We start from the raw sequence: 288,358 nt of genomic DNA, 5'->3' as shown, positions 1-288,358 counted from the left end.
GATGATATTTACAAATGCTTTAACTGTATAGATATCTAGAGTTTATTTGCCCTTCCGTAGCAAACAGCATTGTGCCCGGTATTCTCTTTTTCCAAATCAGTCTTTTTCCTTGTTAGGGTTGTATCCTATTTCCAGGGGCCCTGTTCGTTTTCCCACAATAATGCCTAGGTGATTGCCTCAGCTCGCACCTAGAGTCAGTCCGATGACAACCTAGCAAACGATTCCGGTCCTGATGAGAACTCTATCACCAACATTGAGTTCGAAACGCGTAGACTATTAGAGCCAGAAGTTATATGAAACTGGGGGTGCCGCTCGTGTCAGGAGTTTGGACTGTTGCCTGCTTTCCTTGCCACAGGAGTGGTTGGGTGCTCGGACAAAGCTGGGGGATTGCTGTTTACTGGACCGGCCGCAGCGGAGGTGAGAGGCGGAGGCGAGCGGGACTGCGAGGACCAGCAGTCCATCTGGCAGCGCCAGCTGGTTCCTCTTCCCGCCGCGCCTCGCGCCCCCTCCCAGTGCCACGCCCCCCTGCCTGGTAGTGTATTTCACTCATCGCGGCCCCCGCTCCGCGGGTGCCGCTCGTGTCAGGAGTTTGGACTGTTGCCTGCTTTCCTTGCCACAGGAGTGGTTGGGTGCTCGGACAAAGCTGGGGGATTGCTGTTTACTGGACCGGCCGCAGCGGAGGTGAGAGGCGGAGGCGAGCGGGACTGCGAGGACCAGCAGTCCATCTGGCAGCGCCAGCTGGTTCCTCTTCCCGCCGCGCTTCGCGCCCCCTCCCAGTGCCACGCCCCCTTGCTACACTTAAGAGAATCTCCTCACGCGCGCAGCGGGACGCGCGCGGGGCGGTCACCGGGGCGAAGACCGGGCAAAGAGCGGGCCGTTCTAGGCCGTTAGAGGCCGGAAGAGACCGGACCGGGCCACCCCTCTAACGCCCCCGCTAAATTGTTCCACATTCACCTCATCATGGCATCCAGAGCTTTAAGGAGTAAGTCAGTACAACATGGCACAAGCACTTTGGAAAAATTTTTCCCCAAGGCGAGCTCCCAAATCAGCAAGTGTCACTCATCCACGGACTCTCACCTTGAGATGGGACCTGAAAGTGTGTTCTTGGACCTTGGGGAATCTGCCTCAAATGATGCTAGTACACCCATCACCACGGACGTTACCCACATGTCTCTGCTGGACAGCATCGACCAGACTATTGAGTCGGTACTCCGGCAGCTAAGAACTCCGGTTACGCAGAGGGATCGAGATTCCCCACGGCCAACAGGGATTTCCGACCACTCTGCTGTCCTGGATAACATGGGTCTAAACACGTTGGAAGCGGGCCAAGCGGCCTTGCCAACAGTCCCTGTAGATAGTGGGGTGACTCAGCCCTTAAAAAGGAAAAGGCCTGCTGAAATAAAGAGGGCAAAAAGGGCAAAATTTGTTGCATCTGAATCAACCCTCGAAGACAGTACAGATATTTCGGTCTCCCCTGAGCTCATTCTATCTGGGTCTGGGTCGGATCTTGGGGCCTCGCCAACTCCTGTGTTATCATCAGTGGCGGCGGGCCCATTTATCTTTGGTGGGCTATCTTCTAATAGTTCAGATGCAGTAATTAATTCCCTCACAGTTATTATCAAGAACTTGCTAACCCCCATCTCAGTTAGATTAGAGGCTATAGAGAATCTACTTCAGTCCCGGGAAAATATCCTTATTAGGAGAAGCCCTGGCGTAGCTTCAAACGTTCCTGTAGCCACCGGGGAATCACCTGGGAATAGTTTACCTCCTTCCACATTACCCCAGGCTTCCAGTAGGGCATTGCCTAGTGCAAATGGTGCGTCTATTTCTCAGACGCGCACTTTGCTACCTCCAGTGTCTGGGCCCCCTGTTCCGGCCCCCAGGAGATCTAAGTTACCCCCTGTGCCGCGGCTTGTGCCGCAGACAAGGGCGTCAGTGGGTCCTAAAAACGCCCCAAGTGATGGTTGTGTCCCTCCCCTAGATAGACGCAGGGAGGTCAATTTGCCCCCAGAAGCTGTTCCATACACGGCAATCATGGTGGGAGTTCCTGAGCTAGCTGTTGGTGTTAGGGAGTCTCAAGACTCCCTACGCAATAAGGTCATAAGCTGGCTCAGTATCAATAGACCGTTGCCTCCAAACTTGAAGGGTGAGGTTCTGATGGTAAGGAGGATCCCGTGGATTGGCCCTACCAAAAAGAACAGGTCAGGGGATTGCATCGTTTTAAGTTTTAGGAGCCCACACGTTGCAAATTACATCTGCAACTGGCTTGTAAGGCCTGATAAGTCCACAATAGAACTTGTACCCCTTTCTTATTTCTATCCTAGTGGTAGCAACACGGTGGGAGGGAGTGAGAAGGGATGGACCAGGGTGGGCTTTGCTGTAGATGGCTCCCGTTACAGACCAAGGCCCTCCTTACCAATTGCTCAGGCAAACTTCACACATCACAATAGGTTTTCCTGTCTGGACCAGGTCGATTGACCACAAACTAGGCCAATCTTGTCTGGTCCTGAGAATAGGGTGGATGAGGTGCAAGGCCCTGTGGGTTTGGGTGTGATCCCTATGTTGGAACCAACCCGGCTCCAGGCTGCTAATGAGCGAGGGGCTGACACGATTGACAATCCGTGCCAACCGAGTCCCCCACTTAACACCGGGCTAGCCCATATTCCGCAAACAGGGGCAGCAGAGCGGGCTGGTCGTGCTGCCACCGCTGTCGGCGGAACCGGCGCCCTAGACGTCGGTTTACCTATGGCTACCCCGCAACCTCATGCTGGAGCTCAGGGCAGCCTGCCACTTGACCCAGGACTGAGAATTCTCTCCTGGAATGTGGCAGGAATTGCGAACAAGGAGGGCTCTCCTGAATGGGACTCCCTGGTAGGTGGATGTGATATCCTTCTCCTTCAGGAGACTTGGGCGAGGGCCGCTCAGACCAAGAGAGGGTTTGAAGTATTTGAAATCCCTGCCAAATGGGCTGGGAGGGGGAGGCCATCTGGTGGTTTGGCAATCTGGATTGCGAGCCACACTGGGTGTCAAGCGGAGCGGGTACGTACGTGTTCGCAGGACATCCAGTGTGTGCGGCTCACTTGGCCTGGCAAAACTCTGTGGGCCATTGTCAACGTCTACTCGCGCCCGGTTGCCTCGCCAAGTGAATCACCTACCTTAAATGATCTGGCTTCCTTCCTGGGTCAACTTCCGGGTGACTACAAGGTGGTACTTGGAGGAGACTTCAATTGCCACTTTGAACCCCTGGAAGGTTTACTCGATGGTGCCCTTACGGCCGAGGACGACCATTGGGGGGTTCCACCCTCTTCTTCTCCTCACCCTAAAGCCTGGTCCCCTCTAGCCTTACAACTCATGTCCCTTACCTTGAATAGCGCGCTGAGGGCGTGTAATGGTCGTACTCCTTCCGATACCCCCTCGGTGTGTACCTTCAATAGGAGGGGCCATGAGTCGAGGCTAGACTATATTATGGTGGACATTTCACTTTGGCCCAAAGTGTTGGACTTTAGGGTTATTAAGAGGACAGACAGCGACCATAACGCTCTCTGCTTAAATATTGTGTGCCCTTTGCCCTTGACGGACCCATCCCCAGCTGGCCAAGGGGTTGATATGGGGGATTTGCTCCTGACCACAAACAGGCGCCGAGTTAAGTGGGGAAAGCTTGTAAGGTCGGAAGAGTCCATCAAGAAACTATATGAGCTGGCGCTCCCAAGCCTCATGGAGGTGGAGGCCCTCTTGAACGAACCAAGAACCGCTGATTACTGCGAGAAATTGGGAAACATTCACCAGGTTTTAGTGAGGGACTTGGCCGAGGTATTTCATCCGGAGGTCCCAATTCGAAAGAAAAGGACCCCTCTCCCCACCTGGTACACCCCAGACTGCAGGGCAGCAAAATCTGACCTTATTGCAGCCATAAAAGAGGGGTCAGACAAGGCCAAAGTGCGTGACCTAAGGAACCACCATAAATCAGTGTTGGCGGCTGCAAGGACCGAGTGGGACTGGAAGTATTGGCAGGACCTCTACGATGCCCTCAAATCCAGGGACTCCCGGCAATTTTGGGCCCTTGTAAATAATGGGTCAGGGGAACTCAGTAAAGCGACTGAGCCTAATATAGCCCCTGCGGTATGGGAGTCCCATTTTGGGGCTCTCTACCTAGATACCAGTCCCTGCCCGGCCGCGGAGCTGCAACTGCCCTTGGGTACCGAGGAGTTCGGAATGGAATTATCCCTGGGGGAAGTGGAGCTTGCCCTAGAACGTCTAGCAGTGGGGAAGGCGCCAGGCCTGGATAGGCTACCCGGGGATCTATTTAGGCACCACCCGGATATCTGGGGCCCATACCTTCTCGTTCTATTCAATGCCATTCTCGGAGGTATGGCGATCCCTGGGTCGTGGTTGGGGGCAGAGATTGTGCCCATCCACAAGAAGGGCTCTACTCTGCTCCCTTCCAACTACAGGCCTATAAGCCTCATAGATGTGCCCCAAAAGATCTTCGCGCGCCTCATCTTGGACCATCTCCTAGACTGGGTCGAGGTCAATGACATCTTGAGCCCTTTACAGGCTGGCTTCAGAAAGAACACGTCGACCATGGACCAAATCTTTCGCCTCCTTCTTCTGTACTGGAAGACGGTTACGCTAGAGGGAGGTCGACTGTACATGGTCTTCGTGGACCTGAGGTCAGCCTTTGACCTCGTCCCGAGGGGGAAGTTATGGGAGGTTCTGCAGAAGCTAGGAGTTCCCCCCCACCTCCTTAGAATCATCATTAGACTGCATGGGAACAACTTTGCGGTAGTGAGGTGTGGGAGGGATGGCAGGCCCTCGGGTAGATTCCCGGTCCGCCGAGGTGTCAGACAGGGCTGTGTTCTGGCTCCGACACTGTTCTGTCTGTACATCAACAGCGTCATTCAACACCTTGACGCTGTCGGGGATAATGACGCCCCGGTTTTGGCAGGAAGGAGGGTTCCGGCAATTATGTTTGCCGATGACACCCTCCTTCTTTCCAAATCCCCCATGGGGATCCAGAGGATCGTGGATGGTTTTGGTCACTTTTGTAGACAACATGGGTTGGAGGTGAACACGGAAAAAACTAAGTTCATGATCTTCAACCCTCCGACCAAGACCAGACCCAATCCAAAACTGGGGGGAACCAGTCTGGAAAGGGTTTCTACCTTTACATACTTGGGGGTCTCACTCCAAGAAAATCTGACTTGGGATTCCCAGGTGGCAAGATCTAGGCTGAAACTCTCCCAGCTATCGGGCGCACTCCTGAGGGTATCCAACAAGTCCACCTTCAAGCCTGTCAGTCCGGCCCTGGAAATGTACAGGACTCAGGCGAAGGCGGCTGCCTCGTATGGCAGTGAGCTGTGGGGCCATAAAGCTGGGAAGGTCATGGCAGGGGTGGAAAATTGTTTCCTCAGACGTCTTCTTGCTCTTCCGCAAGGCACACCACTCCTCCCCTTAAGACTTGACCTGGGCCTCCCGTCAATCGCAGAGGACTTGCGGTCGAAACCGGTGAAGTACTGGCATCGGTTATGGTCCACTGAGGAGCTGCATCACTATAGGCAGGACCTCATACATGTCTTGAGGCTGGATGTTAATGGTAAGATCCCTTGGCTGGCACTCATCAAATCGGAATGTTCCAGCCTGAACTTGCCAGACCTATGGGATGACCCAGCTCAGGGCTGTAGAAGGACTTCGCGCAAAACCCTGGCACAGCTCTATAAGAACAAAACCCTTGCTGATATGGACAGTGCATATGACAGTGGCACCCTGACGGGTCGTTTTATTGTATCCAAAAATTCTTATGTTTTTGAACCTTTTATGGATTTTATTTACCCTCTTCTGGCGAGGAAATTGTTCCTGCAATGGAGGTTTGGCACGCTCCCTACTAAAGTTTTTACCCATAAGTGGTCGTTAGGGGGCGACAAGCTTTGCCCATGCTGTAAAGTTAAGGAAGAAGATGACTTGCACATAATGTTCTGTTGCCATGTTTACTGGAGCCCGAGGAGGCGCTGGCTAGCCCCTCTATGTCGGAATCTGGGCTTCAGTAACTACCTACAAGCCTACAGGGTGCTGAAAACTAATACCCTGGGCCACATTGTGTTTGCGGTTTCTAAATTCTTAATGGCAGCATGGATAATAAGGAAGAAAATGTCTGGTTAATCTATCCTACCACGCTTTTCTAAACACTGCAGGTCCAGTTGGTTTTTACTGTATATATTGTCTTTTATCTGTATGTATTTTATTGCTTCTTTTATGGCCTATGTGGCCGAAATAAAGAATTTTTGGATTGGATTGGATTGGATTGCCTCAGTGAAAATGTAATGTCTGAGTGATTGGAGGAGTGCATGGGTACGGTATGAGTGATTGAAGAAGTATATGGGTTGTGCCATCATGATTACATGAGTACATGGGTAGTCTTTGGTGATTGGACCAAATTGTGTGTGACCAATTGAAAACGGCCATGGATAGTGGCTGGTTGACTGCATGAGTGCAGGGGTAACGTTTGGATGATTGGAAGACTGCATGTTTACTGCCTGCATGATTTTATAAGTATATGGTAAGTGGCTGAGTGATTCCATGAGTGTATAGGTCTTGCCTGGGGGTTTGGACATTGCATGGGTTGTGCCTGGGTGATTGCAGTAGTGCAAGAGTAGTGCATGGTTATTTTATAAGTGCATAGATAGTGGCTGGGTGATGGGATGAGTGTATGGCTATTGGCTGGATAATTGTAGGAGGGAATGAGTAGTGTCTGGGTGATTACAGGAGTGTGTTAGTAGTGCATGGATGATTGCAGAAGTGCAAGGATAACATCTGAGTTATTGCATGAGTGGATGAGTAGTGCCTGAGTGATTTTACAAGTGCATCAGTAGTCACTGGGGATGATTACAGGAAAGCATTGGGAGTGCATGGGTGATTGCATAAGTGCAGGGGCAAAGAATATGCAGGAACACAGACTGGGTGATTTGAGGAGTGCATGGATAGTTTCTGAGTAACTACATGAGCCGACGGGTAATTTCTGGGTGCTTAGATCAGTGCATAGGTAGTGCCTGAGTAAAAGGATGAATGCAAGAGTAATACCTGGGTCATTGGATGAGGGTGTGGGTAGTGCCTAAGTGAATGGTGGAGTGCAATAGTAGTGTCTGGGTGATTGCATAAGTGCATGGGTAATGCCTGAGTGATTGGAGAACTGCATGGCTACTGCCTGGGTAATAGAAAGAGTGAATAAGTAGTGTCTGTGTGATTGTATAAGTTCATGGTTAATGCCTGAGTGATTGTATGAGTGTAGAGGTAATGTATGGGTGATTGGAAAAATTCATGGGTAATGCTTGAGTATTTGCATGAGTGTATGGGTAATGCTTTGGTGATTGCATGAGTGTGTGTGTGTAGTGCCTGGGTGAATGCAGAAGTGCATGGCTACTGGCTGGGTAATTGAAGGAGTGAATGAGTAGTGTCTGGATGATTAGAGGAGTGCACAGGTAGTGCATGGGTGATTGGAGCAGTGCTTGGGTAGTGCCTGAGTGATAGCAGGAGTACATGTGTAGTGCCTGCATGATTTTCTAAGTGCATGGGTATTGCTTGGTTGATTTTACAAGTGCATGCTTAATGCCTGGGTAATGACATGAGTTTATAAGTAATGTTTGGATGATTGATTGAATACATGGTTAGTGTGTGGTTCATTGCATTAGTACATGGTTACTGCCTGGATGATTAGAGAACTGCAAGGATAGTGCATGGCGAATTTATAAGTGCTTGGGTATTGGTGGAGTGATTGGATAAGTATATCCGTCTTGGTGATTGGAGGAGTATATAGGTAGTGACACGGTGATTGCTGGAGTGCATGGGTGGTTCCTGTGTAATTGAAGGTGAGAATGAGTAGTGTTTAACTAATTAGAGGACTGCATGGGTAGTGCACAGGTGATTGTAGCACTGCATGGTTAGTGCCGGGCTCATTGCATGAGTACATGGGTACTGACTGGATGATTAGAGTACTGCAAGGATAGTTCATGGTGAATTTACAAGTGCTTAGGTATTGGTGGAGTGATTGGATAAGTACATGGTACTGGCCGGGTGATTGGAGGAGTGCATGGGTAGTGCATGGGTGATTGGGGCAGTGCATGGCTAGTTCCTGAGTAATTGAAGGAGTGAATGAGTAGTGTCTAGGTGATTAGAGGAGTGCATGGGTACTGCACATGTAATTGTAGCACTGCATGGTTAGTGCCTGGGTCATTGCATGAGTACATGGCCTCTGACTGGAAGATTAGAGTACTGCAGGGATGTTGCATGGTGAATTTATAAGTGCTTGGGTATTGAAGGAGTGTTTTGATAAGTACATGGTACTGGCTGGGTGAGTGGAGGAGTGCATGGGTAGCGACTGGGTGATTGCTGGAGTACATGGGTAGTTTCTGCGTAATTGGAGGATTGCATGAGTAGTGTCTAGGTGATTAGAGGACTGCATGGATAGTGCACATGTGATTGTAGCAGAGTATGGTTAGTGCCTGGATCATTGTATGAGTACATGGGTACTGACTGGATGATTAGAGGACTGCAAGGATAGTGCATGGTGAATGTATAAGTGCCTGGGTATTGGTGAAGTAATTGGATATGTACATGGTACTGGCTGGGTGATTGGAGGAGTGCAAGGGCAGTGACAGGGTGATTGCTGGAGTGCATGGGTAGTTCATGGGTAATTTACGGAGTGTATGAGTAGTGTCTAGGTGATTAGAGGACTGCATGGGTAGTGCACAGGTGATTGTAGCAGTGCATGGTTAGTGCCTGGGTCATTGTATGAGTACATAGGTACTGACTGGATGATTAGAGTACTGCAAGGATAGTGAATGGTTAATGTATAAGTGCTTGGGTGTTGGTGGATGGATGGGATAAGTACACAGTACTGGCTGGGTGATTGGAGAAGTGCATGGGTAGTGACAGGGTGATTGCTTGAGTGCATGGGTAGTACCTGGGTAATTGAAGGAGTGAATGAGTAGTGTCTAGGTGATTAGAAAACTGCATGGGTAGTGTATATGTGATTGTAGCAATGCATGGTTATTGCCTGGGTCATTGCATTAGTACATGGGTACTGCCTGGATGATTAGAGTACTGCAAGGAAGGTGCATGGTGAATTTATAAGTACTTGGGTATTGGTGTAGTGGTTGGATAAGTACATGGTACTGGCTGGGTGATTGAAGGAGTGCATAGGTAGTGACAGGGTGATTGCTGGAGTGCATGGGTACTACCTTGGTAATGGAAGGAGTGAATGAGTAGTATCTAGGTGATTAGAAGACTGCATGGGTAGTGCACAGGTGATTGTAGCAGTGCATGGTTAGTGCCTGGGTCATTGCATGAATACATGGGTACTGACTGGATGATTAGAGGACTGCAAGGATAGTGCATGGTGAATTTATAATTGCCTGGGTATTGGTGGAGTGATTGGATAAGTACATGGTACTGGCTGGGTGATTGGAGGAGTGCATGGGTAATGCGCGGGTGATTGGGGCAGTGCATGGGTTGTTCCTGGGTAATTGAAGGAGTGAATGAGTAGTGTCTAGGTGATTAGAGGAGTGCATGGGTACTGCACATGTAACTGTAGCACTACATGGCTAGTGCCTGGGTCATTGCATGAGTACATGGCTACTGACTGGATGATTAGAGTACTGGAGGGATAGTGCATGGTAAATTTATAACTGATTGGATATTGGAGGAGTGATTTGATAAGTACATGGTACTGGCTGGGTGATTGGAGGAGTGCATGGGTAGTGCATGGGTGATTGGGACAGTGCATGGGTAGTTCCTGGGTAATTGAAGGAGTGAATGAGTGGTGTCTAGGTGATTAGAGGACGTCATGGGTAGTATGCAGGTGATTGTAGCACTGCATGGTTAGTGCCTGGGTCACTGCAAGAGTTCATGGGTACTGACTGGATGATTAGAGAAATGCAAGGATACTGCATGGTGAATTTATAAGTGCATGGGTATTGGTGTAGTAATTGGATGAGTACATGGTACTGGCTGGGTGATTGGAGGAGAGCATGGGCAGTGACAGGGTGATTGCTGGGGTGCATGGGTAGTTCCTAGGTAATTTAAGGAGTGAATGAGTAGTGTCTAGGTGATTACTGCTTGGGTAGAGCACAAGTGATTGTAGCAGTGCATGGTTAGTGCCTGGGTCATTGTATGAGTACATGGGTACTGACTGGATGATTAGAGTACTGCAAGGATAGTGGATGGTGAATTTATAAGTGCTTGGGCATTGGTGGAGTGATTGGATTAGTACATAATACTGGCTGGGTGATTGGAGGAGTGCATGGGTAGTGACAGGGTGATTAGAAGACTGCATGGGTAGTGCACAGGTGATTGTAGCAGCATATGGTTAGTGGGTACTGACTGGATGATTAGAGTACTGCAAGGATAGCGAATGGTGAATTTATAAGTGCTTGGGTATTGGTGAAGTGATGGGATAAGTACATAGTACTGGCTGGGTGATTGGAGGAGTGCATGGGTCGTGGCAGGGTGAATGCTGGAATGCATGGGTACTACCTGAATAATTGAATGAGTGAATGAGAAGTGTGTAGGTGATTGTAGCAGTGCATGGTTAGTTGCTGGGTCATTGTATGAGTACATGGATACTGCCTGGATGATTAAAGTACTGCAAGGATAGTGCATGGTGAATTTATAAGTGCTTGGGTATTGGTGTAGTGATTGGATAAGTACATGGTACTGGCTGGGTGATTGAAGGAGTGCATAGATAGTGGCAGGGTGTATGCTGGAATGCATGGGTACTACCTGGATAATTGAATGAGTGAATGAGAAGTGTGTAGGTGATTAGAGTTTTTCATGGGTAGTGCAGAGGTGATTGTAGCAGTGCATGGGTAGTGCTCGGCTTACTTATTCTTACCTGTTTTGAAGTCAATATGAAACTCATTGAAACAATTTTTTCAATTTAGTATAATCTAAATTTAAAATATTTTCAAACTTTAGAACTAGTTTCTGTAAAAGAGAAGACAAAATACTGTTATTGTATTTAATATTATAGTTTTAAAAACACAACATAATTTTAAAATTACATATCATATTCAGTTTGCCTTTTTTGCTGTTTTCAGATTCAATTGAATTTCAACATACACAGTGATATCAATGTGGATCATCATGTAACAGCAGGCAAAAAATACAACCAATAAGATTGTTAAAAAAAACAAATCTGTCTTCAAAATATGTACAACAAACTCAACTATCTGTTTACATTTTCAAAAATAAACACCGTCAATAACATTGCATATAATACAAAGATCAAATATATGAACTACTACTTTCAAAACAATTTTCTAAATACAATATCAATGAACCAAAACGAAAATACAAACAGAAATGTTTGACATCTTCACAATAGGCTGAATGATGTTTCTGAAATCATTTGCATTGAAAGTATCTAAAGTAAACTCGGTAATTGAACTTTACATCTTCTCAATAGGCCGAATGATGTTTCCAAAACTTTGGCACCAAAAAGATCAGATATGAATTGGGTAATTCATTAGGCAACTGACACTTGATTTCCCAGTGGGCATCAGTACAATGTGCCCATCCTTTATCTGCACTTTAAATACACAATATAGTGTCCAGAGGTTGTAGAAGGTGCATCGTGGAAAATAATTGCCACTACTTTGAAAGTTCTTCCTGAAATTGACAGTTGACTTGCCACAACATTTTTAATTTTAGTTTCCAATTTTCTTCCTGCTCTACAACGTTGTAGCATTAAAATTACATATTGTCCAAATCTTTCTATAAATTATGTTGATAACATTTCAGATTTGCACTGAGTACATTCCATATTTTGATTAGCTGTTTTGACTAATTTGTTAACAGACACTGTTTTGCAATCTGGTATTGTCAAGTATATGAATCGTTCAGTGTCTATTTAATTGATAGAAGAAAAAGAACAGCTATCAAATGTATGAGCCCATCTGTAACGTAGTCCAAACAGATTTTCAATTTATATTCCTTAGTCTTCTAATAATGCAAGCATAAACATAAGAAATTCTTGAGCATCTTGTTGTATATTAAGCTTAAATTGTAAAGAACCAGTACATATATCCAAAAGATGCCGAATGCCAGAAGCAGTTTGGATTTTAGTTTTATCTTTTGTCAGTTTTTCACAAATATTATGCAACAAAGAACAAAATCTTTTTTCTTGATCCTCCATGATTTGATGATATAGAATTTCTAGAAAAAACAATACGTTCACAAGTGCATTAGCATAGCAGTTGAAGCCTGAACTATTTTCTAACTGGTATCCTACTATATCATCAACAGTGTCCATTTTCATTTTCTTTGCACCCTCAACATTCTCTTGAATTTTTTTTCTTCTTTCCAACCTCACTACAGTGTTTCTCATATGTTTGTTTTGGACAAACTACATGCTTTTCATATATGGGATATTCACCTAAGTTTGGAGCATACAGTCTTCTTAACCGATTATACCCTCTAACACAATTTGTATCTGCACTAATTTTTCTCTCATCAAAATCATTCAAATACAATCCAGATAATGTTCTTATGCTAGCTAATGCAACATATGCAATACCCTCTTTAAACACTGTACTTCCAATATTTACCAAAGCACTGTCTACACTGAAACCTTGCGATTTATGAATGGTCACTGCTTATGCTAAAAAAAGAGGAAACTGATTTCTAAGAACATATAAGTCTTTTACAAGCAAGAAACGAACACTACAATGCCCAATCTGTTTTAGCTTTTCAATATGATCAAATTTAATCTTCAAAAGTTAAATTCCTTCTCCGTTCTGAAAATGTGCATAATCAACAACGTTTACCACTGCTCCATTCACTTCCATTTTCATTATTGGTTGTTTCTTCAGTTTTAACAGTTCTTCATTGATTGTAGAGCATGCTTTCAGTGTTGGCATAAGGCAAACTATAGACTTCTTTTCTACAACTTCTTTGTACATTATTTCAGGTGTAATATTTTCATGTGGAAACAAGTTTGTTAGTAGCCGACTTTGTAAAGTTTCTTTGCCATCTTCTGTCAACACACCAATTCTAATATCTCGAAGAATGTTTCCATAATGTTCATTACTTGCTTGTTGCATATTCTTAAAAGTTCTTTATATTCAAAATGAGACCAAATGTTAACATTTCCAATACTTCCCAAAGATTTCCTGGTGTCTTCTTACACAAGTATTTTAAAAACGGGTTGCCCTTTTACAGGAGTAGGTTGCAGTAGGTTGCCGAAAACAATCACATGTTTTCCTCCAAATAAGACATCATAATCAGTTTTTTTTATTTGCTGCATTCTTAAATGTACAAAGGCAATCATTAAGTTTGGAACCATGCTCACCTCATCAATTAATAGAAGTTTCATTTTTTAGTACTCTTGAAACTTCATAACAAGCTTCTCCAGATTGCTTGTGAGATTCCAACTTGTTTTCATGTTCAACTGGTAGCATCAGTAAACAATGCAACTTAATCCCTTTAATGTTGTGTGCTGCTAACCCAGTTGGAGCAATTACAACAGAAGATAAATGTGATTCAGTGGTTTTCTGTAGATAACTGGTCAATATGTTAATTAAGAAACGTTTTCCTGTACCAGCTTGACCACTGCAATACATCTGAATAGCTTTAAATGATGTGCAGCTGCATTCTTTATTTTCATGGTCTATCTGTTGTGTAACTTGGTGATATATTTATTACTGTTTAATAATTAGTTGTTCTTCTTCTAGGTTTCTCAACTCCATAATATCCTGTTGAACTTGGTGAATTGTTGTTTCTATTTCACTCATAGCTATTGCTGCTTCATTTTTAAGAATTGGTTCTCCTAGTGGATCTTGACTCAGTGGAGCAGAACTTTGACTATCTTGAGAACTGTCCTTAGCCGTCTCAGCTGCGATAGTAGCTTCTTGTTCAATTTCTTCATTCAACATTTGTAGATAATTTGGAAAACTGTACATTGAATGTTATCTTTACATGCATTACAAGAATCTTCATAGCACTGAAAATCTCCAAGTAATTCCATTTCAGTACGCCAAGGCTTGAAGAGTTGCAGAAGTGCTAAATAGAAAAATTCCCTTTTATCTGCAGTATTGCTACTGTGTTTCCTGTGATTAATGGGATTTCCTTCAGTATGTTTCACAAAACATCCATCAGAACCAATCACTGCATATTATTCTTCAATTATATTTTCTATAATATTTATCTTAAAGCTGCAATATTGCAGTACTTCATAGAGACATATGTTTTCAAGATAGGGACTTCTTTTAAACATGTTTATTTTAACAATATCTGTGCTTTCCGGTTCATTTAATGCTAAATATTCAATTTCCTGAACAGATTTCAATACTCGATTTTGTATTGCAGCAACACCTAGACTAACCCAAATGATTCCTCTTGACTTTGAACATTAGCTTGCAGAGGTCAACCGATCCGAACATTCGTAGGATTCAATCTCTCGATGGGACAGCATCTTCAAACTAAAGCTGTACAATTTGTTACTAAGAGTCTTCTCTTGTGAAATTTCTTCCCACATTTCTTTCAACTGCGTTTTTTCAGATTTTGTTATGTACGACGTAACAGCGAGCAACAGCAATGGAATTATCTGCAACATACTGGATATCCATATTTACCTTCCACATCGACAAAATCCCTAGATTGTAATCATTTATATACTTTGAATGTTCACTTAATTGTAAGTATTTTTGGGAGATTTTTGCATCATAATATGCCTCACTGCTGACATGAAACCATTGACTCTTCCTTTGGAAATTACTGGATGTGGGAATTCAAAACAACATTTTGTATAAAACTTTTCCTTTGACTTGTATTTCCGTCGACAGTATTTGCCAAAATAATGAGTTTGAAACCGTAAAACTTGTTGTCTTAATGTATTTTCTTCTCCTGTTTTTGGAATACCACATGTAACAGTCTTCAATGAAAGATAAAACCGTCTCATCAGAGTCAGTTCCAAATGTAAGTGCATCTTTGATCCATAAAAGCATATCTATATGAGGAGCACCTCTAGCTTGGTACTCCTTTCTACAAAAGAAATCAATAACTTTTTCAAGAGGTGGGTTGTTTTTATTGCAGATAAAATACATCAAAGCTTGAAACCTATGATTAAAATATCGGCACACATTTACAGGATCCAAGGAACAAAGTTCTCCTGTGGTCTTGCATTGAATGTTTTTAATATTTGTATTTGCTTCTCGAAGAAATTCAAGTAAACTGTCTCATGAGTATTCAGCACAGCTTAGTGTAACAAACCATGTAGGGATCCTAAGTTCCTAAACATACATTTAAGTTCTCCATGACAAAGATACCAATACTCGTTAGTACCACGTTGACACACCATCAAATTAATCAATTGAGATTCTAAATGATCACCGCTCTGTTGTACTTTGTCCACGAAATCCTTTGCAAAAACATGTTGAAGATGAACTCCTGTTTTTAATATGTGGTCCACTGTATATGAAAGTCCAGACAAGTCACTTTCAAAGAGAAGATGGAATGTATATGGAATACATTGTAGAAATCTTGGATCTTCTGAGTACAATCTTGGTGTACAATATTCTGATGCGGGAATCTGCATGGGTCGTTCATCATATCATCCACCTTGTACAGTGGGGAACAGCTGTGGAAAACAACCAGCTTCTAAACTTCTTTCCCAAACTCTCATAGGAGTTCCCTTCACTTTCTTCATTTGGAATAATCCAATAGTATTTCCAACCACTTCCTTTGAATGTAAAGGATGTACATTACAATGTTCATACATTTCTTCACTATTGGAGATGTCCATTTTTTCAGTTTGGCCACTTGAAATTTCGCTATCATCTCCTAAAACTATTACTTCTTCTTCCAGATACACATTTTGTAATAAATATTGTTTTTATGAGATATAACCAAGCCTTTTGCACTTTGGTGACATCTACTAATTCTTGCCATATTTTCCGACTCTTCCTAGGAACACCATTAACTTGAATAACTACAGGTACAGTTTCCTCTTTCTCTACACCAATAGTTTCAATATTTTTCTTTAAATCTAAAGGTAAATACACAGCTCTTCCCTTTAATCCTTTTTGCAAATCTGTGGTAGGCAACTTACCTGTGTTAGGCTCCATACGAACAATAGCTTGCAATGAGTGCACAGATTGAATCAGAATGGACTCATACGTATTTAAATCTACCAGTTCTAGAGGAATAGCTACCAACTCTAGGTTATTACGTACAGCACTAGCTGGCATTTTTTGTTCCTCTAATTTGCTATAACAATGCTTACAAATGCGTTTATCACTACCCAACTCAAAGCAATCTTCCACCAACAAATAAGCTCCAAAGTCCTTCCACTTATCGTTGTTTTCTTTTTCACTTTTTAAATACACATCAACATTACTAGTTTGATTTCAATAGTGAGTACGTCAATAACAAATGCAAACATTGTTTGGTGTTTCAAAACAAATGACCTTAAACTTCATAATTTCTTCTACAAACTAAGGAGCGGAAGAGGAGCGGCGGACATGGCGCGGGGAGGAGTGGTGACGAATGGCGGTGAGGACCGGCGGACAGGCAGGAGGAGCGGTAAGCGGCGAGGAGCGGCGGAGCGGTGAAATGAGGAGCGTAGGGAGGAGCGGCTGAAGGACTGGACTTTTAACAGTACCAGCGGTGCCAGGGAACAACACCTATAACCTTCATGGGATACCTGTTTCGGCGCACAAACTACAGAGACACGGGACACTTCCTTCGGCGTCAAGGATTCAAGGTTTATTTACTGCAGGGAACACAGAAGTCACAACAAGTACAACACGTGTAACTTGGGGAGACTGCTTCAAATTGGTTCTGTGGAGCGCTCCTTTTATACAGAATTTACTCATAGGACAACATGGTACACAAAAGTTTACAACCTGGTTCCCATAATTATCCCTCAGAGGGGTCGCTTTGGTCACTTTGGTACACATAAGGTCCGGAACATAAGTGCGGAAACATTTGGCGGTTCCCAACTGTAAAAACCCATCTTCCCAACATTAGTGAATTCCAATCGGCAGTAAAACAGATCGAAATAGGGACAAAGACAGGTGCAGAGGAAGATGGAGACAGTGGGGAGATCGAAAAGGGTGTAAAAGGGGAGGTATCGGGAAACACGAGATACAGGCATCAAAGGGACGTGCCTAATGAGATGCACGGCTGAGACAATAAACCGGCACGGCAAGATGAGCCTCAAGCGGGGCCATCTGCCTTACAGTATCATCCCCCCTCATCGTAAAAGATATTTATAAAGAACATGTGTCTTCCACAAATATCTTGAGAGTCCCAGGGTAACGAAGCGGACAGTGTCCGTTCGCTGGCTACTTGAGGGCAAGAGACAAAAATGGATGCCGTATCTAAGATGGAACCCGTGGGTACAGATGAAAAACCCACATATTAAACGAACGGTTTAAGTTAGCACAGCGAAACTGCGCACACTTACTAAACTCGTCATTTGCGGTTCTTAGATACCAGACTCGACCATATTCGTGCGAGTCGAAAACATCACTTACAATTGTCACGGAACCTCAGACGCTCCTTTTGCCCTCATGTAGGCAAGCACTAGTCGGAATCATATTCGATATTCATCAGACCCTCGAGATGTTGCTGTAGCATAGCTATGTCCAACCGAGACCTCTTGGTAACAGGTGGCTGTCTCATACACGTTGTAGCACAGAGGCCACATAAGGCAGGACCACACTGCACGCAAAGGCAACACGTGAACAGGAACGCTACAACGACTCCAATGATCATCAGAATCTTCCAACCCCAAGTCGACATCAGGCCCCAAATCCATCCAAGTAGCGTCCAATCCCCTACATCCACGTGTATGGATTCGGAGATCTTATGCAACTTCGAGATGGCTTGATAGACAGTCGGAGCGTTATCAGGAATGAAAATACAGCAGCTCGAATGGATCACCTTACATACCCCACCTCGATCTGCTAAGATCACGTCTAAAACCATACGGTTTTGTAACGTCATAAGTCTATCCGCCTGAAGTTCTGTGGTGATATTACCAAGGGCACTGGCAGTAATATTAGCTGTCGATTCTACCACTCGAGTCAACTGTCTCAGGTTCCTACTATTAACCATAGGTCCCCAAAATGGGAGGAAACCCTTGAAAAAGTCTCCTGCCTCTTGACCGGCAGTATCCTCTTCGCTAATTACGCCTCTCACAACTCTAGTTTTGTGATAATCTGCATCTACAGTAAACGTCGGAGGCAACAAGTTTGCGATAAAACATGAGCCCATGAAGTCAGAGGGCAACCATGCATACGCACGATCATGACAAATAAAGTATGTACCCTTGGCAGCCAAAAACACAGGGGACGAGACAATTGGCAAAATATAATTTTCAGTGCAAGCACTCTCTCCAAGTCGGGCTTTCGATCTACGGCCGCGACCTATTAAACAAAAATTGCCAATGTGGGGTACGACCCATATCGGAGGCGAGCTTTTAAGCTGTTTTTCACCAGTGAACACACTATATTCGCCTCTACTTAGGACCCTATAGGCTTGTACCTCTTCTTCAGGGATAAGTGAGGGATTATAGATATCACTATCTAAATCCTCTATTGCTATAGACAAAGATTTTTGGTACGAGGTAGGACCAGAGTAGGGGGAACGTGGTTCTCGAATGGGGTGGAAACTCAGTGCGCTTCGAAACATTGTTTGAAATGCTCGAGCAGACCCATGGGAGCTATACGGTAACACCAGATATGGAATTCCCTTATCTGTAGTATGCGGCATCAACCCACACACCCAACAATTAGTAGTGTTAACCACTAACTGATGCTGATGAAGGAGCTGAATAAAGGAATTGTTGCGGAATTCTGCACGTCTAGCCTGCTCGTGTTCAGGTAAAATGTGAAAAGAATGAGGAGAAACAGTGGAGGTGAGTTTAAGGTCAGGGGTAGGAGTAGGTATGGTAGAAGGCAAGAAGTAAGACATCGTGTAATATACTCCACCCGCCAATAACGCAGAAACAGTCACAAACAGTACGAATATTTGGAACACAAAACATTTGGTACGACTGAGTTGCTGCAGCTTGAATCTTTGTGCTTGAGCTTTTTCCAAGTCCATCAGCTTCGAAAATGCCATTCCCTATGACCGTCCGCAACGTTTCTTGACGCACTTCGTTCTGTGTAGCAATAGTCAATTCCTAGGAGTTCCCAGGAATCGACGGTCTTTAACCTAGCGTCAAGACCTACTAACCAGAAGGAAGTACGCGCGCGGCCCTACGGCCTTTATTTCACAAATATATATATATGCGAAATCAATGTCTCTCAGCTGTGGAAATAAAAAGTGTAAGGAACGAAGCTCAATGAATATGTACAAAATAATTACAATAGTATGAGTGTTCAAACTGATCATGGAAAACGGGATAATGCACTTGTCAAGGGACAGAACGGGGTTTTTTATTAGTCTTTAGTGCTGGATCGCAAAAAATATCGGGTTTTCCCAGGACGTGTCTGTTCGTTAAACAAAAGATCCGTTGAAAGGACAACGCCCTGTTGATCAGCTGAATGTTCTGGTCTTGAGTCTTCTGATGACAAGTGTTCAACAATGCCTTTTTGCTGCACTGAGGATTCTCCGACAGGTTGTGCGTCGCTGAAAGGTACAAACGTCGGCAATCCTTCGGTTTCAGTTGATGCAATGCCTTTCCTCACCCACGAGTCTGCTGGCAACGGGATGGGGACTTTCTTGGTATGGGTGGCATGCACCCAATTCTTCCGCCCCTCGAGACGAACTGCAGTTCTCGTGGCAAGGAGGACCTGATAGGGTCCAGTGAACCTGGGATCCAAATTGTTCTTGCGCGAAAAATTTTGCGTTACCACCCAATCTCCGGGCTGGAGCTGGTGGCCTGGACCCTCCGTCTGTGTCGGCAATGCTTCGTGAACCTGTTGGTGAATTAACCTCAGTTTAGCAGTCAAGTCATGAAGATAATCGATCAACATTGGATACTCAAGATCACAAAAGGCACCCGGTCTAGGGACCCCCCAAACATTGGCAGGACGACCGAACACTATTTCATAGGGACTGAGCCCTACTCGGGAGTGTACAGTTGCCCTTGTTGACAGCAATGCTAAGGGTAAAGCGTCAGGCCACGAAAGACCTGTCATAGCCTGAATCTTTGCTAGTTTTAGTTTAAGGGTGCCGTTGTACTTTTCAACCAAACCAGCTGACTGAGGATGATTGGCACTATGGAATTTCTGATTAATTCCAAGGCCCTTGCACACACTCTTCATCACACTCCCCACAAACTCACTTCCGTTATCTGACCACACAATTCTAGGCATTCCATACCGAGGAAAGTATTCCTTCAGTAGGATTTTCGCAGTGGACAAAGCAGTATTGTCTTTGAGAGGATAGGCCTCAATCCATCGGGAGAATGCGCAAACAACAACTAAAACGTATTTCAGGTTATTGCATCGCTCCATATGGATGAAGTCCAATTGGATCACCTCAAAGGGATATGAAGGGGGAGCAAAACTACCAGAAGGAGTTGGGGTTCCCTTACCAGGATTGTACAACATACATATCATACAATTCTTAACCAAGCGTTCAGCACATTTCGTAATACCATCATTCTTCCACACAGGAAACAGCAATTTACAGATACCTTTCGCGCTAATATGTGCTAACCCATGTGCCATAGTCACAACAGCCAGCACATACGCATCAGGCAACATCCATCTTTTCTGTTCCGATAAGTCAATCCAACAACCATTCGCATCCAACTTTCCCGTACTTTCTTTCCACTTCGTCTTTTCAGTCTCGGTAGCCTCATTCTGAATTGCTTTCACACTCTCGATAGTGTTTTCACACATACTTGATTCTGCAGGCCACCTAACCGAACTCGTCACATACATTCGAGTGCTAAGGTTCCGGGCAGTCTCCTTAGCAGTCTCATCCGCAAACGCATTACCACGACCAACATCATCCGTCACCTTACGATGCGCACTACATTTAACAATCGCCACTTGCTTAGGCAACGTAAGTGCATCCAAAAGATCATTCACGAGCTGGCCATGCTGAATCTTCGTACCATGTGACGTAAGGAATCCTCTCTCTCTCCACAGTCGTCCAAAACTATGTGCCACACCAAACGCATACTGACTATCCGTAAACACATTCACCCGTTTATCTTTAGACAACACACACGCTCTCGTCAAAGCAATTAACTCAGCAGCCTGAGCCGAATTCTGACTTAACCTTGCGTTTTCCACAATCGTTCTCAATGTAACTACAGCATACGCAGTTGTCACATCACCGTTCGGCAACTTGAAACAAGAACCATCCACATACAAAGTACCATCGGGGTCTGTCAATGGAGTATCTTTTAGGTCAATGCGACCCTTAGTTTCCTCTTCAGTTTTGAGATAGCAGTCATGTACTGCTTCATCACTTGATTCTGTGTCGATCGGCAGCAATGTTGCTGGATTCAACACATTACATCGTTTTATCCGTATGTGACTGGCCAGCAACGTCAACTCATATCCAGACAATCTTGCACTTGTCAGATGTTGAGTTTTCGTTCGGTTCAATAGAGTGTCGACTGCATGCGGAACCATTACCGTGAGCATATTATCCATGACTAGACCTGCGGACTGTCGAATGGACGCCGCAGCTGCCGCTGTTGCCCTTAAACAACTCGGCAAGGCTCTAGCTACTGGGTCTAAAGTCGAAGAAAAGTAGGCACATGGGCGTTGCTTACCACCAAAAGGTTGTGTCAAAACACTCAATGCGCAACCATCCCTCTCGTGAACGTATATTGTAAACGGCTTACTGTAGTCAGGGGTACCCAACACAGGAGCCGAACACAGCGCATCACGTAATTCCGAAAAACTTTTCTGACATTCTTCAGACCAAGGTACTGGGGATGAAACATCCTTGCACGTAAGGGCTATCAATGGTTTCGCCAACAATGAAAAATTTGGAATCCATTGTCTGCAGTAGGACGTAATACCTAAAAAGGCGCGAACATCTCTCTGAGTTTTTGGCACAGTCATTCGGGAAATCGTTGCAATTCCCTCTGGGGTCAACCTTCTCCCTTCTCTTGACAATAAGTGACCTAGATAGGTAACTTCTTGACAACAATACTGTAGCTTTGAAGGCGACACCTTGTGGTGTAAGTCATGTAGATAGCGTAACAGTGATACTGTAGCCGTTTTGCAAATAGCTTCTGTATCAGCTGCCACTAAAAGATCATCCACGTATTGAATCAAAGCTGCACCCATTGGTAATACAAAGGCATCAAGTTGACCTTTAAGTGCTTGGCTGTAGATTGACGGACTCTCACAGTAGCCCTGTGGAGCGCGTTTTAGCCTAAAACTGCGACCACCTAATGAAAATCCGAATAGGTCTCTGCTTTCCTCTGCAATTGGGATGCTAAAGAAAGCATTCTTTAGATCGATCACTGTGAACCAGGAGGCAGTTGCCGGAATCATTGTTAGTAAGGCCGTAATGTCGGGAACCACAGGAAATTGCGGAACCACTATTTTGTTTACCTCTCTCAAATCTATAACAAAGCGATACACAGGAGGTTTGGTTGGGTCAGTTCGTTTCAGAATCGGCAATACAGGGCTATTACATACATTTCCACGAGTTTCTTCAACAACACCTTTTCCAATGAGATCATGAACGATTGCTAACAGCGCTCGTTCGCCCTCAAGAGAAATACGATATTGAGGTAAACGCGGTAATCGCGCATTTGGTTTCAATTGAATCACATAGGGTGGAATGTCTAACAGGCCCACGTCATTGGGACCTGTGGCCCATAGAGACGCAGGGAGGGAACTCAATTCCGGTGGGAATTTATCGACTGACAAATACATGGGAGAGATCACTCTCCGTCCTAATGTAAGCTCCACTCCTTCGGGGGAACAATACAATGTTGCATATAATCGTTTCAACAAATCCAGGCCCAAAAGATTTTCACCACAGCCTGTAGATAGAATCAGTGGAGCCGTTAGCTCATGAGGTCCAATCATAAGAGGCAAAGGGTTAGAGACTGGGTTACTAACAGGGGCGCCAGAGAATCCAACGGAAACGTTCATTAAGCCAGACAAAGGTGCGCCAGGGAGTTTTGAATGCATGATGGAACTTTTCGTCGCACCAGTGTCTAACAGAAAAGGCTCAACTACACCCGATGTAGTCACTGCAACGTAAGGCCCACTCTGATCGACCGGAACTGACACTACTCCCTCTCTTTGTCGTTGGCTGTCCTAGTAGTGGTCATTTACAACAGTCTCATGCTCTGCATAATAATCATCCACATTATACTGTGCAGATCGAACTGACCCCGCATTGCGCTGGTCAAAACAATTATTTGCGTCTGATTGATTTTGATAACGATCACTCTGATTGTGTGATGAACCACGACCTCTACCACGTGGTGCTTGTTGGGGACCACCGCCACGATTTCCTCGTGCTGACACACCATTTAGACGGTCTCGTAAAGCAAGACAATCATATTTTAGGTGTCCCTCTTTCCTACAATATGCGCACTGATTATACCCAAGTGAAGATCTGTAATCAAAGTTGTCAGAGCGCGGCTGTATTCTATCGAGCTGTGCTCGTGGTCGATACTGCTGTTGTGAATCATTTTGGTTTGATCGTGGAGGGTATGCTTGCTGCAACAAAACCTTCGTTTTGAGTTCTTTCGTTTTCTTTTCTACACGATCACTTTCTTCCTTTTCCCTATTCTCATAATACTGGGCCGTTGCTAGTATTTGTGCAGGGGTTGAAACTGCCCACGCACTCTCTGAATTCTTTAGTTTGTTGCTTAGCTCAGGCAGCAAATTTGACACGAATTTGTCAACGAATAATCGCTGGCCTCCCTCAGCGCCCATGTCCTGGCCGCTGTGGTCGACAAATGCTTCCTCAAACCTTGTAAAGAAATCCGAGACACTCTCGTCTTTCTTCTGCTTACAAGCTGATAACTTATCCCAGTTCACCTTCATCGCTGGCATGAGAGTTTTCATGAGCGTAATTATTTTCTGAGGCAAATCCAAGATCAACTGTTCAGGCTTGGCCCCACCGACTTGTAATGCATCAGCTGCTAGCAGTGCAGCCCAATCACCCCCTAATTCAACTGCGTGATTGGCTTGACGAATTTTAGTCCAAACTGGTTGCGGTACAACGTTGCCAAACAACATGTCGATGTCGGCAAGGTTCATAATAGAAGCTTCTATCAGTTGTGATAACTCCTTATAATAACCAGCCGGATTTTTACGTGGATCGGGCAAGGATTGCTTCACTTGCAAAACTTCTGATCGTTTCCATGGAAGATGTATCCACACTCTTCGAAAATGCGGTAGAACCGGAGGGTTAGCAGCAGGGTCACCAGGCACCCACAGTGGCGGAACCTCTCTCATGGGATACTGACCAGGAACGGCTTTCCAGTTCTCAGTGGTATCATCTAATGACACCCGGGAATGTGCTGTGGGTCTGAATGCTAATAAGCGTTCCACGGCACGTCGTACATCGTCTCCTATAATCATACCATTTGAAAAGTGACTCTGAAGTTCAATTATGTCGGACGGTACATTATCTACATCATCATTATACCATTCTTCTCTCAAAAAGTTACACATCTCCTCAAATACAAATCTCTGCGTAGGCTCATTAAACTGAGAAAACGTATCAAAGACTACACGTGGAGTGTAATTAGCAGGATGTCTTATCCACCTATGTGCCATTGTTACTAACGTCTCTTTCTCCCTACCACTAGGGATCTGACTCCGTCTCTGAGGAGTTTCAGATGAATCAGACGAAAATAACGGACCAGAAAGAGGTGAATAAAGGGTAGCAACAGAGTTAGGAACACGCTTACGAACAGAAGGGGAAAGAAAAACAGGGGCAACAACACTGGAAGTAAAAGAAGGCATAGTAGGAACAGACAGGGTAGTCGGAGTAGCAGAAACAACAGTCTGCGAAGGTACAGGTACAGGAGCAGTAGGAACGAGAATAGGTGGTGAAACAAACGTAGTGTTAACAGCGGGCTGACCCGCAGCCGCTGGAGCAACAAGAGGTACAACAGGTGGTACTACAGGAGCAACTACAGGAGCAGTAGCACCCTGTACATAAGGAGGTGGTGATTTCATCAAATATGATAACAAGGAATCCTCCTTCGAATCTTCTTCTTTCTTTTCTGATTTATTCGGTAAAACTGGGTAACATTTATCTATTTTCATGTGATGCAATCTAGTAGAGATTTCCATGTCTTTTTCTTCTTTGTCTTGTCTACATTCTCGTATAGCTTGCATTACAGGAACGAACTCTTGCTTTTGATCCTTTTTAAGTTGTTTGATTTCTTTCTGCTTGGCCTCTTTACGCCATATCCGAAAGGAATCAAACATAGCTGGCCTAGCTTTCTTTAAAAATAGTTTAGCCTCAAGATTATCTAAAATCGAAAGTTCAAAAGTTCCATGTGGTGGCCATCTAAGGTCACCGTCTTTCTTTGTATAACGGATCCAGTAATCATTATATATTATAGGACCCACCCCATGTCGACTATAAAGATCATGTATCGGAGTTCCAACTGGAGGTATCGGACATGAGTCCTCCAACCGGGAATCCATTGCGCAACATTTGAAAATACGAAACAAATCACTATGGCTAGGCATCGTGCACACTAACCTAGTATCAAACTTCAAGGATTACCGAAGCAATGAAACCTCGTGTAAGTCAAAACCCTCGGTTTTTGGCAATTGCAACTGTCAAATAATACTAAGAACCAATACTAAGAACCACAAATGCAATGAACCATGCAATACAACAAAGCCTTAAGGCTATTACAAAGCTCGGAGAGCTAACCACAAAGCCTGAGGAGGCTATTACAAAGCTCAGGAGCTATTACAACAAAAACCTTAAAGGTTAACAACAAAGCTTTCAAAAAGCTAGAACAACCACCAAGGACTGGGAGCGACCCACAAATACTTAACTCAGAACTTCAATGGCGTCACCAGGAAGGCCCGTCTATCGTCTCGCTTGTACATAAGGTCTACGCCGGGCGTCGAAGACAGGTCGACAGTCAGGGCATCGGTCCGTCGCAGCCGTCAGGAGGCGGGAATCTTCGCAGGGAAAAACTTCGGGCCACTTATTTCGACAACAGGATCGATGAAGCGGGGTGCACCTTCCCTCGGAGATTTCACACGAAGTTCCTCACGATCATCAGGCTTTGGACCGGTACCGCTGAAGTCGCCCCACGTTGGGCGCCAACTGAAGGACTGGACTTTTAACAGTACCAGCGGTGCCAGGGAACAACACCTATAACCTTCATGGGATACCTGTTTCGGCGCACAAACTACAGAGACACAGGACACTTCCTTCGGCGTCAAAGATTCAAGGTTTATTTACTGCAGGGAACACAGAAGTCACAACAAGTACAACACGTGTAACTTGGGGAGACTGCTTCAAATTGGTTCTGTGGAGCGCTCCTTTTATACAGAATTTACTCATAGGACAACATGGTACACAAAAGTTTACAACCTGGTTCCCATAATTATCCCTCAGAGGGGTCGCTTTGGTCACTTTGGTACACATAAGGTCCGGAACATAAGTGCGGAAACATTTGGCGGTTCCCAACTGTAAAAACCCATCTTCCCAACATTAGTGAATTCCAATCGGCAGTAAAACAGATCGAAATAGGGACAAAGACAGGTGCAGAGGAAGATGGAGACAGTGGGGAGATCGAAAAGGGTGTAAAAGGGGAGGTATCGGGAAACACGAGATACAGGCATCAAAGGGACGTGCCTAATGAGATGCACGGCTGAGACAATAAACCGGCACGGCAAGATGAGCCTCAAGCGGGGCCATCTGCCTTACAGTATCATCCCCCCTTATCGTAAAAGATATTTATAAAGAACATGTGTCTTCCACAAATATCTTGAGAGTCCCAGGGTAACGAAGCGGACAGTGTCCGTTCGCTGGCTACTTGAGGGCAAGAGACAAAAATGGATGCCGTATCTAAGATGGAACCCGTGGGTACAGATGAAAAACCCACATATTAAACGAACGGTTTAAGTTAGCACAGCGAAACTGCGCACACTTACTAAACTCGTCATTTGCGGTTCTTAGATACCAGACTCGACCATATTCGTGCGAGTCGAAAACATCACTTACAATTGTCACGGAACCTCACGGCGGCTGAGGTAAGGCTCCGGGCAGGCGGGGGTCAGGGCAGGCAGGGGTCGGGGCAGGCGGGGGACGGGGCGGGCGAGGGACGGGACGGGCAGGGGCCTGAACTGCTTCACAATGTCGGGGTGGGTGGGGGCCGGGCTGCTGCACAATGTCGGGGCGGGCGGGGGTCAGGGAAGCCTGATTGCTCCCGGACAAGGTCGGGACAGGCTGCTAGTTGTCTATATAAAGTTTTCATTTTTACTGATGGGCTTTCTGTCTTTTTTTACTTTTATTATCAGCCAGCGAGTTGGAGCCTCCAAATCTTGAAAAGTGCTTTCTTCTTATTTTACGAGTTAAAGCATGTACTGAAGAGGTGAAATATACCGGCTTCAGGTACATGTCCCAAATTTTCGCACCAGCCAAGTCAATAAAATACTGGTTATGCCAGTACGAAAACAGCCAGGTAGTAACCCTATTGGTAAGTGGCCACTTCCGGAGGACATAAATGTGAATTGGTGTAGCTAGTAATGGCACTAATCCAAAGAGGCCACTCCAGCCCTGGTCAGACTCAGCTTCTTATTATTGGGCAGAGTGAGAATGGGATTCCTAACAAGCATCTGCTGCAGCGTTTGGGCCAGCCTAGGCCTGGCTGGAGTTTCTTCTTATTGTGGTGGGGAAGTGATATTTGTGTCTGTGTTCAGCTCAGAATGTCACAAAGCACCAAGGACTTTAACGTGGTAAGATCCCCAGCTACTTCCTATTGTGCACTTCCCGTCAATTGTAACACTGTGTAATCTTGATTTTTTAATCCTAAACGCTTTGCATGTTGGGATTATTAGTTTTCTCATTTCCTATCACACGGTATGGGCATTCAAATTCCAGCATGGAAAGTACATCGGTTTACAAAAAAGCAAACAAAACTTGTGATTAACACTGACCTTCCATTTAAGTTGGGTGCAATAGTTTGAAGAACTTTTTGGAACTCCTCATTGCTTAAAATGACGTAAGTTTTCAAATTTGAACATTTGCCATGGACTTCCTTGCTTGGTTTACTCGCGATTAAGTGTCACTCTAAGGGGCATATTCTCAAGGAGCTACTGCCGAATTAATGGCACTTTATCACAGCCAAAGTCATGATAAAGTTATCGCCCCATTCACAAGCTGGTGCTAACAGCCCGTAGCACAAGTTTATCTGCGATAGCAGACACAAAAAGATCACCAGAGACGACCCCGGCAACTATCGCTAAAGAGATGCGGAGTAGGTGTTCCTGTGCAAAAAGTCGCAACAACACCACTCTGCAACATTCTCAACGACCAGCCAAATCAGCAAAAAGATCCCAAAACAGGCGATAAGGCGCGTTAGCAGCAGGAAATTAACACCTGCTCTGACCTGGTGCAAAGTCAGACGACAGCCTGCACCACAAAAGGGAGGCTAGCCCAGAGCCACACCTGAATAACAACAGATGCCATGGAGCCACTGAGCATGCAGGCCGGACACCCAAGAGGTCCACAGCCCCCACCGCCACCAATCCTAGGACCCCCACCGCCCCCCCAGACCAACACTGAGGCAGCGCAGACAAAGACAGCGACCCTCAGAAAATGCACCAACCTCACAGACCCAGCACCAGAGAATGTCATTGCACACTACATGCTCAAAGGGACAACCATCCTCTGCATCCTGAACATCATTGGCCACAGGGTGACGGTACCAACACAGCGGACAGCCAACATCCCACCACAGACCAAGCTGCTGGCCGTGATGCACCTGTTGGCCTCTGGTACCCTCCAACCAACATCCGTACGAGTCAGAGGAGTCACACAGCGAGGCCAATCCAAGTCCCTCACAACAGTCATGGATGACACCATCAGCTTGGTACCCCACTATCTATACTTCCCCCACACTGCACAGAGACAACTGGAGACCAAGCAAGACATCTACGCCATAGCTGGCGTCCCGCACGTTTTGGGGGCATTTCACTGCACACATGTCCTACTTGTGCCCCTTCCGACACTGTACACAGTAAGCGCAACAGAAAGTGCATGTATCCCACCAATGTGCAGGCACTAGTGGACCACCGGGGGAAACTCCGCCAATGTCACCGCCAATCACCCAGACGGTGTGCATGATTCATACACCTCCGCCAGTCCATTATCAACCAGCACTTCAAGGATTTCACCCATGGAAATGCACTGCCCGTTGGCCAATCCCAAATGTACACACCACACACCTCAACTCAACAATCATGCAATTCACAACACAGGAGATGCACACGTCACAAGCTCACATACAACATGCACACCCACCAGACACGACAGCACAACTCACAGTGGGAACGTGGCCCAGCCATAGACATTAGCCATCAAAGGCATGGCACCTCAGCCACACATCAGCAGAATGTCGGAAACGGTGGGGACCAGGCATATGTGAAGGAGGCAAGTGACCGATCAATGAGAATGTACACAATGCCAAGTGTGGCGTGGATGTGATGGCCAGACTGCAGTATGCAGACCAAACAGACATATCCATGTCGACAAACACCGCTGGTGTTTGGAGTGTAGTGGACAGTGGACACAACCATGTCGCCCCAGCCAGTTGGGAAGATCATGGGACTGTAGCTTGTTACATTCCCCCGTAAGCGCGAGCGGAGTGGGCTGGCCCGGTATACGTCAGGCTAGCGTAGGGGTGTGAATACAAGGAACGTAACTCTGGGCGTGGTCCTCTTCCAGAATGCCCAACATCTCTCCCAAGGCAGCACCTCTAGCCCCGCGATGAGGCAATGCTGCACCCCAGGCTGCTGGTCCCTAAACCTGTGTTACCCGCCCCTGCACACCTAGGCCTCAATGCCCACCTGCAGACATCGGCATGTGTCGAAGAGGGCCAACCACGTGCCAGTGCAACCTCCAACGCCGAGGCCCGCAACCCTGGCAACCTGCTACGGCCGTCATGGCCTCTGCGAGCAAGGCGGCTGACGCAGCGTACTAGTAGGTCACACATTTGGAACTGAGTCTTGATTACACCATGGCTGAGCACATTAATTATGGCTGAGTGTATGTCACTATACACCCTTCAACGTGGTGCCACCAGGTCTTAGTCGTACATCACAGTCATAGGATTCTGTCGGCTGTGCTCGAGTAGGTCACACAATTAGAACTGAGCATCGATTTTCCAAAGGCAGAGTACATAATTGCACGCAAGGAGAGGCATAAGAGGACGACGGGTTGCATTTGGGAGGAAAAAAGGGTCATCCTTATGGAGGTGATCGAACACTACCGACAACTATCCTTGTGTCACTAACTCTGTGCATCGCGAGCCTACAACACGTGGCTGTGGGCCACTGCTGACCTCTGCCTGTGGCCTACACTGCGGTCCAGTAGGTCACACATTTGGGACTGAGACTTAGCAATGGTGGAGTACATATCAGTGTATCGGCATCATCGCAGATTACATCCCCTATTAGCCCTGGTGCCACTAAGTCTGTTCCCTGACATTCATGGACACTCTCTGGTCGTACATTGGTGGTGTCTGAGTCTATGGACTAGGGGGTAGTTTTCATCCTCATGTACCTGATACCGGTTTGTGGTGACAATGAGGCTGTCTCTTTCCACTCCCCCATTTGCAGCTTCTGGATAACATCAGACCTCTGCACCATGACCTGGAGGACACCTTCCACTGTCCCCAGCAACCAGCAACCACATTCAATTTATTGTCGTCAATGTGGTTGTGCTGTTATTGATTTGTGTATGTGCTGCAGTGTGCCATGGGGATTAGATACCTGATCTAGTGTCATGGTGTGTGTGCAGTGTGCTACACCTCATAGTGCATATGTGCCATTGTGCCCATCTCCCCCCGTACCACCAATCCCTGGTCGTTACTCACCCTGGTGATCTTGTGGCAGGTCCTCTCGAGCTGTGTCCGTACTCCTTACTCCTTGCACCATCTCCACACTGATTACTGTTGCCTCGGTTTCCTCCGGCTCCTCCTGTGGTGTGGGATTCCCACTTTCTGTCGCCGTTGCTGCCTTCCTTTTTGCAGTGGGTTTGGGTCTGGTTTAGGTTATCACATCATACCAGCACCTCTTGGCCTCCTCGACACTCCGACTGCTTTCCCGGTGGGATACTTGTGGGTCAGTTGATGGAAGTGTTCTGTCACCTCCGTGACACTGATCTGGTTTTGCTGCGGACTGCACCCCGTCTTCATCTCCCTCTTCTCCTTGGCCGTCTCTGTCCCAGGTGTATCTTGCTGCTGGTCTGTGGGGGTTGTGGGGTTCACGTTGGCCGCTGCACTCAGTCAGGGTGCATCCATGTTGCTACGCGCATTGGATTGTTTCTGGTGTGTTGTTTCTGTAGTGTTTATAGTGCATTGTCCCACCAGACGTGTGGGATTTGCTGGATTGTCACTGGTTTTGACTGCTTTTTGTACCGCGATTGGCCTCATCGCAAAAAGATTTACGTTCGTGTTTCACATTTTTGCCGCGTGGCGTTGATTTTAACGCAGCCATTTGATGTGTTATCTGGAGGCTATCACATGGTACCACCGTGTTGAGAAAACACTGCGTAATTTTCCCGCGATAGACTGCGATATTGGAAGTTGCATTAAGTTACTTATGCAATGGTTATCACACGTTATTTAGAATATGCCCCTAAGTGTCACACATTTGGTCGTTGAATGATAAGTACACTAAACCAATGAAAATTTCAGAGATAAGGCATCTGAAAACTTGGCAGCCATGCTCCTCACCTCTGTTCACCATTTCTCAAGTTGTGCCCCTGTACTCTCTCTACCCATCATATTCTAATAAGCACCTAGAGCAGTACCGTTCTGTATTAATTTAAAAAATGTGGCACACCAGAAGTTACCTTGATGGAATCAGAACTTTAAAACCTAAAGCATTTCCTTTAGAAAATATTACTTTTTTTCTCATATATATTAGTATTAGTGCTCTAGAAAGCTAAACTGTGGACATATTTTCTGAGTTCTCAAATAGGGACAAAGGGCTTTTAAACTACTTGCAATTTTTTATGTTTTTATTGGATTGAACATTTGTTTCCGGCACCAGTTACTTGAGCATTTTGCATACTACCATGAATGTGCCATGTTTGGGCTGTTGTTTCTTAGTCAGCCTTCTAGAGAGACTTTTTTGTTATCAAGGTTCATCATTTTATGCTTTCAGTTCTATAACTTTGATTCCACCAAGGTGAGGTTTAGGTATGCCAAACTTTTGTCATAAATGTAGAATATTAGCACTCTAGTTGCTCAGTAGAAATCTGTGGTAAAGCTACAAGTGATCATCAGTGGATTAGCTGGTACGCTGCTTCTGGTAGTTAAAATAATTGTTTCATTCTGCATGTCAGAATGTTTAACTGAAATTAATGAGCAGAAATGTGTGTACTCTGACAAAATGTGTCATAATTTTATTTTACCAGGTACTAATCATATTTTCCATGAAAACATGTACCCCCACATTTTGTTAATTTCTAAAGGAAATGTTTTACGTTTTACAGCTTTGATTCAAATAAGATGGCTTTGTCATAAATCAGAATATTGGCGAGTTAGCTGTTCATTAGACTACTGTGGGAGACTGCAGTAGAAAACTAAGGAATCAACTGGAAGGCTGCCGTTGGAAGTATATGTTTTTCTCAGTAAATCATACTGTATTTTCACATTGCTGAGGTAGGAAGGTAGTGTGAATTTGCTAAAAATATGTTCTCATTGTAGCGTCTAGACGATCTTCCATAACCTATGTGAAAAAAATCATAAGATAAAATAGTTTTCTCTCATACATGGTTCATCAAATCCCAGAAGAGAATCAGCATTTATGCATCTTAGTAAACCACAGTTCCAAAACCTTGCATGCACTACCAACAATTTATTTATATTGTGACTAAAATGTGTTATTACCCTTTCTATGTATTCCATTTTATGGCCCTCAAAAACAGGTTTTCACTACAATGCATTTCAATACTGACCCTTGCACCCTCTATATTTTGGCTAAATCTGGGCCCCTTGGATGGGTACTAGCGCATCCCACTTTTAAAAAATAAAACAAAAATGAGCAGCTCCATCCACAGTGGTGGCTGTGGACCAGGCTGAGCCCACAGGGGACCTGGGGCTCCTCCCTCAACCGCCAACATTTTGATATGTTGTGAGTGTGCAAGGTAGTCACTACATAAAAAGAATAATAAATGTGTGGCAGAGCCGCTCATTTATTATTCATTGCTCTGTGTAAGGAGTGCCCCAACAATGACTTACGGGTTCTTTCACATTTGTGTTCCTGGTGTACCCCTAGTAGTGGCAGGGGCTCCAGCAACACTTCTGTTTCCTGCCAGGAAGAGTGCAGGAAGGAAATACACATTTAAATCCCGCCCCACACTCTACTTGACTGGGAATATAACTTTGCTCCTGCACGGTTGGAGCAAAAAAATAAGCTGCTTCCACCAGGGAGGGAGCAAAGTAAGGGAGCCAGTTCCCACTGACCCCAAGTATGGGTGCTGGTTGGAGAGCCAGCAGGGGCTGTGGGGTCCTTGGGGCTTCCCCAACAGCCCCCGCCCTTTGGAAAATTGAGGGTGCCAGGTTGGGCATGGGGCATCCACTTTAAAATAATTGCTGGCTTCCACAACACTCAATATGGGTGCTGCCTGGGGAGCAGACAGGGGCCATAGGGAATTTGGGGCTCCCCTGAGGCCCCAGAGTTATTACAAAGTGTGGGTGCGCCAGGTGGGACCAGGACACCCATAAAAGAAATTATGAAAAAAAGGAATAGTAAATGATTGTCAGGAGACGCTCATTTAATATTCACAGCTCTAAACAAAGAGAGGCCCCAAATGCAACGTGAGGGCTTTTTGTTTATATTTTTGGATTCTGCTGGTGCCCCAAGAAGGGGAAAGGGCAACACCAACCATTGTGTTTAATGCTGGGGAAGACAGCAAAGTGTGCAGCAGCTCCTCAGCAACATTGAAAAAAAACACAGTAAGTCTCCTGAGTCATTGAATTTATGACCATGGGAGAGAGTACCATATTTGTAAGCATGCCAAGCTTAAGTTGTATGCTGTTCAGCTGGAGCACATTGCCTCTTTGTGGTTGGTTCTATGGCTGCACTTTGTGGCTTCAGAAAGTCTCAAGGACTAGTTTCATATAATTTTTTTTAAAGTGTATTACTTGAAATATTTTGTGACAATCACTATTATTAAACATTGCAAGGAGTGAATTTGTAAAATATACTTTTGATTATAGTTATTAGTGACTTTTTGACAAAGCCAATAGGTCTGCTTTATATATGTTGATGCAATGGCCCCTAGACTAAGCCAATAGGGCCGCTGCTTTTATATTTTGATGTTCTTACCCTTTGACAAAGCCAGTAGATCTGCCTTGCTTAAAATGATACCACACTCTTTAAATTGTTAGATGGCATTCTCAGCCTAATTCACCCACCCCACACTGTGCATGGCCGTAGGTCATGTGCAGTGGAGAGGTCACAGGCAGCGGGTTAGGTGCAGGCCTTGCACTCAACCCAGCATCACACATGGTGGGAAGGCCATGCTCCCAACCCCAACCCACACACAGTGGAAGGGTTTGGCATGGCTGGGGGTTGGGCACCCAGCCCTTGGCCACACACCAATGGATATCTTATTTTCTATTTAAAAAAATATCTTATTTTACATAAATAATTCACTGACAAACTGAAAGAATAAAGTGATGTTATAGTTAGGAATTGTAATATCTTATTTTACATTTTTAAAAACCTTAGATATTCACTGACATAGCCACAGGTTTAAGGAACGTTATTGTCAGATGAAAATATCAGTTAAAACATGCAATTTTAAACCAACAAAATCACTGAAATTCACCAGTTGCAGTTATAACTCATGCCCTGAAGTAACTATAACTCTCTTCTTCACCATAAACTGCTATTCATCTCACATATCACATCACTCATGACATGTACTATTACTGCAACATCTGAAATGACATTGTTCAAATAGTTTTATTGTTAATTGAGCTGAAATGCAAGAGCGGGCCCCACGCTGCACTCATGGAGTGTGGAGGGCTAAGCTTCGGTGCAAATGGCGCTCGGGTCTGGGGCTTCTCGTACCCCAATGCACAACTGTGAGGTTACCTCGGTAGTCGAGCTGTTAGCAAAATGCAGGATGTCAAGGGTGTCCGGTCCTACGTCTCTCTTGTCTGCCACGGCCGGGTCTCAGCTTTTCTGTGGATGTGGGTCGGAGTCAGAGAAGTCTGGAAGTCCAGTTCCTGTGTCGCTGAGTCTTCGGGTTCCGGCGGGAGCGTCGACAAAGCAGACTGGCAAGTTACTGGTGGTGCCTGTTTGCACAGGGTGGTCACTCCTTGACCACAAGGGAGATGTCTTCAGTCTTCTAGTCGAAATAGAATGTCGAAGGTCCAAGAGTTCTGTATCAAAGTTTCGTTCCAGGATAATCTAAAGTCCTGGGGACACAGCTCCTATCTTTATACTGATTTTAGGGGCTGGATTACCTGCTAGGTCCCTTCTATGGTTGGACCTGGGAAGGGGGTGGTTACACCCCTTTCCCTTTGCCAAGTTTCACGCCAGAGCAGGGCTGGAGTGCCCCAGCAACTGGTTTGAACCGGGCTATGCATGGAGCACCTTGTGTGCCCCAGGTAGTGTCTCAAAAAGCATCTGCTGATGCAGCCGTCCCTGTCCCAATACACATCTGCCTGTCTGGGGAGGTGCTGGCACCTCCCTGGACAGGGAACCTATTGTCCAGGCCTCCCCTGACGGAGTTTCGTCCAGCAGCAGGGGGTCAGACTTGTGTCTGTGGCAGCAGCATTCATTTTGTGATGCTGGGGCTCTGTTTAACTTCAACCGGGTAAAGCAGGAACTTACATGTCTTTTCCCTCAAGAAGGGTGGAATGCTACCCCCGCCACCAGAATTGGCGGGGGGTAGTATTCCAAAGTGTTTGACACCTTACACGACACGTTTTGATAAAGCCAAACCAAAGTTAGCATTAACTGCTCATGCTAGGGCACCCTCTCACATAAAACTAAGCACTCTGCCTCCAGGATTGTCGAGGACTACCATAGGAGTGACTTACAGGTGCATATGTGTCTATACATATGGGTCGATATAGCTATACTATATCTAAGTAAGGGGTGATTACACCACCTTACCCAAGCTGAGTCATCAGCCTGTGGTGTCAGTTTGGATGGCCAGCCAGGGGTGGCATAATACATGCTGCAGCCCCTGGTTGGCCTTTGATGCACCCATGCACTGGGTACCTATGGTACACTATACAGGGGCTCACAAAGGTGACCCAATACCCAATCAGGTATGTACCTAAAGTACATGGAGTCCATTTTATAGGGAGAGCAGATAGCCTGGGGCCCAGAATAGCAGGATCCCAGGTCAACTAAGTTGAAAACCAGCAAAACACTATTCAAAAAGTTGGGGTAACCATATAGCCAGATATCCACCTTCCTACAGACTGTTTCCATTGGGAACAGGAGGAAGACTGGTTTGTATATGGCTGAGTTTGAACTGGAATGGCCCTGAGAGCAAAAAACGATGTATTTAGGACCAGATCTCTGTACTGGGTGAATGCTTGACATTGCTCAGCATTGTGTCCTTCAACTGGTCTTTTTGCTAGCAATTTAAAACCTGCATGAGAAATATTAGTGTGTGGATGCAGAAACTTAACTTAACTTAACTTGATTTTTGGTAGCAATACCTCCTTCTAGAATACCTCATGGTGGCTCTCCAATTTAGGCTCTTCCATTGCCGGTCCTCAAAGCAAGGACCATAGTGGTCATCTTTGCCACCAACTTGGTGTTTGCTGACCATAAAAATCAGGTAACATCCTGCTGTTTATTACAGTGAAAGTTCTAAGGAAAATCCTCCCTTTTCTTCCCTTGGAGCTGCAAAAAACAGTGATTTCGGCCTTGGTAATGTTGAGGCTTGATTACTGTAATGAGTACTCCATATGTAGCCTCCCAGCAGCGCATACTAAGTAAACTTCACTTTCTCCAGGATGCTGCAGCTTGAACATTGCTGAATCTTCCTAAATGCAGCTTTATCTCGTGGAGCATCTCTGACCTGCACTGGCTACCAATCAGTTAATGCATCAGGTTCAAGGCCCTGTGATGGGCCCATAAAGCCCTACACAAGGTTGGCCCTCTTGCCTTCCAAAAGATTTTCAAGTGGGTTGTTCCCACAGTCAATCTTCAATCTGCCACTGCCAATAATGTAGTTGTCCCGTTAATCAGGAAGGCCCACTGGCGAGGAAGAAGTTTCTCCCATTCCACCTGCAAGTGATGGAACGCACTGCCTGACCAGCTCAGAGCGCAGTCTAATCTGTTCAAATTCAGAAAACAACTAAAAACCAGGATTTTTCCCTTTGCCACTAATTAGGTGCCAAGTACCTTTTCTCCTTCAAATTATTGTACAAACACTAGTGCCATGAGCTCAATGTTTGAGGTATTTGCATGCTCTACAAATATAGTAACACAACATATTAATGAAATGACTTGGATAATAAGATGTTTTATGGTGTTTTGTCTCTCAGCAGCACAGATCGAAGGAGAGCAGTCCTTAACCCACATGGACTTTTAGGTCTGGCTTGACAGTGCCAAAGTCACCTGACCTTTTAACCTACACTAATATTATTCTACAGCTCTTTGTTTCATCACACATACATATCCATTCAAATGCTATCTACTAGTAATATTTGGTAGGAGACCTCAAAACCTGGCTCTTTGACGGACCCCCTCCCTAATAGACCGGAAGCTGCATCCACCCCCCCCCCCCCACCCCACCCCCAACTCCCCAGCACCTAGAGAAACCTCTACGGGTGAGTATCGCGCTTGAGAAACGCCTGATTGATTGATTGGCATTATTATACAACATTCATTGCCAATGCTTGCCGGTTGATTTAGGCCATGGCTTTGTTTCCTACATATGCATGTTTTTTCCTTTGCAACAAACGTTTTCCGTGCACTGGGGCAGCAGCTGGCACTCCACAAATAGATACCTATGAAGCACATAAAGTAGCAATACTATTTTCTGCTGTATTAGTAGATTGGATTGTTTCATAAACTAAACCACCCATTCCAGAACATAATTTAAGATTAATATATTTTTATATACTTTAACTAATGATATTTGATTATTTTAAAAATGAAGCACAGATGTTGGGCCCAATCACTTTAGAAGTTTGCACTGTGACTCCTGTGGAGTTTCATTTGCGCTTGCTGCTCAGTTAAGCATGCACGCAGACCTTGCTGCTGCACACCATAAAAATAATTAAAGGGAGCATTGGAAGTAGCCGGCTCTTTTCAATGTATTCGCAGAAGCACACTTTATTGCTGAGCTCCCTTTGACTAAAGTAAACTGATATGTCCCGATACGACCTAGACCCCCTCCTCCCTTATCAATACTAAGACAGTAACATGCTTAGCACAAGGAATTTTGGATTAGGGAGTCTTTAACCCCCGACCATATTCATTAACATAAAATTAAATCAACAATTTTAATTATAATAGTTAACAATACGCAGAAAACCATTACATTGATTACTTGGATAGGTACAGAGGTAAGTTTGCTAACCTTAACACATCTCTAATACAAATATATTCCTCTCCGAATCTAAACATTCCATAATCAATAATCGTAACAATAACATTTCATTTTCTGTGTATCCCTATTTTGAGCTTAAGGCAAGGTCATTAACTGGCGCCAGATCCTTATCAAATTATGCCCGCTCTCCAATGGAGTGCGCATGCGCAGGGGACCCTTTTACCGTGAGGGTACTTCCCCCCAAGGTCACCCCCGTACACCCTTATGCCCGCCCTCCGAACGGAGTGCGCATGCACCCCTGTTCCCCCCTGTAAATTATCTCCATAAGGGGCCCTTGCAGTTATGCGCAATTTACTTGCGCCATTGTGCACATGCGGGGTGGCCAAGCAGCCTACTGGAAAGCGTGACACCCCCTCCCCCCCCCCATCCAGCCAACCGGCTGTAACTACTCCTGGAGTTCTATGAGAGACCACTTGTCCATCCCCCTTGGGCGACCCAATTCAAGAATGGCGCCGCCCTCTAAGGATCTTAAATTTACTGCTCACCAATCATGACCTTACCGCCTGACCAAGGAATAGCACTAAAAATACAACAATAAACATAACCTGTTCAAGAAAATAATTTCCTAAAATAATGGGAAAGAAAATGATCACACATATGAATAGACATAACCATATCAACTTGAAGGAGTAGCACTCAAATACAACAATAAACATAACCTGTTCAAGGAAACACTCTCCTAAAACAAATGGGACAGAAAATCATTGCACATATGCTTAAACGTACCCATGTCAACCTGAAAATAACTTCCTACAATACACCCTGTAAACCCTGCTTTAGGGGACAGTGAATGGGGAAATTAAAATTACAGCCTCCTAGCGAGGCTGTTGTCCTTAAGGGCGGGCTGTGGGAGCGGCGAGCAAAGAGATAGACTACGCCGCTCCCCTGCCTTTTATTCTCCCTAGTCAGGCCAGGCCGGTTCTCACCGGCCTAGCATTGATGCAACGCGTGCCCCGGAAGTGGTTATAATCACTTCCGGGTCACGCACCAACAACCTGTAAACCAATCATTGGTGGGGCGTGCCTGTCGCGCCACCATTGCGTGCGATAGGCCCGCCCCTGTGTGGTCATCGGGGGCCGGCACGACCGCTATATCTGCGGCATGTCCGATGCCAGCCCCGCCTTCCTAGGCTGGTTTGCTAGACTGGTACAGTGTTCTTGCTACTATTGTCTTCCCTAATTTCACTGATCTGAAATGTGGCCAGAGGTAACTCTGAAGACCAGAGACCCTTCAGTGACCTGCCCATAGACATGCATTCCTGTAGACCTTTGGTCTCATAGCATCAGAAGTCAAGGCCTGGCTGTTTTCTCAGTGACCTGGGCAGGGGATTCTGGGAAAAATTTCTGACTCTCAGACCATCATCTTCAGCCCGTTTCCGCGCATTATTTAAACATGTTGCTAACATCTTATTCATACTTTTCCCTGCTGTGACTAGTGTAAACCCACGGCTATATTTACATATTGATATCGACGTTCCATTCGCCGGTTTATGGCTGCTCCTTAACACCACTTCCCAGACTCCAGTGTCTGAGGTGTTACTGGTCCGTGTGCCATGACTATCGAGAGAGAGCTTTATTTAACAGTACCCACTGCAAGCTGCACAGAAGGGTACTGACCATCTCTGGGTTCGGTGCCGCAGCTTTCACAAATAGTACATTTGGGTTTAAGCCGAAGAATAAAAGGAAATGGAACGCTGGAGGTTCGAAAGGAATTTATCATATTATTATATGTACCAGTGCTTTAAATTGGTCGGTACTGTCCGGTACAGAGTACCAGCACTTTTTTTGTAATTTTGAGTGGGAGAGTGCCGGCACCACTCAAGAGAAATCCTATACTTTTAATTGGGGAGTACCGGCACTTCTTGGAAACAAGCAGGTATTCTGGTACAGATTACCTGCACGTATATTTTTCCATTTCAAGCACTAATATGTACTGACATGCCAACAACAGGTGCCCAGATTTACCAGAAGCTGTGAGGCACTATTTGAAAATGTGTGGCACTGTGTTGTGATAAAGTTATAAGGAATCACTACTTCATATTTACAAAGAGTTGCACTCCGATTATCTCATCTGCCACACAAAAATGCGGTTTTAACAACGCTCAGCGTTGCACTGTATGACAGAGGAGTCTCTTGGTGACATTTCTAGCAAGGTACACGCTCAGTACACACTTCCTTGACATGATAAACACAAACGTGTACAACAGGCAAAATGTGTAATTCTGTGGAAATTACACGTATGGGTAAGAATATCTCTTGATATTCTGCTGGTCCATTGTTTGCCCTTGGATTAATTTGGCACTAGCATGCCCCAGAATAGCTGGCTTCAGGTTCAATCTGAGGGCCTGTTCCTGCCCAGTTACTCTCTCTTTAAATTCACCACAAAGGGCCTTGGTGCTACACGAGTTGAAGCCATTTGACATTGCACTTGCATCAGCATTTCAACACAAAATATGAGAAAACAGATCGACTGTTTGTACAGCATGGTGTAGTGTTGCGCCCCTTTGCTTTCCACAAGCACCCACCCATATAAACAAAAGTAAATGTTTGCCAGGATGTAACATGCTGCTTTCAAGGCTACCGTGTGATTCTAATGTGGTACTAGAAATGGTGTCCTCTTCTGTATATGTTATGCCCTCTCTTTTACCTTCTGTTTATGAGAAAAGACTCTAGGGCTGACTTTCTTTATCTCCTGTGGGCCACTTGGTATTACTGGCCAGCCATTGGACTTGACTGCACTCTCACTTCTTGCCGCGGTTGTTTTTTCACCGTAGAAACTAATGGAACTCAATTTTCATATTTAAATTAAGGACAAATGAGGTCGAAACATCTATTTCTGCATAAGGGGCGAACTATGTCCATATATTTCTGCAATGAGTGGAATCAACTCGAATATGCAACTTGTCAATTTATCTTATCTTCTCACTTTTCTTTCTGACTATATGACGCTGGTCCTCGCAGGAAACACTTTAATTTATTTGACTGGATTGGAGACCGTATAATTTTATTTCTAATACCCATTTGTTTTGCAGTGAGGTTGGCCTAAATGCATTGGCAGCCACACCTTCCTTATTGAAAGAGGAAAGCATTTCTAGAGCACCTCGAACGTTATAGTATCATGCTAGCTTTGTGACTCGCTGTGGGGGTGATATTTTATTATTGCCATGGCTTTGAGTCAAACATTTTAAAATAAAGCATCACTCGCTGAATTGTTCCTTGATGACTAAATCAACATACCATTTTTTTTAAACCTGGACAGGTCGAAAGGGTTAGTTGGTCGTATTGACAAATTGAACCTGTGATCTCCAGGTTAAGATCAGAACTCTGCAACTGACACGCACGCCATGGGCCCTCTTAACGACTAATTCGGTGGAGGATTTTTCCTTTCCAGCTGGAACTTTAGTGCAAGTTCTTGACTAATTGCACACAGATTCGGTCTTGCTCTTTGATAAGAGTTTACCTACAAATTCGATACGTCGTTGTACCCTTTCTTCCTGTTGCAACCTACGTCTTAGATTGTTCGACTTCATGAGTTTTTATTTTTTACAATATATTGTTGAATTTAGTCCCAATAAGAAAACAGATTTTTTTAAATCTAATAAAATTAAAATAAGCCCAGTATTCATAAAGGAACCATGCATCGCTCTGCCTCTGTTTGGAATGCTAAAGTCAACGGATGCCAATGATTTCTTGCTGGGCAAACATTGTTTAATTCTCAGTTATGTGTTGTTGGATGGGGACCACAAACCTTGAGACTTTTATTTCAGAGGTCACAAGTGAAGGTGCACAGTATCCCACTTTGACAGATTACCACATTCATATTAACACAAAGCAAGAAACACATTGTTCTATATTTATGGTTTACTGATCAGTTAAACGTTTTGCCAATTTCTGACCCTGACATTATTTCACTTCTACCCCACGTTTGTAGATGTAGTGTGAGAAAGTGAACAGCCATTTGTCTCATGGAGAGTGGACTAGAGAAGAATGTTGTACTCACAATATTGTACCCAAACCCAAATGTGGCTCCTAAAACCTCTTCAACTCCTTTCGGTGGCGTATACCGCAAAATGCGTAAAGGAAGAGTTTCCTTTTTTTATTTAACCCTCACACACCCTATTGGTGTCATGCTTCATCATTGGGTTCACCCTGACTCCTAAAGGTCAGGGTGGGCTCAACCATATTTCAGGGAGCTCTTAGGAGATGTAGGCCAGGGGGACTTAAAGATAAATATCCTACCACCCCCCCCCAGGTATCCCGTTATTAATGAGGATGTAGTGGATGTTAAAATGGTTAAAAAAAGGGTCTTCTTGGGGGTTATCGTTCTAAGACCCTAAGAGACTGCCAACAGGTTTCAGCCCAAAAAATCAGTGGTCAAAAATGGTCCTGGATTTCGTCAGGGCACATCAAATATTCCCTCCCTGGTGTTGACCAAAAAACTTTTTCTTGACCTCTTTATTAGTTAATGAAGGTGCAGAAAGCTGCAGCCTTCGTGACAATGAAAACAATCAAATCAATGACAGTGGGGAGAATATTTATCTCCCTTCTTCTGTTAACGAAAAATTCCACCTGTAAGGAGAGAAGTCGACAGGACAAAAAATGCATTACAATAACAGTCTCGCTGCGCATATGCATCCATCATGCTTAGGTGCACTCATCCTTTTCATTCCATGATCCACGATTGTGTGATGAGAAACGGCATAGCCAAAATGGAACCGTTATTCCAAAAATACCCATTAGGCAGAGTGTGTATTATAATAGCCTACAAATTGTGCTTTCAATTGCCGATAGCCTTATCCGGAAACAACACTTGCGCTTTCAAACAACCAGTGCCAGAAATCACATACATCTCATTTGTGGGTGCACGTTTACATAGAAATATCATACACAGTATTGGTATTTTCGTATATGTCATATAGAAATTATCATATATGGTATCAGTATTTTCCTAAATGTCATTCATGCCAACATGCTTGCCAATGCACTTTCTCTGGTCCTTACCCAACTTGAGGGAAATTAAAAGATCACATGGGTCACGTTGGGGTAGCCTTGTAGTCAAACACTAATAAGGGAAGTAAAAGCAGAACACTCCTGCCTTAAGGCTCCCAGTATCATTAAAAATCTCTCTCTCTATCGCTAATTTCGCATCATTGACTTACTACTCAAAGGTCCTGCCCCGTAATCAACCTATTTGGTGTCAATGAGCCCCGGCATTCGTGCCGCACTGGCTGAAGAGCCCCTCATTAAGTAAGCCAGCACCTTGATCTCGCCACCAGAATGGAGGCGGGGCAAAAGGGCAGGATGCGTCACTTCCGGTGTGCTAACCGGAAGGGAGTACTGGAACTTCCAATGCTTGATGGGAGAAGTAGTTCCACGTTAGAGTTTGGTAGTCAACCTCCGTTAACATTGCTCGGGAGTGGAATATACTTGGCTGCATGGGGATATATATTGTAACGGTACAGTGTAGCCTAACAGGCAGACGTGGGTGGTGGTGAACTTATGGAGGTCGTACTCTGCCTCTACATTAAGTCAGTAATTTTTAATAAAGATGGTTTGTGTTTTGTCTGTTATATTGACAGGATAGACTTCACCATTTCACACTCCTCCGTGCACACTGCTCGAGGGTGTCTGGGTTATTTAAACTGCCAGAATTACAACCAAAGAGGTGATGGCACTGGGAGAAGATGCTGATAGGTGTCAATTTCAAGTCCCACCCCCTTTGTGAATTATGCTTATGAGTTAGCGGAATGTGTCTAACTAATTACTTGTGTTTACGCATTTACATTTATGTTCTCATTATTCAGTTATTCACTTATGCGTGTGACATCATTGGGTGTTCTTAGCTTAGCTTGTGTGCCACCATTTTGAATCATTTCTCTGTGTGCGTGCAAACTGCACTCGCTCATTCCCCCTCCCGTAGGAATAGGAATAATTCCTCATGTCAGCATATTTTCATTTCTTGGTTTACTGTAGCTGAAACTCCTGCTAACGAAACTCCTTATCAGGCCGTTCTCATGTGTTGGAGATGTAGCGGCCTGGCTCTGTGTCCTTGGGAGATGATAACAAGTGTTGCTATTGCAGGTGCAGATGCCTCTTGTATGAGGCCATTGTCTACACTCTTGTGGGACCAGTACTTTTCCATTATGGGCGTGTTTTACTCTGCCTTCTCTTATTATAATGTATCACCATGATGATTGTGGGTTAGTCCTTCTCGACACACTCTTAGGGGTGAGGTCGATATAGGGCCCTCTCATATGGGAGTTTGTGGCCTAATAAACTTGCTTTGGTTATTCTTCTCCACTGTCCGGCTGACTTATTCTTGGGTAACTATAGGTGAGTGAGGTAAGTCACTCGGGTGGAATTAGCCACGCTTATCAGATGGCGCCCGAATAGGAACTCCGCGATTAGGACCTTTCTCACCCATAAGCGGGTAGCAGAAGGCCGGAGACCCTCTGGTTGGCACGGTGGGCCCGGGTACCCACTTGATGCCGAGCTTGGTTCTCGCAGCGCTGCCCCGCCCTGCTGATCGGAGGAGGTCTCGGTCCATGATCCTACGCCGGAGTCCAGAAGGCGGAACTTTGGAGCTGACCGTGTTGGTCCAGGCAGCCGGAAGTGGAGAACGGTAGAGGTCGGTACCGCGCACAGAAGGTAAGTGGTCCGACTGGTGATTGGAGGAGCCGGAGAGCTCCGTGAGACCGGTGTGTCTCTGGTGATTGGAGGAGCCGGTGTGCTCCTGGGGCTAGTGTGCTCCGGGGAACTCAGAGTGCCAATGGCGCTCTGACAGACTTGATGGAGATTGGGGAACGTTGGTTTGTAAAAATCCGACTGGATAATACTGCAGGTTGGTGAGCGGCTTGCTACGTGAGGATTTTGGGCTCACCCGAACACCTAAGACGGTGGTTTGCGGGAGAGTGCCGGGTCCCGCGTGGTGTGGTGCGTGCCGATTTGTAGTGCTGCCCAGGTAACGGATTGGTTCCCCAGTCTCGGAACAGCGGGTGTGCGCTGTTCGGTTTGCGGTAGGGTCCAGGTTCCCCAGGACTTGGTCGACGGGCCTTGTCCCATTTTGGTAACACGTGTTTTGGTGCAGGATTCTATGTAATAAATATATGTATATCGAAACTGTGAGTGTGACCTGTCGGTAACTGAGTATATGAGTGTGGGTCTTTGTGCCGTTGTGTGATTGTAGGAGAACAAGATGCCGTGTTTTAGTAAATTCCGGTGTTTCGGGTGTTGCGATGAGGTTTCAGATGTTAGATTGGCTGAGAGCCAACCCGCTCCGAAGGAGGGCTCTCCGAGTTTCGACATGTATGTCAAACATGGCTTACCTCCCATTTTGTTTTCCACTTTGTGGCATAAGTATACAAAGGATAATGTGGATTTACAGTGGCCTTTACTGGGCTCTTTTGACGGAGCAAAATTAGATTATTTACAAGACAAATTGTTTGCTAGGCGCAGCCGTCAGAGTATGTTTGATTCTTTGCGGATGTGGCAGAAGGAGGCACGAGAACGGCAGATGAGGGAGGAGAAGGTGACTCTGAAGAGATCGGCACAGACCATGGCGCAGAAGGCTAGGGAACATACTAAGAAAGAGAACGAGCTGCGGATTGAGCGCACAGATAGGCGTCTTAGGCTATTGGATAACAAGTGTTCTGTGGTGAAGGAAGAGGATATAGATGAGATGGAGGATATTTTGAACACCCGACCCCCTCCCCCATATGCTCCACCACCCCTGTACCCCGTGCTCGGAGATTCCGCCTCACAAGCGGTGGTTTCAGTTCCCCAAGTAAGTGCCCCTCCCTTGTCCGGTGCACCTGCTTCCGCTGCAGCGGGACATACTTCCCCCTCTACCACTGCTCCCTTGCTCCCTTTCTCGGTGACGAGCCCTGCGTCTGCTGCGCTATCCCCGGTGCTCTCCGCTGGTCCCGCTATCCCCACTGTTTCTGCCAGTGCCACCCCCCAGAGCACGTTGCTAACACCCATTAGAGGAGCGGGAGGCGGACTATTTACCCAGGTACGGAAGTTACTTACGCGTGCTAATGTTGGATTGGATGAGAAGACTATGGTAGCTAATCAAGCTTGTCAATGGGCCAGGAATAATATTTATTCACTAGAGGATATTTGGTCTACTATGAAAGATTATGAGCCTTTGATGCAACAGCATGCTTTGTGGCACATGTCAACGACACTAATAGCGTTGTGGGAGCAGGGATATGGTGGGGAGGCACCAGCGATTCTTCGTGATATTAAGACTCATGCTTATAGGGCTAACACTGGAGTAACAGAGGTGCTCCGTAGTTTGAGGTACTTGTTGGAGTACAGAAATGAGTTAACAGCGGCAGGTGAGACCCATTTCCCTGGGATACATCCGATGCGTGAAGTGCACCCAATATTTCACCCTGAGGTACCTGAAATAGTAGACCCGACAACACAGGTAGTGACTAGAGCTCGTATAGATGCTCATTTTCAAGAACAATGGGTGTATACGCCCTGGAAAAGGAGCGAGGTGTTAGCTTTGAAGGCGCAGTTACCCGACTCGAGAAAAAATCCAACGGCTTATTACAAAGAACTAACGGAGGCAGCTTCCTCAACAGTAATGACTTTAGCAGATATTGAATTATTTTTTGGATTATTGGTTCCTGTGGACGTGTGGAGACAGGTGAAGGGTTCCGAACATAGAGAGGAGTTGGGCGGTACTTGGGAAGAATTTACGGATTGGGATAAGGAACGAAAGCCAGGTGAGAAGCCGAAGGCTGAGATATTAGCGTTACCAGGTCGCATAATTAAACATATGCACTCACTCATCCCTCCCAAAAAGGTAGATTGGGATAAGTTAACGGCTTGCAGACAAAAGAAGGATGAGGCAGTTTCAGATTTCTTCACCCGTTTTGAAGAAACGTTTATGGATTTTAGCGGACAAGATATCTCTCAAGATGGAGGGCTACGTCTTTTTGTTAACAGATTTGTTACGAATCTGCTGCCAGAAATATCGGCCCGACTGCAAGCATCAGAGAGTACATGGACGACATCTACCCCCTCAGGGATTTTGAGCATGGCCCAGTATTATGAACATAGAGAAAATGAGAATAAGGACAGGCAAGAAAAGAAGGCGAAAGATTTAAAGACAAAGGTTTTGTTGCAGCAGGTGGCGAAGGGCAGAGGACGGGGTGCCCCGCCCGTGTCGGTTGGTCGAGGAAGTAGCTACGGAAGGGGAGAGAGGAGAGAGCGCTTGGGACCCAATCAGTGCGCTAACTGTAAACAGGAAGGGCACTGGTGGAAAGACTGTCCACTGCTACGGTCCCATGCTGGACCTGGCAGAGGACGGGGTCGGGGAGATGTGAATAAGGATACTAGACAGTCCGAGGAGGGCAGGAGACCGGGAGGAAATTATTTTGACGGGGGAAAGGATAGACAGCATTTTCAGAGGGAAGGCGATGACTGCAGGGATCGACAGTTCTACAGCGACGCATACGCTATGGATGATTTGACAGGATTTTCCTATAACTAGGACAGCGTAGGGCAGAGTGTGGGACCTGTTTCTGTGGATGTTGACCAACGTGGGCCTTATGTAACGGCAGACTTGTCGGGATCCCATCAGAAATTTTTATTGGATACAGGTGCTACGAAAAGTTCTGTAGCACGTTCCCAGGTTCCAGGGGCGGCTCTGTCTGGCAAGACTAATATTTCAGTGGGGTTCTCTGGTACCCCAGTGGTTAGCCCCATCTCTAAGCCCCTAGCACTTACGATTGGCCCCTTCACTATTGACTCCTCCTTCCTTTTGACTTCGAATTGTGGTGAGAATTTACTGGGTTTGGACTTGTTGAAAAGGCTGAATGCTACGATTTACTGTTCCCCAGATGGTGTGTATCTCAAGTTGGGCCCTTCCGTGGCGCGTGCGCAGCAATGTTTTTCGAAGGAAGAGCCCCTCCCGGTTGAGTTCAGGGATGTCCCTGCGAGTCTGTGGGCCAGCAGCAATACCGATGTGGGAAAAATGGACATTGCACCGGTGTCCATAAATGTTCAGGTGGGGGCGAAGCTACCTCGCATACCCCAATACAAGATATCCCGGAATGGAGAGAAGGCTTTGTTGCAGATAATACAGGATTTGATTGGGTCAGGGGTAGTAGAGGAAACGGACTCAAATACTTGTAATAGTCCAATTCTTCCAATACTTAAAAGACCCTCCGGTGCCTCGGGTGAGGCAGGTGAGGGTACACTGGATGTCTATCGCTTTGTGATTGATTTACGTCACATTAACAAGGTTGTTGAGCCCCAGTACCCAGTGGTTTCTGATATTACTACCATTTTGACTATGATACCTCCCTCAGCTAAATATTATTCTGTGCTGGACCTTAAGAATGCGTTCTTTAGTATACCTGTGCATCCGGATAGCCGTTACCTCTTCGGATTCTCATTGGCTGGCCGCAGTTTTAGATTTTGTAGAATTCCTCAAGGTTATACAGAGAGTCCCAGTATTTACAGCCAAGCATTAAAAGCACAGTTGGATGACTTGGAGCTCCCACAGGGCAATGTCTTGTTGCAATATGTGGATGATATTCTCATTGCATCCGACAATGAGGAAGGATGCCGTGAGTCTACTGTTAAATTGTTATACCATTTGGCTTGTAAGGGACACAAGGTGTCTCTCCCTAAATTCCAATATTGTCGACAGGAGGTCACCTACCTCGGTCATCTCCTATCGAAGGACGGGAGAAGGCTGACACTGGAGCGCGTCAGGGCGATAACTAACATGGCAGTACCTAACACACAGCGTGAGGTGCGCGCATTTCTGGGCATAACATCGTACTGTCGCCAGTGGATACCTAATTATGCTTTACTAACAAAACCCCTTCTGTATCTGACTACCAAAGAAGTGCGCGAGCCCCTACCTTGGACCCCTGCATGTCAAGAAACATTTGAGTTACTGAAAACTTCTCTATGTTCTGCACCTGTTTTGGGAACACCTAATTACCAGAAGCCTTTTGTACTCTATGTGCACGAGGCGGAAGGTTGCGCGTTGTCTGTTTTAACACAGGATTTTGGAGGGAAACAGAGACCGTGTGCTTACTTCTCCGCAATGCTTGACAACGTGGCAAGAGCACTCCCGAGCTGTCTAAAGGCTACAGCGGCTGCTGCAGTCTCGATAAGACAATCGTCAGGGCTCGTACTGGGTTCAGCTCTTACGGTAATGGTACCACATGCGGTGGACATTTTGCTAAATAGAACACAGACGCAGCATTTAACTAGTGCTCGCCTGACTGGTTATGAGATGACACTATTTGCCCCACATGTAATGATAAAAAGATGTGCTACCCTGAACCCAGCCACGCTACTGCCTCTCCCTTCGGATGAGAAAGATGATGAAGTGCATGATTGCCTGTTCCGAACAGAAGAGGAAACAAAAGGAAGAGTAGATTTGACGGATAAGCCCTTAGATGACCCTGACGGGGAGCTGTATGTTGATGGGTCTTGTTTTAAATTAGCAGACGGTACCACAACAGCAGCATATGCAGTCACGACCTTACAAACAGTGGTGGAGACTTCTAGAGTCCCGTACAACTCAGCTCAAGCTACGGAGATAATAGCGTTGATGCGTGCATGTGAATTGAGTGAAGGGTTGGACGTGAACATTTACACTGACAGCCAATACGCTTTTGCGTGGCTCATAGTTATGGGAGACTGTGGGCGGAGAGGGGATTTTTGACATCACATGGACAACGAATTCAACATGGCCCATTGATATTACGACTGCTGACAGCCCTAACGCTTCCCAAACGGTTAGCAGTAATAAAGTGTATTGCACATAAAGCGGTGGTGGATGACGTAGGGCGGGGAAACGCGTTTGCAGACCAAACAGCTAAGGAAACTGCTAGGACAAGACTCCCACGAATGTTTGTGGCTGGACCAGCTAGATGGGTACCGGACGTTAACATGTTTGCAGACACTGTACAGAGTGTGCGGAACATACAAGAGAAAGTGACTGAGGAAGAGCTGAAAGAATGGAAGAATGGAAAGGGGCAGTTGGACTCGGATGAATGTTGGACGGATGTAACGGGCAAAAGACGATGGTTGCTCCCAAATGCATATGTTCTCCCAGTGGTGACAATGGCTCACGGACCAGCTCACATAAGTGCCAAGGGAATATGTAAATTATTAGATCCAGTGTGGAGTAATAAGAACATTTCCAGGGTGGCCACACGTTTGGTACAACAGTGCATGATTTGCTTACGACACAATCCTGGGAAGGGAACACCCGTCCCTGTGGGCAATTTCGCACCCCCAACATATCCCTTTGAAGTAATACAGATGGATTACATTGAAATGGAAAGAGTGAACAACCTTAAATACGTACTCGTGGTGGTGTGCGCATTCAGTAGATGGGTGGAGGCTTTTCCAACAAAAGACTGTACAGCCATGTCGACAGCTAAGATGTTGATTAAGGAATATTTCAGTAGGTACGGGTTACCTAGAGTGATCTGGAGTGATAACGGTACATCCTTCAATGCTGAACTGATGAAACAAATATGTAAGGGATTGCAAGTCTCTCAAAAATTCCACGCAGCCCTACATCCACAGGCTGCGGGTTTAGTTGAAAGATTTAACGGTACATTGAAACTGAAAATGGCCAAGATACGGGAAAGTACAGGGCTACACTGGCCAGATGCTCTCCCCCTTGCCTTACTTTCCACACGAGTCACAGGGAATTCTAAGACAGGTGTCTCTCCCCACGAAGTTGTATTTGGCAGGCCCGCCAATGTGTGGGGTGTTCCTAGACCTAAATGTTTCTCAGAGATAGAATATCCTATGTTGACAGACTACTTGTATGCTTTGACTAAAGATCTCCATTCTGTTCACCAGCAGGTAGCAGACACACTGAAGCCGCTGCCTGAGGGGCCCGGCCACGGCATCAACCCAGGGGACTGGGAAGTCGTCAAGAAGTACAAGCGGAAGTCCTGTTTGGAGCCTAGATGGTCTGAGCCGCGGTTGGTGCTGCTCACCACCCGCACCGCACTTCGAGTGGAGGGTCGAAAGGCGTGGACACATGCTTCCCACGTCAAGAAGGTTCCACTACCTTTACCCTATGATGCATGGGTGAGAGGTGGCATTGCAGATCACGAAACAGAGTCAGTGCCTCAGTATCTCCCCTTCTCTGATGCTTTGCTGATCGGGGAGGAGCACGACGAGAACGCACAGAAGCCAGCCCTGAGTACGAGTAACGAGGCTTCCTTTGGTCACAGTGCCCAAACGACCGAAGCCACCTCTTTCCAAAACGACCCACCAATTCTGTTCTCAGACCCCGAAGTGCGAGGGAGCACTCGCTATAACTTGCGGCCCAGGAAAGGGAGGCAAATGAACTGAGCACTGGAAGAAGGGCTGAGGTAGGGACTAGGAGTGGACTATATTCGATAGGTTAGCATAGCAATAGGGATGGACTGCTAAAAGGAGCCCTGGTGCACTTCTGAGACATTGCTGAATGGAACATTAGAGTTGTATGCGAGCCCAAGTTCTGTGCTCCTGAGTCGCTGCAGTTGTGTGACTCTGTCGAGGGATTAGGGTTTACGAGATTGAAAGCCTGCCTATGAGGCTTTAACGGACATAGGGAGAAGAGCCCATTTGAAGGGTGAAGAACCCCTCTGGCCGGTTTTGGAGTGTCTGAACTTTTAGTAGTGCCCCTAGTTTTTGAACTTTTAGGATATCCCTTGCCCCTCTCTGTAGGAGACATGTACCCTTTTGGCCGTCCGATCCCAGAGGAGGAACAGCCTTTTGCTGCTCCTCGCAGACCAGAACAAGATTCACCATGGCGTGCCCTATCACGTAAAAGTAAAATAGTGGTTATTGTGGTGCTCATTATTGTGTTCTTGATAATGCTTGGAATACTGTTTTTTCTGGATGAAGTTTACCCCGTCCACAAACTGGTTCCTACCCCTTCTCCCTTACCGGAACACAATATGGTTACTGTTGATTATGGTGAACAATGTATGAGAAAAGGCAATCGTGATAATGTTTTCATAAAAACACTGCATCATGCACATGCCGTATACAATGTGACAGATTGCTGGGTCTGTGGGTTGCTTCCTTCTGCAGCATATAAGAAGGATAGGTTATTGGCACTGCAATTGACTCCTGTGAATAGCTGCGTGGGCTGGTACACCCTGTTAGGTATGGTAAAGTTCTTTCAGCAGCCAGACTCTCTCACCCCGCGATTCCCCAGCAGTAAGTCAACACTGACCATGCGAGTACGCCCTTTGCCCCCCTCATTCCTTGGACGATTATTTACTGATGGACGTTTTGACCAAACATTCTTAGAAACTTGTTCGAAGAAAGTGGACAGGTTTCTGATACCCAATGACACTGACAAAGTACGAGAGAGTTTCTTACAGTTGAACTCTTCTCTAATATACAGACGCCCTCCTGCAACAAATAGTAGTGGTCATTCCCTGGTGCCCCTAGCAGTAGTGGGGCCTTCGCCTTATTTTTGTATTCGGGGTAGAGGCCCGATAAAGGTGGGTGACAGTCTTTGTAATGTAACTGCCTCGATTCGCCTGACCCTTAGTCCTTCGCTCGTCACTCCCCCAAATGTCTATTTTGTATGTGGAGATAATGGGTATTTGTGGTTGCCTGAGGGTTGGGGCGGGACATGCTACTTGGCGTATCTACTTCCTCCCGTTTACGTGGCACCTTCGGATTACCATAAGACACATAGGAGGTTTGACATGGTACAAGGACAGCGGAAAAGGAGGGAAATTCAAGTTGATGACGTAGATCAAACAGACACCGCTGGACAGCAGTTTACGGATTTCTCTAAGGGCCTGTTGCCATTCTGGGGTCCTATCTTTAATAGTAGGGCCATCAGACGCCTTTCGAGGGTAATGGAAAGGGTAGTGAATACTGAAGCTGACATTGCAGCAAATATGTCCCTGGAGATGCAGGCTATGAGATTATTTACGATCCAGAATAGAATGGTGCTTGACGTCATCCTGGCGGATAGGGGTGGAGCCTGTCGCGTCATCGGGACGTCTTGTTGCGTGTATATTCCTGACTCCGCCCCGACAGTTAATTTGGCTGTGCAGAAACTCCATAGGTTAGCCGCCGAACTTCATCAAGATACTGGTACTTGGTCCTTACAGTCATGGTTGTGGGGTCTTTTCTCTTCCTGGGGTTGGAAAATATTCATGGTCATTGTAGGTGTAATAGGTTTCCTACTGTCATGCTGCCTCTGTGTTTACTGTCTTCCCCCTTGGCTGATGTTTATTCATGATGATGCTCTAGTTTAGGTATGACTTTCCGGCCCATAGATTTTGCTGTAAAGGCCCTCCTTTTAGTTAATAAATGGAAACAAACGTGTTAGCCACAGTCCGCTAAAAGGAGGGTCTGATAGGTGTCAATTTCAAGTCCCACCCCCTTTGTGAATTATGCTTATGAGTTAGCGGAATGTGTCTAACTAATTACTTGTGTTTACGCATTTACATTTATGTTCTCATTATTCAGTTATTCACTTATGCGTGTGACATCATTGGGTGTTCTTAGCTTAGCTTGTGTGCCACCATTTTGAATCATTTCTCTGTGTGCGTGCAAACTGCACTCGCTCATTCCCCCTCCGTAGGAATAGGAATAATTCCTCATGTCAGCATATTTTCATTTCTTGGTTTACTGTAGCTGAAACTCCTGCTAACGGAACTCCTTATCAGGCCGTTCTCATGTGTTGGAGATGTAGCGGCCTGGCTCTGTGTCCTTGGGAGATGATAACAAGTGTTGCTATTGCAGGTGCAGATGCCTCTTGTATGAGGCCATTGTCTACACTCTTGTGGGACCAGTACTTTTCCATTATGGGCGTGTTTTACTCTGCCTTCTCTTATTATAATGTATCACCATGATGATTGTGGGTTAGTCCTTCTCGACACACTCTTAGGGGTGAGGTCGATATAGGGCCCTCTCATATGGGAGTTTGTGGCCTAATAAACTTGCTTTGGTTATTCTTCTCCACTGTCCGGCTGACTTATTCTTGGGTAACTATAGGTGAGTGAGGTAAGTCACTCGGGTGGAATTAGCCACGCTTATGAATTAGCCACGCTTATCAATGCCAAATGTCTCTCCATCTTGTTTCCACTATTAGATGGTGTCTCTTTTAACAACAGGATCACACCAACAATATTATAAGGGAGGCCTTGTATACAGACTCTCTCTCACAGTGTTCAAATGAAACCCTGTTTTTTAAGTGTCTTTTTATGATGACTCTTTGCAATTGTGATTCCATATTTGGTTTGTTATACAACGTCAAGCCTCTGACTCCACTTGGGGTGACAATTTGCTGTATTACCGCATAATTATACTCAGAAGGTGTTGTGTGTGCAGACGGGCTTAGTTGTTTCCCACCATTTTTAATTTCTATGCAGTGTATTCCATGGGATGAAGTCATTTAAAACCTGGTTGTCGGTGCCCAACCTATACACCCATTGTTGTTCTCGCTCAAGGAGTCTTTTTGTGATGTTGGGACCTTCTTTCACATTTTCAATCACTGTCCATGCTAGATCTTTATCGCTGTGTTTATTTTCCAAATAATATGCTGTCAGTCTTGTGGCGGTGATTGCTCTCCTGTTCGTGCTTCTGTGTTCGCCTATGCGGAGCTTTCCTTTTCACGCAGTCATTCTGACATATTTTAATCCGCAAGAGCAATTGAGCAGGTAAACCACATTGGAAGTATTACAATTGGTGTGGTCTCTTTGTTCCCAATCTGTTCACATGCCCAAGTCAATGCTCCTGATATGTTTAGTGAAGGAGCACACTACACAGTTCCCACGGGGGAAGTGGCCCTTAACAGGTGGTTGGTTCCATAAGTTTATCTGAGTGTCCTGTGCCAATTCCCTACTGTCCGTGTGGACCAGCATAATCCTTATGCTTTTGTTCCTCCTGAACGAGAACATAGGATTCTCAAACATTAACTTGTTAGACGTCAGGATACACCAGTTGTTCTTTATGATTTTTTTTATGTAGTTAGAGGAGGAATTACCAGTGGTTACACAAATCAGTGCTGTTTTTTTCCCATTAGTTTCCAGCAATGCTGGACGGGTGTTTTTCGTGATCTTTTTTTAGCTTGTTCAATCACATTTCTAGAGTAGCCCTTCTCTTCCAGTTTGGTTGTAAGGAATTTTGCCTCTTCATTGTAATCCTGCAAAGTGGAACAGTTCCTCCATGTCCTGAGGTATTGCCCAATGGGGAGATTCTCTTTCAAGGATCGGGGCTGCACACTATTGAAGTGCAGGAGTCCGTTGCGTTCAGTAGGTTTCCTATATAACTAGCTCTCTAAGCTTCCATCCCTGGCCATAATATTAATGTCCAAGAAGGATACACTTCAGTTATTATAGGTGCTTGTGAACCTGAGAAAGGGATTGATTTTATTAATCCAGGTCATGAAGATCATGATACTTTCCTCATCTCCATGCCAGATGACAAAAATGTCATCTATTTACCTTAGCCATTTTCGTACTTTGTCCGAGAAGGATTGTTGGACCAGATGTGTTCCCCTTCAATGTACCCCATATAGAGACAGGCAATAATGGGGTCAAAGGTCCTGCCCATCGAAGTCCCATTGACTTGCAGATACAATTAGTCTTCAGATCTGAAAAAGTTTTCTGTGAGGGCAATTCGCATAAGTTCCACAACAAATTTTACTGGGGCCTCCCAAGGCAATTCTTCTCTTCTCAGTATAGTCTGTATGACTTGGATGCTTTCCTCTTGTGGGATGCTTGTGTATAACACCTCTACGTACAAGCACAGCATTGTTTCCTCAGAAGGGTTGTATTCAACACCTGCAAGTATGTTGATACGGTGATTGGTATCCCTGACGTAGGACTTGATTTTTGGAATCAAAGGTCGTAAGAAGTCTGTATATTGTGAGAGAGGTTCAAGGACCGACACTATTCCGGACACAATTGGTCACCCAGGTGGTAGTGTCTTTCCTTTGTGATCTTGGAGATGGTATAGAATACAGATATTCTAGGTTCCTTGTAATTAAGGAAATCTCTCTCATTTTACGTGATCCACTCCCTATCGAACGCGTTATTAGTGATTTCAGTGCTGTTTTTTTTTATCGTGGTGTAGGCTTCCGCTGGATTTTCCTGTAGTTCCGGTCATCAGCGAGGAGGGAGAGGCAAGCCAGTCTGTATGCATTAACCTCTTGTAGTACTATTGCACCCCCTTTTTCGGCTGGTTTGATGGCAAGATTTTTCCATTTACTTAGTGACTCCAGGGCAGTTCGTTCGCCTCTGCTAAGTTTGTTTTAAGACTTTTAGTTTAGTTGTAGTAGCTCAATTTCTTTGCTGACTACTTCCTCAAAGGCCATCAGGTCGGGTGGCATCAGGGAAGGTGGGGGGCAAAATGTAGATTTCTCTTTGTCTTGTGCTGGTTGTCCCTCAAAAAAAGTTTATGCTGCTCTAGCGGAAGAACTCTCCAAGTTCACAGTGTATTCTGACCTTGTCTATATGTGTCGTTGGAACGAATCCTATGCCTTTATTGAGTGCCTCTTGTTCTGCTGTGGTGAGCACTTTCTCAGTGAGGTTGACCACTAGATCTACTTTGAGCTCGGGCCTGCTACCTGGTTGTTTGTTTGGTTTCTTGTGTTCATCTATGTATCCTCTGCCATTGGACCCATCGGTTTGTATGTTTTCCTCATCAGCCTCTCCTCCCTCCCCATCCTAAAAAATATTGTTGGTTTTGGTTGGGCTGGTAGAAGGGCATTCCGTAGAATTGAGGTTGGCCTTGAACAGGCTATCGGTTGTATGGGTTTGGTCATGGGACCAAACCCATACAACCGATTGTGTCCTGGTCGTTGTGGTCTGCCACTCGAGCTTTTATAGGAATTATAGCTGGACCACTCGTCTTTGTCTGAATAGGTGGAACCTGAATCACTCCTGTTGTAAGATCCAGTGTCACTATCAGGTTGTTTGTTGCAATCTTCCCGGATATATGGGGAGACCCTCTTGTGTGAGAATTTTTTAAGGTCCTTTTGTAGCTTATTGATTTTGCTCTGCATCCAAAGTCTTTATATTCAGATAACTCATTATTCACCTCCTTCGGTTTCTTTTTGAACACCGTGATTTTTATTTGCGTGTTCAGGGCGTCCTCACTTGTACGCACACTGCCTAATGGGTATTTTTGGAATACTGGTGTCATTTTGGCTCTGCTTTTTCTGATCACACATACATAGCTCATGGAATGAAAAGGATGAGTGCACCTAAGCGTGATGGGTGCATATGCGCAGCGGGACTGTTATTGTAATGCATTTTTGTCCTGTTCACTTCTCTTCTTACAGGCGGAATTTTCCGTTAACAGAAGAAGGGAGATAAGTATTCTCCCCAGTGTCATTGATTTGATTGTTATCATTGTCACGAAGCTTGCAGCTTTCTGTACCATCAGACACTAATACATAGGTCAAGAAAAAGTTTTGTTGGACAACACCAGGGAGGGAATATTTGCTGTGGCCTGATGAAAGCCCAGGACCATTTTTTGCCGCTGAATTTTTGGGTTGAAACATGTTGGTAGTCTCTTAGGGTCCTATGACCATAACCTCCAAGAAGATCCATTGTTTACCATTTTAACATCCACTACATCCCCATTAATAAAGGGATACCTAGGGGGTGTGGTAGGATTTTTATCTTTAAGTCCCCCTGGCCTACATCTCCTAAGAGCTCCCTGAAAGACGGTTGAGCCCACCCTGACCTTTAGGAGTCAGGGTGAACCCGATGATGAAGCATGACGCCAATAGGGTGGGTGAGGGTTAAATAAAAAAAGGAATTTCTTCCTTTCCGCATTTTGCAGTACACGCCACCTAAAGGAGTTGGGGAGGTTTTAAGAGCCACATTTCGGTTTCGGTACAAAATTGTGAGTACAGTTTAAGTCGGTAGGAGGTAGCCTCACCTATACCTCTCTTACCCCTTCTCGTGGACAGTGGGGGATTCACCACTGCCGCCTGTGGGTTACAGAGAAGAATGGTGTCCATTTTGTATTTCCACTTATGAGCAATGTGTTTCATCCAGAACAGCCCATAATGCTACCCATATTGCCTCAACAGTGTATCTGTTAGAGCTACCTCTTGCTTCTCCTTTGCGACCCTTGGCACTACTCTTGCAACCCCGGCTTCAGATCTGTGAGGAACACAGATTAAAGAGGGTTCTATTGAAGCCTTGTTTTCTTTCCTTCCAATGTTCGTCCCCTGCCTATTTTTATTTTTCACTTTTGTTTTGTAGGTGCATTTCATTTTAATTCTGAAAGTGTTCACAATCTGTGTTGCTGAGGAAATCTGAGCCAGGAAGGGCCGGACTGGACACCGAAAGTAGTCCTGGAAAATTTGTTCCATGCAGTGCATTGCGAGTGCAGCCAGCGAGCCTGCCCGCTACAAAGAGGGGTTTTGGAGGGGTTCTACCTCAAGACAATTTGGAGAAAAATGGTTCATTCTACAACTCTTTAGTCATTATCTATTCAATCTGTATCAGCTTTTAAACCATAGTAAATTACCTTACTGTGTAACAGGATAGGACAGTCCTTGTTCGGGCTCTTTAATGATTCCCTCACTATGACATTCCAATGGTACCTCTTATCTCTCCATAGCCCCTCGCTCACATGTATGTTATTTACTGATAGCTCCGCTCAAACCAGTGTAGGGTGTTGGATCTCTTTACATCACACACACCTACAGAGACAATGAATCATACACAGTGGTTAATTTGTAAGAAAATAGGTTTTGGGGCTCTCGTCAGGAGGCAGCTTGCACCAGCCCATTTCTTCTGTTAACACTGCTTAAAACATAACCATGAAAGTGGGCTGAGGGTGTGGTGTAATGGCCAGAGCTGCCGACTTCTGAGTCAGGGAACCAGGTTCGAGTCCCAACATCTATAAAATCTGGGCAAATCACTTAATCTCCCCGTGGCTAAAGCGCTGGTGTTGCTGATTAAGTGCCGGTGTTGAGCCCCGGAAACCACTGGCTCAAATTAAGCACTGCATACATGTGTAAATCAGTGTATTAAAAATGTTACAAAACAAGGGGACTGCAAGGTGTAGGATTCACATGCCGTCTGTACTGGTAGACACTTTTTAAGAGTGCTTGGTCTGGAGAAGCACAAACTCAGGATTCACAACATAACACAGTGGTTAGGGTGGACTTTGATAATAAGACTTTATTTCTATCCCAACAAACTTTTTTAGCAACTTGGGGATAATGAAAGACTGGAAAAATCAAAACTCTCTAACCTGTACCATGTCGCATGTTGCTTACAGCTCTTTCATGTCAGTTCTCAGTTCACTGTGCTAGAATATGATTGTAATTTATGAAGTGCAAGTAACAAATGAATCTCTGTGACAAAATCAGTAACCCACTGAGCTATGCACATAAAATATTGTGTTTTGATATGCATTGTACACGTTCTTCTCAGCAGGCACATTACCCCTCTGTGCCACCTTAATGAGTCAAAACTGCCATAAAACAAAACTCCCTCCATCTCTCTCCAGCAGGTACATTAACCCCTTCCATGCTGGTGACGGAACCGTTCCATCATCAGTCACGGCTGAGCTGTGCTGATGACGGAACGGTTCCGTCACGACCGCGCCCTGTTCTGGAATGTCCAGCACAGGGCGCGGCTTCGGCGCCGCGGTCAAGGTGTTAATCACCATAGTTAACTTGATACTTTTATTGTTGCTCAAAAACTGCTGAATATACAAGGAACTTTGCAGTGTTTTTAAAACTGTTGCACTGCTACCAAACCGGCTCCCACTACCAAAACCATCCCCCTACACTTCCAACCTCCCAGGGGAATGCCTGATCTCCGGTACAGCCAGTCCAGTCCTGGAGCCTAGTGTCACAAGTATAGTGCCAAGTGTCGCCAAGGAGAAGCCAGTAGTCGCAGCTGCAACCCCTGAGGTACCCTAAATGATGACAATGCAATAGTCAACTGTCCAAGTTTTCTGGAAGTGATTGCAATATTTTAACCACCTAATTTGGGAGCAAGCTTGGTTGAATTTGTGTAAACGTGATTCTAGAGCAGAATTGTGTATGACGGCTATATCTGAATCACACAAAGGAGAGAAAAGAACGATAACAATAAAATAAAGAAGTTTGGGGTTAATGTCTCATCTGCTTAACTTAAGTGCCGGTGAGGAGCACATATTGCTGATCGATTTAAGGTCTAGATGACAGCTCCCTCCAAGAACAACAGGCACAACGCAATGCAACCGTTTCACACCGGATGCAGTCGAACATTTAGCTCCTCATTACGTTGTTTCCACGTCATGCCTCATCTTCCTCCAGCACTGATTCTTTTACTGTTTTCCATCACACCCGTTTTTATAATCCATCGCCTCCTTTCCTCTGTTGTTTTTGTGTTTGCCTAAAGAAACTTGCGTCTTCGCTGGCTGGGGCCCTGCAGCGAGAACGACCTCTCCTTTGACTGCAAAGTGTTGAGCTGTGAAAGCGCTGACCTAGCCGGGGATCAAGGCTGACCCCAAACTGTTGAGGAAAGTAGGCAGACGGACCTACAGACCTTACATCTACCCCTCCCCACGCCGTCCGTGCGCACCGTCACTCCCCTTCCACCACACTTCTAATCTGTAAACCTTGAGACTGGCACGTCGGATCCAGAAAAGAAGCAGGAGGTGGACTGGAAAAGCCAGGATGCCACGACAGCCCGTCCTAACAGGACAGAACAATACACCTCCAGGGATTAACACAAGAACACTTTTAGCGGAATCCATTTAACTCCTTTAAAAAGTGGGCGGTAGCAACGTTTTCTGTCAAGTGCAATGCCGCTTTTTAACGATGTAAGCGAATAACAAAAGCTGCTTGATTCTTATTACAGTTAAAAATTCAACAGGTTGCCCTTTTCCCACTGTGTTGGCAATAGGCACGCTTTGAAAGGCGGGTCTGATCGCCGTTTACCTGCTCCCACGTTCTATATGCCTGTTTATTCTGGTTAGGGGGACAGATTATCTAGAGATAAACTAATGTACGTATTTGTAAATGTCCATCATTCAGATCAGAGTAATGTGAAACCTACCACCTCTCACCACTTCCCTATTCCAGTCCTTACAATCATTGATGTTTGTCTTTGGAGTGAGAAAGGCGCATTGCTTACCATGTTAATTCTTTTCAACCCCATCAACCGATGTGCTTTGACTTCAATGGGAAGTTATTAAGGTATTCATTATAACATAACATAACATAACATGAGTATTTGTAAAGCGCACGTTCACCACTACGGGCATCTTGGCGCTGAAATAACAGATGTTTGTTGTTACCCAACTCAATGGTACTCATTTTATCGACCCCAAATGGATGAAAGGCTGAGTGGACCCGCCGGAATTTGAACCTGTGACCATGAGGTCGAACACAGGCCCCTGCAGTAGACGCATTAGTCCACTGAGCCACCAGACCCGGCTGTAATTATAGCAACACCTCCTTCTTTGATCTCTTTTAGAGAAACTTTCCTGATATTGCTTTTATCCATAGTCTTTGGTTGAAGCCAATTTTTGTAAACGTTTTCAACCCACTATCAAGAGGCATGGCCCAGTGAGATACCTCACCTGGGCTTAGGTGACAAGATGCCTCTATACATTGTCTCTAGACAAATGCATGGTGGCTGGTCCGTGGCTCAGTGCCCAGGGCAGTTCTGTTACCCCTCCTCGATGGTGAAGTTGCAGGGGAAGGTAAAGTTAAGGGCAATTAAGATACAGCATCCATCTTGAATTCAGCTGCTCTGATTACATTGTTTTTTCTTGGCATGATGGCTTTGGAAGACACAGCGATGGCATGGTGAGGGTCATCACACTGTGTGAGATTGTAAGCACCACAAGAACTCAAAGGATTCTCTAGGGCTCCATAGGATGGGGATTTTGCTCCTTGTCATTGCGGGTTTTCTAAAAAAGTGGCATTGCATCTTGCTTGCTCTTTCCAACTACAGTGTGATGTGAGTATGCAACTGTCAGGAAATCATCCCAAGAGGAGGCACAGGAACCCTCTCAGTTGTGGACTGGACGGGGTGACTTCTTCATTAGCCTCCCATGGAAAGTGTCTTAGCAAGGGGCTTATTTGCAGTCGGTTGAGACATCTCCTATCCTACCTGATTTACTTGCTCTTTTTTAAAATAATCAATGCAGAATAATCTGGCTGAACATTTACAAGAATAAATACTGACTGGCAGTAAAATGACAACTCTGAGACCCACATCTCCTTACATCCTGTGATAGCACCATCATATAACGATATGGGGTGGCTATAATAATGTCTTTATTTTAAGGACAAAGAAAACTTGCAATGAACATGCCCAAGCACCAGAAGATATCTTTTTTTCAGAGAAATCCGACATTTCTAAGCCCCCACTTTGCTGATGTAACAGGCAATTTGGAGCAGAATTGGTCCTACATCCTATGCATATAACTTGTCTGTACCACAAGCAGAATAAGCAGACAGAAATTCCACCATATTTCCATTTTGATATCATTCTACAAAACCTGGCAGGCAGAGCCGCCACTGTGTCATCTTTCGCATCCGTCAATGAAAAGGAGGAATATGCTCTCTGCAAGAGTTGTTTAGCACATAAACCAGTCCTTCAAGCTGATGCATATGCCACTTGTGCTTTGTGTACCTTGGTACAGGACTTTAAGACACATTTGGCATCCTCATAGGCAGTCAAATATGCCTCTGGGCTGGCTGGCCGCATGTTCTGCAGTCTGTCCATCACCTGTTGTTTTTGCCTTTGTCGCCCCGAGTGGGATGGGTATGCTCAGACGTGAGTCCCATGCTCTCCACACCACTGGAGTCAAGCTATCCAGGCTGATGACGGCTGATAGCCAGAAACCGGTCCATGGATGCTTGATTCCGGTCCAGGAAAGACATGGCATGGCAGTTCGGGCTGGATTGTTCCCATGACGCACAGGGTCAAGGCTGATTTGCATATTGCCATGTCTGACCTGGGGTGGTGTGGAGTGCAAAAAAACGATGGATTTAGGCCCAGATCTCTGTACTGGGGTGAATGTATGACAATGTTCTGCATTTCGTCCATCATCTGTTGTTTTTGCCTTTGTCGCCCCGAGTGGGATGGGTATGCTCAGACGTGAGTCCCATGCTCTCCACACCACTGGAGTCAAGCTATCCAGACTGATGATGGCTGATAGCCAGAAGCCGGTCCTTGGATGCTTGATTCCGGTCCAGGAAAGACATGGCTTGGCAGTTTGGGCTGGACTGTTCCCATGAGGCACAGGGTCAAGGCTGATTTGCATATTGCCATGTCTGACCGGGGGTGGTGTGGAGTGCAAAAAAACGATGGATTTAGGCCCAGATCTCTGTACTGGGGTGAATGTATGTCAATGTTCTGCATTCTGTCCATCACCTGTTGTTTTTGGTTCAAGTTGGTGGTACATGCTTCCTACATCAGAGCCTCTGAAACCAAAAGGTTAATCAGTGCCAACATATGCATCCCTATTATAGGAATACCTTGCGTCTCATTGAAATGATATTGATTTTTTTCCATTTTTTGCAGTTTGCATCTTCATTGTGCCTTTGACCAAAATAATCATATGCCACTCGTCATGACACACTTGCTACATGTCAAAGATTTTCAAGAAAGCAGGATGAAAGAGTCTTAGAATTGGCAGATGCTTCTACAGAACCTTGCTCATTGAGTTCTCTTCTTGCCCCTTGTTCTTGTGATTATTGTCACTGATGTTAGTGGTCATGGGCAGGTATGCCACTCTGCCACTAAGGAACGTGTTTAAGTGGAAAGGACTTTTTATGGTTCATCATGCTCTCGAAGATTTAGCTTTAGCCAATTGTTGACAAGAGGCATCTTTTTGTATGGACGTACAATTGCCAACTCAAGCAGTAGAGGGAAAAATGGGCAGTCTGACAGAAGTAGTATCACTTCCTGGGAAGATGTCTACTGTGTTACCTTGCTGTTGTATGTCAAACTACTAATTGCAACTGGCTTTAGTTTTATTGTTGAATCCCAAGGTCAGGATAAATCAAGCTGTTCCTTACGCTAGTCTAAACTCCACTCTATCACTCTGAGACAAGTTTTCTGTGCTTGACTACCTGCACCTTTGGTAGCAACAGAGAAGGTATTCTATTTCAGGTGGTAGCCATTGGTATGCCCCGGAGAGGTAGGGACCAATTTTTTTACAACTTTATTTCATGTTCAGCTCAGCGTCGTGACGTTAACTGTGTATATATCGACATTGGAAGTCCCAACTTCAAAAACAACCGATGCCCAACATACTATCTCCCCTTACATATAGGTGTAAAAAGAATAAACCAACCAGTATATGAAAACATAGAAAACATAAAGTCACTGTGCCTCACTAAAAGGAAGAAGCTTTGGGATACAATAGGTAGACTAGGAGTTTCTAGTAGAACCAGGAGTCAGCTTCCCTTTGTCTTTCACCCCATTCCCCAAAGAAGAGTCACCCTTAGTCCTCTAAGATAGGAATATAAAACACCCCAACCCTAAATCACATGGTATCAACATCACTGGAACTGACTCTGTGAATCAAGGAAGGCCTGCGCCACGCATGCCGGAGATCTGGGAGACCGCAAGTGCTGAAGCTGGAGTGCCTGTACCTGTGTGGTACAACAGAAGACTGTGTGCTCGATGGGCTCCATGTCCAAGAACTCCAGCGCTTAGATGTGTTAGGAGGTGACTGCATTGTGACCAGAATAACCAGTCTCTATTAACAGACCTCAGTGCAGAAGGAGGTACAGTGCCATGGAGAAAGGCCTTCTCTGAAATCAGAAAAGGCATGGAATATATCCTTACTATCACTACAGTAGGCTCTTAGATTTACTGGGTGATAGACCTTTGCTTGGGCCCCTGGAAGATCCAGTGGAGGAAGATTTACTAGACTGCAAGCAGCACTATCTGGTCACAGTCGCTCTACTACTGGTACTGCAGATACCCATGTACTCACGCATGCACAAATGCACTCAACACAGACCATGGAAACTTTGGCTTGGATAGGGCTGAGTTAAGGCAATTTCTAATTGATTGGGCAGTGCAAGGACACTCACTACCTTTGAGTGGTGCTGCCCATGCTGCCATTTGGCAAGGGAACCATTGCTTCTTAGGGACAGATCAGTTATAATTCTTGGGCAAAGGGGTCAACCTGATGGTTTCGGCACGAATTGCATTGGATTACCTCTTATCTATTTTAGAGGAGCATCCTAGAATAATCCCCCAAATTAGCATCCCTTATCTGGGGGTAGCCTGACCCTGTTCCTTTCTAGATTATAACATTATGATTATTGCTTGCCTGTTCGGTTATTGCCTTTTGAGCTATCTATATCAAATGTATGGTATCGCCACCCTCTTTGGGGTTGTTGCCTTAACCTGTGCTGTGCTAGTTTTTGTAATTATTGTCAATGCTCGCTTGTCATGCTATTGTCTTGTTTATGACACTATGGGTTTCTATACGTCTCTCCTCCTTATCATCTGTAAGCGCTCTGGCTGGTACCCGTGAAAGTCATGTTCAGACCATATAAAACTTTTCAAATAAATAAATACAAAATATATTTGGAGTGCCTTCTGGTAAGTATATTCTGTATTGTGTGTGCAGAACTAAAGTGTTTTTATTTCTTAAGTAAAAGTACTGAGCAGACATTGATTTATTGATTGGTATTGGATAGTTTGGTATATTCCGAGTCTCTAATCCCATACCACCTCCTGCACTGCTTCTCTGATGGACAAATGCTACTTGGTACTCAAGTTTGGACTCAAAATAAGGTTAAGTCCCAGGACACCAGTAGCAAAAAGCTCTGACTGTCACAATATTGTCCGATGTAACCCCTGTCTACCCTGATTCTGCGGAAAACGTTTTTATATCTGCTTTGATTTGGGAACACACACATTTCTTGCTCTGATGGGACATCTTTAGTCCTGCATGCAGGCCAATTGAGGTCACTAATCCCTTAGTGATTATGCTTCTAATGCCATCCATTAGGACCTTCTTTCATCCAAGTGTCTAGGTCAGTGAAAAGAAGTTCACTATTCCCAGCAACAAGAGTATTTTGCTGACTTGCATCCTGTAACACTATATCACAGCATGTGGCAGATTAAAGGACTGTAGCCTTCTGCGCAGTTTCAGGCCACATGAATACACTCTGTATGTACTCTGATGTTCTGAATTCTCAGGAACATGTAAAAGGCTACAGAGCACACCCAACACCACTTCAGTCGAAGAATCCACAGCGATCCTGGACGAAGGTAGTGGACCCAGCACTTGCAGACTGGTACTCCTCGTCATATTGTTTAATACTGCTAGTTTGAAAACTCGCCTTATCATGGCTTTACTAGCACATTTTTTGTAAGTCAGGGTACAACCAAGAGCCTCTAAGATCTCCTTTCCTTCGCCCTTCAGTACATGAATCTTAGCAGCCAGACCTGCCACCTCCTTCTCCAAACTGTGGACGTCGGGCCGGTTGGAGAATAGCAGAAGCTAGCTTTACGTTGGTGTATGCTACTGGGGTGTTGGCCCTTTTTGAATTCCTGGAGGAGTATACTGGGACCCAGTTTTTTATATCTTGAGAGATTTCATACAGGCAACCAGCTCTGTCACGCAAATAGTCTTTTGGGACATCTACTGTTGTACCTTCACTCAGAAATCTGTTGTCCAGCTACGTATGCTCTCTTGGGATCTTCTTGATGACTGCTGGCTTGTTATCCTTATGTAACAGGAGTATACCATAAAAAAACTGTTCGAGATTGAAGATTTCTGCGTGTTTAGATATCTGGGAACCCGAGAATCATATGATGACATTAAGATACTGGATGTCACTTCAAAATTAAGCCCCTTCGTTTAAATTTTATTGGTGGATTGACTTTACAAAAAATGAAAAAACAACCATCAATATGCCTATCAAGAATGTATGTCTACCAAGAATGGTATCAGTTGCGCCCTGACGAAGGAAATGTGGACACGGGTCCTTTTCCGAAACGCGCGTCGGCGCCTCTCTTCTTTTGTTGCTCTGTTATGTGTATGATTTTATGTATTTTTCTGTTTAATGTTTTTTCCATGGTATGGCAGTTGAGCTGTGGTTGATAGGTTTGAATGAATGTTTTAGATGTTTGGTATGATCAATTGAATGAATGATATATTTTGTTCTTATTGTTCTTGTGGGGCTTTTGTAGATAGTGTTGTATAGAATTGAATGTATTGTATATAATGATGATGTCCTTTTGTTAATAATTTAATGACCATACAATGAATAAATAAGAAAATGTTTTTCTAAATAACTCTTGTGTTGGGACAATGTTGATATAGATATTGTATGATGGATATATTACCTAAATACTGAGTTGATTCCGATGAGAGGTTAGTTCTTGTTCTAGTGTTTTTCCCTGCCTCCCTCTCCTGGTAATTAGTATATGCAGGGACCCTCTACTGTTTTTGGAAACCTCCTTCTCCAAACCCATCCTTTGCACAATAGAGTTTCCATTTCCACCTTTTCTTCTACCAGTCTCGCTGCAGTCTTAATCTTTCAGTTTAGACTGTAGGTCATTGATTGATTTCAACAGCAGCTTCTCAAGTTTAGTTATTTACTCATTAGGAGAATCAGGAATACCTTTTGGTAATTTATTATGTGCGGATGAACAAGAATAAAAAAATGCTTCGTTCTGGCGAGGCCTGTCAGCTACTGGAGGAGGTTCCAATTATGGCAAGGATCTGCTTGTCAGCATAGCTATGCGTCAGCGCTTATAGTTGTGTGAGCGTGCAATGCACAACCACTGTGTTCTAGAACACTTGAAAACGAATCAGATTATGGGGTCTGCAATGGGAGGGAAAGGAACTGTAGTAGAGGATGGTTATGCAAACTGTCTAATGTGAATCAAACTGATCTGTGTAGCCCCAGGCCACAGTCTCTGCTAGGACACCCTACTGCCTTCACAGGCTCATCCGAGTGTCTACTTATTCCTATCATGGCTCCTCCCTGCTGTGGGCACCACACCCACTTCATCGTTGGCTCCTTCACAGGTCATTGCACTGCTACTAGTACTCCTCTGAGCCCCAACCCAGAACTTTAGTACCTAGGAGGAGCCAAGCTTTCCTATGCCGGCCCGCCCCTTCAATGTGACATACAGATGGACTGCCATGAAGCCGGCAAGAGGAGGGCGCAGGTGCTCAGCCTCCAGATAAAATGGAGCACACTCAAGACAATCAAGAAGACCAAAAGCCGCTCCACTGCTCAAAATTCAATTACATCATGGTTCTGCCCAAACAACTAAACAAGTGAGAGTCTTAGCTGGAGCCCATAGAGCCGACAGTCGTTGCTGCAGCCATCGTCAGCACCTGCCGGCCACTACTCAGAGGTATCTTTTCAATGTAGTTTTCAGACCAAGGATAAAGGGATTAGGCAGCCTGGCTTCATTTTCACTAGATGCAGAAACGTGAAGGGCAGCAACATGGGAAAGCAGTCATAGGGACTGTGATTGTCCTATCGGATCATTCAGGGCCATGGCGATGCTGCTTCTAATGACTTAAACAATGGGCCTCTGAGCTTCAAATATTGCTCCTCATAGCTCATTCAGCTATCATGGTGACATTGCCACAATCTGATGTGGCCACGAACTGAGTTAAGTGACCTGTTGAATAAGGATATTTTATAACCAAAGTATTTTTAACAATAAGTCCTAGATTAGAGTAGAATTCTGTTAAGTACAGTTTGGGCAGATCTAGTGGAAGAAACCTCGCTCACAAAAATATAATCAGACCGATTTTAGCAAGGCCTGCCTCGTTTTAGCGCCTTTATGGATTTTTCTTTTGTTAGGTTTTGTTTATGATTTTTTCACACATTGAGGTTAAACCATAGCTCGTAACTCTGACTCTTAAATGAATACACACCGGACCATATGTGCATTAGTCTTGCATGCCCGTGGCATAAGGGCGGTTGGTAATCACCTGCTTGCACAAAGCAAGCAGCGCCTACGCCTCAGGGGCATCATTTTCTCTTGCCTCATTATCTCATGGTGTTTCCTCATTTGCACTTAGTCCTTTTCAAAAGCCTGCATTACTTCCAATTCCCTTCACTTGTCAAAAGTAATCGGACGGATTGTTGTGCTTAAATGAACACAGCTCTTGAGTCCTTCCCTCCGAGGGGCCCCTGTTCCCTTTGATCCACCGTTCCATGCAGGCCCCCACCTACGCACTCGTCTTCCATCCCTCCGTCAGCTTGTGGGCCGTTCTTTACCCTCATTCTACAAAAGCTTCCAAGTTGACGTGCAACAGGCTGAACCCATAACCAATTAGCAGCGTTCCCGTGTGCCAAGGATTTTAATTAGTAGAGCCTTCAATTAGATCAATGGACAGCCTTTGGCCTCGCCCCCTCGTTCCCCCCTGCCATCGCTTTAATGCCCCGCTCTGCTTGGCGCTCTCAGGCTCGCATTGTTATCTCAATCCCCCTTTCCAAGGTGTTGGCAGCTAACAGTGGGACCTGCCAGTGTTAGGGCAGCCCTCCCTTTCAGATGCCATGCATGACTGTCACTGACCTCCGCATGAACCGGGCTCTACGCTGTTCCCGGATCTGCTCTGCCCATTACCATTTACAAAACGCGAGCAGCCCTCTAATTGTAAATTTGTAGTTGTTTTTAAAACCCTTTTCCATCTTACATTTTTGTGACGTAAAAGAAACAGACAACAGTGATTTCTATGTTAGTTTTTATTTCTCTGTATTATGATATGATAATAATAATAATAGTTTAATATTGCTTACACAATTATTCCCCATTGCAAGATGCGGAAGAAAAAAATGGGGAAGTAATAATGCAGCCATTAAATGATGATCATGGCAGTAAAGGCATTTATTGGGCCAGGCACCACATTCCACAATTATGGTGGAATCGTAAAGAGGCCCTCAGTGGCACCAGATTTAAAGTCTCAGAAAGATGAAATGTTTAGCCAAACCACTGCTATATGTATGCCATCTTTAAGAGCCACCTAGGTAAATAACTTCTTGAATTACACTATACTGCACAGATTGATAACAAGTGTAAGTAGTTAGAATGATCAACTTACTTTAAAAAAAATTGCAAAATTGCAGTGGTAAAAATACCTCACTTTAACATTTTATTGCCATTGACACACTGTCGACCTTGCTGTTTTATGACTCATTGCCAGAGCTGTCATTGGTAGTGCATTGTTGTGGCTGGCACTGTATCTATTTAAGTTTATCAGGTAGATTGATGCCTATCTGGCTAACCTCCCTATTCTTTACAAGGGGCATTACTGGTGTGAAATACGGAAGCCCACTTCATCTTTTGTGGCTTGACACTTGGGAGATATTCCCCCAAAAAGAGCTTCAGGCCTTGGACCCTATTATACGTCGATTAACATAAGGCAATATGACCACTCCGACTGAATATTACTGTGTATTATTTCTTCATTTTTTTCTAATCTCCACATCCGTTTAAAATCTTAACTATTTCCCACGGTTCTTGTCGAAAAACAAATGATTGAAAAACATCGATCTATCTGAATGTAAATTGTTGTTACTTGTGAGGGAGATTGTTCCATTTTGTTGGGCTGGAACATACACTGAAAATCTCTGATCTCAACTCACTTACCCTTTAGATTCATTTATTCAATTGTTTTCGTCATTTTCCCCCGGGCTCCTCTATGACAGTTTTTTTTTGTTTTGACATGTTTTCTATGTACGTCATCATATTATGGTTAGAAGTATTGACGTTTCTAAAATAAAAATCTTTGACAAAGCCAACAGATATATCTTCTAACTATCAATACACCTGTATATGAACAATGGTTGTTTGATTGCTGCTGTTACAGGGTGTAAGACTGCCACTGTGAGAGTTGCGAAAATGATGTCTTCAGTGTGACTACTATTCTAAGCGTGCTAGAATGGATTGACAGTGTGTGACAGCTACTCTGCTATGAAATCGGAAGTGCTGCAGGCAGTGTGGTATTCTAGAAGGGCTGAGAACATTGCAAGAAGTGTAAGGCTACTAGCCTGTAATGAGTGTGAGAGTGCTTCTGCTGGAGTGAGACTGCCACTCTGATGCATGTGGTTGCTGTTGGTAGTGTGAGACCGTTTGTGAGGGGTGTGAATGTGCTTTAGAAAGTGTGAGACTGCTACTCTGCAATGAGTGGGAGTGTCTTTCCAGTAATATGTGACTGCAAATCTCTGAGGAGTATGAGAGCGACATTGGTAGTGTGTGAGTACTACACTGTCAGGGTTGTGAGTACTGTCTGCATTGTGGCTCCTACTCTGAAAATCCTTATGCTATGTGTGACTGCTAGTTGTGAGGGGTGTGGGAGTGCTGTTGATAGTGGGAGACTGTTTTTCCTTGGGGATGAGACTGCTGTCAGTAGCAACACATTCTGGTCTGAGAGGGGTGTGAGTGCTGTCAGTAGTGTAAGACTGCTACTTTGTGAGGGCTGTAAGAATACTTCTGATGTTATTGTAATTGTAATTGTGTTTATATAGTGCTTACTACCCCTGAAGAGGCATTGAAGTGCTTTACGCCAGGAAGCACGCTGCTCTGAAACCCAAGGTTAATGGTTAATTCAGTGTTATTTATTACTGTTAGTTATTGGGATTAGTTTTGTGCACTCAAAGCAAATCATTCCATGCAGTCATTTCACAATTTTATGGTGGATTGCTGGTTGCAATCATTAGTCGGGTAATAAAATCAAGGACATGGTTGGTGGTATTAATACAGGAGTTAGAGGAGATTAGGTATTGGTAGGTTACATAGGTATACATTTCAGCAGAAGGAGGAGAGATTGTAATCTTGTAATATGTTGCTGTTGGTCTCTGAGGGATATAAGAATGCTGCAATTAGTGAAACACTTACTTTGCGAGGGGTTCTTAGTGTGGCCAGCACTGTACTATTTTTACTCTGAAGGACATACGTGGCTTCTATGACTGAAAGTTTTTGATGGATGTGAGTTTGCTGTCAGGGGTTTGAGACTCATACTCTGCGAGGTTTGAAAGAGTGCTATTGGTAGTGTGAGATTGTTCCTCTCTGAAGGGAGTAAAAGTAATGTCTGTACTATTTCTGCTATGCTGTAGAGGGCATGAGAGTGCTTTTTGTAGTGTGTCACTGCTATTCCGTGTGCTGTGAAAGGGTACTGTCTTTAATGCAGGAATACTAGTATTTTATGGGAGAAAGTGTGGGTCTGGTTGTATGTTTCTGCTACTTTTTGAAGTGTGTGAGAGCAGTGGTAATGGCAATGGTAGTCTGTGAGAGGTGTGAGTGCTGGTGGTAGTGCGAGACTGCCAATCTGTGAGGGGGAGAGTACTGTCAGAGGTGTGTTGCACTAGCAGGTGAAACACTTTCGAATTACATGAGAGATCTTGCTACACAGAGCCACAATTTATGCATGTTCTAGAGAAGAATGTCTTACAAAATAACCGTGTAGGAATATCACTTGAACATAGACAAAAGGCCAGTTTTGGGAGCATTTTAAAGAAACTATAGGTGAGGACATGTCTATTCTTTCTTAACACACAGCTGTATTGCAAAAAGATTTTCTCACACAAATAAAAAAAAAATCAAACTTAAACCATGGGTAGAAGAAAAAAAAAGACTGTAAACCCAACAACATGTTATCCTTACAGTGCAGTAACACCAATGCTCCAGCAAGGGCAATTAAAGAATATCACTGCAACTTTATGTAAGGCCAAAGCATTTGTACCTCAAGGAGTTTCTAAAGAAAAAAACACAAATAGGCAGTTAAAATGTGATAGAACAAGCAAAGGAAAGAGAAAACTGTGGTTCCCAATTATAAACTGTGTGTCACAATGCATCCGCAATCTAAACTAAGCACTAGTTGATGCCCTTCCACAAAACCTAATGCCAACACAAATGGGAAAATGTAACATCCACAAAATGCTATGTCTTAGGCTCTCAGCCCTTTTCTGCAAAGACGAAGTATGAAACAGATACAAAAGCTGATGGCTGAACAAGACTGACCAAGTCCCACTCTTTTGCTGTATTTTTCATTAGAACACTGGAATGCTGAAAGTTCCTTTAAAGACAATGGAATACCTTTGGGCTTATAATGGTGGGTAGAAGCGGGAACATCAACATTCTAATGTTTTGCTTTCATAGCTGTTACTGTGAACAAAGGCCTCATGGAGCCAAGGGAATTTCAAACCCCCTCGGGCTCCGCGAGGCCTTTGTTTTACTAATTAACATTCTGCTCTCTAGGGGAGGAATGTTCTAATGGCCTTATAGCCCTCCGTAGCATGCTATTCCGGCTGTTAAAGGCCCACTTCCTTGTTAAAGGCCTTCGGCTCAGGCCTTTAATGCTGGAGTGGGCATTTACTAGCTGGTATAACCCTCTACAGTGGGCTATAAGTCTATATTAAAACCCTGGAATGCTGAGAGCTTTATTGAGGACAATGAAGTAGCTCCTGGCTCATAATGGCTGGTATAAGCCCTGAGCGCCAACATTCCAATGTTTGTCTTCATGTTTTCTCTTTTTAATTAAAAAAGTTCTACCCTTAGTGGATGGAAAGTTCTAATAGCCTCATAGCCCTTCTTCCTTGGGTGATACTGGTTGTGAAAGGCCTGCGGCTCGGGCCTATAACTCTGGTTATATCGGTTGTTAAAGGCCTGCAAAGCGTGCCTTTAACCCTGGTTCAGGGCCTTTAACAACCAGTATAGCCCTCGGCAGGGGCTTATCGGGCTATATTCTTTTTTTAAGAAGTGTTTTATTGTTTTATATAAAACAGATGACAATAGACATTTTGAAGTAACATGTTGTACAATGTAGTAGTAAATCAGCGAAAGGCCATGATGAAAATTTCACAATGAACAAATTTCTCAAAATGGGCCCATATACACATTCAAGTTGCCTGACTATTTCGCTCGTGGTCAAGTTTTATTTTCACCTTGATCGGAATCAGTCAATGTCTGACTAATCTCTTCCTTTGGTCAATGGACCATTAGTCGAGTAGTTGATGGTGATATTAACACATTCATTAATCTAGCTTATAACTTTCAATAAAATAATCACAGACTACAGGTACAATTCAATGAATTTTTATCTAATTGACTCATTCAAAATGTATGCTCATTTGTACAGATTCACAGTGCAAACCCCATCAACGTTCATGAGAGAGAAAAATTCATTTATAAAATCACATTCAAATTACTTTACTCATTCAACAATTTAATGCTTTAGGAGTGATAGAGAAAGAGACAAAATACATAATAATTCATACTTTTGAAACGATATGCAAATTTGAAGACAGAATAATATTTGCCAAATGGTGAAAAGGGGAAACCCAACCCCTGGCCAAAAGGACTGGTGGAGGTCACCTGATCAAGAGTCAGGGGACAAAGACTATAGGACAGGTGCAGGATAGGATGATACTCACTACACTTCTCTAGAACCCTGACGCACCGGAGGGCATCCCTCTCTTACACTCTCTCCCTCCTCTATATTCTTCTGCAAATCTTCAATCTATTCAGGCTGTCTTTCAGGATTGAATCTTCCAAGTCTGTTCTCTTCCAGCAGCAACTCTCGCCTACACCTCACTCAGCATCATCGTCAACCCTCTCTTAACTTAAATCACTCTAGTTATAGTCTTTATTTCTGCATGTCCCACCCTCAAAAGTTGCAAGTCTCAGGGGATCACAGATTGTGATTGGACAGGGGAGTTATTATCACCTCATGCTATCATTCTTGATTTCTTAATGAACTTTTTGTCTAACAAACCCTTCCCACTTAATTTATTCCTTTTTCGGTGCCATTTCCTTTCACACACATTCAAAGAAACAGATTAGATACAAATGTATATGTAATTCGACAACTGAAGAGCATTGCCAGGCTTCTGCCCTTGGCTCTTGGCAGCCTGTCAATGGTCTGGTCAGCAAGTCACTTCAAAACTTCAGTGCGCAGACACAACTTGTGTTACGGTTCAACCGCCAACTTTTCCCTTGGCCTAGCACATCAGGCGCAAATGCACACTATTTAATAAAAGAATCATAAAAAGATATTAATTTCTCAAATATGTTATTATCACTGGTCAGGACCCACTTCTACTCTATCCCTTGTCAATTTCTTCTTTGTTAAGCAAAAGCATTAGCAGCGACAGCTCTCTTTAAATTCAGGCAAACATATGCCAGTCACGTGGTGCCTCAAGACCTACAGTTAGTAACTTTTTGTGCATGCAGGAGAGTTTCCCTCTCACATGGGTTAATAACATGGTTATTTGCGCGGTTCTGGTTCGCACATGCGCAAAACAATTTTAGGTTTCAAGCAGGATTTCAGTTACGTAGCAATTTTCTTTGTTATTCAAGTATGCATAAAAGCTCTTTTCCCCTTATGTAAATGTTGTGTGCATGTTAGTTTTCTTTATCTACAATTTCTTATTATTAGTACCTGTTAATAAGAGGTTGATCCGAGCAAGTTTCTTTTCCTCGAATCCTTGCTCCATCAGTAGTAAAAGTTGTCCACAATGCTGGGAACCCGATGAGCTTGGAAGAAAAGGGAGACAAATCATGAAATGGAGGAGGGGCAGTGCTGGACATGAGATGACAATCATGTTAAATTGTAGGTGGGTCGATGGGGCTGGACTACTTAAAAGGGGATGGGGTGAAGGGGATGGAGTGGGCCATACAGGAGGAAAGGGAGTGGCCATATTCGGGGCCCAGTCGGGGGGGGGGGAGGTAGGCACAGCGAGCAATGGGCTATAAGGCTATATTGTATGTTTTAACCCTTTGCGTGTTTATGACGAGCTCAGCTCGTCATGAGGCACAGTGGAGCTGTGCTCATGATGAGCTGCGCTTATCATAACGGCCGCGGACAGCCCACACGGGGCTAATTCCCCACCTGTGCGGGCGTTCTACGGGAGTGGGCCGAGTCGTGACGAGCTCAGCTCGTCATGTGCACAGCTCCACTGTGCAGCATGATGAGCTGAGCTCGTCACAAGCACCATGCCGCCACATGCAGCCCCTCCCCCCCGCACCGCAGCGGAATTAGCCCAGCATGGAAGGGGTGAAAACAATTAATATCGTGAGGATATCAAAACAAATAAGGCTTTCTGAGACCACGCCTAAAATGGCAGCTTTTTCTCGCCTTTGCTTTTAGTGCTATTTATGTCCAGAATAATTTATTGAAATTAGAAAACGTCCGAGTTATTTTTTCAACATTACTTAACATTACGTACCATTACGTAACATTAACGTTACGTAACATTATTCAGAATTTTCTGGAAAATATGACACTATCGTTAAATAGAACAGCAAGTAAATATTACATTAAATGGAAAAGTAACGTTGTACAGAATCCTGATAAAATTACTTCATGAAATAATACATATATTTATATAACAAACATTATTAATAATTATGACAAATAAGGCACTAAACAGTTTTTATATTTTATATTTACGACAAGGGGAGGAAAATGAGGGGAGAGAAAAGAAAGAATAATAATCAACTGCAATGGAACTTGTTTCTCATCAAACCAACTAACCAGGTGTCAAAATTGCTTACCTGCTACAGTTGGGGAGGTCCCTCATTCCCAGCCAGCTTCCACAGTCCCTCAGCGCCCTGAAGAGGAAAAAAATGAAAGAGCATTAGACAGGAAAGACGGATGGTGGGGTGCGCCAGAAGCTGGGCTGCAATATGTCCACCTATGGGTGAGGCTCTGCTGACTGAAAATAAAATCTGACAATAACCAGGTGCCCTGCAAACCCATCTGCGCTTTAAAAGTGGAGTGCCATTATTAAATACCCAGGGGTCACAAGAACAGCTGATCAGCTCAGGGGTTGGAAATGTAAAGTAATGTCTGAATGTGCACATTGGGAACTATCAAGAGACGGGGAACATCGTTTACGAGGCGGTTTTTACACCGCAGTGCCTTTACCCCGCAGCTATTACAATGCAAGTCGTTACTACGACTTGCGCTGGATTGCGATGTGGGATAAGGAATCTTGCAATTTTATATTCCAACACCTTCCCTACTGTTACAGGGACTCGTGTTGGAACATAAAATTATAAGATTCCTAAATCCACGCCCTACAACGCAAGTCGACTTGCGTTGTAAGATTTGCGTGGTAAAGGCATGCGTTGTTACAACATGCGTTGTAACAACGTACATCCTCAAGAGACTGGACTGCCTGTAGAAGTTCATGTGTACTTTGTTAGCAAGGGCCGCATATAAGTTCTTCCGGAGCACTGTCCTTTGGAAGATGATAGGTGGAGGGTAGGTGGTAGTTTCTGTTATTCAAGGAAAGGATGTTTCTCGGCCAGGCCTGTTTTTTGTCTATAATTGCTGTGTCAGGAAGGATGAGATGAAACAATGTCCCTGTTGTGGACACTCCTACTTGGAGACAGTCTCTGTGCTCCCTGTGAGAAGCATGCTTTGCACAAAGGCTGTGAGGGCGGGGTCCCAAAAGAAATACTTAAAAGAGTACAACACTAAAATGGTTCGGCGACAAGAGATAATGGATGGGTAGAAATGCCCAACATGTCACAATTATTGGTGGGCAGAAAACATAGAAGGTGGACCTGGGCAACTGGCAGGTCCAATAGTATCGAGTGCTTGGGGGTAGTGAGCATAGCTTTCCAATGACATCCTTAAGTGGAAACAGCTGCCCTACACTGCTGGGCCTCTGTTCCTGCTCAGACGAATAAAGCTACAGCCAACAGAAATAGCTCTTAGGCTGGCAAGGGTGTAACTTCCAGTTAACCATATTTCTGCTCTTACTAGAAAGTTCATATTTCATGACTTATGAGTTTCAGTGTAATTCTTCACCACACATTGCAATAACAGGCATTTAATGCATAAGGCATGTTTAGCCCTTAATCGGTGTTGTACTTGCATTACTCTGTAAATATGAAAATGGTACCCGTCTCATAATACCTCTGCGTTCAGCCCACCAACTCAAACTGTCCAATCTGCTCAACACATCTCAGAAAGTTCTGAAGACATGTATGCGCCTGTCTTCTGGCTAACCTAACCCATGCTTTATTTCAATTTGTAAATTAAACATATAACTTTATTTACACAGTTGTCAAGGCTTCCAAGGTCATGCGACGCTAGCTGCTCCAGTCCAGGCAACTCCCATCCCCCTGAGACCTGGGGTCCCTGTTACATAATGGGACAAAAAAGCCTTCTAGTCCCAGATTCCAAGCAAAAATCACAGACCTGGGCAGCCAGTCATGCCTGGACATGCGAAATGTGGCAGGACTGAATGTAGCGAATTTCAACTACATTGCAGACGTGCTTTGTAAGCTCAGTGCCCAAAACACTCTTCTCCACTGTGGCATAGAACTGAAATTGCAAGGAGTCTCAACTGTAAAAAAAATAGAGGTCGCTTAACTGACTTAATTGCAATGTCTATAAATTAATAATATGGCGAAACATGGGGCAGGAGATTCCTCCACTTAGAATGTGTAGAAGGTAAATGTGTTATTACAGACAGGAGGTGCATTGTCTTTTGTTATGCCACCCACATTTTTCTACTACAGTATACAGCATTGAGCATTCGGTAACCCCACTTCAACCATTATCTTACCTCACTGTGAGTGATGGCGTTCTGCTGTTTCACTATAACCACACCATACATAAAGTAGGTTGCTTCAGTGCCAGGGACTACTTTAGCAATGTGTGCTTGATAAGATCCCAAAAATATTTTTTCGATTAGTCAATATTTGTTTTATTATTGCCAAGGTTTGGGCAGCTCCCCCAACAAGAGAGAATTACAAAAACCATGACAAAACAAAACATGTTTTAATAAAGTCAGATGGCTGCAAATCAGCACCAGATCCATTGGCTCTGCCAATGCTTTTTTGTTTTTGCTCCTGTCATAGCAAATGAGGGTGACATTACTGTGCCATGTAATGGCGAATCCAGGTGATGACTATGCCACATTAACCTTAGCCAAAAGAATGTTTAGGTTACAAGTGGGAGTATAGCCACATCTTAAGGTTTCTGACATAAATCATGCATAAAAAAACACTTTCCACCCAAGATATAATATTACGTACATAAGCATCAATAGGTGAATTGTGATGAAGGCAGGTGCTCCACCCAACACAGATGGATCGACAAAAGGGACCCAGGATACCAGAGCGAGCAAAAGGCAAACCACAGATTGTCAGAGCATATGTGCAGTGAGCACATTATAATCCTAGCTACAGAAGACTATCTACTCTCAAGTCAAAACACCTACAATTCGCCAACAGACCACTGATATGATCGTCATAAAAACAAGAAATGTTCCAAATGAAAGGTGTCACTTGTACCAACCCCAGAGGTTCTAAGTACAATCGTTTCTGCTAACACTTGACCATTCATACATTTCTGTCTCCCACATATCAGTGCAAAACGTGCGACAATGCAATGACCACAAATATTGGATGCCACTAAGGAACTTAATTACACAATCCCATCAAATGTTGATGCAAGGAATACCAATTCTACTCATTATTATCCTTTGTACCCGAAGTACCTAAACATAATCACAGGGCCATGTAGCAACCACTAGATGCAGCCTGATAATACAATGTTGCCACATAAATATATCCATTGATCACTTTTGGTGCCATTCACATTTTGCTTTCAGGCAACCCAGATTGCAGCATGGGTCAATAGGACAGCCCACTTCAGATGCTGCATTTTGTGTTTGCGTAAGTGCCTATCCACCTATAAAGTTGTCCTCTTTGGTGCAAAGGTTGGCAGGTTAATCTCTGCTTTGATTTTTCCTTAAATTATTATTATTATTATTATTCTTTTGCAGACGGTCATTTTTACTTATTCTATTGAAAACACAGTCAAGCTGGTTTTAGACAGCAGCATGCTTACTTTTATAACTTGTAAAATTAAGTTTTCAAAATACATACATAAGTAAAATATTACAGGCTTCCCCAGTCACGATAATTGCATAACCATTGCTTGTTTTATTTTGTAATTTACTGATTTTAACCTAGAAAAGATCCAGGACACAGAGGCCTGTCATGTTATGCATGTTTATGTTATGTCTGCCAATCAATCTACACAACTGCACTTTACACCAATGTGTACTACAACACTTTACTCAAAACCAAAACACGTTATGCCACTGCACTCTACGCCAATCTACTCTGCACCACTGCCCTGTACGCCACTATAATCTACACGACTCCAGTGCACTCTATGCCACTCTACTGTACACCATTGCACTGTATGTCATTTTCCTCTGCACCACTCTTGGCCACTAAACTCCAAACCAATGCATTCTATGACACTATACTCTGTAGCCCTGCACTCTTTGATACTGAACTCTATGCTGCTGAACACTGAACCACTCTACCCTATGCCACTCTACTCTGTGCCACTTTACTCTGTGCCACTTTACTCTGCCCACTCTACTACACCCTTATGCCAATGCACTGTATGCCACTACACTCTACACCACTGGACTCTGACACTACACTCTATTCCGCCAATCTACGCCTTTCACTCAACTCTGCACCATTCTACTTCATGACAGTGCACTCTACCCACTCTACTATGCCTCACTGCACTCTTCGCCACTACACTTTACACCACTCCAGTCTAGGCCACACTGCTTTGCAACACTCTACTCTACATCACTCCGCTGTGCAACATTGTACTATAAGCCACAACTTATACCACTCCACTCTACCCTGCACCACTCCACTCTATGCAACTACACTGTACTCTGAAACAATCTACTCTACTCCACTGCAGTCGATGTCACTGCACTTTACACCACTCTGCGCCACGGGGGAGAGGAGTTGGCCTAACGGCTAGGGCGCTCGACCTCGGACCTGGGGATCTGGGTTCGAGTCTCGGTAACGATGCCAAAAACCTCCAGTGATTCTGGGCAAATCACTTAATCTCCCCGTGCCTAAAATGAATGTGTGTCCTCATGTAACGTAACTGGTGCTTTGTAAAGCGCTCTGATACCTGATTCAGTTTGGGTCTAGTTCGCGCTATATAAAACTCTGCAAAAAAAAAAACTCCACTCTCTTCCACTTCACTCTAAGCTGCACTACTCTATGCCACTGCACTCTATGCCAATTTACGCTACACCACTTTACTCAAAACCAATGCTCTCAACGCCACTGCTACTTTGCAGCACTGCACTTTATGCCACTATACTCTACAACCTTCTGCTGTACGCCACTGCACTCTGTGGATCTGCACTCTACCTCACTCCCCATCACTGCTCTCTAGATAATTTCACTCTATGCCACTCTATCCTATTCTGCACCACTGTACTCTACATCACTGCTCTCCACCACTCCACTCCGCACCATTATACACTAGTGCACTCTATGCCACTGCACTCTACGACAGTGCACTCTACAACAGTGCAATTTATGGCACTGCTCTTTACATCACTGCTGTCTATGTCACTGCACTCTGACACTCTACTCTTCGTGACTGCTCTCTATACCACTTCATTCTTAGCCACTGCACTCTACTCTGCACCCCTCAAATCTATGCCACTTTACTGCACTCTACATCACTGCACTCTATGCCAATGCACTCTACACCACTTTACTCAAAAACAATGCACTTTACTCCACTGTACTTTACAACAATCTACTACGCTCCACCGTACTTTACACCACTTCACTCTAGGCCACTCTTCTCAACTCTACTATACTCCACTCTACAACAGTCCATTCCATGATACTCCACTCTATGATGCTATACTCCAATAAACTCTACTCCACTGACCCTCTCTTCCACTCTATGCCATTCCACTCTATAGCCATCTACTCTACTCTACCATTCTAAGACACTCTCCATTCTACAATGCTCTAGACAACTCCCTCTATGCCACTCCATCCCACTTTTCTCCACTCTATTCTGTGACACACTACTCCACTCCACTCTATTCCACTCCACTATGACACTTTATGTCACTCTGCCCTTTGACACTCTATGCCACTCCACAGGATGTCACTTAACTCTACAGCACTCTCCCAGACTTTACTCCATGACAATCTACTCCACTCCACAAACCGCCCTCTATGCCACTCCACTCTGCTCTACACCACTCCACGAAACTCTATGCCCCTCCACTATACAACACTCCATTCAACAAGACACTGTAGTCCACTTTATGCCACTCAACTCTACGACGCTTCCACTCTACGAGACTCTACTCACTCCATGAAACGCCATTTCATTTATCTCCGTGCCACTCAACTCTACTGTACACTACTCAATACCACCGTACCCCTCTCCATAACACTCCACTTTTTGACACTTGACTCCCTGCCCTTCCCTTTACCCCACTCTCCTTTACCCCCCTAACTGTAGCCATGCTGAATGGCAGCCACCCTTGTGTACAATATTGCTAATAAATATTGGAAAAGCGAATAGCTCATGCATAGGCGGGCCAACTCAAGAGAAACCCGCACATCCATTTCAGCATTACCTAGCACTCTCAAAGAAATATTGCTAGTTTGCTTGAAAGAAAACGAAGCAAGGGCACAGACATAAGAAAAATAACAAACTTAGCAAACTACACATAGTCCAGTATGTGTATAACTAGCAGCGGGCTTGCTGGTTAATTACTGAATGGCTTTTCACTGGAGACAAGTATACTCATCCAAGGGAAACAATTCATGTTTTTATGAATTCTATCTTTACAGCTTTCACTTATGTGAGACTATCTCATCTCCTTATAGAAGTAATGAGCTGCTCACTCTTTGTGTAAAGGCTATTGAGGTCACGTGGTTATAGAGTTAGTGGACGCTGCTAACTTCAGCAGTTACATTTTGGATTAATCTTCCCAGCATCGTGTACACAATGGTAATGTGAAACCCCTGCCTTTGACTTACAGTTATTTATTATTATGTCCTGTCAGCAGCTCTGCAAGCAAAAGCTCTTAAAAAATAATAATAAGGGAAAACATAACAGAGGTCAGTTGTGCAAAGTTCATCACAGAAAATAAAAGAAAAAGACAGAGGAAGAAAGAAAGAGATATAGAGGTGACTGAAAGGAAGGGCATATGAATATAAATTAGAAACAGTGACAAGCTGTAAGGAACAAAAGGATGAATGGATATATGCAAGGGTAAAAGGACTGAAGCATGGAAAGATAAAGTATTTACAGGGGTGAGTGAAAGATAGTGAATGGAATGATGAACGGCTGGGAGAAATGGTTAGATAGATGAAGGCCAACCTGGATAGTAGGGAGAAATGATGGATTGCTAAAAGGAGGATGGATGGATGAAAAATAATAGATGTGTGGGTGTGTAAAAGGATTGATGAATGGTTGGAAGTCTGAGTGGAAGGATGGATGAAAGATTGTAATGATGAAAGGGTGGTTGGATAGAAAGGTGAAATGATGGATGAGTGGAAGCATGAAAAGATGGATGAAAGTCTGAAAGGATGGAGAGATAGATGGACAGAAGAGTGATTGAAGGGACCTCATCCAGAGTGGGTAGGGCTCACCCGCTCCGATAATGGTGCTCTAGATATGGATCAAAGTGTGTGTGGGTAATTTTTGGGTTACTTCCCTGCATGTACAGCTGAATGTTCCTACTGAAATGTTTATTGATCACAACTTTTGTGTCTCAGTGTGAGTAATGGGATACATGGGAACATTTTCATGAGTCCCAATGCAGTCAAGGACTACTGGGCTCAATTTGTAAAATTGAGAGATTTTACCATCGAAATCTTGGGAGTTTACCTTTCTTTTGGACCCAACCCTGAGTACCAAGTTCATCATTTTAGCACTTGATTCTCAGGGTAGTGAATTTGAGCAGTCCAAGACTTACTCAGGGAAATTATGTTGGGCAGAAAGTAGGTACGGGTGAAATGTCATTAACAACAGGATCCTTGGACTGGGTAAGAGTGGTCTGCTTAATTCAGACACTCTGTTCATCACCACCCCCTTTTCTGAATCATTTTGTCCACCATAAGCGTGGAAGGGTATACTCAGACATGAGTCCCTTGCTCACTGCTCCATCAGGATTCAAGCAAGCAGGGCCGACGATGCCTGAAATGGCAGAAACCGGTCCCCGGAAGCTTGTCTCCTTTCTGGTGAAGAATTGGCTTGGTAGTTTGGTCTGCCCTGTTCCCATGATGCACTGGGCCAGGGACAGACTAATTTGCATATAGCCAGGTTCTGAGCTGGGATGGGGCAGTGAGCTAAATAACGGTGATCGATCAAGCCCTGATCCTAGGACTGGGTAAGAGTGGTCTGCTTAATTCATACACTCTGTTTATCACCACCCCCTTTTCTGAATCATTTTGACCACCATAAGCGTGGAAGGGTATACTCAGACATGAGTCCCTTGCTCACTGCTCCATCAGGATTTAAGCAAGCCGGGCCGACGACGGCTGAAATGGCAGAAACCGGTCCCCGGAAGCTTGTCTCCTTTCTGGTCAAGAATTGGCTTGGTAGTTTGGTCTGCCCTGTTCCCATGATGCACTGGGCCAGGGACAGACTAATTTGCATATAGCCAGGTTCTGAGCTGGGATGGGGCAGTGAGCTAAATAACGGTGATGGATCAAGCCCTGATCCTTGGACTGGGTAAGAGTGGTCTGCTTAATTCAGACACTCTGTTCATCACCACCCCCTTTTCTGAATCATTTTGTCCACCATAAGCGTGGAAGGGTATACTCAGACATGAGTCCCTTGCTCTCTGCTCCATCAGGATTCAAGCAAGCCGGGCCGACGACGCCTGAAATGGCAGAAACCGGTCCCCGGAAGCTTGTCTCCTTTCTGGTGAAGAATTGGCTTGGTAGTTTGGTCTGCCCTGTTCCCATGATGCACTGGGCCAGGGACAGACTAATTTGCATATAGCCAGGTTCTGAGCTGGGATGGGGCAGTGAGCTAAATAACGGTGATGGATAAAGCCCTGATCCTTGGACTGGGTAAGAGTGGTCTGCTTAATTCAGACACTCTGTTCATCACCACCCCCTTTTCTGAATCATTTTGTCCACCATAAGCGTGGAAGGGTATACTCAGACATGAGTCCCAAGCTCACTGCTCCATCAGGATTCAAGCAAGCCGGGCCGACGACGCCTGAAATGGCAGAAACCGGTCCCCGGAAGCTTGTCTCCTTTCTGGTGAAGAATTGGCTTGGTAGTTTGGTCTGCCCTGTTCCCATGATGCACTAGGCCAGGGACAGACTAATTTGCATATAGCCAGGTTCTGAGCTGGGATGGGGCAGTGAGCTAAATAACGGTGATGGATCAAGCCCTGATCCTTGGACTGGGTAAGAGTGGTCTGCTTAATTCAGACACTCTGTTCATCACCACCCCCTTTTCTGAATCATTTTGTCCACCATAAGCGTGGAAGGGTATACTCAGACATGAGTCCCTTGCTCACTGCTCCATCAGGATTCAAGCAAGCCGGGCCGACGATGCCTGAAATGGCAGAAACCGGTCCCCGGAAGCTTGTCTCCTTTCTGGTGAAGAATTGGCTTGGTAGTTTGGTCTGCCCTGTTCCCATGATGCACTGGGCCAGGGACAGACTAATTTGCATATAGCCAGGTTCTGAGCTGGGATGGGGCAGTGAGCTAAATAACGGTGATGGGTCAAGCCCTGATCCTTGGACTGGGTAAGAGTGGTCTGCTTAATTCAGACACTCTGTTCATCACCACCCCCTTTTCTGAATCATTAACAACAGGATAACAGAGCATCATTTCTGGTATTTTCAGCTATGCGTGTTACACAAAATGCCTGAGATTACTCCATTATGCCACGGCGCACAATTCAAACTTCTTTTGGGTAAAAATCAGGTCAAAAGAGCATTTGAAGAAAATGAATAAACTGAAACGAGCAGCTGTTGTCTTCTCATATGGCATTTTCAATGGTTTTTTTTAGAGTAAAATGCATTCTCATACAAAAAATGGACACAAGGATGCATTTCCATAAAACAATATTGCACAATGCCAATGCTTACATTCTGTGCATTAACACAATTTTGCATATTGTTTTGGACATTCTTTTGCAAAAAATATTCACATTTTTGTCCAGGCCTAAAAAAAACAGAACTCGTGAGCCATTTCATATCAGCCAATAAGTTAGGATACTTTCACTGCTTTTACTCAGAAGAAACTACTTTACTTGCAACACACAAGGCAATACGTTAGATGAATATCATTAGGGCAATCAAATGGTACACAGTTAACATTGCACTAATCACTGTGACAAGGAGACGGTCAGTACTAGCTGCTCTTTTTGGTAAGGTATAGTGGGAGTTATCAACTTCACAGGGTTCGACACTAGGCCTTCTGGTGGAAATTGTAATGTCCTAACACAAAGGACACAGACTCAGGTGCTGGAGTCACTAGCTTTGTTTATTCCGTCTTCTCTCCTCCACTCTCGACATACCACTGCCCTTCCAGGGCATGACTCCACCTCTTCCCGTGTCCCTCCCTCATCCCGCCTCCTCAGCCGAGAAGGTCCTAATGCCCACAGATTAATGCACACATTACATCTTCCCCTTTCTTAACACAATGCGTTTAGTCCAAACTTCTTTCAACATATAACTAAGAGAAAAATGTCATATAGTTACAGTTCTTCAATCAGACGACTCGGTCTCTTGATGACTCGGCGAGGACGAGTTTGGACATCCTGACCGTCAGATTCTCATTCATCAGAGATCACTCTCGGCATCTGATCACTGATGTCGGTCTCGCTAGGTCTCGTTTCTACAGTGACAGGGCTAGTAAGCAGTTCTTTAACTTGAGGACTGCATTTCTGAAAGTGTGCCACATTCCGGGTGATTCTCTTCACATCCGATTCAGCAGTGATCATGGTTCCTTTTTGTTTGGTGACTACTAGTGGAGTGTCATGATAGCGAGAGTCTGTTTTCTTTTGCTGTTCTTGTTTTACTAGTACCCAGTCACCTTCTTGAATCAAGGAGGGTGCCGCTTGCCGACGGCAATCCGCATACGTTTTTATCTTTTCCTTCTTGAGTCGGTCAGTGACAGCTATGTCATCTAGATCAGAGTCTTGTGACCCTGCTCCCTCCTTCCAGTCAATCATGGGTATTCTGGTGCGCACCGGCCGGCCCAACATTAAGGTCGTGTGGCACTTGCCGGTAGTGGAATGTGGCGTGTTTCTGTAAGCTCGCAAAACTTCAATTAACACCATTTGAGTGTCTTTCTGCGACAGTTCGGCCTGTTGAATGGCTTTCTTTAATGTAGACATAAACCTCTCTATCATTCCATTGGCCTGAAGCCATAGAGGTGTAATTTTGCGATGCTTGAAGCTGAGATGCTTGGCAAAGTCCGTGAAATCGTGACTGTTGAAAGGAGGCCCATTATCTGTTTTCACTATTTTGGGAATGCCCCAGGCAGCGAACACTTCATCCAAGACAGGTATTGTGTTGGACGCTTTTGTAGACACAATGAGTTGGGCAATGGGAAAACGTGATAACTCATCCATGATAACCAGGATATATTGTCCAGATTTAAATGGCCCAAAAAAGTCTACAGCAACATGCTGCCACACACCCTCCGGTAATCGGGACATTTGCAATGGTGCGGGAGGATCAGGTCAACTGACAAGTTGACATTGTGTACAGTCCTTCAACGTAAGCTCTACCATTTGGTCCACTACGGGGCACCATACTCGTTCCCTCAGTGCTCTCTTGGTGGCCACTATACCTATGTAGCCTTCATGTGCCAGGTTAATAATGCCTTGTCGTAAGTGTCTTGGGATAACTATTCGATTGTCTCGTAAGAGCAGGCCATTGGTGGCTACAGACAATTCCTCTTTCACGTGCTTGAAAGCGGCAAGTTCATGTCTGTCAATTGGACTGTTAGGGGGGTTGACATCTAAGTGTCTCCAGTCATTGTTATTTATGCGACGCTTGACGTCTTGTAGAGTGGCATCTTCAAGAGTGGCATCCAGGATCGCTTCCAGCGGGATGGCTGGTGGCCTACCACAAAACAGACATATTCCTCGGCCACAGATGGTCTACACTTGGTTGTCTCTTTAGGGTGCCTCGACATGTAATCAGCAGGGTTTTCTGCTTTTCCGGGCTTGTGCATAATCGTGTTAGTGTATTCTTGGAGACGAAGACCCCAGCGTTCTATTCTTGGTGGCATCTTAGCTCTAATGTTACCAAAGATAGTAATGAGGGCCTGATGATCGGTGATCAGTGTGAAATGTTTTCCGTATATAAAAATTTGAAAATGCTCACAAGCCCACACAACAGCCAAGCTTTCTTTCTCTGGCTGTGAATATGCTTTCTCCGTCTCAGTCAGGCTTCAGCTGGCATAGGCAATTATATATCGTTGTTCATTTTCAGAGTTATATTGAGCTAGAATAGCTCCCAGCCTAACGGAACTGGCATCAACAGTGATTTCTGTCTTCTTCTTCGGATCAAAATAAGCCATATTGTCAGCTGACTCCACTGCCGCTTTAATTTCATTGACTGCTTGTTCACAGCCTGCCGACCATTGGAACAGGTGACCTTGTTTTGTGAGTTGTCTCAGGGGATAGCTGATGGTTGCATAGTCCTGGATATACTGGGCACAGTAGCTGGCCATCCCTAACAAGGAGCGAACATCTCCTGCATCACGAGGACTGGGAGTATCATTCAAAGCAGCCACTCTGTCTGGATCCAGCCTCATCCCCGCATGTGAGAAGATATGGCCAAAGAACTTCAATGTGGACTTCTGGAACTCACACTTTGATTTGTTTAACGTGAGGTTAGCTTCCATTAATGCGTGACAGACTTGTTCCAGGGCGGTGTCGTGTTCTTGTGTCGTAGACCCGTAAACCAGGATATCATCACTGTAATTTAGGGTGTTAGGGATGTGATGAATCGTTTTTCGAATGGCTTCTTGAAAGATTTCCGCGGCAGAAGACACGCCAAAGCTGAGTCTCTTATACCTGAAGAGACCAATATGCATTCGTTGAGAACGTTGTAATGTAGCGTGACTGCTCATGCAGCTCTAGTTGGTGGTACCCTTTATTTAGATCCAGCTTGGAAAATATCTTTGCTCCATTAAGTGATGCAATCATGTCACTGATATGTGGCCCAGGGTGTCTTTCCCTTTCAATGGCATGTTGGGCGCCCTCATATCAACACATAGACGGACTTTGTCCGGTTCACCCTTCTTTGGCACAACTACTACGGGAAAGACCCAGGGTGTAGGTCCATCCGTCCTTTCAATGATGTCAGCTTGAAGCAGATCCTGTAGTTTCTGTTCGACTGCTTGTTGGAGATGAAAAGGGATCCGCCTATGATGTTGAGCTACTGGAGTTATTTGTTTGTTAATGTGTAAACGAATCTGACAGTGAGCCATCTTTCCCAGGCCAGCAAATAGCTTTGGAAATTTCTGAACCACATCAAGTTCGTCGTCTACCTTGTACAAGATGTCCACCAGTCTCAGTCGTTCAGCAGTCGGAAAACTCATGAGATAGTGAGCCTCTGGCCCTTTAGTGACATGTATGTAGGCAGGAATGGTGCGGCCTTGATATGTGAGATGCGTTGAACATTTTCCAAAGCAGGGGAGTGGCTTTTTGGACATCCATGTGTAAACTCTCACATGAGCAGGGCTTAGTTACGGTGGTGACTTCATCCTCTGATATTCCGCCCCTGGTGTGTAGTTGAGGGAGGCTCCACTGTCTATCACAAATTTGGTCCAGTGCGTGCCAATTTGAATGTTGAGACGAGGATATTTCTTCAATCGGTCAGGGTCAGTGACCATACATATATATTCATCACTGTCCTGTGAGATGGGAGACAGTGACCTCGATTCTTGAGAAGGGGTGCGTCGTGATGTATAACTCCGGTGAGACTGGCAGCTGGAGCGGGATGATCCTGTGGAGGAGTCTCTGTGATCACGTACTGCTTTGACATGGTGACGCGTGCTTGATGGTCGAGAGGACCGTGTCCTGATCTCTCTTTTTGTCCTTCTTTTAAGTTCCACATACATTCTCGAAGTGGTTCTCTCCTCCACACTTACTGCATTTTTGACCCATGGCGGGGCATCCTTCTGTGTGGGGAAAGTCATAGCCACAGCGGTAGCATTTGAGATGGCGTTCACGCCGTCCGTTGTTTCAACTGGAGCTGCGACGTCTTCGGTTCCCGGGTTGTTGCAGCATTTTGGACCGGGATGACCGTGGTTTTACCGGAGAATATCTGCGTGTGTTGAGAGATTGAAGCCTAAAAGCTTGTTCATGCTTTTCACTTCTCCCGGCTTCCATCTTCTTGGCATGTTCTTCAGCCTGATCATGCACCCGTGTCATTTACTCAATTTTGTCTAGCGAGTAGCTTTTCTTCAGCAGCTTCCGCCATAGGGATTCGGACAGACAGCCTTTGATGACTTTCAGACGAAGGGCATCCTCTGTCGAAAAAGAATCAAATTCGCAATACCGTGCCAATCGTCTGAGACATGTGATGTAGGCGCACATGGGCTCTTCTTTTTCCTGAGCAGCTAGGTTAAACGTGTATCTCTCACAGTCAATGTTCCTTTTGTGCAAAAATTTCTGGTTCAATGCATCACACACATCAGTGTAAGATGCTGCTTCGGCTGCAGGCAATTCCTTTATGATTTGGCCGACATCTTTTCCTTTTAGATTGCGTAGTGCTATCAGCTGTTGACCGGCTTCCGTTACGTGCGAACCCTTCATAAAGTCTTCAAAATCTTCAAGCCCCTCCTTCCAACGAAGACCCATACCTCCTCCTGTTTCGAGAACTAACCGTTCCGGTGGACGCAGAAACGACACTCCAAACACCCCCATCTGTCCAGTCTTGGCTTGCGCCAGACCCGCTTGATGATGTGGTGAGTTAGACATGGTGATGAGGCGGCCTTCTCTCAAGTCTGCCCACCGACTGAGGCGACAGCTCCCTCTGTTACTTCAGACGAGGCACACTCCAACTCCCTGCTGGACGTACCGGACTTGAACTTGCAAGGGCTTGAATCAACCAGTACTGAGGAGAACACAACCTCGCTAAGGTTTGCAACTTCTCAGTTGAATTTGCCATTGCTTGATGATATTCTGATCATTCAATTGAAGTCGCCAATGCTTGATGATTTCCCGATACTTCGATTGAGTTTGCCAATGCTTGACGATTTTCCGATATTTCAATTTACTTTGCCAGTGCTTGATTATTTTCTGCTATTTTAATTGAATTTGCCAATGCTTGACGATTTGCTATTACATTTTCCAATGCTTGATATGTTATGTTATTTACAACAAGGGGTGGTGAGGGACAGAGTCTCGGAATTAAGCAGAATACTCTCACCCAGTCAAGAGATCAGGGCTAGATCCAACACCGTTTTTTAGCTCATTGCACCATCCCAGTTTCAGAACCTGGCTGTATGCAAATTAGTCTGTTCCTGTCCCAGTGCATGATGGGAACAGGGCAAACCAAACTACAAAAGCCAATTCTTACACTGGGAAGGAAACAAGCTTCCGGGGACCGGTTTCTGGCATTACAGCCATCTTCGGCCCGGCTTGCTTGAATCCTGATGGTGCAATGAGCAAGGGACTCATGTCTGAGTATACCCTTCCACGCTTAGGGTGGACAAAATTATTTACAACAAGGGGTGGTGAGGGACAGAGTCTCTGAATTAAGCAGAATACTCTCACCCAGTCAAGAGATCAGGGCTAGATCCAACACCGTTTTTTAGCTCATTGCACCATCCCAGTTTCAGAACCTGGCTGTATGCAAATTAGTCTGTTCCTGTCCCAGTGCATGATGGGAACAGGGCAAACCAAACTACAAAAGCCAATTCTTACACTGGGAAGGAAACAAGCTTCCGGGGACCGGTTTCTGGCATTACAGCCGTCTTCGGCCCGGCTTGCTTGAATCCTGATGGTGCAATGAGCAAGGGACTCATGTCTGAGTATACCCTTCCACACTTAGGGTGGACAAAATTATTTACAACAAGGGGTGGTGAGGGACAGAGTCTCTGAATTAAGCAGAATACTCTCACACAGCCAAGAGATCAGGGGTAGATCCAACACCGTTTTTTAGCTCATTGCACCATCCCAGTTTCAGAACCTGGCTGTATGCAAATTAGCCTGTTCCTGTCCCAGTGCATGATGGGAACAGGGCAAACCAAACTACAAAAGCCAATTCTTACACTGGGAAGGAAACAAGCTTCCGGGGACCGGTTTCTGGCATTACAGCCGTCTTCGGCCCGGCTTGCTTGAATCCTGATGGTGCAATGAGCAAGGGACTCATGTCTGAGTATACCCTTCCACGCTTAGGGTGGACAAAATTATTTACAACAAGGGGTGGTGAGGGACAGAGTCTCTGAATTAAGCAGAATACTCTCACCCAGTCAAGAGATCAGGGCTAGATCCAACACCGTTTTTTAGCTCATTGCACCATCCCAGTTTCAGAACCTGGCTGTATGCAAATTAGTCTGTTCCTGTCCCAGTGCATGATGGGAACAGGGCAAACCAAACTACAAAAGCCAATTCTTACACTGGGAAGGGAACAAGCTTCCGGGGACCGGTTTCTGGCATTACAGCCGTCTTCGGCCCGGCTTGCTTGAATCCTGAAGGTGCAATGAGCAAGGGACTCATGTCTGAGTATACCCTTCCACGCTTAGGGTGGACAAAATTATTTACAACAAGGGGTGGTGAGGGACAGAGTCTCTGAATTAAGCAGAATACTCTCACCCAGTCAAGAGATCAGGGCTAGATCCAACACCGTTTTTTAGCTCATTGCACCATCCCAGTTTCAGAACCTGGCTGTATGCAAATTAGTCTGTTCCTGTCCCAGTGCATGATGGGAACAGGGCAAACCAAACTACAAAAGCCAATTCTTACACTGGGAAGGAAACAAGCTTCCGGGGACCGGTTTCTGGCATTACAGCCGTCTTCGGCCCGGCTTGCTTGAATCCTGATGGCGCAATGAGCAAGGGACTCATGTCTGAGTATACCCTTCCACGCTTAGGGTGGACAAAATTATTTACAACAAGGGGTGGTGAGGGACAGAGTCTCTGAATTAAGCAGAATACTCTCACCCAGTCAAGAGATCAGGGCTAGATCCAACACCGTTTTTTAGCTCATTGCACCATCCCAGTTTCAGAACCTGGCTGTATGCAAATTAGTCTGTTCCTGTCCCAGTGCATGATGGGAACAGGGCAAACCAAACTACAAAAGCCAATTCTTACACTGGAAAGGAAACAAGCTTCCGGGGATGGTTTCTGGCATTACAGCCGTCTTCGGCCCGGCTTGCTTGAATCCTGATGGTGCAATGAGCAAGGGACTCATGTCTGAGTATACCCTTCCACGCTTAGGGTGGACAAAATTATTTACAACAAGGGGTGGTGAGGGACAGAGTCTCTGAATTAAGCAGAATACTCTCACCCAGTCAAGAGATCAGGGCTAGATCCAACACCGTTTTTTAGCTCATTGCACCATCCCAGTTTCAGAACCTGGCTGTATGCAAATTAGTCTGTTCCTGTCCCAGTGCATGATGGGAACAGGGCAAACCAAACTACAAAAGCCAATTCTTACACTGGGAAGGAAACAAGCTTCCGGGGACCGGTTTCTGGCATTACAGCCGTCTTCGGCCCGGCTTGCTTGAATCCTGATGGTGCAATGAGCAAGGGACTCATGTCTGAGTATACCCTTCCACGCTTAGGGTGGACAAAATTATTTACAACAAGGGGTGGTGAGGGACAGAGTCTCTGAATTAAGCAGAATACTCTCACCCAGTCAAGAGATCAGGGCTAGATCCAACACCGTTTTTTAGCTCATTGCACCATCCCAGTTTCAGAACCTGGCTGTATGCAAATTAGTCTGTTCCTGTCCCAGTGCATGATGGGAACAGGGCAAACCAAACTACAAAAGCCAATTCTTACAGTGGGAAGGAAACAAGCTTCCGGGGACCGGTTTCTGGCATTACAGCCGTCTTCGGCCCGGCTTGCTTGAATCCTGATGGTGCAATGAGCAAGGGACTCATGTCTGAGTATACCCTTCCACGCTTAGGGTGGACAAAATTATTTACAACAAGGGGTGGTGAGGGACAGAGTCTCTGAATTAAGCAGAATACTCTCACCCAGTCAAGAGATCAGGGCTAGATCCAACACCGTTTTTTAGCTCATTGCACCATCCCAGTTTCAGAACCTGGCTGTATGCAAATTAGTCTGTTCCTGTCCCAGTGCATGATGGGAACAGGGCAAACCAAACTACAAAAGCCAATTCTTACACTGGGAAGGAAACAAGCTTCCGGGGACCGGTTTCTGGCATTACAGCCGTCCTCGGCCCGGCTTGCTTGAATCCTGATGGTGCAATGAGCAAGGGACTCATGTCTGAGTATACCCTTCCACGCTTAGGGTGGACAAAATTATTTACAACAAGGGGTGGTGAGGGACAGAGTCTCTGAATTAAGCAGAATACTCTCACCCAGTCAAGAGATCAGGGCTAGATCCAACACCGTTTTTTAGCTCATTGCACCATCCCAGTTTCAGAACCTGGCTGTATGCAAATTAGTCTGTTCCTGTCCCAGTGCATGATGGGAATAGGGCAAACCAAACTACAAAAGCCAATTCTTACACTGGGAAGGAAACAAGCTTCCGGGGACCGGTTTCTGGCATTACAGCCATCTTCGGCCCGGCTTGCTTGAATCCTGATGGTGCAATGAGCAAGGGACTCATGTCTGAGTATACCCTTCCACGCTTAGGGTGGACAAAATTATTTACAACAAGGGGTGGTGAGGGACAGAGTCTCTGAATTAAGCAGAATACTCTCACCCAGTCAAGAGATCAGGGCTAGATCCAACACCGTTTTTTAGCTCATTGCACCATCCCAGTTTCAGAACCTGGCTGTATGCAAATTAGTCTGTTCCTGTCCCAGTGCATGATGGGAACAGGGCAAACCAAACTACAAAAGCCAATTCTTACACTGGGAAGGAAACAAGCTTCCGGGGACCGGTTTCTGGCATTACAGCCGTCTTCGGCCCGGCTTGCTTGAATCCTGATGGTGCAATGAGCAAGGGACTCATGTCTGAGTATACCCTTCCACGCTTAGGGTGGACAAAATTATTTACAACAAGGGGTGGTGAGGGACAGAGTCTCTGAATTAAGCAGAATACTCTCACCCAGTCAAGAGATCAGGGCTAGATCCAACACCGTTTTTTAGCTCATTGCACCATCCCAGTTTCAGAACCTGGCTGTATGCAAATTAGTCTGTTCCTGTCCCAGTGCATGATGGGAACAGGGCAAACCAAACTACAAAAGCCAATTCTTACACTGGGAAGGGAACAAGCTTCCGGGGACCGGTTTCTGGCATTACAGCCATCTTCGGCCCGGCTTGCTTGAATCCTGATGGTGCAATGAGCAAGGGACTCATGTCTGAGTATACCCTTCCACGCTTAGGGTGGACAAAATTATTTACAACAAGGGGTGGTGAGGGACAGAGTCTCTGAATTAAGCAGAATACTCTCACCCAGTCAAGAGATCAGGGCTAGATCCAACACCGTTTTTTAGCTCATTGCACCATCCCAGTTTCAGAACCTGGCTGTATGCAAATTAGTCTGTTCCTGTCCCAGTGCATGATGGGAACAGGGCAAACCAAACTACAAAAGCTAATTCTTACACTGGGAAGGAAACAAGCTTCCGGGGACCGGTTTCTGGCATTACAGCCGTCTTCGGCCCGGCTTGCTTGAATCCTGATGGTGCAATGAGCAAGGGACTCATGTCTGAGTATACCCTTCCACCCTTAGGGTGGACAAAATTATTTACAATAAGGGGTGGTGAGGGACAGAGTCTCTGAATTAAGCAGAATACTCTCACCCAGTAAAGAGATCAGGGCTAGATCCAACACCGTTTTTTAGCTCATTGCACCATCCCAGTTTCAGAACCTGGCTGTATGCAAATTAGTCTGTTCCTGTCCCAGTGCATGATGGGAACAGGGCAAACCAAACTACAAAAGCCAATTCTTACACTGGGAAGGAAACAAGCTTCCGGGGACCGGTTTCTGGGATTACAGCCGTCTTCGGCCCGGCTTGCCGTCTTCGGCCCGGCTTGCTTGAATCCTGATGGTGCTTCTTAATTCAGAGACTCTGTCCATCACCACCCCTTGTTGTAAATGATATGTTATGTTAAGCACTCCGCCTGGCTCCAAGATGGCCACCGGGACTTCCTCGAAGGGGATTGGTGCAGGCGCCTAACTTAAAGATGGCCGCCACAAACTCACCCGCCCCACGAGATTTGGCCTTTTGCACACCGTCAGCGGCTCCTCCAACTGCCGGACCTCCCCAGCAATCAGAGAAGGAAATGAAGACACTCACCCACAGGTATGGGGCTCAGTTACACGCGACTGGGTGGGCTCCCAGATCGCTCCTGCACACGTAGCAACGCGGGACGTCCGCGAGGCTTCGACGTCGGGGGGGGTTTCACCGGTGCCCCACACTCTTCTCACGCCGCTCCAACGTTAGGTGGGCTCTCAACACCCTTTCTTCTGCGGCGGACTAGATGCGACTGGGGTAGGCACCCGGATCGCGGTGCTCCACAGTGAACGCGATCGGGGTAGGCTCCCGAGCCACGCCAGGCAGACCCTCTTCAGGCGCTCCATGCACTTATGCAGTGCTTCCAGTTCTCGCAAGGCGATAAACCCACGCTGCGTGGGTCGTGGCCACCACTCGTCGCCAGATGTTATGTCCTAACCACAAAGGACACAGACTCAGGTGCAGGAGTCACTAGCTTCGTTTATTTCGTCTTCTCTCCTCCACTCTCGACATACCACTGCCCTTCCATGGCATGACTCCACTCTTCCCGTGTCCCTCCCTCATCCCACCTCCTCAGCCGAGAAGGTCCTAATGCCCACAGATTAATGCACACATTACAGAAATGGTAGGCAGTGTTCTTCTAATACCCCTCTAGGGCACGGCTATCCCACTCAGAGGATCAGGGTTTGGTAGATTGTGAAAAGACTGAAGTTACAGTTCGACTTGTGCAGAGTACCTTTAGTTCTTTCCAATCCTTTACAGGCTGGGCCTATGATTGCTGGCATCCTGACTTGGCCCCAGTCCAGCTTACACTGCTGCAGTCTTTGTACTTCACACCTGGTGCACATTCCCTTGTTTGATGAAGGCAGGGATAGACTCAGCACTGGTGAAGAAGAAGAACCCACCTGCTCTAAATATAGCAGGCGGTCTGATGTTCTTACACAATGTCCCCTACTCTGTGTAAGGTTTCCAATGGAGAAGCCAACAGGGGCACCACTGTTGGAAATCTGACCCTACCCCCAACTCAAAATAAGGTGGTGGGATTACAGTTTGATGGAGAGAGTCTACTAAGGGGCTGATTACAATCTTGGCAGATGGGTTACTCTGTCACAAATGTGAGGGATATCCAGCACACCATATTACAAGTTCCATAGGATATAATGGACTTGAAATATGACAGACGGGATATAGTCACATTTGTGGCGGAGTAGCCCTGTTCGCCAAGATCGTAATTAGGCCCTAAGTGCGAGAGTAGACAGAGGTGGCAAGTTGTCCGTCTAACAGGTTGCTATGGCATTTATCATTTTCCATCTACATATATCACATTTCTAAAACCCGGCCTTCCAGTGCCATATTTCATTATTTGACTGACGAAAACAGGAATGGCATCACAAAAAACGTAATTGCTGACATGACTTGCTATCTTGCAAAAGAGGAAAATACATGAAAAATACTTGGGATGAATTGAAACAAAATGGGATAAAATGCTTATCTATTGGTATGTTGCAGATTAGGATGAAAGGCATTAAAAGGAGCACGGTAAAGGAAAAAATTTGAACTATTTTCTTATCTAACACGTTTTTGGTTTTGCTTTTGTGACACTAAAAATACAGAGAATCATGCAAAGCAAAAAAACTAAAAACTGGTTCCATCTCTAACTTTAGAAAGAGTGAAAAATTAATGTTGTCATATTTTCAGTTAATTTTTTCCCAACAGTATGCATGTAGGACGGGTGCAATTATAATTCTCCTTGTGGAAGTGGGGGAATATGGGTAACTTTGTGCAATGCTTGTAATGTGCAGTTCCTGACAAATTCTGCCAATCGGTGTGTGGTAGAATCATTCTGCCATTTGTGCTTCGCAGGAACAACATGAGGCTCCACAACGTGTGCTTGTAAGCGCGAATGAGATTTTTATAGCATATGGTGATGCTGTTCCTCTAATTGTGGTGCCTAGTTACTAGAGATACGTGGGCCATCCACCAACAGGAAGGTGGTGGTGGTAGATGAGTGCTGGTAGGAAGAGGGATACGAAGGGGATCCTGCTCTTGTGGAACTAGGGTCTTCACACACCCTGCAAGATAGGTGTCATGCTTCATCATCTGGACCTGCTCCTCATCTGGTCGGCGCTGCAATACCCAATGGGCACCCGCCAAGGGGCTCTTTGTTGGAGATCTTTTGTTCCTTAGCCGTATGATGAAGGGGGGGTGTGGCCCGTAAAGGTGTAGATACAGTGAAGTGCAGTGAGTGCGTTAAAAAAGGTTAGATATTCCAAATAGTATTTTTATTCCGGTTGGTAATCCACCTCGTTAAAAACGTGTAGAGTGGCAGCTCCCCTGATGTGGGGGTTCAGTTGTAGTTATGTTCATCTCGTGGGGTCACCATGTTTCTTGTCTAATTGTTACTCAATCACGTGGCAATTCTTCAGGTCCTTATATGTGAAAATTAAATATATCTACACTCAATGGTGCAGCTAGTAGCTAACTACCATAGAAAAACACTACATCAAGTCTCTCCAGTAGTGCTGTTTGATGACCTAAAGAAAACAATATGCAAAAGGTATACATAAGTTCATCTGTATAATATCATGAACATCCCTATAATTGCATGATGCATGATGATCACATACAACCACATCATTCACTTCTTTACAAACATAAAAATCCATTGGCGTACTAGGCACAATATTATTACACAAATATACATGAAATAGGGGTGAGGTTATCAACCCCAGGTGCGTTTAAAAGCATATTGTTGGTCGCTATCCAACCATATATCAGAAGGCAGACTGTTGATAGGAGCTGGCGGGCAACGTGAGGAACAATAGTTAAAATCATGAGACCAGCATGCAAACAATAACTATGTTTAGGGCAAGGCCAGTTCTATCATTGTAGGGAGGCCCATGTCTGATGGAGAAAAGGAATGCGATCTGTCGTAAAGAGACTCACTTCCCGGGTTCGGGAATATCGCCTCTGCGGGTACGGTGAGTCAATAAGACACCTCTGAGTATGGTGTCCTGTAAGATAAAATAAAATCAATTGCAGACAAGGTGCATGGGTTAGTGGGGTGAACCACCGTGCAGACAGGTCCAGACACTCCTTAGTGTGAACAGACAACCGCCACGTGGTGAACCCCTGCTCCACTGCACCGCAACCCACCAGCAAATGAAGGTCGTGGCCGGGCCCTGCTCGTGTGAGTGGCGGTTGACCTCAGTGGGAGCGCATGGTGGACCTAGTGGTCACACTGCACAGTACTTGGCCAGTCCCCCAGTGTGCAAGTGGTAAGCTGGTAGGAGTGCACACCAAGTGACTGTGATGTCAGCGCCCAACCAACAAACAAACAGAGGGTAGCGTATGCGAGCTGCTAGGTACCGGGCCGCTATCCCTAAACCTAAAGTGTACTCACATGTCCAGTGGGGGACCGCAGTGGATCACCTACCCTCTTCACTGATACCAAGATCAATACTCCTGCCTCTGAGTGGAATTAAAGTATAATTTTCATGTCACATGCACGCCGGGGAGGCAGGCAGCATCCAGCCTGTGTCGTAGACTGTAACTCGCGGAGAACAAGGCACTTGAACGACTCGCAGTAGCGGCCATCTTGGAGTGTGCACAGAAGCGTACATATAGGTGTGAGCGGGTGTGTTATTGCTCAATTGCTGGGTGTGTGGGACATGTCCCTACGGGGGAGAATATTAAACATGGAAAAAATAATGGGAAGATACTGTCTGCAGTAGGTGAACTGAGAACAGATCACCATATTGGTATAAAGGTGTGCCATACCTACGACTACCATAGTAGAAGGATGTTGGTCACATATCGTATGTGCTCAATAGTAATGTCAATTGGTGTTAGTTAGTTTAACAGATCATAATGGTAGTAGAAGGGGCAAAACAGTCAGAAGGCTGAGTGAGGAAGTGCCTAATATAGGATCATGGAATTAGCGGCGGGTGTGGATTCCTGTAAACACCCATGGGACATGTACGGAGGGTAACATCATAGTAGGTTTGTTATGTCGGGGTAGTGACCCCACCAAATGTGTGCATATATGTGTATAACTATGTATATCAACGTGCTCCATGACCCGCGAATGAGATTTGCCAGCTCTTGGCTAAATTTTGAGACACCACGGAGTGTTCTGGCGCCATTTGATAACGCCAGCAGATGCAAGCAGTTGCGGTCAGAGAGGGCTGCCGTTCAAGTGGATTTGCTGCACCTCGAGTAGATTTTCTTCTCAAGCAGCAGAAAAACCAACTCGAATGGTCCACACTCTTGTACAGCGCATGGTGCCACTCATGCTGATTCAACCACATTTTGCGCTATTGGTGCTAAATTGGAGTGTGAGCAGCATATTTTCCACCCAATGGTTGGAATTCCATGGAATCTCACTGAGTTATTCCGTAACGTCCCAGAATTCCATGGAGTGAACTCTGTGACTTCCGCCCACCCCTATAGATGTATGCTGCACTTATCTGTATGTGTGCCATGGTGTGTTACACCTAAACACAGTGCAATTGTTTTCTAATCTCAAATAATCACGAAAAGGTTTCAAAAAGTGGTTCGGAGATAAGGTTTTCATTCCACCCCTTTGTTGATCTTTTTCCTTATTAATCTTGTTTAGGAGTAGTTTGTGCTGCACTGCAGTAGGAGTATTTATATTTGAGTTTTGTTGGTTCTATAGAGACATGCAAGGGGATACAGTGATTTAGCACATAAAATAACAGCACATGTTGTCAGCATGAGCAGTCCATGGGCCACCATTCTGTTGGTCACAATGTGCAGCCAGCCCAGTGGCAGCTGTTGATCTATGAAAGTGGTGGGGTGAAAGACTACATTCTAAAATTGATGGGCAGAGTGCAGCAACTATATAAACAAAGGTTTGAAGAGCACAATAGGATCTCTACATTAATTAAAGGATTACTTTTATAATTTACAACTTCTAAAAAGACAGTAGAAGACACCATACATCACAAGAGTCAATATCTAAAACATATTCTTTTTCATATTTTTAATATTTTCATTGCATTATAGATGGACAATTCCAAAAATGTGCAACAGCCAAATGTGCAACAGCCTACGCGTTTCGTCCCTTTTTGTTTTCTGATGGGACTTCTTCAGGGCAACATTTGCTCTTATGGGAGTTTGTCTCTTCAATAACACTTCAAATGACTCTTCATGGCCGTTTATTTTCAGAATCTTGACATCATCTCTTCCAGTGATCAGGTGATTCTAGCGTAACTCCACACCTCAATTTCCCGCTCCTTTTCTTACTATGTCTGCAATCTTCTTAATAACTAATCTCAAATTCAGGGTATTCTTGTACGTGTTCTCTCCAAACCTCTTTCATCATCATGCACCAATTATTGACAAGCTTCTTCCATGTCCATTTTGAACCACCTGGGCATGTAGTGCCCTTTGGTTACCGGCGTAGTCCGCTGTCACCCGATTCCACGAACAGACCAAAAGATGAAAAAGAATATGTTTTAGATATTGACTTTTGTGATGTATGGTGTCTTCTACTGTCTTTTTAGAAGTTGTAAATTATAAAAGTAATCCTTTAATTAATGTAGAGATCCTATTGTGCTGCTCAAACCTTTGTTTATGTATGTTTAAAGCCTGGGTTTTTTGGTTTGACCCAAAGAGATGAGCACATTCTGTAACAATAGCAATAAACTGTGTGCAGGCGAAGTCTAGGCCCAAACCGGAGTGTGTGTGTTAGAGTGTAGCAACTGATCATGACTGTCTCAAAAAGAGTTTGACATGTTGAAAACATGGTGGAAACAGCACTTTTCCACCAACACTGTGACCAAAAAGCATTATTTTTTATAGCCACTTTTAAAAGAACACTTATTTAATATTAAACATTTCTTTGTTTGTTTGGCAAGCAAGGCTGACCACCTATGATCGCCTTGCACTCCCTTAATTTAATTCCACACTTTTCTATTTAGAACAACGTCCTGTGTTTAAAATAATGTACTATTGGCTCCCAATAGAACTGAACGCAAATCACTGTCCTTTGCTTTTAAACAGAAAAAGAAGATATGTTTAGTGGTTAAAGGGCACAATGACTAGGAAACCTGAGGTCAAACCACTGCTTTCCCGCTTGACAACATTTTGTAATCTTATTCTTATCACTGTAATTTACTCTGAATCATTTTACGTAATTCTCTCGATTGACAGCACCATGAAGGAATTCAGTTCAGTTGCCCCCTTACAACCCTCTTGTGTAAATCATTGAATACACTATAATGCATTAAACTGAAAGAATTCCAAAAATGAATACAACATATTTTGAATGTTAAAGCTTTAAGCATATTTTATACTTTCGTTGCATGAATAACATGATACATATTTTGAAGGCTGGGCATGTTCTTTGGTTCATGAGTGCCTATTCATACATTGGGCTGGCCTTTCCCTGTCAATTTGTTGGCATGCCTGCCTCTATCAATTCCAGGGACAGCAGCCTTTAATCTTTGAACTACTGTGCGATGCAACCCTTCTACCGAATAAATGGCCGAATTTAAATGCTGGCTGGAGGCCTGTTTCGCCATCTTTTGAGACAGAATAAATTACTCCGTTGCACTAACACAGGTGCCACCCACAAAATTGAGAAATGACGGCCAAGAAGGTGGTTCTTTTTTTTTTTTTTAACAAAACTTTATTCGGTTAAAATACAAATAACCATAAAAGGAACAAACAAATACAACAGGCTACAGTGAATGCAACTCTAAAAATAAATGTTCAGTGAGGGAGATCAATAAATTAAAAGTTTAAACCATTACTCTATCCATTTGTTTCCGTAAATGAAACACAGTTTTTAAAAATTTTAAGACCACAGTTACAGTTAAAACCATATCCATTCTCTGGAGATCTAAAAAAGCTGAGCGGTGATTGGTAAGATTCATTTCTTTTAGAAAAGGGACAATAATTTCAATACGAGAGGCTCTATAAAATCTGCAAAAGAAAAGGATATGAATGTCCGATTGTTGTGAAAAGCCATCACATGGGCAAGTGGGCAAAATGCGGGTCCATAGGTTCATAGTAGGAAAGGACACCAGTCTAAAATATATACAAAATCTAAAACGAGTTAAAAGAAAACGATCATAGTTTGAAATGGGCAGGGAAAGGTATGGCTGTACAGTCTTAGTCTCACATAGAGTAGGGTGGTGGGATTGTACAGAGTGTTTCAAGATTTCAACTCGCCTCCTCTTATCCTCAAGATGGTCCAGGCAGAGGGCTTTCAATGTGCTCCTTGAGATGCTGTCCATTGTAGATGGATCCAGAAAATAAGAGAAGCACCCCAAATCAGTTAGGAAGCACTTAACATATCCCAACCATTGTGATCTCTCCACATGCTCCAGGCGAAGGGTGTCCTGTAACAGAGCCCGGTTCATGGTACACTCATTTGTAGTCCAAACCCTGTGCCATAGTAAGATGGGTTGAATTTTGATAATATCTGATATATGAGATAAACCCAATTCGGCGTGACAATTAAATGTGGCAACAGACTGTGGGACTACAAGGACTTCCTTCAAAAACTTATTTTCCACAACCTGGATAGGATCAACATTTGCGTACCCCCACAAACCTGAGCCGTACATAGCCACAGATAAGCATGTTGCTTTATATATAGTTAATAGTTCTTTTATTGGTTTCCTGCCCAATTTTCTAACAAAGTTCTTTAAAGCCATGATCGTTTTCATAAATAAAAGAGTTCTGGCCTTGATTGCACATGTCCATGAACCTGACTCATGAAATAAAATGCCCAAATAAGAAAAGGTTGGGGTATTATCTAGTGGTAGTTTGTTTAAAAACATTCTTTTCATTGGTTTACTTGATTTGGGGCCACAGTTCATTGTAAATGTTTTGCTACAATTAACTTGCAAATCTAGATTCAGCATAAACTTCTCAAAGCTTGTTACTAGCTTTTGCAGAGCCTGCGGTGTGCGTGCCATGAGCACAGCATCATCCGCATACATGAGCGCAGGGATTGCCCTCCTCCCGACCCTGGGCATATCCCCGCATTCATGCAGCAGATGATGCTCAAGCCCGTTAATGTAGAGGAGGAAAAGAAAAGGTGCCAGCACACAACCTTGACGTACTCCACGACCCACACTAAATTTTCTGGAGCATTCCCCCCCTCTACCGTAGCGAACAGACGCAGTGGCTCCATTATACAGTTCCCTCAAGAAACAAATGATAGTATTGTCCACTCCCATACCTTTCATTACTGCCCATAATTTGGAGTGCGACACACAGTCGAACGCAGATGAGAGATCCACAAAAATAAAATACAAGCGTTCCGACTTAATCCTTATATACTTATGCTGTAACAACATTAAATTTAGGCCTTGCTCAGTTGTACCAATCCCTTTTTGAAAGCCAAATTGCAAGTCGCTCAAAACTTCGTTATCTTCCGCCCAACTTTGAAGTCTTGCCAACACTATTCGACCCAAGATTTTTATTGAGGAATCAAGAAGGGAGATAGGCCTATAACAGGCACAGCTGTTTCTATCCCCCTTCTTGTAAATGGGGACAATGACAGAGGTGAACCAGGAATCTTTTAAGCCACTTGCCAATGCTGCATTAAAAACTTGTACTAAAATAGGGGCCCAAATTTCAGAATTGGCTTTGAAAAGGTCAGCCGGTATCCCATCGGGCCCAGCTGCCTTTCCTCCCTTAGTTGCCTTTAAGGCAAGCAGAACCTCGTCAAGTGTAATAATCAAATTAGGCCTAGTTTGTAAATCCAAACTGGTCTGGGGTGCACCTCCTTGATTATCATCCTGAGCCATATAAAGATTTGAAAAATGATCCACCCAATTGTCCTCATTTATTGCAATCTCAATTCGCGCAGTGTGGGTTTCATACGGAAAAGGTGTATTAATTACTTTCCAAAAAGCAGCAGAATTTTTGGATTGTGAGGCCTCACAAAGTGAATCTAGTGCCTCCTTATTAAGCACAATTTTCCTTTCTTTAAGAGCCTGGTTATATAGTGACCTGCATGTTCTTATTTCGCCTAGGTCTCTTGGGCTCCTGTGAACTGCATGCTTTAAATTTTTCAGCGCCCTAGTACATTCATTATTAAACCAGCTCTTACACCCCTTACCACTACGCTTTGACTCCACCCTTAAACTACTTTTTATATTTGCGGCAATGATACCAAAATGTTCAATAATTTGATCACTACTCGCATCATTTCCCAAACAAATCAAAAAACTAGTAGAGCATGCCTCCCAGAGTTTCTTAAAGAACATTACGGGGACTATTTTGCTCCACTTAAGTGAGTATCCATTTTGTCTCCCAAGAACCACATCAACCGCTGCCTCAACAGGAGGCGCGGCCGTAGATGGGTCTGGGAACAAATCAACTACCGTAAGGCATTGCGGAAAATGGTCGCTTAAGGGCAATGGAATATTTGTAGCCTCCACCGCTCTATGATTAAGACTACTGGAGATGATAATAAAATCAATAGTTGACGACAAACCTCTACCAAAAAAAGTGGGAATAAAGGGAGTGGGTTTTAGTGCTATTTCATTTGCAAACCCTAAGTCAAACGTAAATAATATTTCGTTCAGCAAATCCCCCATTAGATTATGGTCGAAATGGGTCAGATTCGTATCTCTATCTATCATTAGACCACATAGTCCCTGTCTACCTTTAGGACAGAGTGGGCAGTTAAAATCTCCCCCCCATAAAATTACAAATTCTCTATTATTTTTGTCTACCTCTACCTGAACTTCCTCCCTGAGTTGCTTCATTGCAACCACGATTTCTTCCCTCGGAATATTGTTATAAAAATTAATAACAATAATCTTTGCTCCTTTTAGGTCTCTTAAGACTATAATCTGGAAGTAATTGGAAAGTGAAAAATGATGGGCCTGTTTGATTTTAAGGTTGTTTGAAATAAACGTAATCAAACCTCCTTTAGCCCTTCCAAAATGTCCTCCAATAGCTGGGGTAAAGAAAGTCCTATAGCCATTTACGTGGATTGGGTCCTGAGTCCATGTTTCTTGGAGGGCCACTATATCCTGCCCACTTATTATGGAATCCCATGCTGGATTGCAGATTTTTTGTCTCAGCCCGGCTACGTTCCAGAAGAGCAATTGACACAGGTCACTCTTCACCTGTAACGAACCATTCCCTATCTGCTCTGTAGGCCCATTAGTATCTCCTCCAAGAAGCTGCAACTGTTCCGGGAAAACATTGTCAGAAGCTGTTAACCCATCCGAGGTGGTTGTCTTATTTAATGTAGGAGAATCATGGGATAAATCAATGGGAGCCTCAGTACTACTAGAAGATACCCTACCCCTAGTAGAGACTTGAAGAATTGGGCATGAAAGCTGTTCCTCAGCCACAGATTCCGTAAGAGTCTGAGCTCGCTGTCAATCTACACCGTCCAAACCCGACAAGATATGATAACGGTTTTGGACCGGTAGACTATACAATGGTGGCAGGGGTCCTCCATTATTCCCTAATCTCCCTTGGGTAACATTAGGTCCGAAATAGGGTGGATAGTGATTCATAGTAGGTGGGTTTTGATAAACCTGATAATCATTCCTACGATAAAAGTCCTCTGGTCTCTCAATATAAAGAGGAGGGCCTTGACCACTAACGTAACCAGGAGTTGCCTGCATAGGCAGGTTACCCCCTGGCCTATCCCACAGTCCTGCACTTTCAAACCAGTGTTGACGTACTGGCTTCTTAAGAAGCTGCCTGTCCCTCCCCCGATTAGTAAAACTTTTTGGGGGTGCATAGGGATAGAAATAGGAAAGAAGATGCGTGGAGATAGAGCCACTGCTACTAGCATCGAACCAATCCCCAATGTGCCTCACTGCCCTATAATCCTTAAAATTGATGATTATAACATCACCATTTTTGTCCTTGGGCCTAACCCCGACCCAGTTAGCACGCCTTAGGCTTAAAATTTCGCCATTTATTGAAGCGGGCAGTGGTCTATTATCACGGAGCCAAAAAACAACCTTATTCCGTAGTGCTCCGTGATCTTCCCGTTTGCCTTCGGGGAGTTCTGGGACCCCTGCCATAACAATGACAAAAGGGGCAGATTCAGGGGTTAAGTCCACGACACGATTAATTTTATTTTTAGTGGGGGCAGTTGTCGGATGGTTACCTTTACTTAGCTTGGTCATTAACAGATCCTTACTACCGACTTGATTTAAGGTGTCCCCTTGTTTAGTTGGTTGTTCATTGATTACCGGCGCCACCTGTTGGGGTATAGCCATCTCTGGGGCTGGAGTGATTATCGTAATTGCAGGACTCCCTGCTCTTACACCCTTTTGTACTGAACTCTGTTTTTGTTGCAGTACTGGCTTTTTTACTGTTGGTGTTATAGGTGCTAATGACAAAGGGGGCCCTTTTAGGATAGATTTCACAGGAGGGTTGACCTTAGAATTTTCCAAAGGATTTATTTTAGGTTTTCCTATCCCCTTTGCCAAATCCAGTAGAAGGAGGGAATTATGTTCAACCTTCTTCTGAGTTTGATCTAATTGAGCACACAATGTCGTTATCTTATCTACCAGTGGTTGCATCGCTCCCTTAAAAAGTTCTGCAATTTTGGCCATCATAGCCACCTCCCCTTCTAAAGTTTGACCACCTTGTTTCGAAGGCACACAAACAGCCCCTTTTCTAATTTTATTTGCACGGTTTCCCAGTGGCTCACCTCCCCTTTTTAAACTGTTAGTTATAGTAGGGGAGGTTGTAGGGGACATAAGAGATGGATCAATAGGGAGTCTAGGGGAGCCCGATAGCCTAACAGTATCATTCCCAGTAAGTAGGTCCAATACAGGAGAACTGGTAGGTGTACTGGACAAAGGGAGCTTATTAATTATAGTTTGGTCATGGGAACACCCTACAATATTATCAACGACCCCTGAAGATGACAAATCAATAAGTAGCAGAGAATCTGTAGGGCATTCAGATGTGATAACAACCCCTTTTTCTCCTGTTTTACACAGTCTAGGTTCAAAACACGCTGATATAGGGCCAAACATTACCCCCCCTCCTTGTTTAGTTGTGTTATTACATTTCCTTTGCTTACCCCTGCGCCTCACACGCGCTTTCCTAAAGATTCGTGAAGGAACCTTTGTAGCAGACTCCTGTGGTTCGCAGGAGCCTTTAACTACCCCTTGGGTGTTAGAAACCTCATCATTCGCACCCGCATGGATTAAAGCAACTACCGTCGTAGCTTTACGCATGGGAGCAGGAGGCTCCTCCAAAGGAATATCTACAACGGTGACTGGAAGCTCAGGAGGGTTTGATAAAGGGAGCTCCAGCCCCAGGGACGCCCTTCTGTTGCTATTAATCTGTGCTACCTTTTTAATTAAGAAATTGTCCATAGTAACAGGTTTAGGAGGCATAGTGAATTCCTATAGTGGTAGTTACTAAAATTACATTGAGCATAGGATTCACACTCACATGTATAAATAACTGGAACAAAGATGGACTAAAGAGTGTGGCCCCGGCCCGGCTCCGTTGGTCCCCGGAGGGCCACAGAGGGCCCGCCCTTTGCCCGGGCTTAGCCCCGGGCTGCGTCCCGCGCGCGTCCCGCGGTCCGCGGTCGAGCCCTTTCTCATATAGAAGGGTTCCCAAGGGGGCGTGGCACTGGGAGGGGGCGCGGCTCCCCCGGGAGAGGACACAGCTGTAGGTGTTCCAAGCTGATCCTCGCAGTCCCGGGGCCGCGCCTCTCACCTCCTCTGCGGCCTCACGCCTCCCTCCTCTCGCTGGCAGAAGTATTTGACACACGTCCCAGGGCAATGCTACTCCTGTAGCGGGACCACACGAACAGGCTCAGTCAGCAGGAAACTCCTCTCACGAGCGGCGCCCGCGAAGCGGGGGCCGCGAGGAGTAAAGAGCAGGCAGATGGGGGCGGGCACTGGGAGGGGGCGCGGCTCCCCCGGGAAGAGGACACAGCTGTAGGTGTTTCAAGCTGATCCTCGCAGTCCCGGGGCCGCGCCTCTCACCTCCTCTGCGGCCTCACGCCTCCCTCCTCTCGCTGGCAGAAGTATTTGACACACGTCCCAGGGCAATGCTACTCCTGTAGCGGGACCACACGAACAGGCTCAGTCAGCAGGAGACTCCTCTCACGAGAGGTGGTTCTTTCTTAAAGCATTGGCAGGAACAGCCATCACGGCGGTTCCTGCCAATGCTTTGTGAAGTTTGGTGCACGGTCCCATCAACATGATGAGCTGTGTGACAAACTGCTTTCTTTTGTATTTTCAAAAAGAAAAAAGAAAACCCTGAACTGCATTTTCTCATTGACACTACAAAAGAAAATGCCCCATCCGCATGGGAGTTCTTTTCCATTGCGTGGGAAGTACTTAGCCGTTGTCACTGTCCATTGGAGGTAGACCTGTAATTCCACCCACATAATTTAGATGGAAAGAATTAGAGGTCAGTTTTTGATGCCCTTCACCGCCCTTTCCAATGGCCGTTACTCGACAGGGCCATCTGAGAGGTTTAATCACAGTGGGGATGGCGTCTTCTCCGCAGTGATTAAACCTATGGCCCTTCCACATCCAAATTGGGCGGTCTGACCACATTCTTGGAGGTAAGGACGCTCTGTCACCAAAAATTACATGAGGGCCGAGTGTAAGTATCACACATATCATGGAAAGCGACTGAGGATTTTACCAAGGACAGCGAGACAACAACAGCCATGGAAAACCTACTTCCTTTCCTCTGGACTAGGGACAGAGGAAGGCTTCTTGGATGTCAATGTAGCAGTAGGTCAAAAAGACACATGGACAAAACTGGTTAAAAAGTCTGAGTCAATTGAACCTGTGACTAAACGTGCTCACGTCACCAACCTTTCAGCAGCCCTTGCAGCAAGCATCCCATCTGCCACCAGCCCGGGGCAGCCTGCTCTTTACTTTTAATGTCCTCAACACTGCCAGTAGCACTGATCAGGCACTTATCATGAAGTCGAACTGAGTCGGGAAGGTGTCCCGAGGTGCCCACATGTTCGGTTTAGCTAAAGCATGTGCATTGAATCTGTTTACATGATGTGATTAGCATCACTGACAATGACGCTAATTACATACACACTGGTCCACTCACATGTCTCCAGGCATTGCACAGTGCAATTTTGGGAGACTCGTTGGGAAAGGGTGTTGTGCACCTTTGTTGATTGACATACAATAATGGACAGAAAAGTGCAGCCATTAGTGTCCAGGTACATTGTATTTATGAAGTTTACCTATGTCATTGGGGCAGTGGCCATGCAGCCTGGCAGGCATCATAATCCAGGGCTGAAAGCAGGCAAGGACAGTTAAACCAGCGACGTCCGGCACATGCGTAGTAGCACATTTATCTTAAAAAGTGACTTGATTATCTGACCTCGCTTAGAGTGAGGGTCAGAGTGATCATATAATGTATGCATTTCCAAGTATTTAATTAAAAAAAATAATAATAAAAGGTAGAAATTAGGGAGAGGAGCGGAGACCTGGCACACCTATACAAACGTTATTGCCCTCGACCAGTGATTGCACATTGCAAGGGGGATGCAGGGACTAACTGCTCATAACTTCTTCATCATAGCTTTCAGTGGTAATGCTTGCATTTAATTAAATTAATGACGCAACAGCATGCCAAGGTGAGCAGTCATTCAGAGTGCAAGATAACTGTACGCTATTAGTGTGGGTACTGTGTTAAACTGGTCATCATTGAGTACCTCATAATGCTAAGTCTGCAGTCACACAATACCAGCAGAACTCTCACATCCTTCACAGAGGAGCAGTCACACACTACTGAAAGCCCTTTTACACCCCAGACAGATTAGCATTCTTCCACTACTGACAGAGCACTCTCAAAACCCCCAGAGTAGCAGTTGCACACTACTGACAGCGCTTTCACACCCCTTTTAAAGTAGCACTCACTCACTACTGCACACACTACAGACAGCACAAACACAGCCCTTACAGAATACCAGTTACACTACTGAGAGCCCTCTCATAGCCCTCAGGGTAGAAGTCACACACTACTGTAAACCCTTTCTCCCATGGCAACCTAGGAGTTGAACACTATTGAAACCATTCACATCTCTCACAGAATAACAGGCTTACATTAACAATCACATTCACACTCTTCACAGATCAGTAGTCCCACACTGCTGACAGCATTCTCACACCCCATACAGTGTGGCAGTCACAAACTACTAGAAGCGTTCTTAATCACTTCATAGTCTGGTAGCCTAACAATATCAACAGTGCTCCCACACCCATCAGAGTAAAAGACACACAATATTGGTAGCCCTCTCACACACGGCACACAACCTAGTAGTCACATATCACTGACCACACTTACACCTGACATAGTCTGACACCATGGAAGGCACTCTCATATCCCAAGAAGCTAGTTGCTTATCTCAACTGACAGCATTCTCACAGTCAATAAATCTTAGATTAGTAGTTTAGAACTGAAGGAGTATCTTCATTCTTTGGTGGGTGGTATTTTGGATGGGCAAGAGAGCGAGTGCAAGAATGGGTCAATGGGGCATGAGTAGATGCACAAGTACAAGGACAATAGAGTGAGTGCATGGATGTTGACTACCTAAGTACACGGGTGGATGGATGAGTAACTGCGTAGATGGGAGGGTTCCTCTTGGATCTCAGGAACTCAATGAGACCTTTCTGACATCAGCAGAGGCCTAGCGCCGGCACATCAATATGTCCATTCTATTGTACATCACTATCTGTCCCATTTTACATCACCCTCTGCCACTATAATATACTCACACATACTCTAGAACTGTATATCGCCCAGTACAATACCCAGTGCCTCATGCAAGGACGTCGATTCAGAGGGCTGTATGGGGTGGGACAACCACCTAATATTTACTTAGTTGGTCTTGGCCTGGCAGTGGCAGTCGGAAAGGCAATCTTCAGTAACAGTGATATCACTGTCGTTGTAGGCTGGGTAGAGGTGGGCAAGAGATTATGTGAACAGGGACAGTCGAGCTAGAACCGACTGAAGGATCTGGCCTGCCTCTAGAAGCTTGTGCAAGAGCCGAGACATGAAAATATGTGGCATGTAAATTGTGCAACAAACATCATGTAAAACTATGATGAAGCCACTTTCAGTTTAGTACTTCAGAATATGTCACTGCATTGGGAGGCATTTATTAAAAATAATAGTTTCAAAACAAACTTAGAAATAGTCATGCCTCCCCTCCCCATGATAGCAATGACAATAATGAAATTAGAGGTCAGTCAATTGTTGTGTGTAACCCACATATGGCAGAGATTCTTAATTTAGATGAAGCAACATTAAAGTCTGCTAACCATAAGGTGTTTTACAGCACAGTTCCCGAACTCATGCATTTGAAGGTACATTCATTTGTGATAAGGAAGAAAAAAGAGTCTCTGTAAAATAAAATATTTGCCTACATTTACACAATTTGTTCAAGTGGGGAAGTCTCTATTGACACTAGATTTTCGGGCTTCATATTGTCGCAATTCAGTTACTTGATGGGTATACCCTAATCTCGCCTATTTTACATTAAAAGTCACTGATTTATCTCTAATCATTGGTGCGTCATGTTAGGAAGTGGGACCAGGCAGATGCCACACGAGAGCTCAGCTTGTTTTGGGTCCCACGTTCCAAGAGGTCCTCATGATGAGCCTGCGCCAGGCATCAGGCTTCTGAATTCAGCAGATTGTGTTTTGGTCATTTTTTCATGCAACAAATGACTCAGTCACTGCTCTGTTTCTGAGCCGATTGTACGCACTCGCACCAGCACTTGCAGATCCTCCCGTCATCCCGTCCCCATTTTCGATCACCAGCAGGTGGCGCTCCAGGACTTCCGATTCCGGGTTGCCGCGGGCGTGTTTACCGGCCGGTTTTCGGCCGCTGCTGTTACCGCCATCGTCGCCGCGGCCGGTGCTGGAGTGGTGCTGGGTTCATTTGGGGCATAGCCGGAGCCCTGGCAGATTGTCGGATTCCTCGGGAGGAGGCAAGTTTTGGAGCTGCGAAAGGTGGTTGCCGAGGGTCCGAGGGAGCGCAGCGCTGCACCTCCAGCGGCCGTCTAGAGGCTGTGTGTGGCCCAAGTCAGCGTGAGGAGTCGCGTATAAGATGTGGTGACCCCAGGAGAGTACCCAGAACAGTATCCAGGAAAGTAATTGGGTGCCTCCATTAAGAAGGGTCAACGTCTGGACCAGAACTGAGAGTGGAGCAGAGAGGAGCATATGATCTAATATAAAGCTGCTGCTGCTGCAAATTGGCAACATTATGGAACAACCAATAGGAGCCTAAGTGGGGAGGAGGAGGAAAGAGTGCTGGCTCATAGAAACAGAGGTAAGTGAAGTTGTACTTCCCCTCATAAACATATAGATATATAAATAATAATTATCTTGGGGAAGCTTATGCGGAGTGGGGATTGCTGTGCACCAAATAAGCTGGTGAAAGCCCTAAGGTGAAGGAAACCCCACCGTAACCTGCGGGAAGCTGAGAAGAAGAACGCAAAGTAAGAACACAGGAAAAACAATGGCCCTAGGGAAAACTAAACCACGCAGAGTGGTAAGAAATAGTAAAAAAAACGCAAATAAATCGGGAACAGTGGACGCGACAGGCTCACCCAAAGGCTTGGCTGACGTAAATAATGAGATGGTAAATAATGAGATGGTAACACCAATTGCTGGCAGAACAATATCCATCAGAGCAACCCCTTCCTCAAGCACAACCCCGCAGCCAGCGCCGGCATCTGCCAGGTCAACAGGCGCAAAAGGGGGGTCGGTGGTATCAAAAACCATCAAGGATTTTATCGGTAAACATTTCATGGGGAAAGAGAGAGCAGAAAAGGACACAATTGAAATTGAGACCACGCAATCTATCAAGGATCCGGCCGCATCAAGCACAGAGGCCTTGAATCAGACTGACTTTAATATCGCTGAGATACCAATGGAACCGCGTCTATCATCTTCCCCAAGGACGTTTCAGTCGATTTGCACCCAGGATTTAGGTGCAGATATGGTGAATGAAGAACGAGTAGTCTGTAGTGACTCCTTGGGAGAAGGGAACATTACTGGGGAGACTCCCTGTCAAAAGGATCATGAGAGTCTAGGATCCCCAAAAATAGTGGGATTAGATGCATCCGGCATATCCCTATGTAGCCTGGAGGTGACGGGTTCTAACGGCCAATCCATGCTCGAAGTAATGCTAATGCTCCAGAAGACTCTGCAGGGCATTCTGGAGGTTACAGTATTAAATAATGACATTCTGAAAAGACATGGTGATCAATTTAAGGGCATAAATGGGGAATTAGCACAGATTAAAAACTTGATGCCCTCAATTGTAAGACCTGTAGAAACAAAGGAGGATAATAAAGTGGATAGGGGGGAAGAAGTGGAAGAGGTGACTAGCCCCCCAGAGAATGAACCAACAGAATATGTATCCTACCGTCCCATGCTTATAAAGAGGTATGGGGATGAGAGATATAGAAGGTCTAATATACCAAGGAGAAGGAAAGGGATTAAGGCCCGACCCAGCTGCTACTCTAAAAAGAACCAGGATCACAGTGGGGGGGAAACGCCAATATATAAGTCAATAAATAAGATAGCAAGGCAAGGACTTAAAAAGTTAGACTTTGTAGAGAAAGGGGCAAATAGCAGCCGACATGAGGTACAACGTAAGGGGATAATGAGGAGGGATATGGGAGAGAACAAAAAGGTTAATAGGAGAAATCCCCCAGGGGTGAAAAAGAGTGTAAGAGTAGAGCGGGAGAGTGAGATGTCCCCAAGTGCGGAGGGACCCCACCCAAGTAACTGGAAAGGGGTTAAAAAAGGGGGAGGAGAAGAAGCTAGTTGGCACTCAAGGGGAGTAACAATAGGAGGGAATCGCCAACATCAACAGACAGTATTACCCACTGACACTTGGATATTTGTAGAGTCAATAGGACAGGCGAAAGGGGGGAAAAGAACTAAGAAATTAAATCCCTTGAATCGCTCCCAGCTACTATCCTCATTTGGAAAGTGCCCCAGTCTAAGAAATGTTAGCACTAAAGATCTAAAAGAAGTGGGGTTCACAGTAAACAGTAAGGGGGAGGAAATAACCAAGGTTTTACTCCACTCAGCCCTAATAAAGGAAGCTATAGAAAAGGCAGAGTCCGAGATGCTAAGGGAAGGCATTAGAATACTAAAAAGGAAGGATGTATTCTCGGATAAGTTAGGGACTCCTTTCCTTAGAAATCACGCAGCTCTAGGGGACAGACAAATAAAAATGATCAATCTGGGGAGAGGTACCAATGATGCCCTAGAAATCACGATAAGACCCAATGACCAAAGGTGGGACATGGAAGAAGTACTTGCTGGGAACAGATACAGAGAGCTGGCATATATGAGTAGTGAGGAAGATGGTTTTATGAGTGAGATCGACTAGGAAGCAGGAGCGCCGCACAGCCTATCAATAATGACCTGGAACATAAACGGGTACAATAGAATAGCGATACAGGAAAATTTTAAAAATATCTTGAGGAAAAACGATATCGTTTGCCTCCAGGAAACTTGGCTGTGTGGCGAAATCCCAGCTACGGTAGGTTTCACTCATTATGTAAAAGCCGCTAAAAGGAACACGGTGGGTAGACCTTCAGGGGGTTTGATGACGCTGATCTCTACAAGGATTGCCAAGGACATTGAACCCCTGGAACTACAGTGTAACTGGGCTCTGGGCAATAGAGTGCGAACAACAAACAACATGTTGGGGGGTGAAAGTCTATGCATTATAAATGTATATATTCAGAAAGGGAAAGTAAATGAATATAAGGCAGACTTGGAACACTTAAAAACTGACCTAGATGGGGTGTGTAACCGGTTTCCAAAGGATGTGCTCGTAATATTGGGAGACTTCAACCATAAATTGAATCCTAAATCAATGGATTCTTGGTTGAAGGACTTGTTGGATGCATATAAAATAGAGCAGGCACAATTCCCCAGCTGTGAAACCTCAAGTAAAGATGATAAGCTCGGGCAACTGTTGGGGGTTATGGGATTTGTATGTACCAACGGTAGAAAGGAAGCAGACAGGCCTGCGAAGCGTACCTTTAAGGTAGGGCAACAAATGTGCCCTATAGACTATGTATTTATACAGGCCTGGCATTTCCACCTTATCAAGCAGTTCGAAATTTTGGGGGTGGAGGGTAGTGATCACTATCCACTGCAGTTTGAACTTCAGGTAAATAGCCACCCGCAAAGACAAAAAGTGTTATCAGTAGATGTAGAATACCCCAAGCGGTTAACAACACGAATCACCGAGGAATATATACAGAAACTAAGTGCGTATCAGTTAACTGTGAATTTGGGTAACCTTGTACCAGAAGGAAGTATAGCCTGGTACGAGGGCATAATAAGGCAATTGGTGGAATGCCTCCGGATTAAGTTAAAGTGCAATAACCAAAAACCAGTAAATAATGTGACATTATACCCTAATAATAACAAACACTGGTTTGATGCCGAATGCCGGAAATTAAAGGCCGGTATTAGGAAACATGAAAGACGACTCAGAGGTAACTATAGTGAGGTAGTGGTATCAGATCTCAAAAAAATGAAGCTAAAATATAAGTCAGTTATTAGAGATAAAAAAAGGTGTTTTAAGGACAAATGTTGGGATAATCTACTCGTGACAATTGAAGACAAAAATGTGAAAGGCTTTTGGAGGCTAATACAGGACTGTATGGGGAAAGCACAAGGGACCATGCAGTGCGCAGTACCAGAGGATAAGTGGCTGGCCTATCTAGAGGAAATCTATGGGAAATGGCCAATGAGGGAGGGAATAATGGTAAATGCCTGGCCAGTAATAAGTGAAGAATTAAAAACCCATTTTCTCCCAGATCAAATTAGAACCATAATATCTAGACTAAACCTAACACGGGCAGCCGGCCCTGATAACCTGCCAGCTGTCATAATAAAAACAAACATAGAATGGTGGGCAGAGTTCCTTTCAAATATGTTTTTATGGATCCTAAATTCAGGTGAATTCCCTGCAAATTGGAAAGGGGCCATTGTTAGGCCAATCCATAAAAAAGGTGATGTAAACACCCCTAAAAATTACCGCTTAATAAACCTCTTGGATATAGGCGAAAAGGTTTTTTCTAAGGTAATCCTAGGGATCCTAAAGGAGTGGGTGGAAGACAAACAGATAATACCCCCAGAGCAGGGGGGGTTTAAAGAAGGCCACTCAACGATTGACCATTGTTTTGCTCTGTGGTCCATCGCACGGAAGTCAATTGATCAGAGGAGTAATCTATTCTGCTGTTTCGTTGACTTCCGTGCAGCCTTTGATCTTGTGGACAGGGATCAGCTGTGGTCAACACTAATAGGGTATGAACTACAGGATGACCTGCTGGCCCTTGTCCAAGCATTACATACAGAAAATTGGGCACAGATAATATTGGACACGGATGGAGGACTGACCAGGAGAATCCCTATTGGAAACGGCTTAAGACAGGGGTGCGTTCTAGCCCCCCTGCTGTTCGCCCTGTTTTTAGCTGACCTACCCCAAGTATTAAGAGATGTCAGAGGGGCGAACCCGAAGTTGGGAGGAAGGCACATATCGTGCCTCCTTTATGCCGATGACCTAGTAATAATGGATCAAACGGAGATCGGCCTTCAGAGAAAACTCAATAGGTTTAAAGATTACTGTACGAGTAAAAAACTAGTGGTAAATATGGATAAAACCAAAATAGTATGTTTTGGGAGAAGGAAAGTGAAGTTCACGTGGTATCTCGGCACAACCTTGCTTGAGAGGGTGACCAACTATAGATATTTGGGAATGTGGTTCTCAGGTAACCTGAAATGGCATACACACCTGCAAGCATTAAAAATAAGGGCACTGGCATCGGTCAAAGGCCTAAAAAGCTTTAATAACACCTATGGTGAAAGCTCAGATAGACCGGTCTTAAAAGCCTATCAAGCAATGGTCCCCCCACAATTTCTGTATGGAGCAGAGGTTATTTATCTCAGTGGTAAGACCTCCTGGGATAGTGAAGAGGGAAATATATTAAAAAGCTTATTCGCTCTGCCAAAATCCTCTATGGTGCAGGCAGCACGACTGGAGCTGGGAATAACCTCCTGGGCTATTACAGTTTGTATGAGCCTTGTACGCTTCTGGCAGCGGTTGGGAGTAGGGGAAATTGCTAAAATCTCCCAATGGGCTAAGGAGGAAATTATCAATAGTGAGCTCCCCTGGGCAAAAGAGGTAAGAGCCTCAATAAGCAAGGCTTATGGGGTGCTAGATCTGAAGGTATGTCTGCCGCAAGACCCCATAATATTTGGGAAAAAAGAATTAAAGACTCAGGGGGTCAATATGTCCCGTAGTTATGACCGGGAATACCTTGCTCAAAAGTCCTCGGTAGCACATATGAAAGTGGCTTGGGAGAGCAGTCAACACTTCCCTTACGTGGATCGGTTACCCAGCCATAGTCTGAGGCGAGAAGTCCTGAAAATGCGAATTGGCATAAACCCATGCTATGCAAATAATGGGGTTCGAAATTCAATGATAGGAAGTAATGGGAAATGCACTTGCACTTTAGGAACCACTTGTGATATGTCACATATTCTATTAGATTGTACGAGATTTTTAGACTTTCGAAAGGAGTTTTTACGTCCGATTTTTAAAAAATATAAGATTATGTACAGAATGCAAGCTGCCACTCTCTTGGTGGAAATGGAGACTTTAGATATAGCCTGCGCGTTGGGGAAATATATGAACAAAGTTAGGTGGTTCCTCAAATGCGCAGAAGAACATGTATAGTGCAGCCCTTATCCCTGAATAAAGGTAGAGATACTAAGGGACAATAGTAGTAAAAACTGCATTCTGAAGAAGGTATAAAGAGGAAATTTTAGCGATTTTAACAAATAATGTTATAATACTCCGTTTTAAAAGGAACAAGAGCAGTTAATTTTAAGTATCTTGAGGTGTAATTGTGGCTTTAATATTATCTTGTGATGCTGCTGCTCTTTTTCTTGTTGAATATTACCATGTTTTGTTGTTGTCCTTTCTCTTATCACGGAATGTGGAATGTACTTTTAAGGTTTTAACAAATCAAATAAAGTTTTGTTTGACTGACTGACTGACTGTTTTATGAGGACCGACTCACATCTAGGCATCTGGGTGAGATCTGACTGTGGGTGAGTGTACATGATGGGGCACAGATGAGAGCTCAGGAGATGAGCCTGAAGGTGTGTGTCTTTCTCAATTCCCCGTCAGTTGTTATAGAGGTGTTCAACCTTAATGCACATGCAACTTGTTGCTACTAGAAGCCCTTCTTATCTCTCACATTCTAAGACTGTTCTGCTGTTGTTAGGTAGGGGTCTATGCTAGCCTGCTCTCCTTTTCTCTCTGTCCTACATGGTCGTAAAGAGGGACTGGACTACAGTGGACAACATAGTACTGGGGCCCTCCGCTGACTGGCCTTACTTTTACAAATAACTGAAAACTAACACACCTGGCCTATCCCTTACCACCGTCCACCACCCTAACCTTTTTAGTTGGGTACACCAGATAATTGGGAAATATGAGCCCCACCCCTCCCTAACATTATTGACTAAGCTACACCCCTCCCTCATGCGGCACAAGCTATATCTGACTTTTGGTGTGTATGGTCACTGAAGTTCATTTAGTGTATATAGTTCTCTTGGCCCTTGTGAAAATGTGTGTAACTGCTGGCATCTGTGCATGCTGTCTCTGCATGTGTGCGCTTATGTTTTAGGTCTCCGTGTACTCTTGTACAAAAGCCAAATGTCTGGGGTTTGCCAATGCTTGTTTGTTTTCTCTCTCTCTTTCATTCTCCCTGGGACTGTCTCTTTCTCGTTATAATCGTCCTTGATTGAGTGGCCTGCAAATGACTTCCCAAGAACGCGTCCTTAGAAAATGGAGAGAGAGAGAGCAGGTCGTTTGTGTTTTGTTGCCATTCTTCCCGGTTCACAAGTTGAAGCGTGACTAATGCAGACAGGTCACATGTTTGAGCTGCAGTTTGGCATGAGCTAATGTGGCGGCCCACAGCGTGAAATCCTGCACGAGCCCCTTCATTAAGGACAGTGCTCGGACATTCTTTAGCATGAGCTGAAGAGCTATGGTATGACAAATCCAATTACAGCTGAGCAGGTGGTTCTGACCCAAAACAAAGCTCGAAAAACAAAAGTGGCAGTTGCAGCGGAAGGAATCAGAGCTGTAGTACATTTCATCCGCAGTGGTTAGGTGCGCACTACAATGCAAGCAACAGACCATGAAGTGTTTGATGAAATGCAGGTTTCAAAATGATCTGACCTCATAGCTCCTTGGCCCAGAAGCCACGTTTTCTGTTTCCAATATTAAAGGCAAACTTGCTCGTTGATACTTAGAAAGGATGAATTGTTAATGCATGAGAGCGATAGAAATAGTTATTTGAAATATGTAGAACACGAAGCACATTTATAGTGGGATTAATCAATACCCACGGAATAAAAAAAAAAAGAAAATGGAACATAAGAAAATATGGAGAGAGATTAGAAAGAAATGACCGTAATGACGATAATTCATAGTTTGTTTGGAACAGTTCATAAGTATTCAATTTCAAAGAGACCACTCCTACAGATGGTCTTGCAAACAAATATTTCTGAACCTTATGGTGCTAGAAAGCTGTAAAGCGACAGGAGTAAGTTTCTGTCTCTGTGGGTGAAAGAGTCTGGTAGAAACAGGGAGAAGAAGATAAGAGTGAGAGAGTGAACGTGAAAAGAATGGACATAAATGTAGAAAGACAAAACTACTAAAATTTTCTATGGGATGTCATTTTTGGGCAATCAGTAGGTACAACGTTACAACGTTAAATTGTAATTATGATGTTCTTTATCAAACCTTACTGAAAAAAACTGGAAATTCAGTGATGCTACACCTAACTGGAAGTAAGTGTCCATAATCAACTGGTCAAAATCAGAAAAATAACCATGTGTCATAGTGTGTGGGAATACCAAGACTGACATTGAGTATTAGTCATATCATGCCAATTAGTATTAGGGAGCATATTAGGTCATGTAACCAAGAGCCAGTTAAATATCTACCTATGTAGAAAAGGTCGGTTCACAAAAATAACACTTCGCAGGGAGTCACAGAATGACCTCCCTAATCAATCATCGTTAGGCAAGTGATAATTTTCACCATCCTGTGATTGACCATATTAACAATGGCGGTGGCCTGCAAACCACTGTACCTATGACTGCATTCCAAAATTGACTTTTTTGATGCAGCCCAAGTTTCAGAGACAATCTGGGGCTACTTTTGTTTTTCAAAAATGTTTTCTATTTTGGAAAACTTCAGTGGGGGCAAACCACTGCCTATTCCCACTGAAGCTGGCACCCTGATTCCCAAAGGGGAAGAGTTCCAAATGGGACTGTAACATGGAGGTATTAAGCCTGGTTAAGAAACACCATCTTTAAATGCTCGCATTCTTAAATTGCGCTCTTCCCTTAAATACAATGACATTTGACACACATTCATTTGTGTGCACACACCTGATAACATTCCTCGAACTCAGATTGCTTACAATACCAATTCGTAGGCACCATATCAGACCACCTTGAACATTCTGTACAAGGGCTAAGTTTAGCAGGCAAGATGTTGTTATTTATTTTTAGTCACAATAGTGGCCTGACTGGGTCTTTGGCATGGTACCTTCTTCCTGTTGAAAGGTCAGCTTCAGCTTCTAATCTTCTTTCTGCCAAAAGAGTGATTATACCACTACTAAATATATATATATATATATATGTCTATACAATATTCTGTAACTTAGTCTCTGTAACCTCAATTTGTGTTTATCTTTCCTAACAGGGTTGCTAACTGTTCTCTTGTGGTCTTTTCTTGCTCTCAGGTTCTTGCCTCACTTATTCTGCAGTGAAGAAATAATCTATAGAATACAAATACATTTATTATTATCTTATCATATATCTCTCTTTAGAAACTACTCTTACTATTAACCTATTTACCTTATGAACCCTGAACAATTTCTTTGTCTTTTCTCTTGCAGGTTTGATTCTTCTATATACATCCAAGAATGACGATTAGGCAGAAGATGAGATGAAGAACGTCACTAAAGTTGGTAAGTATCTATATATATATATATTTATATATATTTATATATATATATATATATAATATACACCTACTGGATGGTTCCACTTCTAAGATAGCCTTGAATGTGTGCCTTTAATGGGAACTCAATATTACTATCATATCAAGTTTCCCTTTCAAAACGAAAGTCTTTTTACTTTCCTTTACTTCTTCTTCTCTTGGTGATGAGGGTTAACTGTCTCTCTCCTATCTTTTCTTGCAGGAGACAAGCACCAGTTGAAGGTAAATAACTGAAGAAAAGTCTGTGCTTGAAAACTATATCAGAAGTCTTGAGGAAGGTAAGTGAAGTAAGCTATACTCCACAAAACTCTTTCAACTAAATATTTCCAGCAAAAAACTCCAAAGATAAACTCACCACAGCCGCGGTGAATTGGCAGCGATACTGCGAGTTTTCAAATATACTCACGAACCGCTAACTCCGAATTTAAATTGCCTGGGAAAAAGACGCGGCCGCTTCACGAAGTATATCAGTTGAAGTGCGCAGTTTGAATCGGGAAGGAGCGCGAGCACAGCTGCGGTTGTTTACCGTTAGAAACGCTAGACCGGCAACCGCAATGGAACATCGGCGGCCATCTTAGAAACCTTCCACAATTGTCTAAAGAGGTTCCTGTGCACTAGCAACGTCCATCGCTTAGCGAGGGACTTGATTGATTTAAAATGACTTTCCACATAAATCTTAGAGATTACCAAAAGCCAATGAGGGGTCAATCGTGAATGTACCGGTCCAGTCCTGACAATACCCCCCACCAAAACTCCTCCCTGCACCTCTTTGGGCTTGTTTGGGTGTCTCTTATGAAATTCTTTGATCAATCTTGGAGAGTGTAAATTGGCCACTGGTTCCCAAGTTCTCTCTTCAGGACCGAAACCTTTCCAGTCCACCAAATAAAACAGTTTACCCCTCCTAAGTTTGGAATCTAGTATTTGCTTGACTTCATACTCAACTTCAGACTGAATTTGAACTGGATCTGGGGGCCCTTTCTTTCTCAGATCTGGCAGACTCTTTCTCAACAATGAGACATGCAACACAGAATGAACCTTGACCCTCGGAGGAAGCTGAATTTTTACGCTAACTGGGTTTATCATCTTCTCTACCAGAAATGGACCTATGTATCTAGGCTGAAACTCCAGATTTCCTTTCAATCGCAAGTTTCACGTAGATATCCAAACCTCCTCCCCATGCTCATAAATCGGACTTGAACGCCTCTTCTTGTCTGCATATCTCTTATAAGAGGCTTTTGCTTCCGTGATATTGACTGTTGCCTGCTTGTAAGCCTCTTGAAGATTTTGAACCACTTTCTCAACTGCAGGGACATCACTATCTTGTCTTCCTACCATAGTGTTTGGATTTCTACCTGAGTTTAAATAAAATGGAGAATATCCCGTACTTGAATGAACTGCATTGTTGTAAGCAAATTCGGCTGCCCAAATTATATCTGGACATTCTTTCTCATGATCCATCAGAAATAAACGCAGATACTGCTCCAATTCCTGATTTACTCGTTCCGTTTGGCCGTCAGTTTCTGGATGGAAACTGGAAGACAAACGAGAGTCAATATCCAATCTTTTTAAGAACGATCTCCAGAAACGAGAAACAAATTGGGGTCCCCTATCTGAAATGACCACCCTTGGAATGCCATGCATTTTGACTACATGTTGTGTGAATAAAGTAGCCAATTGAATAGCGTTAGGAAGGGAGTGCAAAGGAACAAAGTGACTCATCTTGGTGAAATGATCTACCACCACCCAAATGACTGAAAACCCCTGACTGGATGGTAACTCAACTATAAAATCCATTGAAACTGTGTGCCATGGATAAGGAGCTGGAGGCAAGGGTAACAATAAACCTTGTGGTGCCAACCTAACTGCTTTTCCCTTGAAACATTGCTCACAAGAGGCCACATATTGTCCCACCTGAGCTTCCATGGACGGCCACCAAAAATTTTGTTGAATCAATTCCATAGTCTTCTTTCACCCCTTGTGACCTGCCAACAGGTCATCATGAAAATGTTGGATAACCAAGGTTTGAAGTTCTGCATTCGGAATAAAAAGGTTTCCTTGAACATATGGTCGACCATCCTTCACCTTCCGATTCTCTCCTTGTTTTCTCCATTCCTCAAGGTCCAGAGAAGCAAACTCCTGATCCAGGCGCCCTTCTAAATCTGGAAATTGAATCAACCAAATGATCTTTTATTTGGAATTATAAGTTCTGTCTTCAATACTGGTGAATCTTCTCCAACATCCAAACGCGATAAGGCATCCGCCTTACCATTAATGGAACCGGGTTTGTAGGTTAGAACAAAGTCATAGACAGCAAAAAATAAGGACCAACGCAACTGTCTGGGGGTCAGAGTTCGAGCAAACTTCAAAAATTGGAGATTTCGATGGTCAGTAAACACAGTCACTTCATGATGAGCACCCAATAAATAATGTCTTCACTCCCGAAAAGCATCCTTGACTGCCAATAATTCTTTATCCGCAATCGAGTAATTAAACTCTGCTGGAGTCAACTTGCGAGATCAAAAAGCTACAGGATGAAGTTGACCCGTAGTTTTATCACTCTGAGATAAAATTCCTCCCACGGCCAAATTTGAAGCATCTGCTTTGACAAAAAAGGGCTCATCAGGATTGGGATGCTTGAGCACCGGAGCAGAGGTAAAGACCTTCTTTAGTTCCTTGAAGGAATTTTCGGCTTCTTCAGACCAATCAAATCTTACTCCTTTCTTCAACAGCCGCGTCAATGGAGCAACCTTCTCAGAAAAGTTCACAATGAATCGTTGATAAAAATTAGCAAAACCTATGAAGCTTTGTACCTGTTTTACAGTTTGAGGGGATGACCAATCTTTTATTGTCTTCACCTTGGAATCATCCATTGAAACTCCATCTGGGGAGAGAACGAAACCCAAAAATTCCACCTGACTAGAATTGAAAACACACCTCCAATTTTACAAATAACTGATGTTCCAAAAGTATCTTCAGAATCACTCGCACATGTTGTATATGTTCCTGCAAATTTTCAGAAAAAATAAGGATGTCGTCGATGTAGACTACAGCAAACCGATCCAGATGTTCTCTTAAAACATCATTTACAAAATGCTGGAAGGCTCCTGGGGCATTGCATAAACCAAAGGGCATTACTTGGTACTCAAAAAGCCCCAATCTGGTTTGGAATGCAGTCTTCCATTCGTCTCCTTCAGCCATCCGCACCAGATGATAAGCACCCCTCAAATCCAATTTAGTATAAAATCGTGCCCCCTTGACCTGATCCAACAACTCAGAAATCAGGGGCAGAGGGTACCTGTTATTCTTTGTAACTGAGTGCAAAGCTCTATAGTCAATACAAGGTCTTAAACTTCCATCCTTTTTTGGAATAAAAAAGAGGGGGAAGAGACTGGTGACTTAGAAGGACGGATAAATCCATTGGCTAAGTATTGATCTAGATACTCCTTTAGATGTTGATTTTCCTTTTCTGAGAGGGCATATATACGACTGCAGGGCAATGGTGCTCCAGGTTCTAATTCGATCTTACAGTCGTAATCTCGATGAGGAGGAAGTTTATTTGCCTCTATTTCATCAAAGACCGCAGCTAAATCTGAGTACTCAACTGGAATTTCTTGTGTAGCCATGACACAAACTGATGTGGCGGGGCTTGCTAGATATTTACGGGATGAAATCGGAACTACTTCAGTCTTCAAATGATGACAATGCTTTTTGCAATATTCAGAGTCCATTTCGATGGTTCTTTTAGACCAATCAATCTTAGGATTGTGTTTCGTAAGCCAGGGTTGTCCCATGATCAATTGAAATTGAGGAGCGTCTATAAGACTAAATCTCAAAACGCTCACATGATCCCCTGGCCCGAAAAATCTAATCACCTCGGTATCATGTACAATTGGACCAGAGGACAAATTAGTTCCATCGATGGCTCGAACAGCTTCCGGTCTCTTTTTCTTGACAAATTCAATTCCCAAATTTTTCGCAAAACCAATATCACAAAAATTACCTGTGGCTCCTGAATCAATAATCACCGAGATTCCATCCTGACAAGTTTTTCCAAACTCAATGGTACGGCAACAATTAGATGAGGAGCCGCAGATTGTAAAGTATTGGCTGCAAACTGTAGATCTGGAGTTTACTCTTCCTTAGCATCCACCAGAGCAACTCCTCTTACTGGTGGAGCCTGTCTTTTACTGGCACATTACTCTTGGGTTTCTTTAGACAATTCTTCAAAAAATGCCCCGGGTCACCACAGTACATGCATAACTTCCCAGTGCATCTTCTTTCTCTCTCTTCCTTGGAGAGCGTTCCACGCACCGAACCAATCTGCATTGGTTCTTCTTCCGACTGGACTTCCTTGGTTTTTGTATTTTCCAATTTACATCGATCAAAACGAGGAGTAAAAGATCTAACATCTCTCCGCCTTTCAGTTCTTTGCTCGCTCTGGCGCTGGTCAATCTGCAGAACTAAATCAATTAATTTGGAAACTTCAGTTGGTCGTTTAGGAATTTGAGCCAACCCATCCTTCAACTCATCTTTGAGGCCACGATAGAATATTGAAGGTCGTTTAGCCTGTGGCCAATTAGTCTCCACAATAAGCTTGTTAAATTGTGCCAAATAAGCCACCAGATCTCGATTTCCCTGTTTAAAATCCAACAGTTCATTATCTGTCGTTTGCGAGAATGACCGACGATCAAAAATTCACAAAAATTCTTTCTTGAACTCGTCATAATCATACAAAATGGGGTCGTTGTTATTTACTAATGGCATCGACCAAGCTGCTGTGTCACCGCTCAGGTAGGACAACATGAAGGCCACCCTCGACGGATCTTCCTTAAAAATTACTGGCTTGCAGAGATAATGTAAGGAGCATTGTGTAAGAAATGTCTGAGCCTTATGTGGATCCCAACTAAACCTTTCGGGTGCTGCTAGAGGTATTGTGGTGGACATAGCTTGAATAACCTGAGTGGTTAACTCTGCAGCAGAAGGGGCCGGTGCAAATGTCTGTGACTTATTCTCTTTAGTTCCCACTAATGACGCTGCCGATAATTTATCTATTCTTCTTCGCAAAAACTGCGTTTCTTGATTGGACCTCTTAATTTCTTCTCTAAGGGCCAGATGTAGGTAAAAAATATTTACCGATCCTTAATTACCGATTTTTACCGAATCGGTAAATAAGAATCGGTAAATAAGAAGGGGGGGTATGTAGGAACATCCAGATGTTCCAATTACCGATTCGGTAAGAATCGGTAAATAAGAATCGGTAAATATAGAATCTGTAATTACCGATCGGTATTTACCGATCGGTATGGCCAATGCATTCCTATGGGGCAAAAGTCCCATAGGAAAGCATTGGAAATACCGATCGGTAATTACCGATCGGTAATTACCGATCGGTAAATACCGATCGGTAAATACCGATCGGTATTTCCCGCGTCGGCCAGCAACCAAAAGTGAAACTCAACACAAACAGCCAATCAGGTGCAACAACCCTCCCCCTTCCTGGCAGGAAGTGTGCACACAGGCAGCTGCAACTAATTAGAAGGTTCTGGAAAGGCAGTTGGAGCAGAGAGACTGGGAGCAGCAGCAGCAGCAGGCAGAGCTCGTGAATTGAGAACACTTTAAAATGGAAAGCAGCAGGGAAAGTGAGCAAGCAGAAAGGAAAAGGAAACTGAAGTTCAGTAGTACTGAATTACAGGTGCTTGTTGAGGAAGTGGTCAAGGTACACCACAGACTTTTTGGAAAACTGTCCCTCACTGTGCCAGAATCCACAAAAAGGAAAATATGGCTGGACATCCTAGATAAAGTGAATGCTGTGGGAGTGACCACCAGAGTGACAGAAGACTTAAAGAAGAGGTTCTATGACCTAAGGAGCCTCACAAAGAAAAAATTGGCTGATCGCCACAAACAGTCACAGAAAACAGGTGGAGGAAAGAACACAGCACCCCCACTCACCGAGCTTGAGGAGCTGGTAGCCACAACCCTTGAGACTGAAAGTGTCCATGGACTGGGAGAAGTGGACAGCTCTGCTAAATCTGCAAAAACAAAAGGTAAGATGCATGCACAGCAATCCCCCTCCCACCCCCATCCATCCCTCACCCCTTGCAGCTCAGTTACCCCAGTCCCATGGTGTGTGTGCAAAACTGTAGCACAGCATCATGGTACATGTAGTCAGTCTTTGAAAGAACATGTGACATAGCACTGTAACCAACAAGTAATTTAAATGTTTGCAGACAAAATGAAGGGCAGGCAGCATGTTCAAAGTGCAAATTGATATGTTTAATTGTAGTGGCTGTGACACATTAGCACCTAGCTGATATGTGCCCATATGTCCACAGGTCACACATCCAGAAGGCAGTCCGAGGAGGCAGAAGGCACGGCACCCCAGAGGGATGACAGTCAGGATCCAGGGCCCAGTGCATCCCAGGACACAGGGGTTCCGAGTGGGCAGCCACCCTCCCAAGCAACAGACATCAGTGAGGAAATGCATGGATCCCCAATTCCCTCACAGTCACCACTATTGGTGTCATCACCAGAAATGCCTGCATCCCTTGAATTGGTAACACCTGTTGCACACCCTAGCAGGAGGCATGTTGTTTCCCCACTGCTGCAAATGGAGATAGGTGCTGAGGAAATGGTGGGTGTAGAGTCACATGACTTGTCTGAGGCTGACATCACTGCCACACTGCAGCCCGGCACAGAGCCTGTACCACCTACCACTAGAAGGCACACAGTCCAAGGAAGGGGTGCAGGTGCACGTGGGGAGGGGTCCAGTGTCTTCCAAGGCCTGGAGGGATCGATGGTCAGGATCCAGAGGATGCAGGGCAAGGGCATCATGGCCTGTCAGAGACAAATGAGAAACATGAACATTAACATTCAGGACATTGGCAAGGGCATACAAGAGCTTGTGGAGGTGAACAAGTGCATGGCAACAGGCATACAGCAACTGTGCACTAAACTTGACTCTGAAATTGCTGCAAGGCACAGGGACAAGCAGCGGGCACAGAGAGCAGAGAAATCCTTACACCGCCTGGCAACAGCCACATCCCTGCTATGCAGGCGTAGCATCAATAGCCAGGAAGTCCTGACTAATAATACCAACCAGTTAACAAGGGGCATAGCTGGAATGACTGGTGCGCTGGAGGCCCTACTCAATGCACAAAGTGCACGAAGTTCTGCTCTTGACGTGCCGGACAGTGAACCTAGCACCAGTAGGAGCAGCACAGCTAGCCCACATGGTGTTGAGCCAAGGAGGAGCAGCAGGCGACAGGGTGAGGCTACAGGCCAAACGCCCAGTGTACAGGCTGAGCCACAAACACCTGGCAGTGCAAAGCGTGGCCGAAAATGAACATTTTTTACTATGGCCTACTGCCTGTGGACATTTGTTTCTTTAGTTGTTAAAGTTAAATTTGCACATTTGTGCCATTTAAACAAGCCTAGTGACAATATGCAACTATGGTGGGTGGGTTCAAGACCTGTCTGAGTGTGTTTGCTCACTGTGAGCATTGATGTCAAATGCTTACTGATGCTCTTTTTTACTTTACCATCTGTTTATGAAACCTAAATAAACAGAAGCTTGTGCTTTGACTATAGCTCAGTGTCTTCACTTACTCAGAAATAGTTGCGTGTAATCTCCTCACGTCTTAATCTGCCATCACTTGGTGTTGACACTCCTGCAGGATGTCTTTCAGGCACAGCATTGTCGTCGTCGTGATCCTCATAGTCACTTAACTCCACCTCAGTCCCCTTCTTAAAAGCCAGATTGTGCAACATGGCACAGGCAGCAATGATCTTACAGCATGTGATGGGGGTATACTGCCTTGCACCTCCACTCTTGTGCAGGCATCTAAACCTGCTCTTCCATATTCCAAATGTTCTCTCAACAACATTGCGTGTGCGCTTGTGTGCCCGGTTGTACCTCCTTTGGCTGGGTGTTGAGGGGTTGAGGTAGGGGGTTAGTATGAATGAGCGAAGGGCATATGCACTGTCTCCTGGAAAGAAAAGGGAATAATTTACTCACATGCATACATGTACTGCTAATTGCAATAGGTCTAATAGGTGTTGCACACTGTGTCTTACCTAGGAGGTAGCCTTCACCAAATTCCCCTGCAGTCAGCCGTTCATAGATGCCACTGTTCTGAAATATATATGAATCATGGGTACTTCCCGGGAATTTAGCTACGAGGTCTGTGATGTAGTGCTTAGCATTGCAAATCACCTGCACGTTGATGGTGTGGGTTGATTTCCTATTGCGGTAAATGTATTCTGTGGCAGCAGGGGGACAAATGGGGATGTGTGTGCCATCAATGCATCCGATGATATGGGGAAATCCTGCCATCTGGTAGAAGTCCGATTTGGTTTGAACCAGTTCTGCATGGGTGGATGGAAAAGAAATGTAATGGTCCATCCTGTGCAACATGGCGTCAAGGAATCTGTGAAAAAACCTTGAGAGGCTGCTCTGGGTCACCCCTCCCGCCACAGCAACCACGCTCTGGTAGCTCCCTGACGCCAGCAGGTGGATGCTGCACAGCACCTGTACATGTGCTGGTATTGCATGTGCCCTTGGGGTGGGGTGCTCCAACAGGGGTTTGAGGTCCCTGATGAGCTCCATGATGGTGTCTGGAGCCAACCTGTACCTTTGCACAATCTCTTCCTCTGTGAGCATGAACAGGGTCACCCTCTGCCTGTAGACCTGCTCCTGTCTCAGCCATTCCCTCTCTCCTTCCTCCTGTAGCCGTAGCCGTCTTGCAATTACATAGAATGCAGCCATTTTGCAAACAGAATTGCATTTTGGGTCCTTTTTTATAGGCTGTACCTGGTTAACACCTGATTTGAATCCATGGTAAATACCGACTCTTAAATACCGATTTTGGCCCAAAATCGGTATTTCAGAGCCTCCCTACATCTCAAACTTCAATTTTACCTATTCTTAATTACCGATTCGGTATTTTACCGATCGGTAACGTTACCGATCGGTAACGTTACCGATCGGTAACTTTACCGATCGGTAACTTTACCGATTCGGGAAATTTAACGATTCGGCCTATTTTCTGTCACCTACATGCCGATCTCCAGATACCGGTCGGTAACGGCCGAATTCGGCCGTTTCCGACCGGTATTTGGCTACCTACATCTGGCCCTAAGTGTCTTATTTTCTGACATAGTGTCACTTAATTGTGCTTGAATACCATCTAATACAGAGGCTAAGGTCTTAAAATCTATTTCCTCTGCCATCTTGCTCAGGCGGAAGTATTTTGGATTGGGCACTTCAATCTGTCGAGTACCTGTCAGTCCAGAACCTTGATTACCGCAGGAGCCGTTGCTAATCCTCTTACCCCCCACACCCCGATGCCCAGATCATATAGATCTTGACAACAAGGAGGGTGGAAAGGGGAATGGGAATATGGAGAAACATGCCACGTCTTCTTCCTGTTGAAAGGTCAGCTTCAGCTTCTAATCTTCTTCCTGCCAAAAGAGTGATTATACAACTACTAATATATATATATATATATATATATATATATATATATATATATATATATATATATATATATATATGTCTATACAATATTCTGCAACTTAGTCTCTGTAACCTCAATTTGTGTTTATCTTTCCTAACAGGGTTGCTAACTGTTCTCTTGTGGTCTTTTCTTGCTCTCAGGTTCTTGCCTCACTTATTCTGCAGTGAAGAAATAATCTATAGAATACAAATACATTTATTATTATCTTATCATATATCTCTCTTTAGAAACTACTCTTACTATTAACCTATTTACCTTGTGAACCCTGAACAATTTCTTTGTCTTTTCTCTTGCAGGTTTGATTCTTCTATATACATCCAAGAATGACGATTAGGCAGAAGATGAGATGAAGTACTTCACTAAAGTTGGTAAGTATCTTTATATATATATATATATATATATATATATATATATATATATATATATATATATATATATATATATATATATATATATATATATATATCGTTTATAAACCAAAACAGTCTTAGGAAGCACGCTCTCAGGACAATGAAAGAGGTAGGCCTATGATTTAACTTCTTTAAATCAATGCCTCTCAAACTATTTTCCACGTGATCAAGCCGTTGTACGGTGAAACGCGTTGTGGAATAAACAGCACTTCTTGAATACCGGTGCCTACCTCTTTCATTGTCCTGAGAGCGTGCTTCCTAAGACTGTTTTGGTTTATAAACGATACAATTTTGTCGGCTTTACACCGCCGGCGTGCACGCCACCTTTCACGGGTCGTGAAGATCCAGAAGGAGTTGTTCTTGGAGTATGGATATATATATATATATATATATATATATATATATATATTCACTGAAAAAAACATAGGTTATACACCATATATAGTTAGGAATTAGCATTTAAAAAACCTTATTTTACTCACACAAAACCAATGAAATTCCATATATAGTTAGTTGTACTAACTATATATCGCGCACCCGCAATCCACTGCTGATCATGTCACATATTACATCATTCATGACATGGTCAGTGACATCACTGATGACATGACTGATGACATCTCAAATGACATCACTGATGACATCACTGATGACATCTCAAATGACATCACTGATGACATCACTGATGACAACATCCAGTGACTGTATTTTTCTGTAAAGTTAAAATATGTCTTACATATTTAAGAATGAGTGGATGTATAAGTGTCTGGATGAAGGATTTAGTAGGTGCATGACTGACTGTATGAGTGAGTGGTTGAATGTGTCTCACTGAGTGCATGGGTTAGTGACTAAACTGTCTTAATTTGTGCATCATTATGTCTGTTGTTCTGTAAACTGCTGCATGTGTTGATCAGTAGCTATATGAGTAACTATATGGGTTATTGATTGGTTGCCCAAGCATTTGTATGGGAGACTGAGTGTGTGTGTGTGTGGCTGGGAGGTGTATGACTCTGTGCATAGATGTATGGGTTCAAAAGTGCATGTGGAAACAGCTGTATGGGCGGTTGACTGTGTGCATGACTGTATTGGTGAGTGAATAGATATCTCAGTGCTACATGTCAAAGTAAGTACATATGTAAAATACAGTACATGTGAGAGTTGACATATATAAATAACTGTGCATAAGAGCCAGTGAATGTGTGAGTGGCTGTATGGATCATTGTGCACTTGTATCCAGGATTGTATAAGTGAGTAAATATGTTTTAGTATATGTTTGAATAAGTAAGGTGTGTATAACTGTATAGTTGTGAAAAGGGAGGTGTGATTGATTCTTTGCATGACTGACTAGGTGTGTAAGTAACTCCATGGATGAGTGACAGTCTGTGAGTGTCTGTTTACACTGAGTGTATCTAAGGTTATATTAGAGTCTGAAGAGGTTCATCGTATTATCACATGAATGATGTCATCAGTGATGTGATCAGTAATGTCAAATGAGATGTTATCAGTGATGTCATCAGTGATGTCATTTGAGATGTCATCAGTGATGTCATCAGTGATGTCATTTGAGATGTCATCAGTGATGTCATCAGTGATGTCACTGACCATGTCATGAATGATGTAATATGTGACATGATCAGCAGTGGATTGCGGGTGCGCGATATATAGTTAGTACAACTAACTATATATGGAATTTCATTGGTTTTGTGTGAGTAAAATAAGGTTTTTTAAATGCTAATTCCTAACTATATATGGTGTATAACCTATGGTTTTTTCAGTGAATTTTCAAGGTTTTGTAAATGCTAATTCCTAACTATATATGGTCTATAACCTATGGTTTTTTCAGTGAATTTCATTGGTTTTTTAAAAGCTAATATCTATAGCTGTAAAATGTATTCTTATTTAAATCCAAAAATATATTTTATATGTTTATTAATAATTTTTTTAAAATATTTTTTTTGTTTCGCTCCCGGTCCGCGAACCGGGAAGCTTTCCTTTAGCTCAAATTGATGCCGCGACCGGTCCGCGAACCGGTAAGAAATCAACATAGTGACGGTATCGCGTTGCCGCGTAATGCGTCTTGTGACGTACCGCGTTAGCGCACCCGGAAGTGTCCCGGGGCGCGGACCGAGGCGCGAAGCGCAGCGACCCGGAAGCTAACCGGGGCGCGTTCCGCAGCGCGTAACATGAGCGTGAGAGGTCATGTGACTTGTTAATAAAACTTTTCATTGGTTCATTTCACTTTTGGTTTCATAATGATGTAAGGCTAGGTCAGGTGACCTAAAAATAACACTTTTCATTGGTTGAGAAGTATTGTTTTTCCCAAATGATGAAAACCCCTCCTTCTTTCCTCACTCTGACTTTCATCATTGTGAGAGGAAGACCTTTATTACTATATCAGAAATGGCTTCAGTAGTTGCTTCAGCTGGTGCACCCCCACCACCACCTCCACCTCCTCATGGGAAGAGAGGACCACCTCCCCAGGTCATGACCAACACTGAGGAGGAAGAGGAAGAAATGGATGAAGAGGAGGGAGAAGAACCACAGTTCTTAGAAGAGGTGCCCCGGGTTTCCCATAAGAAAGCCAGTTTCATCTGGCAGTTTTATTCGATCCCTCCTGGCCAAAAAAAAGTCAATGCGAGGTATGTCACCTGCCTCATCTGTAAAGAAAAATTATCCAGAGGGACGGATAAGAAATATAGTTATGGAAACCATACTATGCACAGGCACATGACCAGGAAGCATCCACTCAATTATAGCCGGGCGGAAATACGGGATTTGCAGGAAAATCCAAGATCAACTCCTGTGGCCAGATCAAGAATATCCATTTCATTGACACCAGCAGAGGCACGGGAAACTGTGCCAAACATACAAGAAAATTTTGGTCACATGATTCACACTTGTATGCACTGTCGTGCGTTGTTAGCATGTGGCAATATGAGCATAAATGCCGTCAACCTGGCTTATGAACATCATAATTGCCCTAACCGCCCCCAGTAATTTTTTTTTGCTCCTGTTGAGCCCTTTTCAATGCCTGTTTTTTGTTGTTTCCCCCCCCAAAAAAAACCAAAAAAATATAAAATCGTTCAAAAAATACAAAAAAAACAAAAAATAAAAAAAAATAAAAAAAAATATAAAACAACAAAAATATTTAAAAAAAAGGTCTTTTCAGAACTACCTTCCCTTTCAAAAAAAATTGCTAGAATGTTTAGCACTCTGGCAAGCTCTATTTCTTTTGGTTCGCTTCCCGGTTAGCTTCCCGGTACGCGGACCGGGAGCTAACCCCAAAATTTTTTTTTTTTAAAAAAGAGTAAGTATAAGGAAAGTAAACAGAGAGTGATGTTAAAAGAAAGACAGCTATAGGGAGTAAAGAAGAGATACTGTTTAATAGATCTATTTACCGAAGAAAAGACGGAAGAGGGTATAATTGTGAAAAACAAAATAGATAACGAAGTGAAAGAAAAAAAAAGAGAGTATAACATTAACAAAGAAGAGTTTCTTGGAGAATGTGAGTGAATGTTCAAAATAAGATTAAAACATGAGGAATAACAGAGAGAAAAAATAGAAAACAGAAAACAAAAAATAACAGAAAAAGATTAATTGAAACAGCAAAGAAATGTAAGTAACATAGAGCCATATCATCAACATAGGCAATAAAAGTTTTGCAGCTTTTATTGGCAGAAATGTGTCGCTAAAGCTGCTTTTGCGGCAGAAAACTGCCGCTAAAACCACTTTTGCACCAGTTTTCTGCCAATAAAAAGAGCAATAATTTTATTGGCTGTGTTCATAATATGCCCCTTAGTGTGCTTCAACTACACAGAGAAAGCATTATGAACAAATAGTGATACAGTGATCAGTCAAAGACACTAAGAGTAATAGAGACGGAGTGAGTGAACAAGAGTGAGGAACTATGAGAAGAGAGGGACTGACAAAAAGAGTGGAAGGAGTTGAGTAAGTAGGTAATAGAGAAAGGAATGAGGGAAGTAGCAAAGGCAGGAAACTGAGGGTTAAAGAAATGAAGCAGTGGAACTAATAGTAGTTAAATGTGATAGAAATGTAACGAAAAGAGTACAAAACATTTACCTTATAATTGTCGTTAAATTACTCACTTTTTGTTTTTATACTTTCAATCTGTGAAAGAGAGAACAAACATTTGAAAAATATTAAAACATGTATTTAAAAATTACAAAAGACAAGGGAAAAGATTGAAGGACAAACAGTTTTTCAACAACTTTGACACTTACAGAAGCTTCTGCTTCTCCAGGCCCCCTACACAGTCCTAAAGATATACATTTTAAACTAACAGTATCTTGATGCAGATGAAGTGAGGCCTATCTTAAAACATGGTGCATCTTTTGCATTGCTGTTGTCTCAGAAAATTGTCGCAAGACACTAACATTTTAAATAATTGCTTCAGGATGCCAATAAGATGTCTCCTATCCAGAGGTTTGTTTGAGGTGAGGCCTACTCAGGGTTGCAGATGAAATTTCGAGTTGTTGAAGAGAATAGAGGACATAATATATGTGAAGGTCTACCAATGAAGTGAGTCATGTTCACTGCACTCTTGAACAAAGTCCAAACCTCCTATGTTTCCCTGGACAGACCTAAACTTGATCTGCACAATGTGATTCGTAATGATAGGAAACACAGGTGATGTAAATGAAATACGTGCAATTTATTTTGCTCATTTCACAATCACATCACTTGTGTTTCCTTTGCTTAGGTATCTCATTGTGCAGATGTAGTCTAGCATATGAAAGAATACGCAGAAGTGCAGCACTGCATGCAACAACTTTGACACTTACAGAAGTCTCACCTTCTCCATGCCTCCTACACAGTTCTACATATACATCATAAATGCAAACAGTACAGAATTAATTATACATGTTAAATGGTTTATTTTTGCTGTTCTCAGAATGTATCAAAATTCACTAAAAACAGTGACTTGAAGGTATTCATCATATAACAGCGGGGAAAAAAAAACACAATCAAAATGATTGTGTTTAAAAAACCCATACAACATAACAAATCAGAATTCAGAACTCCTTAAAGTTAACTTACTTTCCATGACGTCAAAGGATGTCCTATGAACAGCTTACACTCTTTTGTGCTGTTATTACTTTCAGCCCGCCACTTTCTGAAAGAAAATTTCCATCGTTTTTAAAAACATGTTACATGCAATAAATGACTTCTTGCTCTCTACCACAAGTTTCCACAAGGCCAAATCTTGTCAGAGCCATTTATAACTCTTGGATTTCTTGTAAGCCAATCCCGTCATTTGGCATTTCTGCAACTTTCAGAATTAAAATGTTGAAGATCATTTTCCCAATCCTGGAATAGTAATATCTTCCCCTTCTTGCTCAGTCATGTTCTACATTTCCTATGACACTGATACTGCTTACTATGAAGCAGACTTACACTAACTCTATGACTAGTACAATTATTTAATTCTCTACATCACTTTCAATCACAAAGCAATGTAAAACAGTAGACAGCATTGCAGACTTACATTCCCTCTACTCTATGTTTTATTTGGCTGCTTCAATTAGCTTATAAAAAGAAATAGTTTTTCTGAACTCATTCAAAGTGCACTTATTTCTCCATGATGGCCAGTCTTATGGTTAGAAGTTATGTCTCTGAACTACACTTATCCTCAAGGCCAAATTGTGTAGGAGCCATTAGAACTTCTTGAAATTCCACAGAGCACATCCCGAGATTATTTCCCTAAAATTTTGGTTTTAAAAACACCAGGTAAGAGTTTTTAAGGTCATACGGCAATTTTTTTTTGAAAATTAAAACAGAATCGTTGCAGATTGACCAGCCATTTCTAGACTTTAAATAAGCTGTGTAATGTCCTGATGTTATTGAAGGGCCGTCATGATATATAATTGCTGCAGTTACAAAAGTCCTTCCTGATATTGACAACTGCGAAGCTACAAAATTTTTAATTAAAGTTGTCAATTTTGTTCCATCAGGCCTACGTCGTTGGAACATTAAAATGACATACTGGCCATATGTTCGTATAAATAATGTGGACATCATTTCAGATTTACATTGGCTACACTCCATGTTGTGATCAGCTGCTTTTACTAGCTTATTAAAGGAGACTGATTTACTGTCTGGCAAAGTTAAATATATAAATCTTTCTGAGTCTACACTAGTAGTACTTGATACCATACAGTTCTCGCAGTCATGCTGCCATTGATAAGAAAGCCCAAACAGCTGATCTACATCTACACCTTCACCATGCAATACATCAAGCATATACATTAAAAACTCCTGACAATCTTGCTGACTATTTTGAGAGAATTGTGTTTGGCCTGAACATCTGTCTAACAGATTTCGAATTTCAGACACACTTTCTATGTTTGTTCTATCAGTGCTACATTTCTCTAACACAGAATTTAACAAACTGCAAAATCTTTGATCAGAATTGACCACAATCTCTTCTTTTACATTTTCTAGAGAAAACAAAACATTAACCACTACATTAGCATAGCAGTTGACACCAGAACTGTTTTCAAATTGAAAACCAACAACATCTTCAACAGAATCCTTTTTGTTTCTGCTTGTAATTTTAGGTTCATCGACTTTTCGTCTTTTTGCTACAACCTCCCCAGTATTGGTCACATTTCTTCGTTTCCGGCCTACCACACGTTTCTCAAACAAAGGATACTGAGGCAAATGTGGCGCATACTCTCTTCTTAACCTATTGTATTCCTTAACACAATCTAGATCCGCACAAATGTTTGTGACATCACACTCAATCAAGTACAATCCCGATAAAGTTCTAACTCGTGACAATGCCACATATGCCATACCCTCCTTGAACACAGAACTGCCAATATTCACCAATGCACAGTCTACACTTAAACCTTGCGATTTATGGATTGTCACCGCATATGCCAAGCAAACAGGAAACTGCTTACGGCGAACATATAAGTCTTTTACAAGCAAAAATCTAGCAGAGCAACGACCAATTAGCTGTACTTCCTCAATACCATCAAATTTAATTTTTAAAAATTCAATTCCATCTCTATTTCTGTATTTTACAAAATCAACAACATTACCCATTGATCCATTTACCAGACCTCTTTCAACATGTAAATTCCTTCTTAAAATTATACGGCAGTTCAAGCACACATTCAGAGTATTTTCAAAACCTGCAGTTTTAGATATACTCTTCTCTAATGAATCCAATTTTGTTTTCAGATTCTCAGACAAAATAATTGTTGATCCCATATGCTCTACTCTGTCAATAGCTTCCAGTTTCACAATCTCTTGCTTTTCTAAATGCAACATTTTGTTGTTGAATTTGGCACATTCTGCAAGAGTTGGCATCAAACATATTCCAGATTTCTTATCAGTAATTTTCTGAAAAATATTCTCAGGCACAACATCTTGTTCTGGATATAAATTTGACAGTAATCGTGCATGTAAAGCTTCTTTCCCATGCTCGGTCACTTTTCCAATTCTAACATCTTGTAGAATAGTCTTGTAAACTTCATCCTTCGCCTGACGCATATTTTCATGCAGTTCAGCATAATTGAAGTTTAACCATATATTGACGTTGCCAATGCTGCCTAGGCACTTCCTGGTATCTTCATGCGTGAGCATTTTGAACACAGGTTGCCCTTTCACTGGTGTCAGCTGCAAAAGATCTCCGAAAACAATGATGTGTTTGCCACCAAATAACACATCATACTCTGTTTTGAGAACTTCTTGCATTCTCAAATGCACAAAGGCAAGCATGACATTGGAAACCATGCTTACTTCGTCAATGATAAGAAGTTTCATTTTCCTCAAGATTCTTGAAACTTCAAAACAAGCATCTCCAGATAGCTTGTGATATTGTAATTTGTTGTCATGCTCCACTGGCAGCATCAGTAAACGATGTAAAGTAATCCCTTCAATGTTATGTGCTGCCAGTCCAGTTGGAGCGGTGACAACACAAGACAGCGATGACTCTGTCCTTTCCTGCAAATAGCATGAAATTGCTTTAATGAGGAAACTTTTTCCAGTTCCCGCTTCTCCACTCACGTACAGTCGGACAGGCTTCAACGACGTACATGAGCACTCTTTCTTGTCATGACTTAATCCATGATCAATTTGCATGGTAACTTCGTCATATATTTTCCTCTGCTCAACGTTGAGTTGTCTTTCCAACTCTTCTAAGTTAACCGCATCCTCCTGAGCATGTGCCATGGCTCTTTCCACTTCATTCATGGCAGTGGCAGCTTCATTTTCGATAACAGGTCCTCCTAGTGGATCCTGACTCAATGAAGCAGAACTCTGACTGTCCTGAGAACTGTCTCTGGCAATCTCGGCTGCAATCGTTGCTTCCTGCTCAATTTCCGCATTCAACATTTCTACATATTTGGGAAAAGCAGGACATTCTATGGTCTCCTTGGCGGCATTGAAAGAGTCTTCGTAACAGAGGAAATCTCCAAGCAGTTCCTCTTCTGCACGCCAAGGCTTGAAAAGTTGCAAAAGTGCTAAATAGAAAAACTCCTTTTTTTCAGGAGATTCGCCACTCAATTTTCGATGGTTTACCAAGTGGCATTTTCTTTGCTTGACCAGACATCCCTCACTTCCTATTACAGCATACACTCCTTTCTCAGTATCTTCTTTGATGTTCCTCTTGAATATGTAATTTTGAAGAACCTCATACAGACAAACATTGTCGAGGTGACTGCTTCTATTTGGATAATATGTATCCAACATGTTGGTCTTCAAAATGTCGGTACTGTTTGGCTCCTTTTCCGCCAAATACTCAATTTCCCGCACAGGTTTCAGAACTCGATTACGCGTTGCAGCAAGACCAAGACTCGCCCAAACGATACTCCTGGACTTGGCATAGAGACTTGCTGAAGACAACCGGTCAGAGCATTCGTAAGCTCCAATTTCTCGATGCGACAACATCTTCAGACTGAAACTGTACAACTTCTTGCTGAGGCTCTTTTCATGGGAAATGTCCTCCCACATATCCTTCAATTCTGTCTTCTCTTTTTTGGTGATGTAAGACGTCACATACCGAGCCACAGCCATACAGTTATCAGCCACAAACTGTATATCCATGTTCGCATTCCACATGGACAAAATCACCGGGTTGTAGTCGTTGATGTACTTGGACTCTTCGTTCCTCTTCAAATTGTATGTGTTTTTAGGTGATTTCTTCATGACATTATGTCGCAGCGAAGACATCAAACTGTTTACTCTTCCTTTAGAAATCACCGGTCGTGGAAAGCCGAAACGACATTTGGTGTAGAACTTGTCCTTGTTTCGGAATTTACGACGGCAGTACTTTCCACATCGATGGCTTTGGAAACGCAGAACTTTTTCTCTTAGGCTTTTCTTCTCCTTTGCGTTTGGAACAGCACACGTAGAATACTGTTGGATGAAACTCATCACTGAGTCTTCTGGATCCGTTCCAAATTTAGGTGCATCCTTGATCCACAGCAACATATGTATATGAGGAGCACCTCTTGCTTGGTACTCCTTTCTCCAGAAGAAATCCAACACCTCTCCAAGAGGTGGATTCTTCTTATTCATGATGAAAGACATCATAGCTTCAAATCTATGATTGAAGTACCTACATACATTGACTGGATCCAAAGAGCACAGTTCTCCGGGTGTCTTGAATTCGATGTTATCTACGTTAGCATTTGCCTCTCGTAGAAATTCAAGTAAGTCTTCCCAGCCATACTCGGCACAGCTCAGAGTGAGGAACCATGTGGGAGTACCTAAGTTCCTCAGCATACATTTTAAATCACCATGACGACGGTACCAGTACTCATTAGTACCACGCTGACACGCCATGAGATTAATCAGGTGACAATCCAAAATACTGTCTTGGACATTGACTTTATCCATAAAGTCACTTGCCGAGATGTTTTGCATATGTATACCACTTTTCAAGATGTGGTTCACTGCATATGACAGTCCAGACAGATCGCTTTCAAACAGGAGATGAAACAAATAAGGAATGCATTGTCGAAACCTAGCATCTCCTGCATACAATCGCAAAGTCCGGTATTCAGAAGCAGGAATTTGATGAGGTCGCTCATCATATCTTCCTCCCTGACCAGTTGGAAAAAGCTGTGGGAAACACCGAGCTTCCAAACTTTCCTCCCAAACACTAATGGGACTCCCTTTGGCTTGTTTCATTTGAAACAACTCAATAGCATTCCCCATGACTTCCTTGGACTGCAAAGGATGAACACTATAATGTTCATATATTTCTTCACTAGTAGAGGGTTCTACTTTCTCAATTTGACCAGCACACAAATCGCTATCCTCTTCCTCACTTACTTCCTCTTCTGCAACATATACATTCTTATAGTATTTATTATTTTTTTTCAAATACAATGTTGCCTTTTTAACTTTCCTAACATCTACTAAATCTTGCCATATTTTCTTATTCTTTGTCGGAACCCCATTAACTAAGATAACCAGAGGTTCCTCTTCCACTTTTTCTACTCCAATTGTGTTAATGTTTTTCTTCAAATCTAGAGGCAAATAAACAACTCTTCCCTTTAATCCTCTCTGTAAATCTGATGGAGGCAATTTCCCTGTCTTTGGCTCCATTCTTACAATAGCCTGAAAGGGATGGATACTTTGAATCAAAATAGATTCATAATTATTTAAATCCTTCAATTCAGAAGGAATCTCAACCAATTCCAGATTATTATGAACTGCTCTAGCAGGCATCTGGTTTTGATTTAATTTGCAACAACAATAAGTACACACACGTTGATCCAATCCCAAATCAAAACAATTTTCTACCATCAAGTATGTTGCGAAATCTTTCCATTCACTATTATTTTCCCTTTCACTTTTTGCATATAAATCCACTAACTTAGTCTGATTCTTATAATAAGTGCGTCGACAACACACACAAGTGAAATTTGGCCTCTCACTTGATTTGACCTGAAATGTGACAATTTCCCTCTGGAAATTATCTGTACTGGAAACCTGTACACTATCTTCCACATTACCCGCTTCTTCTTGGTCAATTTCAACATTCTCCTCTTTACTTCCAAAGTAACAAAACTCAATTTCTTCACATATATTCTTCACATCTATTTCAGAACCATGCAAAAGAGCAGCACATAATTGTTTAAACATAATTGCTGGACTCTTAGCATAATACAACATTCTAACTAATTTCCTCACTTTATTATGATGCACTGCTAGCATCCTGAAATGATGAAAAACACTCTGGCATACTCTCCTGGAAAGACAAGCCAGTGAATGACCATGCAAACCTGTCACTTCTCTCACTCTGCAAGGATCTAATTCTTGCAACAACCTTATTTTCTGCTTCAAACTTTTCTTATTAAATGACCGTACAAAATCACAAAGCAAATTGATGGAATCCTGTCGCACACTACAAATACTACTACACTTCCAGGTGTACACAGGACCCTTAGCACGTCTTCCTAAAACCTCATTACCTAACACCTCTTCTGTCTCTGTTGTCACAAGTTTTTCTTTTTCAACTGGACAACCATCTTTCACTTCATAAGCACGACCACTGGTGTCAACTGCATGCACCAAATCATTATCCTGGAAATAACTCTCCTCATTAAAATATGCCTCACAGCTTGAACTATGCATCCATTCTCCAGAAAAAACTTCACAAAAATTACTACGATTAACTATTCTCTTCCATCTACTATTTCTTTTGAAATCATAAATTGCCTTGTTTAGCTTCCTAATTCTATTGATTATCAAAATAAATAACTTACGTTTAATTTCAAATGCCTGATCAATAACTTTCTCAACTTTTTTTTTTCTCTTATAAAAAACAACTTTCTGTTGACCTTTCTTAATATTTTTTAACAAATTGCCAATAATCCTGTTGCGGAACATTCATTTACGAATGTCCCTAAACTGTTGTTTCCTTCTACTATCATGCACAGAGTTATCTCTTGCTCTAGCAGTAACATTTTTGATTGGCCTTTCCTTTCCATTTGAATTGCTTCTCTTTTTATGGACTGAAACATTTTCTGTAGTAATATTTTATTTACTACACATATTTCTTATGAATGTTTTTGTACTCTTACCCGGTGCTTTCTTCGTGACTTGACAAATCTTTTTGTTAGAGGACTGCTGCTTCTTTTGATTCACCTGCTGTCTTTGACGTTTTGCAGCCTTTCTCTCTCTTTCTTTCGTTGGCATGGTGAAATGTTGAAATGATCTGCAGTTGAATCTGTGGTAAAATATATTTAAAAATGTTATTAACCACTATTACCAAACAGTAAATCAATAACAGTGATCAAAAACTTAACACACTACTTGACATTTTAAATAGAAGATTTTTTAGTCCTTGGCAAATTTACAATACAGAAATAGCAGAAAAGAAATGGAATTTATATTCGTGTTACCTGTGCTATTTTATATGTGAATCTGATCTAATTTTATGAGCATATTTTAATATTTTATTGAAGACACTACACATAACCTGTTTTTGAAGGTGTCTTTATTTTTAAATTAAACGGTTTACACTTTTACTTTTTATTTATTATAAATTTTAAAAATAAATGTTTATAGTTCCATAGGCTCAAGCAGGTCATTTTCCCACCCTATGTCATATAATTCGGACAAATCTGCATCCTCATCACGCTCTTCTTCATCCTCAGGATTTAAATCATCCAAGGGATCAACATCCACTGATGTTTCAATTACAAGTTCAATGATGAGGTCAAAATCAACTGATTGCAGATTGTCGCTCATGTTGATGTTGTCTTTATCTTTAAAGAAAGATAACAACAATGAGATGTTGCAGAGTAAGAGACAAATCTCAGAGATTATAATAGTAAAATTGTTTAACAAGAGTAACATTTTGCAGCTATTATTTAGCCATGTCCAGCGATGCTGAGCAGGTGAAGCCTATGTCTAATTTTTCAGTGAACAGGACTCATCTCTTCTTAACCTTGGATAAGCCTCACCAACTCTGTGTCCCCTGCACATACTTAAATGTAAAGGGGCAGATTTATGTTAAATGGCACATCCCCAGGCATGCACCAGTTAACGTGCACCGCTGCTCTGCCACCCATGGTGTGCCGTATTTACAATCAGATAGGAGAAAGCTGCGTCAAAACCCTGCGCCTGCTTTAAGCAGGCATAGGTCTTGACGCAACATTGTGGAGATGGGGCACCCCTGAGCCTTGCTTGAGCTGCATCGCACTTGCGATACAACTCCAGCAATGCGCCACCTTTACAACACAGATACGTCACGCATCTGTGCCATTTTTGCCCCATGCTGCCCCGCATTGTAAATGCAGCACACCATGGGTGGCGGAACAGCGGCGCAGGATGACTAGCACATCCCTGGTGATGCGCCAGTCATCATAAATCTATCCCTAAGCTTCTTATCTTGTTACAGATGAACCACCATATGTACCATCAAACTATTTTGCATTTCCTAAATAGCTAATTTTAAGGAATAAATAGCAATTCTTTACCATTCCTAATTTGCAATGAGCAAATTCCTAATTGCAAGTTACCCATTCATTTCCATGGGCTAAGAGGCTCATAGGAATGAAGGTTAAATTTGCGATTAGCAATTAGCTCATCACAAATTAGGAATTTTTCCAAGGGTGCAGGGGTGTCTCAAGAACACCCTGCTGCACCCCTGAAAAAGAAATTTGGGGGCATATGGCACACATACATGCCCTAAGGGCATGTATTGGCGTCATATGGCACCTTTTGTTTTTTGGAAAAAAAGCTTTTTGAAAAGAATTCACAAATTACCACCAACTAGAAGTTGGTGGTAGTTTCCAAATCCTTAATGTCATTTTTTACATATTTTTTGTTTGATACATTGCATTTAAGTAATCGCAAAATTTGCAAATCCTTCAGTGCAATCGCAAAATAAGGAATAGCAAATTTTGCTATTCCTTATTTTGCATCAAACTTGTTTGATACATACCATTTGTCTAATTAGCATTCGCAAAGGCTGAAATTCGCAGAATTTTGATCTTTGCGAATGCTAATTAGCTTGATACATATGGCCCCAAGTGAGGCCTGTCTTGCAACATGGTGCATCTTTTGCATCACTGCTGCATCGGTTTCATGTGGTACGTTTTTTTTACACCATGACATATCTGCCTAAATGCATCAATTTGTAATTTTGTCGCCTCATAGCAAATCTTTTGCACCGCCGCTGCATCATAAAAGTGACGCACAGTGGCGCAAAAGAGGCATACACCTATCATAAATCTGTCCCTAGCATTTTAAATGATTAATCCAGGATGACGATAAGGTGTGGCCTATCCAAAGGTTTGTTTAAGGTGAGGCCTACTCAGGATTGCAGATTAAAGTTACGCTTGATGAAGAATACAGAGGAGATAATACATGTAAAGGCCTACCAATGAAGTGAGTGATGTGCACTTTATTTCACCAGTCATCATAAATGTATCCCTAAGCTTCTTATCTTGTTACAGATGAACCACCATATGTACCATCAAACTATTTTGCATTTCCTAAATAGCGAATTTTAAGGAATAAATAGCAATTCTTTACCATTCCTAATTTGCAATGAGCAAATTGCTAATTGCAAATTACCCATTCATTTCCATGGGCTAGGAGGCTCATAGGAATGAAGGTGCAATTTGCGATTAGCAATTAGCTCATCGCAAATTAGGAATTTTTTCAAGGGTGCAGGGGTATCTCAAGAACACCCTGCTGCACCCCTGAAAAAGAAATTTGGGGGCATATGGCGCACATACATGCCCTAAGGACATGTATTGGCGTCATATGGCACCTTTTGTTTCTTGGAAAAAAATGCTTTTTGAAAAGAATTCGCAAATTACCACAAACTAGAAGTTGGTGGTAGTTTCCAAATCCTTAATGTCATTTTTTACATATTTTTTGTTTGATACATTGCATTTAAGGAATCGCAAAATTTGCAAATCCTTCAGTACAATCGCAAAATAAGGTATAGCAAATTTTGAATTAAGGACATTTTAAGTCATTTCCACATGTGCAGTGTTTTCAAATTATTATTTGAAAATCGTTTTTGGGGAAAAGGAATGGTTTGCAAATTTATGACAAGGACATAATGGTGTATGCTTCTCTATAAGGCATTTCACTGTCTCTGATGTCATTTTTCCCATATTACATTATAAGACCTTTCCCCATGGAGCACATTCCTTGTAAATATGCTCCCACCTGTGCATGGTGAATTTAGATTTTGACTGTTTGAGTCACATAGCCATGTTAAAAGTGACCCAAAAAAATTGCAAACGCTTTAAAAAAACACATTCATGTGTCTTAAGGACATTTTAAGTCATTTCCCCGTGGACAGTGTTTTGTAAGTGGCGCAAAAGAGGCATACACCTATCATAAATCTGTCCCTAGCATTTTAAATGATTAATTCAGGATGACGATAAGGTGTGGCCTATCCAGAGGTTTGTTTAAGGTGAGGCCTACTCAGGATTGCAGATTAAAGTTACGCTTGATGAAGAATACAGAGGACATAATACATGTAAAGCTCTACCAATGAAGTAAGTGATGTCCACTTCATTGCGCCAGTCATCATAAATGTATCCCTAAGCTTCTTATCTTGTTAGACATCAACCGCCATATGTATCATATAACTATTTTACATTTCCAAAATAGCGAATTTTAAGGAATAAATAGCGATTCTTTACCATTCCTAATTTGCGATGAGCAAATAGCTAATTGCAAATTACCCATTCATTTCCATGGGCCAGGATGCCCATATGAATGAAGGTGCAATTTGCGATTAGCAATTAGCTCATCGCAAATTAGGAATTTTTCCAAAGGTGCAGGGGTGTCTCAAGAACACCCTGCTGCACCCCTGAAAAATAAATTTGGGGGCATATGGCGCACATAAATTTTAACAACATTCCATTACCTCAAAAACGATTTTCAATTCATAATTTGAAAACACTGCCCACAGGGAAATTACTTAAAATGTCCTTAAGACACATGAAAGTGTTTTTTGAAAGCCTTTGCAAGTTTTTGGGTCACTTTTAACATGGCTATGTAACTCAAACAGTCAAAATCTAAATTTACCATGCACAGGTGGGAGCATATTTACAAGGAATGTGCTCCACGGGGAAAGGTCTTTTAATGTAATATGTGAAAAATGACATCAGAGACACTGAAATGCCTTATAAAGAAGCATACACCATTATGTCCTTGTCATAAATTTACAAACCATTCCTTTTCCCCAAAAACGATTTTCAAATCATAATTTGAAAACACTGCACATGAGGAAATGACTTAAAATGTCCTTAAGACACATGAAAGTGTTTTTTGATTGCCTTTCCAGCATGGTTGGGTCACTTTTAACATGGCTATGTAACACAAACATTTAAAATCTAAATTTGCCATGCACAGGTGGGAGCATATTTACAAGCAATTTGCGCCACAGAGAAAGGTCTTACATTAAAATGGGAAAAATAACATCAGGGACAGTCAATTGCCTTATAAAGAAGCATACACCATTATGTCCTTGTCATAAATTTAAAAACAATTCCTTTTCCCCAAAAACGATTTTCAAATCATAATTTCAAAACACTGCACATGGGAATATTACTTAAAATGTCCTTAAGACACATAAAAGCGTTTTTTGATTGCCTTTGCAGCATGTTTGTATCACTTTTAACATGGCTATGTAACACAAACATTCAAAATCTAAATTTTCCATGCACAGGTGGGAGCATATTTACAAGCAATTTGCGCCACATAATTCATAATTTTCTCCTTAAAGCACACTATTCTCTAACTAAATTAAAGAAATATTTTCTCACCTTAGCAAATACTTTGAGTTTGAAAACAGTCTCAGAAACACACCAATTTGTCTTCAGCAGAGCAAAAGGTATGCACTCCAGAGTCTGCAGCTATCAAAAGCACAGAAATGCTGTAATTCTTCACACATATCTCTCATGTCACCCAATCAAAACTCTTCCCTCACTTTTTTTCAAATGAAAACCCTTCCCCCCTCTGCCATTTCATGCCTTTTCTGCATGGCAACCACTTCTTGGAAGACCTCTGGTGTTTGCAAGTTCACACAACAATGTTGCAATTGAACTCTGAACTCTCAGTGCACCTGCGTATCCACTGCAATCTTTCATTTAATGATTTTTTTATTGACCATTCAAAATACATCTTTCAAATAACTCATCCATGCACCCTAACTTTCTGTTTTCAGCAATCAAAATCCACCAATCACTGTTACTGCTTCATGAACACAGAAACTCCACAGTTTTTTTCATTTTAAACTCTCATTTTTTCAACTGCCATTTCATTGCCACACTTCATCTGACTGCAGGAGAACCTTCTCTCACCATGTTTTCTGTCTGGATTGTTGGACATAGTTATATCCACTGGGCTCACAGGTATGCTGAGAACAGAAAATTACCTAACCTCAATTTACAAGATGTGGAAATTAAGTGGTTTGGCCACAGAGGATTAAAATGTCACCAATTGATACCATTGGTGAAAACCTTTATGCATTTGCCCAAACCTGACCTGTTAATTGTGCACTGTGGAGGTAATGATTTGGGCACTTTGACTGGGGTAGGTCTGGAAATGCTTTTAAAGGACACCTTTGAGCAATTGATGGCACTTTTTCCTCAGACTGCCTTGGTATATTCAAATATATGCCAAAGACAGAAATGGAGGTGGTCAAACCAATTTTGTCCACAAATTGAGAAGTCGAGGAAGCATGTAAACAAATCTGTTTCAGCTTACATGAGAGACCATGGAATGGGCTCCATGTACAACAATAACTTGCGTTACTACATGCAAGATATCTACAGAGGAGATGGAGTTCACTTCTCAGATGAGGGCAACAGAATCTTCACTCTGAATTTAAGACTGTGCATTGGTACCTACTTATAAGTACCTAAATGTACCATAAACCCAAAAGCTCTTCTCAGAGCTACCCTACATCTGATCACTCACAATTATTATTTTACTGTAACTTTTTTCACTAATTTTCAACAAAGTACGCCCCCCGGGGCGCTACCCGGTATGCGAACCGGGAGCTAACCTCGCGAAATTTGTTTAAAATTTTTTTTTTTCGCACATATAAGCCTCCTCAGCCACCCTCACAAAACCTAGGGGGTCAAGATAAGTCTACCGTGCCCCCTTCTACCCATTCTGAACATTATTTGCCCTCCATTTTGTATCTTAATTCGACCGAAACACAAAATGGTGGACTCCCGTAACGCTTAAGGTTCGCGAACCGGGGCGCTCAACGGTTCGCGTACCGGGTCGCTCCCTGGGAAGCGCACCATCAAAAAAGGTGGGAAAGTAGTTTACAGAAAAGCCACTGGAGACAATTTCACCAAATATAGATTAGCTCATACTACATACCAATCCCTACCATTTTCACAAATTTGATTGGAATTCCATTTAGCCATTTAGCCTGTAGACCTCTCTAAATACCCTGAGGTAAATTACTTCTCAAAACACATCTGAAGTGTTAGAATTGACAACCAATTAAAATGTTACTTTCATTTTCTACTTTTTTTACCTGACATTTGATTGGTTATGTACCTGAATATATATAAAAGAAGAGAATGAAACACAGCCATTTTGACTACTACTTCCTGGTGTACATTTCAATTGGATTTTCACTAATCACTTCAACTTCTTTCTAAAGGTAAGTTGTTATTTTAAAAACTGAACTATATTGTGTACTATCAGTTAATATGGTAAACTTTTTCTGATAGTTATATACTATCCCTCTGTAGTAGTTATAGATTTAGATAGACTTCTCTGTTATAGTTATGGATGGAGTTAGGCTTCTCTTTTATAATTATGAATTTACTTACGTTAAATCACATACACTTTTTTATATTCCTACTTCCACTCTGATACTATACACTGCCCAAAGATAAATTCTCTGTTAAAAAATGCCTATCTAAAATTAATCCCAACAGTGCCCTATCTCTACTAATTTATATTTTTTTTATCCAAATTTCAGGCAACATGGAAGGCGAACAGAAAGTTTCATTTCAAATTGTCCTGCAAGAGAGCAGCCAAGAATTAATTGATCCAAATTATATAGAATTTATGGATGAAACTTGGGACCAAGAACTACTGCAATGTCTGCAAGCAGTGGATGACCTCCTTCAAAATGAGGACATTTTACACCCTCATAGATTACAAGCTATGTTCAATGAAAATGACGACATTTTCAGACAGTGAAATGTTAGAAATGTTATTAAATTTTGAAACACAATCACAATAATAAATAATTGCTTAAAAAATAAAAAAAATAAAAAATAATCAACAAAACCAACAATCAATTAACATACAGTATTTAAAAAGTCTATCATTCATTTTTCATTGCAGTACGCTGCCCAGAACGCTTCCCGGTTCGCGGACCGGGCGCTACACACGCAAAAAAAAAAAAAAAAAAAAAAAAAAATTGTTTTTTTTGCCCCGCGGGGCCCTTTTATAACCTCCACATTAAACCTAGGGGGTCAGGGAGGATCTAGTATGCCCCCTTATGGTTATTTCCCCCTTTGTTTTGGCCTCCTCTTGTCTCTCAATCCTACCGAGAGACAAGATGGCGGCCGCTCCAGACTGTTTAGAATGTTGACAGACACCGGAGAACCAATCAGCTTCGCTACGCGAAGTTCCGGTACGCGTAAGGTCCGCGGACCGGAGCGCTGCCCAGAGCGCGCTTACAGATATATATCTTTTTTTAAACGTTAATTTCTCAAAATCCACTGGAGCACATATATTGAGACCTACAAAAGGCACATCGGGCTACCAGTCCCTACAATTTTGCCAAGTTTCATGCAAATCCATTCAGCCGTTCGGGCTAAAAGTGAGGCCAACCGCCCTATGGAAAACTCAATGTTAAAAACACGTTTTGGGACCCCCCTTTTTTCTCGACCCCCCCTGGACGAAGCCCCCCCAAATTTCCAGGGGCTGCTCAGAAACAAAATGTTCCATTTCCCAGAAAATTTCAGCCAATTCCGTCCACAAACACCAAAGTTATTAGACATAGAATTTTCAAAAATCCCATTGAGAAAACATCCTAACTATATATACCTACTGGCGACCGCCAGTAGGTAATATATATATATATATATATATATATATATATATATATATATATATATATATATATATATATAATATACACCTACTGGATGGTTCCACTTCTAGATAGCCTTGAATCTTTTCTCAGAATGTGTGCCTTTAATGGGAAATCAATATTACTATCATATCAATTTTCCCTTTCAAACGAAAGTCTTTTATCTTTCCTTTACTACTTCTTCTCTTGGTGATATGGCTTAACTGTCTCTCTCCTATCTTTTCTTGCAGGAGACAAGCACCAATTGAAGGAAAATAACTGAAGAAAAGTCTATGCTTGAAAACTATATCAGAAGTCTTGAGGAAGGTAAGTGAAGTAAGCTATACTCCACAAAACTCTCTCAACTAAATATTTCCAGAAAAAAACTCCAAAGATAAACTCACCACACCATTGAGGCACAATTTGACAAAGCCCGATGGCGAAACGCGTCTTGTTGCTGTGAGCGTTCCAACATTAAAAATCTTGGTTGGAACCACCCCTGCGTGTGCTGCATTCTTTTGGATTTAACATCCTGTGGATTTTTGGAGCTTGAATACGTTCGCGGGCACACCCCCGCTTTGTGTGCACCCGCTCGAGAGTGCAGTTGGCTGGTGTTTGGGAGCTGTTATATATATAAATATATATATATATATATATATATATATATATATATATATATATATATATATTACCTAATGGCGGTCGCCAGTAGGTATATATAGTTAGGATTTTTTCTCTATGGGTTTTTTGAAAATTCTATGTCTAATAACTTTGGCGTTTGTGGACGGAATTGGCTGAAACTTTCAGGAAAATGGAACATTTCGTTTCTGAGCAGCCCTTGAAAATTTGGGGGGGGTTCGCCAAGGGGGGGCTGAGAAAAAAGGGGGGTCCCAAAACGTGTTTTTAACATTGAGTTTTCCATAGGGTGGTTGGCCTCACTTTTAGCCCGAACGGGTGAATGGATTTGCACGAAACTTGGCAAAATTGTAGGGACTGGTAGCCCGATGTGCCTTTTGTAGGTCTCAATATATGAGCTACAGTGGATTTTGAGAAATTAACGTTTAAAAAAAGATATATATCTGTAACAGCGGACCGGGCAGCGCTCCAGGACGCGTACTTTTCGCGCAACGGAGCTTTGTGAAGCGAAGCTGATTGGTTCTCCGGCGTCTGTCAACATTCCAAACAGTCCGTAGCGGCCGCCATCTTGTCTCTCGGTAGGATCGAGAGACAAGAGGAGGCCAAAGCGAAGGGGCAAATGACCATAAGGGGGAATAGTAGATCCTCGCTGACCCCCTACGTTTGATGTGGAGGTTTTAAAAGGGCTCCGCGGGGCAAAAAAAAAAAAAAATAATAATAATAATCGAACGGCTGAATGGATTTGCACGAAACTTGGCAAAATATTAGGGACTGGTAGCCCGATGTGCCTTTGCTAGGTCTCAATATATGTGCTCCAGTGGATTTTGAGAAATTAACGTTCAAAAAAAGATATATATCTGTAACAGCGCTCCGCTTCGCGTACTTTTCGCGTTACGGAGCTTTGCGAAGCTGATTGGTTCTCCGGCGTCTGTCAACATTCCAAACAGTCCGTAGCGGCCGCCATCTTGTCTCTCGGTAGGATTGAGAGACAAGAGGAGGCCAAAGCGAAGGGGGAAATGACCATAAGGGGGCATAGTAGATCCTTCCTGACCTCTTAGGTTTGATGTACCATTTTGTCAAGTTTGGTGTAATTCCGTTCAGCCATTCAGGCTGTAGACGTATGTAAATGTCCTATGGAAAATTGCATGGGGAAAACACATTTGAAAGTGTTGAAATTTAGAACCAATTAAAATGTTACTTTGGTTTTGTATTTGTGTGTGATGAAAGTTAATTGGTTATGTATATATGTCAAATGAGAGGAAACCACAGCCATTTTGTGATACTACTGTCTGAGGTACATTTGTGAGGAATTTTTGGTGGTGAATTTCTGGTGTTTGATTTACACAGTACTAACACTTCTGCTACTTTTAAAAAGGTGAGTTGTTAATTTGTAAGGGGAACTATGTTGTACACTTGAAGATAATTTGAAAAATGTTTTCTGTTATTTATTTGCAGTCCTTCTGTTATACTAAATACTTGATAAAGTTAGTTTTATATTATGTATTACTAAAAACGATAAATGAAAGTGATTATTTTTTTCTGCAATTTACAGCAAGCAATTTCAAAATAAAATGGCTCACAATGAAGAGACCGTGGCAATTTCTTTTGAATTGTCCACTACATTGATTGAAATTGAGAGCACCAATAATGAAATATTGTCACAAGGAGGACATGACTTGTATGATTCCATTAGATTGATTGAAATGGACAGCACCAAGAATGAAATATTGTCACAAGGAGATGACTTGAATGATTCCACTACATTGATTGAAATTGAGAGCACCAATAATGAAATATTGTCACAAGGAGGAGATGACTTGTATGATTCCATTAGATTGATTGAAATGGACAGCACCAATAATGAAATATTGTCACAAGGAGGAGATGACTTGAATGATTCCACTACATTGATTGAAATTGAGAGCACCAATAATGAAATATTGTCACGAGGAGATGACTTGAATGATTCCACTACATTGATTGAAATTGACAGCACCAATAATGAAATATTGTCACAAGGAGGAGATGACTTGAATGATTTTTTTGATCAATCTCTTGATGGCGAATTTATCGAGTGTTTGGAGACCATAGAGTTACAAGAATCATCATTGGAGACTTTTAATGAGGACATTGCTGATGAGGACATGTTACTAGTTCTTTCAAATTTAGAAAATTCGGAAGAATAAATTTATATTTAGAAATCAAAAATTGTTTGAGACATTATTCATTTTTATTTTTAATTTATGAGGTTGTAGCGAAGTGATTGTAGTATAAAATGAGACTTATAGTATAGAGTGCAACATTTTTATGTTACATGGTAAGTTTACTCATATTTACTTCCCTTCTGCCACTATATTATCTCCAATGTGTATTTGACATCTCTTCTTCATCTCCGGCCTCCTTTCTCTCACTGTGTGTCTCCGATGCATCTTATCGCTGCTATTTTGTGTAATTACAGAAGAGAGTAAAATAAAATAGTTCGGAACGTGAAAAGGGGGCAAAGTAGAGTACTCCTCACCCCCTAGGCCTTTTTAGGCGGTCCCAAAAGGATCAGTTTCTGCTTTCCTGAGAGATTATGGTATGAGTTCCATATACCACAATAACTTGCATTACAACATGCAAGATATCTATCTCCTATTACCAACTTTTGGAGATATTCGCGCTAAGCGCGAATATCTCCAAAAAGTAACACCTGCCCTGAGCAGTTCTTAGCCATGTTATCCAATGGGAGGTGGATAACATGGCTAAGAGCATTAGCTCGGTAATGCATGAATATCGCTGAGTTTTTAGCGATATTCATGCCTTGCGGCCGTTTATTATCGCATTTGCGATAAACCTTGATAATAGCAAGGTTTATCTTCGATAATTTCTGACGATGCTTAGTGGTAAAAAATTGGTTGGTAAGCATCGTTAGCGATAAATATCGCTTAACTTTGGTAATATGCCCCAACGTCTGTTAACGTTCGATTCGAAGGAAATGAGGAAGTGTTGAAAAACATTGTCTGCGCCATCTTGCCTTTTTTGAAATGCCACACTTTTGTCGTGCACGGCAGCCATTTTAGATGTCTTGACCAGACCCACTCTCTGCACGCTGTCGATTCGTAGCATGGCTCCTCACCCACGCAAGCATCTTCCCTAGGCACTGGTCACCACCGCTCTCTGTCTTATGCATGGGCAATAAACCTCCCCCCATCTGCGCTGCTCTTCCCTGAGAATCACACTCTGTGCCCGCCCGACACCTCCCTTTCGCCCTATTCACTACCGCACCCTCTGACACTCCTCTTTCTCTGTGTCCGATTGTCCAGGCTATCAGCTAGCCCTGCAGATGTAGTTTGGCGAAAGTGAAAACTTGTCCATTTAAGTAGTCCATGCGATCCCTCTCAAATTTAAAAGTTTTTCTTTTCTTAATAGTCTCTTCTTCTTTGGTTAAACGAGTCATCATGTCGGCTCTCATTTTAGTAATTGAATCAGTGACTTCTATTTTGGACAGTTCATCCTCCAAAGCATCAATCTGTATTCGCAATTTAATGCGATCACTTTCAGCGTATTTCACTAAAATGCGCAAATATACACTGGAACAGTTGAGATTGGCTTCTGCCCATTCCGCCAACATAGCAGGGTCCGGGTTTTCATAACTGGGAGCGATGGTGCTTCTCAACCCCATGGGCACCCGACCCACCTCTAGATAGCGGGAAAGAGAACGATGTTCCCACCATTTCGATTGTTCAGCGCGCATGGCGCGTTCCAATTTTTTAAATAAATCCTTTGTGGTTGTAGTTCCTGTTTCCTGTTTAGAAGACGTGGTAATGGAAGATCCCCCAGCCGGGAATCAAGAAACATGGAATCCGCAGCCTGTGCTCGATTGCGCAGTCTGTCGGCGGCCATCATTGAGAGCGCTTAATTTGTGGCTAGTATTACAAATGCAATAAAACGGCAAACCGGTAATTGGAATAAATGTCCTACCAGTTGCCGCGCACACTTCCCTATGCCGTTTCCCTGGTGTTTTCTGGGGTTCAAAACTCAGATCCGGTCTCCGTGGCACTGAAGACGAAAGGCTCTGGTTGCAGTCCCGCTGAAACACATCAGCGGTGAAGCAGGGGCGTCGCAGCGTTCTCCTCGCCGGAGATAGTATTTAGTCCTAGAAAAAATCCGGAGCAGTAACTTCCTGCCGCGTTGCCCTCAATAGGAAGGGGTCCTACTCGTACCTGGAAAGCGTAGGTACTAAATTTAAGATGAAACTTGCCGCTTGAATGACACCATGCCGAGTGAACCGCAACAAAGAGTCGACCAAAAAGTGCTGGTGCAAGGTGGTTTTAATCGAATTAAGCCAGCGCTGCTGCCATGACGCGTTTCGCCTCCGAGAAGGCTTGATCACATGACAAGCTGCATGACAGTAAGCAGAACTTTTAAAGTGACAGTGCTTGAAAACGATGGAAGAAATACTTTGTAATGGAACGCTACATTGGTGCACTCAACCAAAAATATATGACTATATCATCATAAAACATCAGATTCTAATGATTCATAGTTGATAAGATTCAAAATATTCAAATGTTAAATACAAGAGCATATTTACAAAACACAAGCCGATTACAAAAATAATAATCATAATGTATGTACACGATAAATAATTTCATCTATGTACAAGAGCATTGGCCCCAATTCCTAATATTCGGTCTGTGCAAAGAGTAAGGTTGATGTATGCAAGTTCAAAGTAGCAACGTTAGTCCAACTTCATGAAACAACATGACCAAACACTCTGAATAGAGCCCAAGTATGGGTGCCTGAGTGTCTGTGTGGGTCGGTGGGGTGTGTGACTGTGCACAAATGTCTGAGTGGTTGATTCACTGGTTGTATGGATTCAAAAGTACATCTGGGAAGGTCTGTATGGGTGAGTTAGTGTGTGTATGGGTGTGTTGGTGAGTGAATGAATGTCTCAATGGTATATGTGTGAGTAACTACATAGGTTTTAAGGCAGTATATGTTAGTGTTGGAGTATATAAATGATTATACGTGAGAGTAAGTTATTTGAAGAGTGGGTGAATAAATGAGTGTCTGCTTGTATCAGTGATTGTATAAGACAGTAAGTATGTGTTAGTATCTGCATAAATAACTGATGTGGTGTGTGTATAAATAACTCAGTTGGTGTGTACAACTATATACATGAGTAAATGTGTATGTAATTCATTGTTTGCATGACTGACTAGGTGTGTTAGTAACACTATGGATGAGTGGTAGTGGTAGAGTGTGACTGTTTGCATAGGTGTATGAATACATATTATAGTACTGTATTGCTGAGTAACTGTATGTGTAAGTCACTGGATGTGTGTATAGACCTAGGAAATAGTTGGTGGTATGTAGTATCTGGCATTGTTGTGTGTATGGTTTCAAAAATAGTAGTCTGTATTTTGGAGTGGGTGTATCAAAGTTTATATTAGAGCATCAGTATGTGCATCAGATTATCACATGGATGATGTCATCAGTGATGTCATTTGAGATGTCATCAGTGATGTCATCAGGGATGTCACTGACCATGTCATGAGTGATGTAATATGTGACGTCATCAGCAGTGCATTGCGGGCGCGCACTGATAGTTAGCTCAACTAACTATAACTGGCTAATTTCTCTGGTTTTATATGAGTCAAATGTCCAACTAACTATAACGTCCCTGAAACCTATGTTTTTTTCAGTGAATTTCTAAGGTTTTTTAAATGCTAAGTCCTAACTGTAACGTCTGTAAAACCTATGTTTTTTTCAGTGAATATATTTATATATATATATATATATATATATATATATATATATATATATATATATATATATATATATATAGTAGAGCAAATGCGCAAGCGCTTCGGGAGGGCTCACCGCTTCATCCGACCCTCCGGTCTGTAATTTGGCTCCTCTGCAATGTTCACAGGTTCCCTTGAGTTAAAATTGGGTCCGACGCGTTTCGAGGCCACAAACGCCCCTTCCTCATGGATTGTGTGCATTTCAACACCATTTTCTCTTCACGCTAATCAAACGCATCTTAGTTTGAGCAGCTGGCGTCGTCCTCCCTGAGTGGGTGGAGTTTGGCAACACCGGGACTTCTGGTCAACGTAGTCCTGTGAAGTGAAACAAAATAGTAACCTTGAGTAGGTTGGCGTGTCTGCACTTTCATTACTGTCATTAAGATCCTTAAGTAGGATGGTAGGGAGGCTGCGGGCATCACGTTTTATTCAATTGGATGTTGCGCTGATAGGCGAGTGTGTGTGTTATCGCCTCAGTCTCTTAGGACAGGATACAAGTTCCGCCATCAGAGTGGAGCTCCTTCCGCGACCGAGGCTGGCCGCCTGAATATAGTAGAGCAAATGCGCAAGCGCTTCGGGAGGGCTCACCGCTTCATCTGGGTGCAGTCAAAATATCGAGTTGAAAATTTCGACCTACCAAAATATTGTGTTAAAAATTTCGAAGGTACAGAATATCGATGTCAAGAATATCGTAGGACAGAATATCGACCCTGAGGTAAGTAATATCGAAATCATTTATATCGATGTAAGTAATATCGAAGTTAGTAATATCGATAGCATATATATCGATGTACCTAATTTCGATGTTACTAATATCGATATTTGTATTATTTTTTTGAATGTGCTATATGTTTTTGTTAAGTATTTAAATTAATTTATATTATATGTATTATTTTTATATATGAATAAATTTATTTTTAAGTAAATTATATGTTTTAGTACTGGAGCGGGTTGTGGGTTTATAGGGGAATAGGGTGGGAAGTAATTTAATTGTAATTATTAATTGGCAATTAATTATTTTAATTGATAAATTAATTATTTAATTGGTAATTAATGTTAATTTTTATTAAATGTTATGTTTTAGTACCAGAGCGGGTTGTGGGTTTATAGGGGAATAGGGTGGGAAGTAATTTAATTGTAATTAATTAATTTTTTATTTAATTATTAATTGGCAATTAATTATTTTAATTGATAAATTAATTATTTTATTGGTAATTAATGTTAATTTTTATTAAATGTTATGTTTTAGTACCAGAGCGGGTTGTGGGTTCATAGGGGAATAGGGTGGGAAGTAATTTAATTGTAATTAATTAATTTTTTATTTAATTATTAATTGGCAATTAATTATTTTAATTGATAAATTAATTATTTTATTGGTAATTAATGTTAATTTTTATTAAATGTTATGTTTTGGTACCAGAGAGGGTTGTGGGTTTATAGGGGAATAGGGTGGGAAGTAATTTAATTGTAATTAATTAATTTTAAATTTAATTATTAATTGGCAATTAATTAATTTAATTGATAAATTAACTATTTAATTGATAATTAATGTTAATTTTTATTAAATGTTATGTTTTAGTATCAGAGCGGGTTGTGGGTTTATAGGGGAATAGGGTGGGAAGTAATTTAATAGTAATTAATTAATTGTAAATGTAATTATTAATTGGCAATTGATTAATTTAATTGATAAATTAATTATTTAATTGGTAATTATTGTTAATGTTTATTAAATGTTATGTTTTAGTACCAGAGCTGATTGTGGGTTTATAGGGGAATAGGGTGGGAAGTAATTTAATTGTAAATATTTAATTTTTGATTTAATTAATAATTGGCAATTAATTATTTTAATTGATAAATTAATTATTCAATTGGTAATTAATGTTAATTATTATTAAATGTTATGTTTTAGTACGAGAGTGGGTTGTGGGTTTATAGGGGAATAGGGTGGGAAGTAATTTAATTGTAATTAATTACATTTATTTATGTGTAATATATTTTGTAAATATTTATTAATTGGCATTCCCTACTGTTGCACCCTTTGGAGTTAGAATAGTAATTTTTCCCCCTACGCTATCCAAAGCTTTCCCTACTGTTGCACTCTTTGGAATTGGAATAGTTGTTTTTCCCCCTACGCTATCTAACCATTTCCCTACTGTTGCACCCTCTGGAGTTGGAATAGTAATTTTCACCCGTACGCTATCCAACGTTTTCACTACTGTTGCACCCTCTGGAGTTATAATAGTAAATTATACCAGTACGCTATCCAACGCTTTCCCTACTGTAGTACTCACTGAAGTGGGAATAGTAATTTTTTCCCCTATGCTATCCAACGCTTTCCCTACTGTTGAAGTCTCTGGAGTGGGAATAGTAATTTTTCCCCCTACGCTATCCAACGCTTTCCCTACTGTTGCACCCTTTGGAGTTGGAATAGTAATGTTTACCCTTATGCTATCCAGCACTTTCCCTAATGTTGCACTCATTGGAGTGGGAATAATAATTTTTCTCCCTACGCTATCCAACGCTTTCCCTACTGTTGCACTCTCTGGAGTGAGAATAGTAATTTTTCCCCCTACGCCATCCAACGTTTTCACTACTGTTGCACCCTCTGGAGTTATAATAGTAATTTATACCCGTACGCTATCCAACGATTTCCCTACTGTAGCACTCACTGAAGTGGGAATAGTTATTTTTTCTCCCTACGCTATCCAACGCTTTCCCTACTGTTGAAGTCTCTGGAGTGGGAATAGTAATTTTTCCCCCTACACTATCCAATGCTTTCCCTACTGTTGCACCCTTTGGAGTTGGAATAGTAATTTCTACCCTTACGCTATCCAACACTTTCCCTAATGTTGCACTCATTGGAGTGGGAATAGTAATTTTTCTCCCTACGCTATCCAACTCTTTCCCTACTGTTGCACTCTCTGGAGTGGGAATAGTAATTATTCCTCCTACGCTATCCAACGTTTTCACTACTGTTGCACCCTCTGGAGTTATAATAGTAAATTATACCAGTACGCTATCCAACGCTTTCCCTACTGTAGTACTCACTGAAGTGGGAATAGTAATTTTGCCCCCTATGCTATCCAACGCTTTCCCTACTGTTGAAATCTCTGGAGTGGGAATAGTAATTTGTCCCCCTATGCTATCCAACGCTTTCCCTACTGTTGCACCCTTTGGAGTTGGAATAGTAATTTTTACCCTTACGCTATCCAACACTTTCCCTAATGTTGCACTCATTGGAGTGGGAATAGTAATTTTTCTCCCTACGCTATCCAACGCTTTCCCTACTGTTGCACTCTCTGGAGTGGGAATAGTAATTTTTCCCCCACGCTATCCAACGTTTTCACTACTGTTGGACCCTCTGGAGTTATAATAGTAATTTATACCCGTACGCTATCCAATGCTTTCCCTACTGTAGCACTCACTGAAGTGGGAATAGTAATTTGTTCCCCCTACGCTATCCAATGCTTTCCCTACTGTTGAAGTCTCTGGAGTGGTAATAGTAATTTTTCCCCCTACGCTATCCAATGCTTTCCCTACTGTTGCACCCTTTGGAGTTGGAATAGTAATTTTTACCCTTACGCTATCCAACACTTTCCCTAATGTTGCACTCATTGGAGTGGGAATAGTATTTTTTCTCCCTACGCTATCCAACTCTTTCCCTACTGTTGCACTTTCTGGAGTGGGAATAGTAATTATTCCTCCTACGCTATCCAACGTTTTCACTACTGTTGCACCCTCTGGAGTTATAATAGTAATTTATACCCGTACGCTATCCAACGCTTTCCCTACAGTAGCACTCACTGAAGTGGGAATAGTAATTTGTCCCCCTACGCTATCCAACGCTTTCCCTACTGTTGAAGTCTCTGGAGTGGGAATAGTATTTTTTCCCCCTACGCTATCCAACGCTTTCCCTACTGTTGCACCCTTTGGAGTTGGAATAGTAATTTTTACCCTTACGCTATCCAACACTTTCCCTAATGTTGCACTCATTGGAGTGGGAATAGTAATTTTTCTCCCTACGCTATCCAACCCTTTCCCTACTGTTGCACTCTCTGGAATGGGAATAGTAATTTTTACCCATACGCTATCCAACGCTTTCCCTACTGTTCCACTCACTGGAGTGGGAATAGTAATTTTTACCCACCCGCTATCCAACGTTTTCCCTACTGTTGCACTCTCTGGAGTGGGAATAGTAATTTTTACCCATACGCTATCCAACGCTTTCCCTAATGTTCCACTCACTGGAGTGGGAATAGTAATTTTTACCCACCCGCTATCCAACGTTTTCCCTACTGTTGCACTCTCTGTAGTGGGAATAGTAATTTTTACTCTTACGCTATCCAACGTTTTCCCTAATGTTGCACTCATTGGAGTGGGAATAGTCATTTTTACATACCCGCTATCCAATGCTTTCCCTACTGTTCCACTCACTGGAGTTGGAATAGTAATTTTTACCCACCCGCTATCCAACGCTTTATCTACTGTTGCACCCTCTGGAGTTTGAATAGTAATTTTTACTCCTACGCTATCCAACGCTTTCCCTAATGTTGTACTCATTGGAGTGGGAATAGTAATTTTTACATACCCGCGATCCACCGCTTTCCCTACTGTTGCACTCACTGGAGTTGGAATAGTAATTTTTACCCTTACGCTATCCAACACTTTATCTACTGTTGCACCCTCTGGAGTTTGAATAGTAATTTTTACCCTTATGCTATTCAATATTATTTATATTTTTTTATGTATTTAAGATGTTACATAATGTTGTATTTAATTAATTTCAAAAATATTGAAAGTATATTTAATTGCTGTTATTTATTAAATATAATTATTTATTATTATTTATGTTATTAGTTTATGAGTGTTTATGTATTTTTAAATTGTAGTATTTGTTAATATTTTATAATTATTAAAAAAAGTATGTATATATTATAATTAATTAAGTATATATTATATATTTTATTATTAATTTTAATTAAATGTTTAATAGTAAATATGTATCATTTATTCATTTTAAACATTATAACACATTTTAACATAAGTTTAAATTATATATAAGTACTATTTACTTAATTTTACCTTTTTTTATTTTTTCTAAATGATATTTTTAATGACGATGTTTTTAACATCGATATTTTAGTTTCGATATTTTTGTACTTACCATGTTGTAGATAGGGTGTCGATATACTTGCCTTCGATATTCCAGCGTCGATATTTTGTCTGTCGATATTTTCAGCCTCGATATTCTGTCAGAGATCCGTTCATCCGACCCTCCAGTCTGTAATTTGGCTCCTCTGCAATGTTCACAGGTTCCCTTGAGTTAAAATTGGGTCCGACGCGTTTCGGGGCCACAAACGCCCCTTCCTCATGGACTGTGTGCAGTTCAACACCATGTTCTCTTCACGCTAGTCAAACGCATCTTAGTTTGAGCAGCTGTCGTCGTACTCCCTGAGTGGGTGGAGTTTGGCAACACCGGGACTTCTGGTCAACGTAGTCCTGTGAAATGAAACAAAATAGTAACCTTGAGTAGGTTGGCGTGTCTGCACTTTCATTACTGTCATTAAGATCCTTAAGTAGGATGGTAGGGAGGCTGCGGGCATCACGTTTTATTCAATTGGATGTTGCGCTGATAGGCGAGTGTGTGTGTTATCGCCTCAGTCTCTTAGGACAGGATACAAGTTCTGCCATCAGAGTGGAGCTCCTTCCGCGACCGAGGCTGGCCACCTGAATATAGTAGAGCAAATGCGCAAGCGCTTCGGGAGGGCTCACCGCTTCATCCGACCCTCCGGTCTGTAATTTGGCTCCTCTGCAATGTTCACAGGTTCCCTTGAGTTAAAATTGGGTCCCACGCGTTTCGGGGCCACAAACGCCCCTTCCTCATGGACTGTGTGCAGTTCAACACCATGTCCTCTTCACGCTAGTCAAACACATCTTAGTTTGAGCAGCTGGCGTCGTCCTCCCTGAGTGAGTGGAGTTTGGCAACACCGGGACTTCTGGTCAACGTAGTCCTGTGAAGTGAAACAAAATAGTAACCTTGAGTAGGTTGGCGTGTCTGCACTTTCATTACTGTCATTAAGATCCTTAAGTAGGATGGTAGGGAGGCTGCGGGCATCACGTTTTATTCAATTGGATGTTGCGCTGATAGGCGAGTGTGTGTGTTATCGCCTCAGTCTCTTAGGACAGGATACAAGTTCCGCCATCAGAGTGGAGCTCCTTCCGCGACTGAGGCTGGCCGCCTGAATATAGTAGAGCAAATGCGCAAGCGCTTCGGGAGGGCTCACCGCTTCATCCGACCCTCCGGTCTGTAATTTGGCTCCTCTGCAATGTTCACAGGTTCCCTTGAGTTAAAATTCGGTCCGACGCATTTCGGGGCCACAAACGCCCCTTCCTCAGGGACTGTGTGCAGTTCAACACCATGTTCTCTTCACGCTAGTCAAACGCATCTTAGTTTGAGCAGCTGGACCCAATTTTAACTCAAGGGAACCTGTGAACATTGCAGAGGAGCCAAATTACAGACCGGAGGGTCGGATGAAGCGGTGAGCCCTCCCGAAGCGCTTGCGCATTTGCTCTACTATATATATATGTCCGACTTGACCCCATCAGAGTTTAGTGTGTGTTTTTTGTCGGTAGTTGACTATCTCTCAACAATGTACTGATGTCTTGGCCAAAAAATGTATTTAGATTCATTATAATACATGGTTTTATATTTTTGGGGACATCAACCTCGCCGATACACGGCAGTATTCAGGTGTTGTAAACTTGCTAGCAATTCAATGTAAATAGTGTTGATAGTATACACTCTAAGATGGCGCCCAGCTTTTCATGTAAAAATGTGTCCTTTGTTTGTTTTGATTGTCTTTGCAAACATTGATAATGGCGCTGCGCTCTGCATATCAGATGTAAACATTGAGGAAGGGAGGGCTCTCCCGAAACGCGTCTGTTTGGTTAATAAACCACCCTGCTAAAGAACACTGCCGTGCTCGTGAGTGCTTTATATTCCTGTAACCCGGCCGGGTATTTTCAGGACTTTGGAGCTGTAATATATATATATATATATATATATATATATATATATATATATATATATAAATATATTCACTGAAAAAAACATAGGTTTTACAGACGTTACAGTTAGGACTTAGCATTTAAAAAACCTTAGAAATTCACTGAAAAAAACATAGGTTTCAGGGACGTTATAGTTAGTTGGACATTTGACTGATATAAAACCAGAGAAATTAGCCAGGTATAGTTAGTTGAGCTAACTATCATTGCGCGCCCGCAATGCACTGCTGATGACGTCACATATTACATCACTCATGACATGGTCAGTGACATCCCTGATGACATCACTGATGACATCTCAAATGACATCACTGATGACATCATCCACGTGATAATCTGATGCACATACTGATGCTCTAATATAAACTTTGATACACCCACTCTAAAATACAGACTACTATTTTTGAAACCATACACACAACAATGCCAGATACTACATACCACCAACTATTTCCTAGGTCTATACACACATCCAGTGACTTACACATACAGTTACTCAGCAACACAGTACTATAATATGTATTCATACACCTATGCATACAGTCACACTCTACCACTCATCCATAGTGTTACTAACACACCTAGTCAGTCATGCAAACAATGAATTACATACACATTTACTCATGTATATAGTTGTACACACCAACTGAGTTATTTATACAAACACCACATCACTTCTTTATGCAGATACTAACACATACTTACTGTCTTATACAATCACCGATACAAGCAGACACTCATTTATTCACCCACTCTTCAAATAACTTACTCTCACGTATAATCATTTATATACTCCAAGACTAACATATACTCCCTTAAAACATATGTAGTTACTCACACATATACCATTGAGACATTCATTCACTCACCAACACACCCATACATACACTAACTGACCCATACAGACCTTCCCAGATGTACTTTTGAATCCATACAACCAGTGAATCACCCACTCAGACATCTGTGCACAGTCACACACCCCACCGACCCACACAGACACTCAGGCACCCATACAGAGACTCAGACAACAAATCAATAACCCATATAGACAGTCATGTAGCTACTCACCAACCCATGCAGACGCTTACACACCAACTGAGAGACTAATACAGAGTTTCACACAGTTTAGTCACTAACCCATGTATTCAGTAAGACACATTCAATCACACACTTATACAGTCAGTCACTCACCTACTAAATAATCCATTCAGGCACTTGTAAATCCACTCATTCTTCAATACAGCTTGGCATGGATATAAATGAAAAATATTTAAACTTTACAGAAATACATATTTATTTCATTGGATGATGTAATCAGTGATGTGATCAGTGATGTCATTTGAGATGTCATCAGTGATGTCACTGACCATGTCATGAGTGATGTAATATGTGACGTCATCAGCAGTGCATTGCGGGCACGCGACTTATAGTTAGCTCAACTAACTATAACTGGCGAATTTCTCTGGTTTTATATGAGTCAAATGTCCAACTAACTATACCGTACCTGACACCTATGTTTTTTTCAGTGAAAAAAAAGTATATATATATATATATATATATATATATATATATATATATATATGTATATATATATTTATGATCAAAACAGTGTTCCACTGTCAAAACGCGTCATGCCGGGCACTCGCTATCACGAAATGCTGCTGATTTTAGGGCAATAAACTGCACTTGAACTCTACTGAACTCATTGCGGTCTGTACCAGAATTCCTGAGGGAACCCGGGCGGAACAGTACTGTGGAAACCTATATACATAGAACAATTCGGCAAGGTCCCCACCAGAGTATCTACCGCTCAGAGGGAATCCAAAGCACGGCAAATTTCTTAAGGTATTTTTATTTCTTCTCTAACACCATGTGCAAAACAAGAAGGACGGTTGACGCGTTTTGGCAGATGCCTTCAACTGGACCATCAGTGATGTCATTTGCAATGTCATCAGTGATGTCATGAGTGATGTCACTGACCATGTCATGAGTGATGTAATATGTGACATCATCAGCAGTGCATAGTGGGCGCGCAAGTTAAATGGCGGAATTTCAATGATTTTGTACGAGTGAAATGTCCAACTAACTATAACGCCCCTGAAACCTGTTTTTTTCAGTGAATTTCTAAGGTTTTTTAAATGCTTATTCCTAACTATAACGTCTGTAAAACCTATGGTTTTTTCAGTGAATCTCAAAGGTTTTTTAAATGCTAATTTCTAATTATAATGTTCATTAAGCACATCTTTTTTTTCTATATTTTTTAATTATCATCCCATTCTCAACCTGTTAAAAACTACAAATATCACCACTCTTCCATCGATACCTTCCGCCAACAAAATTGCCACAAATAAACGCTAATGATAAACAAACTTGGCGTTCCCGTGCAAAAAAACAACGAAAACGCCACTTCCCCATATTTTCAACAACCTGCCAAATCTGCAATGCTACCTAAAAACAGGTGCTAGCCCCACTTACCAGTAACAAATTTACACCAACCGTTAACTGGTGTAAGAAGGTAGACTATCTACTGCGTGAATTAGACCCAACTCACACCCACATATAAAGACCAACACGTGATAGAGGTACTAATCATGCAGCTCCGACACCCAACAAAGCCACAACACCCAGCGCCACCACCACCAGAACCTCCCTCTGGACCACTCCCCCCTACTACCACCGAGGCAGCGCAAAACAGGACAACTGACCTACCCAAAATGCCATATCCCCTCAACCGCACAATAGCTGAATGTTCAGAGATGGGGCAACCAACTATGTGTGAGGGAGGCAACTCGCCCATCAACAATAATTCACACAATCCCAAGTATACCGGTGATGTGCTGCAGAGAACTTACACTACAAACCACAAACCTCTCCAAGTGGAGATATAGCATTGATATGTGTAGTGTACTGCAAAATGGACGCAACCATATTTCCTCAGACATGGGGAAGATCTTGGTCATGAAGCGGAAGCGGAGTGGGCTGGTCCAATGTACGCAACTCCAGCGTAAGAGTATAAATACATAGGTCACGCCCTGGGAGTGGTTCACTTGTGCCAAGACAAAAGAGTCTGCCAGAGCGGTGGCCCTCAGCCTGGCATGTGGCTGTCGCCATGACCGCGGGTCTCCTCAACACAGTCCCCCTGCGAACCCAGCGCCACAACACCGCAGACTCATGTCTGTACCGACTACTGCCTTTGATCTACACTGCAGACAGCAGGGTTCACAACTTGAATTCAGCCTTGATTTATTAATTACACAGACAATTGTACTCTATGTCCTCCGATTTCGACAAGAAGAAGTAACAAAAAAAGCATTGCTCGATGTCTATGCTAACTACTGCCCTCGATCTACACTGTGGACAGCAGGGCTCACAATTCAGGGGGAGTGGCGATTGCAAATGACGCAGTCCAGTAGGCAAAACACATTGTACGAGTGCGGCCCTCCCGGACCACGCATCATCGCAGGGTGCGTACACTCTGAGTCCTTCAGGTGCCACTAACTCACTGCACCATAAGTCATCGCCACGTGGCCTTATTAAGGCAGAATTCAGAAGGCAAAAGACATTGCTACCAGTGCGGCCTGCCCGGACCACGCATCATTGCAGGCTCCATACAAGCTGGTTGCTTCAGGTGCCAATAACTCAGTGCACCACTTATCATCGCTGGCTGCACACACACTGAATTACCAATAACTGTGCAGCTCAACTCAACGCCACGTGGCCGTGGGCCCTTACTGACCACTGCCTCCTGCCTACACTGCGGTCATCAGGGCTCACAATTAAATTTGAGTCTTCATTCATTAATTGCAGAGTGCAGTAGGCAACTAAGTATAACATCCCTCAAACCTACACAATATCCTTTTAGTATTCTTGCTTCAAAAACTTTTATTGTTTATCAGTTATACCTTTACTACAATGACCAAATTTGTCTTGCAAGTCCAAACAAACACTGAATGGCAGTATACACTAAGGACAGCTGAGCTCACAATTTGAACTATAACGTCCCTGAAAACTACATGTTTCGACAATGTATTCCATACATATTTCATGTTTTCTTTCATATGCCTACACTGAGGTCAGCCGAGCTCACAGTTTGAATTCCGTCTTGTTTTATTAATTGCAGAGAGAATTGTACTCTGTCCTCAGATTTTGTTAACAGGATGTGACAAAAAGCATTCCTCGATGTCTGTGCTGACTACTGCCTTCAATCTACACTGCGGATAGCAGGGCTCACAATTCAGATCGAGTCGCAATTGCAGATGACGCAGTCCAGTAGGCAACAGACATTGCTCCCAATGCGGCCCGCCCGAACCACGCATCATCGCAGGCTGCACACACGCTTAATGCGTCTGATGCTCGTACGTCAGTGCACCACAACTCATAGACCCTTTATGATAGCATCTTTTGGTTGTATGATTTGAGATATGCTGACCCTACCTCAGTGCACCACAAGTCATGGACCCTTTACGATAGAATCTTTTGTGTATTATTTCACATGTAGCACTCCTACCTTACTTCAGCACAAGTCATAGACCCTTTATGATGTAATCTCTGTGTATGATCCGATGATTACTGTTGCACTTGTTACCAGCACCAACCATTCCCGGAGGGCTGGCTTACACTCACCCCACGTGCACCCAGCACAGACATCACTGGACATGTGACCTTGGTAACAAAAAGGAGTTGAGCGCACGTGCCCATACCCAGTTCAACTATCTCTCTGTGTCCATGTGTTCATCATGTTTGCAAGATTCTGCCCCTGGGCCCCACCACATTACATTGTGCTGTAGATAGCGTATGCAACCATGTTACCTCTGGCAGTAGGAAGAACTTCAGTTATGTAACTTTCTCTCGCTCATTCTACAAGTACGAACGTAGAGACTGGATGATTAGAGTACTGCAAGCAAAGTGTATAGTACATTTAAAAAAAACATTTTGTTGCATATTTATATAGCGCGAACTCGACCCAAAAGTATTTCAGCACTTTACATGAGCACCGTATTTACATTACACATTCAGGCACGCAGAGAGTACATGATTTGCCCACAATCACAGGATGTGGATGTGACCCCGAGGCTCGAACCCTGGTTTCCAGTACCAAGTTCGGCAGTCTAGCAGATGGAGCACATAAGTACATATGGTAGGGCAGCCGAACTCCGACCACGATCTTCGCTCTAATTAGCTGCCCTCCATGTGCCAAAAATTGCAACCGGAACTTTCCATAGCCCTGTATTGCTACAGCTACAACACTCCAGTGAACGTGCAATAAACATTCATATCTACAGAAATGCATCATGTCCACCATCTTTCATGTGTGAAACTATGGATGAATGTAGGGTCAGTGATTCCCCGTACCTTCCATGTTGGCCATGTTGTGGGACTTTATTCACAGAATGACACATTTGCGCTTGCACCCTGTGTGACGGCAGCACTACAACACAGACACCCGCATCAGTTGATTCCTCATATACCTAACAACGGAGCCAAGCCCATAGCTCTGGAGTCATTCTTCACAGCCTCACACAGTACTAGCGTACGCCATGCCAGCCCACTCCGCATACGCTTACAGGAAAGAACAACAACGCTGCATGGCCCAGATTTTCCTTGTAGTGATCTGCTGGTCACAGGTCTAGTTGTCAGTATGCCACAGCCACTCTCTCACAAATGCTATACACTCACACCACACCCATCCAGCACAGGCGTCACAGGACACGTGACCCTCCCAGTAAAAAAGACCGGGCACACGTGCTCAACGCCATTTTAGAGTTGCTTGCAGCGGTTGCACTACGGCTTGCAGAGGCACACAGCTACAGAACTGTGAATTTCGCTCCACTGAGGTAGGGGCATTGTAAGTGCTGAGCGGGTATGCAGCCTGCGGTGATGGCACGTCCCGGTGGTCTGGATACCTCATGTATCGTGTGCCCTGCTCAACCGCAGTGTAGGCCTGAGCCATGCAACAGGGGGTCCTTCTGTCACGTGCATGGCCTCACTGGTCACTGAGTTAGTAGCACCGGAAGGACTAAGCGGGTGAGTAACCTGCGATGATGATGGATGCACAAGTATGTCCTTTGCCATGGCGATATCAAGGCTCAACACCAAATGTGAGACTTCTTGGTTGTAGAGCGGGGCTGCATGATGTGGAGGGTGTCCTGTCCGCGAAAAGGTGAGCAGTGAGGCCTGGGTGCGCAGCGGCGGGCAGATACCTCTGGGCGGTGTGAGTGGATAGGGTGCAGCAGCCTGAATACAGAAAGGCGACACAGCGATTTAGGCATACGCAGTCGTACATTTTGATTTTTTTTTCCAATAGCAGGACAGTTTTTTAGAGTAGGCCAAATGCCCGTCGCTCCAACATCTGTAGCAAAGTAGTTGAGTATTTATTTTTGTATACTTTGTACCCTTACATTTACCATCTTATTTCAACAACATTTCCTTTCTCTGTTTTGTTAGTGCTCACGCCTGCGTGAGCTAATTTGCATGGGGTTTTTAAAGCTTTCGCCGTTAAGAATTGGCTTTCACGTGTTTTAAAAAAAAAAAGTCAATCGATTGGTCAAAGGCGGATGCAAGTCCCGCCTTTGTAATGCCCATTCCCGACGGTGGCTAGCATGCGCAGCAGCTCAGATTCACCTCGCTGCCGCACTCCCTCTCCCCGCTCCTCTGTGGCGCGCGCGCACCACTGGTTCCCCCAATGCTCGGGACTGGCCTGGCCCCTCACCTGTAACTGTATGTAGAGATTGAAGTAAGGATCGCGGCCCCCCTGCCTTGAGGCAGACACAAGGAAAGCGTTCCGCAGCCCCAACAACAGCAGTCAGTGGGTGGCGGTACTATGGCTTACGCGTACCTTTTCAAGTATATTATCATCAGGGACACAGGGGAATAATGCCCAGCCCTCAGATGAGGCCTGAGGTGGCCTTATGGACAGTGCAAGCATTTCCGTAATGTTGGAGCTGATGACGTGGGTCAGAGCGGCCTCTGCAACGCCTCCTACAACTAAGCCTTCCTGATAGCGGAGGAGGGATCTCCTCTTCTGTGTAGGGTACCCTTTTTCAAGACTTGCCCCCAACAAGAGAGCATATTGCAGTTCCGAGGTGGGCAGGTTATTTTTCTACATGTTTAAACTAGAACAGGTGTTAATGGGTGCTTGCAAGGCATGAAGGATGTGAGTAATGAGTGCAGCAAGGAGGTACCCTTGAGTGCACCTAGCACTGCACAGATATCCCCGTGTGCTTGTTCATCTGCGTGCACAGAAATCATTTATAGATTATAACTTTGACTCACCTAGGGAATGGGGTTTGAGTGCATTGATTCGCACTGGGACAGAGGTAGAGCATGCATGCAATGTTTCAGAGCGAGGTGCCCAGGATACTAGCACCAGGGTAGCTAAGTAGCAGTGCTGCCTACCGCTGGTCCCATGAATGTTTAAGTGCCTAATATCACAGGTAGTGGGTCTGAGTGATAAGGCACCGATCACCTTGGCAGGGCGTGGGGGAGCGATGGGGATGGAAAGCATTCTAGTCCTGATTTGGCAGGGCAGTTATGAATGAACATGAGAATACTATGCTTAACAAGCATTTCACTCAGATTGGACGCCAATAACTAGTTACAAACAATAGAATATTTTAGAAATTGTTGGTAAGATAGTGGCGATTACCAGTCGTAATATATTCCATCGTGTTATTCCTGTTAAAAAATCTGTGTCATACATAATGGTTTCCGCAATTAATTTGGACTCTTTCATAGAACAAGCATTTGCAATGCAATAGGTCTTGCATTATTAAAGTTTGAGCTATTGGTGTTGCATTATTAAGCAACGCCAATAGCTCAAACTTTATTAATTGTGAGACCTATTGCATTGCAAATGCTTATTTTTAAGGAGGTAAGGTGTGTTGTGAGCATCGAAGCATGCAGACACAAGCGTGGCATTCCTCTCACAGCTCGTGGCTGCCTCGTGGGATGTACGACATTACAACGCATGCTTTTACATCGCATGCTTTTACAACGCGAGTTTTACAACGCATACCATTACAACGCATAGCGCTTTGGGGTGCTGGATAGTGAATAGTTTAATTTACTATTCCAACTCCAGTCCCCGTGGACACTAGGGAAGGTGTTGGACAGTAAATTAAACTTATTCACTATCCTAGAGCGCCCCCCAGTGCAATGCGTTGTAATGGTTTGCGTTAAAAAAGCTGCGATGTAAAAGCATTGCGTGGTAAAAGTTGCGTTGTAAGTGATGTTTCCCGCCCCGTGTCGCTTTGGGAATGTTATGTTTTAAATGTGAACAAGTTGGGAAGTAGAAATTAACGGGGGTTCAGTCATTCTTGCTGTATACTTGCTGCATACAAGACGTGTTCTGAGGATCAATCCACATCAAGAAAATTACTGTGTCTGTCTTTTCATTCCTGCATACTGGACTTTCCTACAATTACTAATTCTCTACCATCTTTCAGATGTGGAGATTCAGGGTGCACTATGTCCCTGCACGTGGTGGGAGACACGCCGGTGACAGAAAGGTGAGCTGCGAAGATTCTCTTTAGTGTCACTCTCTCACTCTTTCTCTCTCTCTCTCTTCCTCTCTGCTTTGATGAACACATGACGCACAATCTTATTTTGCTTTTTATCCAACAGGCTGTGTTTCATGAATTGCCGTCATTCCCCCAACACTACCAGAGCTCAATGCCTGTAGAACCTGCGATGATGAGTGGCCATCCTGACAATGCCTGAGAAGGTTGCTTCGGCACGTGGTGGTCCCTCTTTCACACACGCCGGTGGCACAAGGTGAGCAGTGAAGCTTCTTACTGCAGCAGCGAGAAGTCACCTCTGGGCGGTGGGAGTGGATAGTGTGCAGCAGCCTGAGGGCACAGGAGCGGGCAAACACCTCTAGGCAGTGGGAGTGGATAGGGTACAGCAGTCTGGGTACGCAGGAACGGGTAGTCACCTCCGAGCAATGGGAGTGGATGGGGTGCAGCAGTCTGAGTGCGCAGGAATGGACAGTCACTTCCGGGCAGTGGGAGTGGATGGGGTGCAGCAGTCTGGGTGCGCAGGAACAGGCACTCATCCCCGGGCAGTGTGAATGGATGTGGTGCAGCAGTCTGGGTGCGCAGGAATGGGAAGTCACCACTGGGCAGTAGGAGTGGATGGGGTACAGCACCCTGGGAGCAAAAGAGCGCACAGACACCTCCTTGCAGTGGGAGAGAAGGGGCGCAGCAGCCTGGGTGCGCAGTGGCAAAACATAGAATTATGCGTGTGCAGTTGTATGTACTCTGCAATTACTAAATCTATCTATCTTTCAGAACCCTAAACTTGAGGGTGCACTATGACCCGGCATGTGGTTGGACACACACCGGTGGCAGAAAGGTGAACTGCGAAGATTTTCTCCAGTGTCAACACTCCCTCTCCATCTCTCCCTTTCTCTCTCTCACACTTTCTCTCTCTCTCTGTCTCTTCCTCTCTCTCATTCTTAACTTATAGGGCCATATTATCAAGAACGGTGATAACACTGGCTCTAAGTTGTGAAACCGACTCTCCGTTGTCTTCAAAAGGGATCCATAAAGTGTACACTCTCCTACAATCAACACTCTACTTGACTTGTGAGCTCTGCTGCCTGTAGTGTTTGCTCACACAACAATGACAGCAGGTAAGCAGAGCGGCCTAGTTGCACAGGGCCTCCAATTGAGCGTGGTGCGACAAGAGGGGTGGGGTGCATCAGCCTCGCTGCGCAGGTGCGAACAAACAATATTACTGTGCGTAATGATGTCATCTCTGACCTCATTCAGTCTCATCTCTGTCGCATTTTAAAGACCAGCTGTACCATAAGGTAAGCATGCGCCTACAAGCAGCGCTGCCCTACAGACACCTGTTGAGGGCGGTTCTGCGGGAGGTGTGGGGTGTGGGGTGCATCACCCTGTGTGTGCACGTGCGAAAAAGCGATGTTGCTGTCCGTAATGATGTGATCTCTGACCTCATTCATTCACATCGGTCTAATTTTAAGGACCGGCTGGACCGTACTGTAGACCTGAGCCACCGGACAGGGCTGCCCTACAGACACGTGGCATTGGCTTTTAGGACACTGTTGTGAGCTTCTTACTGAGTGTAAATGCACACAGGATCCCCCCACTGCATTACACACGAACATTATGCTTCTAGCATGCGCTCTATTCCTTTGTATGTAAACCTTGCCATAACATATTAATTATTTATCCTTGTGTATTCTCGTGCACTCCAACTCCTCTTAGAACCACGATTACTACTAACAGTTGGTTGATCGTACTTCAAAAACGAAGGATGCACTCAACTCCTATTTTCTATCAAACTTGAAATAAACCTTCATTTACCTCCAGACGTTTCCACCATTAAATTATTTCTCCCTTTACAGAAATTCCATTGATTGGCTCAAAACGGGCTGAGCGAAGGCACTCCCCGCAATGATGCCCTGAGCATTCTAACACCTTCCATGGCAATATCAAGACACCGTTCCATTATGGCGACCTGGTCTACCATACAAACATACCCCGGACTCGGGGCTTGCACCAACACGTCGTGGGACACACCAGTGGTGGCAGGTGAGCAGTGAAGCCTCAGTGCGCAACAACTACATTTGAGCACAATGCTGGGGAAGGGGCTGGGGTGCAGCACACTGGGTGGACAGGTGCATGCAAGCGATTTTCCTGTAGCTAATAATGTAAGTCTATATTATCAAAGAACGGCGATAACATTATCACCACTTTAGCGAGAGAAACTGCAGCTAAAGTGACAATAAGGGGTTGACAATATGCCCTTGTGAATTCCCAAAGAATCGCAGGTTCACACCAAAATCTGAGCTTCCTTCATAATATGGCCCATAATCTCTGGCTTAATGTATTTAATTTTAAGGATTTATTAAACCACACTCTTTCTCGCAGACCCCAATGTCCTAGACAAATGAGTAACGGAGGGTAAACACTAAGGGCTGGGTGCAATAGGCCGACGCTCTGTCTCCTCCTCCCTCTCTTCTTTTAACTCTCCCTCCCCTTCTCCCTTCCACCCACTCCTCCTCCCTTCCATTTTCACTATCATCCTTTCACTAGGACTACCTTTCTTTACCTCTTCCACATAGCACACATACTTATGTTTCATTTTTGTCTTGCAGGTTTCCTTCGCTGCTTCCACTGAAGTCCAACCCACGTTTTTTTTTATTATGCTGTTCTATTAAAGTTACCATTAAAACAAAAGCGGAGTATATAGGTCTTCTTTTTCTGACAACACTTGTCTATTATTTATTGTGATAATCATTTGTTTATAGGAGATTTTAAGGACAACATTATTTAATATTACAGTGCCCTTACAAAACATAATTCAAATAACTGTTAGACAAATGAAGCCTGAGAAATTGTACAACGGCAAACGTTCTATGAGTGTATCAATTTATAACACCATAAGTACTGCCTGTGTGATTACAGAACAAATAAGACACTGCCTAAGACCACCGAGGCTTCAGGGACTGCCGAGGCCCACCCTGCACATTTAAATAAAGACCCTGAGTATGGCGATCCCTGGACTTAAATTGGCCTCGAACCCCCCAAACAATTAGTAAACAATACCCGGGAAGGTGGCGCTCTCCTAGACTTAAGTGCAGCGGCTCAAAGTTTTACTAAGAAGAGAATGGTTGGTGCTACTGAATGTAAACGTGCAGAATGCCAAGGCTGCCAGGCTCGGACAGGCCTATAGGGCAATCAGGTAGTGATGGGCTGCTCTGACAGGTCAGAGTATGGCCAATTTTTGGGGCTGTTTTTGGGCGTGTTTTATGGTCTACTGGGTTGGTATTTACTGTTGATTTCCCTGGTATTGAACCAAACATTATCTACAGCAAACTCAAATTCGCGAGGACTTCCATATCTTAAAAGTACTCATACAGCGTTCTTGACAAGGTCAAAGGTGCCTCAATTTGGGCATACATTGGTTTATTTTTAGCTGACTAGTTCACTAATGAGGGCAACTTTTACTTTGATGCCTGCGCATATTTTCTGTACCAGTCCAACACTAAATTCTGCATAATCTTGATTCCACTTTACGCCTTTTTTCAGTACTGAGTTGTATGACGGGAGGTCTAATACCCCGGCTGAGTCTTTACCAGCTCTTCTAGCTTTTCAGAGGTGCTGGCTGTAAAGAAGCCGTCATATTTCCACAGGTGCCTCTGGATGACAGAGGGGAAAGCAAACAGAGAGGACGGAGTGCTGTGTACATTAGAAGCAAAAGGAGTACACAACTCTTCGAATTAACCTCAGGTTTCCCTACTGTCTCTTTCAAAATCCAAACCACAGTTTGCTATGACAAGGCAGGAGCCACAAGGCTCCCACCGTGCCATAGCAAACAGGAATGTCCTGAGGTGGGTACCCCGGGACACTGCAGGAGCCGGCCCTGGGGTTGGCGCACCCCAGGGCCCTCGAGGGCTCCAGGAGGCCACCTCCTACAATGTACAAAGCCCCAGGGGGGAGCCAATCCCGGGGCTGGGGGGGCCTTTGAGCCCCCCGACCAATCTATTTTGTAGCCCCGGGGGGTGGGGGTACCCCGGGCTAGGGGGGGCTGTGAGCCCCCCACACATATTTCATACAAGCCCTGGGGTGTGGCGGTCCCCGGGGCTGGAGGGCCCCTCTGAGCCCCGCATTACATTAAATATTTTTGCCCCCGGAATTAGGCCACCCCGGGGGCTAATTATTAAAGAAGTGCGGGATATTCAGTTTTTTTCACGGCAGGATCCACGCACCCTGTGCAATTTTTGCTGTTTTAAAAAAAAAATAAGATTTTTTGGGCCCTGGGAGTCCTTGTGGAAACCCCTAAGCAGGTCTAGGGGGTCAGGGTGTTTCTACCCTGCCCCCTTTTTACATTTTGAGCACTTGTTGCACTGATTTCTTGTGCCTCTGTACTACAGAGGCAAAAAATGGCTGCCAACACTTCCTGGTTTGGAGTGTTGACAGTAGGTTAACAGCCAATTAGCATGCAGCTCGTGATTGGGAGGGTCTGCAGATCCACCGCGGCCATAGATATATATGTGATTTTGCTTTTGATTTTCTCAGCAACTATTGAACAGATTTACACCATTTAACCAAAAGGCACGATTCTGAACCAAGGGTTACCTCCTTTGCCAAATTTGGTGTAATTCCGTTCAGCAGTTCGGGCTGTTGCTGTGGCTAAAGGTTCCTATGGAAAATTGCATGGGTAAAACGCATTTTGAGACCCCCCTTTTTTCTTGCCCCCGCTTGACGAATCACCCCCAAACTTTTAGGACAGACGCGAACCTAAGCACCCCACAAGTTTCAAAAATTCCACGAAGATTCGTCAATCGGCGCTAAATTTATTGGGAATTGAATTTTGCGGATTTCCTATGGAAAATAGGTCCGAGTTTCCATAGGAAGAACATTTGATTGTTGCTTATAACTTTGGCGTCGTTTGATGAATGTTCATGAAATTTTCAAGACTAATTCTTTGTTCATATCAGCACCTATGGTGCAAGTTTGGGGGTGATTTGTCAAGGGGGGGTGATATAAAAGAGGGGCCCAAAAAGTGTTTTCTCCATGTTAATTCCCTTAGGAAACTTTAGACAAGGCTACAGGTCGAACGGGTGAATGGAATTACCCCAAATTTGGCAGGGAGAAGGGTTTTGGTCTAGAAACATGATTTTGTTTATTTGGTGTAAATCTGTGTAGTAGTTTTTGAGAAATATCGAAATTTACAGATATCGATATTTGGGAATTCTGCCATCTGATTGGCTGAGGCGTTACGAGCACGAGCTTGCTGCTTATTGGCTGCGAGCGCTTGCAACTAGGAAGTGTTGGCCGCCATTTTGTGATTCTGTTGAAGTGAGTAAGGGGAAAAAAGGGTGAAAACGTTGGAAAGGACGGTAGGAGCACTGTAACTCTGTGGGGGAGTGCAAAGCGAAGTAGTCACTGTTACCGGTCTGAAAGTGCGGTGTTGCTCAGAGTGACATGGTGCTGATATGATATGGTGCTACACTCGGGTATGAAACCGAGAGCCTAAACTGTGAGGTCATTGCTGTAAAGTGATATGGTCTGGTCTTTGTAGCATACATGTGCAAGTAGTGTTAGTAGGCGTTTATACCATACAAGGAGTGGGAAGCGAACTACTGACCGCTATTGTGCGTTTATTCTATGCCAGAAGCGGGAAGCGAAGTACTCACGCCTATCGGTGTGAAGATTTGGGGATGAAACCGAGGTGATTGCTATAAAGGGATGGGCTCTGGGCGCTGTAGTATACGTGTACAAGTAGTGTTAGTAGGCATTTATACCAAACAGGGAGGGGAAGCGAACTACTGACCACCACTGTGTGTTTATAGTATACCTGAAGCGGCAAGCGAAGTACTCACGCCTACCGGTGTGAAGACTTGGGAATGAAACCGAGGTAATTGCTGTAAAGGGATGGGCTCTGGGTGCTGTAGTATACATGTGCAAGTAGTGTTAGTAGGCGTTTATACCATACAGGGAGTGGGAAGCGAATTACTGACCGGTACCGTGCATTTATACTATACCGGAAGTGGGAAGTGAAGAACTCGCGTCTACCGGTGTGAAGAGTCAGGGATCAAACCGAGCTGATTGGTGTAAATTGATGGCCTCTGGGCGCTGTAGGATACTAGCCGCTGTAGTGTAAGTAGTGTTAGTATGCGTTTATAGTATATAGGGAGTGGGAAGCGAACTACTCACCCCTACTGGTGTGAAGACTCAGGGATTAAAACATGAGCCTAAATTGTGAGCTCATTGCTGTAAAGTGATGTGCTCTGGGTGCTGTAGCATACCTGTGGAAGTAGTGTTAGTTTGCGTTTATACAATACAGGGAGTGGGAAGCAAACTACTCACCCCTTCCGGTGTCAAGACTTCTGGATGAAATCATGAGCTCATTGCTAAGGCGTTACATACGATACCGCAACTAAGATTCACAGTGCTAGAATTGGTATAAAAGCACACAGGTATAGATCACAATAATGCGTTATCACGGAGAGAGACATTTCGGATTATTAAACTGGGTACCATGATTCCGGGTGGGCTCAATGACCAGTATGAAATGATATGCTTTCTATAGAGATCCAGATGATGTCGGAAATGTAGAGGATATGATGTATCAATGTAAAGCACTCTCCTAAGAGTCCAAATGTTTGGTAACTCCTCATATTGGTTGTTTAATGTTTAGATGTCAGAATTAACATGTTCGTGTTAGATCTGTAATTATGATCATCTTTTGTCAAATGGAATGAGCATTGAGTAGATTCCATTTATCTGCAGTACATTACCTATGGAATTGGTAAAGAATGTTTGCAACCAGTATTTGAAGAAATTCATTGTACAGGACTAACACTACCTCCATCTGATCTTTATTTCTTTTTATTTAAATTTTTAATTCCTTCACTCCCTTCGGACTTTGATTTACTTCTTGTCTTTTCTATTGGCTTAATTTGCACACTACTCGATACAATATTTTAGTGACCACAGTGTAAATCGTCATTATTTGATCTACATTTAGGGATAATATAATCCCTATTCATGGAACACAAGCGGGTTTGTCTCTGAGTAAAGTTGTTATATTCAAGTCTAGTTTCCGTATAAATTAGGAAGCAGCTGAGGACCAGATGTTGATACCGGAAGTGATTGGCAGGTCAGAGTTTCACGCACGCCGTGCGGATAAGGTAGGCGTCTCTGGGATAGCGGTTAAACTTGAAACATTCACGATAAGTTTCGTAGGGGATATTGAGATTATTTTTTTCGATCTCCGTTTAGCTCGAGTATTTTGAAAGCTAAGAGAACAGTCGTGGAAAGGCAACCCCAGTAAGTGGAGCACTCACATATCCAATTAGGTAAGCGGTCGGATATGTCGTTTTGTACAAGGGTTCTTGCTAATTAATAAGTTCAGCCTTAACCCAGGCTTTGACTGTTGCTACTAGATGGGGTTACCACCATTCCCAGTAATCACATACGGTTGAGTTTAACAGTTTTACGGACAGGGTATGTGAGAGTTCATAACTTTGAGCCACTGAGGTGCATGGTTCTTTTAAATCTTCTGGACAGGTTTATTCACATCAGGACAGCCGAATAGAGTATTTCGCATATCCACTCGTCCCCACATCTAGTTCACAGTCAGTGAGGGCGTATGTTCACACTCGTTTGGTGGTGGACCTCTGTAGCACGATGCTTTAATTTCTTTTCACGACTGCTTTCACGGTCTTTTGTAAACTGCATTGCTTATATCCTAAACTTTGTTTATATCCCAACACCTTTTTCAATTTTATATCTTGGAGAGTAGTGTTTGACCTAAACATCAATCATGTACATATACTTGGTAATAATGTTAAGCAATTTCACTTTTTAGTACCCGAAAACGGAACTGATGTGAAAATCACCAGAAAAATCAAGATTTGAAATTCATAATAGTCATATCGTATATTCCCTGAAGAAGGGTCTTATATGACCCGAAATGCATAGGGAAATGTTATTATTTTTTGTTGATTCTTTCTCACACTTGTACAGAGCACAGTGACTAAAACATGACATGAATGTTTATACACTTTTTGACATGTTCATTGTATTGGAAATGTTTATAGTAGATTTGTTGATTCTATGCACTACTAAACTTGTTTGATAAACCTAATTGTTGATTTTTCATTGAATTGAAGAAAAAATTGGGGGACTAAAGGTTTGATACTGTTGATGAAATTACTCGAAACCCCAGGGACTCAGAGGGTGAGCTCCCAGCAAGACCTAGTTTCATCTAGGTCTCTACAGAGCAGTTTGTAAACACGGTTGTGGGCACAACCTATCACTGGGAACGCTCCCAATAAAGATTCTAATTATCTCACACTAGATTAAATAGGATTCGCAAGGGTGTGCAGGCCAGTCATTTACAAAGCAGTTTTAGTGCAGCCCATTCACTAGACCAGCACCCAGATAAGTGATAATTATGGCATCTTTTAAAGAAATAGCAGACCTAACACTAAACCAGGCCGAAATAAAGGTATATGGCACAGATGAAGCAGCATCTATCTACTCTTTGATTGAACAAGTACGCACATTCAGTACGTCCAAGGGCACAACGGCGCAAATGCTGAAGCAATTAGAATACACCATGCGCAGAGAAGTAAACCAACGCCTCCATGCGACCACATTAATCGAATATCATAAAGTTAAGAGAATACCTAGAGGATTACGAATCTCACTGAAACCAATGTTGTTTAAATTCAATAAGGCATTTATGACAAAATGGCATGCCATTCTAAACAAGTGTTCGTTGGATCTGATACTTTTGATAATTGAGGAATTGTCCCAGATACTTAATGATCTAAAAGAGGATATTTACAAACTTCAACAAGAACTATCAAGCAACATACCAGAAGACAATTGGACAAAGATATTGGAGGACATCAATATCAGACTGGACGCTCAAGCAAAAGAGGTACATGACCGTAAGATCCGCAAATTTCGTAGAGATACGATAGATTATAAGCAAGATGAGGTCTACACATGGACAGAAGCCTATGCGCAGAAGAGATTTTTTACTAAAACTTCTAAGAATACCTCATCAGAAGAAAGCATAGTGCCAGACGAAGATCTTTCACTACAAAGGGCACCGGCACCGGTTCCTGGAACAGTGGATCCAAGTGAAAGACAAGTTGCTGGATCATCAAGAAATGTGAAACCGTCTTTTTTAGCAGAAGGCCAATCGTCAGTCCAGCCACCAGATCAGACAACGGAATCAAGAACAAACGGATCCGCAGGGGACAAGGTCACAAAAAAAGTTCCAGAGAGCGGACGACCACAAAGGGTAACAACGAAAAAAGTAACCTAGTAGTAAATATATCTAAAAGGAAGTTAACATTTGAAGAGGAGAAAGTATTAAACGAGGGGACCTCGTTTGTTCCCACGTATGTTTCGAATGGATTAGAAACAGAAATTGCCCTTTTCAAATTCTTACGCAAACTACGACTCAAGTGGTTTTATTCCACTACAACTATGAATGGAACTACACGACCACCAGACAAATTCAAACCGAAAAGTAAATTCATGTCCCCCATCTCATATAAAATATTGGATAATTTTGAAACCCTTGTGAGAAAGGACTTAGAGGCTATCAAGTACCAGACACCTAAGAAATAGAACTTATCTAAAAAAGAAAAGAGAATCTTAAATGATTTAAAACAGGACACTTCTATCACATTTCAACCGGCCGATAAAGGTGGTGCATTAGTAATGATGGACACCACAATTTATGATCGCAAAGTGAATGAGCATGTCTTTGATGATGAAACATATATCCGACTAGATCAAGATCCCACACAGGAATTCAGTAAACATCTGGATGAAATCATTACTAAGGCCGAAAACATGGGAACCATCAATGCTAACACTGGCAAATACTTGAGAACTACAACACCGCAAGTACCACACATATACATGTTACCTAAAATACATAAGTGTGTCAATGATCCACCGTTTAGACCCATCGTGGCAGGATGTGGTTCTATCCATGAACCAATAGGACGCTTTATTGATCACTACTTGCAACCATTGATACAATCTTGGGATACTTATTTGAAAGACACGACTGACTGCTTGTTAAAACTGGCAGAAGTAAATGACTCAATTGATGAAACCACACTACTGTGCACCATTGATGTGGTGGCACTATACACGTCGATAGCACACATGGAAGGCTTAGAAGCCACAGAATGGAGACTTTTACAATCCACATTAGATCAACAACTAAATGTTTTCTTGCTCAAACTTCTACACTTCTCACTGTATCACAGTTACTTTACATGGCAATCACAGTTTTTTCTTCAGAGAACAGGTACATCCATGGGCTTCTCGGGGGCCCCAGCATACGCGAATACCTTCATGGCGTATTTTGAACAACAATTTATCCTCACAGATCCCAAGTGGACAGACAATCTGTTGTTATTTTTACGATTCATAGATGACATCTTGATCATTTGGCGTGGCAGTAAACTAGAGTTGGAAGACAGATTCAAAGAACTAAATGAACGGAATCCTAAAATTCAATTTACCCATAACATTCAGGATCAAAAGATACATTTCTTGGACATAGAAATTTGCAAAACACACGAAGGGATTTCAACTACAGTTTTTCGGAAACCTACAGATGTTAACAATGCGTTACACTACATGAGTGCACATCCTAGAAACTTGAAGAATCATTTACCCACCTCACAGTTGATCAGAATCAAAAGGATATCCTCTGACCCAACAGAATGTGACACTTTGATTAAAGAACAAGTTGAGAGATACACGGAAAGGGGTTACCCAGCAACTATATTGGAAGACTCTGTCAAAAAAGTTGCAATGATGGACAGAGCAAGATTGTTGCAGAAAACACAAAAATCCCCAAATGAACGGATAGTGTTTGTTATGAAACACTCCACGCAATCACAAAGAATTAAACAAATTCTCAGGAAACGTTGGGAAATGATAGCCAATGAACCCGACTTTGCAAATCTTTTCAGGAACTTTCCTATTGTAGCACATACTCGTGCTAAAAATATCAGGGAAATACTAAAGAATCCACGAACAATTGATACAACAGACTGCAGGGGGATGAGAAAATGTTACAACTCTGGACAATGTAACAATGTCATAGTGAGTAAAACTTTTGCGCACCCTCACACTGGCAAAGACATAAATCTCAAACACAGCGCGGATTGCAATACCACAGGGGTGATTTATGCTATTCTTTGCCCCTGTGGTTTAATTTATGTGGGCAGGACCTCTAGAAAAATTAAGACTCGCATTATCGAGCGCAAGAGTACTATACGTAACAGATCCTCCACATCCAGCCTAGCGACACATTGGACTAAGGCGTCAGATACTATACCGCAACTAAGATTCACAGTGCTAGAATTGGTAGAAAAGCACACAGGTATAGAGCACAATAATGCGTTATCACGGAGAGAGACATTTTGGATCAAAAAACTGGGTACCATGATTTCGGGTGGGCTCAATGACCAGTATGAAATGTTATGCTTTCTATACAGATCCAGATGATGTCGGAAATGTAGAGGATAGGATTTATCAATGTAAAGCACTCTCCTAAGAGTCCAAATGTTTGGTAACTCCTCATATTGGTTGTTTAATGTTTAGATGTCAGAATTAACATGTTCGTGTTAGATCTGTAATTATGATCATCTTTTGTCAAATCGAATGAGCATTGAGTAGATTCCATTTATCTGCAGTACATTATCTATGGAATTGGTAAAGAATGTTTGCAACCAGTATTTGAAGAAATTCATTGTACAGGACTAACACTACCTCCATCTGGTCTTTATTTTTTTTTATTTTAATTTTCAATTCCTTCACTCCCTTCGGACTTTGATTTACTTCTTGTCTTTCCTATTGGCTTAATTTGCACACTACTCGATACAATATTTTAGTGACCACAGTGTAAATCGTCATTATTTGATCTACATTTAGGGATAATATAATCCCTATTCATGGAACACAAGCGGGTTTGTCGCTGAGTAAAGTTGTTATATTCAAGTCTAGTTTCCGTATAAATTAGGAAGCAGCTGAGGACCGGATGTTTATACCGGAAGTGATTGGCAGGTCAGAGTTTCACGCACGCCGTGCGGATAAGGTAGGAGTCTCTGGGATAGCGGTTAAACTTGAAACATTCACAAAAAGTTTCATAGGGGATATTGAGATTATTTTTTTCGATCTCCGTTTAGCTCGAGTATTTTGAAAGCTAAGAGAACAGTCGTAGAAAGGCAACCCCAGTAAGTGGAGCACTCGCATATCCAATTAGGTAAGCGGTCGGAGATGTCGTTTTGTACAAGGGTTCTTGCTAATTAATAAGTTCAGCCTTAACGCGGGCTTTGACTGTTGCTTTTAGATGGGGTTACCACCACTCCCAGTAATCACATACGGTTGAGTTTAACAGTTTTACGGACAGGGTAAGTGAGAGTTGATAACTTCGAGCCACTGAGGTGCATGGTCCTTTTAAATCTTCGTTGTTTATTGGGGATTCTGGACAGGTTTATTCACATCAGGACAGCCGAATAGAGTATTTCGCATATCCACTCGTCCCCACATCTAGTTCACAGTCAGTGAGGGCGTTTGTTCACACTCGCTTGGTGGTGGACCTCTGTAGCACGATGCTTTAATTTCTTTTCACGACTGCTTTCACGGTCTTTTGTAAACTGCATTGCTTATATCCTAAACTTTGTTTATACCCCAACACCTTTTTTAATTTTATATCTTGGAGAGTAGTGTTTGACCTAAACATCAATCATGTACATATACGTGGTAATAATGTTAAGCAATTTCATTTTTTAGTGCCCGAAAACGGAACTGATGTCAAAATCACCAGAAAAATCAAGATTTGAAATTCATAATAGTCATATCGTATATTCCCTGAAGAAGGGTCTTATATGACCCGAAATGCATAGGGACATTTCTTTATTTTTTGTTGATTCTTTCTCACACTTGTACAGAGCACAGTGACTAAAACATGACATGAATGTTTATATACTTTTTAACATGTTCATTGTATTGGAAATGTTTATAGTAGATTTGTTGATTCTATGCACTACTAAACTTGTTTGATAAACCTAATTGTTGATTTTTCATTGAATTGAAGAAAAAATTGGGGGACTAAAGTTTTGATACTGTTGATGAAATTACTCGAAACCCCAGGGACTCAGAGGGTGAGCTCCCAGCAAGACCTAGTTTCATCTAGGTCTCTACAGAGCAGTTTGTAAACACGGTTGTGGGCACAACCTATCACTGGGAACGCTCCCAATCAAGATTCTAATTATCTCACACTAGATTAAATAGGATTCGCAAGGGTGTGCAGGCCAGTCATTTACAAAGCACTCATTGCTGTATAGTCATGTGCTCTGTGTAGTATTCCAATGTAAGTCATAGTAGAATGTTAGTATGCAATTCTACTAGAATCTATGTATGTAATTTTAGAATGTAGGGTTTTCATGAGGGTAACCTTGTGGAGTTTGTACACGGTGCTGGAGAAGACGGTTGCCTTGCTGTCTGTCCTGTTGGTGGCTGTTATAGGTGTCTTGTTTTCCTGTAATAAATCTACTGATCAGATCCACTGCTATCTGCCTCTTCACTACATAAATTTGTCGACGAGCGGGAGAAGGTAAAAAGAAGGCAGCACTAACCAATATATCAAAATTGCTTGTGTTATGCTGAAGACCCATTTTCTTTGTGTAGCTGTTTCTACTCATGCAAGGTCGTCGGCTCATTGACTTATGTCATCCGACTTCTGGTAGGATTTATATTTTTAGATTTTGCGCTTCCTCTGCTTCTTCACTACATTCTGGACGCTGTACTACACCTGTGTAAGTAGTGTTAGTATGAGTTCATACTAACAAATGCATCATGGTCCTAGGGCGACTTTTCAAGCACAGCTCATACAATGTCCCGGGGTGTGCATTCGAGGGACATTTGTGTTTGCTATTAGAGGGCGGGTTAATGGCTTCCACCCTGTGATAGCAAATCCTTGTTTGACTACTTGAACGAGAGGAGAAAAACCTTGTATCGCTGTAATAGAGGGGATGCGAATGGTAAAAATGGAGAGAAGAAAAACAACAACTAAATAAAAAGCAGGGTCTCACCCGTTCATTTAAATGAGGCCCCTGATGGGTAATGTTCCGTGGCCAATCCAATTAGTATATTGTGGGGTCTCTCTAAGACTGGGGATCTTAATGTCACATGTAAATTAGGCGCGGAGAGGCACAGAGATGTTTCGCAGCCTAGGGGAAAGCTACCTTCCCGGGTATTGTTTACGAATTGTTCGGTGGGTTCGAGGCCAACTGAAGTCCGGGATCGCCACACTCCAGGGCTTTACTTAAATATGCAGGGTGTGCCTCGGGTCGGCAGTCCCTGAAGCCTTGATGGTCCTAGGCAGTGCCTTATTGGTTCTGTAATCACACGGGCAGTACTCATGGTGTTATAAAGTGATACACTCATAGAACTCTTGCAGATGTAAAATTACCCAGGCTTCATTTGTGTAACAGTCAGTTAGATTATGTTTGGTAGGTACACTGTAATATTACAAAGGTTTGCCATCATAATCTCCTATAAACAGATGATTTTCACAATAAACTATAGACAAGTGTAGTCAGAAAAAGAAGACATATACACTCAGTTATTTATTTGAAAAAAAAGTAACCTTTATTAGAACACAAATAAATAGAATCGTAAGTTTAGTAGAACAAACAGTATAATATAAAGAACGTGGGTTGGACTCCAGTAGAAGCAGCGTAGAAAACCTGCAAGACAAAAATGAAACATAAGTATGTCTGCTATGTGGAAGAGGTAAAGAAAGGTAGTCCGAATGAAAGGACTATAGTGAGAATGGGAGGGAGGGGAAGTGAGGTGGAAGGGAGAAGGGGATGGAGATTCAAAAGAAGAGAGGGAGGAGGAGACAGAGCGTCGGCCTTCTGCACCCAGCCCTTAATGTTTACTCTCCCATCACCCATTTGTCTAGGATGCTGGGGTCCATGAGAAAGAGTGTGGTTCAGCAAGTCCTTAAAATGAAACATATGAGGCCAGAGATTAGGGACCATATTATCAAGGAACGGCGATAACATTATCGCCGCTTTAGCGGCAGGAAACTGCGGCTAAAGCGGCGATAAGGGGCTTGATAATATGCCCTTGTGAATTCCCATAGAAGCCCAGGTTCTGGTGTGAACCTGGGCTTCTATGGGAATTCACAAGGGCATATTATCAAGCACATTATCGCCGCTTTAGCGGCTGTTTCCTGCTGCTAAAGCGGCGATAATGTTATTGCCATTCTTTGATAATATGGTCCTACATTATTAGCTACGGGAAAATTGCTTGCATCGCACCTGTGCACCCAGGGTGCTGCACCCCAGCCCCTTCTCCCGCACTCTGCTCAATTGTAGGTCCTGCAAACCGAGGTTTCACTGCTCCCCTGCCACCACCGGTGTGTCCCACGACGTGTTGGTGCAAGCTCCGAGTCCGGGGTGCGTTTGTACGGTCTGAGAGCAGGTCTCCCATTGGGGACGGTGTCTTGATACCACGATGGGAAGCATCTTGAGCCAATCAATTCAGTGTCTGAAAAGGCATAAATAATTTAACGGTGGAAACGTCTGGAGGTAAATGAAGGTTTGTTTCAAGCTTGAAAGAAAACAGGAGTTGAGCGCATCCTTTGTTTTTGAAGTACGATCTATCAACTGTTAGTGGTAATCGTGGTTCAAAGAGGAGTTGGAGTGCACAAGAATTCACAAGGTTAAATAATAATACGTTATATGAAGGTTCACATAGAAAGGAAGAGAGGTCATGTTAGAAGCATAATGTGCATGTGTAATGCAGTGGCGAAAGGCTGTGTGCATGTACACTTAGTAACAAGATCACTACAGTGCCCTAAAAGCCAATGCCACGTGTCTGTAGGGCAGCGCTGCCCGCTGGCTCAGGCCCACAGTATGGACCAGCAGGTCCTTAAAATGAGACAGAGATGTAAGAGATCACATAATTACACACGGCAACATCGCTTATTCGCACATGCGCACTCAGACTGATGCACCCCTCCCCTCCTGGAGCACCGCACCCAACAGGTGTCTGTAGGGCAGCGCTGCCCACTGGCTCAGGCCTACAGTACGGTCCAGCAGGTCTTTTAAATGAGACAGAGATAAGACTGAATCAGGTCAGAGATCACATCATTACGCACGGCAACATAGCTTGTTCACACATGCGCAGCCAGGCTGATGCAGCCCACCTCTCCCGCCGCACTGTGCTCAATTGGAGGCCCTGCGCACCCAGGCCGCTCTGCTCACCTGCTGTCATTGTTGTGTGAGGAAACACTACGGGCAGCAGTGCTCACAATTCAGCTGGAGTGATGATTTCAGGATGGTGTACACCTCATTGATCCCTTTCGAAGACGACAGGCAGTAGGGCTCACAATTTAGAGTCAGTGTTGAGTGCCAGGATGTTTATCACTTCATGGATCCCTTTTTTATTTGCGCATTGTGATATGCGAGGTGGATGCAGCCAAATCACCTGAGGCAGTGTGGGAGAAGAGGGACATGTGGCGTTGTGGTTATCCTATTTATACATACGCAAAGTGGGCTGGGCTTGCATATGCCAGGCCAGCTTAGGGGTGTGAATAATTATTCCGGGACCCTGGGCGTTGTTCAGTTCCTGACTGGCCAGCAAGTGTACTTATGTGTGTTTCTTTTGTATTTTTGACTTTGCAGAGTGTGCAATTTACATTAGTGTAGCATGTGTCAGGAGGGCGGCAACTATCGCTAATGAGATGGTGTTTGAAAAGATTGAATGGTGAACATCACATGTCGTTGTCAAGGTTGTGGATATGTGCAGACACACATGTCAATGGTGTCCGGTATTATTGAAAGTGTTGCTATCGCGAAGCGTACACATGTGAATGTGCTCGATGGAGGGAGGATCAGCAGTGAGGCTACGTCATACACAGTGATAACACTCATTACAGTCAAGCAATGCATGTCAAATGTGAATCTGAAAGTCTCATATATAACACACTACTATATTGGTAAAGCCTGACAACAGAGCGTACAGCAAAAGAAATCTAAACACCCAAAAATAATATATGCATATTTTTGGGGGAAGATATAAAACATTACATAATTTTTAAAGTAAAAAAAAGAAGTATAATAGAGTTCCAAAATATAAAAAAAAGAAAAAATATTGGTTTTAGAAACATTAAAACATGAAATTAACATTTAAAAAACCTTAGAAATTCACTGAAAAAACCATAGGTTTCAGGCACGTTATAGTTAGGAATTAGCATTTAAAAAACCTTAGAAATTCACTAAAAAAAACCTTAGGTTTCAGGGACGTTATAGTTAGTGGAACATTTGACTCCTATAAAACCAGGGAAATTCGCCTGTTATAGTTAGTTGAGCTAACTATAACTCGCGCACCCGCAATGCACTGCTGATGATGCCACATATTACATCACTCATGGCATGGCCAGTGACGTCACTGATGACATCTCAAATTATATCACTCATGACATAATCCACGTGACAACCTGATGCACATACTGATGCTCAAATATAAACTTTGATACACCCATTCTAAAATGCTGACTACTATTTTTGAAACCATACACAGAAGAATGCCATATACTACATAGCACTCACTATTTTCTAGGTCTACAAACACATGCAGTCACGTATACATGTAGTTACTCATCAATACAGGACTATAACATGCACTCATACATCTATACATGCAGTCACACTCTGCCACTCATCCATAGATTTGCTCACACACCTAGTCACCCATGTCATCAGTGATGTCACTGACCATGTCATGAGTGATGTAATACGTGACATCATCAGCAGTGCATTGGGGGCGCGCAAGTTATAGTTAGCTCAACTAACTATAACAGGCGAATTTCTCTGGTTTTATATGAGTCAAATGTTCAACTAACTATTTTCAGTGAATATACATATATATATATATATATATATATATATTCCCGAGATTCCTTCGCCTCCCATGTAAGTTTCCCGCACGGCAAAAGTCACTGCACCACAGCAAGGTATTGGTTTAAAATGTGATTTATTTCCACACCATTGTACAAAGTGAGCAAAGATAGGACAGTCTACGCGTGTCATATACCACTAGCCTTCTACTGGACCATAGAATCCCTCGCATCTAGACAGTATTTAAAAAGTGCTTAGTGCTTAACCCCTTGTTTGGGTTTACTATTTGTTAACGACTAGTGATGTAATTTGAGATGTCATCAGTGATGTCACTGACCATGTCATGAATGATGTAATATGTGACATCATCAGCAGTGCATTGCGGGGGCGTGAGTTATAGTTAGCTGAGGTAACTATAATGGGGGAATTTCTATGGTTTTGTACGAGTGAAATATCCAACTAACTATAGCGTCCCTGAAATCTATGTTTTTTTCAGTGAATTTCTAAGGTTTTTTAATGCTAATTTCTAACTATAACGTGACTGAAACCTATGGTTTTTTCAGTGAATTTCAATGGTTTTTTAAATGCTAATTTCTAACTATGCCTACAAAGGTAGGACATGTGAATAAAGAGGAAGAAAAGCGCAGAAAGAAGCAAAACAAATACAGAAAGAGGCAACGGAAGTCCAGAAAGACGAAGAGAAGTGCAGGAAGAAGCAAGAGATGTGTAGAAAGAACCAACAGAGGAGCAGAAAGTCCTCCTGTGCCCCCAACTTTTTACTGACTGACTTACCAGGACCGGAGCCAGTGCTATGCTAAAAGATACTTAGAATACAGTGACAACACCTACATACACTAGGGAACACTGGGGCATATTACCAAGCAATAGCGATAATTATCGCTATTGCTTGGTTAGAGACAAAATGTTACCGCTGAGCTGCGGCGATTTTTATCGCAGATAAACCTTGGTATTACCAAGGTTTATCGCAAATGCAATAAAAAACGGCCGCAATGCATGAATATTGCTGAAAAGTCAGCGATATTCATGCATTACCGAGCTAATTCTCTTAGCCATGTTATCCACCTCCCATTGGATAACATGGCTAAGAACTGCTCAGGGCAGGTGTTAGCTTTTGGAGATATTCGCGCTTAGCGCGAATAGCTCCAAAAATTGGTAATAGGAGATAGCGATGTTAGCGACTGTTTCCAGTCGCTAACATCTTGGCACGCCCACTTTACATGTCATTAGTGATAAATACCACTGACATGCAAAGTGGGGCCCAAGATGGTCGCTATCTCCTACTAGCTGTCGCTAACTGGTGTTAGCGACAGCTAGGTAATAGGGAGATCATTTTATCTCCGCTTTCTTGGCTTTTAAAGCCAAAAAAGCAGAGATAAACCCCCTTGATAATATGCCCCACTATGCGTTGTGGTACCCCTGTGATTAGCATGACCTCCTCTGTATTTGCCATGAGTTAGTGCCTGGATCATTGCATGATTACATGGGTACTGAGTGGATGATTAGAGTACTGTAAGAGAGTGCATGATGATTTTAAAAGTGCTTGGGTTTTAGCGGAGTGATTGGATAAGTACATGGTGCTGGCTGGGTGATTGGAGGAGTGCATGGGTAGTGACAAGGAGATGGCTGGACTGCATCAGTAGTGCTTAGGGGATTGTAGCAGTGCATGTGTTAGTGCCTGGGTCATTGCATGAGTACATGGGTAGTGACTGGATGATTAGAGTGCTGCAAGGACAGTGCGTGGTGAATTAATAAGTGCTTGGGTTTTGGCAGAGTGATTGGATAAGTACATGATGTTGGATGGGTGATTTGAGAAGTGCATGGGTAGTGACAGGGATTTCTGTGGTGCATGGGTACAACTTGGGTAACTGGAGGAGTAAATCAGTACTGGGTCGGTGGTTAGAGATCTGCATGGGTAGTGCACAAGGGATTGTACCGGTACATGTGTTAGTGACTGGGTCATTCCATGAGTATATGCGTACTGACCGGAAGATAAGAGTACTACAAGTAGAGTCCATGGTGAATTTATGAGTGCTTGGGTTTTGGTGGAGTGATTGGATAACATGGTGCTGGCTGAGTGATTAAAAGACTGCATGGGTACTGACAGGGTGATGACTGGACTGCATGGGTAGTTCTCAGAGGATTGTAGCAGTGCATGTGTTAGTGCCTGGGTCATTGCAAAAGTACATGGGCACTGTTTGGATGATTAGAGTACTGCAAGGACAGTGCATGGTGAATTTATAAGCACCTGGGTTTTGGCAGAGTGATTGGATAAGTACTTGGTGCATGCTGAGTGAATGGAGGAGTGCATGGGTAGAGACAGGGCGAAGACTGGACTGCATGGGTACTGCTCAGGGTATTGTAGCAGTGCATGAGTTAGTGCATGGGTCATTGCATGAGTGCATGGGTAGTGACTGGATGATTAGAGTGCTGCAAGGAGAGTGCGTGGTGAATTTATAAGTGCTTGGGTTTTGGCGGAGTGATTGCATAAGTACACGCATGTCACATCAGGTCCGCCCCCTCCCTTCACGACTGTGCAAACGCGCCCCCTGGGGGGTTTTAAGTTGGAGGATTAATGCCCATTGAATCCTGAGGTTCCCTGGGAGCCAACTAGCCCACCCTGTACCTCCAGTAAGCACCACAGAGCTGCGTTGCAGAGGTGGTCTGAGACCATGCCCCTTTTTACACCTCTCTGCAATGCAACTCCGTGGCGCTTACTGGACTTACTTGGTGGGCTAATTGGCCCCCAGGGGCCCTCAGGATTAAAGGAGACTTAATCCCCAACTTAAAATGCACCACAGGGCACATTTGTACACTTATCATATCAGGGCATGCCCCCTCCCTGCACCACTGTGAATACGCATCCCCTGGTGCATTGTAAATTGGGTACATAGTCCCCTTGAGTCCTGAGAGTCCCTGGGGTCCAACTAGCCCACCAGCTACCTCAAGTAAGTGCCACAGAGCTGCATTGCAGAGTGGTGTAAAAAGGGGGCGTGGCCTTGGCCCACCTCTCTGCAACGCAGCTCCCTGGTACTTACTGGAGGTACTTGGTGGACTGGTTGGCCCCCAGGGACCCTTAAGATTCAAGAGGACTTAATCCCCCACCTTAAAATGTCCCACAGGGCGTGTTTGTACACTTGTCACATCAAGCTGCGCCCCCTCCCTTCCTCATTGTACAAACGCACCCCGTGGTGCATTTTAAGTTGGGGGATTAAGTCCCCTTGAATCCTGAGAGTCCTTGGGTCCAACTAGCCCACCAGGTACCTTAAGCAAGGGCCACAGAGCTGCATTGCAGAGAGGTGTAAAAAAGGGCGTGGCCTTGGACCGCCTCTCTGCAACCCAGCTCTGTTGTGCATACTAGAGGTACCTGGTCGGCTAGATAGCCCCCAGGGACTCTCAGGATTCAAGGGGATCTAATTCCCCACCTTAAAATATGCCATTGGGCGCGTTTGCACAGTTGTGCAGGGAGGGGGTGGGGCCTCTGGCGATTTGCAGGTTCCTTTATTTTTTTTTTCCTTTTTTGGGCAGGGGGCTGCGTGGCCCTCCTTCCCTTGGCCACTTTGGACCCTGGTGACCTCATCCCCCGAGGCCTTGCACCGTTAAAAAAAAAAATGATGGAGAGGGAGACAGCGTGGCCCCCTCCCATGGCCAATTATGGCCTCGGGGACCTCAGGAACACTCGGAGGTGGTGGTCCCTGGGGCATGTGGGGGGCTCGAGCCCCCCCACACAGGCAAGTTTTTTTTTAAAAGAGAGCGCTGGGGAGGTAGCGGTCCCCGGGACTGCAGGGGGCTACGTGCCCCTGTGGTTTTTATCATCCTTGCCCCAGGGAGGTGGTGGTCCCTGGGGCATGTTGGGGGGGCTTGAGCCCCCCACATATAATTATTTTAAAAAAATAGAGCCCCAGAAAAGTGGCGGTCCTGGAGGCTGCGGGGGGCTGTGTACCCCTGCAAAAGATAAATTTAGCCCTTGGGAGGTGGCGGTCCCTGGGCCTATGGGGGCCCCTGCGGGCACCTGCTACATATTTTTGGCATGCCTCCTGGACCTGGCCCACTCAGGGGTTTAAAAATAACAAAGCTTGCCTAGGGGGTCAGGGTCAGAGTGTTTCTACCCTGCCCTCTTTTCTTTTTTTTCACCTTTGTTGTTTTGTTTTCTTGTCACAAGATGGCTGCCAACACTTCCTAGTTTGAAGTGTTAACAGCCAATTAGAGCCAAGCTCGTGCTCGGAGGTTAGGCTCCGCCCAGATATTGAAACTTTTATTTTTTTAATTTCTCAGCAACTACTGAATGGTTAATACAACATTCGAAAAAAGGTCGCTTTCTGATCCAAGCACTACCTTTTTGTCAAATTTGGGGTAATTCCGTTCAGCAGTTCGGGTTGTAGCCCGTCTCAAAATTTCCCAAGGAAATTAACATGGGGAAAACATGTTTTGGGAAGCCCCTTTTTTCTTAGCTCCCGCTTGACAAATCACCCCCAACCTTTCAGGATAGGAGCTGCCCTGGATAGACTTTTTTTGGGGAGAATTTCACGAAGATTCACCAAACGACGCCAAAGATATTAGCAAATCAAAAATTGCTTTTCCTATGGAAACTAGGTTCCAACTATAACTACCTACTGCCGACCACCAGCAGGTAATATATATACATATATATATATTCACTGAAAAAACCATAGGTTATAGACCATATATAGTTAGGAATTAGCATTTAAAAAACCTTATTTTACTCACACAAAACCATTGAAATTCCATATATAGTTAGTTGTACTAACTATATATCGTGCACCCGCAATCCACTGCTGATCATGTCACATATTACATCATTCATGACATGATCAGTGACATCACTGATGACATCACTGATGACATCTCAAATGACATCACTGATGACATCATTGATGACATCTCAAATGACATCACTGATGACATCACTGATGACAACATCCAGTGACTGTGTATTTCTGTAAAGTTAAAATATGTCTTACATATTGAAGAATGAGTGGATGTATAAGTGTCTGGATGAAGGATTTAGTAGGTGCGTGACTGACTGTATGAGTGAGTGATTAAATGTGTCTCACTGAGTGCATGGGTTAGTGACTAAACTGTCTTAATTTGTGCATCATTATGTCTGTTGTTCTGTAAACTGCTGCATGTGTTGATCATTAGCTATATGAGTAACTATATGGGTTATTGATTGGTTGCCCAAGTATTTGTATGGGAGACTGAGTGCGTGTGTGGGTGGCTGGGAGGTGTATGACTCTGTGCATAGATGTGTGAGCAGTTGATTCACTAGATGTATGAGTTCAAAAGTGCATGTGGAAACAGCTGTATGGGCGGTTGACTGTGTGCATCAGTGTATTGGTGAGTGAATGGATATCTCAGTGCTACATGTCAAAGTAAGTACATATGTAAAATACAGTACATGTGAGACTTGACATATATAAATAACTGTCCATAAGAACCAGTGAATGTGTGAGTGGCAGTATGCATCATTGTGAACTTGTATCCAGGATTGTATAAGAGAGTAAATATGTTTTAGTATATGTTTGAATAAGTAAGGTGTGTATAACTGTATAGTTGAGAAAATGGAGGTGTGATTGATTGTTTGCATGACTGACTAGGTATGTGTGTAACTTCATGGATGAGTGACAATCTGTGAGTCTGTGTTTACACTGAGTGTATCTAAGGTTATATTAGAGTCTGAAGAGGTTCATCGTATTATCACATGAATGATGTCATCAGTGATGTGATCAGTAATGTCAAATGAGATGTCATCAGTGATGTCATCAGTGATGTCATTTGAGATGTCATCAATGATGTCATCAGTGATGTCATTTGAGATGTCATCAGTGATGTCATCAGTGATGTCACTGACCATGTCATGAATGATGTAATATGTGACATGATCAGCAGTGGATTGCGGGTGCGCGATATATAGTTAGTACAACTAACTATATATGGAATTTCAATGGTTTTGTGTGAGTAAAATAAGGTTTTTTAAATGCTAATTCCTAACTATATATGGTCTATAACCTATGGTTTTTTCAGTGAATTTTCAAGGTTTTGTAAATGCTAATTCCTAACTATATATGGTCTATAACCTATGGTTTTTTCAGTGAATTTCATTGGTTTTTTAAAAGCTAATATCTATAGCTGTAAAATGTATTCTTCTTTAAATCCAAAAATATATTTTATATGTTTATTAATAATTTTTTAAAAAATATTTTTTTTGTTTCGCTCCCGGTCCGCGAACCGGAAAGCTTTCCGTTAGCTCAAATTGATGCCGCGACCCGGTCCGCGAACCGGTAAACGTTCCGTTTGCGCAACTGCCGCGTTAGAAATCAACATCGTGACGCGTCGCGGAAGCGTGACGTATCGCGTTGTCGCGTAATGCGTATTATGACGTACCGCGTTAGCGCACCCGGAAGTGCTCCGGGGTGCGGACCAAGGCGCGAAGCGCAGCGACCCGGAAGCGATCCGCGGCGCGTCGCGAAAGCGCGACGTATCGCGTTGCCGCGTAATGCGTATTATGACGTACTGCGTTAGCGCACCCGGAAGTGCTCCGGGGCGCGGACCGAGGCGCGAAGCGCAGCGACCCGGAAGCTATCCGGGGCGCGTTCCGCAGCGCGTAACATAAGCGTGAGAGGTCATGTGACTTGTTAATAACACTTTTCATTGGTTCATTTCACTTTTGGTTTCATAATCATGTAAGGCTAGGTCAGGTGACCTAAAAATAACACTTTTCATTGGTTGAGAACTATTGTTTTTCCCAAATGATGAAAACCCCTCCTTCTTTCCTCACTCTGACTTTCATCATTGTGAGAGGAAGACCTTTATTAATACTTGAGAAATGACTTCAGTACTTGCTTCAGCTGGTGCACCCCCACCACCACCTCCACCTCCTCATGGGAAGAGAGGACCACCTCCCCAGGTCATCACCAACACAGAGGAGGAAGAGGAAGAACTAGAGGAAGAGGAGAGAGAAGAACCACAGTTCTTGGAAGAGGTGCCCCGGGTTTCCCATAGGAAAGCCAGTTTCATCTGGCAGTTTTATTCAATCCCTCCAGGGCAAAAGAAAGTGAATGCGAGGTATGTCACCTGCCTCATCTGCAAAGACAAATTATCAAGAGGGACTGATAAAAAGTATAGTTATGGGAACTATACAATGCATAGGCACATGACCAGGAAGCATCCACTTAATTACAGCCGGGCGGAAATACGGGATATGGAACAAAACCCAACAGCAACTCCTGTGGCCAGATCAACATCGTCAATATCATTGACACCAGCAGAGGCACGGGAAACTGTGCCAAACATCCAAGAGAATTTTGGACACATGAAACATACTTGTATGCACTGTGGTGCGTTGATATCATGTGGTAACATGAGTATTAATGCCATCAACCTGGCTTATGACAATCATAATTGCCCTAACCGCCCCCAGTAATTTTTTTTTGCTCCTGTTGAGCCCTTTTCAATGCCTGTTTTTTGTTGTTCCCCCCCCCAAAAAAAACAAAAAAAATATAAAATTGTTCAAAAAATACAAAAAAAACAAAAAATGTTCAAAAAAAAAATATATATATAAAACAACAAAAACATTAAAAAAAAAGTTATTTTCAAAAAAAATTGCTAGAATGTTTAGCACTCTGGCAAGCTCTATTTCTTTTGGTTCGCTTCCCGGTTAGCTTCCCGGTACGCGGACCGGGAGCTAACCAAAAAAAAAAAAAGAGTAAGTATAAGGAAAGTAAACAGAGAGTGATGTTAAAAGAAAGACAGCTATAGGGAGTAAACCAGAGATACTGTTTAATAGATCTATTTACCGAAGAAAAGACGGAAGAGGGTATAATTGTGAAAAACAAAATAGATAAGGAAGTGAAAGAAAAAAAAGAGAGTTGAACAATAACAAAGAAGAGTTTCTTGGAGAATGTGAGTGAATGTTCAAAATAAGATTAAAACATGGGGAATAACAGAGAGAAAAAATAGAAAACAGAAAACAAAAAATAACAGAAAAAGATTAATTGAAACAGCAAAGAAATGTAAATAACATAGAGCCATATCATCAACATAGGCAATAAAAGTTTTACAGCTTTTATCGGCAGAAATGTGTCGCTAAAGCCGCTTTTGCGGCAGAAAACTGCCGCTAAAACCACTTTTGCACCAGTTTTCTGCCAATAAAAACAGCAATAATTTTATTGGCTGTGTTCATAATATGCCCCTTAGTGTGCTTCAACTACACAGAGAAAGCATTATGAACAAGTAGTGATAGAGTGATCAGTCAAAGACACTAAGAGTAATAGAGACGGAGTGAGTGAACAAGAGTGAGGAACTATGAGAAGAGAGGGACTGAGAAAAAGAGTGGAAGGAGTTGAGTAAGTAGGTAATAGAGAAAGGAATGAGGAAAGTAGCAAAGGCAGGAAACTGAGGGTTAAAGAAATGAAGCTGTGGAACTAATAGTAGGTGAATGTGATAGAAATGTAACGAAAAGAATACAAAACATTTACCTTATAATTGTCGTTAAATTACTCACTTTTTGTTTTTATACTTTCAATCTGTGAAAGAGAGAACAAACATTTGAAAAATATTAAAACATGTATTTAAAAATTACAAAAGACAAGGGAAAAGATTGAAGGACAAACAGTTTTTCAACAACTTTGACACTTACAGAAGCTTCTGCTTCTCCAGGCCCCCTATACAGTCCTAAAGATATACATTTTAAACTAACAGTATCTTGATGCAGATGAAGTGAGGCCTATCTTAAAACATGGTGCATCTTTTGCACTGCTGTTGTCTCAGAAAAGTGTCGCAAGACACTAAAATTTTAAATGATTGCTTCGGGATGCCAATAAGATGTGTCCTATCCAGAGGTTTGTTTGAGGTGAGGCCTACTCAGGGTTGCAGATGAAATTTAGAGTTGTTGAAGAGTACAGAGGAGATAATACATTTGCAGGCCTACCAATGAAGTGAGTCATGTCCACTGCACTCTTGAACAAAGGCCAAACCTCCTCTGTTTCCCTGGACAGACCTAAACTTGATCTGCACAATGTGATTCGTAATGATAGGAAACACAGGTGATGTAATTGAAATACGTGCAATTTCTTTTGCTCATTTCACAATCACATCACTTGTGTTTCCTTTGCTTAGGTATCTCATTGTGCAGATGTAGTCCAGCATATGAAAGAGTACGCAGAAGTGCAGCACTGCATGCAACAACTTTGACACTTACAGAAGCCTCACCTTCTCCATGCCTCCTACACAGTTCTACATATACATCATAAATGCAAACAGTACAGAATTAATTATACATGTTAAATGGTTTATTTTTGCTGTTCTCAGAATGTATCAAATTTCACTAAAAACAGTGACTTGAAGGTATTCATCATATAACAGCGGGGAAAAAAAACACAATCAAAATGATTGTGTTTAAAAAACCCATACAACATAACAAATCAGAATTCAGAACTCCTTAAAGTTAACTTACTTTCCATGACGTCAAAGGATGTCCTATGAACAGCTTACACTCTGTTTTGCTGTTATTACTTTCAGCCCGCCACTTTCTGAAAGAAAACCTCCATCGTTTTGAAAAACATGTTACATACAATAAATGACTTCTCGCTCTCTACCACAAGTTTCCACAAGGCCAAATCTTGTCAGAGCCATTTATAACTCTTGGATTTCTTGTAAGCCAATCCCGTCATTTGGCATTTCCGCAACTTTCAGAATTAAAATGTTGAAGATCATTTTCACAATCCTGGACTAGTAATATCTTCCCCTTCTTGCTCAGTCATGTTCTACATTTCCTATGACACTGATACTGCTTACTATGAAGCAGACTTACACTACCTCTATGACTACTACAATTATTTAATTCTCTACATCACTTTTAATCACAAAGCAATGTAAAACAGTAGACAGCATTGCAGACTTACATTCCCTCTACTCTATGTTTTGATTGGCTGCTTCAATTAGCTTATAAAAAGAAATAGTTTTTCTGAACTCATTCAAAGTGCACTTATTTCTCCATGACGTCCAGTCTTATGGTTAGAAGTTATGTCTCTGAACTACACTTATCCTCAAGGCCAAATCGTGTAGGAGCCATTAGAACTTCTTGAAATTCCACAGAGCACATCCCGAGATTCTTTCCCTAAAATTTTGGTTTTAAAAACACCAGGTAAGAGTTTTTAAGGTCATACGGCAATTTTTTTGTGAAAATTAAAACAGAATCATTGCAGAATGACCAGCCATTTCTAGACTTTAAATAAGCTGTGTAATGTCCTGATGTTATTGAAGGACCATCATGATATATAATTGCTGCAGTTACAAAAGTCCTTCCTGATATTGACAACTGCGAAGCTACAAAATTTTTAATTAAAGTTGTCAATTTTGTTCCATCAGGCCTACATCGTTGGAACATTAAAATGACATACTGGCCATATGTTCGTATAAATAATGTGGACATCATTTCAGATTTACATTGGCTACACTCCATGTTGTGATCAGCTGCTTTTACTAGCTTATTAAAGGAGACTGATTTACTGTCTGGCAAAGTTAAATATATAAATCTTTCTGAGTCTACACTAGTAGTACTTGATACCATACATTTCTCGCAGTCATGCTGCCATTGATAAGAAAGCCCAAACAGCTGATCTACATCTACACCTTCAGCATGCAATACATCAAGCATATACATTAAAAACTCCTGACAATCTTGCTGAATATTTTGAGAGAATTGTGTTTGGCCTGAACATCTGTCTAACAGATTTCGAATTTCAGACACACTTTCTATGTTTGTTCTATCAGTGCTACATTTCTCTAACACAGAAATTAACAAACTGCAAAATCTTTGATCAGAATTGACCACAATCTCTTCTTTTACATTTTCTAGAGAAAACAAAACATTAACCACTACATTAGCATAGCAGTTGACACCAGAACTGTTTTCAAATTGAAAACCAACAACATCTTCAACAGAATCCTTTTTGTTTCTGCTTATAATTTCAGGTTCATCGACTTTTCGTCTTTTTGCTACAACCTCCCCAGTATTGGTCACATTTCGTCGTTTCCGGCCTACCACACGTTTCTCAAACAAAGGATATTGAGGCAAATGTGGCGCATACTCTCTTCTTAACCTATTGTATTCCTTAACACAATCTAGATCCGCACAAATGCTTGTGACATCACACTCAATCAAGTACAATCCCGATAAAGTTCTAACTCGTGACAATGCCACATATGCCATACCCTCCTTGAACACAGAACTGCCAATATTCACCAATGCACTGTCTACACTTAAACCTTGCGATTTATGGATTGTCACCGCATATGCCAAGCAAACAGGAAACTGCTTACGGCGAACATATAAGTCTTTTACAAGCAAAAATCTAGCAGAACAACGACCAATTAGCTGTACTTCCTCAATGCCATCAAATTTAATTTTTAAAAATTCAATTCCATCTCTATTTCTGTATTTTACAAAATTAACAACATTACCCATTGATCCATTTACCAGACCTCTTTCAACATGTAAATTCCTTCTTAAAGTTATACGGCAGTTCAAGCACACATTCAGAGTCTTTTCAAAACCTGCAGTTTTAGATATACTCTTCTCTAATGAATCCAATTTTGTTTTCAGATTCTCAGACAAAATAATTGTTGATCTCATATGCTCTACTCTGTCAATAGCTTCCAGTTTCACAATCTCTTGCTTTTCTAAATGCAACATTTTGTTGTTGAATTTGGCACATTCTGCAAGAGTTGGCATCAAACATATTCCAGATTTCTTCTCAGTAATTTTCTGAAAAATATTCTCAGACACAACGTCTTGTTCTGGATATAAATTTGACAGTAATCGTGCATGTAAAGCTTCTTTCCCATGCTCGGTCACTTTTCCAATTCTAACATCTTGTAGAATAGTCTTGTAAACTTCATCCTTCGCCTGACGCATATTTTCATGCAGTTCAGCATAATTGAAGTTTAACCATATATTGACGTTGCCAATGCTGCCTAGGCACTTCCTGGTATCTTCATGCGTGAGCATTTTGAACACAGGTTGCCCTTTCACTGGTGTCAGCTGCAGAAGATCTCCGAAAACAATGATGTGTTTGCCACCAAATAACACATCATACTCTGTTTTAAGAACTTCTTGCATTCTCAAATGCACAAAGGCAAGCATGACATTGGAAACCATGCTTACTTCGTCAATGATAAGAAGTTTCATTTTCCTCAAGACTCTTGAAACTTCAAAACAAGCATCTCCAGATAGCTTGTGATATTGTAATTTGTTGTCATGCTCCACTGGCAGCATCAGTAAACGATGTAAAGTAATCCCTTTAATGTTATGTGCTGCCAGTCCAGTTGGAGCGGTGACAACACAAGACAGCGATGACTCTGTCCTTTCCTGCAAATAACATGAAATTGCTTTAATAAGGAAACTTTTTCCAGTTCCCGCTTCTCCACTCACGTACAGTCGGACAGGCTTGAACGACGTACATGAGCACTCTTTCTTGTCATGACTTAATCCATGATCATTTTCCTCTGCTCAACGTTGAGTTGTCTTTCCAACTCTTCTAAGTTAACCGCATCCTCCTGAGCATGTGCCATGGCTCTTTCCACTTCATTCATAGCAGTGGCAGCTTCATTTTCGATAACAGGTCCTCCTAGTGGATCCTGACTCAATGAAGCAGAACTCTGACTGTCCTGAGAACTGTCTCTGGCAATCTCGGCTGCAATCATTGCTTCCTGCTCAATTTCCGCATTCAACATTTCTACATATTTGGGAAAAGCAGGACATTCTATGGTCTCCTTGGCGGCATTGAAAGAGTCTTCGTAACAGAGAAAATCTCCAATCAGTTCCTCTTCTGCACGCCAAGGTTTGAAAAGTTGCAAAAGTGCTAAATAGAAAAACTCCTTTTTTTCAGGAGATTCGCCACTCAATTTTCGATGGTTTACCAAGTGGCATTTTCTTTGCTTGACCAGACATCCCTCACTTCCTATTACAGCATACACTCCTTTCTCAGTATCTTCTTTGATGTTCCTCTTGAATATGTAATTTTGAAGAACCTCATACAGACAAACATTCTTGAGGTGAATGCTTCGATTTGGATAATATGTATCCAACATGTTGGTCTTCAAAATGTCGGTACTGTTTGGCTCCTTTTCCGCCAAATACTCAATTTCCTGCACAGGTTTGAGAACTCGATTACGCGTTGCAGCAAGACCAAGACTTGCCCAAACGATACTCCTGGACTTGGCATAGAGACTTGCTGAAGACAACCGGTCAGAACATTCGTACGCTCCGATTTCTCGATGCGACAACATCTTCAGACTGAAACTGTACAACTTCTTGCTGAGGCTCTTTTCATGGGAAATGTCCTCCCACATATCCTTCAATTCTGTCTTCTCTTTTTTGGTGATGTAAGACGTCACATACCGAGCCACAGCCATACAGTTATCAGCCACAAACTGTATATCCATGTTAGCATTCCACATGGACAAAATCACCGGGTTGTAGTCGTTGATGTACTTGGACTCTTCGTTCCTCTTCAAATTGTGTGTGTTTTTAGGTGATTTCTTCATCACATTATGTCGCAGCGAAGACATCAAACTGTTTACTCTTCCTTTAGAAATCACAGGTCGTGGAAAGCCGAAACGACATTTGGTGTAGAACTTGTCCTTGTTTCGGAATTTACGACGACAGTACTTTCCACATCGATGGCTTTGGAAACGCAGAACTTTTTCTCTTAGGCTTTTCTTCTCCTTTGCGTTTGGAACAGCACACGTAGAATACTGTTGTATAAAACTCATCACTGAGTCTTCTGGATCCGTTCCAAATTTAGGTGCATCCTTGATCCACAGCAACATATGTATATGAGGAGCACCTCTTGCTTGGTACTCCTTTCTCCAGAAGAAATCCAACACCTCTCCAAGAGGTGGATTCTTCTTATTCATGATGAAAGACATCATAGCTTCAAATCTATGATTGAAGTACCTACATACATTGACTGGATCCAAAGAGCACAGTTCTCCGGGTGTCTTGAATTCGATGTTTTCTACGTTAGCATTTGCCTCTCGTAGAAATTCAAGTAAGTCTTCCCAGCCATACTCGGCACAGCTCAGAGTGAGGAACCATGTGGGAGTACCTAAGTTCCTCAGCATACATTTTAAATCACCATGACGACGGTACCAGTACTCATTAGTACCACGCTGACACGCCATGAGATTAATCAGGTGAGAATCCAAAATACTGTCTTGGACATTGACTTTATCCATAAAGTCACTTGCCGAGATGTTTTGCATGTGTATACCACTTTTCAAGATGTGGTTCACTGCATATGACAGTCCAGACAGATCGCTTTCAAACAGGAGATGAAACAAATAAGGAATGCATTGTCGAAACCTAGTATCTCCGGCATACAATCGCAAAGTCCGGTATTCAGAAGCAGGAATTTGATGAGGTCGCTCATCATATCTTCCTCCCTGACCTGTTGGAAAAAGCTGTGGGAAACACCGAGCTTCCAAACTTTCCTCCCAAACACTAATGGGACTCCCTTTGGCTTGTTTCATTTGAAACAACTCAATAGCATTCCCCATGACTTCCTTGGAATGCAAAGGATGAACACTATAATGTTCATATATTTCTTCACTAGTAGAGGGTTCTACTTTCTCAATTTGACCAGCACACAAATCGCTATCCTCTTCCTCACTTACTTCCTCTTCTGCAACATATACATTCTTATAGTATTTATTATTATTTTTCAAATACAATGTTGCCTTTTTAACTTTCCTAACATCTACTAAATCTTGCCATATTTTCTTATTCTTTGTCGGAACCCCATTAACTAAGATAACCAGAGGTTCCTCTTCCACTTTTTCTACTCCAATTGTGTTAATGTTTTTCTTCAAATCTAGAGGCAAATAAACAACTCTTCCCTTTAATCCTCTCTGTAAATCTGATGGAGGCAATTTCCCTGTCTTTGGCTCCATTCTTACAATAGCCTTAAAGGGATGGATACTTTGAATCAAAATAGATTCATAAGTATTTAAATCCTTCAATTCAGAAGGAATCTCAACCAATTCCAGATTATTATGAACTGCTCTAGCAGGCATCTGGTTTTGATTTAATTTGCAACAACAATAAGTACACACACGTTGATCCAATCCCAAATCAAAACAATTTTCTACCATCAAGTATGTTGCGAAATCCTTCCATTCACTATTATTTTCCCTTTCACTTTTTGCATATAAATCCACTAACTTAGTCTGATTCTTATAATAAGTGCGTCGACAACACACACAAGTGAAATTTGGCCTGTCACTTGATTTGACCTGAAACGTCGCAATTTCCCTCTGGAAATTATCTGTACTGGAAACCTGTACACTATCTTCCACATTACCCGCTTCTTCTTGGTCAATTTCAACATTCTCCTCTTTACTTCCAAAGTAACAAAACTCAATTTCTTCACATTTATTCTTCACATCTATTTCAGAACCATGCAAAAGAGCAGCACATAATTGTTTAAGCATAATTGCTGGACTCTTAGCATAATACAACATTCTAACTAATTTCCTCACTTTATTATGATGCACTGCTAGCATCCTGAAATGATGAAAAACACTCTGGCATACTCTCCTGGAAAGACAAGCCAGTGAATGACCATGCAAACCTGTCACTTCTCTCACTCTGCAAGGATCTAATTCTTGCAACAACCTTATTTTCTGCTTCAAACTTTTCTTATTAAATGACCGTACAAAATCACAAAGCAAATTGATGGAATCCTGTCGCACACTGCAAATACTACTACACTTCCAGGTGTACACAGGACCCTTAGCACGTCTTCCTAAAACCTCATTACCTAACACCTCTTCTGCCTCTGTTGTCACAAGTTTTTCTTTTTCAACTGGACAACCATCTTTCACTTCATAAGCACGACCACTGGTGTCAACTGCATGCACCAAATCATTATCCTGGAAATAACTCTCCTCATTAAAAAATGCCTCACAGCTTGAACTATGCATCCATTCTCCAGAAAAAACTTCACAAAAATTACTACGATTAACTATTCTCATCCATCTACTATTTCTTTTGAAATCATAAATTGCCTTGTTTAGCTTCCTAATTCTATTGATTATCAAAATAAATAACTTACGTTTAATTTCAAATGCCTGATCAATAACTTTCTCAACTATTTTTTTTCTCTTATAAAAAACAACTTTCTGTTGACCTTTCTTAATATTTTTTAACAAATTGCCAATTATCCTGTTGCGGAACATTCGTTTACGAATGTCCCTAAACTGTTGTTTCCTTCTACTATCATGCACAGAGTTATCTCTTGCTCTAGCAGTAACATTTTTGATTGGCCTTTCCTTTCCATTTGAATTGCTTCTCTTTTTCTGGACTGAGACATTTTCTGTAGTAATATTTTTTTTACTACAAATAGTTCTTATGAATGTTTTTGTACTCTTACCCGGTGCTTTCTTGGTGACTTGACAAATCTTTTTGTTAGAGGACTGCTGCTTTTTTCAATCACCTGCTGTCTTTGACGTTTTGCAGCCTTTCTCAGTCTTTCTTTCGTTGGCATGGTGAAATGTTGAAATGATCTGCAGTTGAATCTGTGGTAAAATATATTTAAAAATGTTATTAACCACTATTACCCAACAGTACATCAATAACAGTAATCAAAATCTTAAAACACTACTTTACATTTTTACATATAAGATTTTTTAGTGCATGGCAATTTTAGAATACAGAAATAGCAGAAAAGAAATGGAATTTATATTCATGTTACCTGTGCTATTTTATATGTGAATCTGATCTAATTTTATGAGCATATTTTAATATTTTATTGAAGACACTACACATAACCTGTTTTTGAAGGTGTCTTTATTTTTAAATTAAACGGTTTACATTTTTAATTTTTATTTATTATACATTTTAAAAATAAATGTTTATAGTTCCATAGGATCAAGCAGGTCAGCTTCCCACCCTATGTCATATAATTCGGACAAATCTGCATCCTCATCACGTTCTTCTTCATCCTCAGGATTTAAATCATCCAAGGGATCAACATCCACTGATGTTTCAATTACGAGTTCAATGATGAGGTCAAAATCAACTGATTGCTGATTGTCGCTCATGTTGATGTTGTCTTTATCTTTAAAGAAAGATAACAACAATGAGATGTTGCAGAGTAAGAGACAAATCTCAGAGATTATAATAGTAAAATTGTTTAACAAGAGTAACATTTTGCAGCTATTATTTAGCCATGTCCAGCGATGCTGAGCAGGTGAAGCCTATGTCTAATTTTTCAGTGAACAGGACTCATCTCTTCTTAACCTTGGATAAGCCTCACCGACTCTGTGTCCCCTGCACATACTTAAATGTAAAGGGGCAGATTTATGTTAAATGGCACATCCCCAGGCATGCACCAGTTAACATGCACCGCTGCTCTGCCATCTATGGTGTGCCGCATTTACAATCAGATTGGAGAAAGCTGCGTCAAAACCCTGCGCCTGCTTTAAGCAGGCATAGGTCTTGACGCAACATTGTGGAGATGGGGCACCCCTGAGCCTTGCTGGAGCTGCATCGCACTTGCGATACAACTCCAGCAATGCGCCACCTTTACGGCACAGATGCGTCACGCATCAGTGACATTTTTGCCCCATGCTGCGCCGCATTGTAAATGCAGCACACCATGGGTGGCGGAACAGCGGCGCAGGATAACTGGCACATCCCTGGTGATGCGCCAGTCATCATAAATGTATCCCTAAGCTTCTTATCTTGTTACAGATGAACCGCCATATGTATCATCAAACTATTTTGCATTTCCTAAATAGCAAATTTTAAGGGATAAATAGCGATTCTTTACCATTCCTAATTTGCGATGAGCAAATTGCTAATTGCAAATTACCCATTCATTTCCATGGGCCACGAGGCCCATAGGAATGAAGGTGCAATTTGCGATAAGCAATTAGCTCATCACAAATTAGGAATTTTTCCAAAGGTGCAGGGGTGTCTCAAGAACACCCTGCTGCACCATTGATAAAGAAATTTGGGGGCATATGGCGCACATACATGCCCTAAGGGCATGTATGGGCGTCATATGGCACCTTTTGTTTTTTGGAAAAAAAGCTTTTTGAAAAGAATTCGCAAATTACCACCAACTAGAAGTTGGTGGTAGTTTGCAAATCCTTAATGGCATTTTTTGCATATTTTTTGTTTGATACATTGCATTTAAGGATTAGCAAATTTTGCTATTCCTTATTTTGCATCAAACTTGTTTGATACATACCATTTGTCTAATTAGCATTCGCAAAGGCCGAAATTCGCAGAATTTTGACCTTTGCGAATGCTAATTAGTTTGATACATATGGCCCCAAGCGAGGCCTGTCTTGCAACATGGTGCATCTTTTGCATCACTGCTGCATCGGTTTCATGTGGCATGTTTTTTTTACACCATGACACATCTGCCTAAATGCATCAATTTGTAATTTTTTCGCCTCATAGCAAATCTTTTGCACCTCCGCTACATCAGAAAAGTGACGCACAGTGGCGCAAAAGAGGCATACACCTATCATAAATCTGTCCCTAGCATTTTAAATGATTAATTCAGGATGACGATAAGGTGTGGCCTATCCAGAGGTTTGTTTAAGGTGAGGCCTACTCAGGATTGCAGATTAAAGTTACGCTTGATGAAGAATACAGAGGAGATAATACATGTAAAGGCCTACCAATGAAGTAAGTAATGTCCACTTTATTGCGCCACTCATCATAAATGTATCCCTAAGCTTCTTATCTTGTTACAGATGAACCGCCATATGTATCATCAAACTATTTTGCATTTCCTAAATAGCGAATTTTAAGGAATAAATAGCAATTCTTTACCATTCCTAATTTGCGATGAGCTAATTGCTAATTGCAAATTACCCATTCATTTCCATGGGCCAGGAGGCCCATAGGAATGAAGGTGCAATTTTCGATTAGCAATTAGCTCATCACAAATTAGGAATTTTTCCAAGGGTGCAGGGGTGTCTCAAGAACACCCTGCTGCACCCCTCAAAAAGAAATTTGGGGGCATATGGCGCACATACATGCCCTAAGGGCATGTATGGGCGTCATATGGCATCTTTTGTTTTTTGGAAAAAAAGCTTTTTGAAAAGAATTCGCAAATTACCACCAACTAGAAGTTGGTGGTAATTTGCAAATCCTTAATGGCATTTTTTGCATATTTTTTGTTTGATACATTGCATTTAAGGAATCGCAAAATTTGCAAATCCTTCAATGCAATCGCAAAATAAGGAATACCAAATTTTGAATTAAGGACATTTTAAGTCATTTCCCAATGTGCAGTGTTTTCAAATTATAATTTGAAAATCGTTTTTAGGGAAAAGGAATGGTTTGTAAATTTATGACAAGGACATAATGGTGTATGCTTCTTTATAAGGCATTTCAGTGTCTCTGATGTCATTTTTCCCATATTACATTAAAAGACCTTTCCCCGTGGAGCACATTCCTTGTAAATATGCTCCCACCTGTGCATGGTAAATTTAGATTTTGACTGTTTGAGTTACATAGCCATATTAAAAGTGACCCAAAAAAGTTGCAAAGGCTTTAAAAAAACACTTTCCTGTGTCTTAAGGACATTTTAAGTCATTTCCCCGTGGGCAGTGTTTTGTAAGTGTCGCAAAAGAGGCATACACCTATCATAAATCTGTCCCTAGCATTTTAAATGATTAATTCAGGATGACTATAAGGTGTGGCCTATCCAGAGGTTTGTTTAAGGTGAGGCCTACTCAGGATTGCAGATTAAAGTTACGCTTGATGAAGAATACAGAGGAGATAATACATGTAAAGGCCTACCAATGAAGTAAGTAATGTCCACTTCATTGCGCCAGTCATCATAAATGTATCCTTAAGCTTCTTATCTTGTTACAGATGAACCGCCATATGTATCATCAAACTATTTTGCATTTCCTAAATAGCGAATTTTAAGGAATAAATACCGATTCTTCACCATTCCTAATTTGCAATGAGCAAATTGCTAATTGCAAATTACCCATTCATTTCCATGGGCCAGGAGGCCCATAGGAATGAAGGTGCAATTTGCGATTAGCAATTAGCTCATCGCAAATTAGGAATTTTTCCAAGGGTGCATGGTTGTCTCAAGAACACCCTGCTGCACCCCCTGAAAAAGAAATTTGGGGGCATATCGCCCTAAGGGCATGTATGAGCGTCATATGGCACCTTTTGTTTTTTGGAAAAAAAGCTTTTTGAAAAGAATTCGCAAATTACCACCAACTAGAAGTTGGTGGTAATTTGCAAATCCTTAATGGCATTTTTTGCATATTTTTTGTTTGATACATTGCATTTAAGAAATCACAAATTTTGCAAATCCTTCAGTGCAATCGCAAAATAAAGAATAGCAAATTTTGGTATTCCTTATTTTGCATCAAACTTGTTTGATACATACCATTTGTCTAATTAGCATTCGCAAAGGCCGAAATTCACAGAACTTCAGCCTTTGCAAATGCTGATTAGCTTCATACATATGGCCCCAAGTGAGGCCTGTCTTGCAACATGGTGCATCTTTTGCATCACTGCTGCATCAGTTTCATGTGGCACGGTGTTTTTTACACCATGACACATCTGCCTAAATGCATCAATTTGTAATTTTGTCGCCTCATAGCAAATCTTTTGCACCGCCGCTGCATCACAAAAGTGACGCACAGTGGCGCAAAAGAGGCATACACCTATCATAAATCTGTCCCTAGCATTTTAAATGATTAATTCAGGATGACGATAAGGTGTGCCCTATCCAGAGGTTTGTTAAAGGTGAGGCCTACTCAGGATTGCAGATGAAAGTTACGCTTGATGAAGAATACAGAGGAGATAATACATGTAAAGCTCTACCAATGAAGTAAGTGATGTCCACTTCATTGCGCCAGTCATCATAAATGTATCCCAAAGCTTCTTATCTTGTTAGAGATGAACCGCCATATGTATCATCAAACTATTTTGCATTTCCAAAATAGCACATTTTAAGGAATAAATAGCGATTCTTTACCATTCCTACTTTGCAATGAGCAAATTGCTAATTGCAAATTACCCATTCATTTCCATGGGCCAGGAGGCCCATAGGAATGAAGGTGCAATTTGCGATTAGCAATTAGCTCATCGCAAATTAGGAATTTTTCCAAAGGTGCAGGGGTATCTCAATAACACCCTGCTGCACCCCTGAAAAAGAAATTTGGGGGCATATGGCGCACATAAATTTTAACATTTCTTTACGTCAAAAACGATTTTCAAGTCATAATTTGAAAACACTGCACCCGGGGGGAAATGACTTAAAATGTCCTTAAGACACATGAAAGTGTTTTTTTAAAGCCTTTGCAACTTTTTTGGGTCACTTTTAACATGGCTATGTAACTCAAACAGTCAAAATCTAAATTTACCATGCACAGGTGGGAGCATATTTACAAGGAATGTGCTCCACGGGGAAAGGTCTTTTAATGTAATATGGGAAAAATGACATCAGAGACACTGAAATGCCTTATAAAGAAGCATACACCATTATGTCCTTGTCATAAATTTACAAACCATTCCTTTTCCCCAAAAACGATTTTCAAATCATAATTTGAAAACACTGCACATGGGGAAATTACTTAAAATGTCCTTAAGACACATGAAAGCGTTTTTTGATTGCCTTTCCAGCATGGTTGGGTCACTTTTAACATGGCTATGTAACACAAACATTCAAAATCTAAATTTGCCATGCACAGGTGGGAGCATATTTACAAGGAATGTGCCCCACGGGGAAAGGTCTTTTAATGTAATATGGGAAAAATGACATCAGAGACACTGAAATGCCTTATAAAGAAGCATACACCATTATATCCTTGTCATAAATTTAGAAACCATTCCTTTTCCCCAAAAACGATTTTCAAATCATAATTTGAAAACACTGCACATGGGGAAATTACTTAAAATGTCCTTAAGACACATGAAAGCGTTTTTTGATTGCCTTTCCAGCATGGTTGGGTCACTTTTAACATGGCTATGTAACACAAACATTCCAAATCTAAATTTGCCATGCACAGGTGGGAGCATATTTACAAGGAATGTGCTCCACGGGGAAAGGTCTTTTAATGTAATATGGGAAAAATGACATCAGAGACACTGAAATGCCTTATAAAGAAGCATACACCATTATGTCCTTATCATAAATATTATAACCATTCATTTTCCTCAAAAACGATTTTCAAGTCATAATTTGAAAAGACTCCACAGCTCCTATGCAGAAAAACACCCTGTCAGTACTAATACTTCACATTTTCTCCAATTACATTTTCTCAAAGAAACAAAATCTATTTGTAAAACACTTGAGACAAAGCAACATTTGAAAAACACAACTTTCTTCATAATTTTCTCCTTAAAGCACACTATTCTCTATCTAAATTAAAGAAATATTTTCTCACCTTAGCAAATACTTTGAGTTTCAAAACAGTCTCAGAAACACACCAATTTGTCTTCAGCAGAGCAAAAGGTATGCACTCCAGAGTCTGCAGCTATCAAAAGCACAGAAATGCTGTAATTCTTCACACATATCTCTCATGTCACCCAATCAAAACTCTTCCCTCACTTTTTTTCAAATGAAAACCCTTCCCCCCTCTTTTCTCTCTGTCTTTTTTGCATGGCAACCACCTCCTGGAAGACCTCTGGTGTTTGCAAGTTCACACAACAATGTTGCAATTGAACTCTGAACTCTCAGTGCACCTGCATATCCAGTGCAATCTTTCATTTAATGATTTTTTATTGACCATTCAAAATACATCTTTCAAAGAACTCATCCATGCACCCTAACTTGCTGTTTTCAGCAATCAAAATCCACCAATCACTGTTACTGCTTCATTAACACAGAAACTCCACAGTTTTTTTCATTTTAAACTCTTATTTTTTCAACTGCCATTTCATTGCCACACTTCATCTGACTGCAGCAGAACCTTCTCTCACCATGTTTTCTGTCTGGATTGTTGGACATAGTTATATCCACTGGGCTCACAGGTATGCTGAGAACAGGAATTTACCTAACCTCAATTTACAAGATGTGGAAATTAAGTGGTTTGGCCACAGAGGATTAAAATGTCACCAATTGATACCATTGGTGAAAACCTTTATGCATTTGCCAAAACCTGACCTGTTAATTGTGCACTGTGGAGGTAATGATTTGGGCACTTTGACTGGGGTAGGTCTGGAAATGCTTTTAAAGGACACCTTTGAGCAATTGATGGCACTTTTTCCTCAGACTGCCTTGGTATATTCAAATATATGCCAAAGACAGAAATGGAGGTGGTCAAACCAATTTTGTCCACAAATTGAGAAGTCGAGGAAGCATGTAAACAAATCTGTTTCAGCTTACATGAGAGACCATGGAATGGGCTCCGTGTACAACAATAACTTGCGTTACTACATGCAAGATATCTACAGAGGAGATGGAGTTCACTTCTCAGATGAGGGCAACAGAATTTTCATTCTGAATTTAAGACTGTGCATTGGTACCTACTTATAAGTACCTAAATGTACCATAAACCCAAAAGCTCTTCTCAGAGCTACCCTACATATGATCACTCACAATTATTATTTTACTCTAACATTTTTCACTAATTTTCAACAAAGTACGCTCCCTGGGGCGCTACCCGGTACGCGAACCGCGAGCTAACCTCGCGAAATTTTAAAAAAAAATGTTTTTTTTTCGCACATATAAGCCTCCTCAGCCACCCTCAGAAAACCTAGGGGGTCAAGATAAGTCTACCGTGCCCCCTTCTACCCATTCTGAACATTATTTGCCCTCCATCTTGTATCTTAATTCGACCGAAACACAAAATGGTGGACTCCCGTAACGCTTAAGGTCCGCGAACCGGGGCGCTCAACAGTTCGCGTACCGGGTCGCTCCCTGGGAAGCGCACCATCAAAAAAGGTGGGAAAGTAGTTTACAGAAAAGCGACTGGAGACAATTTCACCAAATATAGATTAGCTCATACTACATACCAATCCCTACCATTTTCACAAATTTGATTGGAATTCCATTTAACCATTTAGCCTGTAGACGTCTCTGAATACCCTGAGGTAAATTACTTCACAAAACACATCTGAAGTGTTGGAATTGACAACCAATTAAAATGTTACTTTCATTTTCTACTTTTTTTACCTGACATTTGATTGGTTATGTACCTGAATATATATAAAGGAAGAGAGAGAAACACAGCCATTTTGACTACTACTTCCTGAACTACATTGCAAGATCATTTTCACTCACAACTTAAACTTGTTTTTAGAAGGTGAGATATTATTTTATAAATTTGAAAACATTTTCAGATAGTTATATACTATCCCTCTGTAAGAGTTAGACATTGAGAAAGGCTTCTTTATTGTAATTATGGATTGATTTAGGTTTCTGTGGTATAATTATGAATTTACTTAGACTTCTTCACAGGCACTTTTTAATAGTACTACTTCACGCCTGAAACCATACAGTGCCCATAGATTACTTCTCTGTTATAAACTCACAAGTACCTGTCTGAACTTAAACCCAACAGTGCCCTATCTCTACTGATATATTTATTTTTTATGCAAATTACAGCAATAAAATGGAAGGTGAGCAGAATGTTTCCTTCGAAATTGTTCTGGAGAACAACAAAGAAAAAGATATTGAGGACAATGATGACTCAGATTTCATGGATGAATCACGGGACCATGAATTAGTTCAATGTGTAGAATCTGTGGATCATTTACTCCATTATGATGACGGTCAAATGTGGGAACTTATGTTCACTCAACAAGAGGACATATCGGACAGTCAAATGCTAGACGTTCTATTAAATTTTGAGAAACAATCTGAAAAATAAAATTGTATGTAATATTAAAAAATTGTTTGAGTCTTTAATCATTTTTATATGTAATTTATAAACTAGTTAAATGTTAGAAATGTTATTAAATTTTGAAACACAATCACAATAATAAATAATTGCTTAAAAAATAATCAACAAAACCAACAATCAATTAACATACAGTATTTGAAAAGTCTATCATTCTTTTTTCCTCATAGTACGCTGCCCAGAACGCTTCCCGGTTCGCGAACCGGGCGCTACCCATGCAAAAAACAAAAAAAAATTTATTTTTTTTTTGCCCCGCGGGGCCCTTTTAAAGCATCCACATTAAACCTAGGGGGTCAGGGAGGATCTACTATGCCCCCTTATGGTCATTTCCCCCTTTGTTTTGGCCTCCTCTTGTCTCTCAATCCTACCGAGAGACAAGATGGCGGCCACTCCGGACTGTTTAGAATGTTGACAGACACCGGAGAGCCAATCAGCTTCGCTACGCGAAGTTCCGTTACGCGTAAGGTCCGCGAACCGGGGCGCTGCCCGGTCCGCTGTTACAGATATATATCTTTTTTTGAACGTTAATTTCTCAAAATCCACTGAAGCACATATATTGAGACCTAGCAAAGGCACATCGGGCTAACAGTCCCTACAATTTTGCCAAGTTTCGTGGAAATCCATTCAGCCGTTCGGGCTAAAAGTGAGGCCAACCGCCCTATGGAAAACTCAATGTTAAAAACACGTTTTGGGACCCCCTTTTTTCTCGGCCCCCCCTTGACGAACCCCCCCCCAAATTTCCAGGGGCTGCTCAAAAACAAAATGTTCCATTTTCCTGAAAATTTCAACCAATTCCGTCCACAAACGCCAAAGTTATTAGACATAGAATTTTCAAAAATCCCATAGGGAAAAAATCCTAACTATATATACCTACTGGCGACCGCCAGTAGGTAATATATATATATATTTTTTTTTTTCACTGAAAAAAACATATTTGTTATAGTTAGGAATTAGCATTTAAAAAACCTTTGAAATTCACTGAAAAAACCATAGGTTTCACACCAGTTATAGTTAGCTGAACATTTTACTCATACAAAACCATTGAAATTCCGACGTTATAGTTAGTTGGACTCACTATAACTCGCGCGCCCGCAATCCACTGCTGATGATGTCACATATTACATCATTTATGACATGGTCAGTGACATCACTGATGACATCACTGATGACATCTCAAATGACATCACTGATGACATCACTGATGACATCTCAAATGACATCACTGATGACATCATCCAGTGTCTCTGTGTTTCTGTAAAGTTCTATACATCATTTGTGTGTTTCTGTAAAGTTAGTTGGTGCATGCCTGACTGTATGAGTGAGTGATTAAATGTGTCTTACTGAATGTGTGGGTAAGTGACTAAACTGTCTGAATGTGTGCATCAGTATGTCTGTTGTTGTGTAAGCTGCTGCATCTATTGATTAGTAGCTATATGACTGGCTATATTGGTTATTAATTGGTAACCCAAGTATTTGTATGTGTGGGTGAGTGTGTGTGGAGATGGCTGGGAGGTGTGTGACTCTGTGCATAGATGTGTGAGCAGTTGATTCACTTGGTGTATGGGTTCAAGAGTGTATGTGGAAACAGCTGTATAGGCGGTTTACTGTGTGCATGGGTGTGTTGGTGAGTGAAGGGATATCTCAGTGCTACATGTCCAAGTAAGTACATATGTAAAACACATTGCATGTGAGAGTTGGCATATATAAATGACTATATATGACAGCCTGTGATTGCATAAGTGAATGTATCTTTCAATGTGCACTTGCATCAGTGATTGTAAAAGAGAGTAAGTATGTGTTAGTCTATGTTTAAATAAGTAAGGTTTGTTTGTATAACTGTATAGATGAGGAAATGGGAGTGAGATTGATTTTTTTTACATGCCTGAGTAGGTGTGTGAGTAACTCCATGGATGAGTGGCAGTGTGTGAGTCTCTGTATAGGTGTATGAGTGCATATGATACTGTTGTATTGATGAGTGACTGTATGTATGAGTGATTGTATGGGTGAATGAGTGGATGTGTGTGTAGACCTAGAAATCAGTGAGTACGTATGTGGTAACTGGTATTGCTGTGTCAATGGTTTCAGGAATGGTAGTTTGTATTTAACTCTGGGTGTATCAAAAGTTAGATTAGAGTGTGAGGAGGTGTATTGTATTATCACATGGATGATGTCATCAGTGATGTCATTTGAGATGTCATCAGTGATGTCATTTGAGATGTCATCAGTGATGTCATCACTGATGTCACTGACCATGTCATGAATGATATAATATGTGACATCATCAGTAGTGGATTGCGGGTGCGTGAGTTATATTGAGTCCAACTAACTATAGCATGGGAATTTCAATGGTTTTGTATGAGTAAAATGTTCAGCTAACTATAACTGGTGTGAAACCTATCTTTTTTTCAGTGAATTTCAAAGGTTAAATGCTAATTCCTAACTATAACGATTGTGAAACCTATGGTTTTTTCAGTGAATTTCAAAGGTTTTTTAAAAGCTAATTCCTTTGTATATCGAGTTTGTAACCTACGATTATTAAAGTGTTTTTTTTATTAGCTGTTTTTTATAACTATTAATTATTATTATTTGTTTTTTCAAAAATAATTTTTTCAATGTATTTTTCATGTTTTTTTTATCATTTTGTCTTGGAGCACTCAGGGTGCGCGCACCAGTAAGCTCACCCGAGAGCGCAGCGAGAGCGCTAATTCCGCGTGCGTGAAAAAAAATATGTATTTAAACTAAATAATAATGCAAGACATTCAGAACCATACTTATAAAAGTAGTATTTTTGATTTTCCGAATTAAAATGATTTTGAATTTCTGAAAAGCTAGCAAAACGTCATTTAGGAGAGCCGTGTAAGCGCCTCCAGAAGCGCCTACGTTCGTGCTGCGTAAGCGCCCCCGGAAGCGCTCCGGTGCGTGCAGCGTAAGCGCGTCAAGTCATGTGACCTTAAAATAACTCTTTTCATTGGTTGTTAACAGTTTTTTTTTACAAATAATGAAAACCCCACCCATTTCCTTCACTTCTTCTTTCACTTTGGAGACAGCAAGACCTGTTCTTTTCTGTTCTTCCTTTTTGTGAAAAGAATGGCTGCTAGACCACCCAGCAGCAGTGAGGACTCGGATGAGTTCATCCAGGAAGAGGCTCCTCAGCCCAAGGTAAAGGAGCACTTTATATGGAAGTTTTTTACCATACCAGCAGGTAAAAAAGAGGTGAATGCTCCAAAGGTGGAGTGCAAAATTTGCCAAACTGTGCTTTCACGGGGTGACCCTACAAGGAAGTATAGTTTTGGCAACTCAACAATGATTCGGCATGTTCAGAGGAGGCACCCCCAGAACTATGCCCGGGAGTGTGTCAGGGCCCTGGCACATAATCCCCCAAGGGATGGCGCCTCAACATCTACTGGAGGACCAACTACATCATCCGTGAGAGGGAGACCTGAGCAGCTTATTCCTAACATTCAGCCTGTTTTCGATGATCACTATAAAATGTAAGCAGTGTGATGAACTGCTTTGTTACTGAAAACAAAGTATCATGAACATTGTACGTACAAGGGAAAACCACCGCTGCCGTCCCCAGCCCTAATTTTTACTCTTTTTTTGCTCCTGTTGAGCAGTTTGACATTCCCTGTTTTTGTTTTTGTTCAGAAAGAAAACCTAAAAAAGAAGAAAAAAACTGTTCTTTTTAGAACTACCTCCAATTCTCCAAAAAGAGCTGTATTCTTAACAAATTCAAAAGGAGTGAGTGAAGTGGAGTGCAGTGAGAGAGGAAAGGAAAATGAGTGAGGGAGCAAAGAAAGGGACGAGAGGGGAAGGGAAGTGAACTAGGGGGACTGAAGAAGGTGAGTGTGGGAGGTGAGTGAGGAGAAGGGGAGTGAACAAGGTGAATGAAGATAAGTGAAGAAAACGGAGTAAGGGAACGGGGGTGTGGAAGGGTAAGAGAAGAGCAGTGATACTGAGGAAAGAGTCCTGATAGAGAGTGGATAAAGGCAAGTGAGCGTGAGACAAGGGGTGTAAGGCAGTGATGAGACAGAGGAAGTGACGGAAAAAGTGAGAGTAGAGGACTGAATGAGAGAGGAAAGAAAGATAAGTGAGGGAGTGTGGCTGATTTATAGGGAGTAAGCGTAACAGAAGAGGAGTGAGAGACTAAGTGGACGGAGAGAATGAAGCTAACAGAGATAGAATGAGGGAAGGGGAGTGTAGAACTAAGAGGACAGAGGAAGTAAGAGAAGGAGTTAGTGTAGTGGAGTAAGGAAAGCAAGGGAAGGAAAAAGAGTGAAGGAGCGAAGGAAGGGAAGAGAGAGGAAGGAAAGTAAAGGAGAAGGTCTGAAAGAAGGTGACTGTTGGAGTATGGCGGAGTTATAGGGAGAGAGCGTAACAGAAGAGGAGTGAGAGACTAAGGGGATGGAGAGAATGAGGCTAACAGAGAGAGAATGAGGGAAGGGGAGTGTAGAACTAAGAGGACAGAGGGAGTAAGAGAAGGAGTTAGTGAAGTGGAGTAAGGAAAGTAAGGGAAGGGAAAAGAGTGAAGGAGCGAAAGAAGGGAAGAGAGAGGAAGGAAAGTAAAGGAGAAAGTCTAAAAGAAGGTGAGTGTGGGAGTATGACTGAGTTATACGGAATGAGCGTGACAGAAGAGGAGTGAGAGACTAAGGGGACGGAGAGAATGAGGCTAACAGAGAGAGAATGAGGGAAGAGGAGTGTAGCACTAAGAGGACAGAGGAAGTAAGAGAAGGAGTTAGTGAAGTGGAGTAAGGAAAGTAAGGGAAGGGAAAAGAGTGAAGGAGCGAAAGAAGGGAAGAGAGAGGAAGGAAAGTAAAGGAGAAGGTCTGAAAGAAGTTGAGTGTGGGAGTATGGCTGAGTTATAGGGAGTGAGCGTGACAGAAGAGGAGTGAAAGAGTAAGGGGACGGAGAGAATAAGGCTAACAGAGAGAGAATGAGAGAAGAGGAGTGTAGAACTAAGAGGACAGAGGGAGTAAGAGAAGGAGTTAGTGAAGTGGAATAAGGAAAGTAAGGGAAGGGAAAAGAGTGAAGGAGCGAAAGAAGGGAAGAGAGAGGAAGGAAAGTAAAGGAGAAGGTCTGAAAGAAGGTGAGTGTGGGAGTATGGCTGAGTTATAGGTAGTGAGCGTGATAGAAGAGGAGTGAGAGACTAAGGGGATGGAGAGAATGAGGCTAACAGAGAGAGAATGAGGGAAGGGGAGTGTAGAACTAAGAGGACAGAGGGAGTAAGAGAAGGAGTTAGTGAAGTGGAGTAAGAAAAGTAAGGGAAGGGAAAAGAGTGAAGGAGCGAAAGAAGGGAAGAGAGAGGAAGGAAAGTAAAGGAGAAGGTCTGAAAGAAGGTGAGTGTGAGAGAAGAGTGAGGAAAAGGGGAGTAAACGTGGGGATTCAGAATAAGTGAGGCAAGCGTAATAAGGGAACTGGGGTGTGGCAGCATGAGAGAAGAGTAGTGAGGTTAAGGAAAAGAGTATAGAGAAAGTTAATTTTGTACATCAAACTTACCTTATAAGTAATGTAAACTTAATTACATATTTTCAGTAAATGTAATATCTGTGAAAGAGAATTTTTTTTTTAGAATATTTATAATATATATTTTACAATACAAGAGACAAAGTAGGAGATTAAAAGTCATAAAAGGTTAGTAAGAGATACAGTAGAAGTGAAGGACTCAGAAAGAAAACAAAGGAATGGTGAAGGTCAGAGAGAGTTAAAAAGAAATAGAGAGAAAGTAAATTACTCAAAGGATAAAGACATGGATACATTCAGTGACAGTGAACAAGAGCAGGAGAGAGAAATGAAGTGAAGGTGAGTAAGATACTAAAGAAATGTGCATTAGGAAAACTAAAGGAAGAAAGGGGAGTAAAGAAAGGGGAGTGAGTGACAGAGAAGCAGGAGTGAATAACGGTGGATTAATGACAATGAGGCATGGAAGGTGAGTGAGGGTGAATGTAGGGTCGTAAGACAGTGAGGACACAATGGGAGTGAAGGTAACAGAGAGGGAGTGAGGGAAGACACGTGAGAATATGAGAGAACAGAGGGAGTAAGAGAAAGAGTGAGTAAAGGACAGTAAGGTGATTAAGGGAAGGAGAATGACTGAGAGAGCAAAGGAAGGGAAGAAAAGGAAGAAAAGTTAAGCAAAGGGACTGGGAAAAGGTGAGTGCGTGAGGAGAGAAAGAGGAAGGGGAGTTAAGGAAGATGAATGAGAATAACTGAGGGAACTGGAGTAAGGCAACAAGGGTGAGGGAGGGTGAGTGAAGGGCAATGAGATTGAGGAAAAATGAAAGATAGAGAGACGATAAAAGCAAGTGAGCATGAGATAAAGGAAGTGAAGGAGTGAGAACATAGAGGTAGTGAAGGAAAGAGTGGCAAAAAGGTACTGAGTGAGAGAGCAAAGAAAGGTAAGTAAGGGAGAGTGGGTGAGTTTTAGGGAGTAAGCGTGATGGAAGAGGAGTTAGAGAGTGAGAGGGTCGAGAGAGTGAGGCTAAGAGAGACGGAGTGAGGAAAGGGGAGTGAGGATGTGAGAGGACAGAGAAAGTGAGAGAAGGGGTGAGTGAAGTGGAGTAAGGTGTGTGAGAAAAGGGGAATTATTGAGGGAACAAAGAAAGGAAAGAAGGGTAAGGTAAGTGAATTAGAGTGACTGACAGCTGGAAAGTGGTGGATGGGAGAGAGGGAAAGGGTTGTGAAGGAGTGGAGAATGAGGATAAGTGAGTAAAGTGGGATAAGGGAAGGGAGGTGAAGGAGAGTGAGAAAAGGCCAGTGAGGGTGAGTTAAGAGTAGTGATAGAGGATGGAAATAGGTGAGTGAGCATAAGAGAAGGGGAAAATAATATATATTAGATAATACAAAATACAAAATAATTTGTACAACATGTTATATGGTTTATTTTTGCTGTTCTCAGAATATATTGAATTTCACTTTAAACAGTGACTTCAATACTACTCATCATATAACAGCGGGCAAAAAAACCCACAATCAAAATGATTGTGTTTAAAAAACCCATAGAACGTTTGAATAAATAATATAACATTTTGAAAAAACATATCTTAACTCACTTTTGATCCATCTACTTTTCCACGAGGCCAAATAGTATATGGAAAGTCCTTTTCTTAGGAAATTAGTCAAGAGTATTCTTAATCTCTCATTTACCCGAGTTTCTGAAAGAAAAGCTCCAACATCTTTTACATTATGAAACAATAGTTTTATTTCCACCTCTAGCTTACTTTTTACTAATATTTTCTATAATACTCACAGCACACACTATGTGAAATACATATACTACCTCTATCAGAACTACATGTTTTTAATTATCTTCATCACTGTCACTCGGAAAGTAATTTTGAACAGCAAACTAAATTTTAATAACTGCTGCAATCTTCATAGGCCAATTACCTTCCCTAAAATTTCGGTTGTAAGAACACTAGGTAAGAATTTTGTAAGTCAGAAGGCAAACGTTGTTTGAAAGTCAATTGAGTATCATTACAGTGATTCCATCCTTTATGACATTTTAAATAAGATGTGTAATGTCCTGTTGTTGTTGAAGGACCATCATGGTAAATATTTGCTGCAGTTGTAAAGGATCTTCCTGAAATTGATAAGTGAGAAGCCACAACATTTTTAATTAATGTTGTCAATTTAGTTCCATCAGGTCTACATCGTTGGAACATTAAAATTACATACTGTCCATATCTTTGTATACATAATGTTGACAGCATTGCAGATTTACATTGAGTACAGACCATGCTTTGATTTGCTTGTCTAACTAGATTATTAAATTGCACTGATTTGCAGTCTGGTAAAGTCAAATATATAAATCTTTCAGTGTCTATTGTAGTACTACTTGAAAAGGAGCTATTGTCGCAGTCATGCTGCCATTTATAAGAAAGGCCAAAAAGATTTTCTACATCTACACCTTCATCTTGTAAAACAACAAGCATATACATTAGAAATTCCTGACAAGCTTGCTGAATATTCTGTGAAAATTGTTTTTGACCAGAAAATATGTCTAAAACATTTCGAATTTCAGAAACACTTTGCATTTTTGTTCTATCACTGCTACATTTGTCAAACACAGAATTCAACAAACAGCAAAATGTTTGATCACGATTTTCAGCAATCTGTTCTTGTAGAGTTTGGAGAAAAAAACAACATTAACCGCTACATTAGCATAGCAGTTGACACCAGAACTGTTTTCAAACTGAAATCCAACAACATCTTTACCTGAATCCTTTTCCTTTCTGCTTACAATTACTGGTTCATCTACTTTTTTTCTTTTTGCTACAACTTCACTACAATTTTTCTCATTTCTTCTTTTTCGGCCTACCACACCTTTTTCAAATAGAGGATATTGAGGTAAATTTGGAGCATACTCTCTTCTTAACCTATTATATTTTTTACACAATTTAGATCTGCATTTATCTTTGTCTCATCAAAATCAATCAAGTACAATCCAGATAAAGTTCTGACTCGAGATAAATCAACATATGCCATACCCTCCTTGAACACAGAACCTCCAATATTTACCAAAGCAGTATCCACACTTAAACCTTGAGATTTATGAATAGTCACTGCATATGCCAAAGAAACAATAAACTGTTTTCGGCGGACATATAAATCTTTCACAAGCAGAAATCAGGCAGAACAACGACTGATTTCTTGTACTTCTTCAATACCATCAAATTTAATTTTTATAAATTCAATTCCATCTCTATTTCGGTAATTCACAAAATCAACAACATGACCCATTGCTCCATTTACTAAACCTCTTTCCACATGTAAATTACGTCGTAAAATTATACGACAATTTAAAGATGCAGACAGAGTCTTTTCAAACCAGCAGTTTTAGATATTGTCTTCTCTAAAGAATCCAATTTTGATTTCAACATTTTTCAGACACAACAATAATTGCTCCTTCATGTTCTATTTTATCAATAGCTTCCAGTTTCACAATCTCTTTTTGTTGTTGAAGATTGAACATTCTTTTAGAGTTGGCATCAAGCATATAACAGATTTGTTTTCAGGAATTTTCATAAAAATATTCTCTGGGAGAATGTTTTCTTTTGGAAACAAATTTGAAATTAATCGTCCATGTAAAGCTTCTTTGCCATGCTCAGTTAGTTTTCCAATTCTAACATCTTGTAGAATATTTTTATAATCTTCATCCTTTGCCTGTTGCATATTTTGAAGCAGTTCTGCATATTTGAAATGTAATCATATGTTTACATTTCCAATGCTTCTAGTCACTTCCTGGTATCTTCATGTGTAAGCATTTTAAACAGTGGCTGTACTTTCACTGGAGTTAGTTGCAGTAGATCTCCAAAATCGATGATGTGTTTGCCTCCAAATAACACATCATACTCTGTTTTAAGAATTTCTTGCATTCTTAAATGCACAAAAGCAAGCATTACATTTGATACCATGCTTACTTCATCAAGGATAAGAAGTTTCATTTTCTTTAGGACTCTTGAAACTTCCCAACAAGCTTCTCCAGATAGCTTGTGGTATTGTCATTTATTATCATGCTCTACTGGCAGCATCAATAAGCGATGTAAAGTAATCCCTTTAATGTTGTGTGCTGCCAACCCAGTTGGAGCAGTAACAACACAAGACAGCGATGAGTCCGTTCTTTTCTGCAGATACGTTGCAATTGTTTTAATCAGAAAACTTTTTACAGCTCCTGCTTCTCCACTCACGTACAGTCGAACAGGTATAAATGATGTACATGAGCACTCTTTTTTTTCATGAGATAAACCATGCTCAATGTGTTCTGTGACTTCGTCATATATTTGCCTCTGCTCAACGTTTAGTTCTTTTTCCAAATCTTGTAAGTTAACTACATCCTCCTGAACTAGCTCCATGGCTCTTTACACTTCATCCATGGCAGTGGCAGCTTCATTTTGTATAATTGGTCCTCCTAGTGGATCCTGACTCAATGAAGCAGAACTCTGACTGTCTTGAGAACAGTCTCTAGCAATCTCTGCTGCAATTGTAGCTTCTTGCTGTATTTCCTCGTTCAACATTTGCAGATAGTTTGAAAAAACAGGACATTCAATGGTATCCTTGGTTGCATTGAACGAATCTTCATAAGTAAGAAAATCTCCAAGTAGTTCCTCTTCTCTATACCAAGGCTTAAAGAGTTGCAAAAGACCGAAGTAATAAAATTCCCTTTTGTCTGGAGATTCACAACTCAATTTTCGATGATTAATCAAATGGCCTTTTCTTTGTTTCACTAGACAGCCTTCACATCCAATTACAGCATATACACCTTTATTGATGTCTTCTGTGACGTTCCTCTTAAAAGTATAGGTTTGCAGAACTTCATAGAGACAAACGTTCTCAAGGTGACTACTTCTATTTGGATAGTATGTATCCAACATGTTTGTCTTCAAAATATCTGTACTGTCTGGTTCTTTCTCCGCCAAATACTCAATTTCTTGTACAGATTTCAAAACTCGGTTTCGTGTTGCAGCAAGACCTAGACTCACCCAAATTATGGTTCTAGATTTGGCATATAGACTTGCTGATGATAACCGATCAGAACATTCATATGCTCCAATTTCTCGATGCGACAACATCTTCAGACTGTAACTGTATAATTTCTTGCTTAGACTCTTTTCATGTGAAATTTCCTCCCACATTTCCTTCAGTTCCGTCTTTTCTGATTTTGTGATGTAAGACGTCACATATCGAGCCACAGCAATAGAGTTATCAGCAACATATTGAATATCCATGTTAGCATTCCACATGGACAAAATGACTGGGTTGTAGTCATTTATGTATTTGGACTCCTCATTTCTTCTTAGGTTGTATGTATTTTTGGGTGATTTTCTTTTCACAGTATGTCGTAGAGAAGACATAAAATTATTCACTCTTCCTTTCGATGTTACTGGACGTGGAAATGCAAAACGACATTCCGTGTAGAACTTGTCCTTGGATTTGTATTTTCGACGACAGTATTTCCCACAACGATGGGTTTGAAAGCGTAAAACTTGATGTCTTAAATTGTTTTCTTCTGTACTTTTCGGAACAGCACATGTAGAATACTGCTCAATGAAACTCATCACTTTCTCATCTGAATCTGTTCCAAATGTTGGAGCTTCTTTAATCCATAACAGCATATGTATGTGAGGAGCACCTCTTGCTTGATACTCCTTTCTCCAAAAGAAATCCAACACCTCTCCAAGCGGAGGATTTTTTTTTTTTGTAATAAAAGACATCATAGATTTAAACCTATTATTGAAATACCTGCATACATTAACTGGATCCAAAGAGCACAGTTCTACAGGTGTCTTGTATTCAATATTTTCAATGTTTTCATTAGCCTCTCGAAGAACTTCAAGAAAGTCTTCCCAAGCATACTCAGCACAGCTAAGAGTGAGGATCCATGTAGGAGTTCCTAAGTTTCTTAGCATACATTTCAATTCCCCATGACGATGGTACCAATACTCGTTAGTACCACGCTGACATGCCATGAGATTAATTAGCTGAAATTCCAAAACACTGTCTTGCAGTTTCACTTTATCCATAAAGTCCCTTGCCGAAACATTTTGTAGATGTGCTCCACTTTTCAGTATATGGTTTACTGCATAAGAAAGTCCAGACAAGTCACTCTCAAAGAGTAGATGGAACAAATATGTAATGCATTGACGAAACCTTGGATCTTCTGCATATAATCTTGAAGTCCGGTATTCAGATGCAGGAATTTGAACAGGTCGGTCGTCATATCGTCCACCTTCACCTGTTGGGAATAACTGTGGAAAACAACGAGCTTCCAAACTTTCTTCCCATGCACTAATGGGACTTCCTTTGGCTTCTTTCATTTGAAACAAGTCAATAGCATTCCCCATTACTTCTTTGGAATGCAATAGATGAACACTATAATGTTAATACATTTCTTCACTTCTAGAGACATCAACTTTTTCAATTTGCCCAGCTGAGAAATCAGTGTCGTCTTCTACAGTTGTTTCCTCTTCTTCCACATACACATTTTTATAGTACTGATTATTTTTTACCAGATATAACGTTGCCTTCTTGACTTTCCTAACATCCACTAATTCTTGCCAGATTTTCTTACTCTTTGCCGAAACACCATTAACTAGAATAACCAGAAGTTCCTCTTCTACTTTTTCGACACCAATTGTATCAATATCAATATTTTTCTTAAAATAAAGAGGCAAATAAACAACTCTTCCCTTTAATCTTCTCTGTAAATCTGAAGGAGGCAATTTGCCTGTCTTAGGCTCCATGCGAACAATAGCCTGAAAAGGATGCACACATTGAATCAGAATAGACTGATACGTATTTAAATGCATCAATTCAGAAGGAATGTCTACCAACTCCAGATTATTATGAACAGCTCTAGCAGGCATTCTGTTTTCATTTAATTTATTTTAACAATATTTACAAATACGTTGATCAGAACCCAAATCAAAACAATTTTCTACCAACAAATAAGTTGCAAAATCCTTTCACTCATTATTATTTATCTTTTCACTTTTTACATATGAATCAACTAATCTAGTTTGATGCTTATAATGAGTTCGTCGACAACACACACAAGTAAAATTAGGCCTTTCACTTGAATTGACCTTAAACTTTGTAATTTCACGTTCAAATTTTTCTGTACTTGAAATCTCTACATTCTCTTCTACATTACCTTCTATTACTGTATCAATTTCTGCACTGTCCTCTTTTTTTACCAAAGTAACAAAACTTAATTTCTTCACAAATGTTTTTCACATCTAATTCAGTTCCATGCAAAGGAGCACTGTTTAACTGTTTTAGTGTAAGTGCTGGACTTTTTGCATAATATGACCTTCTCACTAATTTCCTCACTTTATTATGATGCACTGCTAACATCCTAAAATGGTGAAAAACACTCTGACATACTTTTCTTATAAGAAAAGCCAGTGAATGCCCTTGCAACCCTGTTTTTTCTCTCACTCTACAAGGATCTAACTCTTGTAAAATTTTAATTTTTTGTTTTACACTTTTTTTAGTATATGTCCGTAAGAAACTGCGAAACAAATCAATTGAATCCTGTCGCACACTACAAATACTACTACAATTCCAAGTATACACTGGAGCCTTAGGACATCTCCCCAAAACTTCATCAGCTAACACCTCTTCTGTATTTCTAGGCACAATCTTTTTTTTTTCAACCGGACAACCATCCTTCACCTCATATGCTCGACCACTGGTGTCAACTGCATGCACCAAATCATTATCCTGAAAGTAACTTCCTTCATTAAAAAATGGCTCACAACTTGAACTATGCTTCCATTCTCCAGAAAAAACATCACAAAAATTAGTCTGATTAATTATTCTCCTCCACTTACATTTTGATTTGAACACATTGATTACTTTATCTAGTGTATGAATTCTATTCATACTAAACTAAAGAATTTATTTTTCACTTTAAATGCTTCATCCACAATCTTAACTATGTTTTTTTTCTTGTAAAAAGCTGTCTTTTTTTAATTCCTTTTTACATTTTTTAATAAATTGGATATAATTCTGTTATAAAACATTCGTCTACGAATTTCAATAAATTGATTTCTCCATCTATTGCCATAGACAATATCATCTCCTTCTAGAGATCTAACATTTTTGGAGGGACACACTTTCTTTTTTGTAATTAAAGGTGTCTTACTTTTGTTTGAAGTCACATGTTTTATTTTTTGACATTTCAATAAGTTCCTGAGAACATTTTTAGTTTGCTTACCAGGACCAATATTTTTTTTACTGAAGATTTTGTTTTAGATGAGTCTTGTATTTTTCTTTCCTTAGACCTTAAATCCTTTTTATATTGCTTTTCACGACTTTGTTTAGACGGCATATTGTTTTTCCTTTGTAGAGATGATTATAATCTGTGGTAAAGAAAAAATAACATATTATAGACCACTCCAAACATATTACATATCAATTACAATAAATAAACGATATAAACACTAGTATACAACAAAAGGCTGATTTACATTACATGTGCTTTGCTTTGTGTCAAAAATGATTTACTATGTAAAAAGTTTTCTGGTAAAATGTCTGGCTTTAAAAAATTTTTGTCAAAGATCACACTGAGTTTCTGTGTGAAATAAGGAATTACATTTCCACATTTTTCAATCATATCACCTGTGCCTTCGAACAGTTTGTCTCTTTTAGCTTAAAAGGTACTCCGTGTCTGTATCTCATGTCACTATGCATGTGCATAATCTCTCTTTTTATGTGTGTCATTTCTCTCTTTGTATGTCTGTCATTACATGTGTGTCATGTGCCTACGATCACACTGTAAGTCAAGCTTGATTTTAAATGGATCTGGATGAATAATTTGCTTAGTACATGTACTAGTAGGAAATCTTAGTCAGCATGTCTGTTATGTCTCTTTCTTCTGAAATAGACTCAAAGCTGTGCAATCAAGATCCAGGGTGTGTTATATATGTTGATTTTAAATGGATCTGGCTGAATAATATGCTTAGCTGATTAGTGAAATAATATGAGCAGAGACACACATACTGTTTGCAGAGACAGATATGGTAGATTACATGTAACATCCTGGTCATGTGCCTAAGATCACACTGATGGGTGAATAAAGCTTCACTCACAGTGTGATCTTAGAAACATGACCAGGATGTTACACGTAATGAGAAATTAATGTTATGTCTTGCTAATATATAGGTAGCCTTTTTTATCTGTAGAGACAGTGAAATAATATGAGCAGAGACACACATACTGTTTGCAGAGACAGACATGGTAGATTATATGTAACATTCTGATCATATGCCTAAAATCACACTGTGAGTGAAGCTTGATTCATCCATCAGTGTGATCTTAGGCAGAGACACACATACTGTTTGCAGAGACAGACATGGTAGATTATATGTAACATTCTGATCATGTGCCTAAGATCACTCTGTGAGTGAAGCTTGATTCACCCATCAGTGTGATCTTAGGCAGAGACACACATCCTGTTTGCAGAGACAGACATGGTAGATTATATGTAACATGCTGATCATGTGCCTACGATCACACTGTGAGTGAAGCGTAAATCATCCATCAGTGTGATCTTAGGCAGAGACACACATCCTGTTTGCAGAGACAGACATGGTAGATTATATGTAACATTCTGATCATGTGCCTAAGATCACACTGTGAGTGAAGCTTGATTCATCCATCATTGTGATCTTAGGCAGAGACACACATACTGTTTGCAGAGACAGACATGGTAGATTATATGTAACATTCTGATCATGTGCCTAAAATCACACTGTGAGTGAAGCTTGATTCATCCATCAGTGTGATCTTAGGCATAGACACACATACTGTTTGCAGAGACAGACATGGTAGATTATATGTAACATTCTGGTCATGTGCCTAAGATCACACTGTGAGTGAAGCTTGATTCACCCATCAGTGTCATCTTAGGCATAGACACACATACTGTTTGCAGAGACAGACATGGTAGATTATATGTAACATTCTGATCATGTGCCTAAGATCACACTGATGTTACATGTAATCTACCATGTCTTTAAAAAACATGTACTTCCATATTTTTAAAGAAATCAACTAAGCATACCTTTTTACCAGAAAACATTTTCTATAGTAAATTGCTTTTCACACAAAGCACAGCCCTTTTAAATGACCACTACAAAGCAAAGCAGAAACCTAACTAATTTCCAAAATACATTTCCAATATGCACCATACAATTTTTAAACAGCATTACAAAAAAACATAACACACAATGCAAGAATAAATAAGCACAATATGCTTCCTAATTTTCCCTATACTGCATACTGCAGTGTATCTTCATTAAATGAATCATATATCAGATAACACACAGGCAAAGAGTAAAGTGAGACACAAGCAAAGAATACTCTTTAAGCTAATTGAGGCAAACTATTACAAGGCACAGGTGACATTATTAAAAAATATGAAAATGTTTTCTCTTATTTCAAACAGAAAGTCAGTGTGATGCTTAACCAATATTTAAAAAGCAGACTTTTTTCAAGAAAATATTTTCCATACTAAATCGTTTTTGACACAAAGCACAGATCATTTAAATGACCACTACAGAAACAAAGCAGAAACCTAACTCATTTTCAAAATACATTTCCAATATGCACCATTCTGTTTTTAAACAACATTACAAAAAAACATAACACAAAATGCAAGAATAAAGAAGCACAATATGCTTTTTAAACTTCCCCATAGTGCATACAGCACTCTATCTTTTTAAAAGAATCATTACTCACCTTTAAAAATGCTTTGAAAGATGTCAAACAGTGTCAGTCACACACAATAGATTTTCCTAAGCAGAATCTCTGAATAATGCTTCTTTTACTGGAGCCTCAGAATAATGGCACAGATTTTTTCTCATTTCAGACCCATATTCTTGTATATAACCAATCAAAATTCTTCCCACACAAATTCAAAACCAAACTGCACATTTTAATTGGTTGTACATTTGAACACTTTGAAACTCACATAACATTCACCCATCCCCCCAGTGCTCATTCATCCTGTTACCATGGTAACTCTCTCCTAACCCAGCTCACAGTTTAGAAGTTCATCATACTATGTTGCAAAAGAATCCATCAAGGGTGTTTGACCTCTCAATGTACTAACTAATCAAATGCAATGTTCCTTTAAATGACTTTTTCACAACCATTGAAATGACTTCTTTAAAAAAAAAAGCATGCACCCTAATTTTCAGTGGAGATTTTTAAGAAAGCACCAATCATTTCTGGTTTTTCAAGTGCACTGCATCTCAACCACTTTTTATCATAGTCAAACTGCCATTTCATTTCCACAACTCATCTGAACACAAGCACATCTACCTTCAAGATGCCAAAAGTCTGGTTTGTGGGTCATAGCTATGTCTTCTGGAGTGAAAAATTTGCAAGCAACAGAGGTATTTACAACCTTGATTTACCAAATGTGGACATTGTGTGGATTGGACAGAGAGGATTAAGAAGTCACCAATTGATACCATTGATAAAATCCTTTATGCATCTTCCACACCCTGACCTTATAATTGTGCACTGTGGTGGAAATGACATAGGCACTTTGACGGGGGTAGGTCTGGAAATGCTTTTAAAGGACATCTTTGGGCAATTGATGTCACTTTTTCCAAAAACTGCCTTGGTATTTTCTAATTTATGCCAAAGGCAAAAATGGAACTGGTCCAACCAATTTTGTCCACAGATTGAGAAAGCAAGGAAACATGTAAATAAAACTGTTTCTGCTTTCCTCAGAGACTATGGTATGTGTTCCATTTACCACAACAACTTGCGTTACAACATGCAAGGCATCTATAGGATAGATAGTGTACATTGTACAGATGAGGGGAATAGAGTCTTCCTCTTGAATTTGAGACTATGCATTGGTACCTACTTGTAGGTACAAAAAACACCCACATAACACACAGCTCTTTTCAGAGCTACCCTACCTCTAAGCACTCTAAATAATTTTTTCACTATATTTTCTTGCACTGTTTTGCCCCGTGGTGCGCTCAGGGTGCGCGTACCGGAGAGCGCACCTGCGAACGCACCCAGCGCTTACCCCGCGAAAATAAAAAAATAAAAAGTTTTTTTACCCTTCAGAGTCCTTCTAGGCCCCCCTCATTAAACCTAGGGGGTCAGGGGGGTCTACCCAGCCCCCTTTTAATCATTTCCCCCTTTTTTTTAACCTCTTGTGTCTCGATTCTACCGAGACACAAGATGGCGGACTCTCCGGACTGTTTAGAATGTTGACAGACATCCGAGAGTCAATCAGCTTTCCGCTTGCGCACTCCCGTAGCGCGCTGGGTGCGCTCCACGGTACGCGTACCGGTGAGCGCTCGGAGCGCGCCTATAGATATATATGTGTTTTTGAAGTTAATTTTAAAAAAAACACTGGACCAATTTTCACAAAATATAGCAAAGGCACATCTGCGTACCAGTCCCTACAATTTTGCAAAGTTTTGCGTAATTCCGTTCAGCGGTTTGGGCTGTAGACGTGTCAGAACGTCCTATGGAAATTAACATGGGGACAACACGTTTTGGGTCCACCCTTTTTCTCAGCCCCCACTTCACGAATCCCCCCGAAACTTCCAGGGAAGGAGCGGAGCGGATCTGGCCACAATTTTGGAAAATTACACGCAAATTCCTCAACCGGCGCCAGAGTTATTCCCAATAGAATGTTGCGGATTTCCTATGGTAGCTAGGTCCTAACTATAACTACCTACTGGCAACCGCCAGTAGGTAATATATATATTTATATATATATATATATATATATAAAGTTTCACCATGCCACAGACAGCATGCGTGCCCTCCTTTCAAAATGGACACCGTCACAGCAGTTTGCTCAAAACTATTTATTTGTGCATAAGCCAAGAAAATACCCTACGCGTTTCGGTGTGAACCGCCTTGCTCACGGGTAACTTTATCCGAAAGTGAATCGACATATTAACAAACATTTCAGATTACGTGCAGCGTAAAGTGTAGACATAAACAGTGGATAAATGTCTCATAGAACTGTTGGCCAGCTTGTAGTGGTGAACATAAAAGTATTGACCATTTATATGAGCAGCAAAGACCTATAACTATCTATAAACATGTTGTCATGCCGCCGTACATGCCTTTGGTAAACTTTAAGCCTCAAATATATATATATACACACACCCATGAGATAATGGACACACTGTTACAATCATAGTGTCGTTGTCTTCCCGTTACCCAATTCAATTACCTCCTGGTGTTTATACGGCCAGACAACATACAGGCACATTATGCTGTCGCCTAACGCTTCCCCTTCGCTAATACATTTCAACACTTCAGAAAACCCAAAACTTGATTCTCAGATGTGTTAAACACACTAGTGTGTTATACTGTCAATCACTGGAATTCAAAACGAAAGTACAGAAGTATTTCCTTTTATAAATAAATACCCCATTCATTGCATATTTTTGCATGTTTTCATACAAGCCTCTGCCCAATTAAATTACGTTGAAATATTAAGCAGTAATATGCCTAAAATAGGACTGATCTCCTAGAATCACGGAAAATACTATTTTATTCAAAACGTACCCAAGTGGGTTAAATTCATAATCTGGCTGAGCGAGCCTCAGTAAAGTTAATTCAATTCATATTGTTCCCAAGTGGGCAATGAATAACATCATTCTTCACATCTTTTCCAAGAAAAAAGATATATGCAAATAAATACACACAAGAAATCATAATGTTTGATCATCAGTCCATAATCCATACTGTGACCAAATGGGCAATAAAATCAAACATTTGTGAATTTTATAGTTGTATATGGAATCTCGCCTCCAGGATGTAGTCCCACCTAAACAGAAAGCGAAGGGGAAAACAAAAGAATGTAACCAGTTTCCACGGCCAGCCTAGTTTCTACGAACATTTTACATTAACTCTAGTGCAAGTGATATAAAAACAATTTAAAATCAATAAAGAATAATCCTAGTAGGAAACTGTTCCAGAGAGCAGTGCTGTTCCCCAAGTTATTGAAATCATACTGTATACATTGCAGAAGGAAAAGAAAAAGAAATAACCAGCATTGTATACATGAGGAATAAGGCCCAAAGACTTTGGCTCCCACAGACTGAAATTACACAATTGAGATTCTATGTGCTCATTCACCTTAATGCCAAGACCATTCTTCCTCAGAATTCAAGCCCCCAGGGATCTTAGTGTCTAGTTGCATAATGTACCTGGATTCTAATTGGCGTAGTCTGCGGATCCTGTCTCCGCCTCTGCTTGATGAAACCACCCTGTCAATTACAAAAAATCGCAACAGGTTGCGATTGCTTTTATGAAATTCCTCGAGATGTCTGGCCACCGGAGATGTAAGCATTCCCAGGCCCATAGGATCTGACTGGGGGTGGGGTGCTGTCTATTGGGCATGATTAGAGCGTCACATGTGTGCTTGCTGAGCAATTCGAAAGTACCATCATCTGTCCTCTCTATATTCCTGCACCAATGTCCTTGAAAGTCCATGCTGACCGTATGAAAAGAGGCATTTAAAAGTGCTGCCAGAACCTGCAGCAGCGAGGTATTGCCCTACAGGCCAAAGTAAGACAGGTTATGCACGCTGCAATTATCACTGCAGAGCACCGCCTGTCACCTGAGCCACGCACGGCCCAATGAAGACACCCTGGCTCCCATCCTGGCAGTAAGTCACTGGGCAGCACTTGTCACTGGTGAGTTGTGCTGTGAATATGTCATGGTGGAGGGAGATAAGCCAGTCCCCTTGCCAGCTTTCCCAGTAAAATATGTTTTAAAATTCTTCGAAGACCCACACATGATAAACTGGAGGTCATACAAGATAGTCCATGTTAATTTTTAACACTGCTTTGTGTTATTTGTTTACTTTATCAGCCACGGACCATTAAAACAGCTATGGAACACAATTTAAAGTGCTTTACTCTTATGTTTTAAGTTTTAAATATGCTCTGATATGAGGGGAAAATACAGGCGTTAAGGGATTTAAAAACTTTAAGCTTGGACAATAATATATTGGTCAGGCCAAGAAAAGAACAGAACACCCTGTTAGCAAGCCTATTTGGCTAGTTCTGGTGGATGTACATGTAGCTAGAATGGCTTGATCTAGCTGGGTTGTGTGAATATTTATGGCGTTTGAACAGAACTGCGCAGGGCTGGAATGTTCAGACAGGGAATGGGGCTGGACAGGACCAGGCTGGTTCTGTTTGAGGGTTAATGGGGCTAAAATAAACCTGGCAGGGGCCACACTGGTTTTGGTGAATGTGTCTGGAATTCCTTTCAATTGGATAGGCTGGCTCTAAACAATGTAAAGGGTCACAGTGCATTGAGCAGGGACAGACCTGCCGGAATTGTGCAGGATTTGAACCCTGGGTTGGACTAGCTGTTTCTGATGCTGAAAGACCTGATGCTGTCAGTGGAGTTAGGATTTACTGGGTTGGATCGGGCTACTTCGAATGGGTGCTTCTCATTGCTCATAAGCTGGTAATTGAGGATATTTAACTTTTTATAGGGACTTCATTGCCTAGTGTTACTGCCAGGGAAGTGTCACTTTTGTCAGCAGAATGTCATTCATAAGTACCCTAAAACCTTGCAATTGTTGCACATAAGCAATATAAAAACTTGATAGCTAGTAGTGCCCTTCCATTTCTGGTGCTTTCAATCAGTTTTAAGATCTTTTAGGTGTTTCTCTTTGCTCAAATGGGTGCCATTTCTGATATATGTTTCCCTCATGCTCATAGCTTGAATTTTGCTCGCGAGAAAGTGTTACTCCTAGTCAATGAATGTCACTCATAATTATCCGGAAATTATGAAAATGTCACATATAAGCAATTTGAAACTTTGGCAGCTATGTGAGCAGCGCTGGCGGTCTCACTCTGACTGCATTCATGGCTGCACCACGACTCTTCAGCGGCCGTGCAGGTCCTAATGATCTTATGTAAGGGCTGCGAGGGCTACCGGCTGTACAAACTGAATCCGCGTGCTTCCCGGGCTTTGGCTGTTGACTGGCCAAATTAAGTCAGGAGACTCAGTCTCGATGTCAGGTCAGTGACATTTTGCAGCAGAGTAACCGTAACACATTGTAGGCAGCCCTGATCTGGGATGTAGGTTCTGTCCAATCCAATAAAATTTTGGCCATATTTACCTTTTGCATCTTTGTGAGAAGTGTTCCCCTATAAGATTAGGCAATGTGTCATGATGTTTTGCAGTTCCTTTCCCCGCACAGTTTAGCTCAACAAGTAGCTTCTTTTGGTAAACGTCTCTGTAAGACAGTGTTATCAAATTCTAAAAAGTGATTTAGAAACACTTGTCTTTTTGGAGGAGATACCTTGTTTCTGTGAATGCAAACTATTGACTCAGCTATCATGGGTCAGCCCTAGTGGCAATATTTTCAGGACAGGCAAAATGTTTCCTAACTTACAGAACAGCTTTAGGATTTGGTGTTGGGGGCATCCATGTAATAAAGTGAGATCAGATGACGACTGACGTATTTCAAACTTTTTAAAGGTGATGTGTCCTTCACTCCCTGCAGCCAGGCTACGGCCAGTTTGCTGACTCAGAAGGTTTTCTGAAGGTGGGTTGCTTTCCTTGGTGCTTAAGCAAGGGCAGTCAAATTGTGGGGTAATCACGGCTAAAACGAAGAGCACATTTTAAATAGAAATGGTACAGAAGTGGGGGTGAATGTGTAAGGGCAACAGGGAACGTACAAATTGTTTAGAGTGACTCCGCGATCTTACACTGCAATGAGTGAAAAGCGATTCTGAGGGTTAACATTTCCACAGGGTTCTGGTTGCACAATCACTAGTGCAAGAAGGCCTTGCTCTGAGTAGTGATTGACAAAGATAATTTAAGCTTTCAGTAATGCAAATGGTATCCTGTTACTAATGCTGGCAGACTTCTGTCACTTTAACAAAGAAGCTTGTTATCTGCGATATACCATAGTTATTCACATCCTAGCCAGTCACTTTGGAGCCCGGCCTGGGGAAGGTAAAGCCGGTCCCAATGGGGGCCTGGGACAAACGCCACCGGAGGCGGAAAGCTCACGCCCTCCCATTCGTGAAGCCCGTGAAAAAGTGGCGACCAGGATTGGTCACCCCAGGGAAAGCCACAGCCCCCCAATCTGGGGTTGAGCTGGCAAGCGTCGAGGGGGTTTAAGAAAGGGTAGAGAGCCCACTAACTCACATAACCCCCCTCGTGGAAGGTTGAAGATAATCCCACCCACCCACACCAGAAAGACGCGGGTAAGCATGAGCGCAAAATCCGCTCCGATCGCGGATTTTGCGGATTTTCGGTAAATCCGCGGTCCGCGAACTCTCGCGAATTCACCGAAAATCCGCAATCCGCGATCGGAGCGGATTTTGCGGTCAAAAGTTCAAGCCTAATGCCTAATTTACGATGGCGCCGGCAAGCTGCCAGCGCCATCCTCAAATGGTTACTTAATTAGCTTCAACAGGAAGCTCTAACAGATAAGATAAAGCAGGGGCTCGAGCGCCTGCTTTATTTTATCAGTTGGAGCTTCCTGTTGAAGCTAATTAAGTAACTTTTGCAGGATGGCGCTGGCAGCTTGCCGGCGCCATCGTAAATTATTCATGATGGTGACAAACGGTTCTGTCTCTTAATCTGCTGCTCTGATCGGTCTCTGACCTTTTATACACACAAGAGGCATGTGCGCTCGCATGGAAGCCCCGTCTGTTTGGCCCCGCCCACACACTCGAGGAACACTTGCAGATATCAATAAAGCATGTGCCCTAGTTGAAGCTTAAATTCAGTGACTCATTCATCAGCCCAAAAACAATCGTGAGCATTGTGGGTGCTGGGCAGGTGTGCCTTCTTCCCAAATATACCATCGAAAATCCTCTGTGATGCTGGCCAGAGGCATTTGCATCTTTTACTTTCACGAGCGCAATCCCCGTGCTGTTCCTGTGACCAGGAGCTTCTGTCTCTTAATCTGCTGCTCCGATCGGTCTCTGACCTTTTATACACACAAGAGGCATGTGCGCTCGCATGGAAGCCCGTCCGTTTGGCCCCGCCCACACACTCGAGGAAGCCCCGCCCCCAAATCCGCCGATCCGCATAATCCGCGGATTTTGCGGATCCACGATCCGTGAATCCGCAAATTCGTGAATCGTGGATCCGCAAAATCCGCCCATGCTTAGACGCGGGCGTCGCAGCCGCAAGGGTAGAGGTGAAGCAGAAGAAACCCAAGAAAGATAGACAAAAGAGATACATTACTAGAGAAAGACGGAAGGCTGACACAGTGTCCTTGCGATGCCTCACAGCAGGGGCACTGAGGGAGCTAAGGACAGCACACAGCCACAGACAGAGTAGATGTGATGCTCCCACAGGGCCCTTGGGATGTCTCACAGCAGGGGTACTGAGGGAGCAAGATGTCAGGACTCAGGTAGAATAAATTGAATGCTCACACAGGGTCCTTGGGATGCCACACAGCAGGGCCCCAGAGGAGTAGGGAGGGGCCAAGATTGGGTCTAAGGCAAGTGGAACGGCACTTGCAGGCTGGGCAGGTCCTGACGGACACCCACCAAATTTGCTAGTAAGTTGAAGCCTGGAACCACTGAAACAGAGGCACGAACAATTGGGCCCTCCCCCGAAAATGGTGTCTGAGAGCGCATAACGACAAGGAATGTACAAAGATAATTGCAAAGACAATGAAAGTATGTGATAACATGGATGTTTATGAATGACCATTAAAATTGCAAAATGTACAACCATGTTATGTTTAAATACACTACGAACTTTTAAGGCACCAAAGCACATTGTCAGTGGTGTAATTTAAAGGGTAAATTGAACACAGTTAAAGTTGAGGGTGGGGGAAGGAGGACTCGCCTCTTGGGAGGGGTTTGTGTCTTTATTTATCTTGTCTCTCTACCCCACATCTAGTTCTTTATCAACAACAAAATGCAACTGAAGGATTCCGAAGTCTGACTTTTGGGATAACGATTTAGTGAAGATTATTGCCAGCATCCTGTTTGCCGTATGATGAATCATAAGGGGAAGAGCAGCAGCTGAGCCGCAGCACAGTTAAACAGCTTTGAGCATGAATTGTATTTGAGCAACCCATGGTTTGCGATGTAACAACGACCGCGTAGGGGGCAGAAGTTGTTGGATTTAGTTCCAGCACCTCCACAGACTGGAGTTGGAATAGTAAATTCTACTATTCCAACATCCAGCACCCCTACGGCAAGTTGTTGTAACGACTTGAGTTGTAATGGTATGCGATGTAACAACGTGGTCGTTGTAATGACTGTGTTGTAATGGCATGCAATGTATCACATGCTTTGTAATGACACCTCTTCATGCAGACCTTATAACAATTTATAAATACTTTCAGCATGTCAGGAACATCAAAATTGGTTCCAAGGCGCCCTGTCACTTACATTAAACAACATACGACACAGTCCCCTCAGTAATGATGGGGTTACATGGCCAGTATTAGCCGGCTACTCACTTCACCCAAATTTAGGACCACTTAATGCGAGTGATCCACGTACACTCTATACTAGTCTAGTTAGATTATATAGACCTTTAGCACAGTTTGAAATGTGGGCAATAACAAGTGCCTCAGCAACGGCTGTTCAAGCTGTTCCACCACAGCTAGCTGTGCCTGCAATTAGTCCTGTAACTATTAATGCTATAATGTGCTTGCCACTTGGAATGTTTCCCACCATAAATAACTGTTCCACTTAGGGTACAGTTTTTGCTGCAATATATACCATGATATGAGGAAGGGGTCCCAATGAGATGGAGAACACAAAGTAAAATTAAATAAAGACAAAAATCACTTGGACATGAAATTAAACCGCATTGTTTTAATCACAATGGGTAAAACATGGTTAATCACAACATTAGTCAATTAATTTGTGAGAAAGGTGGAGCAGGGCCCCGGAAGGAGGGAAAGGACGTGATGTTGTGAGGATACAGTGATAAGGAAGGGTTGGTAAGTGACAGAATAATCAGTATTTCCAACTGAATACTTTTGATGGTTACAAGCTACGTACAAAACAAAACTGAAAATAATCCACTTTAAAATCAAGCAAAATCGTACTCCAAACAGTACAATATATGAACAGTTGGGGCGTGGAGTCGATGATTAGGACGGGTAGTTGTCGACGTTTCGACCCTCTCTTAAGCAGGAATACTTTTATCCTTGCAACGGGGCCTTCTCCAGGACAAAAGAAGGGGCAGACCACCTAATTAATGTATACAAATACTGGCATTATTGGAATTATCTGACATGTGAATTCAAATCACCATTAATCAACGAGAAAAGCACAAGAATACATTGAATATAAGGAAGGGAAAACATGCATGATCATACCAATGGTATAGATTAGCTCCACCGTGGTTGGACTATGATTCAAAGAGAGCGCTAGGAAAGTCAGTTGTCCGATACCAGGCGGTGTAAGATTGGCACGGTAGTATCTAACAGGGTATAGCAAGTCCAAAAATATATCGTGTGGGGATTTGATCCTAATTAGCCCCACCGTGATCGAGGGGAATTCATACATAGAGGGTACGCCAGAGGCTAGTGACCCGTCACCCGAAGGTTGTGCGCTGTGCACAAATTGCTTACCAAGGAATGGGAAGGGGTACATGTCATTACCTTAGTCGAGTAATTTTCAGGTGTGGTACCGGTCTAGGACCACGAGTCACTTTGTAGTATACTGTCAATATAGGACATCGGACTGATGTTCCTAAGATGAGGCCGAAATATTAGCGTTAGAATGTAAGGCTGACACAATTATTAACAAGAGTTATAAATTAGGGTGTAGGATGCTCGGAAAAACTTACCCCGTCGGAGTAGTCTTTCCACGTGGGAGTCGGGATAAAATGCCGGATGGATCGCCAGATGGATCTCGGCGGGAATCAATGAGACGCTCCTAGGAGGCCAGTATATTAGCATTAGACTGCATTGCTATGACACGTTATAAAATATCGCGGTGTGAGGCAATAGGACAAAACTTACCCCGTCGGAGTTATCAATCAACGAGGGAGTAGGAGCCGGATTGTATGCCGGATAAATCTTGAAAGGAGTCTGGGCGGGAATCAAGAGAAAGGGGTGTTACGGGAAAAGCCCTAACACATTAATAAGAGTGAGTGCGCTGGATAAGCCCGTGTATGCCGCTTACCGGAGGCTGAATAAATCAAGCAAGCGACGGATCCTGGTCGAGTTCACAATGGCGAGACTCAGTTCCTGCTTGGATATGTTGCCTGGGTGACGAGGTCACGTGGTCATGCACTCCTCGATGAAGCTGGAGAACAGACTCCGCTGGTGTCAGAGAGTGGAGTGTAACCAACTGCGAATCATGATATGAAATCGCCGCAATTAGCATGGGAGATTTACCAGGGATATAGAAATTAAAAAACCAGATGATGGATGTATCATAAGATGATATGTCTATTTAATAGAGTCAGTAAATTACTACGGGTTAACAGAAATTCAGTGAATTCTGCGAGTGCCAGTATTGCTAAATACACTTGTTACCGCATGAAGTCCGGTGACCAAGAGGAAAGCATTATAGGTGTTTAGTGGGGTAATATTACCATCGTATAAGCATGTAGAATTTGTTTTTGAAAATGAAAAAATTCTTAGTCATAGCAATCCGGAGTAAGGACACGATGAACTCAGTAGGAACTTGGGTTGGTGCCGGACGGCGTTGTAGACAGCGTGTAATGACATTCAGGGCTTCCTGTTGCGGTATGGATGTATAGAGCGACATTGAAAAAGGTCTGAATGAACAAGATAGCTCTTTTTCACAATTGGCTACCCTGCAGTAACTATGTACTTTACCACCTGTAACGCCATGGACTTTACCCTTGTGGAAGAGGTACGCCGATCGGCGTTTAATTCATGATGTATACTGAATATGTTTATGCATGATCAATGTGCTTTACAGCTGACAAGAAATGGCCTTACCCTCTTGTGAGAGGTACGCCATTGAATATAGCAGTGGGCACCTATGGAACTCTTAATCTAGCACCTGTGGTCCTCACTTAAATGTAACGTGATAATTATTGATTATCACCTCCCATGAATGATATGCTTATACGATGGTAATATTACCCCACTAAACACCTATAATGCTTTCCTCTTGGTCACCGGACTTCATGCGGTAACAAGTGTATTTAGCAATACTGGCACTCGCAGAATTCACTGAATTTCTGTTAACCCGTAGTAATTTACTGACTCTATTAAATAGACATATCATCTTATGATACATCCCTCATCTGGTTTTTTAATTTCTATATCCCTGGTAAATCTCCCATGCTAATTGCGGCGATTTCATATCATGATTCGCAGTTGGTTACACTCCACTCTCTGACACCAGCGGAGTCTGTTCTCCAGCTTCATCGAGGAGTGCATGACCACGTGACCTCGTCACCCAGGCAACATATCCAAGCAGGAACTGAGTCTCGCCATTGTGAACTCGACCAGGATCCGTCGCTTGCTTGATTTATTCAGCCTCCGGTAAGCGGCATACACGGGCTTATCCAGCGCACTCACTCTTATTAATGTGTTAGCGCTTTTCCCGTAACACCCCTTTCTCTTGATTCCCGCCCAGACTCCTTTCAAGATTTATCCGGCATACAATCCGGCTCCTACTCCCTCGTTGATTGATAACTCCGACGGGGTAAGTTTTGTCCTATTGCCTCACACCGCGATATTTTATAACGTGTCATAGCAATGCAGTCTAATGCTAATATACTGGCCTCCTAGGAGCGTCTCATTGATTCCCGCCGAGATCCATCTGGCGATCCATCCGGCATTTTATCCCGACTCCCATGTGGAAAGACTACTCCGACGGGGTAAGTTTTTCCGAGCATCCTACACCCTAATTTATAACTCTTGTTAATAATTGTGTCAGCCTTACATTCTAACGCTAATATTTCGGCCTCATCTTAGGAACATCAGTCCGATGTCCTATATTGACAGTATACTACAAAGTGACTCGTGGTCCTAGACCGGTACCACACCTGAAAATTACTCGACTAAGGTAATGACATGTACCCCTTCCCATTCCTTGGTAAGCAATTTGTGCACAGCGCACAACCTTCGGGTGACGGGTCACTAGCCTCTGGCGTACCCTCTATGTATGAATTCCCCTCGATCACGGTGGGGCTAATTAGGATCAAATCCCCACACGATATATTTTTGGACTTGCTATACCCTGTTAGATACTACCGTGCCAATCTTACACCGCCTGGTATCGGACAACTGACTTTCCTAGCGCTCTCTTTGAATCATAGTCCAACCACGGTGGAGCTAATCTATACCATTGGTATGATCATGCATGTTTTCCCTTCCTTATATTCAATGTATTCTTGTGCTTTTCTCGTTGATTAATGGTGATTTGAATTCACATGTCAGATAATTCCAATAATGCCAGTATTTGTATACATTAATTAGGTGGTCTGCCCCTTCTTTTGTCCTGAAGAAGACCCCGTTGCAAGGATAAAAGTATTCCTGCTTAAGAGAGGGTCGAAACGTCGACAACTACCCGTCCTAATCATCAACTCCACGCCCCAACTGTTCATATATTGTACTGTTTGGAGTACGATTTTGCTTGATTTTAAAGTGGATTATTTTCAGTTTTGTTTTGTACGTAGCTTGTAACCATCAAAAGTATTCAGTTGGAAATACTGATTATTCTGTCACTTACCAACCCTTCCTTATCACTGTATCCTCACAACATCACGTCCTTTCCCTCCTTCCGGGGCCCTGCTCCACCTTTCTCACAAATTAATTGACTAATGTTGTGATTAACCATGTTTTACCCATTGTGATTAAAACAATGCGGTTAATTTCATGTCCAAGTGATTTTTGTCTTTATTTAATTTTACTTTGTGTTCTCCATCTCATTGGGACCCCTTCCTCATATCACTATCTAACCCAGGTCCCCTTGACCTCTTCTGGGTAAAACCCCCCCTACTGTACGCAATATATACCATAGCACATGGTAAACCATTACTTGTGGTTTTAACGGAAATAGAAAAACAAATTCAAAAGGAATACTGGACAGCCCTGGCTGCCCTGCTACAGTACTACTACTTCAGAAGAGGCACCCTGAAAGAACAGTTTGAGGAGAGGCAAGCCACAGGTTGCCTTGTCGCTGTTACCGTACGTACAGTAAAGCAGCTGCCACCATGACGAGGCTTCAGACATTTTGGAATCTTCAGAAGGTGACTTTTGTTGGATCTAAGTGCCCTCTTTTTAATGTATGGAGACAGACTATTCAACAGATAACGTGAGTCCTCATCATGATAAGCTCTGAAAGCCAACGTTAGAGCTTTGAAGTTGATACGCTGCTCCACCAGAGCCAGTGTAGACGTCTCAAATGTGGAGAGATCTGTTGGTGCCTCGGCACTCCTCTGACTAGTCATGCCTCTGCATTTTGAATTAGCCGAAGTTTGCATATCAAATATGCAGGAAGACATAGGTAGAACCTTTTAGAGTAGTCTAGATGAGACATAAAAATGAATAAACTACTGTTTTCCAAGTCTCTTCTGGAAACAAATCAAGAAACTTCTTTACAATTTTCATCTTCAAAAGGCAGACAGACAAAATATGTTTAATTTACGCTGTAAAGAGAGGGTGGAGTAAAATATAATGCCCACATTTCTAGCAGATGAGGTAAGATTAGGAGGAGTGTCAAGTTCAACAGGCCACCAGGGGGAAGGTGGAGAATGCGATTTTGGTTAAAAAACAAAACTTCAGTTTTGTTCGAATTTAGTTTGAAACAATTTACATTTATCCAAGTCACAACACCTCTAAACATTCTTTGAAATAGTGAATAGCTGCCTCTGTGTTATCTTGAGAGGAAAAAAACTTTTAGGTGTCATCAGTGTAAGACGCTACCTTAACACCCCAAGCTTCAATGAGATTCGCCAAGGGACAATGGTATAGATTGAACAAAAGCGGGCTCAGAGAACACCACATTTTAATGGTTTAGGAGATGAAAAGTACATGTGTTAATACACCCGTTGGGATCGTCCCTCCAAGAAAGATTTGACCAATAAAAGAGCCTTACCCTGAATGCCAAGATTGCTCAGTCTGTTTGGCAAAATAGCATGCAAAACAGTGTTGATAGCTCTGACAAATTAAGGAGCAACACCATGACAGATGTGAGCTTGTCCAGATTCTCCATAATAAACTCAGGCACACGTACAGTTCGCACATAGTGTGGATGTGTTGCCACATTTCTCCCTTAGCCAGCACATTTCTCCCTCAGCCAGGGTGGGAGGTGCGGAGTGGCTGGCAGGATTCCTAGCCAATATTTTAAGAATTGTTCACTGGTCTTCCTGGAATACCCCAAATTGAAGTATGCCTGAGACCCAAGTGATTTGTAGCCATTCAGTGTCATCCATGACCGGCTCCTGCGGGCAAAGGCAGCTTTGTCTTCGACCAGGTAGAATTTCTTGATTATCTTTTTTACTACTTGCTTAAAGAGCAAACGGTAGTTTGAGTTTCCCATAGGTCGACTAGCCCGGTAGTAGCAAGTGAGTCCTCCAAATACTTTCTGGCCTGCGAGTTGGATATGTTGCAAAGTTCTTGCCAGAGCTGGTGGTTCAGTGTATTCTGGGGTGAGTTCTTGAATTTGTGCCAGCACATTATATAGAAAACTTGCCTTGCCAGAAGTTGTTTGGTTAGGCTGAACTCCAATTGAATCTGAGCAGGTGAGGCGTAAGTTGGAAGGTTAAACATAACTCTATATGCCCTGGCCATGGTGGAATCCTACAGTTTTGCGTCACTGCCCCTCAGTACTTCGCTGCCATAGGTGATGATGGGTAGAATTCTAGCTTGTGCTACCCTGAGCAGAGGAGAAAAGATATGTCCTGTAAGTTTTGTTTTTAACTGCCTCAGGCCATCCTCGTCGTTGGTTACCCTTAAGTATTTGTAGGCAGTGGTGTTCGCAATTTGGTTTATTTCCAAATACCAAGTGTGGAGCTCTCGTTAGTCATTGATAGTCAGGATTTTTGTTTTAGTGATTTTCACTTCTAGGTAGTTTCCACTGCACACTCATGCATTTGGCTGAGTAAGCTTTGCAAGCCAGCTTGAGTGTGGCTTGCCATGACAACCTCGTCGGCACATGAGATACTGGAGATGGTTCTGCTACCCCACCGAGTCATGATGGGTGCACGTTGCAGGTGCCGAGTACTGATGTCATATCTGCTGTGTACAGGTTGAACAGTGTTGTTGCAAGCACACATCTCTGTTTAAGCCCGTTGGTATTTGGTATATGCCTGGAGAAATGGGTGCTGTACGATATAACATGACTTCGAATTCAAATGCTTTTTTGGAGCTCTGCACGGTACCCAGAACGCAAAGTGGGAAAAACTGCAAGTCTGCAATCTCCACAGGCGGAGCGGAAATTTACACCCAGGCCTACCTAGAGCTTTCTCCCATAGATTCTGCAACTTTATTTTCAAAATCTGCATCGGAACACTCCTAGTCTGTATGGAAAGACCAGAGAACACAGAAGTATTGCTAAACGGAGTCCAACGGTATGTAGCAGGGCGTTGCTAAATAGTGGTTCTGCTTTTAACAAATGACAATGAACAACAGAAGAAAGGAAGCAACCCCCTGCCCCACCCCCTACGACCCTCCCCAGTGTGCCAGAAACAAACAAAAAGGGAAAAGTCAGGCCTATGGGCGTTGTTGAGTACGAGACTCTATTGGAACAAAGGGTTTGGAAGGCCAGCAGGGGGTTACCCCAATAGGCTACCTCATTGTCTTCAGGGATCAGTTTCAGCATACGGAGATAACTGGGATAGGTCAGTTCCCGGAATTCAGCGGAGAGGATGGCAATGAAGGGGGCCAAAATCTTGGTGTATTCTGCGTAGTTCCCCATAGCAGCCAACGAGAGCCGCTCCATCCCTAAAAGCTACCAGAGTTGGTGCAACCATTGTGTGTGGTCCAGTGTCCTATCAGATTTCCCCCCAGCCAGAATCACTTGGTGGGCGGCATTCAATGCAGGCGCTATCTGTCTTCCTCTGTTAGAGCACAGGGGAAAGGTCAGCGCGTTAGGTAGCCCTAGGAGGGTGTAAGCCGGAAGCCTGGGGATGGTGGTATGGAAGGACTTGTCCATGTCGTCCAATATTCTCTCCCAGTATCGCATGAGCTTTGGTCAGTGCCATAACAGGTAGAGGAGGGTACCGGGGCTACCGCAGCTTCGCCAGCACAGGCCGTCACAGCGAGAATGCCACTTAGCTAGGCGGTCGGGAATATAGCACCAGTAGGACGCAATCTTAAAAGCGGTTTCAGCATGACCCATGGAGTGTGTCATGTGGTGGGACCTATAGAAGATATCCGCCCATTCTTTTTCAGATAAGGTGTGCCCCAGTTTCGCCTCCCACCGTCTCTGCCCGGCTGAGGGGACTTTCCGGGTGCCTTGTCTAAGGAAGGAATCTATCTCAGAATAAGCCTCTAATAGTTTTTTTTACTAATGAGCCATTTCGCTAATGGTTTCATTGGTCGATGAGCCAAGGGGCGCGTGGCGGCACCCGAGATCCAGTGCATCATTTGAGAATGTAAGAAGAGATCAGAGCCGAGGAGGCAAAAGTCCTCCTGCAGGTCCTTAAAGGGCATAAGCTCCTGGATGTCGAAGAGATGCCCAAGGTGGTTGCAATGAACCTCCAACCAGCGAGCCGCTATCTTCTTGTCCTCCCAGGTGGAAAGGCAGGGTTTGCGAATATCGAGTTATTGCTGAGGGAAACATAGTCAAATTAGCTCGTAGAGAGACCATGTCCCAGAGAAGCATTGTGGGGCAGTAGAGCCCCCAGGCGCGGGCTGATCTAGGAAGCCAGGCGTCACGCCAGATGTGATGGCCTGCCACCGTCTGGTCCATGAAGACCCAGTATTTCTCTGTCTTAGGACGCTTCCACTCCAACACGAACCGTAGGAGTGAAGCTTGGAAGTATTGGGGAATGCTAGGGAAGGCAAGACAGTCCTCCTTCTTAGGGTGTTGTAGCAAAGGCTTGTGCAGACGAGGAGAAATCAGGCCCCACACGAAATGCTCAATGAGGGATACAGGGCCCTCGGCAATACGTTCATTTTTACAGCTGACAACCGACCAAACCACGTCAAAGGTAAGCGGCGCCAGCGGGCCAAGTCTGCATGGATACGAGATAGAAGGGATGCATAATTCACGTCTGCCGTTTTTGCAAGACTCTTGTGGAGGAACAAACCAAGATATGTAAGCCTGTCCGACACCCAGACAAAGGAGAATCTGGCCCATAAGGCGTTGACCGCTGGCTGGGCCGTGGTCAGGTTGAGAACTAGAGATTTCTGCATGTTCATTTTAAAACTCGATACCTGGCTGAAGGTCCGTAGTTTCTCCACAATAGCCGGCAGGGATGTCAATGGGTGGGCCACCAAAAAGATGATGTCATCAGCCTAGAAGCTAATGAGATGACAGTCCAACCCGAACGAAATACCTTGCACCAGAGGGTTATCTCAAAGCCTTTGAGCAAAGGGCTCCATATAAAGGGCAAAAAGCAAAGGGGAGAGGGGGCACCCTTGCCGGGTACCCCTCTCCACAGCAAAGCCATCTGAGAGCAACTCGTTGATCCGAACAGCAGCTGTGGGAGCACTGTAAATGCCTGCAATCCACTGCCGGAACCTGGGCCCCATCTCAACTAAATAAGGCCAATGCACACGGTCAAAGGCATTTTCCACGTCGACTGCTACCAGCAAGGTTTCTGCTTTGGACCGGTGCACCTTGTCGATTAGGTGGTAGATGCATTTGGTGTTATCTCCACATTGCCGACTAGGGATGAAACCCGATTGGTCCGGGTAGACCAAACCCGGCATTCAAGGGTTCAACCTGTGTGCCAGGACGCTAGAGAACAGCTTTGTGTCAAGATTTAGTAGGGAGATTGGGCAATAGTAACTACAAAGCTCCGAGTCTTTCCCCGGCTTGGGGATGACCGAGATAGAAGCCTGTAACATAGAAGCAGTGACGGTGAAGGCTTTGAACAACCCAGTGAGCAGTGGGGCAAGTTCGACACAAAACATTTTATAAAGGAGAGCGCTGAAGCCATCAGGACTGGGGGCCTTCAGGACCTGCAGCCGGGCGATAGCAGAGATCACCTTCCTCGATACGGATAGGGGCCACTAGAGCCTCAGTCTCGCCAGGCGGGAGAGGGGTGACTGCTGCGTCCCGAAGAAAATCAGTGGGATTAGCCAGTAGAGAAGGATCCCCAGTGTAGAGGGTTTTATAAAAAGAGTGGAAAGCCGTAATTAATCTGGCATCATCCATGATCGCAATGCCGCTCGCCCCAGTATTGCTGTGAAAGCCTGTGCGGTGCGCTGACTGCGTAGGCAATGAGCCAACATACGGCCCCCTTTATTAGAGCCCACGTAATATTTGAGCTTCAGTCAGACCACAGCATGCTCAGCCCGATCCAGGTCAAGACGCCGAAGTTGAAGGCACTGCTTTTCTAGTTGCTGCCAAATTCTGGATACGCCAGTGCGTTTGTGGATAGCCTCCAATTACCTAACTTTATCCTCCAATTCCATACGCTTAGCCTGGCTGGTCTTGTTCTCATACGCTGCTTTGGCAATGAGCGCCCCCTCCGAACCAATTTAAGTGCTTCCCACATCGAGGATAGAGGCGTAGCGCCCACGTCGTTAATCTCTATAAAAGTCAGTCAGGCAGTGCCTAATATCGTCCACCACAGCCGGGGATCGAAGCAGTGAATCATGCTAGCGCCAAAGTGAGGTGGGGGAAGACCGCGCAACAGGAAAGTGCATGGTCAACGTAATGTGTGCGTGATCAGACAGGGAGCGGGCCTCAATGTTAGAGTCTGTGACCCAAGCCCAAGTGGCTGAGGTAACAAGAAAGTGTTCAAGGCAGGCATAGGTCTTGTGAGTTACTGACTAATATGAAAAGTCCCGCTTGTCAGGGTGTAAGCAGCGGCAGGCATCTTGAATCCCTACATCGCGCAGCCAGTCACCAACACCCACTGATAGGGCTCTACGCCCCCTGTCCGCAAGCCCGAAAAGTCCAGCCCAGCATCCATCACCAGGTTGGGGTCTCCCCCCACCACCACCGCTGAATCAGGAGTGTGGAGAACGTCAGCATAGGCCTCCAGTGGAAAGTTCTCCTGTCCTTCATTTGGGGAGTAAATAGATGCAGCAGTGAAGTGAGAGTGACCCATACGAAAATGCAGCATGAGTAAAGCGCCCTTTGATCTCGGCGATGGTACCCACTACCGAACCCCTGAAGTGTTGGATAGCAACCCCCCTCTTATTGTTCCCAGAGGACCAAAATTGCAGGGGAAAGTGCCTATGGCACATGCAATGTGTGTCATTATGAAGTGAGTGGGTTTCTTGAACAAGGCATACATCCCCACCCAAGTGCTCAAGCAGGGAATGGACCGCTTTCCGCATGGTGGGGTCATTAAGGCCCCGGGAACTAAGGGCATTAAAACTAACAACCTTGAGTTCCATCTGGGGGTGACAGACCAGCTAGTGCATCCATGTAGGCCCCGGGTAACATACTGGAGGGGAAAGCATATGAAGAGCACTCAAGATGGAGGGGGACAATACTCACCGGACAAACAAAAGTGCAGAGGAAAAAAAGGCTGACCAGAGAAAGGACCCTCCCCAACCCAAAAGGAAAAAGCAACCCCAAAAACAACCAAGTGATAGTCATTCCAAACACAGGAAAACCAGCCCAGAAGTGGCCAGCATGGAAAGAAAGAACATGAACAATTAGGCAGATAAAAACAGCCCTGAAGGATTCAACCCCAGAAAGGGACATCAGATATAAGTTCATCTGCAGGGAAAAACCAAAGGGGTCCATGCCTCTGGCAGCAGACCATCAAACGGAGTACCTGGAGCACCAAGGACTGTAGAAGGGCATCCCACAGGATGAAAAAAGATAGTCGACAAGGGTGCCCCTCCAGCCTCGCTCCCTGATGTCCATTCCTAGATGCGTAACCGGAGTGCTCAAGGGGAACACGGGCTGTCATACGGTTGTGACAGAGAGGAGATCACCACCTCCCGCTCCTTCGTCATTTCCTCCAGATACGGTTTTGCAGAGACCTTCGGTTTCCCAGCAGTGTGCCTTTGTGAAGGACGTCGTGCTGCACGGCTTGTGGGTCTCTCCCCCTTCCCAGCGTCCACTGCGCTGTCCAGTCCCAGCAAATCAAGAGCCACATCAAGAGAGCAGATCTGGTGTAATTTCCCTTGAGGCTTGAATATGATGCAAAAGGGTTGGCCCCACGAAAAGGGAATTCCATTATCGTGAAGGTGGGAGGTAACCAATCAGAATTCCCCCTGTTTAGTGAGCGTGGACGTTGCGAGATCTTGAAAGAGGGCCGAGGAGTGGTCCTGGAACTGGATCGGCTGGGCCGCTCGAGCCTTGCGTAGGATCTGCTCCTTGAGCTGGAAGTCATGTACACAGGCGAGCACATCCGGTGGGGGGCCTTCCCTCTCCTGGGCAGGCCCATGCGATGCACCCTGTCCATCTAAATGTCTGTGGGCCGTCATCACCTAGGATATGAAGAGCCAGGACATAGGTGCACAGGTTATCACCCACCACTCGCCATGGGATCACTCGAATGTTGTTTCTTCGTGAGCGAATCTCCATGTCCTCAGCGTGGGCCTGGAGGTATAAGTTTTGATCCCGCAACCGGGTTACTTCTTGTTGTAGCTGGTGCAGGTCTTCTTCTCGGCGAAGCTCGTGGTCTCCAAGAACGCCCACTCTCTCCTATTTCATCTACATCTCGCCGGACTTCCTTAAGATCAGCCGAGAGTTGTTCCTTTAGATCCATTACGTCCACTTTGATGGCAGAGAATAGCTCCATCATGAAGGCTTTCGTGGCCGGACCATCCGCTCCATCTAAGATCCCCAGCTGCCCCAAATCCCGGGGCGGTGTGCTCTCTGTGTCACAGCCCACTGTCTGCTTTAGGAGCAAGTCCTTGACGGTCTTCTCCCTCCTTGCGTGGGCCGATGCCATGGTGCAGCGCTAGATTCACGGGAGCGAGTGCAGAGAGACCGCTAGGATGCCGTTCAGCAATTCACTAGGCCCAGGGTTGCTACAATCCGGTGTCACAGGCCTGAGCCCGCACCAGGGGACCACCAGGCTGGCAATCCGTCACTGTAAATCTGGGCAGGTGAAGGGAACAGTCCCGAGCCCACCAGTCACCTTCAGTCAGGTCTCCTAGGACTACACTCCTAATCCTGAGTCCTAGCTCTCAAGGGGCAAAGCAGCCTGGAGAGTGGTCCAGGACCCTTCGGCCAGCAAACTTTTGAGGGTCCAGTGATGGCAACGGGGGGAAAGTGGCTTACTCAGCGCCCATCCACCGCACCTGGCCCCCTCCAGCAATAGCGCAGCTCACCCCTTGTCTATGGCAGCCGGTCCACAAGGGGGCAGAGGCCCGGAGGGGGGCCCACCATGACCCGCTAAGTTGTCCCCAGAAACAATGCCAGAAGCGGGATGGAACCACAGGGTCACCGGGCAGATTCGAAGGTGGCCGACGGGTCCTCCTTCACAGGTGGCAGTGAGAGCCAAAGTGAGAGGGCAGGATCCTAGCGAGATTGCGGCTAGGCTAGTAAGAGAGATTTACTCTCTCCTCCATGCTGCATCCCTACACGAGCACGCAAGGGAAGTATAATGCCTCACGGCGCCCTACACGCACGCTGGTCGGGGAAGCTTGAAAGAAATTGGTTAGACCGAGTATGGTCTCTTTCCCTGAGGCGGCGACAAGAGTCATATTTAAGCTGTCCAGTCCAAAAAACAGTATCCGCCCATAGAGTTAAGAAGCTTCACACCATATGAAGATGAGAACCGGTACCATCAGTCCTCCTTGCTAAACACCCACCCTGATGAAGACCTCTGGTACAAGAAGCGCCACACAGATGATTGAAAAGCGTTGGTTACTTTCCCCCGAGAGAAGAGCCCAAAGAACCCAAGATGAATGTATGCTCATGAACTTTTGGTAGCTTAGAGCCCACTTTGTACGGCTCAGATCTGGGTTCAAAACTCGAGGCGAACTCTTGCTGGCTTACAAAAGTTTTAGCGTATTGCGAGGACCTTAATGAAATAAGTCCCCGTACCACTACATAAAAAAGGAGCAGGACTAATAAATGCCTGCATTTTTGCACAGTTTACTGTATATAAATTGTACAGTAATTTGCTTTGTGTAAATTGTAGAGTTATTCTTTTCGAAAAGTGTATAGACACAAGTTGAATGTAATTGTGGTTTATATGTTTTGATGTTTTGACTTTTGTCTTGTATATATCTTATACATCACTCAGAGTAACAGGCTCTGTTTCTAGTAAGTCCTGCACAGGGACAACATGTCTTGGTGAAAATAATAAAAAATATGTTTTGCATTTCATTGCAAACCAGGGATAAATAAAAAATCCATCTGGTATAAAAGAATTTTGGTATCTATGGTGTCAAAGGTATTATGTTTTGAAAATAGTGAGAGCCAAAGTGGCAACCTCCCAGAGCCCAAACACAGTTGCTGGTGCCCACTTCAGCTCTGGGCCAACCAGTTCAGAGGCCGGCCTCTTCGTCATGCTCTGTGTAGCTTACTTGGCAACATCCAGGATCGGCCGCTCCCGAGTCTCGGGGCGAGTCCGCGGCGAGGGAGGAAGAAGATGGCGGGCACCTGGAGGACCCACCGCGCTTCCCCGCTGAACCACAATCTTGGTAGGGGGCAGACTGCAATGATGGGTGAATGCTCCTGGCCCTTATTCAGTGACTAGTCCTCGGTAGAGGGTTGGCGACCACATGTCCTAGGCCCAGTGCTCTCCAGGGCGCGATTTCGTCTGGGACCAGGAAGGAAACAAAATGGAGGGTGCCCCATGGGGATCCAGGCAGAAGAGCGCCGGGCCCACACCCCGGGTGGCAAACACCAGCTGCGGGCCCCTACACGCCCACCGGACCACTTAACAGCTGTGCTAGGGCGGAGGGGCCCGCGTCAACAGCTCCATCTCAGGCAGCTCTCAAGGCCGTCGGAGTGCGCAACAGTTGCCGCCTCCTCTATCGTGACTTGGCCCTCATGGACTGAGGAGGAATCGGGGCAGAGAGCACCGCAGCCACCATCAGACAGGTCCGCACCAGCACCGGAGGTAGCGCCTGTCAATTATGGTCCCAAATAGCAGTTTTAAGGATCAGGGATAGGGCGATAGCAAAGCTATGCAGTGATGAGGCTATGCAGTGGCGAGGCCGGAGGGACGAAAACCCACGTCCTACCCCGCTGCCATCTCGGACACGCCCCTCTGAAAATCAGTTTAAAGCTACAATAACGTCATACAAGAAAAAACTGGATGAGATAAATACTTCTATGCACAAATCTACCCATACTCGGCTTATGCACGTCGCCTGGGCAGTGCCTATGTTTCATGTTATAAACTGCTACCATTTAATCCTAATGTCTCTCTCATTTTGTATTTACTACTGAAAAATCACAAGAAGTGATACAGTTTATTATAAGTTACAATCATTTATAGTAGCACCGCATGACTTAGCGTGCATGCAGCACTTATTTGAAATGGCTGAAACATGTACACAAAGACTAAGGATGCGTGACACCAATTTGTTAGTTCTTCACTACCAGGACATATAAAACTTAAAAGTACTTGTTCAACCTTCTAATTACGCTGCATCCTGCCCCATGAGCTGCCTAGGACCTACCTTTGGGGTGACTCACGTGTAATAAAAAGAAAGTAGAAAGACCACTGACTCATTATCAGTGAAATTGCTCTCCCCCCTCGCAGCTCCACCGTTAAGTGAGGCCTTCCCCTGAGCCCCTGCACTCTCAAGTGTTGGTGTTCGAGGCCCTCCTCCACCCACATGTTTCACCTGCGCCTCATCCCTGGTGGTCCAGTGTACCTCTGTCTCCATTCTCTCGCTCTGCTTTTTCTCTCCTTTTTCACTTGTTTGTTCCCCTCACTTCTATTTCCTCCCTTCACTTTTCTTCTGGGTCTTTCCTTCATTTTTTGTTGTTTTCTCCTCATTTCAAGCTCCCCCTTCACTCTCCTTCTATGCCTTTCCTCCTTTTTTCGCTCGTTTTTTACCCTCGTCTCAATCTCCCCTTTCATTCTCCTTCTGTGTCCTCTGTGTCTTTCCTTCACTCTTTCTTGCACTTTTGCTGCCTTATTTGAACTTTTCTCTCTCTTTTTGCCTTTTTCCATTTGCCTTTTTCAGCCTGTTTTTCCACACCGCTGCTGCCCCCGCGGCCACTCCCCTCCAGCATGTCCAGTGCAGCCGGCCCAATCTAGCTCCCCTCCCAGCTCCCACCTCCCAGCTGTCCAGCCCTCTCCGACCCCTACTTAATGGCGGCCTGGCAGCCGGCGTGCCAAAGGCAAGCCCATCTGTGCCTGTCCACAACCCGACTGTGACCAGCGCCAGGAACCCTTGATCTCTGCACCACCAATGCGACGACCCATCGGCGCTCCACGCTGTCAACCCAGGCCGCAACAACAACTGCAAGCTAGCATCACCAGCCAACACCCATGGACCCTCCAGCTGTCACCGCGGCTGGCACAGCTGCAGCACAGCCAGGACCACGGACCCAGTGCAACCCACCTGCAAGAACACAACCGAACCGAAGACCCTGTGTCATGATTCGCTCCCTGTTCTCTCGTACCCACCTCCAGGGGGCCATATATTGGGACTTTCCAGTCTTCTAATAAGCTTCCAGACCATCCCCTGCATGCATATCCTAACTTTCAGCCACTTGGACACTTATTGGGAACTGACATCCATTCCCAATCCATGCCGGGTTTTGTGAAAGCCAGCCTGCTTATACTTGAAGCCAGCCTACTCATGCCTGAAACTCCATTACCCAGAATTCCCTGCCCACTGCTTTGTCTCCACCCCTGCAGACCAAGGATGGGTGGAGCAAATCAGCTCACCTGTGGCTGGCTGCTGCTAGCCGACTCACACCTGATGCATATGATTACTGTGAGCTCTTTTAAGCCCCAGCTCCCTTCAGGCCAAGGTTTGTCATTGTAGCTGTTTACCTGTGAGACTGATCCTTGTTTCCAGTGCTCTCTGAGCTTTTGCTATTCTTGTTTCCAGTGTTTCCTGAGCTTTAGTTATGCCTTGTTCCTGACCTGCTGTTGTTTTCCTTGTTCCTAAATTAGCACTGCCTGCAGTGCTACCTTGGTCCCTGAGCCTTAGTATTCCTTGTTCCTGAACTGCAGCAGTTTCCCTTCTCCTGAATTAGCACTGATTGCAGTGCTACATTGTTTCCTGAGTTCCTGAGCTATAGCTATTCCTTGTACCCGAATTAGCACTGCCTCCAGTGCTCTTGTTTCCTGAGTTCCTGAGATATAGTTATTCTTTGTTCCTGTTCCTGGGCTTCAGCTACTTTCTTGTTCCTGATTTGCACTGCTTGCAATTCTCTCTTGACTCCTTGTTTCCTGAGCGGGAGCTATATCCTGTTTCCTTGAACTAGCTTTGCCTACAGTGCTACCTTGACTGCTGAGCTATAGCAATTTCCCTGTTTCCTGAACTAGCACTGCCTGCAGTGCTACCTTGACTCCTGAGCTATAGTAATTTTCCTGTTTCCTGAACCAGCACTGCCTGCAGTGCTACCTACACTCCTGAGCTTTAGCTCAATTCTTGTTCCTGCCCCAGCACGGCCTTCTATGCTACTTTGTTTTTCTTGAATCCTTAACCTGCATTATTCTAGTATACCCTTGTAACCTCTCCTTCTGTACATACCTTTCCAGTACCTGCCTTTCTGACCATTTCCTTGGTTCCAGTTCTAGTGTGCTGTCTTTCTATTCTGCTGTCTTACTTCTGTTACCTTGTATGTTTGTTACCTACTTTCTGCCAAGTGTGCCCTGTGATTTCCTTCCTTTCCTGTTAAGCACTCCTCCTTGCTAGCTCCTTGTCTCTTGTGCTTGTGTTTAGTTCTACCCCCTTGCTGTTACTGCCTTGTGTGTTCCTGTTTGATCGCCAGGATCCGTGGGCACAGCTGACTACCTAGGTGGTGTTTTTTGTTCACTGTGAGTATTGTCTTTGAGTTACATTTATAACATCACCATAGGTATAAGCTCCACAGACCTTGCCTTTGCATGCATATCCTACATGTGGGCATTTGCAGTCAGTATCTGTAACAGCAACTGTGGGTAAGAAACTTACTGAGCTTCAGTCTTACCGTGTGGAGCTCCTGAGTGCTTTACCTCACACCCTCCTTTATTGTTAATGTTGTTTCATATATATATCTTGCACATTCGTCCTGGGTGTAGTTATTCTGAATGCTAAATTTCCTTGTGAGTGCACTTCCTTTCTGAGTCTTAGCCATCTTGTTCCTTCGTGCAAGCTTCCTCTTTGGATCTCTTTTCTCTGACTTCTTGTATGATCCTGGGCAGCGCTGTAGTCCTCTTTGTGTATGTTTTTCTACCCAGTTCCCAGTCCTTGCCGAAGTCCCTGACTGTGTTCCCCATATAGTCCCAGACAGTCCCTGACACCCTGCAATGCATCCTCCTTAACGTCCGATCCCTCCACAAACACGCCACTGAAATCTGGGACCTCTACAGCACCACCCTGGATGTACCATTCTTTACTGAAACCTGGCCCTACACCACCTCGGGACCAGGCATCGCCATGGCCATTCCCCATGGATACAAGATCTCCAGGAAGGACTGACCCACCCGCCCAGGAGGAGGAATCGCCATCGTCCACAAATCCACTCTCCGGCTGAGCACACTCCACGACGAGCCCACAGACCTAATGGAACACCTTTACTTCAAGATACTGGCCAGCCCTACCTCTACCCTCCAAGGAACCCTCTCCTACCGACCCCCTGGACTCCGTGGACTTTTCGCCAACTCCATGAGGAACATCGTCTCCCAGCATGCCATCGCGTCCGCCAACTACACCCTACTGGGAGACCTCAACTTCCACCTCGACAACCAGCTGGACCCCAGCACCACATCCATCCTGGATAACCTCCACAACATTGTACTCTGCCAGATCGTGACCGAACCCACGCACTCAGCAGGACATACCCTCGACCCCCTCTTCACAACAGGAAACTCCATCACCTTCAGCCACACCACCGAACTCCCATGGACTGACCATCGATGCGTCCACTTCATCTTCAGAACACCACCATCCAGAGACACCAGCCCCTGCTCCCACAAAGAAACTGGACCAGAATCACTGATGACCAGCTAACCTCATCACTCAGCAACTCCACCCAACCATCGCGGAAAATGAAGACCCCAACACCGCAGCCCGAACCCTGCACAGATGGATCTCTGACAGCACCAACACCATAGCCCCCCTCAAGAAAAACAACAACACCCACATCAAGAAAGCTAGATGGTTCGCCACCGAGCTTCGAGAGTCCAGACGCATTTGCTGCCGCCTCAAAAAGGCCTGGAGGAACACCAAATCCACAGAAACCCACAACAACTTCAGAGCCGCCACCAACGCCCACCACCAACTCATCAGAAAAACGAAGAAAAAAGCGATTGAAGACAGAATCTCCACTCATGCACACAACAGCAAAGAACTCTTCAACATCATTACGGAGTTCACCCAACCCACCAGGGAGTCCACCAACATCCCTCCCTCACAAGAACTCTGCGACAAACTCAGCACCTTTTTCCACAACCAAATCAAGAGCATCTACATCAACTTCGACGAACACAACCAACACACTGAACCCTCACCAACCACCCCAGACACCCTGAAGCCAGCAATGAAGTCAATCCATTCCGGGGCCCCCATGGACCCCTGCCCCCACCACTTTTTGAACAGAGTTGCCGACACCATCGCACCCATGCTCTGCCACACCATCAACCGCTCCCTGGCAACCGCCTTGTTCCCTGGTGACAGGAAACACGCTGAGATCAACCCCTCCTGAAGAAACCCTTGGCGGACCCCACTGACCTCAAAAACTACAGACCCATCTCCCTGCTCCTGTTTTCAGCTAAAGTAATCGAGAAAGCCATCAACATCCAACTCGCCACATTTATCGAAGAGCACAACATCCTCGACTCCTCCCAATCTGGCATCAGAAAAAAACACAGTACGGAAACCTTCCTCCTCGCCGCAACAGACGACATCCATACCTTACTGGACAAAGGAGAAATAGCAGCCCTCATCCTTCTCGACCTCTCAGAAGCGTTCAACACAGTCTCTCACGGCACTCTAATACGCAGACTCCATGACGCAGGGATCCAAGACAGGGCCCTCGACTGAATCTGCTCCTTCCTCTTCAGCAGAATGCAGGGGGTCAGACTCACCCCTTTCCTCTCGGACCCTACACCTAGCACCTGCGGAGTCCCCCAGGGGACCTCCCTCAGCCCTATGCTCTTCAACGTCTACATGGCTCCGCTCGCCCCCATCGCCAGAACCTACTGACTCAACATTGTGTCATACGCAGATGACACCCAACTCATCCTCTCCCTATCCAACGCACCCAACGTCGCCCGACACATCTTTCGAGAAGGCATGGAAGCCGTCACCAAATGGATGAAAAACAGCTGCCAACAACTACACACCAACTAAACGGAAGTACTCATCATGGGCCCAAACCCTGATGCATGGAACGACACCTGATGCTCCCCGCCCTTGGATGCCTGCCCACCCCAACGGACCACCATGCAACCTGGGAATCATCCTGGACTCCGAGCTCAAAATGGACCACCAGATCAACTCCCTCTCATCCTCCTGCTTTCACACCCTCCGCCTCCGACGTGAGACCTTCAAATGAATCCCCCTCGAACACAGAAAGACCGTCACTCAAGTCCTGGTCACCAGCAGGCTTGACTACGGCAACGCACTCTATGCCGGAATAAACAAAAACCTCACGCAAGCTTCAGAACATTCAAAACACCGCTGTAAGACTGGTCCTCAACCTGCCAAGACACTGCCACATCTCCCAGCACCTGCGCACACTCCACTGGCTCCCCATCGAAGCTAGAGTCACCTTCAAAATGCTAACCCACGCTCACAAGGCCCTCCACGACACCGGACCAGAATACCTGAACAGCCGACTCAAATTCCACGCACCCCAAAGGACCCCATGATCAGCCCAGCTCTCCTAACCGTGGTCCCCTGCACCAGAATGACCAGATCGGAAGGCCGCTCCTTCTCCTTCCACGCGAACAGAGCCTGGAACAACCTTCCGCTCCACCTCAGACAGATAACATCGCTCCCCATCTTCGCAAGAAACCTCAAAACCTAGCGCTTCTACAGACCCCCTCCTTGATGGACTGGAACCTGAGACCCCCCCGTGCCTTTAGACCCTTATGGGTGAGTAGTCATGCTTAAAAAATACCTGATTGATTGATTGATTGAGTGCTAGACTTGGCAAGGGGTGTATTTTGCCAAGTTGAATTGTCAGTGTAAAACTGCATACAGGCTGCAGTGGAAGACCTGGGATATCTTTTAAGGGGCTACTTAAGTGGGTGGCACAAAAAGTGCTGCAGGCCCACTAGTAGCATTTAATTTACAAGGCATGGGTATATGATATACCACTTTACTAGGGACTTAGAAGTAAATTAAATATGGCAATCAGATTTAAGCCAATCTTAGCATGTTTTAGGGAGTGAGCACAAGCCCTTTAGCACTGGATAGCAGTAGTAAATGGCATAGATTACTACGGTCAACAATTTTTATTAGGAGGGGTGAAGGCAAAACATTTTGGGGCAACCACCCTAAAGCTGACAAGGTTAACTATCAACAATATTTTAATGGAATTGGCACTGAGGGGACATCAGAATAGAATTGGAAGCATGGTTGTTGTTATTTTTTTTCTTTCTAACACATTTTGTTGGCATTTAACATTAATACCATACAGCAAGAACAAATTGACAGGGCAGCATTCTCAATTAGCAATCCAAATTAAAGAGAACATACTGTATAGAACACATTGCTAACTCACAAGCCGAAATAATGTTTTAGCACCCATCCTATTCCATGCCACCCACAGCCACTCCTCTCTCCCAGCTCATCAAGTCCTCAAGGTTCACCTCTTGTCCAAAGATCAGGAGCATGTGTAGAAAGGCTCAAGTTGAATCCCTCTGTACTGACCCCAATCGAACCCCCTAGCCATGCATATTGATTTTCACTTGGTCATACACTTATCCATCCCCTTCTTCCATTTTGCCTATGATGGAGCCTCTACATGTTTCAGTTCTCTGTCAAAATCATCTTTGGCCACCACCAATCCAATCTACATTCTGACTCTCTTGTATCGGCTGCCTTCTATGTTGTTAGTGACATGCAAAAGGGCAAAATTGGTAAGCCTTGGGAAGGGTCCAGCCCAGAAAACCCCTAACCCCAAGGCATGCCAAAACCCTCACATAAATAGTAGTGAGGAGTTGGCAGCCCCAAACTGTATATAGAAAGTGTCCCCACTGTTTAGAGCAGCGCAGACAAAGCGGTGAAGTGATCACATCCATTTTCCCCAACCTGGACCTCATAAGATAGGTCCAGTGTAGGTATTTCAACAGTATAAAGAGAATATGGGCCTTAAGTGCAGCATTCCATGCGGATCCCAAGGCTTCCTGCCAATCTTTGTCCATCAGTTGGCAAGGTTATGGGCCCAACCTGTGTGAATTCTAAGGAAGGATTGGGGGTATGTGTGACAAGAGATTTATAGATGTATGAAAGATTGTATCATATGCCATCTCCAAGTAATACCTGTGCCTCTAGTGGACTGAACTCTGGAAGTTTATTCAAACCCAAAACAGAGGGCAGAAGGGCGTGTTGGAGTTGTAAATATCAATAGAATTAGTTCCTGTGTAGGTAATTTTCTGTTTGCAACTATAGGGCCCATTATGATATCGGTGGGAACGACATTGATGTGATGCCGGTCCCACTGACATCTCTAACTGCGGTCAGACCGCTGCATTATGATGCCGTTGGTTGGACCGCATTGGCCCAGGCACCAACCTACAGCTTCTGATGGGCCCAAGGAGCCCATCAGGCAGTTGGTGCGATCGCATTTCCCGCAATGGAGGCAGTGCCTTCTCAGACATGGCCGTGGGGATTACGACCCACCTTTCCGAAAGCCATTTCACATCAGTTCTTCGACATTAAAAGGCTGGCAAAAAGCTTTTTTGGGGGCCCTAGCAGGGCTGCTGTGCACGAAGCTCTCTGCTATGTGCCCTGGGGGACACCTGTAGTGCACTCCTAAACATCCCTGCATCCTGTGCGGTGCCTACCATAGGGTGAAGAGATGTTTGAAAACATGCTTTTTTTGCATTGGAACTTGTGCTGCTTCCCTTTTCTGGGCCAAGGCTCAAGCCTCAATACAAACAGGAACCCCCTCCACGGCAGTTGGATCCTAATTTGGCAGACGGGACCACTGACTACCTTCGGGAGTCTTGATCCCTCAACGATGGCGCTTATCTGACAACCATCGTAATCGGCCCCATAGTTGTTATTATTACATCTGCTATTAAGACCCCCAATTTCAATTACTTTTGGTTTGACGTCTTGCAGGGCATTTCTCATTAGCCCCACAGTCTACATGTTCTGAAGCTTGAAGGCATACTTTTACCTTTCTTATGAATAAACACAATTTATTGCAAAATTATTTCAAGGCAACTCCATTTTTTTGTCAGGTCTTTAGGCCTGGAGGGTTTGTGCATGAGTGTGATCCAGTCACTGCTCAATGTGATTTGCTAACAGCAACTATTTGATTTTGATTTTGGATTGTGCAGATTTCTGGCAAAGAAATGTACAGGTGGTAATATTGGCAACTGATTTTCACTTATTTATAAAATCTTAGAAAGAAAAAAGATGCATTAAGAATCAACCCTGTGACTTGCCAGTCACACCTCCTGAAGTCAGGGGTATTGACCCATTAAGCTCTATATTCTGACACCTTTACCTGTGAACAACATCAAACAAGCATAAGTTGCAATGATCCAATGAGAAGACTGAACATGTACCTATGAGCAACAGCCAGGCAGGAGCTAACTTTTAAAAATTGAATTAAAAATACTTCACAAGCACAATGCAATTTCGCAGAAGGGATTGGAAAAAAGGTCTTCATCTTAAAATAGCTTTGCGATGCTTCTTTTAACGTTTTTTATATTGAAATCTGTGTAAGCTGTTTTATAGTTGTCAAATCACTCATTCCCCTTTTTAAAGAGCTCTGGGCCTGATTTATATTCTGGCGGATGTTGGCTGGAGCTGAGTTGAGTAGAGTGGAGTGAAATTGTGTGGCATTGTGTGGCATGAAGTGGAATTGTGTGGTATTGTTTAGTATGGAGTGGAGAAAAAGTGGAGTGTTAGGTATTTGCTAAATGTTATGTGAGGCAATTTATGAAGCACCTAGTTACTTCAGTTCAAAGTGTCCCCGTGCTAAGAATTCATTCTCAGGTGCAAACCCATGCATGTGCCCAAAATGCATGAGCCATTAGCTGTCTGAAGAACCTGGTTCTGAGTCTCTTGTGGAAGGCTACTTCACAATTTCCCTTTCTATGTACCAGAGGCAGGGTGTTCCACATCTTTGAGGATAACAGGCTGAAACAGCAGCCTTCCATGCAGCTTTTTTTACAGTAGGGATCACCGCTAAAGAGGATCCTACAGACCTAAAACTTCTGTTGGGTATGTACTGCTTAACAAGAGGGTGCAGATAAAGGGGTCCTTATCCATTCAGAATACAGTGGCAGAAGCACATAGCTTTAAAGGACACTTTCTTACCCAGAGGCAGCCATGAAGCTTGACAAGATCTGGACCATTAGCTAACTGCCTTGCGAGCTGCCCCATTTTGCACCCTCTGCAGTCTCACCAGTCTAGATTGTGAAACTCCCATATATAGCATACTGCAGTAGTCCAGTCTGGACATTACCAAGGCCTTGACCACTGCCTTTCTTGCATCCTCTGAAAGGAGTACCAGCATTTTTTTCAGAGTCTTCAAAATTCAAAAATATTTCCCAGCTAGCCTGTTAATCTGACTGTCAAACATCAGTCCAGAATCAAACCAGATGCTGAGGTTCTTAACTTTCAACCTACCTACTGAATCTAGCCACCAAACAGAGGACCGGATTGATGGCTGCTTCCCAAAAATGAGAACCTATGTTTTCCAAGCATTAACCTTGAGGTAGTTATGGTCCATCCACTCAGCCAGTTCAGACAGACAGGATCTTAACAGAGCCACAGTGTCTCGTTCAATTTGAGACGGGTGATAATAATCTGTGTATCACTGGTGTATGTTGAAGCCATAGCACTCGTTGGTGTTGGATAGTACACCTCCTGCTGCAGCGGAAAACCCTCCGATAGAAAAGGCTTTTGAGCCACCTGAAAAGTTAGGCTCTGTGTGAAAAGTAAGACGATAAATATGAACATTGCTGGTGCCATCTTGTGTAATGAAGGCCCCTACGAGCGCGTACGCGGCAACAATTTTAGTCACTGCAGCCATTTCCCACATTGCTGGTCACCTGCACATCGCCCCAGCTGCCCTCATCTGCCCCCGTGCTCTGACTGAACCCGAGCACACATACCGGGGTCGTAAAACCATGTCAGCATGACACTACCCTAGAGCCACTTCCCACACCAAACCCATTTGTCCTTTCATCCTCTGCGCACAATCAGGCCCCCCTGATAACCTCCTCCACTGCACCTGGCTACTCAATCCAGCTCCAGGCGCTAACCGACCCCTGCAGACTTAGTTTATTGCCCATGTAACAACAGAACTTGCCTCACCAACAAAGGGACCGGAATTTAATCAGTGACCTGACCCCTTTGATCTGACTGATCCCACATGTTTTAGGTCCTGTCAGAATGTCCAGCTGCGAGATATCGATCATCTGTAAGATCCGGGTGGAGGAACATTTGCTACTGGACTTGTGTGAGAACTAGCTTAAGGTGGGGATTCCAAGGATGTTTCACTACGTAATAAAGTAACGCCAGGAATGTTTGACCATGCAATAAAGTGACGAAAGAAATATTTAAAAGGCCAGGCCTCAGAGATGCAGTTAGAGCACCTCCTGACGATAGCCCCGGTGTCTAATGCGATGTGCTCTCCTCTAGAGCAAATAAACTTGTTCTTCGCCTTCCAAATCCCAGCGCCTGCCGCGTTATATTGATCCCTATTCTCAAGATGAATTAGAGGTGGTTTGCACCAAGCAGCATTGAAAGTCCTGGGAGTCTCTCTGCTTTTCATCAATTGGCGCACCAACGTTGGGCCCATCAGCGACACGTGGGTCCAGTGAGAGAGGTCCTAACGACGGAGTGAACATCTAAACGCTCTGGAAGTGCACCTGCCCGAAAGAGACCCTCGTCTGGCGGCCGATCAACTGAACTTCACCGGTTCCAAACGGACCTCTCTCGAGTGACCTGCGGTCCTGTCTGGGACCTTACAGGAATGCTGCATCTTTGGAGTGAGAGGACAAACGGGCGCTGGAAGGGGACGCCGAAGAAACTGTCCGTAACGGTCTGGGTAAGGTCGTGATATACAACAAAAGAAACTGATTGTTTGATTGTATTGAAATTGTTCGCCCGAATACTAGTATTCTGTTCTTTGAAGTTATTGGTAGTAATTGAGGTATTCCCTGCTTGCAAACAAGCGTAGAATAGGAATATTCCCTCTTTGCAGGCAGCGAAGAACAGGTAGTGCAGACCTTTGTCCACGACCTATTGAGATATTCATATTGACCGCTTGTACGTCATGCCTGTCTTCTCAAAATTGTTTGATTGTTTTGGACCGGACCGTTTGTTAGAGGTCAGTCATCCAGCACCGCCGGAAGGCACCCCTAAGTAGGACATGTATGTCAAATATGGAGTTGCCACCGTTGCTTACAGCAAACTATGGCACAAATATACTAGAAAGGACCGGGTAAATCAGTGGCCACTGACGGGATCTTTCGATCTCGCTAAAATAGAAATCTTAGAAATAGTGCTCTTGAAAAAGAAAACCACGCAAGCCATGCTCGACAATTTCGGCCTCTGGCAAAAGGAAGCAATGCAACGAAAGAAAAGAGATGAAGCCAGGCAGGATAAGGAAACACGAAAGTCTGCTTACCAGAACTGTAAAAAGTTAGAAGATGATATCAAAGAAAGAGAGAACGATAAAAGAGAACAAGAAGCGAAAATATCGGGCCAGTTCCCTGTTAGAACGCCTTCAACTCTGTACCCAGAGTTACCGGCTAAACAAAGAATAAATGATGACCTCTTATTGGGTCCCCGATTATCCACATGCCACCTCCTTATGCCCCTAACCACCCCATAGTACAGCAACAAGAACAGCAAGATATCAGCGGAGACGCCACAACCGTTTCCGCTCGCTATCGAGCCACTTGCACCAAGTGCCTCATCCACAAACGCATTAGTGGTAGTAGGACCAGTAGAAAAAGGGTTATCCAGGATTCTGCGATTAAGTACACACGAGTGGGCAAATATTGATAAGATAGTCAAAACCCTTGTAAATAGAAGAGAAACAGAAGAGTATGTGACAGACATATGCAATTCTTATGACGCGAGCCACAAGCGATTCTCCATTGTGCGCTTCTGCTACTATGTGCTCACTGCCTATGAAGAGAAATACCAAGATGTAGGACCAGCGAGGCTAATGGTACTTTATAGGAAAGTGGACATAGGAGATGAGAATGACAGCGAGGTAGAAGAACTCCTCTTGTCCACGTTAGAACTATTCCGCCACCTCGTAGAACAAGGGCGGATAGATACAGACGGAGCATCGAAGCCAGTGACTCCCCCAATGGAGAAACTGGATAACATGATGCCGATAAAAGAGGCTGCCCGGTATTGGGTCCCTCCTAGAGGACAAGGGACTCATGATGACATAAATCATCAGGACGCTAAAGGGAGGGTAGTATACCATTGGGTGTATCAGCCATGGGACAGACAGGACATCCTGACATTCCGTAAATCTCTTCCAGATTTACGGAAGAATCCCACTGCCTTTTACACCGAACTATGTACCACTTTGGGGTCCACGATAATGACACTTGCTGACATTGTTCTTTGGGTTATGTTTGCCGGCCGATGTGTGGAAGCAGATCAGGAAGATAAACCACTCAGAATTGTTTGGCCATACCTGGGAACAACTCGACACATTAGACAAACAGCGAAATCCTGGCCAAAAACCAGTTAAAGCTATATTGGACCTCCCCGACAAAATAGTGCAAAAAGTAAAAACATTGAAACCAGAGAAAAAGAAAGACTGGTCCATAGTGACAGCATGCCGCCAGAAACCACAAGAGGATGTCTCAGAGTATTTCTCACGATTCGAAACAGTGTTTTCCGACTACAGTGGACAGGACATGTCCACTGCGACCGCACACCACTTGTTCGTGCAGAATTATGTAAAAGGACTACTACCGGAGGTACCCTAAAAATTACAGACCAGCGAAAGTAGTTGGGCAGCCTCTAAGCCAGCGGCTATTCTCCAAATGGCTCAGTACTATGAGCATCAGAAAAACGAAAATGACAGGGCCACAGAAAAGAAAAAGAAAGACTTAAAGGAAAGAGTAATGATAGCCCAGCTCCAAGGGGTGAATACGGGACGGGAACCATATAAAGGAAGTTACCAACAGAATATCCCTAGAGTACAGCCTCCTAAAAATGACTCAGTGACACCGTATGTACGACGACAGGACTTGGGACAAGACCAATGTGCATTCTGCAAGGAATACGGGCACTGGAAGTCTCAGTGCCCAGCCTTATTAGGAGCTAGTAGAGGCAGAGGGATGAGAGCAATGCCACATGAACAGGGAGGAAGAGTACGTGGAAGAGGGTATGCGAGCGAAGCTAGCAAAGGAAGGCCAGGAAGAGTGAACACATTTGACCGCCCTAGACAGAACCAGTGCTAGCAGACAGATTACGACAATATGTATGACTTTGCATAGGATAGCCAGGGGAAAGGGAGGGATCCAGTCGAGCTCTATGTTGACCAGCAAGGCCCTTATGTCACCAGAAAGGTCCTGGACACAGAGTCGCCATTTTGGGTAGACACAGGAGCAACACGTAGTGCACTATCCAAACGACTGTTTCCACGGGCACCCTTGTCACACATAACCTCTATAGGATTTGACGGTACGCCCTCCACCAACCCTTTGTCCAGACCAATCCCGTTCAAACTGGAAAACAATGTTATTGACACGACGTTCCTTCTCTCCTCCAACACCCCAGACGCCATTATGGGTCTCGACCTACTGAAACATTTCCGTGCGACTATCAGGTGTTCGCCGGACGGAGTACGAGTCATCTTATATGACAATCACCGGCTCTCGAAAGACAACTCCTCCCAACACATGTACCCCATTTCTGAAGCAGACACATCCCTACTAGATACTTTACCCTTGCATCTATGGGATAAAGCTGATTCCGACATAGGACGAATGATGATCGACCCAGTACACGTGACTATGCAGTCCGACGCAACCTTACCGAAAATACCCCAGTCCAAGATATCGCCAGAGGGCAAGAAAGCCTTGACCGAAATGATACAGTCACTCGTAGAGGCCGGAGTGGTGGAAGAGGTAGTAAGCAATGTTTGTAATAGTCCCATTCTACCAATCATAAAGAGACAGGGAGAGGGAGATGGAAAGGCCTACCGCTTTATCATCGACCTACGGGAAGTAAATAAAATAGTAGTACCACAGTATCCAGTAGTTTCTGACATCACCACCATCCTAACCCTGATTCCGTCAACTGCTACCACTTTCACTGTTATTGATCTCAAAAATGCTTTCTTCTCCATACCCATTCACCAAGACAGTCGCTATCTCTTTGGATTCACTCTAAGATCCCGCTCATATAGATTTTGTCGAGCACCCCAGTGGTACACAGAGAGCCCGAGCATCTATAGCCAGGCGCTCAAGAGACAGTTAGATGCAGTTCAATTGCCGGACGGAGTGGTGTTGATACAGTATGTGGACGATATCCTTCTAGCAGCAGACACCACTCCACTAGCTGTCAGAGCCACCATCCAACTCCTACATTCCTTGCGGACAATGGCCACAAGGTTTCTCGAAAGAAATTGCAGTTCTGCCCGCCACAAGTGACCTAGTTAGGTCACCTCTTATCGAAAGAAGGAAGAAGACTCACACCCGACAGAATTCAGACAATCCTAGACACTCCCATTCCCAAGAATCAGAAGCAGGTCCGCTCTCTGATAGGCCTCACCTCATTCTGCCGACAGTGGTTACCAAACTTTAGTCTCACTGTGAAACCCCTTCTCTCCCTCCTAGCCAAAGACACCCCCTTACGTTTCCCCTGGACACCCGAATGCCAATCAGCATTCAAAGAATTGCGAGATGCCTTCTGTTCAGCTCCTGTTCTAGATACCCCAGACTACTCCAAACCATTCTTCCTCTACACTCATGAAAGGGAGGGATGTGCATTGTCCGTCTTAACACAGTCGATTGGTAACAAACATCGCCCATGTGCATACTTCTCTGCCACCCTCGACCCAGTAGCTAGAGCGTCGCCAGTGTGACTGCGCACTGTGGCAGCTGCAGCAGTATCCATTCGCCAGAGTGAGGGAATAGTGCTCTCCAACCCAATCACCGTGTTAGTACCCCATGCAGTCGACACACTACTGAACCAGACCAAGACCCAACATCTGACTAGCGCACGACTGACAGGTTACGAGTTGACCCTGCTAGCACCTCATATCACCCTGAAGCGATGTACCACTCTCAATCCAGCCACATTGTTACCTCTACCTGAGAATGACCCTGGTGTGACTCCACTGCAGGATTGCATGACCCTCACTGACGAACCGACAAAGAGTAGAGTAGATCTCCGAGACACTGCCTTCCCAGAACCAGACGGGGAACTATGGGTAGACGGCTCGTGCCTCAAACTTCCCGATGGTACCACCTCAGCAGCATATGCCGTAACCACAGCCTGAACCATCCTAGAGACAGCCCGCATTGCCCAGCGATCCGCCCAAGCAGCAGAACTCATTGCCCTTACACGAGTGTATATTTTAGCGGCTGGCACGACAGTCAACATATACACTGATAGCCAGTATGCCTTTGGGGTGGTTCATCATTTTGGGCTCCTTTGGAGAGAAAGAGGGTTCCTGACGTCACACGGCACACCCATCCTACACGGAGATCTAGTCTCAGCATTGACTGAAGCAGTCCTCCTCCCCAAGCAGCTAGCAGTGATTAAATGCCAAGCACATAAGAAAGTGACTGACCTCATTGGCCGGGGAAACGCACTAGCTGACATTACTGCCCTAACCACAGCCCAGGACAGAACCACGACACGGATATACGTGACCAGGTCACAAGCAGAACAATGGACTGATGCTAGAACGACTGTAAGGGACATACAAACGACAGGCACACAGGTCGAACTGACTGAATGGGCTCGGGTGGGACTAAAAGACGAGGAAGGCTGCTGGAGGACAAAAGACGGGGCCAAATGGCTGCTACCAAATGCCTATCTGATCCCTATATTGACCATGGCACATTTACCTGCACACATAGGATCTGCCCCCATGACCGAACTGATCACCAGAGTATGGCATAACAGTAAGATAGCAGAATCAGCAAAACGACAAGTACAGCAATGCATAGTATGCCTGCAACACAACCCAGGGAAAGGGACCGTAGTGCCATGGGGAGGGTTTGGAGTCCCCAACCATCCCTTTGAAGTCCTCCAAATGGACTACATCCAGGTAGGAAGGTGCTGCGGTCTTAAATACGTATTAGTGATCGTGTGTGCTTTTAGCAAATGGGTGGAGGCCTACCCCACCAGCGACAACACCGCCTTATCAACAGCGAAGGTGTTACTAAAACAATTCTTCCCCGGATATGGCCTTTGCAGAGTTTTATGGAGCGACAATGGCCCTCACTTCGTAGCCGAAGTGATACAAAACATATTGAAGGGGTTGAGGGTAAAGCAAAGGTTCCACGCTGTTTTCCACCCCCAATCAGCGGGCCTGGTAGAGAGACACAACGCCACACTCAAACTAAAGCTAGCAAAAATAGTCGCCACAACTGGGTTAAAATGGCCAGACGCTCTCCCCCTGGCATTGCTATCAATGCGCTCTACCCCAACCAAACACCCACTAACCCCCTATGAAGTGGCCTTTGGCAGACCTATGAACATTTGGGCAGCACCAAAGCCAACTTCCATCCATGTTGTCCCGGACATACTAATGTCTGATTACCTGTACAAATTGACGACAGAACTAACTCTTATTCACCAACAGGTGCTGCATGCCTTTCCAGACGTGTCCAGGGGCCCAGGACATGATATCAAACCTGGGGACTTCGTGCTAACCCGTAATTTCCAGAGGTTGAAGAGTCTAGAACCCAGGTGGACGGGCCCCTGGCAGGTCCTAATCACCACCCGAACTGCCCTTCGTGTAGAAGGAAAAAAAAGCTGGGTGCATTCGCACCACTACAAGAGAATACCTCCAACACTGACGGCCCCCGGAGAAGTGAACAGCCAAGAAGAGCTACTGACCAAAGACCGACCAGCCCTGAGTTGCTATCCACAAACAGAGACACTTGAATTGGCAGAGTTTCCGGACCCCACAGTACCATCCAAGGAGGGGTACCACTTGAGAGCAACGAAAGGAGAGTGCTCCGACAAGCAGGCCACTAACTGAGTCAAAAGTCTCAGATCAGTAGCTAACACTACAAGGCTACCGGGAGATACGCTAGACAAAAGTATGTGGTCCTGCCAGTCTTAGAGTCTCTTGAAGGTGATGGAAGATCCCGGACGACCGAAGAACCACCGCGACGACTCCAAACTTGCCAAGCTGCACAGTGCAAAGACAATAACTCTCGTGGCAGCACCTCTCACCTGCCTCTTGCTGATTATTGCCATCTGGTACCTTGAGGAAAATGCTCCCACTTACAGGACAATGTCACCCACCATGCAACCCACCACCGAGAGGGAACACTATCTGGTGTCACTGTCTCCACGCCTCCGAGAACGGCGCAAAGAGTTCTGGAACAATTCTTTCGTACAGTTATTGCACCAACACAATCTTGCCGCAAATGCCACAAACTGTTGGATCTGTGGGTTGCTTCCTCATGCCACTGAACATTCCATCCCGTTCATCCCTTAACCCTTCTCTGTTCATGGGTCCTGCCTCGCCTGGTTAATGCTCCTGCAAGAGAGCTACAAAGACAATGCCACATCCGATGAGACCATCAAACAGTTTTACAATGAGTTCTGGTTTAACAAAACGGGGAGAACCTATGCTCCCTTCTGCCCTCAGACATCAAATGTAACCTTTCCTATGAACATTCCTGCCAAAGAAAGTATTGAAATGCAAGGGTACCACAACCCAGCCAGACCTACCTTTTTCTATCTGAAGAAACGAACTGCCGCAACTCTGACAGTGGCCCTATCTTTGGTGAACGTCTCTGGCCTTGTCTGCATCAAAGGCCATGGGACTAAGATCGTGGGTCACAGTTCTTGCCAGATAACGAGGACTCTGAACACTGCCGACCCCCCTTCATTTGTTGCATCACCCAACATGTACTTTATCTGTGGTACCAAAGCCTACACCTGGCTCCCAAAAGGCTTGGGGGGGCACTTGCTACATTGCCTTTGTTTTACCGCCAACCTACACAGCATCTGCCGCCCATCACAGAGAAAGGTGGTCCAAAGACACAGAACAAGCAGACTCTGCCGCATCCCAGTTCCTTGATGCAGCAAAAGGACTTGTCCCGCTATGGGGCCCGATGGCAAACAGCCGAGCCATCCGACACCTATCACTAGCAGTAGAAACAGCCTTGAACGTCACAGCTGGCATCCTCACCAACAACCCAGCTGAGCTTCAGGCGGCCCGCTTGGTAGCTTTACAGAATCGTCTTGTTCTAGACGTGGTACTAGCAGACCATGGAGGAGCATGCCGCATCATCGGTGCCAGCTGCTGCACTTTTGTCCCTGACAGCTCGCCTTCAGTCCACAAAGCAATTGAACATCTCCACAGGCTGGCATCAGAGATCCACCAAGAACCAGAGACTTGGACACTGGGAAACTGGTTTTGGGGCATATTAAAAGAATGGGGTTGGAAGATAGTGATGGTCCTCTTAGTTACGATTTTAATAATATGTAGCTGCTGTCTGGGGATATATTGCATTCCACCCCTGTGTTCCCTTTGTTTATATTCTCTGTGCTCTAAGACTTTGGACACTCGATGCGAAAACATGAAAGTAATGTATGACAGAGAACTACAGGACATTATGGATATTGACGTGAACTGACAAGCTGGCCCCTATATGTTCAAAGGGGTGACTGTGAAAAGTAAGACAATAAATATGAACATTGCCGGTGCCATCTTGTGTAATGAAGGCCCCTACGAGCGCGTAAGCGGCAACCATTTTAGTCACTGCAGCCATTTCCCACATTGCTGGTCACCTGCACATCACCCCAGCTGCCCTCATCCGCCCCGTGCTCTGACTGAACCCGAGCACACATACCGGGGTTGTGAACTATGTCAGCATGACACTACCCTAGAGCCACTTCCCACACCAAACCCACTTGTCCTTTCATCCTCTGCGCACAATGAGGCCCCCTGATAACCTCCTCCACTGCACCTGGCTACTCAATCCGGCAGGCGCTGACCGACCCCTGCAGACTTAGTTTATTGACCATGTAACAGCAGAACTTGCCTCATCAACAAAGGGACCGGAATTTAATCAGTGACCCGACCCCTTTGATCTGACTGATCCCACATGTTTTAGGTCCTGTCAGAATGTCCAGCTGCGAGATATCGGTCATTTGTAAGATCCGGGTGGAGGAACATTTGCTACTGGACTTGTGTGAGAACTAGCTTAAGGCGGGGCTCCAAGGATGTTTCACTATGTAATAAAGTAACGCCAGGAATGTTTGACCATGCAATAAAGTGACAAAAGAAACATATAAAAGGCCAGGCCTCAGAGATGCAGTTAGAGCACCTCCTGACGATAGTCCCAGTGTCTAATGCGATGTGCTCACCTCTAGAGCAAATAAACTTGTTCTTCGCCTTCCAACCTCCAGCGCCTGCCTCGTTATTTTGATCGATATTCTCAAGGTGAATTAGAGGTGGTTTGCACCAAGCAGCATTGAAAGTCTTGGGAGTCTCGCTGCTTTTCATCATCTGTAAGAAAGATGCCAACCACCTCAAAGCCTTCACTCCGATACCACGATTCCAGAGCTGTTTGAGCAGTGGGGCGATCAATCTTTCAATTAATCAATCAGTCAGCGTTTATAAAGCGCAACACTGTCACCCCTGGGGTAACTGGGCGCTGGTGGTTCTGTGTGTCCATTGAAAAGCCAGATCTTCAGCTTCTTTCTGAAGTCTGCCACGGAAGATAATGTATAGAGGTGGAGGAGCAGAGAGTTCCAGGTTTTGGCAGCAATGTAGGAGAAAGAGAGGTCCCCGTTTTGGTTGTGAAGGATGCAGGGGTGTGCGCGAGGGCGAAAGAGGCAGATCGCAGGTGTCTTGCGGGTAGGTGGAAGTTTAGTTGTTGTAGGATGGCCCTTGGTAGTGCCCTGTATGCATGCGTGGGGATCTTAAACTGGCACCTGTTCTTGATGGGTAGCCAGTGGAGGTTTTCTGAGAGTGGGGTTGATGTGGGTCCATCTGGGTAGGTTCAGGTTGAATCTGGCCGTGGGGCTCTGTGTACTGTGGAGTATTTTGAGGAGCTGGGTGGAGATTCCGCCATTGAGAGCATTGACTGTCTTTCTGGTGGTGAAACTGTATTGAAGACTGCAATGAGATCCACTATTATCAGTGCAACAGTGTTGCCCCTGTCAACAACCTACCTGAGAGACTCTGAGGCCAGCAGCATTGCCAATTATGTACTAAACTGCAGGCACAATTCCGACTGAGTCTCATGAAGTGATTCCCTAGTCTCAGTAAAACTTGACAGCTGTTTATTTATTTGCCACTCAGCAACTTTGGAGAAGAAGGGAAGCAAGGAAATGGGCCTAACATTTTCTGGCTTCGAGGGACCAGTTGAGGTTTTTTAAGAGTGGAACTAAAATAGCGTGTTTCCAACACCTGGGCACCAGACCTGATTCAAAATTGTTAGTAAGTAGGTCACAAACCACAAGCAATATTTCCTTCATCCCTCTTTCTAAGATACTAGGTGAGGTAGGATCACATGGTTATCCTATATTAATCTCAGACAGCAGAGAACGTAGTTCATCCTTAATCAGAGACTTAAAGTTGGAGAGTCTTCCCAGATGGCGTAGGAAATCAAACCAGACTTCAAGGGATGGAGCATCTCTGACTGCTTCCGGGAACTTCGATAAATAGAGGAGACTTTGTCATGGAAAAACTGAGCAATCCAATTGCAACCTTCCACTGAGGGAATTGCAGATACCAAAACCCGATCCACAGAGGATAGCGGCTTTACAATTGCAATAAATTCTCAGGAGGAATTTTAGGCTTGCTCAATTTTGTCCATATAAAACTGGCGGCATGTGGCCCTGATCTATTTATGATATGCCTTCAAGACCAGCGATAATTATATTTATCACTAGAGCTAACATTTCTGCACCATAACCGTTCTAGGCGTTTGCAGGACTTCTTCAACATAAGTAGCTCCCCATTGAACTATTCTGCTGAAGATTTCATGTGTTTCACCAGATAATCTGTAAGAGATTAAATTTGGTCAAGTAACCCAGTAATCCACCCATCTCCCCAGTTGTGTACTAGCTGTATCTACACAATTACTCAGGGTGGGGCAGTTCTTTCCAAGTGCATCTGTAAAAGCCGAAGGGGTGAATTGAGCCCCCTTCTGGATCTTTACCGCTTGCCTACATTTGTTGTTTGCATAGGTGTGGTCAGAGCGACCTCGAAAGGTATGGCACAATGGTCAGACCATGTGAGAGGAATGGGTGGGTCCACAACCAGTCTGGTATAATTTTAAAAAATGGGATCCAATAAATGTCACTGCCTGTGTGTGGGGGCCTGCATCAGCTGAGTGAACTGAATAGCTTCCAGCTGCAGCCACCCAGCAAGTTTCGTCCTCAAGATGGAGGTTAAAATCACCTACTACTGCAAAGTCACCATAGCGCATAGCGAATGGAGGCAGCATATCTGGTAGCCCTGCTGTAAAATTGGCAGCTGCACTTGGAGAGCAGTAAATCAGCAGCCCTGGTAGTGTGACGTTGTTATATAATGCCAGAAAAAAACAAGGCTGCCTCAGTACCTACAAGTGTTACCTCTGCAAATTCGTGAGGGAATAGTCTGTTAAAAGATTATAGCTATCCTCTCTCCTCTTTGTGTCTGTCTATCTAACCTTGTCAGTGCATAGCCTTGGGGAAGTACATCCAGTGCCGAGCCATCTGTGAGCTATGTCTCCATCATAAAAACTGTATAAGGCTGATAGACGATCACAAAGTCCAAGAACTGGACTTAGTGTTTGGCTAATGAGCTGCAGTTAAGTAACATTGTGCCACTATCGGAGATAACAGAGCCTCCCCACTGGTGCTTCTGGCATGTGGTCCTTAAAGATGAACTTTGAATAGGTTGATTGAATTAGCGCAGACTTCTGGCAAGGTATAACCCACTTCCACCAGCTCCAGAGAGGTATAGTGACTGATAGATGGCCCTAAACAGGCAGGGGTCCTGGCGCCGTCCGGGCGTGGATGGGCGCATCCCGACCAAAAATGTAAATTAGCTGATTGGGTGGTGACTAGACCGCTATTCCAACAACGGCGGCAATCAACCAGGAAGTGTGGCATCAAACAAGGCTTTCTCCACACAAACAACCTGAGGGCCCGCGACAGACCGGAAAGTGTACGGCACAGGTAAAAACACTGAGGGGCAGATTTACAAGCCCCTTGCACCACGTTTACGCCGCTGTTGCGTCACGCAAGGCGGCGTAAACGTGGCGCATCCCTATGAGGCATTTACAACGTGACGCATCTATGGAGATGTGTCACGGTGTAAGGCACTGCGCCACATGAAACCTGCGTCAGGTTTCTTGTAGGCGTTCCGGTGCAGCGGGCGTTCCGTCGCAGGAACACCCCTGAAAAGTGACTCAGTGAAATCTACAAGATTTCACTGAGTCACTTTTCCAACGCTGATGCGTCAAAACCCTGCGCCTGCTTGAAGCAGGCGTAAGGCTTGACGCACCACGTTAAAGATAGGGCAAGTCGGAAAAGTGCTTGAGTGGCGTGCCGCACGCAACACAACTTCAGCACTGTGCCAACTTTACGCCCAAGATGCGACACGCATCTGTTCATTCCTGCGCCATGGTGCGCCGCATTGTAAATGTGGCGCATCATGGGTGGCGCAAGGATGAACTTGCCTGCCGTATCTTTCTTGGCGCATCTCTGCCGATTTGCAGAGATGCATCAGGCAACGTAAATCTGCCCCCAAGCCTTTCGTGTGTAGATAGCCACCAGGGCTCTCTCCAACAATGTATCCTGCATGCACTCCTCGGGCGGGCTTGACCCGAGGATATAAATAAACGGCTAGAGACCGCTCGGGTCTTCCTGCCAGCATATAGTGAGTGGTGTGCTGTTATTAGAGCGCTGTAGCAGGCCATGCCACTCGGGCCCCACAGCGCTACATCAAGGTGAAAGCTCATCGAGAATACAGTTTTAAAATGTCAGATTAAAAAATCAGGAGCTTGCCTGGAATGAACCGTGAGTCTGCGACAGCATCGGCAATTGAAATGGGCTGATTGGGTAGCGATTAGACCACTAACCCAACAACAGTGGCAATCAACCCAGAAGTGTGGCAACAAACAATACTTTCTCTGAACAAAAAGCCTCGAGGGACTGGGGGGGGACAAGAATGTGTATAGCACAGGTAAAAACACTAAAACCTTTATAGGTGAAAGCACACCAAGAATACAGTTTTAAAAGTCAGATTCAAAAGTCAGGAGCTTGCCTGGAATGCACCATGTGTCCGTGCCAGCATTGGTAATGTAAATGAGCTGATTGGGAAGCGACTAGACTGCTAACCCAACAATGGCAGTGATCAACTAGGAAGTGTGGAAACAATGTTTTCTCTGCATAAACAGCCCTGAGGTACTGCGGCGGGCCGGAAAGCGTACAGTGCAGGTAAAAACACTAATACCTTTATAGGTGAAATCACACCAAGAATAATGTTTTAAAAAATCAGGACCTTGCCTGGAATGGAGTAGACTGGAGGGGAGTTGAGTTCCATTGTGTGAAGTGGGAGTGGAGCGGAGTGGAATTGTGTGGTGCTGAGTGGAATTGTGTGTCATTGTGTGGAATTGTGTGTCGGGAATTGTTTGGCATTGTGTGGCGTGGAGTGGTGTGGAATTCTACGGCATTCTGTGGCATGCACACAAATATCTGTCGCCCTCTTTTTCTCCAGCCTAAATGGTACTACCATTGTCACATTTCAATAAAGCTGCTCAGATGGTTGTATTAAGCTAGTTGCAATGCTCCGGACATGCAGATACATTGAATTGGATTTTTTATTTTACGATAAGCCATGTGGTTCTGATGAAAAAGGTTCAAAATATGCATGTAGCATTAGAAATTAAAAAGCAAGGAGCTTGCATTTTTACAGCTGTTAAACAGCAGACTTCATCAAAGATGTTGGGAGTTTGCATAGTTATAGAAATGAAATGCGACATGTTGGACATATGAGTTGCACACTGCAGATCTTAAGGAAACAGCTGTGTTTGCTAATTAATGAGGGCCATACCTGTTTCTGGATAAGGTAGAACTGGAGAATAGAATTAAGTATGTGAATAGACAAAATGGGCAAGTTTATGAGGGCATTTTAAGAATGGTAGCTGAATTCTGTAAACTGAATGAGAAAGCATAGAGAAGGGTTAGATAGAAGGGTGAAGAAGCACCACAGACAAGGGGAGTGAGAGAGAATGAAGAACAACTACCTCAATCACATCGCGAGCAGTGGACGGACACTAATTTAGATGCATCAATCTGTGCTTTGTCCATGCTCCACACACAGAAAAGAAAATGTCGCCCTGTGTGCTGGTCAATTTGGAAGTAGCAAAGAATAGTGAAAATTATGCTAATAATTGGGAAGCAATGGGAGGGCTGCAAGACCTTAGCAGTAAACACTACCCATCCCAGCCGATAGCATATGTGCTGTGGGAAGACGCGACCTAAAAAGGCTGGATTGGTCTAATAGGTAATCAATAAAAAAGTTTTCTAAGGTGTTTTCAACCTTTCAATTCAGCACTGCACACAAAGAAAAGGCTTCTTCTAGCTACTTCCTTATAAGTCCAGAAATAACACAAGTAAATGAGAAATAAATGTATAATTCTACTGTGAATACTCCAAGCAATGCATTCATACCTCTTGCCTTCGCTGACATTTAGATAATTGCGAAATATGTGAAAATGGGCCTTAGACTCTCACGTTCATGAATGCTGCGGCCATTAATGGTCGTCACCTTTAAACAAGTACTTCATTTTAAAAGTAGGACCTCTTACAATAGAGCCTTATTGACTCATTCTGACATGTACCAAGCTTTAGCACAGCAGGGGGTCAATGGCATACTGAGAATGGAATCTAAATGTATTTTTTTAATACCGACTAGTCATTTAACATGGCATGTACTGTATACACTATGCGTGTTGCTTAATTACTTTTCTTTAAAAATTGCATAGAGAATGTGACTTAAATGCAAAAGGATAACATGAAATTGTAACGAAACATTCAAGAAATTAAAAATAAGCACAACACTGAGAACTTGACTATTGGGGGTTTATAAAAAGTGTTGGTTGTGAGAGTGGATGGGCAAGAGGTACAGTGTTAGGGAAACCAAGGGGCTAATTTATGAGAATTTGGCGCAGGGCATTGCACCAAGCACTTTTGTTAAGCTGCCCTGCACCAAAAGGAAAGGACATGAATGCAGCATATTTATGATATACGACACATTCCTGTCCTTTCAGCCGGTGCACAATTTGATACCTAGCACAAGCACCTTTAAACATGGTGCAAGGGTGCCTGCATTGTTGGCAGGATTGTTTTTGTGCAGGAAGGCGAACCTTCCTGCACAAAAACAATCCATGGAATTCAGAATGCAGCACACATCGTAAGAGGAAGAAACAAGGAGAAATGAAAACATTTCTCCTCATTATACATGCTCTGGGGAGGCATAAGGTTTTGGCACTGTCCCAGGTTTATGTGATTTTTTCAATCTGGGGCTGCATCAAAATCCATGCGTGTTGCATTGGAGCACCCACAGCAAAGCTCCCTTGATGCAAAGTAGGACAAGGCAGCGACTTGCGCTGCCTTGCCTTACTCCATATATGTGAGGCCATACAAAGCCATGCAGGGTGGCTTTGCACCTCTTTCTTTCTAACAGGTAGGTCTTTGGGGAAGCCCCAGCAACAACACTAACAAATGACTTCTGGAAATAGAATGGGTCTACAAACTCCAGACTAATATCACAGGACTGAATGAATGAACTTGCTAACTTCTTTTCCACAAAGGTGGCTAATAGATTTTCTTCTTTTCAACATCCTTCCACTGAATCTATCTTACCCCCTTATGCAGGTGTAACTGAGCTCCAGCATTTTGGTCTATTAGATGGCCCGACCACCAAAATGCTTTTAAAGAATTTAAAATCTGGTTCTTCTTTAGATCCCGCACCCCCAACTATATTGAACCTGGTGTCCGATACTGTGACCCCAGTGATCCGGGAGGTGATCAATTCCTCCTTAACAGCAGGCGTAGTGCCCCCTTCCTGGAAACAGGCAAGAGTGAGGGCCTTGCCAAAAAAGCCTAATCTTAATCCGGATGACTGGGCAAATTACCGTCCGATATCCCTTCTGCCAACTGTTAGCAAACTTGCTGAGAAGCATGTAAATTCCGTGCTCTCTTCCTTCTTGGAGGATAGTAACTCCCTGCACCCCACACAGACAGGCTTCAGAAGCAATCTGGGTACAGAAATAGCCTTGATCACAGTGGTGGAGGAAACAAGGAAGATCATGGACAGTGGAAGTTGTGCGGCCATACTACTTTTGGATCTTAGCGCGGCCTTTGACACCGTGAATCATTCCATTCTGATTCAGAGGCTAAGAGAAGTAGGTGTCACGGGCCAGGCGCTTAATTGGCTGTGCTCCTTCCTGTCCGATAGGTCGTTTGCGGTGGTTGAGGACAATGTATCCTCCCCCCAAATGTGTCTACAGTGTGGTGTTCCCCAGGGTTCCTCCCTCAGCCCCACCTTATTTAATATATATATGAGGCCATTGGCTGAGGTGGTGTTGCCCTGGGGGGTACAGCTGGTGACGTATGCAGACGACACCCAGCTCATCATCTCCCTGACTACCCAAGCCGCCCCGTATGCAAATCTTTCCACCTGCCTTGACAAGATCCATGATTGGATGGATAAATCCTTTTTAAAGTTAAATGGCGCAAAAACGGAGGTGATGATGCTGGGATACAACCCACCCACCACTGTTGAAAATTGGTGGCCTACCAGTCTTGGCCAGCCGCCTCTACCAAAGGAGAAAATTAAAAGCTTGGGGGTCTGGTTAGACCCAGCTTTGAATTTTGCGGTACAGGCCCGGAAGGTTGCAGGTACCTGTTTTGCTTATATCAGGTTACTGAGAAAAATTATCAGGTTTCTTCCTTTTGAAGCCAGGAAGATCATGGTGCAAGCGCTGATCCTAACACGTTTGGATTATGCTAACGCACTATACCTCGGGACTCCCCTAGGGACAGTTAGAATTCTACAGACAGTACAGAATTGTGCAGCACGAATGCTGTTGAATGTCCCGCGAAGGTCATCCGCTAAGCCTGGACTGCGCCAGCTTCACTGGCTACCAGTGCAACAGAGAGTGGAGTTCAAGGCCCTGACTATGGTACATAAGGCAGTTAATAAAATCGGACCTGTCCTTATTCAAGCCATGATCTGCCCATATACCCCCAAGCGGACCATGAGATCCAATAACAAAAATTTGTTAGCGGTCCCCAAGACAAGGAGAGTGCGTACGGGGGGGAGACGCTTTTCCTTACAGGCCACAAATCTTTGGAACAACCTTCCCGAATCAATCAGAATGGAAGTAAATCACTTAAGATTTAGAAAATTGTTAAAGACCTTCTTGTTTGCTTAAATCTTGGAGTGTGAATGAGTTTTGAAGCGCTGGGATGCCTTCGGGTAGCCATGCGCTATACAAATGCGTAATTCATTCATTCATTCAATGATGAAATACTGTGGCATCAACTAAGTTTTTAGAAAACCTGTCCCAATATCAATAGAAGATTCAAGGAAATCGCACATTATGTTTACGTAGCTATTGCAAGCATTAAGTGGATCCTAATATCGCTACCACACATATTAAGGACCACAGAATCGCTAGACATTTAAAAAGTATCACCCTATCCCCCCTTTACCCACACCGGGGGCTGCTGCAGGTACTAAAAATGTCCTTTAGTCAGTCACAAAAGCTTACCACAAAAAGATCTGGTAGTACTGCCTTCATATGTGTAGTGTTGCGCTCTAGTCTCCGGCGCACGGCGTGATGACGTGCCGCGCCGAGGCAAGAGCGGAACACTGGCGCATGCGCATGAGGCGCGAGAAAAGCGCGCGAAGGGCAGCAAACGGCAGCAGCGACCGGAGCTGGGCACAGTGAGACGCTCGGCGCTCTGTGAATAGTATAGTTGTAAGAATATAATAAATAGCGTTTCCACATCAAGCTGGCATCCTGTACTCTGTGGGGGCTGTAAAGGACAACATTACAGTGGCGACGAGGGTGGGATCACCCCACCAGCCCCACGCAGCAACACAGGAAGAGCAGGACAGAGGACAAAGCCAGGAAACAGGTCAGAGACAGCGGGAAGGGGCACCACACAGTGAGCACGCCCTTAGAAACAACCCTATTTACAACAGAGCGTGGCAGGAGCCAGACCACAGCAACCTGCAACCACGTGGCACCCAACCAGACCAGAGCAGGTCCAGGCCTGCACAACGGGCAGAGGGGCACATAGCTGAGACCCTGGCAGAGAGAAGGGACGGTGACAGGGAGGAAGAAAAAGCACACCTCCCCAGTGACGCACGAAGTGGCATTACCAGCACACCTGGCAGTCCCAAAAGCCAAGGGGACGTCTCAGACGGAGAAGAGAGTCCCACCACACAAGGCAGCCCAGGGAATAGTGACGGAGGCCCAAGAACAGCGCCCAGAATGAGCAACCAGATGACATCACTAACGGCGCCCGTCCCATTCCTACCCAGACCAGGGGAACCCTTGATGAAGTGGGAGGACTGGAGGGAGTACTTCAAAAACTATGTAGGAGCCTTGGAGGATGAGAAGGGCGAGGAATTCCCCAGCGCTAGGAAGAAAAGGTTGCTACTGCATAACCTGGGCCCGGAAGGGGCACGGGTGTTTGCGAACATCGTGCCAGCGGAAAGACCAGCCACAGCCGATGACGTCTGCAAGAACGCCTTGGAAGACCTAGACAATCATTATCGCCCAGCAGTATGCGTATCCGTCGATCGGTACAACTTCCAACAAAGGAAGCAGGAGCAAGGAGAGTCGATAGATGATTATGTGGCAGCTTTGAGGCGACTAGCCATCACGTGCAAATATGGGCAACTACAGGATGAATACATCAAAGACCAAATTGTCATGCACACCACGAACAAATCGGTCCAGGACAAGTTGTGGGCACAAGGAGAGACATCGCTCAAAGACGTAATTGCCATGGTAAAGAAAGCGGAACTTTCGAAGCGCTGTGCGGAATCAGCAAAGAAGGAGAGTGCACAGAGACAGATGGTCAACAAGATAGACGAAGCGTCCTCAACCACGAGGTACAAGGGAACAGCCGGAGAAAGAAGGCAGGATTCTAGGTGGACAGGGAAACAAGCAGCTCCAGGAAGACATCCCACGGACAGCAAATTTGCGTGCTACAGGTGCGGGAGTGCAGATCATTCAGCGCAAGACAAACGGTGTCCTGCATTTCGCGCCAGATGCTCTTTCTGCGGCCTCGTCGGCCATTTTGAGAAAGTGTGCCGCAAGAAAGGGAAGAGAGCTGTGGTGAAGTACATAGGGCAGTCCTCGTCGGAAGCCCCGGATGAAGACGACCTGGAGAACGACGACATGGTCTTATGCATCGAGGAACAGGTTTTGGATGTGACGGGCAGGCGCTCGGACAAGCCGCGCACAGACATGTTGATAGGGGGAGTGAAAGTCCACATTGCAATTGACTCGGGGTCCCCATACTCCATTGTACAACGATCAGTATGGGAGGAAGTCCCATTTCATACACCGAAAACGCAATTCCCATGGTGGGTTTCCGCACCTTGAAATTTGAATTCAGAGGCAGATCTGCGACATGCAAGCTGTACGTGGCGGAGCGGGGACCCTCAGTGCTAGGCTGGAGAGACCAGGGCGACCTGGGTTTCAAGCTGGATCCAGGTGGCAAAGAGCAGATCCTGCTGACAGAAGACAGCCTATGGCCACAGCAAGACAAACTAAAGCAGACCTTCCCCAAGGTGTTTGGAGGCTCTGTAGGGAAGTTGAACAAGTTCGTGCACAAAATACTCCTCAAGGAGGACGCCCGTCCGGTGTCCCACAAAGTCAGGAACATCCCCATTGCTGTTAGAGACGCTGTCCAGCAGGAACTCCAAAGATTGGAAGAACAAGGGATAATAGAACCGATTGACAGCTCAGAAAGGTTGGCCCCCTTGGTCGTGACCAGGAAACCAAATGGCAAGGTACGGTTATGTGTGGACCTCCGCGAGCTCAACAAATGCTTGATAGTAGAGAAGTTTCCCCTACCGAGGATCGAGGAAATGCTGGCAAGAACAAGGGGGTATCATGGTTCTCAACAATAGACCTCACATCAGCGTATCATCAGATCGACTTACACCCGTCAAGCAGGAAACTAACCTCATTCATCACACCCTTTGGGTGTTATCAATTCCGCCGCATGCCGTTTGGGCTGGCCTCAGCGGCTGCGGTGTTCCAAAAGTTAATGCATCGCCTATTTAAGGACTTACCAGGTGTCCAGTACTTTCAGGACGACACCCTGATCATGGGAACAAGCAAGGAAGATCATGACGAGAAGCTGACAAAAGTACTAACAGTGCTTCAAGATAAAGGTCTCACAGCCGAGTGGAGTAAGTGCAGGCTGGGCATGTCATCTGTCACATATCTAGGACATCAAAT

The sequence above is a fragment of the Lissotriton helveticus genome, chromosome 5_1, assembly GCF_964261635.1.
Source record: "Lissotriton helveticus chromosome 5_1, aLisHel1.1, whole genome shotgun sequence".
Taxonomy (NCBI): domain Eukaryota; kingdom Metazoa; phylum Chordata; class Amphibia; order Caudata; family Salamandridae; genus Lissotriton; species Lissotriton helveticus.
This window is presented reverse-complemented; position numbering follows the sequence as displayed.